Source organism: Atractosteus spatula, chromosome 6 (assembly GCF_055471065.1).
Source record: "Atractosteus spatula isolate fAtrSpa1 chromosome 6, fAtrSpa1.hap1, whole genome shotgun sequence".
NCBI classification, from domain to species: Eukaryota; Metazoa; Chordata; class Actinopteri; order Semionotiformes; family Lepisosteidae; genus Atractosteus; species Atractosteus spatula.
The window spans coordinates 29949942-30238299 of record NC_142711.1 but is presented as its reverse complement, the minus strand read 5'-3'; the positions used below and the strand labels follow the sequence as shown (position 1 = coordinate 30238299).

General features: G+C 35.2%; 1 protein-coding gene and 1 pseudogene across 1 annotated transcript; both read right to left on the bottom strand.

Moving 5' to 3' along the window:
• Positions 1-73812: 73812 nt before the first annotated feature.
• On the bottom strand, positions 73813-77045 carry LOC148832740 (uncharacterized; annotated as a pseudogene).
• Positions 77046-131287: 54242 nt separating this feature from the next.
• On the bottom strand, positions 131288-277495 carry pth1r (parathyroid hormone 1 receptor). The gene is made up of 13 exons (XM_088918191.1): positions 277367-277495; positions 174777-174879; positions 159720-159830; positions 159030-159154; positions 156446-156540; positions 148908-149094; positions 148326-148479; positions 135843-135903; positions 134561-134627; positions 133047-133141; positions 132037-132178; positions 131882-131923; positions 131288-131650 (listed from the first exon to the last, which is right to left on the bottom strand). Exons 1-13 carry the CDS (start codon positions 277493-277495, stop codon positions 131288-131290), a joined length of 1674 nt encoding a protein of 557 aa, XP_088774317.1.
• Positions 277496-288358: the final 10863 nt, after the last annotated feature.

The window sequence follows — 288358 nt, the reverse complement described above, 5'->3', positions numbered from 1 at the left end:
ATTATATTCCCTTTTAATCAAATTCTAAAAGTATGCTTGTTGACTCCGGTATCACGTTAGTTAAAGACTTTGATGCTTAAAATGTTAAGGGAGAAATGGAATACTGGTGTGTATTTTTTCTTTAAAGTACCAAGACCAGCCATATACTGTATGTTTATGTTCCAAAATTAATATCGTTTATGGCCTTCACACGCGTTACAGTATGCTCCTATTCTTTTTATGCTCAGCTACTAAGATTTCCCTTCAGTGGTAAAATTCCATATAAATCTTCAATACTAAAACGGGCACAGTAAAGACATTTAAATCTTTCTACGACCGACCAACGCACCACGAGTGCCCCTGTCGGTCAACCAATCACGTACTGCGGTATTTTGCGTCATCGCACGTCATGATGCGCGAGGCCGTAGCCAATTACCTCTGGTATGTGTCTGTGCCGCGCACTTTGAATGGCTGCATCTGTATAAGTGAAAAGGTAATGCAGTATATTAGCCATAATCTTTTCATCATCCAAATACTTCCAGCTATTTCCTATTAAAAAGCTATTTTTCCTTTTTAAAGAAACAGTGAAAGATGGTTTCCTTTTTTTGTATATTCTAACTATTGTTTATAACATATGTGATTTTGTACTTTATATCTTTACAGTATTGAAGTCCTAAGTCCTAAAGACTTAGTTATTAATAACTATTTGGTCTCTATTTATTTGAACACATAATCCTGATTTTGCCAGGCATTATGCTGCCATTGACAATGTTTATGAAAGAGCAGGAACGAATAAATGACTGACTAAGGCTGATGTCTTTTATGCTTGTAAAGTCACACCGTCCAGCTCTCTGCCGGTGTTGTATTTACCCTTCATTGCTCTTTTTATCAGGACCTTGTACTACAGGCCTCCCGTCACAGACCATTCTTCAAAAATCTTATTTCTTTCTACTACTCCTGTTTCTTTGTTTGATTCTCTTTTCCATTTTCCAATTCTCTTTCCACTAACATCCACTGGGCCCCAAATTCTACTTTTTCTCCAATTTATAATAACAAAATGATCAATTTCCAACTGTGAGTTTACCAAATGTTAATATGAGTAACCACAAATTTATTTCTATATACCCACGTCTACCATTGTATTTAATTGTATGATATCTGACATGCAACTGACCTGCATTACTTCTCACAAATGTATGTTGTCTTTAAGTGCCGCACATGTTGTACAGTGTACAGTATTATCACATTGTACACAGTGTACACTATAATCACATTAATAGTGATTGTCTTATGCAGTGATAGTGATTAAAATACCGTTATCTGGTCCTGCTCAGTATGCAAGGTCAGTGATGTCACTACAGGATAAAAGAAAAGTTATCAATTAGTTGTGGGAAGATCAAACCAAAAGTGCTGTTGGTAGATCTGGTGTTAATGAATCCCCGATTCTCACAAGAAAAAAAATGAGGCTGCTGTCAGAGCGAGTGTTGCCAGTGCTACGCCATCTTTGCTTGAAGTTCCTTATGTGCCAGGTGATTTGAACATTGAAAAAGTATTTATATAATATGTAATAAATCTAGAGAATTTACAAGCATCTTGTGGAAAGTTCAGGAGAGGGAGCCTGATAAGTGTTTCTGGATTATGTAAGGATTCCATTTCGCAATTCTTTACATGATCCGAATATCTGTTGTAAATGACCTCCTCTTAGTTATTGTGTGAATGTACAGTATGTAGAGAATTACTATTCATGATATTGCAGTGATCCTCCCTTATTTTCTAGCTGTGTTTTTGAATGAGATAGGAGGGACAGGAGAGCAGAATTGAAGGCCAGAGTTTATTGTCTTTTAATAGTTAAAAGGCCTGTGCTAATAATGGGCAAAGAGCAAGAGAAAGTAGCAGCAATTGGCATGCCATAAGAGAACACTTCCATCATACAGATGTGGGGAAGGAAATAAAATAACAATGAATGAAACATATTTTAAAACCCTATAATTAGAATAATGCAACACCAAATATAGAACATATTTAAAAACATACAGTACAGTCAATTAGAGAGAAGGAATTAAAAAAATATTGTACATTTCATTACCCTACCCTGTACCCGGTAATTCTGTTCAGTAATTAAACACAAAATAAAATACACACTAAACAATAATAGAGTAATACAATATTATAATATTAAATATTATTATTTAAAATAAAATAATAAAATCACTTGTTACATGTGCATGAAAGCAAAGCAAGACTGAAGTATAAAACAGAGCCTGGGTGGAGATGCATCACATTTAATTCTTCTTCGTAGAAGGAACCTGATGAAACGTATTCTATCCCATAAATGACCTCTCATTAAACAGACCACAGCTATGGGTAATTCCAGCAAACGCCAGCACACTGATCAATTATCCAATCACAACACCACATTAATAACCAAACCCTCCACTTCCCGGGATATTTAAACCCTCATTACCCTCAGGTCTGTGCTCAGTATTAGCCTCTATCCTTGGAGCTCCTACCTCACTATTTTCTATTGAGACATTTTCTTTCTGATTGAAACTCTGGTCTTGGAATATTCTACCTTCGCCCCTCGTCTCCAACTTCAGCCCAACGACTTGGATATTTAGCCTTCGATCCACTCTGACTGAAACTCTGGTCTTCGATATTCTACCTTAGTCCCTCGACTCCGACTTCAGCCCAGCGATTTGGATAAGTAGCCATCGATCTCCTCTTCCTTTCACCCTTTTTCCCGATCTCCTGAAACTCTCAGAACAACACACAGGGTCCTTCCTCTACCTCGTGGACACAGCATTCGTTACAGAATACCAAGCCCCAATCATGGACCCCGCGGTTCTGAATTCCATCTCCTATCAACTTAATCAGCACTCTCAGGCCCTCACCCAACTACACGACTCTATCCAATATCTGACTAGCCACATCGCCTTGCTTTCTCCCATCCCTGGCACCCACCCCAGCGCCAGCACCTGCACCTTCACGCACCCCGGAGCCAGCTCCAGCCTCTGCTGCAGTACACCCCCTAGCTTCCATTCGGGCTTCACCATTTGCCCCTGGCTTACCGTTTATTGTCCCAAACAAGTTTGACGGTAACCCAGATAAATGTTGGGGTTTCATCGCTCAGTGCTGTATGTCAATTCAGACACACCCGGAACACTTTCCCATGCACCGAGAGTGTATTGCTTTTGTTTTTGCGCTCCTTTCTGACAGAACTCTGGATTGAGCTTCTACTTTACTGGCCTGGAATGGCCCTGAAGTCTCTGACTTTCAGCTCTTTACCGAGAAACTCCAAGCAACTTTTGAGCATTCCAGCTCTGAACTAATTAACCTGCGTCTCTCATCCTCACAGTAGGGGGAACAAGCCATGCAGGAATTCCAAATTCCAAACTCTGGCGGCGGCCTCTGGCTAGAACACCGAAGCCCTGCTCTCCCAGTTCCATAAGGGTCTCTCTACTGAGTTGAAAGACCACTTGGTTCTGATTCCCCTTAGCTCCCATTCATTGGAGACAGCTATTTCTCAAGTCATGGAACTCAATGCCTGTAACTAGGCTAGGAAAACAGAATGAAAACATGAGGGGTGGTTCTCTCCCTCCACAACCGCCTAGCCACTCATGACTGTTCACCCCCAACTCACCTTAGGGGAAAAGGAATAACGATGAAGGGAAGGTCACTATCTCTATTGCGGATCATCAGACCACCTCCTTCCTCTACCTCGTGGACACAGCATTCATTACAGAACAACTTATTCTGTATGCATGCAATGTAAATTCTCCCTAATTTGACAATTTTATTATGGGACCCACAAGAGGTTTTTACATAAAGTTGAATTTGCATAAGTTGAACTTGCATAACCTTGCATAATTTACAGCACTGATTGTGCTCTAAATGCAGATGTGATGCAGGCAGTGCTGTGAATGATGTACAACAAATTTTTAAAAATGCAATTATCTATGTATTTGCTAATATTTGTGACCTGTCACTATAGGTACAGAATAGTCAGAAACTATTATCTCATCTGCATTCAAAGGCAGACACAATATTACAAGTGGTCCAAATTCTGCACCCAAAATAAGCAATATTCTTACAGAGAATCAATTTTATTTGTCAAAATATTCTCCAAAATCCACAAAGCTGACAAGGCAAGTAAAACAATCACACATTAATGTGACTAAAATCACAGTAGCAGGAAAGCCTTCAGTTACTGTACATATCCTCTAAAGTGAGGAACAACATCACAAAACATGTAAGAGAAGCTCTCAAGGCTCAAAAGAAAAAGTAGTTATCTTCTGAAAACATAGACTTACTTTTTTAGTCCACGTTTTCACAAGATTATTATTTCAATACTACTGGTCACTGGTGTTAAAAAATGCAATTCACCTTAAACCAGGATCTTTCATCCAGTTATTGCACATTCTTCCGTTCTTTTATTGCTCCACTGCCTGAATCCTGGTGCTGTGATGTGATACTAAGAAGCATGTCCTGATGGCCTGTGACATCCCAAAACCAGATCCAAAATGGCAGCTTACTCACTCGGATAACCATGACAAAAAGAACCTGGAGGGCAGGACATCACCTCTAGTCTTTGCAGAAAATGCTCACAATACATTATAATTATAATTATATATATAAAAATACATTTGGCATGGGACCTCTAAAAGTTTATTTTTTTGCACTGGAAGTTATTGTTATCCCTTTCTCAATGCCCAATGTAGCTGTTATTATACTGTTATTATTGTTTTAACATTTAACATATTGTTATAACATATGTGTTATTAGTGTTATTATATAGAAATCTGTAAATCATTTGTTTTTTTGTGTTGGGCAAAGTATTGTTAGAGAGAGAGTGGGTGAGAGTATTGCAAAAGGTAATATACCAATTAAATTGACTGGCTTATTGATTGATAAATAGTAGGAATATGTAAATGATCCTCTAAATTGGAGCGCAGGTGTGCTAGAATTTTTTTTCTCCATTAAAGAACACTTTCTCAGGGCTTTTTGTAATATTTAAAACAGGACTCAGCTGTGACTCTATTCTGTACTTGCCCATGCAAGCATCGGATTGCATAATTCTAAAAAATCAGGCAATTTCATGAGTCCTCTAATTATGTTACTTGATTAAATGTGCTTTCATTATTATTTTTCAGGTATCTGGAATCAAAACATAAGATAAGTAGCTGTCCTGAAAGCATTTGTAAAAAGTTTCAGTTTAGAGGCACTAATGATTCTTCATTATTGCAAGGCATGACGCTTAATAAAGCAAAATTGTAACATTTTTAGTGAAGTACCTATTTTGTATTTTTATTATAAATTTTCAACTTGAAAATGAAAAAAGTTATAAAGCATTTTACATTTTATTTCCAAAATACTATATATTTTAAGAGAATTTTGTACAGTGTATTTTTAAACATGCGCAGCCCAATTGACAGGTTTGTGCTTTTGTTAAAAACAAAACAAATGTTATTTAGAGACAATATAGAATATAAGACATATATGGAAATAGTTACTGTGTTTATTAAAAACCAAGATTCTTAAGCGTTTGGTATTTCTGTAGTAGCTTTAAAGCCTTTTTTAATATGCGTAAATAAAACACATTATTAAATTCATTAATCAAATTATACACTTATTAAGCACCATGCCTACACAGTAAAGACAAAAGCCTTTGAATATCTCAACAGTGAGACTTTGTTCAATTGAATGTGAGCTAAGAGACATTTTTATTATCTAGTATGTCAATACACGTAATTGCAATGCCTTGACATTGGTATGTTCATTTAGAAATTGTATAACTGTTATTTCAGTTAAAATATCAAGATATTCTCTTCTTACTAGAAAGCTGCAAAATCTATTTACTTTTAACAGCAATAACATAATCAAAGGTAATATAATCATATGGGAAGACTGCTGAACATAATCCCCAACACATACTTGTTTGACTAGCACACATTGATCATGTTGACATACAAAATTAGGAGCTGCTTTGTTTTCACCGTGTTCAATTTGTCTCATCTGTCAGCATTTAGGGCTTATATATTGCTCCATTAAATGGAAATTATCTCATTAATAATAAACATTGTTAGTGGAAGGTATTTCTGCTTCATTATAGTTAGTAATTTGAATCATTCAACCCAGAAAAACCTACAAGAACATTGAAAGCTAACCAGGGCTGATGTATTCTTAAGGCTTATTTATTAATTGCACTGTAAAATCTGAAATAGATAATTTAATTATAAATAATATGCACTGCATGAGGCCTAAGGTTTATTGTTTGCATGATCAAATGAACAGGAAAGTAATTTTTTTAAAAAGTTATTATTATAAAATGGGGTTTTACTGCAAATATGTATTTTGCATACGGAAACATAAATGATGTATGTCTTTGCAGATCTGACAAGATTGTTTTGGGTTTACAGCTTATTTTCTGCTTCAGAGACTTGATTCTTCCTTCAAATCATAGGCAGATACTAAGCAATTGTTCTAAAAACATCTTTTGACTTCTCACGACCTGCTTTAGTGCACAAAATCAATTTTCTCTGCTCTCCTTGATATGTTGCATAAAATAAACAGTAGGTTTTGTCTTGGCTTTTGTTCACTTTCAGCTGAGCCATTTTTATTGTATCTCAAAGTTAAAGTCAAGAAGATGCAGGGATGAGGTGTGTGAGGGTTAATGTTGGGCGGTGTTCATTTTTCCTCTTCCACATGATTGAATTAATAATGTGATTACTGATGTTTTGATCAAGTTTATTTCAGTGCCAAATACTGGAGCAATTTCCAGGTGAGCCTCACCCCAAGGCAATTGTTCCAGTGTAGATTTGCCACTTCAGCGCATTTTCTTTCTAGTGATTTAACAGTTTTAAGAAGGAATTGCAGCAGAACCAATGTGAAATTAGTGTGCGTGTCATACAGATTATATGCCTGAGTTAAGAAAAACAAATTTACACTAAATATGGCAAGTAATAAATGATTTTTTTTTTGCACAAAGCCCTTCTAAGGTGTTAAGTGCTTCCAGTTTCACACATTCTGGCCAGACCCAGATAGGTCACTTACCATTATACTGTACATGAATTGTTTTACAAATTGCTTTTTGAAATTATGTTTTTTTCAGTAATTAAATTTATGAATGTATGGGGAACTTTAAAATAAAACTACAATACGTCACTAATGAATTATACAATATACACGTGATATTCAATCGGGTGTGTGATTGGTTGTGCACACTGCAGGAAACAGCGATATGCCTTTTAGTTTGAACTGCATCAGAGACATCAATTAGACTCTTAAAAGATACCAGAATTATCACGAGACAACAAATTAAATTCCCATATCACTATTTTTGGTGTCATTGTTCGTACCAGGGTTTATGTGTGGTATCATAATTCATACACTGGTTGTGTTTCTATACAGCAATGCATTATATACAGCAATAATATTATATATTAATGGGAAAAAAACTGTAGACTGATACTGTGAAAATATGTTTTCAGTCATTTGTTTATATACTGCAGTTCCACCTACTCTAAAATCATATACTGTACATCTTGAACAATAATAACCATACTGCCAAAAGTATGACATGCCTGTAGAAATCACTGCACATCACTACATCCAATCTTAATTTTAAAACTGCCACCTTTTCCTCATAACTTCCAAATTCTGTTTACTATTATTGTTGGATTTCTCAGCACTGGTGATGTACAATATACCTAACAGAATTTATTTTTTTTTCCCCAAATGACAGGTAGGCATATTAAAAGCCACTTTGGGTTTTTAAATTCCCATTCCTCAATATTTACATTCACTTTTACAGGAATATTTACAATATATACAGATGAAGCCATTCAAAATGGGTGGGGTATTTCGCGGTATACCCCGGTGGGCGTGTCGCATCAAAACGGAGTATCACGTGGTATATCGCGTCATTTGACGTCATCCCGGAAAGTATCCAGAATCACCTTGTAAAACCGCCAGGAGGAGCCAATAAAGCTTAACCTCTCATGTACAGCATTTGAGCTTTTAAATTTAAACTGTGTATTACAGCATGTTAATCATCAGTCATTAAAAAGTTGGTATATTTTATGAAAGCAAGATTGCTCAGTTGGACAAAAGTACACAACCTACCTTTGTCAGAAATATTTATGGATCAAAGCCTTTAGATAGATAGATAATACTTTATTAATCACGTAGGGAAATTGATGTGTTACAGCAGTCCAGCCCAAGACAAGCAAAACAGACATCAGAATAGTTATAAAACAAAAGACAAACAAAATAAATAAAAATAAATGAATACATAGGTGTGTGCAAAATGTGCTGATCATAGTCGCTGTAAAAACAATAAATATGTGCAAAATGTGCATAGGTTTATACAGACTGATAGTCCAAAAAGTACAATGGAGTAAACATGCTGTCCATAGAGGAGCAAATGAAGGGCTAACAGTCCTAGCCTAGGGCAGCGTTATACACCCTGACAGCCGCCGGGAGGAAAGACCTGCGGAAACGTTCCCTTGAACACTGTAGCTGGAGCAGTCTATTGCTAAATGTGCTCCGCTGCCCAGTAACAGTCCCATGAAGCGGATGAGAGGTGTTGTTCATGATGGCTGTGAGCTTTACCAAAGATATTACTAATAGTATTAATAATGAATGACTTTGGACAAGATGTAAACTCAAAGTATTACGCTGGTCCACATTCTTTCTAACCATCATTTTAAACGAAAATACTTTTATTTTTTTCTTTGACAAACACCACAGCATTTCGTTGATCTAACTAACGAGGACAGGACATTAGCTAGCCAATACGATAAAGGAATGACTTTTTTTGCTAATTTCTTTAGCACATTTGTACAAGCACTTGGAATCTGTCCAAGCCCTTCTTTGTAAGGCATTTTCTTTTACTGCAACGGACATAAAAACTCCCTTGCTTTTAACAGAGCATTTCATCATTTCTAACTACAAAAATTATTTAAAGTGAGACATTTATCATTCAACCAGAGCTCAAAATATCACAAGGATCCTCAAGAGCACATCAAAGACTGTATTAAAAGATACTTGTATCAGCTACATGAGAATCCAGGCTTTTTTTTTTATCAACACTCTCTTTTCCGTATACCAGATATTATGGAACCACTTCAGAAGGGTGTCAGCCAGTCAGATTCCAGGAATCGGTACTTTAAAGAAAAAATACACACTGGTATTTCATTTCTCCCTAAACATTTTAAGCATCGAAGTCTTTAACTAACATGTGAAATAGCGTGTAAAAAAGTGGTAATTTTAAGCTTTTCTGCTAATATAATATGGAATCGCGTATCTAAAGAAATTAATAACGATATGATTATATTCGTGTACTGCGACAGGGCTGTGAAGGGCTGTTTCGCCTCTCTCTTCATGTGACTTCCCTAGTAGCCCACTGGTCTATGTGCCTAATTACTAAACCTACAGGTTGTGTGTTCAAATCCAGCTGGGGCTGTGACTTTTCTTTTAATAAACATTTCTTTGAAAAAATAGAATAGCAATATTATGGACAATTAATTGACTTTTATATTTCTAAATATCACAACATGATCGAAAATAAGTCATTTTTGATAACAATGAATAGTCACCTATGCGTTACAATATAAACATTTATATTGATTTAAATCACGTTTTTTAATTTAAATCGCAAACGCGTGTTTAAATATATGTGTTTTTTGATTCACAATCAGACAAATGCAACATAAATTGATATCTTTGTCTTCTAAGTATCTTAATAAACTTTCAGCATAGCTTTCTCCCCGTTTAGATTTATTTTTCTTGGGATCTTGGGATCAAATGTGGAAAGATTAGATTGGAATCGTTTTTATTTTTTAAATACATTTTAGAAAAGTATAAGCTATACTAAAAAGCTGTACACCACCTGCTATAAAGATACATATTGTAATACTTTCGGGTTCGGATAGGACAGACACAAGAACTCAGACTTGCGGAGTTAAAGCAAGTTAAAGCCTTGATTTCATATATCACCTTTAAAAGTGGCATCTCAAAGCAATACAGTAGGTGTAAAAACAGTTAAAAGGACCACAGATTACAAAGTAAATACCCAACACTGATTGTACCCATCTGTCATGCTAATAAAGCACCTTGAATTGAATTGAATTGAATTGATAGGGGGGGAGGGCGAGCGAGAGAGCACAGCCAGGACAGGCAAATAACATACACTCCACAGACATTCACAACAGCAACATATCATAAAACGTTTGCACATATTGTTAAATTATTAATTGTTTTTCAGGAAGTTAAAAAAACACTTGAATTACTTATCCAGTCTCTCGAAATAAAATTATTTTTCAAGCAATGCAACTAACGTCGGCAACGTGTTTTTTTTAATCCAACATTGACAACCACATCTTAAATCTTGTCAGTCAGCTCTTTTTTCTCTATTTGAATTGTGGCGATTCAAACAACTTGGGATAACAAGTGGTCTCAAAGTCACCGAGCTCACAGAGCTTCAACAACAGATGACAATTTCCTTAGTCCTTCCTTAGTCTTCCTGAAATTGTCAGATTATGAGTGAATAAAAGCATTTTATTAAAAACACGTTTGCGTTTGTTTGGGAGCTATATTATGTATTTTTCATTTGTAAGATATAATGATGTGTTCCTGCTTACACATCGCACAACTTTAAAAGCTAGAAAAACAGGTTTCGATTCACATTATCTGGCGAGCCTTGTTTTGTCAAAGGACAGCACACTCTTTCTCGCTTGCCCTAAACGGACAATACACAGGGGGGAGTTCAAGGTAGAAGGGGGCGAGATTTCCAGCGAAAGACACCTCTCCCCCCCTCCAAAACCCAGTAAGTACAGTACTTACTAGTTAAGAAAGCTAGGTGTTAGCATAAATTATTAGTAATCAATAATATTAAATTTAGCACTGTAATAAATTGTGCTAATAATAAATTCTATGCTACTCTGAGAATGTAGGGGGAGGAAGAATGCCCGTGGTCTTTTCACTTACTGCAATATTATGGACACTCAATTGACTTAAAAAAAAACAAAATTTTTTTGACAGCTGGTACAGCACCCCACCGCACCCATGCGCCAGCATTATATTCTCATGTACAGGTAGAATATGTTCATTGTCTTCCAATGAAAGAAGGGTTCCTTTCACCGTGGTCGGGAGACATTAGAAGCTTGCCACGCCCGGACTGTTACACCAACGCATTAGCATGTTAAAGCGATTTCATTGAGGAGCCTAGCTTTCTTAACTAGTAAGTACTGTACTTACTGGGTTTTGGAGGGGGGGGGGGTGTCTTTCGCTGGAAATCTTGCCCCCTTCTACTTTCAAAATACCTGTGAAACTGGTTTAATTCGTCACAGCCAGCACTCCCGCAGAGAGGGGGGTTGTACTTGCAGTGCATCGGTATAGATGGGAAAGCCAGAGCCGAGTCAAGTCTAGCCATGTGTGAGTCTAGTCTCACAGAGCTTCAACAGCAGATGACAACTTGTGAGTTCGATTAAGAATGAATAAAAGCATTTCATTAATAACGCATTTGCGTTTGTCTGGGTGCTGACAAAGTAAAAAACAATTACTTTTTGACAATGAAGAACTGTGTGTGTGTCTCTCTCTCTGCTGGCGTTTGTAATCATTTTTATTTTTAAATACATTTTAGCAAAGTAATGTACCATAAAAGTATTGTGAGACATATTTGGGTTAACATGTTCAGTGTTCAGCGTGTGGTAATTTGTTTGGTGCGAGTGAAGTTTTATTTAATCTCTGACCCAGGGAAAAGTGTGGTGTGGAGAGAATGCAGGCTCGCGCTGTGTCCATTAGTCTTTTTGTCTTTTTTTCTTTTTGTCTTTTTGAGCCAGTGAAAGCTCTGTTGTCCTTCACATGAATGCCTGAATCATTCTACCGAACCCAGGATTTTACAATATTTTTTCTTTAAAATACCGATAAAAGCAACATACAGTTTACATAATATGTTGATGTTCCAAAATTAATATCGTTTATGACCTTTATTACCTTCGTTATGCTCTTCGTTAATGTCTAAGCCGGAACACATCATTATATCTCATTTTGTATTTCTTTTAAAAAAAATAATAAAAATCGTTTGCCCAGCCTAACAGTATTGTTATTGTTTTTATCCTGTAAAGCGCTTTGAGGAGCCACCTTTAAAGGCGCCATATACAATAAAGTTCATTATTATTACTATTGTTAATTTGCTGGACAGAGAGGTGAACATTATTACACAGAAGACAAAGATAGCGATTTACGTTGCATTGTGCATTGTGCTGCTGTAATACAGTTTTAAATAATTAAAAGTCTAAACAGTATCAGCTTTATTTATGGGTTTTAAATAAAGGCGATTTAAACGCAATTTAAATCAATATAAATGTTTATATTGTAACGCATAGGTGACTATTCATTGTTATTAAAATGACTTAAATTCGATCATGTTGTGATATTTAGAAATATAAATTTGCTTGGTGCGAGTGAAGTTTTATTTAATCTCTGACCCAGGGAAACGTTTTATTTTTTCAAAGAAATGTTTGTTAAAAAAAAAGTCATGGCTTCAGCTGGATTCGAACACGCAACGTGTGATGGGGGAGTCAGGAACCTAACCCACAGCGCCACCGGCAAGGTCACATGAGGACTGTTGAAAAAGCACTACAGAAACATTATCAACAGACATCGTACGGCGTGTACTATTCTTGTGTTGCGGTACATGAATATAATTATCTCGTTATTAATTTCTTTAGATACGCGATTCCATATTATATTCCCTTTTAATCAAATTCTAAAAGTATGCTTGTTGACTCCGGTATCACGTTAAAGACTTCGATGCTTAAAATGTTTAGGGAGAAATGGAATACTGGTGTGTATTTTTTCTTTAAAGTACCGAGACCAGCCATATACTGTATGTTTATGTTCCAAAATTAATATCGTTTATGGTCTTCACACACGTTACAGTATGCTCCTATTCTTTTTATGCTCAGCTACTAAAATTTCCCTTCAGTGGTAAAATTCCATATAAATATTCAATACTAAAACGGGCACAGTAAAGACATTTAAATCTTTCTACGACCGACCAATGGACCACGAGTGCCCCTGTCGGTCAACCAATCACGTACCGCGGTATTTTGCGTCAACGCGCGTCACGATGCGCGAAACCGTAGCCAATTACCTCCGGTACGTGTCTGTACCCCGCACTTTGAATGGCTGCATCTGTACACTCTCTCTCAATTAAATCACTGGTCAAACACATTCACCAACTCACAACATGAAAGTTAGAGCTAGCACACACCACCATCATTAATAAATGGTAGAACAAAAAACAAACATTGAAGATTATGGAATTAAGCATCAGATGTACTGTATATTCTTGCAACAGATTTGCTTAGTTTAATTGAACAATGTGTTTTAAAGGATTAATAATCAGCAATCCTTTAAAAACTATATTAATCTCACTCCATGACCGACCACTAATACATACTATATAATTTAGTAACCACAAGAGTAAAAAAATAGAAAACTTTTTTATACGTAGAAAAAATATATAATATCAAATGGATTTCATTTGAAAAATATATTTTCTCAAAGCTGATGACAAGGCATGACAATTTTGCAGATTTGTTTTTGCATCCACAAGTGGAATACAGAAGTATGGGGTGATATCAAATTGAATATGCCCACACCCACCTAATTAGGAACAAGTAAAGGTTTATTCCATGCTGAAAAGAGAAGAAAAGAAACACTACATTTTGGCTGTGGAACCTTCTTCAGGTGTCCAGAAAGGATTTTGTTTTATCTTAGTCATTGTTCATGCCAGGTTTTATGTTTTACATTTCTTTTCTTCTCTTTTCAGCATGGAATAAACCTTTACTTTTTCATCTGTAGCCTGCACATTTTTTCTGAAAATGTAATTTATCATTATATATACAGTAAAATATAAGTTAGATACTTTAAATGATTAATGTACAGTATATCATTAGTATCTTTAATAGTGCTGAAATACACAAAATAAAGATGTTTTTTTTCCTTATGAAATGAATGACAACTTTAATTTCAACTTCTAAAATAAGGGCTTTGTGCTATTTTTATTAATAAAACATGATATTTACACACAGTAGAACCAGTAATATACTGTATAACTTGCAATGTGAAACAAATAGAACAGTCAGCCTATAACTAGTTATTATGTAGCCTCCATACTGGCAACTCATACACATTCTTTAATGTTGTTCACATAAAGGCAGTAATTTGCTCCATTAAAATTCTTGAGGTACAGTGTCTTCTGTGAAAAATAAAAAGTGATTGTAGGAATATTAATTTCTTACTCATCTTAATAGGGTAAACATCATTTTTATAAATAGTATTGTATATAGGATATTCTACTACTGCTTAAACAGTAAAATACCTCTTTATAAATTCTCTCACATAAACGAATCACATTCAGGTGCTTAAAGTTTCTTCTGTCATTAGCTTGTGTTTGATTAAAGTACAGTTTAAAAAAACCCATCATAAATCTGAAAGTTGACACAAATGCTACAACAAAACATTTTGATGAATCATCCTGTTATTTGTATTAGTTCTACAAAGTAACTAAACCTACAGGTTGTGTGTTCAAATCCAGCTGGGGCTGTGACTTTTCTTTTAATAAACATTTCTTTGAAAAAATAGAATAGCAATATTATGGACAATTAATTGACTTTTATATTTCTAAATATCACAACATGATCGAAAATAAGTCATTTTTGATAACAATGAATAGTCACCTATGCGTTACAATATAAACATTTATATTGATTTAAATCACGTTTTTTAATTTAAATCGCAAACGCGTGTTTAAATATATGTGTTTTTTGATTCACAATCAGACAAATGCAACATAAATTGATATCTTTGTCTTCTAAGTATCTTAATAAACTTTCAGCATAGCTTTCTCCCCGTTTAGATTTATTTTTCTTGGGATCTTGGGATCAAATGTGGAAAGATTAGATTGGAATCGTTTTTATTTTTTAAATACATTTTAGAAAAGTATAAGCTATACTAAAAAGCTGTACACCACCTGCTATAAAGATACATATTGTAATACTTTCGGGTTCGGATAGGACAGACACAAGAACTCAGACTTGCGGAGTTAAAGCAAGTTAAAGCCTTGATTTCATATATCACCTTTAAAAGTGGCATCTCAAAGCAATACAGTAGGTGTAAAAACAGTTAAAAGGACCACAGATTACAAAGTAAATACCCAACACTGATTGTACCCATCTGTCATGCTAATAAAGCACCTTGAATTGAATTGAATTGATAGGGGGGGAGGGCGAGCGAGAGAGCACAGCCAGGACAGGCAAATAACATACACTCCACAGACATTCACAACAGCAACATATCATAAAACGTTTGCACATATTGTTAAATTATTAATTGTTTTTCAGGAAGTTAAAAAAACACTTGAATTACTTATCCAGTCTCTCGAAATAAAATTATTTTTCAAGCAATGCAACTAACGTCGGCAACGTGTTTTTTTTAATCCAACATTGACAACCACATCTTAAATCTTGTCAGTCAGCTCTTTTTTCTCTATTTGAATTGTGGCGATTCAAACAACTTGGGATAACAAGTGGTCTCAAAGTCACCGAGCTCACAGAGCTTCAACAACAGATGACAATTTCCTTAGTCCTTCCTTAGTCTTCCTGAAATTGTCAGATTATGAGTGAATAAAAGCATTTTATTAAAAACACGTTTGCGTTTGTTTGGGAGCTATATTATGTATTTTTCATTTGTAAGATATAATGATGTGTTCCTGCTTACACATCGCACAACTTTAAAAGCTAGAAAAACAGGTTTCGATTCACATTATCTGGCGAGCCTTGTTTTGTCAAAGGACAGCACACTCTTTCTCGCTTGCCCTAAACGGACAATACACAGGGGGGAGTTCAAGGTAGAAGGGGGCGAGATTTCCAGCGAAAGACACCTCTCCCCCCCTCCAAAACCCAGTAAGTACAGTACTTACTAGTTAAGAAAGCTAGGTGTTAGCATAAATTATTAGTAATCAATAATATTAAATTTAGCACTGTAATAAATTGTGCTAATAATAAATTCTATGCTACTCTGAGAATGTAGGGGGAGGAAGAATGCCCGTGGTCTTTTCACTTACTGCAATATTATGGACACTCAATTGACTTAAAAAAAAACAAAATTTTTTTGACAGCTGGTACAGCACCCCACCGCACCCATGCGCCAGCATTATATTCTCATGTACAGGTAGAATATGTTCATTGTCTTCCAATGAAAGAAGGGTTCCTTTCACCGTGGTCGGGAGACATTAGAAGCTTGCCACGCCCGGACTGTTACACCAACGCATTAGCATGTTAAAGCGATTTCATTGAGGAGCCTAGCTTTCTTAACTAGTAAGTACTGTACTTACTGGGTTTTGGAGGGGGGGGGGGTGTCTTTCGCTGGAAATCTTGCCCCCTTCTACTTTCAAAATACCTGTGAAACTGGTTTAATTCGTCACAGCCAGCACTCCCGCAGAGAGGGGGGTTGTACTTGCAGTGCATCGGTATAGATGGGAAAGCCAGAGCCGAGTCAAGTCTAGCCATGTGTGAGTCTAGTCTCACAGAGCTTCAACAGCAGATGACAACTTGTGAGTTCGATTAAGAATGAATAAAAGCATTTCATTAATAACGCATTTGCGTTTGTCTGGGTGCTGACAAAGTAAAAAACAATTACTTTTTGACAATGAAGAACTGTGTGTGTGTCTCTCTCTCTGCTGGCGTTTGTAATCATTTTTATTTTTAAATACATTTTAGCAAAGTAATGTACCATAAAAGTATTGTGAGACATATTTGGGTTAACATGTTCAGTGTTCAGCGTGTGGTAATTTGTTTGGTGCGAGTGAAGTTTTATTTAATCTCTGACCCAGGGAAAAGTGTGGTGTGGAGAGAATGCAGGCTCGCGCTGTGTCCATTATTCTTTTTGTCTTTTTTTCTTTTTGTCTTTTTGAGCCAGTGAAAGCTCTGTTGTCCTTCACATGAATGCCTGAATCATTCTACCGAACCCAGGATTTTACAATATTTTTTCTTTAAAATACCGATAAAAGCAACATACAGTTTACATAATATGTTGATGTTCCAAAATTAATATCGTTTATGACCTTTATTACCTTCGTTATGCTCTTCGTTAATGTCTAAGCCGGAACACATCATTATATCTCATTTTGTATTTCTTTTAAAAAAAATAATAAAAATCGTTTGCCCAGCCTAACAGTATTGTTATTGTTTTTATCCTGTAAAGCGCTTTGAGGAGCCACCTTTAAAGGCGCCATATACAATAAAGTTCATTATTATTACTATTGTTAATTTGCTGGACAGAGAGGTGAACATTATTACGCAGAAGACAAAGATAGCGATTTACGTTGCATTGTGCATTGTGCTGCTGTAATACAGTTTTAAATAATTAAAAGTCTAAACAGTATCAGCTTTATTTATGGGTTTTAAATAAAGGCGATTTAAACGCAATTTAAATCAATATAAATGTTTATATTGTAACGCATAGGTGACTATTCATTGTTATTAAAATGACTTAAATTCGATCATGTTGTGATATTTAGAAATATAAATTTGTTTGGTGCGAGTGAGGTTTTATTTAATCTCTGACCCAGGGAAAAGTTTTATTTTTTCAAAGAAATGTTTGTTAAAAAAAAAGTCATGGCTTCAGCTGGATTCGAACACGCAACGTGTGATGGGGGAGTCAGGAACCTAACCCACAGCGCCACCGGCAAGGTCACATGAGGACTGTTGAAAAAGCACTACAGAAACATTATCAACAGACATCGTACGGCGTGTACTATTCTTGTGTTGCGGTACATGAATATAATTATCTCGTTATTAATTTCTTTAGATACGCGATTCCATATTATATTCCCTTTTAATCAAATTCTAAAAGTATGCTTGTTGACTCCGGTATCACGTTAAAGACTTCGATGCTTAAAATGTTTAGGGAGAAATGGAATACTGGTGTGTATTTTTTCTTTAAAGTACCGAGACCAGCCATATACTGTATGTTTATGTTCCAAAATTAATATCGTTTATGGTCTTCACACACGTTACAGTATGCTCCTATTCTTTTTATGCTCAGCTACTAAAATTTCCCTTCAGTGGTAAAATTCCATATAAATATTCAATACTAAAACGGGCACAGTAAAGACATTTAAATCTTTCTACGACCGACCAATGGACCACAAGTGCCCCTGTCGGTCAACCAATCACGTACCGCGGTATTTTGCGTCAACGCGCATCACGATGCGCGAAACCGTAGCCAATTACCTCCGGTACGTGTCTGTACCCCGCACTTTGAATGGCTGCATCTGTACACTCTCTCTCAATTAAATCACTGGTCAAACACATTCACCAACTCACAACATGAAAGTTAGAGCTAGCACACACCACCATCATTAATAAATGGTAGAACAAAAAACAAACATTGAAGATTATGGAATTAAGCATCAGATGTACTGTATATTCTTGCAACAGATTTGCTTAGTTTAATTGAACAATGTGTTTTAAAGGATTAATAATCAGCAATCCTTTAAAAACTATATTAATCTCACTCCATGACCGACCACTAATACATACTATATAATTTAGTAACCACAAGAGTAAAAAAATAGAAAACTTTTTTATACGTAGAAAAAATATATAATATCAAATGGATTTCATTTGAAAAATATATTTTCTCAAAGCTGATGACAAGGCATGACAATTTTGCAGATTTGTTTTTGCATCCACAAGTGGAATACAGAAGTATGGGGTGATATCAAATTGAATATGCCCACACCCACCTAATTAGGAACAAGTAAAGGTTTATTCCATGCTGAAAAGAGAAGAAAAGAAACACTACATTTTGGCTGTGGAACCTTCTTCAGGTGTCCAGAAAGGATTTTGTTTTATCTTAGTCATTGTTCATGCCAGGTTTTATGTTTTACATTTCTTTTCTTCTCTTTTCAGCATGGAATAAACCTTTACTTTTTCATCTGTAGCCTGCACATTTTTTCTGAAAATGTAATTTATCATTATATATACAGTAAAATATAAGTTAGATACTTTAAATGATTAATGTACAGTATATCATTAGTATCTTTAATAGTGCTGAAATACACAAAATAAAGATGTTTTTTTTCCTTATGAAATGAATGACAACTTTAATTTCAACTTCTAAAATAAGGGCTTTGTGCTATTTTTATTAATAAAACATGATATTTACACACAGTAGAACCAGTAATATACTGTATAACTTGCAATGTGAAACAAATAGAACAGTCAGCCTATAACTAGTTATTATGTAGCCTCCATACTGGCAACTCATACACATTCTTTAATGTTGTTCACATAAAGGCAGTAATTTGCTCCATTAAAATTCTTGAGGTACAGTGTCTTCTGTGAAAAATAAAAAGTGATTGTAGGAATATTAATTTCTTACTCATCTTAATAGGGTAAACATCATTTTTATAAATAGTATTGTATATAGGATATTCTACTACTGCTTAAACAGTAAAATACCTCTTTATAAATTCTCTCACATAAACGAATCACATTCAGGTGCTTAAAGTTTCTTCTGTCATTAGCTTGTGTTTGATTAAAGTACAGTTTAAAAAAACCCATCATAAATCTGAAAGTTGACACAAATGCTACAACAAAACATTTTGATGAATCATCCTGTTATTTGTATTAGTTCTACAAAGTAACTAAACCTACAGGTTGTGTGTTCAAATCCAGCTGGGGCTGTGACTTTTCTTTTAATAAACATTTCTTTGAAAAAATAGAATAGCAATATTATGGACAATTAATTGACTTTTATATTTCTAAATATCACAACATGATCGAAAATAAGTCATTTTTGATAACAATGAATAGTCACCTATGCGTTACAATATAAACATTTATATTGATTTAAATCACGTTTTTTAATTTAAATCGCAAACGCGTGTTTAAATATATGTGTTTTTTGATTCACAATCAGACAAATGCAACATAAATTGATATCTTTGTCTTCTAAGTATCTTAATAAACTTTCAGCATAGCTTTCTCCCCGTTTAGATTTATTTTTCTTGGGATCTTGGGATCAAATGTGGAAAGATTAGATTGGAATCGTTTTTATTTTTTAAATACATTTTAGAAAAGTATAAGCTATACTAAAAAGCTGTACACCACCTGCTATAAAGATACATATTGTAATACTTTCGGGTTCGGATAGGACAGACACAAGAACTCAGACTTGCGGAGTTAAAGCAAGTTAAAGCCTTGATTTCATATATCACCTTTAAAAGTGGCATCTCAAAGCAATACAGTAGGTGTAAAAACAGTTAAAAGGACCACAGATTACAAAGTAAATACCCAACACTGATTGTACCCATCTGTCATGCTAATAAAGCACCTTGAATTGAATTGAATTGAATTGATAGGGGGGGAGGGCGAGCGAGAGAGCACAGCCAGGACAGGCAAATAACATACACTCCACAGACATTCACAACAGCAACATATCATAAAACGTTTGCACATATTGTTAAATTATTAATTGTTTTTCAGGAAGTTAAAAAAACACTTGAATTACTTATCCAGTCTCTCGAAATAAAATTATTTTTCAAGCAATGCAACTAACGTCGGCAACGTGTTTTTTTTAATCCAACATTGACAACCACATCTTAAATCTTGTCAGTCAGCTCTTTTTTCTCTATTTGAATTGTGGCGATTCAAACAACTTGGGATAACAAGTGGTCTCAAAGTCACCGAGCTCACAGAGCTTCAACAACAGATGACAATTTCCTTAGTCCTTCCTTAGTCTTCCTGAAATTGTCAGATTATGAGTGAATAAAAGCATTTTATTAAAAACACGTTTGCGTTTGTTTGGGAGCTATATTATGTATTTTTCATTTGTAAGATATAATGATGTGTTCCTGCTTACACATCGCACAACTTTAAAAGCTAGAAAAACAGGTTTCGATTCACATTATCTGGCGAGCCTTGTTTTGTCAAAGGACAGCACACTCTTTCTCGCTTGCCCTAAACGGACAATACACAGGGGGGAGTTCAAGGTAGAAGGGGGCGAGATTTCCAGCGAAAGACACCTCTCCCCCCCTCCAAAACCCAGTAAGTACAGTACTTACTAGTTAAGAAAGCTAGGTGTTAGCATAAATTATTAGTAATCAATAATATTAAATTTAGCACTGTAATAAATTGTGCTAATAATAAATTCTATGCTACTCTGAGAATGTAGGGGGAGGAAGAATGCCCGTGGTCTTTTCACTTACTGCAATATTATGGACACTCAATTGACTTAAAAAAAAACAAAATTTTTTTGACAGCTGGTACAGCACCCCACCGCACCCATGCGCCAGCATTATATTCTCATGTACAGGTAGAATATGTTCATTGTCTTCCAATGAAAGAAGGGTTCCTTTCACCGTGGTCGGGAGACATTAGAAGCTTGCCACGCCCGGACTGTTACACCAACGCATTAGCATGTTAAAGCGATTTCATTGAGGAGCCTAGCTTTCTTAACTAGTAAGTACTGTACTTACTGGGTTTTGGAGGGGGGGGGGGTGTCTTTCGCTGGAAATCTTGCCCCCTTCTACTTTCAAAATACCTGTGAAACTGGTTTAATTCGTCACAGCCAGCACTCCCGCAGAGAGGGGGGTTGTACTTGCAGTGCATCGGTATAGATGGGAAAGCCAGAGCCGAGTCAAGTCTAGCCATGTGTGAGTCTAGTCTCACAGAGCTTCAACAGCAGATGACAACTTGTGAGTTCGATTAAGAATGAATAAAAGCATTTCATTAATAACGCATTTGCGTTTGTCTGGGTGCTGACAAAGTAAAAAACAATTACTTTTTGACAATGAAGAACTGTGTGTGTGTCTCTCTCTCTGCTGGCGTTTGTAATCATTTTTATTTTTAAATACATTTTAGCAAAGTAATGTACCATAAAAGTATTGTGAGACATATTTGGGTTAACATGTTCAGTGTTCAGCGTGTGGTAATTTGTTTGGTGCGAGTGAAGTTTTATTTAATCTCTGACCCAGGGAAAAGTGTGGTGTGGAGAGAATGCAGGCTCGCGCTGTGTCCATTATTCTTTTTGTCTTTTTTTCTTTTTGTCTTTTTGAGCCAGTGAAAGCTCTGTTGTCCTTCACATGAATGCCTGAATCATTCTACCGAACCCAGGATTTTACAATATTTTTTCTTTAAAATACCGATAAAAGCAACATACAGTTTACATAATATGTTGATGTTCCAAAATTAATATCGTTTATGACCTTTATTACCTTCGTTATGCTCTTCGTTAATGTCTAAGCCGGAACACATCATTATATCTCATTTTGTATTTCTTTTAAAAAAAATAATAAAAATCGTTTGCCCAGCCTAACAGTATTGTTATTGTTTTTATCCTGTAAAGCGCTTTGAGGAGCCACCTTTAAAGGCGCCATATACAATAAAGTTCATTATTATTACTATTGTTAATTTGCTGGACAGAGAGGTGAACATTATTACGCAGAAGACAAAGATAGCGATTTACGTTGCATTGTGCATTGTGCTGCTGTAATACAGTTTTAAATAATTAAAAGTCTAAACAGTATCAGCTTTATTTATGGGTTTTAAATAAAGGCGATTTAAACGCAATTTAAATCAATATAAATGTTTATATTGTAACGCATAGGTGACTATTCATTGTTATTAAAATGACTTAAATTCGATCATGTTGTGATATTTAGAAATATAAATTTGTTTGGTGCGAGTGAGGTTTTATTTAATCTCTGACCCAGGGAAAAGTTTTATTTTTTCAAAGAAATGTTTGTTAAAAAAAAAGTCATGGCTTCAGCTGGATTCGAACACGCAACGTGTGATGGGGGAGTCAGGAACCTAACCCACAGCGCCACCGGCAAGGTCACATGAGGACTGTTGAAAAAGCACTACAGAAACATTATCAACAGACATCGTACGGCGTGTACTATTCTTGTGTTGCGGTACATGAATATAATTATCTCGTTATTAATTTCTTTAGATACGCGATTCCATATTATATTCCCTTTTAATCAAATTCTAAAAGTATGCTTGTTGACTCCGGTATCACGTTAAAGACTTCGATGCTTAAAATGTTTAGGGAGAAATGGAATACTGGTGTGTATTTTTTCTTTAAAGTACCGAGACCAGCCATATACTGTATGTTTATGTTCCAAAATTAATATCGTTTATGGTCTTCACACACGTTACAGTATGCTCCTATTCTTTTTATGCTCAGCTACTAAAATTTCCCTTCAGTGGTAAAATTCCATATAAATATTCAATACTAAAACGGGCACAGTAAAGACATTTAAATCTTTCTACGACCGACCAATGGACCACAAGTGCCCCTGTCGGTCAACCAATCACGTACCGCGGTATTTTGCGTCAACGCGCATCACGATGCGCGAAACCGTAGCCAATTACCTCCGGTACGTGTCTGTACCCCGCACTTTGAATGGCTGCATCTGTACACTCTCTCTCAATTAAATCACTGGTCAAACACATTCACCAACTCACAACATGAAAGTTAGAGCTAGCACACACCACCATCATTAATAAATGGTAGAACAAAAAACAAACATTGAAGATTATGGAATTAAGCATCAGATGTACTGTATATTCTTGCAACAGATTTGCTTAGTTTAATTGAACAATGTGTTTTAAAGGATTAATAATCAGCAATCCTTTAAAAATTATATTAATCTCACTCCATGACCGACCACTAATACATACTATATAATTTAGTAACCACAAGAGTAAAAAAATAGAAAACTTTTTTATACGTAGAAAAAATATATAATATCAAATGGATTTCATTTGAAAAATATATTTTCTCAAAGCTGATGACAAGGCATGACAATTTTGCAGATTTGTTTTTGCATCCACAAGTGGAATACAGAAGTATGGGGTGATATCAAATTGAATATGCCCACACCCACCTAATTAGGAACAAGTAAAGGTTTATTCCATGCTGAAAAGAGAAGAAAAGAAACACTACATTTTGGCTGTGGAACCTTCTTCAGGTGTCCAGAAAGGATTTTGTTTTATCTTAGTCATTGTTCATGCCAGGTTTTATGTTTTACATTTCTTTTCTTCTCTTTTCAGCATGGAATAAACCTTTACTTTTTCATCTGTAGCCTGCACATTTTTTCTGAAAATGTAATTTATCATTATATATACAGTAAAATATAAGTTAGATACTTTAAATGATTAATGTACAGTATATCATTAGTATCTTTAATAGTGCTGAAATACACAAAATAAAGATGTTTTTTTTCCTTATGAAATGAATGACAACTTTAATTTCAACTTCTAAAATAAGGGCTTTGTGCTATTTTTATTAATAAAACATGATATTTACACACAGTAGAACCAGTAATATACTGTATAACTTGCAATGTGAAACAAATAGAACAGTCAGCCTATAACTAGTTATTATGTAGCCTCCATACTGGCAACTCATACACATTCTTTAATGTTGTTCACATAAAGGCAGTAATTTGCTCCATTAAAATTCTTGAGGTACAGTGTCTTCTGTGAAAAATAAAAAGTGATTGTAGGAATATTAATTTCTTACTCATCTTAATAGGGTAAACATCATTTTTATAAATAGTATTGTATATAGGATATTCTACTACTGCTTAAACAGTAAAATACCTCTTTATAAATTCTCTCACATAAACGAATCACATTCAGGTGCTTAAAGTTTCTTCTGTCATTAGCTTGTGTTTGATTAAAGTACAGTTTAAAAAAACCCATCATAAATCTGAAAGTTGACACAAATGCTACAACAAAACATTTTGATGAATCATCCTGTTATTTGTATTAGTTCTACAAAGTAACTAAACCTACAGGTTGTGTGTTCAAATCCAGCTGGGGCTGTGACTTTTCTTTTAATAAACATTTCTTTGAAAAAATAGAATAGCAATATTATGGACAATTAATTGACTTTTATATTTCTAAATATCACAACATGATCGAAAATAAGTCATTTTTGATAACAATGAATAGTCACCTATGCGTTACAATATAAACATTTATATTGATTTAAATCACGTTTTTTAATTTAAATCGCAAACGCGTGTTTAAATATATGTGTTTTTTGATTCACAATCAGACAAATGCAACATAAATTGATATCTTTGTCTTCTAAGTATCTTAATAAACTTTCAGCATAGCTTTCTCCCCGTTTAGATTTATTTTTCTTGGGATCTTGGGATCAAATGTGGAAAGATTAGATTGGAATCGTTTTTATTTTTTAAATACATTTTAGAAAAGTATAAGCTATACTAAAAAGCTGTACACCACCTGCTATAAAGATACATATTGTAATACTTTCGGGTTCGGATAGGACAGACACAAGAACTCAGACTTGCGGAGTTAAAGCAAGTTAAAGCCTTGATTTCATATATCACCTTTAAAAGTGGCATCTCAAAGCAATACAGTAGGTGTAAAAACAGTTAAAAGGACCACAGATTACAAAGTAAATACCCAACACTGATTGTACCCATCTGTCATGCTAATAAAGCACCTTGAATTGAATTGAATTGAATTGATAGGGGGGGAGGGCGAGCGAGAGAGCACAGCCAGGACAGGCAAATAACATACACTCCACAGACATTCACAACAGCAACATATCATAAAACGTTTGCACATATTGTTAAATTATTAATTGTTTTTCAGGAAGTTAAAAAAACACTTGAATTACTTATCCAGTCTCTCGAAATAAAATTATTTTTCAAGCAATGCAACTAACGTCGGCAACGTGTTTTTTTTAATCCAACATTGACAACCACATCTTAAATCTTGTCAGTCAGCTCTTTTTTCTCTATTTGAATTGTGGCGATTCAAACAACTTGGGATAACAAGTGGTCTCAAAGTCACCGAGCTCACAGAGCTTCAACAACAGATGACAATTTCCTTAGTCCTTCCTTAGTCTTCCTGAAATTGTCAGATTATGAGTGAATAAAAGCATTTTATTAAAAACACGTTTGCGTTTGTTTGGGAGCTATATTATGTATTTTTCATTTGTAAGATATAATGATGTGTTCCTGCTTACACATCGCACAACTTTAAAAGCTAGAAAAACAGGTTTCGATTCACATTATCTGGCGAGCCTTGTTTTGTCAAAGGACAGCACACTCTTTCTCGCTTGCCCTAAACGGACAATACACAGGGGGGAGTTCAAGGTAGAAGGGGGCGAGATTTCCAGCGAAAGACACCTCTCCCCCCCTCCAAAACCCAGTAAGTACAGTACTTACTAGTTAAGAAAGCTAGGTGTTAGCATAAATTATTAGTAATCAATAATATTAAATTTAGCACTGTAATAAATTGTGCTAATAATAAATTCTATGCTACTCTGAGAATGTAGGGGGAGGAAGAATGCCCGTGGTCTTTTCACTTACTGCAATATTATGGACACTCAATTGACTTAAAAAAAAACAAAATTTTTTTGACAGCTGGTACAGCACCCCACCGCACCCATGCGCCAGCATTATATTCTCATGTACAGGTAGAATATGTTCATTGTCTTCCAATGAAAGAAGGGTTCCTTTCACCGTGGTCGGGAGACATTAGAAGCTTGCCACGCCCGGACTGTTACACCAACGCATTAGCATGTTAAAGCGATTTCATTGAGGAGCCTAGCTTTCTTAACTAGTAAGTACTGTACTTACTGGGTTTTGGAGGGGGGGGGGGTGTCTTTCGCTGGAAATCTTGCCCCCTTCTACTTTCAAAATACCTGTGAAACTGGTTTAATTCGTCACAGCCAGCACTCCCGCAGAGAGGGGGGTTGTACTTGCAGTGCATCGGTATAGATGGGAAAGCCAGAGCCGAGTCAAGTCTAGCCATGTGTGAGTCTAGTCTCACAGAGCTTCAACAGCAGATGACAACTTGTGAGTTCAATTAAGAATGAATAAAAGCATTTCATTAATAACGCATTTGCGTTTGTCTGGGTGCTGACAAAGTAAAAAACAATTACTTTTTGACAATGAAGAACTGTGTGTGTGTCTCTCTCTCTGCTGGCGTTTGTAATCATTTTTATTTTTAAATACATTTTAGCAAAGTAATGTACCATAAAAGTATTGTGAGACATATTTGGGTTAACATGTTCAGTGTTCAGCGTGTGGTAATTTGTTTGGTGCGAGTGAAGTTTTATTTAATCTCTGACCCAGGGAAAAGTGTGGTGTGGAGAGAATGCAGGCTCGCACTGTGTCCATTATTCTTTTTGTCTTTTTTTCTTTTTGTCTTTTTGAGCCAGTGAAAGCTCTGTTGTCCTTCACATGAATGCCTGAATCATTCTACCGAACCCAGGATTTTACAATATTTTTTCTTTAAAATACCGATAAAAGCAACATACAGTTTACATAATATGTTGATGTTCCAAAATTAATATCGTTTATGACCTTTATTACCTTCGTTATGCTCTTCGTTAATGTCTAAGCCGGAACACATCATTATATCTCATTTTGTATTTCTTTTAAAAAAAATAATAAAAATCGTTTGCCCAGCCTAACAGTATTGTTATTGTTTTTATCCTGTAAAGCGCTTTGAGGAGCCACCTTTAAAGGCGCCATATACAATAAAGTTCATTATTATTACTATTGTTAATTTGCTGGACAGAGAGGTGAACATTATTACGCAGAAGACAAAGATAGCGATTTACGTTGCATTGTGCATTGTGCTGCTGTAATACAGTTTTAAATAATTAAAAGTCTAAACAGTATCAGCTTTATTTATGGGTTTTAAATAAAGGCGATTTAAACGCAATTTAAATCAATATAAATGTTTATATTGTAACGCATAGGTGACTATTCATTGTTATTAAAATGACTTAAATTCGATCATGTTGTGATATTTAGAAATATAAATTTGCTTGGTGCGAGTGAAGTTTTATTTAATCTCTGACCCAGGGAAACGTTTTATTTTTTCAAAGAAATGTTTGTTAAAAAAAAAGTCATGGCTTCAGCTGGATTCGAACACGCAACGTGTGATGGGGGAGTCAGGAACCTAACCCACAGCGCCACCGGCAAGGTCACATGAGGACTGTTGAAAAAGCACTACAGAAACATTATCAACAGACATCGTACGGCGTGTACTATTCTTGTGTTGCGGTACATGAATATAATTATCTCGTTATTAATTTCTTTAGATACGCGATTCCATATTATATTCCCTTTTAATCAAATTCTAAAAGTATGCTTGTTGACTCCGGTATCACGTTAAAGACTTCGATGCTTAAAATGTTTAGGGAGAAATGGAATACTGGTGTGTATTTTTTCTTTAAAGTACCGAGACCAGCCATATACTGTATGTTTATGTTCCAAAATTAATATCGTTTATGGTCTTCACACACGTTACAGTATGCTCCTATTCTTTTTATGCTCAGCTACTAAAATTTCCCTTCAGTGGTAAAATTCCATATAAATATTCAATACTAAAACGGGCACAGTAAAGACATTTAAATCTTTCTACGACCGACCAATGGACCACGAGTGCCCCTGTCGGTCAACCAATCACGTACCGCGGTATTTTGCGTCAACGCGCGTCACGATCCGCGAAACCGTAGCCAATTACCTCCGGTACGTGTCTGTACCCCGCACTTTGAATGGCTGCATCTGTACACTCTCTCTCAATTAAATCACTGGTCAAACACATTCACCAACTCACAACATGAAAGTTAGAGCTAGCACACACCACCATCATTAATAAATGGTAGAACAAAAAACAAACATTGAAGATTATGGAATTAAGCATCAGATGTACTGTATATTCTTGCAACAGATTTGCTTAGTTTAATTGAACAATGTGTTTTAAAGGATTAATAATCAGCAATCCTTTAAAAACTATATTAATCTCACTCCATGACCGACCACTAATACATACTATATAATTTAGTAACCACAAGAGTAAAAAAATAGAAAACTTTTTTATACGTAGAAAAAATATATAATATCAAATGGATTTCATTTGAAAAATATATTTTCTCAAAGCTGATGACAAGGCATGACAATTTTGCAGATTTGTTTTTGCATCCACAAGTGGAATACAGAAGTATGGGGTGATATCAAATTGAATATGCCCACACCCACCTAATTAGGAACAAGTAAAGGTTTATTCCATGCTGAAAAGAGAAGAAAAGAAACACTACATTTTGGCTGTGGAACCTTCTTCAGGTGTCCAGAAAGGATTTTGTTTTATCTTAGTCATTGTTCATGCCAGGTTTTATGTTTTACATTTCTTTTCTTCTCTTTTCAGCATGGAATAAACCTTTACTTTTTCATCTGTAGCCTGCACATTTTTTCTGAAAATGTAATTTATCATTATATATACAGTAAAATATAAGTTAGATACTTTAAATGATTAATGTACAGTATATCATTAGTATCTTTAATAGTGCTGAAATACACAAAATAAAGATGTTTTTTTTCCTTATGAAATGAATGACAACTTTAATTTCAACTTCTAAAATAAGGGCTTTGTGCTATTTTTATTAATAAAACATGATATTTACACACAGTAGAACCAGTAATATACTGTATAACTTGCAATGTGAAACAAATAGAACAGTCAGCCTATAACTAGTTATTATGTAGCCTCCATACTGGCAACTCATACACATTCTTTAATGTTGTTCACATAAAGGCAGTAATTTGCTCCATTAAAATTCTTGAGGTACAGTGTCTTCTGTGAAAAATAAAAAGTGATTGTAGGAATATTAATTTCTTACTCATCTTAATAGGGTAAACATCATTTTTATAAATAGTATTGTATATAGGATATTCTACTACTGCTTAAACAGTAAAATACCTCTTTATAAATTCTCTCACATAAACGAATCACATTCAGGTGCTTAAAGTTTCTTCTGTCATTAGCTTGTGTTTGATTAAAGTACAGTTTAAAAAAACCCATCATAAATCTGAAAGTTGACACAAATGCTACAACAAAACATTTTGATGAATCATCCTGTTATTTGTATTAGTTCTACAAAGTAACTAAACCTACAGGTTGTGTGTTCAAATCCAGCTGGGGCTGTGACTTTTCTTTTAATAAACATTTCTTTGAAAAAATAGAATAGCAATATTATGGACAATTAATTGACTTTTATATTTCTAAATATCACAACATGATCGAAAATAAGTCATTTTTGATAACAATGAATAGTCACCTATGCGTTACAATATAAACATTTATATTGATTTAAATCACGTTTTTTAATTTAAATCGCAAACGCGTGTTTAAATATATGTGTTTTTTGATTCACAATCAGACAAATGCAACATAAATTGATATCTTTGTCTTCTAAGTATCTTAATAAACTTTCAGCATAGCTTTCTCCCCGTTTAGATTTATTTTTCTTGGGATCTTGGGATCAAATGTGGAAAGATTAGATTGGAATCGTTTTTATTTTTTAAATACATTTTAGAAAAGTATAAGCTATACTAAAAAGCTGTACACCACCTGCTATAAAGATACATATTGTAATACTTTCGGGTTCGGATAGGACAGACACAAGAACTCAGACTTGCGGAGTTAAAGCAAGTTAAAGCCTTGATTTCATATATCACCTTTAAAAGTGGCATCTCAAAGCAATACAGTAGGTGTAAAAACAGTTAAAAGGACCACAGATTACAAAGTAAATACCCAACACTGATTGTACCCATCTGTCATGCTAATAAAGCACCTTGAATTGAATTGAATTGAATTGATAGGGGGGGAGGGCGAGCGAGAGAGCACAGCCAGGACAGGCAAATAACATACACTCCACAGACATTCACAACAGCAACATATCATAAAACGTTTGCACATATTGTTAAATTATTAATTGTTTTTCAGGAAGTTAAAAAAACACTTGAATTACTTATCCAGTCTCTCGAAATAAAATTATTTTTCAAGCAATGCAACTAACGTCGGCAACGTGTTTTTTTTAATCCAACATTGACAGCCACATCTTAAATCTTGTCAGTCAGCTCTTTTTTCTCTATTTGAATTGTGGCGATTCAAACAACTTGGGATAACAAGTGGTCTCAAAGTCACCGAGCTCACAGAGCTTCAACAACAGATGACAATTTCCTTAGTCCTTCCTTAGTCTTCCTGAAATTGTCAGATTATGAGTGAATAAAAGCATTTTATTAAAAACACGTTTGCGTTTGTTTGGGAGCTATATTATGTATTTTTCATTTGTAAGATATAATGATGTGTTCCTGCTTACACATCGCACAACTTTAAAAGCTAGAAAAACAGGTTTCGATTCACATTATCTGGCGAGCCTTGTTTTGTCAAAGGACAGCACACTCTTTCTCGCTTGCCCTAAACGGACAATACACAGGGGGGAGTTCAAGGTAGAAGGGGGCGAGATTTCCAGCGAAAGACACCTCTCCCCCCCTCCAAAACCCAGTAAGTACAGTACTTACTAGTTAAGAAAGCTAGGTGTTAGCATAAATTATTAGTAATCAATAATATTAAATTTAGCACTGTAATAAATTGTGCTAATAATAAATTCTATGCTACTCTGAGAATGTAGGGGGAGGAAGAATGCCCGTGGTCTTTTCACTTACTGCAATATTATGGACACTCAATTGACTTAAAAAAAAACAAAATTTTTTTGACAGCTGGTACAGCACCCCACCGCACCCATGCGCCAGCATTATATTCTCATGTACAGGTAGAATATGTTCATTGTCTTCCAATGAAAGAAGGGTTCCTTTCGCCGTGGTCGGGAGACATTAGAAGCTTGCCACGCCCGGACTGTTACACCAACGCATTAGCATGTTAAAGCGATTTCATTGAGGAGCCTAGCTTTCTTAACTAGTAAGTACTGTACTTACTGGGTTTTGGAGGGGGGGGGGGGGTGTCTTTCGCTGGAAATCTTGCCCCCTTCTACTTTCAAAATACCTGTGAAACTGGTTTAATTCGTCACAGCCAGCACTCCCGCAGAGAGGGGGGTTGTACTTGCAGTGCATCGGTATAGATGGGAAAGCCAGAGCCGAGTCAAGTCTAGCCATGTGTGAGTCTAGTCTCACAGAGCTTCAACAGCAGATGACAACTTGTGAGTTCGATTAAGAATGAATAAAAGCATTTCATTAATAACGCATTTGCGTTTGTCTGGGTGCTGACAAAGTAAAAAACAATTACTTTTTGACAATGAAGAACTGTGTGTGTGTCTCTCTCTCTGCTGGCGTTTGTAATCATTTTTATTTTTAAATACATTTTAGCAAAGTAATGTACCATAAAAGTATTGTGAGACATATTTGGGTTAACATGTTCAGTGTTCAGCGTGTGGTAATTTGTTTGGTGCGAGTGAAGTTTTATTTAATCTCTGACCCAGGGAAAAGTGTGGTGTGGAGAGAATGCAGGCTCACGCTGTGTCCATTATTCTTTTTGTCTTTTTTTCTTTTTGTCTTTTTGAGCCAGTGAAAGCTCTGTTGTCCTTCACATGAATGCCTGAATCATTCTACCGAATCCAGGATTTTACAATATTTTTTCTTTAAAATACCGATAAAAGCAACATACAGTTTACATAATATGTTGATGTTCCAAAATTAATATCGTTTATGACCTTTATTACCTTCGTTATGCTCTTCGTTAATGTCTAAGCCGGAACACATCATTATATCTCATTTTGTATTTCTTTTAAAAAAAATAATAAAAATCGTTTGCCCAGCCTAACAGTATTGTTATTGTTTTTATCCTGTAAAGCGCTTTGAGGAGCCACCTTTAAAGGCGCCATATACAATAAAGTTCATTATTATTACTATTGTTAATTTGCTGGACAGAGAGGTGAACATTATTACGCAGAAGACAAAGATAGCGATTTACGTTGCATTGTGCATTGTGCTGCTGTAATACAGTTTTAAATAATTAAAAGTCTAAACAGTATCAGCTTTATTTATGGGTTTTAAATAAAGGCGATTTAAACGCAATTTAAATCAATATAAATGTTTATATTGTAACGCATAGGTGACTATTCATTGTTATTAAAATGACTTAAATTCGATCATGTTGTGATATTTAGAAATATAAATTTGCTTGGTGCGAGTGAAGTTTTATTTAATCTCTGACCCAGGGAAACGTTTTATTTTTTCAAAGAAATGTTTGTTAAAAAAAAAGTCATGGCTTCAGCTGGATTCGAACACGCAACGTGTGATGGGGGAGTCAGGAACCTAACCCACAGCGCCACCGGCAAGGTCACATGAGGACTGTTGAAAAAGCACTACAGAAACATTATCAACAGACATCGTACGGCGTGTACTATTCTTGTGTTGCGGTACATGAATATAATTATCTCGTTATTAATTTCTTTAGATACGCGATTCCATATTATATTCCCTTTTAATCAAATTCTAAAAGTATGCTTGTTGACTCCGGTATCACGTTAAAGACTTCGATGCTTAAAATGTTTAGGGAGAAATGGAATACTGGTGTGTATTTTTTCTTTAAAGTACCGAGACCAGCCATATACTGTATGTTTATGTTCCAAAATTAATATCGTTTATGGTCTTCACACACGTTACAGTATGCTCCTATTCTTTTTATGCTCAGCTACTAAAATTTCCCTTCAGTGGTAAAATTCCATATAAATATTCAATACTAAAACGGGCACAGTAAAGACATTTAAATCTTTCTACGACCGACCAATGGACCACGAGTGCCCCTGTCGGTCAACCAATCACGTACCGCGGTATTTTGCGTCAACGCGCGTCACGATCCGCGAAACCGTAGCCAATTACCTCCGGTACGTGTCTGTACCCCGCACTTTGAATGGCTGCATCTGTACACTCTCTCTCAATTAAATCACTGGTCAAACACATTCACCAACTCACAACATGAAAGTTAGAGCTAGCACACACCACCATCATTAATAAATGGTAGAACAAAAAACAAACATTGAAGATTATGGAATTAAGCATCAGATGTACTGTATATTCTTGCAACAGATTTGCTTAGTTTAATTGAACAATGTGTTTTAAAGGATTAATAATCAGCAATCCTTTAAAAACTATATTAATCTCACTCCATGACCGACCACTAATACATACTATATAATTTAGTAACCACAAGAGTAAAAAAATAGAAAACTTTTTTATACGTAGAAAAAATATATAATATCAAATGGATTTCATTTGAAAAATATATTTTCTCAAAGCTGATGACAAGGCATGACAATTTTGCAGATTTGTTTTTGCATCCACAAGTGGAATACAGAAGTATGGGGTGATATCAAATTGAATATGCCCACACCCACCTAATTAGGAACAAGTAAAGGTTTATTCCATGCTGAAAAGAGAAGAAAAGAAACACTACATTTTGGCTGTGGAACCTTCTTCAGGTGTCCAGAAAGGATTTTGTTTTATCTTAGTCATTGTTCATGCCAGGTTTTATGTTTTACATTTCTTTTCTTCTCTTTTCAGCATGGAATAAACCTTTACTTTTTCATCTGTAGCCTGCACATTTTTTCTGAAAATGTAATTTATCATTATATATACAGTAAAATATAAGTTAGATACTTTAAATGATTAATGTACAGTATATCATTAGTATCTTTAATAGTGCTGAAATACACAAAATAAAGATGTTTTTTTTCCTTATGAAATGAATGACAACTTTAATTTCAACTTCTAAAATAAGGGCTTTGTGCTATTTTTATTAATAAAACATGATATTTACACACAGTAGAACCAGTAATATACTGTATAACTTGCAATGTGAAACAAATAGAACAGTCAGCCTATAACTAGTTATTATGTAGCCTCCATACTGGCAACTCATACACATTCTTTAATGTTGTTCACATAAAGGCAGTAATTTGCTCCATTAAAATTCTTGAGGTACAGTGTCTTCTGTGAAAAATAAAAAGTGATTGTAGGAATATTAATTTCTTACTCATCTTAATAGGGTAAACATCATTTTTATAAATAGTATTGTATATAGGATATTCTACTACTGCTTAAACAGTAAAATACCTCTTTATAAATTCTCTCACATAAACGAATCACATTCAGGTGCTTAAAGTTTCTTCTGTCATTAGCTTGTGTTTGATTAAAGTACAGTTTAAAAAAACCCATCATAAATCTGAAAGTTGACACAAATGCTACAACAAAACATTTTGATGAATCATCCTGTTATTTGTATTAGTTCTACAAAGTAACTAAACCTACAGGTTGTGTGTTCAAATCCAGCTGGGGCTGTGACTTTTCTTTTAATAAACATTTCTTTGAAAAAATAGAATAGCAATATTATGGACAATTAATTGACTTTTATATTTCTAAATATCACAACATGATCGAAAATAAGTCATTTTTGATAACAATGAATAGTCACCTATGCGTTACAATATAAACATTTATATTGATTTAAATCACGTTTTTTAATTTAAATCGCAAACGCGTGTTTAAATATATGTGTTTTTTGATTCACAATCAGACAAATGCAACATAAATTGATATCTTTGTCTTCTAAGTATCTTAATAAACTTTCAGCATAGCTTTCTCCCCGTTTAGATTTATTTTTCTTGGGATCTTGGGATCAAATGTGGAAAGATTAGATTGGAATCGTTTTTATTTTTTAAATACATTTTAGAAAAGTATAAGCTATACTAAAAAGCTGTACACCACCTGCTATAAAGATACATATTGTAATACTTTCGGGTTCGGATAGGACAGACACAAGAACTCAGACTTGCGGAGTTAAAGCAAGTTAAAGCCTTGATTTCATATATCACCTTTAAAAGTGGCATCTCAAAGCAATACAGTAGGTGTAAAAACAGTTAAAAGGACCACAGATTACAAAGTAAATACCCAACACTGATTGTACCCATCTGTCATGCTAATAAAGCACCTTGAATTGAATTGAATTGATAGGGGGGGAGGGCGAGCGAGAGAGCACAGCCAGGACAGGCAAATAACATACACTCCACAGACATTCACAACAGCAACATATCATAAAACGTTTGCACATATTGTTAAATTATTAATTGTTTTTCAGGAAGTTAAAAAAACACTTGAATTACTTATCCAGTCTCTCGAAATAAAATTATTTTTCAAGCAATGCAACTAACGTCGGCAACGTGTTTTTTTTAATCCAACATTGACAGCCACATCTTAAATCTTGTCAGTCAGCTCTTTTTTCTCTATTTGAATTGTGGCGATTCAAACAACTTGGGATAACAAGTGGTCTCAAAGTCACCGAGCTCACAGAGCTTCAACAACAGATGACAATTTCCTTAGTCCTTCCTTAGTCTTCCTGAAATTGTCAGATTATGAGTGAATAAAAGCATTTTATTAAAAACACGTTTGCGTTTGTTTGGGAGCTATATTATGTATTTTTCATTTGTAAGATATAATGATGTGTTCCTGCTTACACATCGCACAACTTTAAAAGCTAGAAAAACAGGTTTCGATTCACATTATCTGGCGAGCCTTGTTTTGTCAAAGGACAGCACACTCTTTCTCGCTTGCCCTAAACGGACAATACACAGGGGGGAGTTCAAGGTAGAAGGGGGCGAGATTTCCAGCGAAAGACACCTCTCCCCCCCTCCAAAACCCAGTAAGTACAGTACTTACTAGTTAAGAAAGCTAGGTGTTAGCATAAATTATTAGTAATCAATAATATTAAATTTAGCACTGTAATAAATTGTGCTAATAATAAATTCTATGCTACTCTGAGAATGTAGGGGGAGGAAGAATGCCCGTGGTCTTTTCACTTACTGCAATATTATGGACACTCAATTGACTTAAAAAAAAACAAAATTTTTTTGACAGCTGGTACAGCACCCCACCGCACCCATGCGCCAGCATTATATTCTCATGTACAGGTAGAATATGTTCATTGTCTTCCAATGAAAGAAGGGTTCCTTTCGCCGTGGTCGGGAGACATTAGAAGCTTGCCACGCCCGGACTGTTACACCAACGCATTAGCATGTTAAAGTGATTTCATTGAGGAGCCTAGCTTTCTTAACTAGTAAGTACTGTACTTACTGGGTTTTGGAGGGGGGGGGGGTGTCTTTCGCTGGAAATCTTGCCCCCTTCTACTTTCAAAATACCTGTGAAACTGGTTTAATTCGTCACAGCCAGCACTCCCGCAGAGAGGGGGGTTGTACTTGCAGTGCATCGGTATAGATGGGAAAGCCAGAGCCGAGTCAAGTCTAGCCATGTGTGAGTCTAGTCTCACAGAGCTTCAACAGCAGATGACAACTTGTGAGTTCGATTAAGAATGAATAAAAGCATTTCATTAATAACGCATTTGCGTTTGTCTGGGTGCTGACAAAGTAAAAAACAATTACTTTTTGACAATGAAGAACTGTGTGTGTGTCTCTCTCTCTGCTGGCGTTTGTAATCATTTTTATTTTTAAATACATTTTAGCAAAGTAATGTACCATAAAAGTATTGTGAGACATATTTGGGTTAACATGTTCAGTGTTCAGCGTGTGGTAATTTGTTTGGTGCGAGTGAAGTTTTATTTAATCTCTGACCCAGGGAAAAGTGTGGTGTGGAGAGAATGCAGGCTCACGCTGTGTCCATTATTCTTTTTGTCTTTTTTTCTTTTTGTCTTTTTGAGCCAGTGAAAGCTCTGTTGTCCTTCACATGAATGCCTGAATCATTCTACCGAATCCAGGATTTTACAATATTTTTTCTTTAAAATACCGATAAAAGCAACATACAGTTTACATAATATGTTGATGTTCCAAAATTAATATCGTTTATGACCTTTATTACCTTCGTTATGCTCTTCGTTAATGTCTAAGCCGGAACACATCATTATATCTCATTTTGTATTTCTTTTAAAAAAAATAATAAAAATCGTTTGCCCAGCCTAACAGTATTGTTATTGTTTTTATCCTGTAAAGCGCTTTGAGGAGCCACCTTTAAAGGCGCCATATACAATAAAGTTCATTATTATTACTATTGTTAATTTGCTGGACAGAGAGGTGAACATTATTACGCAGAAGACAAAGATAGCGATTTACGTTGCATTGTGCATTGTGCTGCTGTAATACAGTTTTAAATAATTAAAAGTCTAAACAGTATCAGCTTTATTTATGGGTTTTAAATAAAGGCGATTTAAACGCAATTTAAATCAATATAAATGTTTATATTGTAACGCATAGGTGACTATTCATTGTTATTAAAATGACTTAAATTCGATCATGTTGTGATATTTAGAAATATAAATTTGCTTGGTGCGAGTGAAGTTTTATTTAATCTCTGACCCAGGGAAACGTTTTATTTTTTCAAAGAAATGTTTGTTAAAAAAAAAGTCATGGCTTCAGCTGGATTCGAACACGCAACGTGTGATGGGGGAGTCAGGAACCTAACCCACAGCGCCACCGGCAAGGTCACATGAGGACTGTTGAAAAAGCACTACAGAAACATTATCAACAGACATCGTACGGCGTGTACTATTCTTGTGTTGCGGTACATGAATATAATTATCTCGTTATTAATTTCTTTAGATACGCGATTCCATATTATATTCCCTTTTAATCAAATTCTAAAAGTATGCTTGTTGACTCCGGTATCACGTTAAAGACTTCGATGCTTAAAATGTTTAGGGAGAAATGGAATACTGGTGTGTATTTTTTCTTTAAAGTACCGAGACCAGCCATATACTGTATGTTTATGTTCCAAAATTAATATCGTTTATGGTCTTCACACACGTTACAGTATGCTCCTATTCTTTTTATGCTCAGCTACTAAAATTTCCCTTCAGTGGTAAAATTCCATATAAATATTCAATACTAAAACGGGCACAGTAAAGACATTTAAATCTTTCTACGACCGACCAATGAACAACGAGTGCCCCTGTCGGTCAACCAATCACGTACCGCGGTATTTTGCGTCAACGCGCGTCACGATGCGCGAAACCGTAGCCAATTACCTCCGGTACGTGTCTGTACCCCGCACTTTGAATGGCTGCATCTGTACACTTTCTCTCAATTAAATCACTGGTCAAACACATTCACCAACTCACAACATGAAAGTTAGAGCTAGCACACACCACCATCATTAATAAATGGTAGAACAAAAAACAAACATTGAAGATTATGGAATTAAGCATCAGATGTACTGTATATTCTTGCAACAGATTTGCTTAGTTTAATTGAACAATGTGTTTTAAAGGATTAATAATCAGCAATCCTTTAAAAACTATATTAATCTCACTCCATGACCGACCACTAATACATACTATATAATTTAGTAACCACAAGAGTAAAAAAATAGAAAACTTTTTTATACGTAGAAAAAATATATAATATCAAATGGATTTCATTTGAAAAATATATTTTCTCAAAGCTGATGACAAGGCATGACAATTTTGCAGATTTGTTTTTGCATCCACAAGTGGAATACAGAAGTATGGGGTGATATCAAATTGAATATGCCCACACCCACCTAATTAGGAACAAGTAAAGGTTTATTCCATGCTGAAAAGAGAAGAAAAGAAACAGTACATTTTGGCTGTGGAACCTTCTTCAGGTGTCCAGAAAGGATTTTGTTTTATCTTAGTCATTGTTCATGCCAGGTTTTATGTTTTACATTTCTTTTCTTCTCTTTTCAGCATGGAATAAACCTTTACTTTTTCATCTGTAGCCTGCACATTTTTTCTGAAAATGTAATTTATCATTATATATACAGTAAAATATAAGTTAGATACTTTAAATGATTAATGTACAGTATATCATTAGTATCTTTAATAGTGCTGAAATACACAAAATAAAGATGTTTTTTTTCCTTATGAAATGAATGACAACTTTAATTTCAGCTTCTAAAATAAGGGCTTTGTGCTATTTTTATTAATAAAACATGATATTTACACACAGTAGAACCAGTAATATACTGTATAACTTGCAATGTGAAACAAATAGAACAGTCAGCCTATAACTAGTTATTATGTAGCCTCCATACTGGCAACTCATACACATTCTTTAATGTTGTTCACATAAAGGCAGTAATTTGCTCCATTAAAATTCTTGAGGTACAGTGTCTTCTGTGAAAAATAAAAAGTGATTGTAGGAATATTAATTTCTTACTCATCTTAATAGGGTAAACATCATTTTTATAAATAGTATTGTATATAGGATATTCTACTACTGCTTAAACAGTAAAATACCTCTTTATAAATTCTCTCACATAAACGAATCACATTCAGGTGCTTAAAGTTTCTTCTGTCATTAGCTTGTGTTTGATTAAAGTACAGTTTAAAAAAAACCATCATAAATCTGAAAGTTGACACAAATGCTACAACAAAACATTTTGATGAATCATCCTGTTATTTGTATTAGTTCTACAAAGTAACTAAACCTACAGGTTGTGTGTTCAAATCCAGCTGGGGCTGTGACTTTTCTTTTAATAAACATTTCTTTGAAAAAATAGAATAGCAATATTATGGACAATTAATTGACTTTTATATTTCTAAATATCACAACATGATCGAAAATAAGTCATTTTTGATAACAATGAATAGTCACCTATGCGTTACAATATAAACATTTATATTGATTTAAATCACGTTTTTTAATTTAAATCGCAAACGCGTGTTTAAATATATGTGTTTTTTGATTCACAATCAGACAAATGCAACATAAATTGATATCTTTGTCTTCTAAGTATCTTAATAAACTTTCAGCATAGCTTTCTCCCCGTTTAGATTTATTTTTCTTGGGATCTTGGGATCAAATGTGGAAAGATTAGATTGGAATCGTTTTTATTTTTTAAATACATTTTAGAAAAGTATAAGCTATACTAAAAAGCTGTACACCACCTGCTATAAAGATACATATTGTAATACTTTCGGGTTCGGATAGGACAGACACAAGAACTCAGACTTGCGGAGTTAAAGCAAGTTAAAGCCTTGATTTCATATATCACCTTTAAAAGTGGCATCTCAAAGCAATACAGTAGGTGTAAAAACAGTTAAAAGGACCACAGATTACAAAGTAAATACCCAACACTGATTGTACCCATCTGTCATGCTAATAAAGCACCTTGAATTGAATTGAATTGAATTGATAGGGGGGGAGGGCGAGCGAGAGAGCACAGCCAGGACAGGCAAATAACATACACTCCACAGACATTCACAACAGCAACATATCATAAAACGTTTGCACATATTGTTAAATTATTAATTGTTTTTCAGGAAGTTAAAAAAACACTTGAATTACTTATCCAGTCTCTCGAAATAAAATTATTTTTCAAGCAATGCAACTAACGTCGGCAACGTGTTTTTTTTAATCCAACATTGACAGCCACATCTTAAATCTTGTCAGTCAGCTCTTTTTTCTCTATTTGAATTGTGGCGATTCAAACAACTTGGGATAACAAGTGGTCTCAAAGTCACCGAGCTCACAGAGCTTCAACAACAGATGACAATTTCCTTAGTCCTTCCTTAGTCTTCCTGAAATTGTCAGATTATGAGTGAATAAAAGCATTTTATTAAAAACACGTTTGCGTTTGTTTGGGAGCTATATTATGTATTTTTCATTTGTAAGATATAATGATGTGTTCCTGCTTACACATCGCACAACTTTAAAAGCTAGAAAAACAGGTTTCGATTCACATTATCTGGCGAGCCTTGTTTTGTCAAAGGACAGCACACTCTTTCTCGCTTGCCCTAAACGGACAATACACAGGGGGGAGTTCAAGGTAGAAGGGGGCGAGATTTCCAGCGAAAGACACCTCTCCCCCCCTCCAAAACCCAGTAAGTACAGTACTTACTAGTTAAGAAAGCTAGGTGTTAGCATAAATTATTAGTAATCAATAATATTAAATTTAGCACTGTAATAAATTGTGCTAATAATAAATTCTATGCTACTCTGAGAATGTAGGGGGAGGAAGAATGCCCGTGGTCTTTTCACTTACTGCAATATTATGGACACTCAATTGACTTAAAAAAAAACAAAATTTTTTTGACAGCTGGTACAGCACCCCACCGCACCCATGCGCCAGCATTATATTCTCATGTACAGGTAGAATATGTTCATTGTCTTCCAATGAAAGAAGGGTTCCTTTCGCCGTGGTCGGGAGACATTAGAAGCTTGCCACGCCCGGACTGTTACACCAACGCATTAGCATGTTAAAGCGATTTCATTGAGGAGCCTAGCTTTCTTAACTAGTAAGTACTGTACTTACTGGGTTTTGGAGGGGGGGGGGGTGTCTTTCGCTGGAAATCTTGCCCCCTTCTACTTTCAAAATACCTGTGAAACTGGTTTAATTCGTCACAGCCAGCACTCCCGCAGAGAGGGGGGTTGTACTTGCAGTGCATCGGTATAGATGGGAAAGCCAGAGCCGAGTCAAGTCTAGCCATGTGTGAGTCTAGTCTCACAGAGCTTCAACAGCAGATGACAACTTGTGAGTTCGATTAAGAATGAATAAAAGCATTTCATTAATAACGCATTTGCGTTTGTCTGGGTGCTGACAAAGTAAAAAACAATTACTTTTTGACAATGAAGAACTGTGTGTGTGTCTCTCTCTCTGCTGGCGTTTGTAATCATTTTTATTTTTAAATACATTTTAGCAAAGTAATGTACCATAAAAGTATTGTGAGACATATTTGGGTTAACATGTTCAGTGTTCAGCGTGTGGTAATTTGTTTGGTGCGAGTGAAGTTTTATTTAATCTCTGACCCAGGGAAAAGTGTGGTGTGGAGAGAATGCAGGCTCGCGCTGTGTCCATTATTCTTTTTGTCTTTTTTTCTTTTTGTCTTTTTGAGCCAGTGAAAGCTCTGTTGTCCTTCACATGAATGCCTGAATCATTCTACCGAACCCAGGATTTTACAATATTTTTTCTTTAAAATACCGATAAAAGCAACATACAGTTTACATAATATGTTGATGTTCCAAAATTAATATCGTTTATGACCTTTATTACCTTCGTTATGCTCTTCGTTAATGTCTAAGCCGGAACACATCATTATATCTCATTTTGTATTTCTTTTAAAAAAAATAATAAAAATCGTTTGCCCAGCCTAACAGTATTGTTATTGTTTTTATCCTGTAAAGCGCTTTGAGGAGCCACCTTTAAAGGCGCCATATACAATAAAGTTCATTATTATTACTATTGTTAATTTGCTGGACAGAGAGGTGAACATTATTACGCAGAAGACAAAGATAGCGATTTACGTTGCATTGTGAATTGTGCTGCTGTAATACAGTTTTAAATAATTAAAAGTCTAAACAGTATCAGCTTTATTTATGGGTTTTAAATAAAGGCGATTTAAACGCAATTTAAATCAATATAAATGTTTATATTGTAACGCATAGGTGACTATTCATTGTTATTAAAATGACTTAAATTCGATCATGTTGTGATATTTAGAAATATAAATTTGTTTGGTGCGAGTGAAGTTTTATTTAATCTCTGACCCAGGGAAACGTTTTATTTTTTCAAAGAAATGTTTGTTAAAAAAAAAGTCATGGCTTCAGCTGGATTCGAACACGCAACGTGTGATGGGGGAGTCAGGAACCTAACCCACAGCGCCACCGGCAAGGTCACATGAGGACTGTTGAAAAAGCACTACAGAAACATTATCAACAGACATCGTACGGCGTGTACTATTCTTGTGTTGCGGTACATGAATATAATTATCTCGTTATTAATTTCTTTAGATACGCGATTCCATATTATATTCCCTTTTAATCAAATTCTAAAAGTATGCTTGTTGACTCCGGTATCACGTTAAAGACTTCGATGCTTAAAATGTTTAGGGAGAAATGGAATACTGGTGTGTATTTTTTCTTTAAAGTACCGAGACCAGCCATATACTGTATGTTTATGTTCCAAAATTAATATCGTTTATGGTCTTCACACACGTTACAGTATGCTCCTATTCTTTTTATGCTCAGCTACTAAAATTTCCCTTCAGTGGTAAAATTCCATATAAATATTCAATACTAAAACGGGCACAGTAAAGACATTTAAATCTTTCTACGACCGACCAATGGACCACGAGTGCCCCTGTCGGTCAACCAATCACGTACCGCGGTATTTTGCGTCAACGCGCGTCACGATGCGCGAAACCGTAGCCAATTACCTCCGGTACGTGTCTGTACCCCGCACTTTGAATGGCTGCATCTGTACACTCTCTCTCAATTAAATCACTGGTCAAACACATTCACCAACTCACAACATGAAAGTTAGAGCTAGCACACACCACCATCATTAATAAATGGTAGAACAAAAAACAAACATTGAAGATTATGGAATTAAGCATCAGATGTACTGTATATTCTTGCAACAGATTTGCTTAGTTTAATTGAACAATGTGTTTTAAAGGATTAATAATCAGCAATCCTTTAAAAACTATATTAATCTCACTCCATGACCGACCACTAATACATACTATATAATTTAGTAACCACAAGAGTAAAAAAATAGAAAACTTTTTTATACGTAGAAAAAATATATAATATCAAATGGATTTCATTTGAAAAATATATTTTCTCAAAGCTGATGACAAGGCATGACAATTTTGCAGATTTGTTTTTGCATCCACAAGTGGAATACAGAAGTATGGGGTGATATCAAATTGAATATGCCCACACCCACCTAATTAGGAACAAGTAAAGGTTTATTCCATGCTGAAAAGAGAAGAAAAGAAACACTACATTTTGGCTGTGGAACCTTCTTCAGGTGTCCAGAAAGGATTTTGTTTTATCTTAGTCATTGTTCATGCCAGGTTTTATGTTTTACATTTCTTTTCTTCTCTTTTCAGCATGGAATAAACCTTTACTTTTTCATCTGTAGCCTGCACATTTTTTCTGAAAATGTAATTTATCATTATATATACAGTAAAATATAAGTTAGATACTTTAAATGATTAATGTACAGTATATCATTAGTATCTTTAATAGTGCTGAAATACACAAAATAAAGATGTTTTTTTTCCTTATGAAATGAATGACAACTTTAATTTCAACTTCTAAAATAAGGGCTTTGTGCTATTTTTATTAATAAAACATGATATTTACACACAGTAGAACCAGTAATATACTGTATAACTTGCAATGTGAAACAAATAGAACAGTCAGCCTATAACTAGTTATTATGTAGCCTCCATACTGGCAACTCATACACATTCTTTAATGTTGTTCACATAAAGGCAGTAATTTGCTCCATTAAAATTCTTGAGGTACAGTGTCTTCTGTGAAAAATAAAAAGTGATTGTAGGAATATTAATTTCTTACTCATCTTAATAGGGTAAACATCATTTTTATAAATAGTATTGTATATAGGATATTCTACTACTGCTTAAACAGTAAAATACCTCTTTATAAATTCTCTCACATAAACGAATCACATTCAGGTGCTTAAAGTTTCTTCTGTCATTAGCTTGTGTTTGATTAAAGTACAGTTTAAAAAAACCCATCATAAATCTGAAAGTTGACACAAATGCTACAACAAAACATTTTGATGAATCATCCTGTTATTTGTATTAGTTCTACAAAGTAATGTATCATCATGATGCTTCAAAAGGTAACTTTCAAATTTATGCAATATTTATATTTTTCCATATTCACTGACTGATTACAACGTAATTACCCTGGCAGGATGAAAATGTTTTTTTTTCTCTTTTTAATTAGTTTTCTCAAGTGACATGACTTCCATTATGTTATCTCTCTGGAAGCTTTAAACCTTTATCTTGTGCAGCACATTGTTTTTTTATGTTGTCTGTGAGTACCTGATTTGCATAACACTCATCTTTCAGCAATCAGCAATCTTCTTTCTTTCCCTCCACTAAACCTACCAGTGAGTACATCAGTGTGCAAAACCACTTTGTTCTCAGATAAGTTCATTTTACAGATATGTTCTATGATTCTGTATAATTGTGTAGTTCTAAAAAGAAGTCTTTACACTACTTTACTATACTGCTAAATGTATTACATTGCATTACTAATAATACATTATAAGTATTTTTTCTTCCAAGACTAACACAAACTGCATTCCAAAACATCTACAAAAACAAAATATAAATAATATACCGTATAACTATAAGAAAAATAATGAAATGTTTGTATCAAGCATTAAAAAATCTCAAAAACCTACTTACAGTTTAAGGAACTGTTAGGAAACTCTTCAGGAAAGCAGACTATGAAGAAATTAGATACATCTTAAGAGAAGTAGAATGGATAGAATGGTTAATGAATCCATAGAGAATGGAGAGAAACAGTTGAAAGACATTCTTTTTGAGGTACAGAACAGATTTATCCCAAAAGTAAATTAAATTCTAAAAAGCAGGGGTCCAAGACTCGCTTTTGCTTTCATACAGGTTATAATAAATGTCACAGACTGAACAAAAAAGGGTGTGGGACATCTGGTAATAGGAGCCATATTAATTTTAAGTTGCATTGAATAGCCAGTGTCTCCCTAAGTGCGTCCTTCCCTGATCTCTGAGCTTCCTCTCATTGATCAAAGGCTTTTCTGGCACAGACGACTGGCAATTACAAAACAGTTCAGAGGATTTGCATGACAGTTCTGTTTCACTGTATGTGTAAGTGAGCTAACAGGTCGGAACAGAGGTCCACTGAGGCCACAAGGCTCTGGAGTAGAGGATGGTAGAGAATGAGGTAAGACAGCAGGCAGGTGCAACAGGAGGATGGTCAGCTGGTGCAGTGCTGCCTGAGATGGCAGAAGTGAGGAAGCTGAATGGCGTCTGTCAGGGTTGCTGGCAGTGGAGCCACTGAAAAGGGCATTGGGCAGTGGTGCAGCTGAGTGCGAGCTGCCGAGTATAGCAGGCAGCAGGGAAACTGCAGGGAAGCTGCCACATGTGAGACTGATGCTTCTAATGAGTAAATACTTTAGTGGTTGGAATACAAGGCAGAGATGGTGGCCTGACAACTAAAGGGAGCTCAATGCAGGAGCAGAAGTCTAGTGGGGAATTATCCCTTATTTGAGCAGATTGATCAGGGTATTGATTGTTAGATTGGCTGCCTTACTGAAATATTGAAGCTGAGACAGGCTGAGTGCACTGTTATGGGGCTGGTTAGACTGTCAATCGCTCGAGGGAATGTCTCAGGTGCCCATGGCAACATCGGGCGGCAAGCTGCTGCTAACACATTTACCTGTAAGATATACAGTAAATGGGTCTCAGACTGAGAGAAGTTCTGTAAAACAGGCTACAGACATACAGCGCATCACTGCACCTGATCAATGAGCCCTGAACAGTTAGCACTGCTTGCACCAAAGACATCAAATAACCTGAAAACGAGCAATGAGTCCTGGTTACGTGGGCTTCAAAATCCTCAGTTGTCGGAGAACACAAAAGGAGAAGACTGCTGTGTTATACCCAGAAGAGGACTCTGACACCTAGGACCCTACAGAGAGCAGCAGAGGAAGGCTCCAGTATCGTCTTTCTTCCCTCCTCTACCCAATAACTGGACTCAAAGACAAACAGGTTAGGGGAAGGAAACACGCCAGGTCACTGACTGGAGCTGGTTCTGCAAAATAATTCTGCTGGACTTTTCCATTGGGATGCTGGTTTTGGTAACTGGTATCCTTGAGGTCCATGTGCTTTTCTGGAATGTGTGTCCCTTGAAGATACATCTTCAAGAATGTGAAGATGTCATGTGTGAAATGTTCTGTTTGGGTAATGTGTTCTCTTTGGGTAGGCCATAAGAAATACTGTAATATCTCCAGTAGGTAAAAAAGGTGATTGCCTTGTATGGTATGTGTAACAGGACCCAGTCCAGGCTCCCATGAAGCATAGTTCAGGACCCTATGCAGACTGTATAATCCGGACACAAGTGGAGAAGGGCATCTGGGGAAGTTAAAGCAGGATAAGATGGGTAGACAGACAGGGGGGCATGACAACGATGATCCGGTGCTCGGGGGGCGTGGCAAGGGCAAACAGGTCCAGACAGTCCAAAAGGTGGAATTTGGGGTGCAGTCCAAAGTCCAAAACCGGGGGATCCATCCAAGACTAAACAAACAGAGTTAAAATCCGGAATGGGATCCGGAACAGAGACAGGGAATAAAACCAGGATAACAAAGCCAGGTGCTCCGAGCCCTAGACTCATATGGTCAGGATGCTGTGATGAAGCCTATGCCGTCGGGTCTCTCCTGGACCCACTGGTAGGCGGGCTTCCAGGCGTCCTTCTCCCAAAGCTGAGCCAGAAATAGTGAGAGCGCCAGGCTTAAATAATGGGACCCAAAACAGGTGGCAGGTGCACATAATTAACTAAAATACAAAAGGGTTGGAGCGCCCTTAAGAGGAGGGATCCTGATCATGACAGTACATGGATGCACTGGTGGATCTGGAAGATAAAAAGAACCTGTTGGGGTAATAAAAAAAATAAAATAAAAATTGTATGATGTACTATGCTTCAAAGCAAAAGCAGTTCCTACATTTAGGGATCACCATCCTTGTCATAATTAAGTGCTAGGATCAGAATATAAGCCGGATATTTGATCTACAGTACTTGATCACTGATCTGTTTAGTACAATGCAAGATGCTAAAAAGTAAAAGCAAAATGATAACTACTGTAGATCCAAGAACCAGTTAGTGCGATCCACCATTCTGCTGCACATTTGACAAAAGTCTACCTCTATCAAGCACTTGGAACAAGTAGAGTTCATCATATCCATCAATCTAGTTAGAAGTCTAGTTAACTGACATATACACTGTGTAGCGGCAAGGGTTATTAAAAATACAGGAATTAAGTTTGCTGCTCCCTTGTCTCTCTCTCCCTCATATCAGTGGTGCTGGATACAGAGAGGCCATTCCATTTGATTCACATTTAAGGTGTTTTTCTAGCTGATAGAGTTTCCTGATAAGGAACAACTCCCAAGGTTGAGATTCTCCAGCCACCCTAATAAATGGTCATTTCTGGTGCCTTACTGTCTGGGAGATTCCTTGGGAGAGTCATATCCCAGGTTGTTTACAACCCTAATGTCAGGGAGCATGGTTACTCATCCTCCACCTCAATCAGCCAATAAGGAACTGGTAGGGCAGGGTAACCCCATGTGGGTCTTGAATGCGCACGGAACATTCAACCAATGAACGACCGTAGTTCCTCCAGATAAAACAGACAGCACAAGGCCCAGAAGGGTCTCCTTCAGGACAGGGGCTCCTCCAGGACATTCTCACCGGGCCAGAGGATGCCGATTGGACATAGCAACAGCCTGCCACTGTTCCCTTGTGCCCTCGGGAGATCTGAATCCACACAGATTGGATGAGTATTCAACATTCTGCATTGCAGCTCGAGAATTCAATTGTTACCTCAACCTGAGTTGATATCAATTTAATTCCTATGAGTGATGTACTTGCTTGCGAGTATCTAGTGTAGAAGTTGTAATCAAAGCTCATTAAGGAAACTATATAAATGAATGGTATACTGAATTTATGTCCCTCTTGGTTTGTAACTCTTCATGATTGAATATATACCTTTTGTATTCTGCTAACCCTCACTCTTAAGATCTGTTATGCTTTTATGCACATTTTATGTATTAATAAATGTATTGTTGTGTATTAGTATCCATGTGTGTGCGTTGCCGAGTTATCCCGCAAGGTTGGTTTTCTAATAGCCATCAAAGAATCATTTTGTGACTTACTGCTACAATTAATAATTGTCCCAGTAAATGCACAAAACCCCTACAACTGTCTAGTTAACAATTTATATCTAAAGTTTCTTTACAACTTCAATGCAGACAAATCCTAATTTGAAAGCATACAGTATGTTCTAGTCTAAACCACAGGCAGTTTGACACACAATGTAATGATTACTTAATGTTTAATTATCTAAATTGAACCACCTAATTCATATACAGTACCACACATTAATTTCAAACCTTCAATTCAGAAACATATTTACAAATGAAAAAGTGATGAATCATTCATGATTCATAGAACTAAAGGAACATTACTCCTTCTAATATTTATAAAGAATAAATTGACTACATTAGTTCAGTGTACTAAAACCTGTCTTTTCTCAGGGTCACGAGTTTTAAAGTGAAGCCCACATTTATGCTGCCAAAAAAATGAAACTGTACAATTGATATTCTTCTCAATACAGTGACTGAGAGGCTCATTATTGTCTAGGGCTCCAAATTTGTTTGTAGAAGGTCAGGGACCCAGTGTAAACAGCTGGTTTTGCACCTGTGCTCAGAACAGATTCCTAACAACCCCTTAAATGTGATTGATGCAGGGCCTTTTAAAGTAACAGTGTGGCAGTAGTGTTTTATTTTTATTTTTATTTCTGGAACTCTATAAAGAAAGTCTGATTAAACTTGGTTTTCCATATCCCTTGTTGGAAAATTCTTGCATTGAATATTTTTCAGTACATTTTCAATTCAGATCTTATCAGGTTGCTGCAAGTGCCTCTTACAGCAAACCATTTAAGAAATATTAAATAAAGTACATTTCACTAATGTAAATACTACCCCTTCAAATACATTGTGGATACAACCACAATATCTCATCACAATATTGGTAAGCACATGTTGTCATCTGTCATACAATATTCTGTATAAATATGCTGTAAATGGCATTGAACGTTATTATAAATAAATACTTCAACTTCATCACTTCATTCACTTCATCAATCACTGGAGTACAACACCAACGTGGGTGATGCGAGAAACTATCATGTGCCAGTAGTGTCACTTTACAATAGATCAGGTCAAGAAGTGAAAGACCTTCAACATCTGACCCTACTCTTGCAAACAGGGGTGTGGGATTATTAATTACCAACAAATCAGGACAGGACCTGAGTTTAACATCTTAAAGGGGAATTGCATTGTCTTGAAATAAGTATGATATTTCCCTTAACAATGTGATACCTTCTTCCTGACACTCCCAATCCTTTGCTTAAAGAAGTGCTTTAGTTTCAAATACACTTCATATTAATGAAAAATAGTTTTTGGTTTCTATTTAGAGAAATAACACTCCCAAGTTAAAAGGACATTTAAAACAATTTCACTAATTAAAATATACCAAAAGTGGCATATTTTCTGCTTGTGAGCATTGATCTTCTTTAACTCCATTGAACATAAGACACAATTCATTCCCAGAACTTTGAGCATTTAAAAATAAGTGTCTGGTAGCATGTGGAGTAAGACATCAATAGAATGAACTCAAATTCCTTGATGTCAGTAATCAAGGTTTTTAATAGAAAACTATTATGTTAAAAGGGTAGGATTTATTTCAGTATATTAGGAAGAGTCATTCTGTATCATCTTTAAAACTTTAATTTAATAGAAAGTTTTCAAGAAATCCTGATCAGAAACAATAGTACTAAGCTGTGTTTACTGTTATATAAATTAAAACAAACAAACAAACCCATCAAGTATTTTGATAATGTATTTTAGATTTTCCAAAGGCAATTACATTTCATATGAATCTGAAAGTGAAAAAAGTGATGAGCAGTAAAAGACAGTCTGAACATCCTGAGAGATGATTCAGCACAGAGGTGGTTATAATCATTAGAATTTAAATCATCTTCAGCTTTCAAAATTTCAATTTAGCCATGTAGAGTCACGTGCTTATTTTTTGCAATCAAAAATGCTGAGTTTTTAAGGTCATTATTAGAAAGAAACTTCAAAGGCATAGTGTTTAAGGAAGCAAAAAAGGCTATATGAGTTATGAAGAATGTGTGCACAATAAAGGGGAACTGCAGTCCCAATTTTTCTGTCCAGTTATTAAATCGTGGTAACAAAATTAAATAATTGACAGCATTTCATAATTCTAAAGAATTAGAATTAAGCACAAAATCGTTAAAGTACTGGATAGTTACCATGTTATAAAAAACTCGCACAGGTGAGAGTGAAAGTTTACATGAATTGTGAAGCGGCCCTTACTGCTCACTGTAACAACAAATATAACGCAATGCCATGAGCAAATAAGTACAGGTTGTGCAGCAGGACATTTAACCACAGAAATGAACCAAAATGAATTTAATGCAATGTTAACAAGTAAATTGCATTTGTCATCAAAACTGTCTCAAAGTCAAGAGCAATATCTCTTTTGCATAAAAAGAACCATACAGTATTCACCATCCTGGTTGTTTACAATGTAATAAGGCCATTTCACATTACTGGAAGTTTTGTTGCCACATTCTGAATCGCATGAATGTGGCACAGCGTATACCTGGAAATTTAATCTATTTTGTGATGTACAGTAAATTGGAGGTTTTACAGATTACTGTGCACATCTTACTTTCACTGTGGTGATGCACTCATCAATGCTGATTTTTTCTAATGTAAAATATTATAAAAATAGAGTTTACATTGTTAGGATTTTTTCTTGCTATGACTTTTTAAAAGGTTTTTTTTTCTCTTAAACAGTCAAGATACAGTTATACCACTGTATACCCACCATGAGGCATCCTATTAAAGGAAAATAGTAGGTTCCAAAAACATTAGAAAATATGGGGTTTGCTTGCCTTGCTTATATTCTGACTTGAAGCAGAATTAGAGGTTTTAGAGAAAGAGAGAAATTTCATTTGAATACTTCCTAGAAATCATGGCAACATTCCACATGAGGATAGAGGGAGGAGCTGTGTCTGTGTCAATAGACAATATCAACATGGAATTAATGTGTTCCTAGAATGTTGTACAGTGTCATGCAAATGTTTCAGCCCCTATCAATAAATGTTACATTTAAATGAATTACAAGTATATTTGCAAGTTTTGCTGTAAGAATTTTGGATGGATTTCATCACATTAGAATTATGTACTTTTTGCATCCTGTACTGAATGTACTGAAGCATGTTGCTTTCAGATTTGGAATCACATCATTTGTGAACTGCAAATTAGAATAAAGCTTTTTCTTGGACAGTAAAATATATTCACTCACTTTTTATGAAACTGCTACAGTGCTGTTTAGGCACCATGATTTAGATAACTGATTTTTCTCTTTGTCTTCCTTTTAGATTCTCTTGTACATTTCACGATCTATTTTCCCTCAATCCTGAAGTTTGCCACACTCTGTTCATGAGAAACACCTCCATAACATGTTGCTGCCATCATTGTGCTCGACAGATGAGATAGTGCTAACTGGGTGATGTACAATGTCAGGCAGCTTTATTAATGACTTGTTTCAAAGCCTCTTTGATCTTCATGTTTGGCTTGTCAAATCTCTTGAAGTTGTAACTTGAAAATCAATATCTAACAGAGGGAACAGAGACAGATGTATTTACACTGATCAGGTTGAACCTCTTTGATTACACACAGACAAATACTGCATATTATTTATGTGACTTCTTAGATCAAATTATTTGCAACTGAACTGATTTAGGGGCATCAAAACAAAGGTTTAAACTATTAAGAATGTATTAGATTTTATACATGTTACAGTATTAGCATTTTTAACTTTGTCTATTTAGCATAGATTGTGTATATTCTATGTATAATGAAATATTTGGTTTAAACAGATATGAACATTTTTAAAGCACTGCAAATTTTGAAGGCACATAAGAATGCAAGAATGTTTAGAAAAGAGAGGAGGTTATTTGGTCCTAATTGATAGCAATTGATGAGATACAACTGTCTTATAAGCTATTTCTTGAAAGGTAGGACAGAAGCTTAGTCAATATTGTTTTGAGAAGCCGGTTCCAGACTGTCACAATATATTGTGTAAAAAAAATTCCTTCAAACCTAGCTTATAAATGCTCTTCCCATAGTTTTCACTTGTATTTTCTTTTTCATTTTGCACTGTTGATTTCTGAAAGAGTCCCTAGGTTTGAGCTTCTCAATCGCTTTAATAGATTTTGAATCGATGAACCAGGTCCTCTAGTAAGCTTAAAAGACTAACTAAAATGATTAATTTCCTTAAGTCTGAAAACTCAAACTTTTGGGAAATTTACAAAAATACCTTGATACAGTATATATAATATATATAATATTATATAGAATTATCATATATAATAAACAAATACTGTACATTTTATTTGATGTGATGTGATTATACTCAGACACTATTGCATTAATGTGAAGTTCTTCTTGTTCTTTACCTCTTAAAGAAAATGTGGATGATACAAACCTTTACTTTTAAAGAAAATGCAATGTAATACACAGTTACATTATGTATGCATGAAAAGAAAAGCTTTAGGCTAAGACACAAAATGGCAACCATTAAATAAACACAATTTTAATAAACACAATTACATTTGCTATGTTTTATTGTTTTGTTTTTTTGTCCTACTTCTAATCAAAGATGTATGAACTGCAGGAAGATTGAATGTCACTGATCCAGAACACAAGCTGCTGTAAAAATGGAAGAAAAACAGAAATGACTAAACCCAAAATCATACAAAAATCTTCCATGTTCTTGTGTTCCAATTTGTTTTCCTATTGTCTTCAAACACAACAGTGTTTTATGTTAATAAAATGTGAAAATGAAAGCAGGTTGGCAAGAGAAAAATGTTTACCTTTTGTATACAATGGTTTTCTCAGCATACCCATTCTGAAATGCTTTCCCACACATTTTTCCTTTCTTGAAATCATGTAGGAATCCATATTGCATAGGCTTACAGGGCAGAGGAGGAAACTGATGCTGGAGAGTGACAAAGCATCTTTAAGCCTGTGCTTAGTGTCACTACCAGATGGGACTTCTTGGGAATTCTCCATGGATGGGGAGGGAGGGGGCAACCATTAACGCAGAAATGGCAGGTTAGGCAGGTGGTTTATGACCTAGAGAGGGTTTTGAACAGAAATGCACATGGGAGAAAATACGATTTGTTTTATTGTGTACTATTTTGTATTGTTTCCTCATGAAAATTTGATCAGTGAAAAAATAAGATGTCCACAAAATAAATTTCATGTACTATAGGTCAAAATTACTCTATAGAAAACAATACAAAAGCATTAAAATCAAACTTTGAAAACCTAATGTTAAAGATTTGATCAAATCAAAACACACTGGTAAAACCTATATCCTGCCAGTTAAATTAAAAAAATAAACAAAATGCAATTTGATTAAATCCTACTGAAATGTTTACATTTTGTTAATGGATATAATGGTCAAGAAAATAGCCTGTCATATATTCTTGCATTGCAGACCAACAATAAGAAATTGAGGCCAATAGTGTTTGCCCTTGTTACATTTTTATTTTTGCATTTTAGCAATACATGCAGGTACTGCAAAATGATTTGACAGTCTGAAAAGATACAATCTCAAAAAACTGCATCTAACTCCTTATATTTAACAAAACAGGCATCTAATATGCATTGTTACAAGCTGGTGTAGCTGGTTGAGGAGGTAGAAAGTAAAAAAAATAAAATCAGTTTTTAAAACCACTTTTATTGCAATTAAATTCTAACTTTTCACACCCTTTATTATTAGGAATACTGAGCAGCAACACATACAGGCATATGTTTTCTTTGTTCCTCAGCACAGTGAGTTGACATACAATGAATACAGTCTTCTAATTTGCTTGTCACTCATCTACTTTTTAGCAACTGTAACCATACACTGGAGTTCTGCAAAGACCACAGCAAAGTTACAAAGAAATTATAAGCCAGAGTTATCTACAGTTCCTCATATTAGTATGCAAAGCTTAGCAATATATGAAAACATTGTGATACCAAGGCACCAAGTAAGATAATGTAGAGGGCAAAGGAACAATCTCTTATAGTGTATTATACCTGCTAGTGGTAAAGTCTTACAAGACTATTAATATTTATAAAGTTTCAGAAGCTGAGGAAATTGAATTTGAGAGTGTTAGGCAGAGGCTGGAATTATAGTAAGTTTGAAAGGAACAGTTAAATCTGTCACGATAATAGTTTCAAATGTAAATAAAACTTTCTTGAAAAATTATGTTTTGTAAAGGTTTTAGTTCAGCATCAAAACCAAAGTTGATAAGCTATCTGCACAGCAACAGATGACTTGGAATCCCAGGCTGTTTTATATACAGTAGTCTCATTTTTGCTGAATTGAGCAATTCATCTTATTTAAAGTTTTAAAGCAAATTAATTACACTTGGTGTAATGAGTAAAACATCGTAGGGATTGGTCACAATCCATCCCATCGTACAGATTCTAATGAAAACACTCCAGTTCACTCTGAGCTATGTACAATATGTACTGTACTGTACCTGTTCCCCGAGGAAGAAAAATAGGAGATTTGTACCAGCCTTGACTGTATGGTACAGAATATACAATTATAGGAGCACCTAGTCCTTGCTGAGCTTTCAACTAACATATCATAGTCATCTGCAGGAGCACTCCAGCCCAAAGCTAAATCTGTTGAGACCATAATCAAATCTTGAAGAAAAATGTCAGAAAGCATCAACGAGGATGACAGAGATGAACACTTTGTAGACTGTAAAAAGGGATAACATACATATTTGTCATAGAAGCACCAAGTCTCCTGCTTTCGTGTCCTATAAAGCTACTGTATTCCTATCCAAGTCTACAAAGACAACCTTTTGTGTGGTGAAGATTGAATATTGAACAAAGGGTTTATTCGAGAAAAAAAAACATCATGTAAGGAAAGTAATGCAGACAGATCTTACTATGGACAAAAATGGTAAATACATTAATGTGCTAACATTTTCTGCATTATATTTCATAAATAGCATTAAAATATTTTAATACCAGCAAAAGAAAAATATTATACAGAGATATAATACAAATATATGAAATACAGTATACAATATTTATATTTGTGTTAAATATTCAATTATTAAAAAATGATATACTGTAAGTAGCTTAGCCTAACACAAAATTACACTCAGTTGTTACTGTTTTTTTTTTCATAAAATCAGAAAAGGTGTCACAATATACTTCAGGAACAAACAAAACATAGCATACATTACACAAAAAATATAATGTTTTGTCTGAAAATTATTCTTTTGGATTGGTAAATTCAACTTAAAAGTTGGATACCATCCAATATGTGTGACCCAGTGAATCTGCCAATCAATCAACCTATTGATTTAAGCAATCAATTGATCAAGCAAGCAATCAAAGAATGCCGCTATGAAAGAGACATGTAGCTGTAGATCTCCTCTGCTCAAATTGAATTTCTGCTATAGTATATGCAATTGTTTATGGTTCCCACAAACTGGGAGGATAGTTTTAAGTTAATAGTTTTTGTTTTGGCATGTCTTTCCATATTCACATTAAATACTGTGGTATACCAAAACACAAATACCATATTTGCAGACCAGAAATATAGAGAATACTTATGTCCATCCATCCATTTTCAGCAATTGCTTTAAAATCAGAAGTTTACTGTGAACCAGATCCCAAGGAGTTGGGAAGCCAATCAAACACTTCAAATACATGTGAAGCATTACATGCTGTAACTGTAATGTACAGTGTACTTTAACTTTCTGTGTCTTAAATCAAGAGTAAATCAAATTCATTTATAAGACAGTGTTATTTATAATTATTGTCATATATTGCAAAAAGTTACACTTTAGGACTTTATTTTAGTTTTTTTCATTTTCTTGTGAGCACTCTATAAACCAACAATAACCATATTTATGATATATATATTTTTTAGTGTGGACCTATTGTTTTTACATATGCCAGTCCAGTGGACAGGAAAGACAGACCTTTGTCAGGAGAGGGACCCAAGCTCTAGGCGAACATCACAGTAGAGGCAGGGAGACACAGGCAAACTGGGCAGCAAGGCGTGAGCAGAGTGCTGCACAAGGCTCAGAGGAACACACAGGGTGGCAGCAGTGCTGTGCGCACACTGAGGGCCAGGCTAAGCGGTCTGGACACTGACAGGAGAGGCTGAGGCTGAGGCTGTTAAGGGCACGCAATGCTGCCAAGTGGCGCTCTTCCATCATTGTCATGCGGGCAGGGGCCAAGGCCAGAGAAATTAAACTGAACACTGTCCAGAGCACCAAGGGGGATCCTTGTGAATAATCGGGTTACAGCAAAGTGAGGGTCAAATCCAGAGAATCTTGGTAACACAGCACAAAGGGAAAATCTGAAAAGTGTAGTCATGGGAACAGGAAGTGTCCGAACCTGGGAAACATCGAGGAAGCCACAGACATGGAGGGTACAGTATCTGGGGGCAAGTCTAGATAGGGCAGGTCAAAAAAACAATCAACGCACAGGTCAGGGAATAAAACAAAAGGGGAAAGCAATACAGGAACAAGAGCAGCAAACTAGGGAACACAGAAACTGAGAGAAGAAGGCTCAGAACCCAACTCTTGAAATGAATCCATGCCAGAGTGCCGAATGTAGTCTGACCTCACCTGTAGCCTGCACCTTCTAACATTGGGGTGCTCATAATAGTGCACAGGTGATCAGGCTTTCAGTCTGATTATTCCTCTGTGGTAACCAGCATTAACAGCAGAGTGGAGATGTTAACATGGTAACATCACCCCCCCAGTACACGACAATTGTATTTTTGGATACTCGTCACCTGAGTGTGTCTTCAAATACTGACAGCATTTCGATAGGTCATGGGCTATTTCCTTTCTTCCAATTCACGCTTTGCAGAGTTGTAGAGCGAGTGGTACTGACAAATTTAACTAGGCTATAGGCCATCTGATTTGACAATAAGTGCATTAGAGTTGATTGCTAAATGTGGTGGATTATGAATTTACAGATGATAACTAACAAATACTTTACAATTAGGTTAAAACTCGCAAAAAGTGCTACTGTATATGTGTAGATAAAAGCTAAGGATATAATATTGTAGGTTTCACCAATTCACGTGATCATGCATATGTAATCGTTTACTTCACCTAGCCTTTTCATTTTTATTATTGAATTACTGTATGTCCTTTTTAAGTCCAATAAACATTATTTGCATCTGTGTAGAAATCATTTATGCATCTTTATTCCAAATAATTCTGACTCCAAATTACATGAGACAAGGAATATATTAATTAGAAATTTGTACCCTCCGGAAACATTGCAGAGGGAATAGAATCTGTGATTATATTACTAAATTACTGAATATTGAAAATACCTCTTTTTTATTTTCATAACATTAATTGTATGACAGAAATATTCGATTCTGTATGATTTTTCCCATCTTAAAGTTTCTGACTTCAGTCTAGACTGATTTCATTTTGTATTACACTGATAAGTATAATAAGGAAAAGGTGCCATCTGCTTTCAGTGGCATGGTGGCGGCTGGTTTCCTCCCACAGTCCAAAAAACATACCAGTAGGTTAATTGGCTTCTGGGAAAACTTGCCTGAGGGGTGAGTGTGTCTATGTTTGTGTCTATGTGTCTAGCCTATGATGGACTGGCATCCTGTCCAGGGTTTACTCTGACTTGTCCCCCTTGCTTCCCAGGATAGGCTCCTGCTCCCCTGTGACCCTGAATTGGAAGAAGCAGTTAGAAAATGAATCAGAGGACATCCACTTCATGATTGCTGATTTTGTGGACCTACTCTATGTAATAAATATTTTGAAAAACAATGAAAATACGTGACCATTTCCCTCCATTACAGAAACTTTCATGGGGACTTTAGACAATTATGAAGAACTGGACACCCCCAAGAACATTTCTAGATCAGGGAGTCCCTCAAAACCTGGATGATTGTGCAAGATGGAGACTGATCAAGAGGCTAATGGCAGTTTGACAAGATAAGAACATCCCTGGCAGTCCACAAATATGAACTGGCAAGAAAAGAGGATGGCAAGAAAAGAGTCATTAGTGGGGAAAAAAACAGCACCAAATTATTTAAATAATATTGCAAACATGTGGTAAAATGCTTTGTTAGTCTGACAGAACAAGAATGTAACATTTTGGACATGTAAAACATTCCCAGAGGACACCCTCCCTACTTTCAAGCATGGTGGTGGCAGCATAATGTTATTTTGGAAGGATGTTTAAAGATGAGTGGAAAACATATCTCAAATGTGTGGCATGACGTTTACATTGATGCCTCCCGAGAAACTTGACAGAACTTTATGAATTTTATAAAGTTGGGACAGACTTATCCCGACAGAATCACAGCTGTAATTACTTTCAAATGTGCTTCCACCAAGTATTAATTCAGGGAGGTGGAGACTTATCCAATTATACATTTTCAGTTATGTATTTTAATATGTAATTTTTGCTATAAATATCCCTGTGAAATTATGGACTGTACATGGCGAGAAAAAAATCTTGCATAAAACTCTAAAGCACCAGCACAAAAAATATTTAAAAAATAAATACTAATGAGCACTGCTGCTACAGTAGAAAACAAACCAATGAAAGAAAAGTATGATCACTAAAATGTAAACACAGTTAACTCCCTTGTATCATGAAGAAAGAGGAGGCAATGGATTCCAAATAAGAGGATTTATCGCATAGATGAGAGTAAAGCAGACTGATCCGCAGTGACACCTAGCATAAAGCAAAATGATTATGACAATACCACAGTGATAAAAAATGTAATTATGTCACGTAATATAATAATGGAAACATTGTAAAACAAAAAAGAAAATTTGGTACTTACCATCCCTTGATGAAGCTTAAAATAAAGTAATGCCCTGCAATGGACTGGTATCCCATCCAGGATGTACAGTATGCTGCCTTTTGCTTACTGCTTGCTGGGATACACTATGGATCCCCCAAGACACCAGGGCCAATTTTCCCAGAAGCCAATTAATCCAGTATGTCTTTGAACTTGGGGAGAAAACTGGACCACCTGGAGGAGATCCATGCTAACTCACAAAGAACATACAAACCCCACGCAGATAACAGGTCTGGAATTGAACCTTAGTCCCCAGTGTTTTGAGGTGCCAATTCTAACCACCGTGCCACAATGCTACCCACTTACTATAATCATTTAAACGTAAATATAATATCAAAAATGAATGCTTACTTGATATAGTCAAAGATTTATGTATATTTCTAAATTTTTAATCTGTTTTTTTCAAAATAGATATTATTGTATTTATAATAATAATTGCTTACACTTATATAGCGCTTTTCTAGAAACTTCACTCAAAGCACTTTACAGGTAATGGGGATCCCCTCTACCACCACCAATGTGTAGCATCCACCTGGATGATGCGACGGTAGTCATAGTGCGCCAGAACACTCACCACACATCAGCTATCAGTGGGGAGGAGAGCAGTCTAATGAAGCCAATTCATAGATGGGCATTATTAGGAGGCCATGATTGGTAAGGCCCAATGGGAAATTTGGCCAGGACGCTAGGGTTACACCCCTACTCTTTTCGAGAAACGCCCTGGGATGACCACAGAGAGTCAGGACCTCGGTTTTACGTCTCAGCTGAAGGAATGTTTACAGTATAGTGTCCCCGTCACTATACTGGGGTATTAGGACACACATGGACCACAGGATAAGCGCCTCCTGCTATCCCCACTAAAACCTCTTCCAGCAGCAACCTTAGTTTTTCCCAGGAGGTCTCCCATCCAGGTACTGACCAGGCTCACACCTGCTTAGCTTCAGTGGGTTGCCAGTTGTGAGTTGCAGAGTGATATGGCTGCTGGCTATATTTGTGTTTCTTTTTCCATTAGAGTACTATTTGCATCATACTCACTTTAAATTAATTTGTCCAATGCTGTAGGGCAAGTTCTCATTTTAAGATGAGAAGGATGGCACCTGTTTACAGTATAGTGTCCCCATCACTATACTGGGGCATTAGGACCCACATGGACCGCAGGGTGAGCACTCCCTGCTGGTCCCACTAACACCTCTTCCAGCAGCAACCTTAAGTTTTCCCAGGAGGTCTCCTATCCAGTTACTGACCAGGCTCACACCTGCTTAGCTTTAGTGGGTTGCCAGTTGTGAGTTGCAGAGTGATATGGCTGCTGGCTTATAGAATGTCTTTCCCCGATTAGTGCATGCGTTGTAATATTAACCTGTAAAAAATCCAGGCTTTTGGAGCTATTTTAAAAATACAGGAATTACCTACTATTTGTCTTTTTTTAAGTCCTATATGACACACTAAGAGGACAAGATGACACACATCCTTTAAAACCATCCAAACATTTTAATTGGAGAGTCAGGGTGTCTTAAAAATTGAAAACATTAAGTTAGAGCACAGTCTGATTTCCTAGTCCAGGCATCTCCTGGTTGAACTACAGTATGACATTAGCCCTTGTGGATGGTGCAATGTGTACAGCTCATAAAATGTTTGGATGGACATGCAATATCAATCCCTGGGGGATTCCTGAGCACTTGTGTGATTGTGATATTTTCAGTGAGAATTCTATCACTTCTCCTTTGGTGCTAACTCTCCTGTTAAGGCCTTGTGGGTCTTACAGTGTGGGAAAGAGTAAGTTCATTCTTGAAGGAGAATTTGCAAGGTCTTTCACTTCTTGGTTCACTACAACTTTAATAGTATATCACACTTTCAGTATTTAATTTGTGATGTCCCTTTCAGCTTGTCTTTGGTCAGGTCTGTCTCCTAAATAAAAGCAATACAAATCTGCCAACCATAATTAAAATAAATTTGATTAATCATGTTAAAATGTTCCACACTCAGAGGATAATAAACTGGGTTTGCTACATTGAAATCAAGTGAATTTACAAAGACTTGTAGTTGACCTTTAAAGGGATGCATTCCATTATAAATTACAAAAAAATCACAGATTGCATCACCAACATTTGGACAAAATACATGTCTGATAATGTAGAGATTCATCTAAAAAATGAATAGGGTGATCACCAAACGCAGGGGCACTAAAAGCAAAAGATTAAATCAGATCCTAAAGAATACTTTAGGTTCATAATCCAAGGGTCAACAACAAATGTTAACAAGCACAATAAAGCTGAATGCACTTTGTACTTAGAGACCAGAGAGTCTTTCAAAAGGGCTTATACCACTGGATAATGTGAAAACTAAAGCACAAGAAGATCTAATAAACTCATTCAAAAATAAGGAGAGTCTAAACTGTCATAGAATTACATTAAAATTAAGACTGAACTAAAGTTCACTTTAGCGATTTTGGACAAATCTGTCCTGAAAGATACACTTGCTGACATTCCCAGAATGCCTTTGACTTGTCAGCTTTAACCTTTTTCTTAAAGCTCTGGACATACTCTTCAACATTTAGGGTGCTCTTGACAAATGCACATGACCTTTTTCTTCAACTAGGAGTAAATATTCACACTATATAACAAAAAAGAAACTAATAAAATAACTTTGTTCACCTTTCCCCTAGTTTAGAGTCTTCTTTGCAATTTCCCCAGACACTACAAAGCAAATATGTTCAGAGAAGTCACTGCTGTGAATTATCCATCTAATCTGGTGCTTATGTGTTACTTTAATCTGTTGCTTGTACAAAAATACAGTACATAAACAATATTTTATGGTGCTTTTCAATTTAGGATATGCTATGATATTATGAGTCTTGTGTTTGCAGTCAATCCCAATGGAAAATTTTGGAGTAAGCCTTACAAGGTTTCACAAAAATAGTCAGATGTATTTTATGTGGTTATGGATACATGCTTTTATGAATGTTAAGGTATTTGAAGCATACAAGAAATCTGGATTTTGTCAATTCTCATCCTAAGAACATAAGAAATCAGCAGGGGACCTAGATTATGGAGAACCAACAGTAGTAAATAGAGCTATTGGGAACCTCATGGGAAGCTACTACAAAGATCTCAACAGAGGATTGAGGAGTTGCACATACAATACAAGTGAGAATTCAAACTGCAGAATTGGGAGCAAGGCAAATCAGAAGTACAATAACCCAGCATCTGGTTGGCTAACTAAAGAAATAGGAGTAAGCCATGGAATTTGCAATGATTTGTTGTTTAAATTCCGATAGTAAACAGCAGCAAGAAAGTTATTGAGTGACACAGTAGTGGGTAGAGCATTTGAAAACACATTTCAATAATAGATCAATAGATAAACTGTGAGAGAATTGCTTTAAAGCGGAAGTAAAATATATGATATATAAGACATAATAAAATTTTAAATTCAAGACTATTTTCTTATGAGAACTCCAAAGTTCCCTATCAATGCCAGAGTCCTGAAAAACTACAGTGTTACAGAGCACTGTAATTTTACAAATAAAGACAAGTAAACTTTTTGCTTATTTACTGCATTTTGAAATGTTCACCCAAAATAATAAATTCTTTTTCAGTCTCTTCAAATTTTACATTTAAATGTTTATTACCAGACACTACAACAAGACACTGTTCAGTAGATTGACAAGCCTTCTTCATGCAACATCCAATTAAAACCTCTTATTTTGCTGAATACTGCACATATACAAATGAATACCATACAATGTTATATCACAATTTGCTAATAGCAATAAAAAATACCATTTCAAACTCGTTTCTAATCAAGTTACTTTCCCCATTCTATATATTATAATTTACTATATAGTAAAATGTAATGTATTCTCATTTCTGTTTCTCATTCAGTCCTAATCATTTTTCAGAGGAAAGGTATAGTGAATATTGTCTTCTTTTTTCATTTACATTCTCTCATCCGCTAACAATAAACAAAATGTATTAGATTTTGTGTTTAATGCTATAATTTTAAACATGTTGTTTAAATAATTGAATACTTTTAAATGGAAATATGAATAATTTTAGGTTAAATATGCTTGTTTTTAAGGGGGTCAGTACTTTAATTAAAAAATAATTCCTTCCACTAGTTCCCCTAGTTGTAGCTGTTGTATTGCTTTCTAATATAAATATAACATATCTTTATAAATATATCTTCTATGTTTACCTAACCTTCTACACTGGTGAAACTTTCTCTTCTCAAATACTTCTGTTATTTTATTAAAAAGTTAATATTGTTTTGCTGGTCTGCAACAGTCTCTTACAATACTGTTTTGACTATTTTGTATGGTTTAAATTTTTTAACACTCCACATCAGACTAATCTCTTAGGTATGACTCCATAGATTAATTTGATAAGAAAGGAATTCAATTAGTTGTAAACAGTGAACAGTAGTTACAAAATGGGTGCCATCTTTGAAGCTAATATCTGGATTATCTTTCAATTTCTATTCCTCTTCATGCTTTTCTTTATAGATCACATATTTTTCCATGGATGTTGATAGTGGTCTTTCCCAGAGGACAGGATCAGCAGGTTGTTAAATCTTTGCCAATGTAATTGGCTTATACTTTTATGTGGTAAGAAGGACCTCCTAGTTTATAAAGCATAAAACTAAGAGGAAAATGTCAATGTTGCACTCAGCTTTTAAACAGTTAAAAATAAGACAACTCTGTGAAAGCTAATGATATGACATGAGATTAAAAGTAATTTAGTTGCTTGCATTTCATAGAGAAGGACTGAACAAATCCATAAAGCATACTTTAATTAATCATGCATGAGGTACGTCTGTATAAAAGTAATCTCCTAAAAAATTTACACCTATTTTTTGTGTCTTGCCAATGTTTGGTTCACCAAACCAGGTAATGGCATTTGGATGAAACTGCCTGTAGTCAACAACGAAAAAGTTAATTTTCTGAACTGTTTGAAAGTTCTTTTTTGAGATTAATGATGACACAAAATAATATTTTCATATTAGAAATGTCCTATATATATATATTAATCTTGTTCCATGAAATGCCAGTGGCAATAAATACACTTCTTCATTGACTTTCCTTAATTTAGTCTTAGTTATTTACTTCCAGGGTTTGGTTCAGCGCATCTCAGGAAGAAAATGTGCCATGCTCCTAAATAGAGGTTTACTTGTGAAGACTGCTGACAAATTAGACACCTGAGGTACTCCTTTGCTAAAAGGAGCTGAAGCAAACAGAAAGAAAAACAAAATATTTGTATTATTTTTTTAGCAGATTTAAAATAAAACACACTTCTAAGTGTTACATAAAATTTAGATATGCACAAGCAGAGACACAAAACAACATACAGTAGTGTGATTTTGTAAATTATTATTCAAATACAATATAATTTGGTGGCAAAATTCATTGGCACAAATGTATTACTTGTTTCTTAATTCCTCAAAGTCAGCACAAACAATTATTTAACTGATCTGTAATTTTATATTACAAAATAAAAAAACACATTCAGGAACAGTATTTTCTTATATACAGGGGTACTTATTTCACTTGGCTAGGCCTATCGTTTTTATGAATTTTTGTTCAATTAAAAAAAACTTTAAAAGAAAGAACTGCAAAGAGATCTCTGTTTAATTTTAGTTTAAAAATGTGTATAATAATAATAATAATAATAATAATAATATAGTATACTATAATATTCTTAATAATATAGAGACTCATTTGTTAGGTTTGACCAGTTACATTTATTTTGTAAATTGACCAAGCCCTTTAATTTGTAATTCTATAGTTTTATTGAAGAATTGAAAGTATTACAAAAAATATAGTTCAAACTAGGTGACACAGAGCTCCACAGAACAAGGAATCCATTTCTAGATGTATTTCCAAAACAAACTTCAGTGGATTAGTGTTTAGTACTGTTTCTTTTATAGAAGTGAATTTAACCTGGTTAATTAATTTACCATTTTAAAAGGACAAGTTTCATACTGCTCCATGTCATAAACTTGTCAAATTAAAAATTAAGAATTCTAGCAAAGAACTGTACATTTCAAATATGTACCTACACAGTAGGTTTATGTTTTCAGAAACATCTTGCATCAACCAGCTAAATTGTTATTTAACAGGGGATTTAGAACTGTCATTGTTTTATGTTGTCTTTTTCTGACAGATGTTTCTAACCAAAAGAAACCTGACTTTATGAACTGGGTTTCTATATTACTTTTATTTTAGTTTTTGATTTATTTCTGTTCTTAGAAAATTTGATGACTGAGTGACAACACTAAATTCAAAGAATTACATAAAGGTACATGAATACATAAAGGTAGACATATGGATGTTTTACATAACCTTATCAAATTATATTGCACAGATAAACTGTATATACTGTATAGTCAAGTAAACAACTTGAAAGAAATCTTTTCCAAAATCATATCTCACTGCTGAGAGTAATTATACTTGACAAAAATGATTATACGTTGTCAAGGTTTACATGTTTTTTTTTTCAGTAGAAAGATTAAGCTTCAGATAATGTATTGTAATTTATTCATTTGTCAATGCATCATCACAATTGGTGAATGCAAATGGAATCCTAGTGTATTGTACTTACCTGTACTAACAATTTCCAATCTTGCAGGCCTTTTCATTGGATTGCAGAAAAACTGATTAAAACACACTTAGTACTACAGTAATGTAGCGGCAAAGCTTATTAAAAATACAAAAATTAAGTTTGCTGCTCCCTTGCCAGTCCCTCTCTCCCTCATCTCAGTGTTGCTGGATACAGAGAAGTCATTCCATTTGGTTCACATTTAAGGTGTTTTTCTAGCTGATAGAGTTTCCTGATAAGGAATAAATCCCAAGGCTGAGATTCTCCAGCCACCCTAATAAATGGTCATCTCTGGCGCCTTACTGTCTGGGAGATTCCTTGGGAAAGTCGCAACCCAGGTTGTTTACAACCCTAATGTCAGAGAGCATGGTTACTCATCTTCCACCTCGATCAGCCAATCAGGAACTGGTAGGGCAGGGTAACCCCACGTGGGTCTCGAATGCCAGTGAAACATTCAACCAATGAATGACCGTAGTTCCTCCAGATAAAACAGGCAGCACAAGGCCCAGAAGGGGCTTCTCCAGGACATTCTCAGACTTATCTCAGATAATCATGTAACGACCAGTGGGTCCGAGTGCCAGGACTTTTTGTTGTTCTAAGAGTCGAGAATGGAGGTCGCCCGCATGTAACCAAAGGATCTGCCTGAGGTTAGCCCAGCAGCAAGCCTCGTGAACCGCCGGTACCACACCGCAAATGCTCGCCTGTTCAACGAGTGAACTACGGTCGGAACTGTCGACAGCTGAATATCAGTATTCAGGACTAGTGCTACATCGGGAACGAACCGGTCTTCTTCCCGTCTAAGAGTGTGACTTGCTTGGACCCGCAGTCACTTTCCTTGTGCACAATCTCTGCTAGTTAAACCAGGATTGACTAGCCGGTCTTCAGAGAGCAGGAATCTCTCCTTTCTTCTCCCACACCTCACTCCGAACCAGGACTGCCTGCCACCGGGCCAGATGATGCCGATTGGACGCAGCAACAGCCTGTCGCTATTCCCTTGTGTCCGCAGGAGATCTGAATCCACACAGATTAGATGAGTATTCAACATTCTGCATTGCAGTTCGAGAATTCAATTGTTACCTCAACCTGAGTTGATATCAATTTAATTCCTATGAGTGACGTACTTGCTTTCGAGTATCTAGTGTAGAAATTGTAATCAAAGCTCATTAAGGAAACTATATAAATGAATGGTATACTGAATGTGTTTCCCTCTTAGTTTGTAACTCTTTGTGATTAAATGTATACCTTTTGTATTCTGCTAACCCTCACTCTTAAGATCTGTTATGTTTATAACATTTTATGTATTAATAAATGTACTGTTGTGTATTAGTATCCATGTGTGCGTTGCTGAGTTATCCCGCAAGGTCGGTTTTCTAATAGCCATCAAATAATCATTTTGTGACTTACTGCTACAATTAATAATTGTCCCAGTAAATGCACAAAACCCCCACAGTAATATGTCACAGATGTGATGCGAGGGGAAAGATAAATTCAACATCAAATTCATGCAGAGTGTAAACATCAGTTCATTAGAATGTAGTTTCCTGAAGACAGATTATTTTATTCTTGTTAGGTCTGTGATGTTTTGATAAAGTAATACATATGCGCTGAAACTGTGACTTGTTCATCTGTCCTTTCTTGGTAAAAAGTGAAATGAAATTTAAATTCACTTGCAGATATCAAAAGTGCAGTAACATCATAATGACACGTATTGATTTTCTTAAAACAAATCTTGTTTCTGATTAAGGAAAAAATGTAACACCACACAAATAATTTACACAATAATGGCTATCAAATAGCTTTCTTCTGGATCAGAAGAAAGGTTAACATCTTAACTGAATTTAAAAATGTTTAGAATGTGGTTATAGTAAATATGTTTTTGTGGAGGTCCCTTGGTGCCACACATTTTTTCCCTTTCTTTTCTCTTTAATGTAGAAAAACTAGTAACCATATTTATTAATATATTGCTTTTATTGTGCTTGGAAAATAACTTAATTTGACATCTGAACCCTAACAAAAGGCCTCAGAGGAAGTAAAATGCAATCTAATTAGCTCTTCTAACACTATTCATATTAGAATTAATAACACTCCCTTGTAGTTAGCTTTAAAAGCTAAGTGTTTTTGAGTCTTGATGATCCATAACCTTAATTTCCTCTGGTACAATTACATTCTATTATCCTAAAGTTCTACAATTGTAAAGTATATTGTATCACTCACAGTAACATAAATTATAGAACAAAAACTAATTAGCACACCATTTTAAGAACTAAATAGTATTTATCATAAGAAATTATGATGATAAATGATAATACATTCCCCTGAATTAAATGTAGCATTTTTAACTTGTAAGCTTTAATATTTAATTAAAGAAAAATACATTGAAATATTAATGAATGACAGGAATCATCTTTCACCATATTTATAAGACCTTACCTCACAGAAAGGTACTGTACTTTGTATTGGCTTCAGTTACAGCATGCAAACATTTGTGGTTTTCATTCAAATGCTGGTTTCAGGGTGAATGCCAGAGCTTGTCTTATTCTCTTCAAATGATTTAATAAGATTTAGGAAATTTGCTCCTTTATCTCTTTGGAAATGTGATTGTTGATTTAATTATTTTGAATTATGCCCATGCTGTATTAATTCATTTAAGCTCTATTTGTTGCTTTCCTTACGTCTCTGGGTTTTCAGACATTCCAGAGTTTGTTCTCAATGGCAATACATTAGAGTAACATGATAAATGGTGTTAATTTTCCACATATTTTCTTTTGCCTAAACATGCTTTATCCTGTATAATACTGATTTATCCAAGGCCAGCATTCAAATGATTCAGAATGGAGTGTCTCAAATCAGATGGACTGTATTTTGCTTCTGTTTTTTTTTTATTTGACCATAATCCCCTGAAAGAAATTGGAAACTTGCATTTACTTTTTTAAGTAAGTGAAACTACTTTGGTAGCTTGCTGAACAGCAATACATTTTAGAAATTACTTCTAATGCCTACCCTTTGAGAGATCTCCCATTGCAAATGTATTTGATACTTTTACAATATCTTTCCTCTGCGTTTTATACTATTTTAATATGCTTTATGTTTCATTTTATCATGCTAAACTGAAGTACAGTATGTTAGCATTTGTTTATAAGAGCTATGTCACACTATCTTAATTATATTCCGTAGCAAGGTATTATTTTTAAATCAGCCATTTCGTCTCCACAATATGTAAAGTCATATTACTTAACTTAAGCCCCCAAATCATTTAAAGTGGTGCTAATTCAAAAAAATAAAGAGAAGGGCTTGTAACCAAATGGTAGCCAAGGCGACTCAAACAGTCACATTTTAAAAGACTCAAAACTGATCAAGAATGTTAGCCTGCAGTCTGTTAACACCTGCTCATTTTTGCTAGCATAGAGCATTCACATGGAGACTAACGATGAAACAGAGAAACACAGACATGCAGTAGCAATGATGAAAAATTAATCAGACCAAGGATCTCTATACCATGCAATACCATGGGCAGTGAACTGGTGTCATGTAATGTTTTACTAACCAACAGTGGACAATTTAACAGTCAATTGTATCAAATTATTGTAGAAGACAAATAAATAGGGACTCAGAGGCTGAATATTAGTGAGTAAGCTAGTTTTGTTTTTTTTTATTTTGCTGCTAGTATACAGATGCAGCCATTCAAAACGCGTGGGGTATTTCGCGGTTCGCTGCGGTGGGCATGTCGCATCAAAACGCAGTTTCACGCAGTATCACGCGGTGTAACGTGTCATTTGACATCATACCGGTAAGTATCCGGAATCACCTTGTAAAACCGCCAGGAGGATCCAATAAAGCTTAACCTCTCATGTACAGCATTTGAGCTTTTAAATTTAAACTGTGTATTACAGCATGTTAATCACCAGTCATTAAAAAGTTGGTATATTTTATGAAAGCAAGATTGCTCAGTTGGGCAAAAGTACACAACCTACCTTTATCATAAATATTTTAATTATGCAGAAATATTTTATGCATCAAAGCCTTTACCGAAGATATTACTAATAGTATTAATAATGAATGACTTTGGACAAGCTGTAAACTCAAAGTATTACGCTGGTCCACATTCTTTCTAACCGTCATTTTAAACGAAAAGACTTATTTTTTTCATTGACAAACACCACAGCATTTCGTTGATCTAACTAACAAGGACAGGACATTAGCTAGCCAATATGATAAAGGAATAAATGACTTTTTTTGTTCATTTCTTTAGCACATTTGTACAAGCACTTGGAAACTGTCCAAGCCCTACTTTGTCAGGCATTTTCTTTTACTAAAACGGACATAAAAACTCCCTTGCTTTTAACAGAGCGTTTCATAATTTCTAACAACGAAAATTATTTAAACTGCGACACTTATCATTCAACCAGAGCTCAAAATATCACAAGGATCCTCAAGAGCACAACAAAGACTGTATTAAAAGATACTTGTATCAGTTACATGAGAATCCAAGCTTTTTTATCTACGCTTTGGTTTCTTATAATGTCTTCATTACACAGTGAAGTCAAAATTCCGGGATGTGCCTATATTAGAAAATATAGGACTTCTTCGAATATATGTCAGGCAATCAGACTTCAGGACCGGAATTATCTGTTTTATAATGGGGAATATAGTATAAAATCCTGGGTTCGGTAAAATGTTTCAGGCATTCATGTGAAGGAAAACAGAGCTTTCACTGGCCAATTATCATTATTATCATTATTATTAATAATGATATTAATTTAAGGGTCTAAATATCTAAACATATGTATCTATATAGCAGGTATTATCACTGTATTCCACTTTCTTTGTAAACACGGAAAAACAGATTCACAACGTGACACTGTGTCACTGTGTAAAAAAAAACGGTTTGAACACCCTATATTGTAATAAGCTGCAGAGCTAAGAATAGGAATCTTCCTGCTGTCAGAGGGGGTGGAAAGTGCCCGCGGTCATTTAATTAGTATTACAATTCACACTGATTCCCTTGCAAAGATATGGACATAAGAATATTCGTGCGTGGTCAAAAAATGGCATTAAGCACTTAAAATTAATATGGTTAATAATAGTAAACTGTAACATGCTGTTACAAGATCGGTTAAACTGGGAAGAAAATGCTTTCAGAGAAAATGTTTCAGGTGTGAAGAACATAGATCTTCAATGCAATTTCAACCAAACCTGTTCTCACACACCCTGCCCCCACTGCCATAAGAATATACACAAAGCACTGAAATCTGTCTGACTTCTTTTAATCCTTCTGTGCCCGGATTGCAGCGGGTAAGATGTTTTTCCAAGAAAAAAAGAGAAATAAAAAAAAAGAGAAATTTCACCAGAGCCTCTTCTCTTCTTGTGTCTAATTTTTAGTTTAGAAGGATTTAAGCAGGATTTTAGATGAAAGGCAGCGACCTTAATCAAGCCCAAATCATAATTGAACCCATTCAGAGCCTACATTACATTTTAGCATTTCATTCTGAGCAGAAGACCCTCACACCTGAAGAAGGCTTGCGTTTTCTCTCTTCTCTTTTATGCATGTGTACAATGCTGTAATACAATTTAAAATAATTAAAAGTTTAAACAGTATCAACTAAACTCCATTAATATAAGTATCAAGTGGTATTAAATAAATACAGCTTTTTAGTATAGATTACACTTTTCTAAAATGTATTTAAAAAATAAAAACGATTACAATCTAATCTTTCCACATTTGATCCCAAAATCCCAAGAAAAATAAATCTAAACGGGGAGAAAGCTATGCTGAAAGTTTATTAAGATACTTAGAAGACAAAGACAAAGATGTCTGATTGTGAATCAAAAACTACATTTAATTAAACACGTGTTTGCGATTTAAATCAAAATGGGGGTAATGGGGACTCTCTCTCTTATTATCAACACTAGTTCAATTGTGGCTTTTCTCAGATACTGTAGTTCGGCATTCAGGTAGAATGCCAGGCGAAATAAAAACAGGTTTCAATAGTTAATAACCACTTTTTATGCGTGAAACACAGGTGATTTTTCTTCCTCCTGATCAGTTATAAATTTGTGTATGCTGTAAGGTTTTTACTTACTAATTAAACTTTTAAAATACGCGTTTCGAATAGAAGCAGCATATGCTGTTGTCTTCCTGCTATGTAGAACAGATCAGCAGGTCTTTTTTCCCCAATCAGAGGGGTGTCAGATGGTGTCAGCCAATCACCATGCTGAAGCCGTACCGTAATCTCTGATATAGGAACACCCCAGAATTCTGTCGCATTTTCATTTTAGGAAATTATGAAACGTTCGGTTAAAAGCAAGGGAGATTGTCTGTTATAGTGGACATAAAAACCAAGAGTTTGCCGCGGCGTTATTGGAAACCCAATTTTAACACAAATCGCCCGCATTATATCCTAGGAGACACAGACCGGCGCCAGACCGGGAGAATGCCCGGAGCATAAAAGAAATTCAGAAGAACTAGGGATTGGACAGTTTCCAAGTGCTTGTACAATCGATGGAAATGTTCAAATAAATGTGCAAAAGAAATAAAAAAATCATTTATTCCTTTATCATATTGGCTAGCTAATGTCCTCTCTTTGCTAGTTACCTGTGGCTGTGTTTCTGCGTTGCGTAGCAACGAGTGACTATATTCTCAGGCAGAGGAACGTAAACAGCTTAATTTTCGTGTTAAATATTTTTTTTTAATTAAAATTCTTTCTATACAGCAATCGCATATTTGGGGACCATTTCATAAAACTTTGATGCTTAAAATGTTTAGGGAGAAAAAATAATAATAATATAATAAACTTTATTTTATATAGCGCCTTTAAAGGTGGCTTCTCAAAGCGCTTTACAGGATGACAATAACAATAAATAAGAAGACTACAACAATAAATAAGAAGATTTCACAAGATAGGACACAATTATAATTACAACAATACAACAATAACAATAGAGGAGACCGTGGAAGGTGGTATTAAGAAGAGCAGAGGGGTGAAGAATGGAACCAGTTAAGTAAAGGCTTTTCTGAAGAAGAAGGTTTTGAGTCTGGATTTGAAGGAGTTTAGAGAAGGTGACTCTCTAATATCCTTGGGCAAAGAGTTCCAGAGCTTGGGGGCATAGCAGGAGAAGGCCCTGTCACCCATACAATGTAGACGGGCTTGGGGGACAGTAAGGAGGGCAGAATTTGAAGAGCGGAGGTTGCGAGGTGGGGAGTAGGGCGATAAAAGTTCAGACAGGTATTGAGGTGCATAGCCATGTAAAGCCTTATAGGTGAGCATGAGGATTTTAAAGTCTACGCGGAATTTGACCGGAAGCCAGTGCAAGGACTCCAGGATAGGAGTAATGTGAACACTTGCACTAGACCTGGTCGGGATTTTGGCTGCTGAATTTTGGACATACTGCAGCTTGTTCAGAGTAGATTTAGATACCCCAGGGAGTAGAGCATTGCAGTAGTCAATTCGAGAGAATACAAATATGTTGATCAGCTTTTCAGCCACAGTTAATGATAGCATAGGGCGTAGTCTTGCGATATTTCTAAGGTGAAAAAAAGATGTTTTGACAGTATGCTGTACATGTGGGTCGAATGTTAAGCCAGAATCGAATATAACCCCAAGGTTTTTCAATTTTGATTGAAGCTCAAGTACAGAGCCATCTACAGACAGGGTTACAGGACTGGCTTTACGAAGTTGATGGGGGGTACCAATAAGCATGACTTCAGTCTTGTCACAGTTACGATGAAGGAAGTTTTGAGTCATCCAAATTTTTATGTCAGAGATGCAATTAGATAGAATAGAGACAGCCACATCAGTGTCGGGTTTGGTATTGATGTATATTTGAGTATCGTCAGCGTAAAAATGAAAGCTGAGGCCATGTGATCTTAAAAGCTGACCAAGTGGGAACATGTAAATGCTGAAGAGCAAGGGGCCCAGTATTGAGCCCTAGGGGACACCAGACTTGACAAGACCAATTTCAGACCTGTACCCATTGAGAGAGACAAAGTGACAGCGATCAGTGAGGTAAGACTTAAACCATTTGAGGGCAGTGTCAGAGACTCCAAACACAGTCTCGAGACGAGAAAGTAATATGTTATGGTCAACAGTGTCAAAGGCAGCACTGAGATCAAGAAGGATGAGTATGGAAAGAGAACCAGAATCAGAAGCTATTAGGAGATCGTTGGTGACTTTGACTAGGGCGGTTTCTGTGCTGTGAAGTTGACGGAAGCCAGATTGGAGGGGTTCGAAAAGGTTGTTTGTCATGAGGTGGTTATGTAACTGAAGTGTGACAGCACGTTCTAGAATTTTAGAGAGAAAGGGTAAGTTGGAGATGGGGCGAAAGTTGTTAAGATTGTCGAGAGCCATGTTAGGCTTCTTTGGCACGGGGGTAATAGCAGCAGTTTTGAGGACCATTGGTACAATGCCGGTGCCCAAGGATTCATGTATTATATTGAGGACAATGGGACAGAGAGAAGAGAAACAGGACTGGAATAAAGTGGTGGGAATGGGATCTAAAATAGATGTGGTGGGTTTCATGCGCGTAACTAGTTTGTTTAGGAAGAGAGAAGCTGGAGAGAAGGGAACCAGAGAAGTTGGATGAGGAGGGAGGAGGTATGGAAATTATATCTGTAGTGGAGAGAATGTGATGCCGGATGTTGTCAATCTTAGAACTAAAGAAATCTAAGAATGTGTTGCAAAGTTGTGATGAGGCAGGTAATGTGGTAGGGCAGTTTGGCTTGAGCAGTCTGTTGATGGTGGAGAAAAGATGTCTGGGATTGTTTTGGTGATTTTCAATGATGTGAGAGAAGTAGGTGGATCTAGCAGACTCAATTGTAACCTTATATTCAGATAAGTAATCTCTCCAGGCCTGATAATGTACATTTAGGCCGGAAAGACGCCACCTACGCTCAAGTTTGCGAGAGGCTGCCTTCATGAAACGCAGATGGTCATTGTACCAGGGGGCAGGGCGAGAGAAGGAGATGGTTCGAGTTTTTAAGGAAGCAAAGGTGTCGAGGGTAGATAAAAGAGCATTGTCAAGTAACTGTATTTTGTCCTCTAGAGGGTCAGAGGAAGAGAAACAGGATAAGGAGGACAGAACAGAATTTGCAAACCTTGGGTGATCATTTGATCGCCAGTTGCGGAAATTTACAGAGCGTGGGGGGGAGGTGTTAGAAACAGGTAATTCCAGATTGAAGAGAATGGCTAAGTGGTCAGAGAGGCCTAGATCAAGGGGAGAGCAGTGGGAGACAAAGGAGTCATTTGCAATAATTAGATCTAAGGTGTGTCCTTTGTTATGTGTAGGGGTACAAACAAACTGAGTAAGGTCAAAGCATCCCAAAAGAGAAAGGAAGTCTTTAGCCAGACTGGAAGAGGTTGAATCAATGTGTATATTAAAGTCCCCTAGAATAAGGATCCTTTTAAATTTAAGGGATAAGAATGAGAGAAAATCAGCAAACTCACCTAAGAAGACTCCACTGGGTTTGGATGGTCTGTAAACTGTGGCAATAATAGTAGATTGGGGGATAGAAACATTTAAAACAAGACACTCAAAAGAAGAGGGAGGAGGTATAGCTATAGGACTTAGACTGTAAAAAAGGTTGTAAATAACAATGATGCCCCCGCCTCTGCCTGAAAGACGCGGAAGGTCAAACAAACCATATCCAGGAGGAACTAGTTGGTTGAACAGGAGTCCATCGTTTTGTTTGTGCCATGTTTCGGTTAAACACAGAAGGTCCAGTTGTTTTTCTTTGATAATGTCACATAAAAGAAGAGCCTTGGTGTTAACGGAGCGGGTGTTGAGTAGCGCTGATCTGGCCAGTCTTGGGGATGCAGGAGGAAGTGGAGTGCGGTCCAGGTGCGGTAGTGAGAGGAGATTTTTTAAATCGGCGCCGGTACGTGATGGACTAACAGACGTGCGCCGAAAGGCAGGGATAGAGACTCCGCAGGCAGACGAACGAAAAAAACGGCATCCTGTGCTGCGATGGATGTGGCGAGTCGGTCGTAAAATCCCAGTAAAACGGCAGTAATCGAATGTGTCTTTGACCAGGAAGTAGCTTTGTTTTAGTTGAAGAAGTTGCAGTGCAGTGTACCTCAGAGACATGATCGATGAATCGAGACGGGAAGGAAATCCAGAGAAGGTGGTAGCAAGTGGTGAAGGTCTTCAGTTGAGTAAGTTCACAATGCAGTGGAAGTCGCATTTGTGAATTTGGAACGTGGAGCGGATAGCGTGAAGCGGATGAAAATAGATAAATTAGAAATCAGTGTAATCGAGGAGAAAAAAAAGGAAAAAAAAAACATAAATAAGTAGATAGAAATGAAAAACTGGTGAGAGGAGCGGCAGCCAAATGCGCCAGCGTTCCCTCTCGACCGGAACCGGAATTTAATCTCAAAATTGAGATTAATGGAAATGGAAGACTGGTGTGTATTTTTTCTTTAAACTACCAAGACCAGCCATATACAGTACAGTTTACATACAGTAATATGTTTATATTCCTAAATTAATATCGTTTATGACCTTCAGATGCGTTATGCTCCTCTTCTTTTTATGCTCAGCTACTAAAATTTCCCTTTAGTGGTGAAATTTCATATAAATATTCAATACTAAGCGGATTAAAATGTGCACAGTAAAGAGATTAAATGATTAAATCTTTTCACTACCGACCAATACACCACGAGTGCCCCTGTCGGTCATTTTGGCCAGCCAATCACTTACCGCGGTAGACTGCGGTGGCTTGTGGGTAGTTGTGTGCGGTACGGGTTTGTACCGTGCAATTTGAATGGCTGCATCTGTACAGCATTATGTAGAGGACGAGATTCATAATAATACTTTATTTGCACCCAGGACTGTGTTTGCTACAACACTGATATGTTGTGATAATGCATCTTTACAAACAGAAAAGATGTATAAAAATGTTTAGAGAATAATAGTTGAACTGTATTATGAAAATATTAATATACCATCCTCCAGGAAATGTTTTATCTGTGGTCAGAATGAGATAAACTGTACCACACCAAGTATACAACAACAGCAACAAACAACAAACAATCTTTTGACAAACTGAATTAAATTATATTTCTTTCCATTTTATACATTTTCTCTACGTAATGTGTCATGTGTTTATGGTTTATCACAGGCTTTCTTTTATTAATATGATTAATTGTACTATTAAATTTCAAGAGTTTTGTGTTCTTGCACATTTTTATGATATACTGTAGCTGCAGAAGTATTTTTTTTGTAGAATATGTGCAAAATGGATCAAGTTTATCTAGCAACTGCCACACAATCTCAAATTAAACTCCACTATCTATACTTTTATTTTAATAACATAACACCTACTCATGCCTATGATCTTATGATCTTTTGCCATTCAGATTGCAAAGTTAGACAATACTTTATTGTGGATTAAAAATGATGTCTGAATGCATCACTGCTTGATGCTAATTTCTTACTACTACATATAGTATATAATTGGGCTACATTGTTTTTTTGGATTAAGCCCTATTAAGGGCACCTTATTTTTCTGGAGGGGGTTTGTTGAAACAGCTGTAGATTTCTCAGTTAACACATTTTTAAAATGTTTTCAGTGGTATTGTCAGCATCAAACATCTTATATGAAAAATGTTGAGAAAATTTACGATATTGAGTGTAATGCACTTTACATCAGAAATAACACTCATATATGTTTACTCATAAAAATAATAATTATTAACCCACTTTTTTACTGTATTAAGTTAACCATTCCAGTCAGAACTTGAGGAACCTCAGCAAGTTCTCTCTAAGGAAACATACTCTTCCCCACAACTTGCTTAATTCCCATACTAGATGTCAGCTGACTGGAATAGTCCAAACTACAAGGGCTTCCCTTCCCTTCTGATGAAGACTGCATAGACTTTCTCTTCCCCTAGGATGGTCTTCTCCAACCCACCACTCACACATGTGCCAGTGCAAATCCCACTTTATTGGCACTTTTTCTTTTTTATATAATAGTCTATATAAAGACAGTAGTATATTTCAAGGTAGTTTATTTTCTGCATTTTAATTGGCACTTGTGTGTGTGTGTAAAGAGTGTAAAAACTTCTACCATGTAACATCGGGCTGACCTGGAGGTGACCCAACATGGCAGTCTCCAGGGTGGAAGGCTGCTCCCCTGGTTATTACTTATGATCAAATAAACCCTAAAGTTTTTGCATATGTCCAATCCAGATAAGAGGAAGCGGGTTTCAAGCCTGTAGAACGCTCAGTGAAGACCAACCCTGTGCAGCCAGGAAGAGTCATTAGAAATAAGAAAGAGTTGTAGTCTAAAGTGTAGAGCAATTGTATTGTAGAGTGTGTTTGGGGTGTCTGCAGGGGCAGCTGGAGTTCACACATCCACATGTAGGTTTGCTGAAAGAGAAAAATCCACCTTTAGAACATCTTTTGAATAGCTTCACCTTGCAACACTCTCAATGTTTTTTTCTGATGACCTCTGGCAACTGTGATATGAGCTCCCCTTGGGAAGCCTCTGGAATGCTTCATCTTGCATGGCTCTCTTTTTTGGACCTAATCGGTACTGTGAGTAAATAAACAATTTTTCCTAGTGACCTCAGTGTCACAACACTTACACAACACACCCTGTACTGCTTCTTCTTGCACCCCAGTAGCCCTGTTGCTTTAACGGTGAACACAAATAGCCCCCCAGCTGTTGATGCTTCTCTCACGACCAGCCAGCCTTTGTCCAACTCACCCACAGCTGCCCGTCCAGCCTGTGTTAAACTCATTTCCCATGGTCGTTCCCTGTCCGATTCTCTAACATACTGTACACAAACACTCCAACATGACCGCAGTTGCTGGCGAGCCTCTCACACCTGGCTGGCCTGTGTCAAACACAATCACCCATCCTCATACACTTCAGAGACTGTCTCTGGTATCAGAGGAGCTTTTCTCCCTTGGATCTTCACCTTCCAAAGTGAATTATCCTTGTAGTGGCAATGCTAATTAATGAACCAGAATTAAGTGCTGCTGTGCTTTCCCAGGGAGGTCTCACTGTCTCATCTCTGTGGTGTAGGACTGATAAGGAACAGTTTCCAGGATTGGGAGGCAACCAGGGATGGCCCTACCTATCATAAAGAATTGGCTACTCCTGGCGCAGGGATGTCTGGGAGACCCACTCGGACCTTACAAATACCTGGTTTATGGTACTAGGGTCAAGAGATCAATGTTACTCTTTCCTACAGTTAACCAACCAATCAGGAACCTGCAGAGCGTGGTAACCACATGTGGGTCTCAAATGCCCGCCAAACTTTCGACGAATGAACACCCATGGTTGCTCAAGTTAAAAGTGGCTGCACAGGTTCAGAACCTCACTCCTCTCTCGCTCTCTCAGACTTAATCACATGACTGCCACCATTCTCTGAGTGTGGGACTTGCAAAATTGTTCCAAGCCGAGCCAGGAGGAAGCCCTCGTGTAACAACAGATCTGCCGGAGGTCGAGCCTGCAGCAGAAGACCTCGTGAATTCGCTGGCACCAATGTGAACGTGTATGGTCACCGGAGTGACATACGGTTGGACTCTTTGTCAACAATCTGAATATGTTTTATTCAGCAGTAGCGCTACGCCGGGAATGAACTGGTCTTCTTTCCATTTTAGAGTGACTTGCCCTGGACCGAGTCTCTTTTATGTGCACAGACCTTTTTTTTCCTAGACCAGCCCAGACGCTAGCTAGAGAGAGGTCCTTGGAGAGACACTGCCCAGCGTGCAGCAGCAGAAGTCTCTTCCTCCTTCTTCCACAACATGGAGCTGTACCAGGATTGGTTTGGCACTGAGACAGAACCGGGCCCGAGGATGCCGATTAGACACCGCTGCAACAGAGCCTGCCAGCTGGTCTTTCATGTCTGTTCCCCAGGAAATCCAAATCCGTATCTGGATAAGTAACTCAATATTCTACATTGCATCTTGAGATTTCAACTGATATCTCAACACATGTTGATATCAATTTAATTCATAATGTTTTTACTTTTGAGTATCTGATTTAGAAGTTGTATTCTAAATACAACTGATTGATTAACAAAACGGTATAGCTGAATGGTATACTGAATGCATATTCCTTGTTTTGTATCTACAGTATTTGTGGTTATACTGTATATATACTGTACAGTATACTGTATCTTTTGTATTCTAATAACCCTCACAGTAAGATCTGCCATCTGTATCCAGGCAGTATTTTTGTACGCACATTTTTATGTATTAATAAATGTGTTCCGTGTATTTTAATCCGTGTGTGTGCGTTGCTGATTGTTCTGACGATCTAATAGTCATAAAAGAATCACCTTGTGATCTATTGTTACAATTAATAAATTGTTCCAGTAAATTCACAAAGCCCCTACATCCTTTTGTAACACCAATATAATGCTACGCTTCACCTACTGTTAATTTCACAGAGACAAGACAGGCCATTTAAATAGCAAAGATATCAACTGAATCCAATTAACGAACCTGCAGCTATGCCACCCCCAAATGAGCACTGGCTAATGGCCTGTAAAGTAAGGGTTTGCCCTTACTGACTCAGACAAATATTTCTAGACCTCTTTTATAGAAAATTCCTGACCTCAGCAGGAATTCCCAAGTGCAGGTAAAAAAAAAAAATCATAATCAAACTAACTTTTTATTCACAGAGTCATTCATATAAATTAATTTACACATAATGAACCAATTAAATTAATCTCACAGATACAGTAGTATATTTCATTCTGACTACATTTTTATATTTGATAAAACCAATTTTAAAATCATTAAGGGTAACATAAATGGTAAGAAATATTTTTTAACTCATGCATAATGACAAAGCAATAAATATGTAATTAACATATCTTTGTTTAAAATAATAAAATGTCCCTTGTGTGTAATATGCTTATTAAGATGGCAGATGGTTTAAGAAAAAGCTTTGACTCCTTAGAAACTATAAATTCCTAACACTTTAAAAGTCTGTTGGATGCTTCACACAACCAAAGAATCTCTCTTTTCTTGTAAATGGTACCACAGTCGATATCATGATTGCAATGCTGATGCAGTAGACTGATGAATGCTTGTTTCACAGATTGAAATGAATGGGTGTCAAGGGCTGTGTGATGTTAACTTACAGGTACAGTTTTGTACCTTGTTCTCCGAATTTCCTACTCTCATCAAAGGCCCACAGATAATGCACAATTAACACTCTATAAAGAAATGACATGTGGGGTTTCAAACAGGTTAGACTGTGCCTTGTTTTAGAGAGGGGTCTGTAAGTACACATTATAATTGAACAACGCATTGTACATCTTGCTATCTTAACAGTATACAGCTGTTTCCTTCATACACATCTTGAGCTGTTAGCTCTGCCCAAACCCAAAATATCACAGGACCTCTTCCACATCTCAGGAAACAAAGTCATGAACCCTTGTTGAGAGGACTCCAAAAACTCCAAGTCTAAATCTGCCACTCCAATCAAATCCCATTCAGCAACTTGGAAACTCTTGATCTTGTCATGTTCTGTTCTGTTGTTGTACTTCTAACTTACAAAACATATTTTTCTGTATTAATTAAACAGTAATCAAACACAGTGGTTCCTAGCCTTGGTCCTAAAGGAACAAAGTGTCTGAAGGCACTCTTTCCAGCTGCACTCTTAACCTCCAGTGCTAATTACATCAATCTGCATGCTCCTTTAGATTTTAACTTTTTTTCACTTGAAAATATGGAACTCTACACATGCTCTCCACAATTTGTTTGGCATTATTTGTGACTATATAGCTCTTATTAGTTGATTAATGTATAATGAAAAGCATAGGTAGGAATGACACTACAGTATGTAACAAATATACAGTATCACTATGTAACAGTGTATTTCAGATGAGCATTGAGCATTATTTGGATTTGGATACCATTTGGATACCATTCAGGCAACAAACTTGAATGCAGGCTGTTCAGAAACTGCAGTATTGATACAGACAAGATACCAATTACAAATCCCATTTGATCACTGAAAAAAAGCTGAAAGTAAATTTACAGTTATTCCCAATTAGTTAAAATGAAAGGAATTAACCTGTGATTAAGAACGTAGCTGTAGCAAAAACCAGAAGAAACAACAGTGTTCTTTCAGGATGAGGGTTGGAAACCACTAACCTAAGGACACAAGCCTACTGCTTAAATATGAGAAATATTATTTGAAATTAGAGATTCCATTGTTTTGAGCAGTTTCTCTTGTTTCTGCTTTCCTAAAAAATAAAAAATAGAAAAAAATAAACTTTTCCATCCAGAAATATGTCCAATATATTTAACGTGCTGATGCACTTCAAATGCAGGTAGATTAATAACAGTTAATATGACCGAGAATGCAACGTCTTTATGTAATTTTTAGTTTAACAACTATAATATTATGTGTAATACTTTAATTCTTGTATGTGTACAGTACCTACAATTTGAAATATTGCTATAGTTACATTTTAGTGCTAATATGGTGTAGGGGTTTTGTGCATTTACTGGGACAATTATTAATTGTAGCAGTAAGTCACAAAATGATTATTTGATGGCTATCAGAAAACCGACGGGATAACTCAGCTACGCACACGCATGGATACTAATACACGACAATACATTTATTAATACATAAAATGTGCATATAAACATAACGGATCTGTTATGAGGGTTGGCAGAATACAAAAGGTATAAATTCAGTTACAAATACCAAGAGGGACATACATTCATTCATTTATACTGTTTCGTAAATGAACTTTGATTACACTTCTACACTAGATACTCAAAGGCAAGTACATCACTCATAGGAATTAAATTGATATCAACTGTGGTTGAGGTAACAATTGAATTCTCGAGCTGCAATGCAGAATGTTGAATACTCATCCAATCTGTGTGGATTCAGATCTCCCGAGGGCACAAGGGAACAGCGGCAGGCTGTTGCTATGTTCAATCGGCATCCTCTGGCCCGGTGCCAGGCAGTGCTGGTTTGGCGTGAGATGGGAGAGAAGGAGGGAGAGATTTCTGCTGCAGCGCGCTGGCATTGGGCTCCCTGAAGACCGACTAGTTAGTGTTGGCTGAACTAGCAGAAATTATGCACACGGAAAGTGACTGCGGATCCAAGCAAGTCACACTCTTTAGATGGGAAGAAGACCGATGTAGCACTAGTCCTGAATACTGATATCCAGCTTTCCACAGTTCCGACTGTAGTTCACTCGTTGATCAGGTGAGCGTTCGCGGTGGATTCACAAGGCTTGCTGCTGGGCTAACCTCGGGCAGATCCTTTAGTTACGTGCTGGCGACCTCTGTTCTCGACTCTTAGAACAAAGTAAAGTCCTGGCACTCTGACACACTGGCCGTTACGTGATTGTCTGAGATGAATCTGAGAATGTCCCGGAGGAGCCCCCTTCTGGGCTCTGTGCTGTCTGTTTTACCTGGAGGAACTACGGTCGTTCATTGGTTGAAAGTTTCGTGGGCATCCGAGACCCACGTGGGGTTACCCTGCCCTACCAGTTCCCGATTGGCTGATCGAGGTGGATGATGAGTAACAATGCACTCTGACCTTGTTATAAGGTTGTAAACCTTGAGATGAGACTCTCCCAAGGAATTTCCCAGACAGTAAGGCACCAAAGATGACCATTTATTAAGGTGGCTGGTGAATCTCAGCTTTTTAATATATCTGTACTTTGAAGTGTCCAACTTGCTTAACTTTAAAGTAGACATTTTTAGTTATTTGAGGTACTGTACCTCAATCTTTTATGTGGATGTTACCACATTTTCCTAACAAGGATAGTTTCAGTAAGTACTGAAAATAATTATGCTGGCATATACATTAAATAAGCATAGCGAGTCACAACATTACATTTGCAGAGACACGTTTTCTTTTCTGTTTAAAGGAAAAATAACTCCAATGAAATTTGGAAAGTTATCTTATTGCTGTTATAATTCTAATACAATGAAGACTGTATTTGTGGAACACTCTTTCATTTATACAGACACTATACTCTAAAGTTTTGTGGAATATATTACAGTGCTTGCAGATTTACCTAAGTAATAACATCAAGAGGGTGAATTTGATTACCAAGCAAGTTGCACATTTTTCATTACTGTTATTCAAAGAGTGTAAATATTTGTAACTATACTTATAAATGGATAATGTTTGCAGTAATATGAGCTGAACAGCAGCATAACAGAACATGTAGTCATTTTTATTTACAGTCATGCAAAAGAGATGCAATTCGTTTTAATAGTATTTTCTTTATGATTTACGACAAAAAAACATTTTACACTGCCCTGCAAAATTGATAATCCTAAATTTATTTTTAATCACTGTTATGTGTACAAACATTTGTTCAGGGGTTGAAGCCTTTTAAAAAAACTGTAATATCTCAGTTAAGCCCATGTTATTAATACAAAATTACTCTTGGTAAAAAAATACAAGTTAGCAAGTATTGTAATACTGTAGCCTGAAGGTAGCTATAAATTATGCAGCTTGCATCTAAATCACAAAAGAAAAGAAAAAACCTGTAAGGGTATAGGAAGCCTATTAAGCATTAATAGCATCTTTAAAAGAAAAAACAAACAAACCTTTAAATAAAAACATACACTAGTAATAAAAAAACAATTCCATTATATATTTTAAGATCTTAAAATTGTATTCAATTGTGTTCAGCTTTTAAAATAAATGGTGCTAGATAATGGTTATCTGGTTTAGCTGTAATGGATGAATAAGTAAATTCTGCTGTGCCATATAACATCCCAAATCCTAAAATCTATTAATTTACACATAATGCCTAGAGTAAACAACAGGGAAAAAGCAGAGTGAACTACATCTGTGCACAGATAGATATATTTATGTATATTTCAGCATTTTTATTGGCTTTGAAAATGCAAGGAAAGAATCAGCCTTTCTTTTTCTTATAAAGCACTACATAATTTAAATGTCTTTATATACTGTACATCAGTTACTTAAAATTAGAGTGTATCATTTGTCTTTTTTAGCTACAGTATTTAGATCATAGTATTTCATAGTATTTTATTACTCATATATTTTGCAAGAACACTGTATATTGTAAATTATGTTCTCTTGTTTACTTTTGCTTTCTGTGGAAAATACAGTGAACATAATACAATTACTTACAAAATGATTATTTTAGGTGTACATACACTGTATAAGTATAAGTATTAATAATAATATTAATTAACAATTTAATCATGATAACAATAGCCAGCATTTATTGAAAACTAAATGCAGAGGGAATTGTACCATCTGGATTAGGTTTTCCTACATCAGTTTGTTAATTTGAGTAAGAGGGAGAGCTGTCAAACATTGAGGACACTGACATAAGCCAGTCATACATTTATTGTTATACAAGCTGCTCATGGGAAAGTAACTTAAAGTTAAACATGAAGTTCTTGTTTTCCCCAGAAGGATTCATCAGCATGTCACAGCGGATTTGCAACAAATAATAATACATTTGTATCGCCCTCTACTAATGTGAAAATGAATAAAACATTTGTACAAAACAAAGAAAAAATAGAAACAGAGAGCAATACAAGTGTGGGGAAATACAGTGTGACTGTATCTGACTCTTGTTAATGTTCAACCATTAACTCCTAAGTCTACAGAAGACACTTCACATTGGAACACAATAAGTGGAAAAATAACATTTCAAAACAATAGGAGTGCAGGAGTTAAATGAAGGTACTGTACGTGATTAGAGTGAATCATGGAAACAGTACATCAGTTATTTTTAGGACTTGCAAAAGGAAAAGTGAAAAGGTGCATTCTGTTACATTTACATTGAGAAATGATATATGGACACCATAAGAACTAATTTGGGTATCAGATGTACAATAACTCAATCAGAAACATTGTACAACAATAATGCATATATCACTGATGTCGGATGGGCAAGCCGTGGAATGACAAGGAGAGCTTTAAAAACTTTATGCGTAGCCATAAAAGGGGCAACACGTGGGTTAGCTCAGGTTCAGGGGGTCAGACGATGTCGGTATAGAAACCTATGTCCTCAGGCCACGGACTTGGGCGACCTGGTGCTAGGCGGGTCTCACGACATCCGTGCCTTCAATGCTGAGCAAGGAGCAGAGCAGACACAGGAAGCCTACACAACAAGACACACCAGAAAGTAGAGCGCCCTCTATATTTATATATTGCGTGACAGGATATCAGTGTAGTAACCTTTTTTCCCTGTTTTTAAGTATCCCTTCAAAATAAAATGTTTAAAATTACATAAATTACTTTTTATTCTGTTCTTTTTGTAAAAGTTGGCCTTTTTTTTTTTTTAAAGCTGGCTCTTTTTTGCCCCATTAGCATTGATATGGTATTTTCCACATTTGTAATTTTCTTTCATCTACTGCACCTCAGAGACAGGTGACAGTTCTGCCATACATACAGAGACATTGTATGTACTCAAACATGAGTGAATGTGGGACTGCCTAGAGTAGCAGCTTCATCCTGTAAATTGACAGATAGATGAACAGTCAAGCATTATGTGCTTTTGCTTTACTAAAATGTAAAGCTCTTCTTTCACTGGATTTAAAACATTTTGCATTCTCTGTCCCATAATTTTAGTTCAGTAGGTGAAGTTTAGAAGAGGCTTAATTTGCACAGTGAGTTGTATTTGAGTAATTTGCCTGGCTGAGGAGAATGATAACCCATCTGGATGGAAGGGGCCGTTGGAACAGACCTCAAACAAACAAAGACCTCATAATGCTGAATCAGAATTCATAAGTTAAGAAAACAAAAGGTAGAATATGAATATGATAGTGATACAGGTGCTGTATGGTTAGTAGATTGAATGCATAAGAGGGGGATGAAGGATTCAGAATATTTTAATTCATTAGAAGTTTTAATAGCATTTCAAAACCAGAGAATGCGAAGGTTCTAGACAACCTGCTCCAGAGAATAGTGCTTAAGAAGATGAAGAAGAGGAAAAATTTAGAACCTCCTAACACTAATGAACTGTGGAACATTGTGAGCACATTACAATGGATAGGCTTTGGATTTGATGTCTCAAACATCGAATCTATAGAACTGTAGGATCAACGCTCAAGGTAATAAATATGGCAATATCTGGATGAGCAGTGAAGAATGGTGCACCAATCCAAGGAACAGCTGCAAAGCTTTTAGTGCTGAAGCAGACATAGTTAACAATTCAAAAGGTGCAGGAACCAGTGTCAGGTTAATTTGCTGATTTGTCAAGGAGTACAGTGTTGGAAGGGACAGCTGTCTGGGTTAAACGCAATTGATAATATAATTAGGAATTAAGGCATTAACCCTTTAGCACTATACAATAATAAGTTGTAGAAGGAGTAGTAATGGTAATAATAATAATAATAATAATAATAATAATAATAATAATAAGTAGTAGTAGTTTGCCATTGTAATACTGAGGTATGCAACACATGAAAAAAAAATAGATTAATAGATTATCACTTGCATTTTAATGGAGAATAATTTAATTTTATTTTATTCACACACACACAACTCAAATGCTAAACCTCCAGACCTCCCCTTTCTCCTTTCTCAGAAAGACTGAGGAAAGCATGGTGGGCCGCAGCAGAAGTAGGTTGAAGTAGTTCAGGTGGGTAGCTGTGTCAGCATGCATAGGTTGCAAAGGAACATGTGATAGGATTATTTCATGCTGAAAAAAGAAGAAAGAAAACACAATGTTACGGCTGTGGAGCCTTCTTCAGGTGACCCCGAATAAACCTATCACTTGTTCCTTTGCACCCTTCGCATGCTGAAACAGCTACCCACCTGAACTACTGTATATCCACAAATATTGATACATTAACTATTAACTCCATTCTTGCAGACCACCTTCATATAGGAGCAATCAAGGTCTGTTCCAGCCTCCATTCTTGGTATGTAATACCCTTTTCAGAACAAAAATACTGTATAGCCACATTACATTTTATACTTCCTTCATCTAGATGCAGTTACAACACTTTTTTGCAAGCGATCATTAAAATTATATTATTTTTTTTATATCATGCAGTGTGTAGGTAGGTAGGACCCTTTTCAGGCCATAAAGGCCCATGGGGAATGGGGGGCAAGGTCCACCATTTTTCTTTGACCATCTGACACTGGAGGTGGAGGTGATGTGGTCAGCATCACGCTCTGGCCTGCCTATTATTCCCGAAAGGATTAACCCACAGTACTCACTTGGAGTGGACCTGGGAACCATCTGGAAGCAATTAGAGCAAGCTACATTGCTTACACCTACCTGGGAGTGAACCCAAGACCTTCTGGTCAGGAGCTAGATGACTTTGCCATCTCAGCTACCACAGCTCCACCATGCAGTGTATACAGTACCTCAACAATATAACACCAAATTCCAATATTACCAATTCCAGTTGTTTTGAACAGTTTATAGTCACTCCATGAAATTCCCTTTTTCTTGAATTTCCATGAAGCCAGGCACATTAAAAATTTGAGGTCTAATCCAGGTTCCGTTCATGGCATGTACTGTAAACTCCTTTTCAGAAAACAAAAAATACTGTACAGCCACATTACATTTTAAAACAGAGATAGGCTATGTACTTTGTTTATATAACACATGAAATAGGTTACATTTACAAAGAATATTATTAGATTATGAAAAAATAAATAAATAAAGCTACTGATTCAGTAACATCTATTGCAACACAAGTATTACCTGCGCTAGCTATTCTGGATTACTGCAGACTGATTCCCACTGACGTGAGTATTGATGCACATTCTAGATGGCTGTATCCATACTGTATGTGTACATTTAAAGTGACTTTGTAATGTGTATTACAGATATACAAACTGAGTGGATGATTGCAGAATTCACAGGTTATATTTCACAAAACACTGCAAAGGAACCGGAGAACAGTCAGGATGCACAGTGGCTGTGAATTATTATTTATTTAAACTAAAAAAAAGTTTAACCAGAATATGTTTGGGTAGCAGCACCTAGTGGGCCAGTTCTGAAGTTAACAAAGGGTGGAAAGTGGAAAAAGTGGAAAAAAAGGAGTGGTTTTGAAAGCACGGATCAGTGGCAGGGTGAACTCCTCCACAACAGAAGAGGTGTGAAATTATTCTTGCTGGGCAAAGGCGTGTGCTGAAGTACTGTAGCATCAGTGGTCTACAGAGATAATTGAAAGATATAAGTAGGGGATAGAACGTAATGAACAACAAAGAGATGGCTGAGGCCAAAGGTATAGTGGGATGGACATTTGATGATGAGATGGGTAGAAACAGAGGAAAGGAGAAAAGAGAGGGGACCATTTACCATGTAGAAAATACTGGAGCACAAGTTTCAAGTGGGGGGAAGGAGAGGGATTCAGAGGCTGCCAGCAGCAACTTTGGGAAGATGGGGAACAGAGGACCATTGTCACAACCAAAAACATGGGGCAGTGAGGGATGTAAAAGGGAGGCCAAAATCTATTACAGTCTGAACAGCATCTGGACAAGTGCCTGTGGATTGAATGAAGAGATGGATAAAGAGTAGAATCAGTTTCTTTTCTCTTTTCCTCTCTTTTTAGCTGTTGGAATTAGGTAGAGTTTAAAATTATATTTATGAATTACATTCTAATTTTGAAATAATTCTTAATATAGTTTGTTGATTCCATAGTAGTGCTGTGTAAGACCAGAGTCACTATTCATTATAGGTTTATGCATTCTGATGCTACACTGGGATAGCTTGAAATAAAGTCTGAGTTGACTTTGGTACTGTATTTCCATGCTGTAGCACCAGTGGTTAATTCAAAAATATTAAGTCAACAAAAAGCTATTCAATATCACAATCAAAAATATTTCATCTTAAAATGAGAACTTGCCCTACAGCATTGGACAAATTAATTTAAAGTGAGAATGATGCAAATAGTACTCTAATGGAAAAAGAAACACAAATATAGCCAGCAGCAATATCACTCTGCAACTCACAACTGGCAACCCACTGAAGCTAAGCAGGTGTGAGCCTGGTCAGTACCTGGATGGGAGACCTCCTGGGAAAAACTAAGGTTGCTGCTGGAAGAGGTTTTAGTGGGGCTAGCAGGAGGCGCTTATCCTGTGGTCCATGTGTGTCCTAATACCCCAGTATAGTGACGGGGACACTAGACTGTAAACATTCCTTCAGCTGAGATGTAAAACTGAGGTCCTGACTCTCTGTGGTCTTAGAAATCTCAGGGCGTTTCTTGAAAAGAGTAGGGGTGTAACCCTGGTGTCCTGGCCAAATTCCCTATTGGCCCTTATCAATCTTGGCTTCCTAATAATCCCCATCTATGAATTGGCTTCAACCCTAACCCCCCACTGATAGCTGATGTGTGGTGAGCATTCTGGTGCACTATGGCTGCTGTCGCATCATCCAGGTGGATGCTGCATGTTGGTGGTGGTGGAGGGGAGTCTCCATTACCTGTAAAGTGCTTTGAGTGGAGTGTCCAGAAAAGTGCTATATAAGTGTAAGCGATTATTCATTATTAGTAGAATCATTTAAGATTTTGCAGTTAAATGAACCCTGATTTAAGGTTTAAGTACAATTTATTTTGTTAAACGGATGTTCTGGTAACATATTTTGGCCTGTGAGTAAGGTTTCATATACAGTACACATACAGTACACTTACTGTATGTAGACATAAGTGAATTTTATCATTTCAAACATATGTTATCTAGTTGCAGATCATGGATGGATCCAGTTGGATGGATATTGAGTAAAATAAAATTATAAAATGTTACAAGGTTATTTCACATATTTTAGTAGTGTAATAGTTTGTAGTGTTATGTAATCCCAGAAACTGACTCAGTAGGTGCCTTCTTTACAGTATACAGTTCATAATCATGCAATATTACAAAATTATACAATTTTTTATACAGTATGTAATTAATTTATCTTTTGCTTTGGTATTTGCCCAGGTAGCTAGGGGGCATTGACATTATAAACTGAAGAAATACTTTATAAGCAAAGCTGGTTGTAGTAATTTTGAATATTTTTTAATAAAAGACAAATATATTACAATTCTTGATATTTAATCTTTGAGGATCACATTCCAGTATTTACAGGTTTCTTTAAATTATTACCTACTTTACATGTACGGAGCTGGGCTGTTTGCTTTAAGATAAATATATAATTACTTCAATCATCTGTTGAAAACTTGGGTGAAATGAAAACATGAAGTTTTTCTAGTTCTTTTGGACTGATTTTCCTAAAAAAAATCATTGAGGTAATTTCCGCTTTACAGAGTTATTAAAATCCATGAGCATGAGGTGGTTAACCACAGAATCCTGTACAAACCCTAGTGCAGTTAAATAAAACATTGCTGATTGAATTCCCTGATTCACCTCTCACTGAAATAAAATGTCTTTACTTGTTCTCAGATTCAGCAAGAAATGTAGGTTCTGTATAATGAGCTTGCTTAAGATGGTTGTCATCTACCTCCATCAATGTCACCATGCTCTGTTTGCTGAAATAGTTATACAGTATGTATAATGAAGAGCTTTCCTGTTCTTTATTGATGAAAAGCACTATAGAAATATAAATGCCAACTATTGTCTTTGGTAAGACATGTTGTAGCAAATATTTTTTAACATTTTCTGAACTGTCAAATCAACTGTCTCTTGCCTGTTTACAACATTAATGGCAAGCTGCTTCTAACCACATGGTGATAATTATTAATTAATTTTTAAATGGTATTAATTTGGATTACCTGCATAATGAGGCCACTCCTATGGGATAATAAAGAAGCTTGTAAGAACAATTAAGATGTTCAGTCTGTGGGTAGGCTCCAGACAGGAAAACTAGAGAGTGAGAGATCCAGGGAGAGCTCTTATTTGCAATGGACTGGGCTAGCATACAGGAATTCAGTGTGTTGCTGTAGGGAGGCTTGAGAAAATACATTTTAGAATGTACTGAGGGGTGTCACAGATACTGAATAGATGGGCTGTGTTGTGTTAATTAGAATGACCAATGCACGTCACTTCTGAAAAAAGGGTTGACTTAAAAGATCGGCACTGACTAGCGACATTAGCATCTGAACTAGTGGGGAATCACCTGGCTAGGTAGTGGTGTGTGTTCTCCCCAAGAGAGAAGTCTAGATGGGTTTGCTTAGGATTTGACCTGTTCCAATGTCCCATCATCAACGGACTAACAGGAAGTCTTGAGAAAGAGAGAGTTTTTGTGGTTTTTTTTTACTGAATTTAATGATTTTTGTGATGTGAGTATCTTTGTGAGTGATTATTACTGAGGATCATTTGTGAGTCCTGGGTAAAGAGATGAGGTGAATACTATGAAGACTGAGAATAATTTGACATATTTAGTTGGGTTGAACAATCCATTGTCTGCTGATCTTAGGAAGAACACAAATAAAGTTAGTGAGAAAATCTTGAAAATGTGATGAGCGTGTGTGAGGGGAGTCAATGGAAAGGCGGCTGAATAAAAACGACTTTCCCAGAGGGGTTCTGAAAAAGCAGTAAAGACCACTAAAAATGTGAAAAAAGTTTAGATTGTAATCAACAATAGTGCTAAGTTATTTATAACTGGTGAGAATTTCAATTTCCTCAGTGACTTTTGGTTTTCCAACTGGTGGTTGCTTTCTATAATCAATGGTAATGTCTTTGGTTTTTGACATACCTGTATTAAGATGATGGAAGGAGTTGTTACACAATTTAACAAAATAATCAACTACACACCCAAGATCAGTGTCCACATCCTAGAAAAAATCAGGAAACCTAATGACGTGTCTGTCCTCAAAAGGGTAAATATACGGTACTTTATATGATGGGCATAGCACACAGCCTTGAGGAGATCCAGTGGAAGATCACTCTTGATCTGAACAAAGGCAGCATGCTGGCATGACAGGATGTACAGTACAAGGAGAGTATGTGTCAGCAGTTGTCACACAGTAACTGAAATTAAATCACATTGCATATTGAACAGTTACAGTACATGTACAAGAAATATAATGTAATAATTAATTTCCTTTCCATTAAACATTAAACATTTAACAATATATATTTTATATACATTTTCAGGTTACTAAATGAGGTCTATTGAAAATTTGCTAATTTTATTCTGATCTATGTTCCTATACTTTCATAGCATTGGGGGAATACAGATGGTAAATCAAAGTGCACTGAAAAATCATTGATTTAAAAATCTTTAAAACGTTTGCACCAATTTAATTCTTCAAGACAAAAAGTTATGATTGGGCAGCATTATGGACTAGGATAACAGTAATTTAATCAATCAATTTTGCAGTTTGAGTATTCAAACAATAGCTTAAGGTTTAATTCAGAATATCTTCATTCACCACATTATACTACATTATATCATAAAACAAATGGTAAACATACTGAAAGTTTCTTTAGAAATCATAACTACCAAATGCTTCATTATTATGGTTGCTTTAATTTCTTTGCAGTTTTAATCCCTGAAAATACTGAAAACACAAAGCAAAATAAACAAAAAGTTAAATAAGATTTATACTAAAAAATACTAATTTTTTCAACATAGAGTGCTTTGGAAAAATATTCAAACTCTTTCTGTAGTGTCCCATTTTGTGAAATTATGAATATTGATGCATAAATGTTGTGCCTAACCTGAATGCTCAAATTGATTGCATACAGATGCAGCCATTCAAAATGCACGGACGATACCGCATTATTTTCCGGTATGCTGTACGCAGTCTACCGCAAGTTACCGGTAAATACCGCAAGTTACCGGTAAATACCGCTAGCAAAATAATAGTATCCGGAATTTCCGCAAGGTGGAGCTAATAAAGCTCAACCTCTCATGTTTGAGCTGTAACCATCAAAGTCTTTAACGAAGATATTAATAATAGTATTAATAATAAATGACCTTGGACAAGCTGTAAACTCAAAGTATTGCCCTGGTCCACATTCTTTTTTTCATTGACCGTCTTTGTAAAAGTAACACCACAGCATTTCGCAATCACGCATTTTTTTCCAATCATGCAAAGTACAGTAATTTTTGAGAATCGATTCACCATGCCTTTCACATGCTCATAAAAGAGATTGATTTAGGAACATAAACATATTACCGTATGCAAACTGTACTGTATACAGTATGTATATGTATATTTAATGTCTTAACTGTGCCCGTTTAAGTATTGAATATTCATATCTAATTTTACCACTGAAGGGAAATCTTAGTAGCTGAGCATAAAAAGAATAGGAGCATACTGCAACGCGTGTGAAGGCCATAAACGATATTAATTTTGGAACATAAACATACAGTATATGGCTGGTCTCGGTACTTTAAAGAAAACATACACGAAACATGGTTTCATTATGACCAGAATCTGTCTTGAGATATTTTTAACTTGATTTACAGTATTTGAGAGGTATGTCTTAACACAGATACTACAGTGCTTAAGTACTACTCACGTATATGTTTCTAGGTTTATATTATGCATTTTATACGGTCAAATTACTTTTGAGCAACTAATAAGAAGCGCGAAACGGTATGCGTTTTAGTTTCGTTTCGTGCTGGGACCCGTGGATTGATTAGAGATATCAAGTACATACAAGTCATTTTTTAAATGTTGTAGTTCGTCTTGAAAAAATGTTACGAGTACATCATCTATCAACAATTACACAGGTTCTGTTTCCATATTGCGGATTTTGGTTACGTAATATTATTTTCTAGATTTCACGTTGTGAATATATGATTTGGGCAAACAGAGCCGCAAAGAAGTACATTATGGGTTGTTGTTTTTTTTATGCAGTTTTATCTAGAACAAGCGATGCTTAAACCTTTGTCTGATTCTTGTGAAACTATCCACACGACAGTTACAGTACCTAGGAGTTGACTTCAGTGATGTCACTGATGGGATGTTTCTAAAAATCCATCCTCTGTAAAACGTCTTCTCTAGTTGTCCTGCATATGTATTCGCTCATGAAGCTGTGTGTTCTGAGCCTGGATCTCTACATTTGTGTATGAACCAGCTTAGAGGGCTAAAGACAGCTTGTGTTTAATTGAGTGTAAGGCAATTTATGCTTCTAAAGTCATGGTCAGCATTTTTGTACTGTGCTGTAAACTTGTTCTGTGCCAAGTCACATTATTTTATAGCGTTTTTATAGCGTTATCAAATCCGGTGGCGCGGTGTTAGTTTCCTGACTCCCATGTCACATGGTCTGTGATTAGAACCTGTAATACCGGTTTAATTCGTCACAGCCAGCACTCCGGTTGTAAAGTAGAAGCAGGCGAGATTTCCAGCGAAAAACACCTCCCCCTTCTTCAGGTGTGAGGGTCTTCTGCTCAGAATGAAACGCTAAAATGTAATGTAGGCTCTGAATGGGTTCAATTGTGATTTGGGCTTGATTAAGGTCGCTGCCTTTCATCTAAAACCCTACTTGAATCCTTCTAAACTAAAAATCAGTGTTAGTGAGTTCTAAATAAAGAGGTATCCAGGTAACAGTGAAACGGGCGGACAGTCTGGGGAGATCGCCCGTTTTCCATGTAAATAGTTCCCTGGTTCCGCACCCCTTGGTGTTTCTCTCGCTCTCTCTCGGGTCACCTGATCATTAGCTCGAAAGATTTGAGTGCTTTGTGTATATTCTAATGGTAGTGGGGGCAGGGTGTGTGGGAACAGGTTTGGTTGAAATTGCATTGGAGATCTATGTTCTTCACACCTGAAACATTTTCTCTGAAAGCATTTTCTTCGCTGTTTAACCGATCTTATTACAGCATGTTACAGTTTACTATTATTAACCATATTAATTTTAAGTGCTTAATGTGAAATCTTGTAAAAATATATTTTCATTGTTCAAATATACATTAAGTCTGACTATCATATAATAAGTTAAATACAAAACTAAAGAAAAAATAGGGTTAAATATAATTCAAAATATTTTGCTAACAATGTTAACTGTTTATGAATAATAAAATGTATTAGCTAAGGAGTAGGATGGCACAGTTGTTAGTATGTTTTTTGTTTTGTTTCTTTTTCATAAATACAACAGTAGTACCTGATGTCTCAGTGGCTTTCAAAATTAAATTATGCATGCAAACCTGTGAACTAGAAAGATAACTAAGATATCCATCCATTTATAATGGTGGCAAAGTGGTTAGCATTGCTATCTTGCAGCACTGGGGTCCTAGGTTCAATTCCTGCCATCCTGTGTGTGTGGGGTTTACATGTTCTCTCTGGGTTACATGGTTTTTCTCCATATGTGTGATATGACTCCCTCTCGCACTCCAAAACATACTGGTAAGTTAATTGGTTTATGGGAAAACTGGCCCTGGTGTGTGTGTGTTTGTGTCTGTCTGTCCTGTGATGGACTGGCGCTATGTCCAGGGTGTATTCTGCCTTGTGTCCGTTGCTTACTGGGATAGGCTCCAAATCCTCTGTACTGGATAAAGAGATTAGAGATGGAAGTAAAGGCACTGTGTGGATGGAACTATACACAGTGTTAGAAACCCACTATGAAATGGCAGCATCTCACTGAGAATAAAATATTTTATACTGCTGGCTTAAGGAAACAGCCTTTCCACCTCTCTTGCACATCAGTATCCATACCTAGTTATTTAAACAAATTGCCTCTAATTATAAACATCTTAATATGCTGGCTCTGTGGATCCGCATCAGCTATGTTTGCCCATTCCTTCAATTCATGTGCATCCAACACACAGTTCAATGCCAGCAACTACACATACAGATGCAGCCATTCAAAATGCGCGGGCGATACCGCATTATTTTCCGGTACGCTGTACGCAGTCTACCGCAAGCTACCGGTAAATACCGCGAGTTACCGGTAAATACCGCTAGCAAAATAATAGTATCCGGAATTTCCGCAAGGTGGAGCTAATAAAGCTCAACCTCTCATGTTTGAGCTGTAGCCATCAAAGTCTTTAACGAAGATATTAATAATAGTATTAATAATAAATGACCTTGGACAAGCTGTAAACTCAAAGTATTGCCCTGGTCCACATTCTTTTTTTCATTGACCGTCTTTGTAAAAGTAACGCCACAGCATTTCGCAATCACGCATTTTTTTCCAATCATGCAAAGTACAGTGATTCACCATGCCTTTCACATGCTCATAAAAGAGATTGATTTAGGGACATAAACATATTACCGTATGCAAACTGTACTGTATACAGTATGTATATGTATATTTAATGTCTTAACTGTGCCCGTTTAAGTATTGAATATTCATATCTAATTTTACCACTGAAGGGAAATCTTAGTAGCTGAGCATAAAAACAATAGGAGCATACTGCAACGCGTGTGAAGGCCATAAACGATATTAATTTTGGAACATAAACATACAGTATATGGCTGGTCTCGGTACTTTAAAGAAAACATACACGAAACATGGTTTCATTATGACCAGAATCTTGAGATATTTTTAACTTGATTTACAGTATTTGAGAGGTATGTCTTAACACCGATACTACAGTGCTTAAGTACTACTCACGTATATGTTTCTAGGTTTATATTATGCATTTCATACGGTCAAATTACTTTTGAGCAACTAATAAGAAGCGCGAAACGGTATGCGTTTTACTTTCGTTTCGTGCTGGGACCCGTGGATTGATTAGAGATATCAAGTACATACAAGTCATTTTTTAAATGTTGTAGTTCGTCTTGAAAAAATGTTACGAGTACATCATCTATCAACAATTACACAGGTTCTGTTTCCATATTGCGGATTTTGGTTACGTAATATTATTTTCTAGATTTCACGTTGTGAATATATGATTTGGGCAAACAGAGCCGCAAAGAAGTACATTATGGGTTGTTGTTTTTTTTTGCAGTTTTATCTAGAACAAGCGATGCTTAAACCTTTGTCTGATTCTTGTGAAACTATCCACACGACAGTTACAGTACCTAGGAGTTGACTTCAGTGATGTCACTGATGGGATGTTTCTAAAAATCCATCCTCTGTAAAACGTCTTCTCTAGTTGTCCTGCATATGTATTCGCTAATGAAGCTGTGTGTTCTGAGCCTGGATCTCTACATTTCTGTATGAACCACCTTAGAGGGCTAAAGACAGCTTGTGTTTAAATTGAGTGTAAGGCAATTTATGCTTCTAAAGTCATGGTCAGCATTTTTGTACTGTGCTGTAAACTTGTTCTGTGCCTAGTCACATTATTTTATAGCGTTTTCATAGCGTTATCAAATCTGGTGGCGCTGTGTTAGTTTCCTGACTCCCATGTCACATGGTCTGTGATTGTAACCTGTAATACCGGTTTAATTCGTCACAGCCAGCACTCCGGTTGTAAAGTAGAAGCAGGCGAGATTTCCAGCGAAAAACACCTCCCCCTTCTTCAGGTGTGAGGGTCTTCTGCTCAGAATGAAACGCTAAAATGTAATGTAGGCTCTGAATGGGTTCTGACTTGCTTTAACAAAATATGTTTACAAATCCTTTCACCTGGCATTTTCGTAGTTAGAAATTATGGAACGCTCTGTTAAAAGCAAGGGAGTTTTTATGTCCGTTGCAGTTCTTTTGCAACATGAATATAATTATATCGTTATTAATTTCTTGAGATACGCGATTCCATATTATATTCCCTTTTAATCAAATTCTAAAAGTATGCTTGTTGACTCCGGTATCGCGTTAGTTAAAGACTTCGATGCTTAAAATGTTTAGGAGAAATGGAATACTGGTGTGTATGTTTTCTTTAAAGTACCGAGACCAGCCATATACTGTATGTTTAAGTTCCAAAATTAATATCGTTTATGGACTTCACACGCGTTGCAGTATGCTCCTATTCTTTTTATGCTCAGGCACTAAGTAAAAGGAGATGCTTCATATTGCTTGACTAATTTTAAAAACTAAGTTAGAAATGCAGACGCTCCCTCGGTGCGCTGCTCTGGTGCGCCGGCTCTTACACAGTGCCTGTCTGCCGTAAGCGTTACAATATACATACCCAACACTGCTTGTACCCATCTGTCATGCAAATAAAACACCTTGAATTGAATTGAATTGAGGGGAGAGGGGGGAATACTAAAGGCAATACTGGCTCAATACCCTCGATGGGCTTTGACGTGCTAATGCGTTGGTTTAACAGTCCGGGTGTGGCAGGCTTCCAATGTCAACTCGACTCGATTGGAAGACAATGAACGTATTTTGTGATATTTAGAAATATAAATTTGTTTGGTGCGAGTGAGGTTTTATTTAATCTCTGACCAAGGGAAACGTTTCATTTTTTCAAAGAAATGTTTGTTAAAAAATAAAGTCATAGTTCTATGGGATTCAATCACAGACCATGTGACAAGGGAGTCAGGAAACTACTCTAACACACAGCGCCACCGGATTTAATAACGCAATAAAAACGCTATAAAATAATGTGACTAGGCACAGAAAAAGTTTACAGCACAGTACAATAATAAATGCTGACCATGACTTTAGAAGCATAAATTACCTTACACTCAATTTAAACACAAGCTGTCTTTCTGTATGAACCTCTAAGCTGGTTCATACAGAAAATGTAGAAATGCATTAGCCTGATTATGATTAAAAAACACATAATTAAACACGCGTTTGCGATTTAAATCAGAACACGATTTAAATCAATATAAATGTTTATATTGTAACGCATACTGTCCAGCCTCCATTTCTCTATAAAAATTTACTCTGTTGCACACACACACACAATAGAAGGAGGAACCGCTGTCAGAAGGGAAGATATGTTCAAAATATCGCAAATATCGTTCATGTTGCGATATTTTGAAATATAAAAGTCAATTTATTGTCCATAATATCGCTATTCTATTTTTTCGAAGAAATGTTTGTTAAAAGAAAAGTCCGGCACCAGCTGGATTCGATCACACAACCTCCCAGTTGCTAGTCACGCACCTAGACCAGTCGGCTAGAAGACAGCTCGCATGAACAGGCAGGCGAAAAAGCCCTACACAGCCCTGTCGCAGCACACGAATACCGTTATTAAATTCTTTAGATACGCGATTCCATATTATATTCCCTTTTAATCAAATTCTAAAAGTATGCTTGTTGACTCCGGTATCATGTTAAAGACTTCAAAGCTTAAAATGTTTAGGGAGAAATGGAATACTGGTGTGTATTTTTTTCTTTAAAGTACCAAGACCAGCTACAGTATATACTGTATGTTTATGTTCCAAAATTAATATCGTTTATGGCCTTCACACGCGTTACAGTATGCTCCTATTCTTTTTATGCTCAGCTACTAAGATTTCCCTTCAGTGGTAAAATTCAATATCTACAACGGGCACAGCAAAGACGTTTTTACTGTAAGTCTTTCTACGACAGACCAACGGACCACGAGTGCCCCTGTCGGTCAACCAATCACGTACTGCGGTGCCACGCGTCATCTTGCGTCATACTGAGCGACGTCACCTGCGGTACGTGTCTGTGACGCGCACTTTGAATGGCTGCATCTGTAATCTAAAATACAATCCTTATTTCAGTATCTATGTAAACATATAGTCTGTTAACTTCATCATCTTCATCAAAAGTATGCCTAACCCCATTAGGAAGTGTTCTTGTTATAAGTGTATTCCTCAGCTTTCCCCAAACTATCTTCTTCTTGCCAACATCTCTAGTCTTTTATCCTGCAATAACTCAGCCAACACTTAAATCTCCAAAAGCTGCTTGTGTTAATTTCTTTAAATCACAAATATCATGTGTAAATACTGGCCATGTAATACTCTGCATTGTGGAATAATAGTTTATTTTAAAGGGAACTAGAGAAACTAAGAACTAGAGAAATCAAGAAAGGCTTTTTTTCTAGAATTAATAAATGCACATCCTGTTCACTGGGGAAATTAAATCCACACTGAGCAATCTTCAATATGTTCAGAATATGACAGCAAGAATCCTATCAGGGATGCATTACACCTGTTTTCAAGTCCTTGCACTGGTTACCTATCAGATTTCAAGTCAACTTCAAAATCCTTGAAATCTGATATATACTGTCCTACAACTGGTATTATTGATCTCCGAATTATTGTACTTGACATGACTTCATTCAGCCTTTCCTGAACGTCTATGACAGGCAGAGAGAGTGCTGTTTCTGGTGCGATCTTTTACAGCTGACATTTCACTGTTTTAAACGAACAAGAAATTAGATTGCTCATAAATCACTTATTCTATATAAACACAGCGTAATTGCCCTCCGAAAATCTTCTTTTTCTTGTTCGTTTTAGAGACCTTGATCGAAACTGATTTTAGATGTCAGAAAGGATTTATTTTCTCTGTATTTCCTACATTGCTTTGTCGAGATTTTAACTTTATATCTAGGCTCAGATTTCAACTATAAATCGTACAGTAATTAATAGCAGTAAATACTGATGTTTATACATAAAAAAGTCATGCCTTGGAGTATAGACCCCCAAAGGAATGCCATAGACTCAAACTGCAAAATAAACACATACAGAAAGAAAGTATTTGTATTGTAATTGCAAATCCTGGTACTGTATGAGTGATTGGTATGACTTTCCTCATTACAAATCTCTTATTAGAATTTAAATTTCTCTGTAACTCCAGGTCAGAACAGAGAAAAAGTAACTGCCTTAAGGAGTTTACGATTATGAAAAATAGAAGGATAAGCATGATACGTATGTCTTCTGTCATTTTCTAAGTCATGTTACTGAGCACCAAATCTTATTGAGAATATGAATCCATTTAAGGTTTATACCATTAAAGTAACGGTTTATTCCATGCTGAAAATGTTTGTACCAGACTTTTTTGAGGCCTGTTTAATTGTGTCTGAAGTCTGATGTTGTAAATTTTATTGTTAAAAAAATCCATGAAAATGTCACTACTAAAGTTAGCTGGTACTGTTGGTACTGTAAGTGGCAAGTAGAGCTCATATTTTAGATTTTGTGTAGTTGCTAGCGTTGAACTGTGTGTTGGATGCACATGAATGAAGCGACGGACACAAGGCAGAATACACCCTGGACATAGCGCCAGTCCATCACAGGACAGACACAAACACACACACACCAGGGCCAGTTTAAATCTAACCTCAGAACCTTTCTTTTCAGAAGACTTAGTGTCTGTATCTGCTTCATTTTCTAATTTTGGTAGCACCTCTACCTGCTTGTCTTTCTTATATGCATTTACTTTGTAATCTGTGGTCCTTTTATCTGTTTTTACATCTACTGTATTGCTTTGAGATGCCACCTTTAATGGTGATATATCAAATAAAGTTTTTTATTATTGTTATAGGGAAACATGATCAGATTGTCCCTGGTTCAGAAAAAAAAGATCTAAAGTATACTAGTTTGTCACTCTTCTAATTCCCTTTGCTAAATGACTTTTCATACTAATCTGATCAATCTAACTGCCAGTTTTCTGTGCTTTCTCTATCCTGCTAGATTTGAAATTATTCTGAAAATTTTCATCTTGAAATAACTCATTTCTAAATACCTTTTTCACTGTTAACATCTTGCAGCAACTCTGCGACAAAATATACACTCTGACAGTTCATCCTGCTACCAACATTAAATAAAACAAATCTTAAGATTTCTATATTTATGTCTTTATTTAGTGGTTTCATTAGTGACAAAGGCTAAACTTTCTTGGAAAAATGTCTTTTATGTGTTGCGGAAAAAACTGACTTGCTTTAACAAAATATGTTTACAAATCCTTTCACCTGGCATTTTCGTAGTTAGAAATTATGGAACGCTCTATTAAAAGCAAGGGAGTTTTTATGTCCGTTGCAGTTCTTTTGCAACATGAATATAATTATATCGTTATTAATTTCTTGAGATACGCGATTCCATATTATATTCCCTTTTAATCAAATTCTAAAAGTATGCTTGTTGACTCCGGTATCGCGGTAGTTAAAGACTTCGATGCTTAAAATGTTTAGGGAGAAATGGAATACTGGTGTGTATGTTTTCTTTAAAGTACCGATACCAGCCATATACTGTATGTTTAAGTTCCAAAATTAATATCGTTTATGGACTTCACACGCGTTGCAGTATGCTCCTATTCTTTTTATGCTCAGGCACAAAGTAAAAGGGGATGCTTCATATTGCTTGACTAATTTTAAAAACTAAGTTAGAAATGCAGACGCTCCCTCGGTGCGCTGCTCTGGTGCGCCGGCTCTTACACAGTGCCTGTCTGCCGTAAGCGTTACAATATACATACCCAACACTGCTTGTACCCATCTGTCATGCAAATAAAACACCTTGAATTGAATTGAATTGAGGGGAGAGGGGGGGAATACTAAAGCCAATACTGGCTGAATACCCTCGATGGGCTTTGACGTGCTAATGCGTTGGTTTAAGAGTCCGGGTGTGGCAGGCTTCCAATGTCAACTCGACTCGATTGGAAGACAATGAACGTATTTTGTGATATTTAGAAATATAAATTTGTTTGGTGCGAGTGAGGTTTTATTTAATCTCTGACCAAGGGAAACGTTTCATTTTTTCAAAGAAATGTTTGTTAAAAAATAAAGTCATAGTTCTATGGGATTCAATCACAGACCATGTGACATGGGAGTCACGAAACTACTGTAACACACAGCGCCACCAGATTTAATAACGCAATAAAAACGGTATAAAATAATGTGACTAGGCACAGAAAAAGTTTACAGCACAGTACGATAATAAATGCTGACCATGACTTTAGAAGCATAAATTACCTTACACTCAATTTAAACACAAGCTGTCTTTCTGTATGAACCTCTAAGCTGGTTCATACAGAAAATGTAGAAATGCATTAGCCTGATTATGATTAAAAAACACATAATTAAACACGCGTTTGCGATTTAAATCAGAACACGATTTAAATCAATATAAATGTTTATATTGTAACGCATACTGTCCAGCCTCCATTTCTCTATAAAAATTTACTCTGTTGCACACACACACACAATAGAAGGAGGAACCGCTGTCAGAAGGGAAGATATGTTCAAAATATCGCAAATATCGATCATGTTGCGATATTTTGAAATATAAAAGTCAATTGATTGTCCATAATATCGCTATTCTATTTTTTCGAAGAAATGTTTGTTAAAAGAAAAGTCCGGTACCAGCTGGATTTGAACACACAACCTACCAGTTGCTAGTCACGCACCTAGACCAGTCGGCTACAACACAGCTCGCATGAACAGGCAGGCGAAACAGCCCTACACAGCCCTGTCGCAGCACACGAATACCATTATTAAATTCCTTAGATACGCGATTCCATATTATATTCCCTTTTAATCAAATTCTAAAAGTATGCTTGTTGACTCCGGTATCACGTTAGTTAAAGACTTCAAAGCTTAAAATGTTTAGGGAGAAATGGAATACTGGTGTGTATTTTTTTCTTTAAAGTACCAAGACCAGCTATATACTGTATGTTTATGTTCCAAAATTAATATCGTTTATGGCCTTCACACGCGTTACAGTATGCTCCTATTCTTTTTATGCTCAGCTACTAAGATTTCCCTTCAGTGGTAAAATTCAATATCTACAACGGGCACAGCAAAGACGTTTACTGTAAGTCTTTCTACGACAGACCAACAACCACGAGTGCCCCTGTTGGTCAACCAATCACTTACTGCGGTGCCACGCGTCATCTTGCGTCATACTGAGCGACGTCACCTGCGGTACGTGTCTGTGACGCGCACTTTGAATGGCTGCATCTGTATGTACTGTATGAAGAACCATGAGCTCAATATTTGGTGGAAACACCTTTGGCAACAACTAAAGCTGCAAGCCATTTTTGGCAAATCTCTACCAGTTTTGAACAAAAGCTCTGTGCTCATTCCTTTTGGGATTTGCTCAAGTTCTCTAAAATTGCTTGGGGATCACTTATATATTGCAGTTTTCACGTTTTCCACAGATTCTCAATGGGATTCAAGTCAGAACTTTGACTTAGTCACTCAAAAACACTTTCTTATTAAGCTACTGTAGGAGAGTTTACTGTAAGAACTGACAGTGCTATGCTCCATCTACAGTATATTCCTATTAGTTTTGTAAAGCGTGCCAGTCCCTGCTGGTGAGCAGTAGAACTATAATTCTACTTTATATTCTATAAATCTACCATGCTTAACAGTAGGGATGGTGTTGACTGAGGGATGCACTGTGTTAGGTTTGCGTCAGAAGCAATACTTTGCATTTAGACCAAAATGTTCCTGTTATGACTTGACTAACCACAAAACATTTTGCCTCATATTTGCAGTATAACTTGCAAACCCCATGTTGGATTTCTGATGCTTTTCTTTCAAGTTCGTACAAGCCCCCTTTGTGAAGTGACTGGAATATTGTTGACCCATGGGCATTTTCTCACATCTCAGTCACTGAACTCTTGGCTTCACAGTGGCTTCCCCAAACTGTTTCCTCCTTGCTAGCTGCTCAGTTAGGGGGGCAGCCTGACCTAGGCAGTGTCTGGGTGACCTAATGATTGATATCACCATACAAAGATGTTTTAAAATTTTCTTTGTATTGTTTTTAAACTCTTCTCATGTATGCCTTTATACAGCTTTATCCCTGAATTGTTTTGAAAGCTCCTTGGTCTTTATGTTTGTACAGTAGTTGTTTTTATTCTGAAGTCAAATACACTATTATTATCGCTCATAGAGAGACCCCTCATCTAGTTTTGTGACTTGTCAAATTACTTTTCTTCAGTTTTATGTTATCTATTTAAATTTTTATTTTGTGGTCATTGTGTGGGTAAGGTTATATAAGAATTGATTCTTCATTCTGATGCTGTATCGGGACTGCAATCTTTAAAGCAACAAAATGTGAAAATTGTTTTCACTGTAACAACATAAATTATTTAAGTGTCTGAATATGTTTGCAAGGCATTGTACAGCAATGTACACACATACTGATTGGATGTACTGCAGCCTTACGACTTACCTCATGACTCTTAGTAGTCACAACTTCCTCACAACTTTTAGTAGTGTAAAGAAAAGTAGGTGTATGTTTATTTCTATGAAAATAGTAACCTTGTTATGCATAAATTATTTATTAAATATGTACCTGGATTTGCAATAGTTCAGCATAGCCAATGTTGTGCTTTATTGTTTACATGTTATTGGTACAAAAGGTAGTAAAACACAATTGGTACACCATAGTTTTTAAATGCAATACTTCATTGAAAAGTACTGTATAGTAAGAAAAAGTAGTTATAATACATTATTCCAACCAACTGTCTGAGATAACTACACAGTTTGGCTTAATGCTACTACTTGATGCTACAAGAGATTTGACTCTCTTTTTTTTGTTTTAGTTAAGTCTTTTAATATCATTTTAATACCCACATATAACTGTCTATTTTACAAAATGGATGGGACATCACAAAGTGTAGTTATTGTTCTCCTATTGTTCATTACAGCAGTATTTGGAAACTTGATATTTATTATGTAATGCCTGATTTATATTTTTTAATGGGTCCAAGTAATTTGTTTTGTTGTTGTATTTATACTATAGTTGTTATAGGGTGTTATGTAGCTGTCCTTATCCAACTAAATAGTACTAAAATTCTGGTGGATGTGACCATCAGTTGTGAAATCTAGTTCGGATGTCATAAATGGTAGTGAAACAGCTTAAGAAAATCTGACATATATTACTGGAATAACAGTTAATAGCTAAAGAATGTACGGATGTTTTTTGACAATTTCTTGCCAGAGTAAAAATTTCCTGACCTACTCTGTAACTATCAATACAATCTTTTAGTTTGACAAGTTGTGTCTGAAGGTCACCATACACCCATATTTCAGGAGCAATGTAATTGGTATGCTTCTTGTTGGAAAGGCAGCTTAATAAAACAGTAACGACTGATGTAAACTGCTAAAGCTCTTCCCCAGCTGTCGACCAATAAATAATATCTAGGTTTATTGCTTAAGGGGTAAATATATATCCCAACTAAAATATTATAAGCAGGATATTTTTACCCTTCCGTTTGGAATTTAAAATACTTTTAATAGATGTTTTGCAAAGATACTGTATACTGTACACATCGATACCTTCTGAACACAGTTAAAGTAGCAACATACAATTTAAGTGCATATTGTGCTGATTGTCTAGTTGTGAAATCAAGAGAATTTTTTACTCCATTACATCTCCTTATATATAAAGATGTGGAGTAGGGTTCAGTTTGTTCCTGTCCATTGTTAAATCATTTTCAACCTCCACAGAATTCTAGTTTAATTTTTCTGGAAGTATCTGGAAGTTAATTCACCATAGGATGGTGTGGTTCAAATGTGATGGGCTGTCACCATAAGCTGACGGCAATAAAGAAGTTAATTAATTGCCTCATAAATCATGTTTACGTCCAACACCATATGGAATACATACAATTACATATGTACGCATACATATGGATTTATAATTACATAAATTAAGTTTCATTACAGATGCCTGTTTTTGATGGGAACACCTGCTTAGGTTCCATATATTAAACACAGAATATGTTAAATTGCTAGCTTCAATTTTGAGATACTGAATAACAGACAGTACTCCATATTGTACATCCAATGGGGAGTTCACTCCTCTTTTTTTAAAAAAAAGTCTACACAGTGGGTATATTATAAAATTCTTGATACAGGATACAGGATACGTTTGGAGAGGATGCTGTTAATGTTGTCTAAAACACCTGACTCATCACTTGTGTAAAGCTGCACCAACATTGATTGCTGAGAAAATTAACTGTTTTTTTTCCAATATTGTTAGAAATATAGCATCAACATCACCAGATTGTGTGAAAATCAATGAGCTGGAGAAGGGCACCTCAGGGAATAGGGAGGTTGCTATACTCTCTTGTGGAAGGTAAAACACGAGGAAGAATGTCGAATTCTTGGCATTGGTTTTGCCACCATAAATAAAATGATAAAATTACTGTACTTCACCAGTTCTTTGATGGAATAAATAAATGCCTCATGACTCCTCATCTTTAGTTTAGCAGGGAACTATTTTTTTTTTTACATACAGTACAGTATATGCTCACATATGACCTACATTTAAAATCGGACAACAAAACCATGAAAACTATTGATGCTAAGTTCAGCCAAATTCTTTGTGAAATTCTAAAATAGAGCAAACTCATCCATGACACATAGATACCTTCTGTTTGTGTCAAGAAGATCAATTAACATTATCAGAGAAGGAGCTCATGACTGCTGGACCAAACACAGTCCATCCATCCACTTTCTAAGTGCTCTGATTCAGGGCTGTGGGGAAACTAGAGCCTATCCAGACAAGCAACAAGTGCAATGCAAGATACACCCTTGACAGCATGGTAGTCCATTGTAAAGCAAATAGACACCAACAGAGACACACTCACATCACTGCCAATTTCCTAAAAGACAAATAACCTTTCAGTATATTTTTTGGACTCAACAAAAGCCCATGCAAACTTGGGGAGAAAACAAATTCCACACCGAGGTCCCCAGCACTATAAGGCAGAAATGCTAAATACTGTGCCACCCAAACACAGTCTTGAGTCTAATCAATTTAATTATTTTATTTATTATATCAGACCAGCTTTTAAATATCACCTGCAACAATGTGAACACAAAGCAATGTGCACAGAAAGTCAGTGTTGGAAAACTAAAGAAACCAACCACAAGAGAATATTTTCGAGTGAACGTGGAAAGAAACTCTAAAAAAATTCACTTTTTAACAAATGAGCTTATAGGCCACAAGATGTTCTGTGACAGAGCAACTCAAACTCTAAGCAGGGGAATCTGTCTTGATAACAAATAAAGGTGGAAGTCAAAGAAGAAATCTTAACATGAACAACAGGTGGGCAGGCAAGTCAAATTTGGTTTCTTCACTGCCAGAAGAATTGTTTATGGTCTGTTTACCCAAGAACCAGTCCTTTGAGACTTAATGAAGGGGAAGGCATGATCAAAGAGAGGCAGTCAACCCCCATTGAAATGACAATTTGAAGACCTATTCAATCAAAACTCCAGGCAGTAGGCAATACCTTACACAGCACCCTATTATAAATGAGCTTGGAATTCTGCCAGTACTTAATGAGGTATAGAATGCTTTCATATAATCATGCAAGTGAGGAATAACAAAGGATCAAGAAGTGATGGATTGTCCACTGAAATTCTCTCTTCTTTACAGGAAACAAATGTTGTGAGCAACACCAACCTTTGTTGAAAATTTATAAATCCTGAAATGAAGGCAGAATAAAGATGAACTAAGTTATAACGCAAGAATAAATAAAGAACCAATTAAAAAAGACTCTTCAAAAGATATCTGATAAACATAACCATAATACTGTGATGAAGGCAGATGTTTCCAAAATGCTAAAGTATCCATTTATAGGTGAGGTTAATTTATGTATTTCCTGTTTAAACCATATAAACATGGTTCACTGTTGGATCACTGTATTTTGTAGAGACCATAAAGTAAACTAAGTAATCTAAAGACAAAACAAAGCTGGAAACAGACTTTTTTCCCAAAGAAGTCTCCAGATTCTGTAATGAAAGTCTAAGTGATGTCAAGTGTTTGGTTACTCTGAGATATTATTAGATACTAACTGTTGGTTCTGATTGCATATAAAAAAGTAGGAAATACGACACTGGTTTTCCCAGAATGTGATGTGGACTGCAATATATATTGAATCAGTGTTCCCTTTAAAGAAATCATGATTGACTCTGATTTTTATTAGATTAAGGAAATACAGAGGATTTAATTAACAATGTTGCACTGTAATGGCAGGTAGTGTAATAGCAAAAAGTAAGTGAAATCAGAAGGTGAATTTCTCTCCATCTCTTACATTTTGAATGCCAATCGTGTCATCGATGTGGACACTACAGGATATTAACTTTCATAGGTAAAGAGCTTATTAACATTTCATAAAATGTCAGATCCATATGCCTGAGTATTATATTCACATTCTGAATCTTACTTTATTTGCTTGGCATTCTGTTCAATACATGATTAACAATGGATACATACAGTAACAATGCATAACTATAGCTGTGTTCTATTTTAAGAAGTAAGGACAGGAAATGTTGGATTTTTTTAGCATGAAGGTCTCCTGGCTTGCCTTCTCAATACAACTTGTGCGCTTTTCATTGTTCTGTTCCAAAAAATAATGCAGAAGTGCTCAATAATTATTTTTTTGTTGTTTTAGAAAACTGGAGTTTAGATAATTAGGTAACATAGATTTTAAAAATAATTATAAAGTTTATTGGATGGTTTCATTGGCTTACTATAAAACATAACCCTGGAATACTGTACTTTAAAGACACTTCAATAACTGCATTCTTTTCTTGTGTAAATTTCCCTAACTTCAACTTGAAGTTATGTATACTGTAAATTCAGTTTTAAATGCTTTTAAAAACTTTATCTTTATAAGAAACTTTGTTCTTATGTTTTGACTTCACAGCTTTTCAGAAATACTTGGGTTTTAGCATTGTTCGTAGAGAGTTATAGTTTGTAATAACTGTGGTAAAATGTACAGTACTTGAAAATGTGCATAAATTAAACTATGTGTTTATGCCTTGTTTTGAGTCACCACTAAATTCAGGAATTACTTTTGCATTGTTATGAGTATGCCATCTAGCAATTATAAAATATGCTAGGACCCTTTTTCCCTTACCACAAACAAGTCAGTTAGTAAAGCTAAAGTGTCCTTTTTATTTTCTAGCAATCGCAACACCCTGTCTACTCAAAATCCAGAGTAGACAATCCACAACACAAAACTCTCTCCAAGGTGCACACATTCCAGACCAGTACAGGTACTTCATGGACCATGGACCTCAGTTACCAGAACAAATGTCCCAAATTAATGCAGTCCAGCAGTTCTGTCCTCCGTGTAGCTTCTTTGGTGGTTCTTAGGCATCTTGTTTAGTCCCATGCATCCTGAACACTGTGTCCTTGGTCTCCCCCCTTCTTTCTATGTTTGTCACCAAGTAAAGTTATGGGCAGGGAGGTGTGAAAGATCAAGACTTTGCTTTTTGCTCTTAGTCCCCGGTATCTGAGTTGAGTCCTCTGCTGGTCCATCTGTTATAATCTCTCTTGCAATCCTTTCTTCTCCAAAGTCCTAAATTCTCTGACAGGAGAAGGCCCTTTAACCATGTCCTTTTCAGTCCGTCCTTCTCAATAGGAGTTCGTGATTGTCTCAGTTGGGAGCAGGTGTGTCAAGTTCATTACAGGAGGAAGCTTGGCGAAACGATTTGGATTGTTTGAGAAGTGTCAGTATGCAGATTTGCAGGAATAGTGGTGCCTTATCATTCTTTTTTTCCTTTCCTGACTCCTTTGCTCAAGATCTGGTCCAAACTATTTCAAAAGCACCAGACTCGTCCACATTATGTTGTGGAAATTGAGCGAATTGTGTTTCTTCATCCTTAATTGCCTCCAGCTCCTGTCTCTGACTTTGATCATAGGGAGGAAACAAACAAACACACAGGAAAAGGATAACCACACTGATACTGACACAATCACTAGCCACTACATGCAGACTCAATTAATCACAGTCCATAAGCCTTCCCCTGTTGGAATTCTGTGACATTTATTTACAAAGTGACAATAAACTGCTTTCAAATATTTTATGTTCCTAAAAGTGTAACAATAGATAACAATAGGATGTAATCTCTTGATTTCCCATTTACTCACAAGGGCTGTCTATTCTTGTTTCATGGCAAAAGGCTTTGACCTCAAAATATTAGGTTCAAATTAATTTCTGTGGCTTCATTGTAATTAATATGGTTTATAACAGTGGTCTGTCACCCAAGTTAGTCTGACAGTTTTTTAACACGTTTTTAAATAATTTTTAAACACAAAGTTTTCTTTCCTCATTCCACAAAGATCCTGCTCACCCACTCCCATCAATGGCACTTCCTTCCAAGTGTCTACCTAAGGACCCCTGTAATATGGTAATGGAGCTACAGTGGAACCTCCATGCAATAAGGCTTTAGCTACTTCAGCAGTACTCCAAGCCTCCACCATTCCCCCACTGGACAGAATTGTATACTTTCCACTTCATTAGGGAAGGAATTGCTTAAAGGGCAGCAATTTCAATGTTAAATTAAGTGTGTTTTTTGAAAACAAACACCAAAAAATCGTATGGTGTTAGTGACTAATTTCACAATTCTCTACATTTCTAGAGGTACTTTCTGAACTCAGCACTGAAATGGTGCTGATTAGTTGAATTGTCCAGATTCAATCAGAAGAATTACATAAGTGACAAAAAACATTTATAGAGCAAATAGTTTTAGATGGCATATGTTGCTCATATGATGACAATACAGAATCAGGCAACGTGTTACAAAAATAAAGGAGTCATTTTATGTATTATTCCAAAAGGTGGATCTTAAAAATAAAAATTCAAAATGTTTCACAATCTCAGAGGACTGCAAATGCAAACAACATCCAGAGTTAAAATGTCACTGTAACTTATATGGTTAAAATTTTGTAAGGTAAGAATAACTCAGATCTACAGAAATATGGTTGTTTTGCATATTTATCTGTATGTATAGAAAGATGGAGCAGTTTGTTCAACAGTACAGTACTGAAGTGGCAGGCACAGTGCTATCGTTAGCATGTGTTCAGCATGTTTGTGGTTACTTTCTAATTTATCTCAAATTGCACTGTTTGTATTTCTCATAATGTGTGAAGATGTATTTATTATGATAACAGGTCTTTCATCCTATCAGTGCTTGCCATTCCCCTGTGGACTAAGAAAACAAATCAAAGCACCACACAATTTTGTAAACACATTTTTTTCTGGCCACAATATGACTAATCAATGTATTTTCTGCTTTGAATATTTCTTTTCATGTTGAATATTTTATCTTTTTTATCATTTGCATTTTCATCACTGATAAATAACATATACTGTGCCATGATAAAAAGTTTAATGTGACAATGTGCTTATGTAATCTATTGACTAAATTCTCACAAATTGTTTAAAAGGACTATACCCTCCCATATCTTCTAAAAATCCATACGTTGAAGCTCTGGCAAGAATCACATTCACTTTCGTCTTTCACTTAATTATCCTTTTCAGATCTTATAGAGTTCAGATCCTAGAGTGCTTGTACACTCTACAATTTTGTTTTGCTTGCACAGCTTGCTGAATCTTTTTTCCACTGCAAATGTTCTAATTTTATGCTGCCTATATTACATTTCAAGTAAATTACAGGCTACAGAAGGCCACTCTGGGTTCCAATCCTGCAGTCCACTACTTGCTGCAGCAGGAAGCTCTGATCCAGGCAGCAGGAATGTTTGGTGTTTATTACAGCTTCAGTTCTATTAGAAACGCTTATTCTTAGTCCTAATATATATAGTATATTAGATTAGTTATTCCCTTAAATTGAAACCAGGATCTGGAATGTCATGTCTTAAAAATGTTCATTTTTATTTATTTAAAATATTTTAGTCATTCTTTGCTACACTATTACTTATTTCTTCTGTCACGGTTGTTTTCTAATGGTGACAAGAAATATAATCTCTGCAATATGTTTAATGTGATTATCTGTGTTCAACTAAATTTTCTTACAAATACATTTTTACTAAGCCATGGATACTTGCTTGTGTTTAAGTATTTTTACACCTGCATTAACAATCGTGATTGTCACTGATTCTCCATGATATGCCTGAATAAGATTATGAATTTTGTTAACACTATTTCAGTAGTTCAGTTAGATCAAAATAAATGTCAGGGAGAGACAACGTATGTAGTATATATTTGGCGTAGCTAGCCTGGCTGAGGGAATTGGCAGCTTCACCAGATGGGGGCAGCTCAGACCCTCCAAAAGAATCCCCAAAATCACAAACGTAGAGTTTAAATTGCTGTGTTAAAAGCACAGTCAGTTTGGCTGTGGTTTCCCTGCAGCAAAATATGTCATTTTTGGCTATTTTCAGCCAAAAACATGTGTGTGTGCAACAATGAAAGAATATGTTCTGTATGTGGCAGGCTTGCACTTGCACTTGTATGAGCTAGAGGGTTCGGATTTGGTTTCTGAGAAGCATGTATGCTGTAGGTGCCTGAACCAGAGTCTGTGAACTGGTGGCAGCATTATACTGTAGGTTAGCAACAGTGGCAGGACCAGATAGCTTGGTAAGTGTGGGGAACCAATTGTTTGGAGACACAGTCTCCTGAAAACTGAATTGCAACAGAACGCATTGTGGATGTACCGTATAGAGAGGTACACAATGGAAAACCAAAACTTCCAGTGGGAAAAGCTAAACCTCTGGGGGTCTTTGCCCAATGGTTGCCTGCCCTCTAACCCCTACTGTAGGTATGTTAGGTGTATGGACGCCACGTTTTGACTTCGGTTGGAATGCTGTAATAAGGAAGATGACCCAGAAGGAGCAGCTTGGAGCTACTTGTGTGGAAGAAGATGACACAGACGTGAAATGGGAACCCCTTCTTGATGCATGCAGGTGAGCAGGATGTTAACTGTTCTTCTAATTTCCAGGTATTTACATATGAGCGAGTTACGACGATGTCATCATTGTGTTTGTGACTGTTGCAATAGTGACTTGCCAAACTTGAAGGGAAACCAGAAGAGATTGACTGGATGGCAGGTAGCAGTACTAGCTAGTTTAAAATTGGAACTCTGTGATAGCAGTGTAAAGCTCTGGTGACCAGAATAACTGCTAGCCTCTAAGAATAGCCTGATGAAGAATGTGAAAGAGAGCTGCCACTTGCTGCGTTAAGCTAGATAAAAATGGATTTCAAGTCGCTGGAAAAGGAGGAAAATACTGTACTACAGTATGTATGTGACTAGAAGCATTAGAATGGGAAGAGTTGAAGGCTGGTACCAACCAGTTGGACAATAACCACAAAAGTGTGGGATGGGGTGGAAGTGGTGGAATCCATCACTGTAGCTACCTGTAATGAACCGTTCTTAAGGACCCAGGCAACACAATCCGGGAATGAGTGGGGAAAACACGGGGAAAAAGCATGCAGGATACGGGGATGAAAACAGGGGGCGTGTCCTTGGTGCGCTGGTGTTCGGGGGAGGTGTGGCTGAGGCAAAAAATCCCGGAAGAAGTCCAAGGGAGAATCCAAAAGGAGGCAAAAGTCCAAAGCCGGGCGGTCCATCCTAGACAGACGATTAAAAATGGGAACCGGGTCGGAACCGGCACGGGAACGGGAACAGGAACAAAAACCTTAATGGGACCAGGCACTTCCAGGTCCCGGACTCGCCTGGTACGGAAACCAGAGCAGAGCCCAGAATAGAGTGAGTGCCTGGCTTTTAAGGAGAACTGAAAAGGGGGGTTGGAGCAGGGAGCAGGTGCGGTGGATGAGTAGAAAACAAGGAAGGGCTGGAGTGTCCTTAAGAGGAGGGGTTTACGAACGTGACACTACCTAGGCCTGTGCACTAGCAACACTTCAGAGGTGAATGAGGAAGCTTTGGTCCAGTGCAGCCACCTCTGTGCATATGTTCCTGCATTGTGGACTAGTAGTCAGCAACTAGGGGCTCCTGTGGCGGACAGCAAAAAAAAAGGATTGGGTAGAAGACAGATGCATTGAGGCTGAAAATGCAAGAGTGACTCTGATCCTGAATGACTGTGATGAGGAAATGAATGAATGAAATGAATGTGAGACATAACTGCTCAAGCTATCAAGCCTGCCTGAAAATGAGTTTTATTACCAATCTATTACCAAGATTTAACAGTTACATTTACTTTACAGTATAAGAAATACAAAGCAATGTTTTCACCACTTCCAAGTAAAGTTATAAATGAATCAGTTAGCAATTATTAATGCATGGTTCATTTGCTACTACCAATGTCACAACTACTAAGACTGAATGGACCACATCTACAGTATATTCAGGTGTATTTCAAATTACTGCAGTTATTTATATTATCCTTTGTCTAGTCGGGAACAGCCACAGTCACATGCCTGACATTTTTTAATCTTCAGTTTGTGCAGATCTTGATTACATCTGGCATGTATTATACAGATTTGATTTAGTGAACAAAATCGTTTCCCTGGGAGTTGAACCAGGTGGTTTAACTTTAGGACCCGCATAGATCTGCTCATCGAATTCTTCATTATTTTCCCAAATTTGTTGCCAAGCCATTCATTTTCAGTGTTAAACTCTAATGTAATAAAATCCAAAATTCAAAACAATATGTATTATTATATACCACTCTTTGTGCATAGTCATCCCAGAGCAGGTTTATGGAAATAAAAACAAGGCATATGCAAAATGAATCTTATACTTAATTGCAACATAAATAACTTTTTTTTAGCTATTTGTTTTTAAAACATTCCAATGTCATACAATTTCTGGTGTAAACTTTAAAAGAAGTCTGGTTGCTATCTGTAGTACCGGATTCTCAGATTTAACAAATGATTTGTACATACTGTATGTAGTAAGTAGCTCTTGAGACGGTAGACATGTCTTGAAAGACCAGGAAAGAACTAAGCACTAGGGTGATGTAATCAGAGAGATGGGTGCCAGTCAACACTGGGCAGCAGCATTCTGAACAAGCTGGAGCCTGTTTGTGGTCTGGCACACTAGCAAATAAGGAATTCAAATATTAAAGATGGGAATACATAAAAGCCTGAACCAGTACCCAGTCAACAGTAGTTTGCCAAAACAGCCTGTGGAAGCTAAGCTTTACTCTGGCTTGACCTTGAAGATCATCATGCAGAAGCAGTGCTGGAACAGGCATCAATTCGGCTTAAAAGGAGGAATACATTTGAAAGCATTTTTATCTACAGTACTGGTGGTGATTTCATAATACCAGGGTATCGTTTATACCATTTTTAAGAGGATATAGTGGGTACGGGAGGAGGTTGTCCTGAAGTAGAATACACCTGAGACAGAAAAGCAGTTCAAAATGTCCTCATAAATACTTCCCAAGCAGTACATGTGAGCTTCTGGATTATATTGAACTACATAATATGCGTCTTTGTCTTCCCACATGTCTTTTCTAAGTGTTTTAGCAGTACAGTACATTAGGCTACAATCAAACGTCAGACCAAGATACTTTGTGCGTATTCTGTACTTTCTAGCCTTAGAAAAATACATCAAGCTTAGCCTTGGCTAGTTATTCAAATGAAAAAAAAACTTTCTACAGTTGTTTTTCACCTTAAGTAGTCTTTCTTTACTCGTAATAATTTATTTCACTTGGACATCAGTCATAGGCAAAATTCAGAGATTTTGTTTGTGCCTTTTTTAGCTTACGTTTATGTTCAAGGACCAAGACTTGCAGCAGAGCATCATTAAGTCTCTTTGGGGAGCTGCCCTGATTTCTGAGAGTAACATAACATTTTTGTTAGAAAATGCTGAGGTCAAGATTGTACTGCAGCACTGGAATAACTAGGTGCTTATCATGAGTAGTTCATATCTTCCATTAATATCATTATCTAATGTTTAGTGAATTTCATTATGTAGGCATAAGTCAAGAAGTATTCTCCAGGATAGTGTTTCCACATGTGGGTTCAAGAGTATCTCTGTGTCTTTTTCATTGCAACCAAGAAATTAATAGAGATTATTGAAACACTATTTGGACTGTTTGCCTTTTCACTTTCACTTTTGGCTCCCCAAAGAGACTAAATGATGCTTCAGCTCCCCAGAGAGATTAATGATGCTCTGCTATGAGGCTTGGTCCTTCAACATAAACATAAGCTAACATGCCAGAAACAAAATCTTAGAATTTTTCCTCCGGTTCAGTAAAAAGATAAAAACTAGTTTTAACTTTGTGCTTGAATCTGTATTTTAGAATTAATCTTATTTAGGTTTATTGGTTCAAGACGGAACAATGGCTCTGCACATCACTATGAATGCTTATAATCGAAATGTTTGACACAGATGCATAAACACCTGTGCATATTGTAGTGCATTCGCCCCGGGCAGAGGCCGAAGAGCGCCCGGCTGGGGTACGCGGTGAGGTGCAGGACAGGAGTGGAAGTGGTCAGGGTGGGGTTTAGGAAGGCCGCTGACCAGTGCAGCTGTCCCACAGTGAAGCGGGCTAACAGTCTGGGGAGGTGTCCATTTTCCTTGTAAATAGTTCCCTGCTTCTGCATCCCTGGGTGTTACTCTCTCTCTTTTCTCTCTCTCGCTCTCTCACTCTTTCTCTCGGGCGCGCGGGGGGTGTGGTGGCTCGCGCTGTTGGAGGGCTGCGTGTCTGTCTCTCTCTGGTTGGGGGCACAAGAGAGCCGGCTGGCAGGTGGTGTCAGAGAAAAAAAATAAAGGCAGCTTTTAACTCCGCAAGTCTGAGTTCTTGTGTCCGTCCTATCCAAACCCAAAATCGTTACAATATACATCATTAATTAATAACTAGTTATTTAAAAGACTATGGTTCAGGAGTCACAGGAGTAGCCTGCTATTGAATAAGAAGCACTTGCTGCTCATCTAATATCTAATATATTCAACTAACCAACTGATTTAATCTCTCTTTTAAATTAGCTAAAATCCCAGTAGACGTGTAGATTGCTCTTGTTCTGCCTCTTTTCAAAGAGGGTGATAAGTCACTCTAACGACTATTGACCTACAGAATATCCATTTTTTACCTTTCTAAGGTCTTGTATTATGTGAAAAACTAACAAACAGTTAAGCTTTTGAGTATGTATTGTGTTATAATGAACTTGAAAGATTTGAATGATATTAAACTGTAGCTTTTGACAAAAATGTCACTTCTGCAGCTATCATAGATTTATCTATGACTTTTGAGACATTGGATCTTTCAATACCTCTAAACAGGTTGTGCGATATTAATCTTAATATGAACTCCCTCACATGCTTTCAAAATTATTTACAAAATCCTACACATTATACAAAATATGGTTCATATAGATGATTATGTTTCACACGATTTACCCATTTTTAAGATATTCCCACAATTTGTATTACAAACTCTACTCTTTTCCTTTTTAAATATTAACAATATTGCTTGGGCAACAGGCAACTTTTATATTAATGTCTACAATTTTTACTTTATCATTAGTAATATCTGCATTGCATCAAGTAATACCCAACAGCAGAAAACATACTGTAAATATGAACTCTTTTTCAGTATACTATATACTGAGAAGGCATATAGTAGAGCTTACAATTCACCAAAGTTGCAACACCCCCAGCACAGAGCAGAACCAAATGTACTGTATATGTGAATCAGTCAAATGTGCACAATGCTCCTTTCTTATTTGTTTTTAACATTTCTATGCTCTTATGTTCTCAAAAAGAATATATTTTGGAAATATGACAGAATGTGGATCAATTAATTTTAAAAATAAGATAATCATTTCTACCACAAATTACCGACCCAGACAAAAGCATCGTCTTTCACACAAAAGGCCACATCATGTAATTTGGACCTCACAAAATTCTCATAAAAAATAAATTCTCATTAGTTGTGTGTTCTCAGGTTGTCATTGTGATACTGAATCTGAAAACAATATGACAAAAATAACTATGACATAGAAAAAGTAAATATATAAAATTTCTCAAATATCTGTGCGGCTCTAGACACAGCTGTGCCCTTTTGGTGACTCAATGGTTAAAACCTTGAGAAGGAATTTGTTTATATTTGAACTTATATTTGTTTTGAATTTGTTTTGATTTAAATGGGGATGTGAGAAAAGGAAGCTTATAAAAGATTGAATGGGAAAATTACTCACACATGGGAACAAATTCAGAAGCTTTACTTTGTATAAGTTTTACTTTTGAAATAACCTTTGGTTCATTTAAACAGCAAACAAGTGTAAACACACACATAATTTACACAGAGAATGCCTGTTAAGGTGAAACAGCAGCAACACTGAGATGAACTTTACCTTTTTTCACAAATCATATGGAATTAGGTTGATCAATGAGATGTTACAATTTCTGTGAAATTAAAGGTTTCCAAGATCCACTTAAAGAAAAACTATTAAATTAATACACACTGCATCACATAATTTACCTAACATTGTTCAGTAGTTTGGTTAGATTCTAATGAATGGGACAGGGGAGGTGAACGTATTAAAACTTATTAGTGTAAGTTGCCTAACTGAGAGAACAGCAGTCTGACTGTAAGAATGTGGATGACCAAACTTATGTTATTTATTATAATGTTGGTTATACATAAATTATATTTTTCAAAATTATCAGTTTTGGACAGAAGTCAGATAACTACTGCATTTTAAATTTGGCTCGCAATAATGAATGTGCAACCTCATGGTGTCTGTCTTGAGATTCCCTGCTGTTAGCAGCTATTGAACTTGTGGACTGTTAGTATTAAATGCTGCCGTCTTCAGGAAACATTAACAAAAAGGTAAGCTGTTTTTTTACATAACATTGTTATGTAAAACATATGTTACAATATGTTACAATAACATTGTTCACTTTCATTCAATTTGAAAACTTTCATTTAGTTCATCTGTCAAAATGAATGTGTGAAATGAAAGAAAAAATGTACATGAGACATACATTATGTTGTCAACAATTCTAGCTAGTCTTTTGATAGTTGACATCTACTATATACTGCATTTCATATAAATCTTTATTTTTAATTACACAGAATTAACATTAAGCCTATACCTTTTGAGTGTAGAACTGTATACTAGTTAATTATATACAGTATTAGTTTTGATTTCAGGATTGACATTTAACACATTAAAATAATCATCTTATTAACTGGATATCTTTTGTAAGTTAAAATACTTACGTGCTTATGCTAAAATATTAGATAAACGTTTTGCCTCAACAGTTACCACAAATGTTTTTTGTCCTTTCATGAAGTACCATATGTCCCTTCCAGTATACTCCAGCAATTATCACAAGTGTTGACCTTGAGTGCAGGTAAGAGTGTCACTATGATAGGTTTTTCAAACTATTGAGCACAATTAATCTAGAGTCAACAGGTTTGTGTTTGAGTATGAGAGATCTTTCTCATCCTACCACACAACAGTGACCCGGGAGCGTGCAGTGTGCTTGATGCAAAACCCACTTTCGTTCCCACTGATGGCGTGGCTCTACTGTTAGTGTGTTGTGTTAAATATACTGTAAGCTGATTTGTAGATTTTTTCTGAGATTGCTTTATCTCACCTGTGCTAACAGAACTGTTGTAGCAATAGGCCAGTTCCAAATTAGGGGCATGGAAAGAAGTTGAAAATAAGTGATTCTATTTTTGGGAAAGCCATCCACGAACAAAAGTACAGAAACACTGGATTTTCCCAATATAATAGTTATGACTTGGCGATTGCCTCATCCCAGATCTGAGCTGAAAGTGAAATGCTCCCTGTTCTTTTCCTGCTTTAAATAAAATGCTCAAAATAATGTTTAATGGAAAATACTTTACCTACCTCTGTACTCCATGTTGGTTTTGCATATGGAGCAGTGCTTTAAAAAGATTGTAAGGAATGGATGTTTATCATAGTTCTCCTTATATACAATAGTTGCTTTGGCTTGTGCACCCTGTAATACAGTAACTGACTGTGTTACAGGAATTGTATATCTGACAAGCTCATCAAGCCTTGGTAGCAAAATCTGTTGTGCTCACTCCTATGGCAACTAGTGAAAATCAATACTTAGTATAAGACGAACATGTACTCTCGCATATCTGATGCTTCTATAATAATCCCAGCTAAAAGAACATGGCAACCAAATGTTTTAGAAATTATGATGACTACAAATTCTAAAAAAAATGTTCTTAAAATAACTGTTTAACATCTTTTTTTAATAACTAAAGGACTTTTGACTGACCTCACCAATAATATGCAATTAGATAAGAATGATAACACATCTTATCAGAATCACCAGTCTGTGGAGAATCAATATTTTCCTGGGTATTTCGACGGATCTGCATGTTAATGCTCTCACTGATAATGACTTAGACATGGTCTCAGATAATTCAGCCCCTTCCTTCACCTGTCTAATGTGAATCTGACAGAAATCTGCTCAGTGAAATAGAAAAGGCAGATTGTAGATTCCTAATTTTCAACTACATTTAGGAAAAACTTTCTATTTTAATACCATTTAAAATTCCAACAAATTGCACTTCTTACTGATAGATTGGAATACTAAATATTGTACATAACTCTGTATGCTACATATCTTTACAGTCTGAAACTCAAACCTTTCAAACACTCATAACTTATAAAACTACTTTTTCATCACTTTAAAAGTAAAGAAATGGATATTGTGGCAGTCTCATTGATTTACAGAGCTCACAAACAAGCAGTCTTTATAATAAATTATTATGCTTATCTTCATATAAGGTTTTTAATTGCAGTGTTTCTCCAACAGAATACTGTATATTTGATTTAAAGATCTTGTGAAGAGATAGGAGTAGATGTGTCATGTGCAAATGTTTTAGAATTCTGACTGTGCAAATACCATTACTTTCTTTAGAGGATAATAATATTTTGAATAAAAAAATAAAATTAGTTCAAATGTTTAAATGCAAACTATTAGGCATTCTGACTATGATTCTTTGGATAAGTGTTTGATATTGTAAAATGGAAATTATGGATGCATTTAAAAGATATGACAGCTGTGTTGAATTTATCTATTGAGCTTTTTACTCAAAAGTAATAAATTAAAAAGGGCTGATGAAAATATTTCTAATTTAAAAAGTGATTTGGGATTTTTTTTCAATAATAACCCTCTTATGAACAGTTTAATCCTAGAAACATTTCAACATTTGTGAACAAAATAATCCCAGTACATGTAATAGTTTACAAAAAATTCATCTACTAAATGTTCTGTTTATTTTTCACTGTTATTTCAATTTGCTTAAAACCTTTACATTTTATAATTAAAATTTGTGTGGGTTGTTGCATATATTTTATTTCAGCCTGGATTTATCTATTTAAATAAGATTTTGGTGAAATGTTGTAGTCTTTTTATGCTGCAACATTCATACATTATAACCTAGGTACAATACAGGAACTGTGAGCAGTCTAAAAAAAAATAAAATGAATGCATTTAGAAAATTTGAATGACTTTAAAGGCTTTTGACATGACACATTAGGGACTAAATGAAACTAAACAGAAACATAGAACCACCTTAATTGGCTGACATACATAACATTCCATAGGGAAGCTGCAGGGGCACAAGATCTGACCAAAAGACAGCTGGTAGTCAACAATATTAAAGCACGTTATAGCTGGCCTGCACTGTATATCCATTTATTTGAAAAGAACAAGAAGTGGACCAATTTGGAATTTTGACTACAGATTGTGTTAGTGGGTCAGTAACAGATTAGCCTCCTAATGTATTCATCTCCTTGATGAACTTTAACGATATGTCATCTTAGCAAAGAAATGCAGGAGTACATCCAACATTGAATATTTATGAATTAAAATCCATTAAAATGTCTGAAAAAGAGTAGAGGATATTTGCAACAGCATAAATAAATAATAATTTGTATTGGCATGTAACATTCTGAGGACTTTTATCAAAACCTTCTGAAAAAGTATTCTGACTGCATCACATAATCTTGATCTATTACTGCTGTAGCATGTTATTGGAACTCTAGCAAGTTAGTGAAACCAGACCAACCTTTTCTGAATCTGTGCTATGTTTTAGAATCATATTTCTATATACTGTTGATGATTGTTTCTATTACCATACTTTAACAGAAGTAGGATGTATAGGTCTATAATTATGTGGTTTAGTTTTGTCACCATTTATATGAATAGACACTAAATTAGCTATTTTCCAGTTAATTGCTCTTACCATTGCCTTGATTGAGTGTTGGAAGTGTTTTGTTAATAGCCTATGAATAACATATGAATGCAAGTGATCTACTGTAATACCATGAAGCCCTCAAGGTTTTTTTGTCTTAAGTGCTTCTAGTACCTGTAACACCTATACCACTTTTGGGTTAAAACTGTGTAATATAGAATTTTGCATTTGCTGAAGCATATTGTAGTTTTTGTAAACACTTGAAAGAAGTGTTCATCTGATAAATCAATCATTTTGCTATCATTGTCTAACAGTTTCCCATTTAATCACTGAAACATTTTATGTCACCCTTTACTTTTTATTTGCTGCTTGTTATAATACTGACAAAACAAATAAATAATATACTGTGATAAATTACAAAATAATAAAATGCCTCCATTGCAATGTGATTTTTTAAGTCTTCATATTTGTCCTTCTCATACCCATATTTATTTGTGCTTGCTCTTCATTATAGTTTTCTTTAATTGGATCATCTAATGAGCTCTGAGTTCATCTGAAGTTGCAGGCTTCATCTCCATCATTATTTTTTTCTGCAGATCGAGTAAAACCCATAGCATTTTTAAATAAGTAATTGGAGGTACTGTACTCATGATCTCCAGTTACACATTATTTCTTATTTGTTACAGCTTTCTGTGGTGAAAAACCATCACATAAATGTCCTTGTTGGATACAGTAGTTAAAAAAACTTATTGAGACACATTATCTACAGTATACGAATAGAAAAAAGACTCTTCCACCCTGCTCTAGGTTACATGGGTACAGTGAATCAAGATAATAACTAGCAGTTTTCAATATCTGGAAAACAAGTAGCAGTCTAGTATGTGTTTTTACTTAATATTTTATTTTACCATACAATTTTGGTGATACTGTATAACCACACTCCTGCATCTAGAAGGTGAAAGTACACAGATTTAACTATGAGAAAAGAAAGTGGAAACAGCCCTTAGCATACAGGGCACTAAATTGGCACTGACAGGGTAGAAGGAAGGAAAGAATACTAATGGAGGTTATAACATAAATAAACTTTTGGAAAGGCTTTGATTGAGCTTTGCAGAATTATATTTGAAATTCCAATTTGTGTGGATTTGGAAACAAATATGTGACCCGTGTCCATGGAGTATAACTTATTCATTCTCACAGTTCCTGTTAATAGATTAAATGTGCCCTATGTGAGAGGAAGGGACAGAAGTATATAATAACTAAGACTATGAATGTTCGTCATTAGAAATTACTTTTTTATGGTTACCATTATTTCTTGAGAGGTGACACTAAGCTTAGTAAAGGAGCTGAAACATATTTAGCCTTTCAAACTGAGTTAAACCAGACAAAGGAAAAGAAAAACAAAACTTACTAATGATGTTAGAATATGAATGTTGTCTGTATACCAAAATATGTTCATGGCATAGGCCTATGGAGTAGTGGTTGCATTTCTGTCACTCTACATTAACTATTTAGAAATTATACCTTGTTTAAATTATAATTAAAGTAATCTTCATATGAAAATCTAGTATCAGAAATCTCCAAGTGCAGCTTTTAGACTATCAAAGAAGTGGATGTTTAAGGTTTGCAACATTAAAACTGAAACCACAGTTGGTATACTGTGCAGTAATGATTCCTACCATACTGTAATGCAGTTGAAACATGGACATTTAATGGGACTAGAGCTGTATCACTAGTGCTGTTTGCATAAAATTTATGCATCAGGTGGAAGGACAGACATCTGAACATAAGAGTTCTCTCCCTGGCAGGTACCACAAAACCCTATGATCTACATTACATGCAATGAACATTTACTGTCTATTCCTTTGGCTTGGTCATGCTGTCCAGACGTAAGACTCCAGGCTCCCAAAGGAGGTCCTCTTTTCATTGTGGAGGCATTTGCACCAGAGGACACAGAAGAAACATTTAAAAGAAAAACCAAAAGCGAACTTGAAGAATTAATATCAAATCCTGAGAGATTATGACCATTGAATGAATCAGCCAGAGTAAGAATATATAGATGGGTGTTCAGTACTTTGAGAACTAAAGGTATTAGAATGAGACAGCAAAGTGAGAGCATTGAGAGGTCACCATGACAAAATCAAATAGTACAAAAACAGATATCTCACACAACACCTGCTCAACCTACATAAGTGTGTACAGATCCCATATAAGTCTAATCTGTCACTTTTGGGGTCATGAAAAACAATCATCTTCAATTGTAGAGTATAGCTAGTGAAAACTTCTCTATTTAATAACACAGATAAGTCCAATGTGCATGAAATTAAATATAAAAACAGATTTTTGTGGAGAATTTTCAAAAGACCTACTGTATTGTATACGCAATTGAAAAGCACCTATACGACAGAGATACAATTACATAAATCTACAAGTCCACAGCACATTGTATATACTGAAACGGAGTTACATGCACAGCTATGGAAAAAGGAATATTACAAATATTTACATAGTTTCTTTTTTCCCGATTCCTCCAGATCACCAAACTGCATAAAATCACTGCTGGGATTACCCTGTGACAGACTATTCTCCAACCCAAGTGGAGAGCATTGTCCTTCCAGTCTGCCTAACATCTCACAAACCAAGATAAACTCTGGCTATGAGGGACTATGCCTAAGTTCAGACTTTTTATACAGTTAGTGTACTCAAAACCTAACATTAAATGCTCGGTGTTTATTCACAAGTTACAAAAAGACAGAGTAACAGTGAAGAGTCTAAATGAGAGGTTTTAAAATATTATTCAAAACTTCACCCTTTTGGCTGAGAAAATGATTACATGAAAGAGGTACTGTGCAGGGCTAAAATGCATATTTATAAATCTGACAACAAAACAGGCTTAAGACACTGAAGTTGCTGTGCTCATGAAGTATATGGCACACTCTGACAGTTCCCAGCAATGAGAAGACATGGCCTGTTCTTAAAAAATATATTATACAGTACTCAATATATCATTGAGTATATGTCGTAATGAAAGAGATAATCATATAAAGGTACCTAACTAATTATTTTTTAATTGAAATGTTCATGAGACAACTACTGCAACTTGTTCGAAATTCTCAGTCGAAATCATTACAGAAAGTTTACAATTATAAGTATACTTATAAATTTACACATTGATTTGGTGGGAAGAAATATTAACTCTCTGTTGAATATCAGATATCTTTAAAATATTTTTTTGGAGAATGTATTTGCATCCTGTTCATCAGCTTATTGCATATTCTTAGATATATCTATTTTATGTATTGAGTGCTGGTCATTTCTCTTCACACAATATTCCCTCTTAGTCAGTGATTTATATACCTTTAATGCACAGTTACAGTTCCATTTAAAATCTGTGCTTAATGCTTGAAATATAGTGATGTCGACTCTTGGAATGTGATTACATAAAACATCACAGCCCACAGCACAATTAGGTAGATGGATTTGCTGCTCTCAATAGGAGATTATTTAATTTGACAGTTCCACATAATAACTGTGCAATTGGAAGAAGTCCCACAATCTTGTCCTTACGGTTTAACAGTTTAAATATGTGACATTTTTTAGGTCAATTCCTTTCTGTTTTGAGACAACCAAAGTGCAGTGTTCCTTTCATAAACATTCTCATCAAAACCTCATTAATCACCCAGATACAATTTAATATAGTATGCATTTTAACTTGCATTCATTTTACTTTTGATTTGATTTTAAATATATGATGTGATATTTGTGATAATTGTTCAGTTTGTAATGGTGCAAAATACACATTTCTATTGCCTTATTATTTCCTTGAGATTCAGTATAAAATAAATAAATAAATTACACAACACCAAAATGTATAACCTTCAAAACAACTGAATGCCAGCATGAGATGATTATTTATGTGCTATATAAAAAGGTACAAACAAGATGATGTTCTGTTTTTTCTCATGTAAAAAAACCACGAATGAACAAACGAAAGATAGAGATATTTACATTTCTAAATCACTGGAAAAATCCAAAGAAGTGAACCATTAAGCATTATTAAAAAAAACTATTTATAGATTTGTACAGGATGCCCCAATGTAAGAGAACTGAAATAACGTGTTTCATTAGAAAAGGTGAAGGGTTGAAATAAATGTTACAATAGAGATGTTCCAGAATGCCTTGTTTTCACTTGCTGGGAAAATAAGTTGAAAACTTTCCCTTCCGGAAATGGGCCATAGTCATGCTGATCTCTACCCTAAGGCTGCTACCACAACCCACGGCTGTTTCATATTCATATAGTACAGTATGTCAAAATATTTCTTATAGAGTAATATGTTGTTGAACAAAACAGACATAATTTGTTTTCTGCAAAACAGAAGGAAAAAACATTTTTTTTAAATAATTTAATGTTTAGATGAACCATTTTGATGTCACTTTCAGAATACTCCTCCCTGAAGAGCAAAAAATGGTTCTATCTCAGTACACATTATACTCATACTGCACTTCAAACTTGGGGATCGTGGAAATGACATGGTTCAAGGCTCAATAATTGAAGGATGTGAAAACAAGGCAAAGTACTCCCAGTCACATTTTTTTTCTTATCAAATAAAGTGTATCCAGGGATTTGTTTCTTATGTAATTTTTTGTGCTTTAATTAAAATGCATTTTTTACTTTATGTAGAATCTTCACAAAGACCTGATGGCATAGACTTACAGGAAGTGGTACTGTACTAAGTATTTACTTTAAGTAAAAAGAACAGTCCAAACAGTCCTATTGTTGTTTCAGAATTCTTTAATGGGGCATACTTTGAAAACAGGCCCATAAAACATTTGATCATCTCTTTGCTTAAAATTTGGATGGATTTCATGTAAACATTGTGACTTCAATTCAATAGCAAATGATTGAACATATATACAAGAAAAGCAGCATAAAAGCTTTGTGGCTTTCCCCATTTTCACAGATTATTTTGATTCTATTGCCACAACAAATAATGGGACATTTTTAAAATATAATTGTGTCAATTGTTGTATTCATTAGTTTACATAGTTTAAATTTTATTTTAAATTTTCTCTAGAAGCAACAGCAAAAGCTCCAGTTTTTTTAATAAACCTGAGTTTTATGGGATGCTTGACTGGCTTACAGCTATGCAACATACAGTATGAAACAATTGTAATGGCAAAATTTTATTACAAATAACTACAGCATATAATTAGTTTCACTGTCCTTGATAATGTTTTCTATGGGCCTTCCTATCTTCGTTAGTGTAATTCCAGCATTACAGCAAATTAAAATTATTGAAATCAATTAAGAGTAACAGTAAACCTGCTAATATGAGATTTTACCAATACTCTTATTATCACATACTGTAAACCACTAGGAATATATTGTGTCAACATGAATTTTTAGTTCACATTTTAATTGCCATTGTAGGAACAGGGAGATTATGTGATGCAAAGGTTTAATACTGAGAAATGTCCTACTTTTTTCCTACAGTTTAAACTGAAAAAAGTTGCAATTGATTTCCTTTCAGTTGTGATGCTCATTTAATGTTGCCGTTAAGCATTACTGTACCTGCTATCCAGCCACAAGCAATATATCAGCAGCCAGCTTCATGTGAATGTGTTTAAAATACAGAACAATTCAATTGCATGCTGTTGGAGGCTACAGAAATCAGTTCTCTCTGGAATTTATGAACCATGGAATACAGATTTAAGACAATCTTCTTGTAATGGATACTTACAAAGAGGATTAGATACGCCTTCAGTCACACCTCTTTGTAGAGAGATAACGAAATGTGGATGTATAAGCACAACTAGATATTTCATTCTTTGAGATATGAGATCTAAGGAACCTTCTGGCTGGATTTTAGGTTCAAGGTGAACAAATGAATCGTATTTTAGAATACTTAAAGCACAAATCATAAACAATGGCTGAACCCATTAGGATATAAATACAGTATAAGCAAGTTTCAGAATAGACATTGAAATAAACTTATATTTACAAAATTAAAGTCTCATGAACATTTTATATTTATATTGTATTGGGCCATAATGGTCGTTTAATTTTGTTCTTGTTATTCATGACTTATCATCGACATATTGCACTAGTGTCACAGTTCAACCCAATGCAGATCCAATAAGTCTAACCTTTCAGTTTTCCATAGATCTGATTAGAAGTTATCTTATTCTTTCAATACCCTCAGCAAAAAAGAATCCATTCACAGTTTATCCAACCCAGCTCAACAAGAGAGCAACAATAATTGCAGCTTGAAATATCTGTATAACTTCAATTCAGCACAGAACCACTTTGGTGTCATTATAGATTTTAAGTTCAAAGACACATCAACAATTAAAAGTAATCCACAAATGCATGATAATAGAATAAAAGAAAATTCCTTTATCTACTCTCAGCCACTCCTGGTTGTTCCACAATATGTAATTACTAAATATACATCTGCTGAATGCTATGCGTTGCAAAAACACTGCAAAAGAGCCACTATCACAAAACAAGGCTTTTCAATCTGACAAAGCAAATTATAAAGATAAGTGGCTATGTGATACTGGCTGCTATACAGCCACATTCACTGAAATCTCGCTAAAATTATCTGGCTCAAAATCTTTGTTTTAAATTTACAGGCTCTCTTTCACTGGTTGAAGCAGCCCTGGAGACGAAAGTTCCAAAGCAGAATGAAAAACTTCTGAAGCTTCACTGAAGAAGCCTGAAGATTTTTAAAAGGAGACTGAAGTAGGAATTTAGCTGCAAACTCTTTTTTGCTCTGAATGCCAAGTCTATCACACAGGCAGACAACTCCAGACAGGATTCTAAACAATCCAGTTCTTTCTCCTGCTGGGAAAACCAGCACTACGTTTTGAAGTAATGCTGAGTGTCACATCACTGTTTCTCTCTCCTCCTCCACAACTATTGTGGGCTTTTCTCCTTCATCGAGTCCGGACCCATTTGTCTGCTCCTCTTCTTTGATGGGCACTTCCTGTCCTGAGGATGGAATTGAGTTTTCTGAAACAGAGCCATTTTTTACATAACCTGGCAGGTTGCGATGCCCATTAATTGAAGCCGGTCCCAAACGGGTAGTGAGATGTAGTGCCAAAGAGCCTCTTGCTGTCACATTTGTGATACTGGTGTGTGAAACCATGGGCCCATAGCTGTATGTGTTACTACCACTCCGAGCTTTTCTTTTAAAATCAAGGGCGAGTGTCCTTCTGCTCCAAGCCTTTTTTATCTCAGCCTGAACCTAATAAGAAACATCACAGGAAAACATTTTGAATAAGAATACAGAAAATACTTTCTACAGAAATAAATAAAACAATATCAATGAAACATCATATTTGTAAGAAAGCAGATGTGTTATATATTTTAAATATATGATATGTTTAAAAATCTACTGTTTATAATAACATTTTAGAACAATATTATACTAGTACTACTATATTTACTAGCAGCATACAACAAAATAAATACTTACTTCGCCATTGCAGAAGCAATAGATGATTGCCACAAAGAACCCCTAGAAAAGAATTACTCAAAATTAGATCAAATAACACCTTCGAAGAGTTCATTGGCTTTCTTAACAGAAGATTTGTTTTCCAAAGTATGAGTCTCTAACATTATTTACTATACCTGGAATGAATTAAAAAGCATTTCATAGTGCATCTGTATCTGCCATGGAATTCCTGAAACTTCAGTATATGGCATGGCCATGAAAACAATATAATGAACACCAAACAGAGGCATGAGGACCAGAGTAGACTTCAGCAGCTTTCTGTAAAAGGAAAAGGACATTTCTGTCATTTCTGTTAGGTTGTTGGATAAAATTCAGTGCTGAATTTAAAATCTATATTTATAAAGCTTAGTATTTGGTTTTAAAGTGTATATTGTTTAGCAGATTAAGAAAATCCCATGGTGGATGGTTCTGCAACCCAACTGAACATAACAGGGGTACAGTACTTTCCATTCTAACAACATCTTCTTGAGACCACACCCCAGATGGACAGCACCCCAAGAGAGCAGAGAAGATTCATGTGCTGCAGACATCTCTTTGACTAAAATCATCTCATTGTTCTTGAGATTTTGTTGTAGCTCCTACAGTTGGCTGGGAAGAAAGTAGAGCTCTTTCTTTCTCCCCAAAGGGAAATTTAATTGTAATTACAGCTTTGCTGATTTGCTTCATATCCATAATTTTGAAATTAAATGATTAAAGCTAAGATATTTTATTATTCCATGCTGAGGTAGTCAAAAAGTCAATGAATTGATTATTACAATTGTACATGTATTTATAACATTTGTTATAACTGAACATTAACTGTTATGTTTATTTGTAATGGCCATCTGCTAATACTTAACTAATAACTCACAGAAATTATTTTTGTAACATCTTACATGGGTAACATTTTTTGAAAAGCTTCTGATCTTCCAGCGAGAAATGTCTCACCATGAAATTTGAAAGTATTTGCATAACATAAAAAATGATATAATAAAACTTTCCTATTAAATCCTGTAACACAATAACATCCATGTAGATATTGCCATTTCATAAGTTTATATGTATATCAACCATGGAACTATACATAAGTCTGTAATAAAACTAGGTTAATAAAAACAGCTCCTAATGTATATTAGGTATTTCTTACCTGTATTGTTGTCTAGTATCACATCTTCCAGCATTTGTTTCTCTTAATTTTGTTGCTAAAACTCTGATTATATTTAAAAACAACAAAAAATTTACCTGCAAATAAGAACAAAATAATATTACTTAGCCTTTGTGATACCTTAATAAAAACTAAGAACGTGTAGAAATTCATGTTTAAAGTTTATAAGATAAAAATAGCGAAATGTTCAGAAATCCCCTCAGAGTCATTTTTTTTTCTCATACTACTATTGTTTCTGTCATTCAATTTTCAATTGCACAGGCAACACATCTTGGTTTGTTTTGGGCCAAATTCAGTCTATCACTATGTGTTTGTTACTTAGAGCAGAGACCAAAATGAAAAGCAGAAACACAAGTTAATGCTAAACTCTATTTCCAATCCCAGCAAAAAATGGGCACAAGGTGGAATTCTCCCCATCATAGCGCACATACTATACAAACACAAACACGGACAAGATCACACTCACATCAGGGCCAGTTTCCCCAAAAGCCAATTACCCTACCAGTGTATCACTGGATTGTGGAGGAAAAACCAGAGCAGCTGGGGAAAACCCATTCAAACACAGGGAGAAAATACATACTCCATGTAGATAGCACCTCAGAATTGAACACAAGGCTCCAGCCCTGTGAGGCAGAAATGGTAGCCATTTTGCCACTGTGCCACCACTGCTCTCTTTTTTGTATGAATATTCAGGTGCTACTCATAAGCAAACATCAAACATCAGTTAAGGCATGCAATTTATGCTTCTTTACAATATCTGTTCATTTCTAGAATGGCCCTGTCTTCAGGCTGCTGGCGGAAAATTAGCAATGTAAACATGCTTGAGCTGAAGCAATAACCCAGGGTTTTTTTTTCTTATTCAAACATTTTGCCACCTTTCCTGCCAAGTCTGTTAATTCAATATTTACTTTGCCACAAATGTCTGTACAATTTTTCATGTATGCTGCTGTTGAACATTTTATGCATAAGGTCCATCCATCCTTCCTTTACCAGAATGCCGGTTATCCATGTGAGACTCAAGGCAATCTGGAGCCTATCCCGGAAGCATATGTCAAAAGGCAGGTCTGAAAGAAAATGACCATCTCTACCTGGATAGGACGCCAATCCATTGCAAGACCAGAAAGAAAGGGACAATTTATAAAGGCCAATAGAACTCAGCCAGAATGTCTTCCAAGGTGGGAGAAAACAGGAACACTGAGAGAAAACCCATCTGAACACAGACTACATGCAAATCCCACTCAGTAGGAGCCAGAGACCAGAAACAAACCCTGGGCCTGACAGCTCTAAGGCAGCAGCACTAACTGCTATACAGTATCACCACGCTGCTCTGCATGAAAACCAAAAATGTAAATGGATACCCTGCTGTCATACAATCATAAAAATCACCTGACAGATTATTTTTATATTGTAGTAATTTGTGTTCATAATAAATAGCTCACATGTACAGTGTGCCTTTAATAAAACAGTTGATTTAAATAAAATCAGTTTTTACTTACCACTATTGCTGCCAATATTGGCACTTGTGCTATCCATTTAAGGTTGCCAGCACTAAGATCCCAGCACCTACAGGAAGATGTATAATTTCTTATCTGAACAACACTGTGTTTTCATTCATGCTTTCAGATAAAATAATGAGAAACGACATGTATTTGCAAGTAAAATTTCCATTTTAAGTTCAATTTTGGAGTAAATGTGTATTACACCTTGCAACAATTTGATATACAGTATGTCTTTGTATTGCTTTGATATCCTATATGTACTGTATCATAAATGTACAGTAATAGACTTTTATTTGTCTCACATCAAAAATGGAGACATTTTATTTTAATTTAAATTTAAAATACAACTGAAGATACATACAGTTTAAAGATAATTTGTATTCTCTGTGCATTACATACTGTATGTTCTGTTGACATAGATGTCCGTTTACTAATCACTGAGAGATCCAAATGCAGCCTATAAGCATGTTTGTCACTTAGAGCAGAGACCAAAAATAAAAATAATACTACAAAGCTGTGGAAATCTTTGTACAAATGCCATAATGCTTACTTATTTATGTGATAGCACAGTACGTTTAGCTTCACCAATACAGATATTCTTGAAAAGATCTTTGACAATATCCAGTGTATTGCAGAAAATCATTAATCAACATATAAGACAACTAAGTCAATAAACGTTATTAAGAAATAACAGGCAACCATTCAGCTAATAGTGATGGTAACATTTCCTGCATAGTGGAGTGACATAGATAACATGCTTATGGAATGTTCTCTACCCTAATTAAGTTTCTCTGGAAACAGACATTTTAAAATCAGGTACAGTAGGTAACCCATGAAGACCACAATGACTGGAGTCTTGGAAAGAATTACAGAGAGACTTAGAAAAGGCCATCTTTGGTTTAAATTGATTATTTCTTGTACACGTCAATCAAAAGAAAGATGAAAGAACTAAAACACTAATCTTTCTAATTACCTAACTAATTATCAAGCTACCTAATTAACTATATTGAATAGAAAGAGAAATACATGTCTTGCATGCAAAACCTGAAACATGAAAGCTTTTCATACACATTTTCTTCATTTCAGAGAAAATGCCTTGTAATAGTTATGACCCAACTGGAATATTAATGATAACAATATTATTAATACTTAACTCTGACAAAATGCATTTTATAATTTTATTTTTATCTTTCTTTTTCCTTATTTCCTGCAAATTAACACTTCAGGCTATACTTTGATGAATCTATCAGGTTGTATTTCATATAGTTACAATACTTACTCTGTGTCTGCTAGAGTAGCTCTTCCACTAGCCCACACAGTAACAAACACAGCTGGGACCCCTATAACATAAAACATAACAATCAATTTTAAGAAACCATTCAATTTCATCCATCCTTAGCATAATCATTATCTGTATTTAACCACATAAGTCAGAAATATGATACTGTGATAAGTCTCAGTAATTTGAGAGCAAATTGTAATAATTATTTACAGTACATGACTGACAGTATAAATTATACATACTGATGAAAACAAATAGCATTAAAACATAGAAAAAGTAAAAAGCCAACAAAATAAACATTATAAAGTTAATGAACAGCAAACTAATATTAATAAGAAATCCTTCTAATGTTCTCCTTCCTGGTTTGTGTTTTTAGTGAAAACCTATTGTTCTCATTATTATTTTTATATATACAGTATATTAATAATAGCAATTTGTGTTTAATGTATTTTAATAGAAGTGTTCTCCAGTTGAAAAATATGTTTTTAAATATTAAAGGTAACTAATTTAAATATTAAAGGTAAATAACTTTAATATTTTAGAAATAAACTAAAAAATTAACTATTGTAACAATTATTTAACAGCAGACTAGCTTTTAAACTCAAACTCTGCCATGTTAATGAATAGGTCTATATTGAATATTCCACATCTTCTTAAATCCTATACATTGGCTTCCTTTAAGAAACACTGCATAAAATCCTTGGATCAATTAGCTACTAAACAGCTAACAGGCTAGATAGGCTGAATAGTCTCTCATTTTTAAACATTTTTACATAATTTGAAATTCAGATTATTTTTTGCAAGACAATACAACAAAGTAAAAAGATGTGCATATAATTATATCATTATTAATTTCTTTAGATATACAATTCCATATTATATTCCGTATTAATCAAATTCTAAAAAGTATACACTTTTTTAAAGAGATAACAAGTGTAAGTATTCGTAGAAATTGTTAAAACATTATAACTTTTTATGAGATATTCAGTATAAACTTAATATAGTCAGAAGGAGCACGTAAAAACTTTTCCAAAATAACCACAGTATGTAGCCGAGACTTTGATGCTTAAAATGTTTAGGAAGAATGTGAAATGCCGTAAATGTGTATTTTTTTATCTAAACTACTAATACCAACCATATACAGTTTACATAATATGTTTATGTTCCTAAATTAATATTGTTTATGACCTTCAGACGCGTTATGCTCCTCTTCTTTTTATGCTGAACTACTAAAATTTCCCTTTAGTTGTAAAATTCCATGTAAATATTCAATACTAAGCAGATTAAAACATGCACAGTTAAGAGATTAAATGATTAAATAGTTTCAACCAATACACCACGAGTGCCCCTGTTGGTCATTTTAGCCAGCCAAATCACGTACTGTGGTACAACGCAGTGAACTATGGATAATTTTGCACGGTATAGGGTTGTACCATGCATTTTGAATGGCTGAATCTGTATGCCACATACTATACACTTTAAAACTACAGTATGTGTACTTACTGCATATATTGTATTGTACCTCTCCAAATAATGAATTGTAAAACACAGATACACAGATACAGAAACAGCGATAATACTATTTTTGAGGTAAAATATTGAGGGTAAGCTGGTTGTTTTACAAAATCAAACCTTGAGACAAAGAAAACTGAAATTTATCATCTGGCCTACATCCATTAATTCTAGATTCCATTGCTTTTGAGCCCCTACAGTACAGTATATTCCTTTTAAAAACTCATGGAGAAAAATAATGAAATAGTTTAAAAGAAGCAATCTTATAGAGTTTTTAAAATGTATTTTAAAAATGTAAAACATGATGACATATATGATATATATGATATATGACATATATGATATATAATGCTTTTTGAATTTAACACATTTAAAATAATTTAGTGTACATGTACAGTACAGTGACAAAAAATGTCAATGACAAGTTATCTTTCATGTGAAAATGGTAAGAGAAACCTAAAAAACAAATACTCTTAATTATATCATCAAACATCATTGTATAAATAGCAGACAACACATGCTGTCATAGATCAAATAGATTCAATAATTGCCCTTGGTTTCACTTCAACAATAAGATTCCAGTTCTTTCTCAGTAGGAAGCAACATGAGAAATGACTAATGTTTCTACATCTCACGCTTCTCTGACCTCATTGTAATGTCCTCTATTATAACTTTTAGTTCCATAGAGAGTATTGAATGAAATAATGATGCCTTGTGCATTATTCACTAAACCTAGTCTTCATGACTGAAAGAACTCAAAATGATTTTTTCATACATTGTTCCCATCATGAAACATCACACACTTGTCTTTTGTACTCAGCATGTTTTCTCTGTGATACAGGCAGATGTACACTCATGCCAGAAACACTCTTGTTTATTTTGTTTTGGTGCCAAATATGTAATCAAGGGAATGAATTATATCATGCTCATTGTCCCCACTCTTTCATTCACTGGATAGATGTTAAATTTATTATGCAGCTGCTTTTTATTATAATCAATGGGAAGGAGAGCTTCTTCTTTTTCATCATAATACATTTTTTGAGCCTGGCATTATAACCATTAAGTTGCTTTATATTTTAAAAAATGTTTATTTGTAAACATTACATTGATGAACAATGACACATATCACCAGTTTCTCTCATGTTGCATTAAAAAATTAAAACGTTCCTTAACTCAAACCATGACACAAGGCAAACACAGAAGGAAACCATTATTTTGAAGGTAGAAGAGGAGAAACCTTGGATAAAACACCTCCAGAATTTGAAATAAACATAAAAATTCAGTTTGAATTGTTTCATTAAATACCATCTTTGCTTAAAAGCAAATAATCACTCTTTTTGTGTTATTGTGAATCAACACTGATTTCCTTAGCAAGGCATTGTATTTCTTTGTGCTGCTAGTATCTTGTTTAGAGACTTTTTAGCTTGTTAAAAAAGGTATGGTGCAATAGGTTTCATGTAACTTTCTGACTTTCAAAATACCTTGAGGCAATTATCTTAGATTCATGTATAGTATTATGTACTAAATATGTGAATTTGTACGTATATCTTTATCTTGTAACACTAGGCTCTTTGAAACAAAGAAACAATGGTGATCACTTAAACCCATTCTTTACACTTTCAAGCAACTAAATTGTAAATTATTGTTATTATTTCTGCTAATATTTTATAAAAAGTGTCCTTCTTTTTCTAGTTTGTTGTCTCAGTCTCTATAAGTCAGAATGAAAATAAGAATCATTCAAATCAAAAAACTGCATGCAACTGAGATAATACTCTGTGCAACACGCAAGCTCACATTGCATTTTTTTATTTATTTTGGGTTTTCAAGTTCTCCGCTCTTAGCCGCTTCTTTTTCTGTAGAATGACAGAGATAATAACACAGCTTTGGCACTTTACTTCAAAGTATTTTCAATCATGTTGGGCAAATGTACTGTAATTACACCTTAGTCAAGTGTTTCCAGAGAGGGAAAAAATGCTATGACTAAATCTGCACAGGATGCTCCCTTGGAAAACAATGAACCTTCACTAAGATTCAGATAGAAAACTGCTTTCAATTACATTTGTAGTGAAATTATTAGTATTTTTTTGGCAGACCGTAAAGTGCTAAGATTTTAAGATGCTACCACCTACAGTATAGATTACACAGAAAATGTGTGACCTGAAAAGACAGTGTAACAATTTGAACTTTCAACAAGAAGGTTGATTTTCTTTTCAAATAGCTGTTTTTTTGTTAATGTGTTAACATTTAATTGTTGTGCCTCATTGTTTTATAATTTAATTTAGATGTTTTAATTATAGTAAAAGCTTTCCCTCTTGTTAAATCAGAAAAATCCATAACATTGAAATTCTTATCAGTTCTAAACAACAAGTGTATTTATAATAAAAAAAAGTTTCCAGATAACTAAAAGATAATTCCTTTATAATCCTCTCTAAAATGGAACATCAGCTGTATTTAATTCCCACTCCATTGAAATGTTAATGGTGTAAGCATTTTTATCCATTGGTTCAAATAGATGAAATAAAATAAAACTATAGTACTTGTTGCTTCAGTAGCATGTTTTAAATATGGGCTTCTTCCAGATATTAAACCAGAGATTACATATTAGAACATATTATTTATACTGTACACATAGTGTGGTTATATCTGAGAATTTCTTAAATAATTATTTTATTGCATTCCAATTATTATATTTAGTTAATAAATTGTTTTGCTTGAAAAACACATTTAAAAAAGCAAAAAGTAACTGAATGGGTTTTAAACATATAAATGATTTTATTCTGCACGAAATATACTGTACTGTATATAGTAATTATTCTGTCAAGGATACTCATTGATTTTTTGCAATGGATGGCACTTTTTGTGAGAACATTTTTTGTTCATTTTTAATCATCAAACACATTTGAAAAATGACAGCCTCCATGAAAATCAACAAAAGGATCCTCTATATAAAAGATATAGGATATTAAGACAGATCAGGTTGTAATAGTGCTATAGAAGTGAATGTGGAGAGAACTGACACAATACCAGCATTTTTATTTAGCTGAAGATACCAACATACAGTACCAGATCTTTTAAGTTACCATGAGAGAACAATATTGCAGTCATCACTTAGGTAGAGTACCAGGAAAAATATCCCTTTTTAGATTGCTGAACACAAAGACACCTATTTTCACAATTTAAGTCTGGCAAGCAGTGCATCCACAGCAGAACCCATTTTTATTACACATTATTGCAGCATGAGGACCTGCACTGTCATACTAAAATATTCTCACATAAGAATGAGTCCACAGAAAGAGCAACAAATGAGGTCCCAGGACTTGACTGATATAGGGCTTTGAAGCCAAGCTGCAATCAATCGCTAAAAGTGAAATTCTGTAGCAACTAGACACCCCTTACCCAGTCTAGAGTTATTTTAAGATAATAATATACACTATATTCTTCTAAGAACACATACTGTAAGAATAAACACAGTCATAAGCTTCCTTTGAAACTACCTGGGACCCCAAATACTGTCCCAGGATATAGTTTATATAGGATATAGTGTAACATCACAAGTGCGTATTCCAAATAGTAACTGCTGCTAAGTTTTTAAATCTTTAAGTAAAAGAAAAATCAAAAGAGAAAGCGAAATGTCCTTTGTTTTACACCCTAGATCAAACACACTGGGTGCACAGTCTTGTCACCCAAAGGATATCATAGATATGCATTGTAGAGCTACAGTAATATAGTACTATTGATATTGTAAGTCATGAAACAATCGAAGGCCGTCCTCATTAAAATTTCACCTTACTGGAAATGTGAACCCCTTTGTTACTCTGATGTAAACAAGAGACAGCAGAATAACTATTAGTGTATTTATGATTAGAGAAAATATAAATACTGTAAATTCTGTGATTTAGTGAGTCTTTCTGGTTAACATCACTTCTTAATTGCATAATTATAAAGACTAAACAGACACTACACTATTTTAAGAGATCCCAGTGTAAATTAAATCCTGAAGTCTGTGGAGAAACCAGACTTAATTCATGTGGGCGCCAAGATAAAGGAGTGTCAGGGTAAAACCAAACATCCAAAGAATGTGAAACTAAAATTCATCTTGTTGTTTTCTTGCTATTCTTATTCTTGTTTTTCATAATTTCTTATCTTCTTATTCACTGCCTTTTGTTACATACTATCACCTGTGAAGCTTTCATTTTTTCAACCGAATAATGTTTAGATTTAGAATTGACAGACCTGTTTTTTAGTCCTACATTGTCTTGTGGTTTTCATTTTATTTCAAGTCTGAACCATAGAATTGGAAAAGTATTTCCTTAAGTCTAGCTACAGTAACTAAGGCTAAATACAGCAGCACATATGGTAAGGCAGTCCATGTTGCCTTCCAGGTACAGCTTTGTTTTAGAATTATCTACCAAATGTTTCTCATGATTCCTTCAACCTTTATGACTTTACAATAAGGATAAACTGTTATCTGATATTGTAGGTCCAATATCAGATCATTTCAATTTAACTTTGTTAACATGTACTGGCATGATTGCCAAAGCTCCTATTGCCATCTGCATGTTATAGTGAACATGCTATAGTAGTTGAAAAAGAAAGAAAATATAGAAATTATTATTCATTACCATAAAACAGCTTTACTCATAATCCTCTCACTCTGTGAAAAAGGTGATGCAGTTAGTGGGCAATACAACATCCACATTGTATGCGCTGTGCATATAGAAATGATACACACAGTGTGTACAATGCAGGAGCTGTAAAGCCTAACTTCAAAGGAGATTTCAGTTTCTTCATTTTCATACCACTATTTTTCCGATCAACTCAGAAGTGATTTATTTATTAATTACTCAGCATTCAGTTACATCAGGATAATAAAATATTTTTTGAAGAGAAAATAAATAGAATTACTCTAAATCATGATAAAAATTAGAAGTTACTATATAATAAATAAAACCAGTGACCAATGCAGTATTCACATTTATAGCAATACCTATTAAAAAGACAGAATGTATACAAATAAATACTTTCAAATAGTAAAAGTAACAATAGAAAACATTCCATAATAAACAATATGATTTTAATTATATAACTGATAATTATAACACAGAAGTTCTTAATCATTACATAATAAGAACATATTTAAAAAATGCATGGCATGGTGGCACAGTGGTTAGCAATGTGACCTTGCCATGCTGGGGCTCTGAGTTCAATTCCTGGGTTTCTATCTAAGTGGAGTTTGTATGTTCTCCCCATGCTTGAGTGGATTTATTCTGAGTGCTCTGGTTTCTTCCCATAATTCAAAAACATATTTTTTAGGATAATTGGCCTGGCTGTGTGTGCACTGATGTCTGTGTGTGCCCTGTGATGGACTGGTGTCCTGTCCAGGGAGGATCCTATCTTGTACCAGTTGCTTGCCAGGATAGACTCCGGCTCCACTGTGATCCTGTTTTGGATGCAATGGCTAGAAAATGGATGGATGGATAAGAAAGGCTATAAATGAGAGGAGGCCATTTAGCCATCTAACTCAGTTACTTTGAGTAAAGGCATGCCTCCTGCTCTGAGTTTTAAATCTCTACTTTTGTCCTCTGGTTCTTATTTCACTGTTCATTCTGAAGGAATCCTCTAATTTGACTTTATCAGTGCCTTTGAGGATTCCGAATACTTGTTTTGGATTCCCCTTATAACCTTCATTATTCAAAACAAACAAACAAACAAACAAACATACAAAATATTTTCATAAAATTAACTAAAATTATTATTTTTATTATTTTCTTTTAAAATCTCTAGTTATTAAGAGTCAAAAGGTAAATAGTTAAAGACTGAGTGATCCTGGAGGACCTCATGCTGAATGAAGATGCTCAAAAAGGAAACAAATATCTCAGTTCACAGGGCTGCCTTCAAAGACCATTAGTATAGGGGATAAACTATTCCATGGGACATGTAAGATCATATAATGTGGTTGGTAAAGGAAAATTCACAAAGCTCATTATTAGTGATACAGTAAAATGGCAGTTTGTTTTACTGTTTGCCTCTATTCAAGCAAAATAATCAAAGCAAAAACTCACAAAATGTAGTTTAGCCTCTATTGATACAATTTGTAGTGATAGACTAGTAGATTACGACCCCTTTGATATCACTGTAGAAAAACAAAACTATTTAATGAAACTGAAGAGTATGAAAATTAATGCTAATTTACACATATTCATTCAAAACAAATTTATATATATACATTTCAATCCTAGTAGTTTCTCAACATGCCTGCATGGGTATTATTTCTTGTTTCCCTAGAATGGTACGTTTCAACTGATTATATTGTGCATTTGCATTATGATTTGCTGTCAAAACTTGTGTTTAAAATAAATTGATTTAGTCTGGCCAAGAATTTCAAGATTCAAAAGCATCTCTGACATTTCTTTTGTATGAACTAGAGAGCCCAGAGGTCAAGTCATTGCAAGACACATACTGTAGCAATAAAAATTATCAAGTGGGTAGCCTGGACTGCCAGTAAGCAAAACGAAACCCATCTGTTCAGCACTTAATACAAGCTGAAAAGCAAAGTAATAACAATAACATGTAAATGTAATTATATAAATGCCTGAGCAAATTTATAGTGCCCTTATACAGTATATATCTGGGAACGGATGTAAAGTCATTTTGAAATTACTTCTTCCTGATATTTTACAGTGTCACTGTTTCAACTGCTTGATTATAGAAATATTAAGTATTTTCATATTTCAGAATGTCATGTATCCCTGACAAATTAAACTTTTTTAAGCAGATTATGTCAAATTGTACCCGAAAAGAAAAAGGCATTTGAAAAAAAAACATGAAATTTTGCTCCCTAGGTAATGAATACCTTCATCTCAGGCTTAACTGAACAAGAATTGGAAAGATCACAATGTTGCATTTGACCTCTTTAACTTCAACAGACGTTTCACCTTCTTGGTCTTTTCTTGATTGTTACCATTATAGTGGTAAAAAAGTGGAAAAACATTAAGATTGTAGGCAATTATGTTATTAAATCTGAAAGTACTCTTGAGAGTTCCAATAAATAGTTGCATACAGTTACTGTAGATCAGTAATCACAGAGAAAACTTATGTTTAATTTGGAGTATTTATGTCCAGTATAGTATTTATTGTTTTTAGTCTACCTCAGTGATTCACAACAATTATTTTTTACATCACATTATACATGAAAATGCGATGTATTAAAAATACATTGCAATAACAAAGAAACAATATGCACCCTGTAAACATTTGTAATGCACAAACTTAAATTATCCAAAATTTGTATTTATTACCTATAGAAATGTATCTGTTAAGCATAGCAGTGCATGTGCAAGAATGTATGTACTGTATAATGAGTAGGATACAAGTGTTGTTCCACTGTACAAAAAAGTATATGAAAGCTAAATAATGATTCCCTTGCTGCCTTCCATCAGTACAGTTTGTGAATAAATGCATCTCTTGCATTGTTTTTTTAGTAATATCCTCAGGAGAGATGACTAACACCTCCTGTCACAAAAACTGCAGCCCACAGAAAAGAACCAATAGTGCCTGTCCAAACAAAACTGAAATGTGAGGCACATCAGAAAAAAAATACTGATCTATGGAACTTCATTTTCAACCATGAAAAAATGTTTCTAAGTGGTTAAAGTTCCCCTTTATACTGTAAATAGCTACAGTGCATCCTATTGTGTAAAAAAAAGGTGTGTTACCATGTTGTTTTAAAATTACTTTCCAAAAATAGTTTAGGCCTAGTTGTCTCAGAGTATGCATTTAAATTCCCCTATATACAGTATGGCAATTTGTATAAGACAATAAAAGTAATGAAAACAACAAAACCCTATAACAGTTCAAATTAACTTGCCAGTTTTGTTCATTACAAATGCTGTAAAAAGAAGATCTCAGAGATCAACATAGAGAGTACACCATTTGCTATTACTCATAAATTGACTCAGAATATGGACTTCACTGAATTAGGAAGAAAAATTCTAAATTCCATCATCAAATAAATTAACAGGAAAAACTACTATATAATATACTTAACATATTTTTTAAGTGTGTGACATCAGATGAATTAGTAAAAAACATTTTAAGTCAAATCACTGTCATTATTTTCCTAGGAACAAGAACTGGAAAATACATTTTCACACCTACAGCAACCTATTTACAAAATCTACTTTGTGTATTCCATGTAAAGTATCTCTTCATACGATTTCATTAGATCAACAAAAATGATCTTTAATTAACCACTTACAGTACCTTTCCAACTTTAGTTTATTAGTTACAAAAAAGAGAAAATGTTTTTTTTAGATTTCTAAATGTTTTTCCTTTTTGTTGTGCTGTATAGCTAGAAGATTTTGTTCTGACTGCCAATTGTTAATAACCTTGATTGTCTGTAACAACAGTTATAACAGGAGAGGAGTGATAAGAACTACATATACTTCTATGAAATATACATGATTAGACCACCAGCTTTCTTTTATACAACAAATTCAAAACACATATAACAAGATCTTCTGCACCAACTGGAAAGGTAAGATGTTGGATAGAGGCCTTCGACCATGATCACTGTTAAGGCTGAAAAACACATGCATATGCTTATGCTCAGGCTTTGCTTTTCAAAAAAAGTTGAACTACAGTATGACCATAATTGCCCTTTATTAATAGGGGTATTTGATAATTAGTCAGCAACTGTAGTAGGTTACCTCTATCTCATTGGTTTGGCTTGATACCTGTAGATAGTATGAGGTTTCACACTAAAATTCAGGTAATGTTATTGTAATTTACCTCTTAATTCTGAAACATGAAACAGTATGAGAAATTGGTCTGTTCTATTGTGCTTTGAATTGCCGACTTGGAGACATTTTTAGTAATAGTTTGGATTTCTTTTTTTACTCCAGTCACCTGATATTAAGATAAAACAACCTTTCCTCACAATCTTTATTGTAATTAGGGGATCTGTTTTCACATCTTAATCTGCCTTAATAATAAGTCTATATGAGGGGTTAAACATTTTGTTTTTATTTGCCCAAAGACTCCATACATATTATAAATAATCTAGTCCTGCAGTGTCTGTTTTTAAACACTGACTAAACATTTTCATTTTTGCTTAATTCATTATTACTGATCATTTTCTATAATTCATAATGTTTGTGAACCTTGTGAATTTTAAAACTAACAAAAACTATTATCTGAAGAAAATGCATTACAAATGTCTATATCTATATCAAAACCTAAGCAATAATATGTGTTTTCAATATACTTCAATAAACTGCAGATTTAAGAAAAACAATCTAATTGTTCTTAATGAAAACCACACAAGGAAATACAGTATGAAAGTGTGCATATGGTGAACATTAAAAAAGGACTTAACCTCATTGTACATTCTAGTTAATTCCTTTATTTCAACACAAAACAGTCTCATATTATTTTTGCATGACAAAATTACATTAAGAACTGCACCACCTATGTGTGTATAACTATTTTATGTGTTTACTATTAGGAAAATTTGTCAGGAATTGCACACCAATGGGAAATATTTTGGCAGGTATAGCCATGGTTCCAGCACTATACTAACTGGTGGTTGAACTAAACACTTGGTTTTGTTAATACAGCTTTTACATACCTGTATAACTGTGTTAAAGAAATAAAATATACTGTATTAAATACTTCATCTGATCTGTGAATGACATCTGTTAATTTGATAGCTTGGGAGCTTTAACACTGGATCTTTTATTACTGGTGACTCACATTTATACTGTTACTAACTTACATTATTTCTACTGAAAATAATGCAACTAATTACATTAATTGCTAATAATGTACATTATTTAGCCGTTCTGATGATAAAATGGTGGCTGACAATGGATGGCTAAATGAATGGAAGGATAATTTGTATTTTGAGAGAACCTACATATAAACTATAAAGTTCTAATATGAGTGACAAGCTTCTCAAAAACAGTAAGATTTATTTATATTTCGGATACACATCCAGTAATTGTTTCTTCACCATCTGTTTAACATACAGTAGTTGTACTTCAGTGAATTGAAACCTCAAGTGTTTTTATTTGCTTTTTTCTGTGTATTAGTTCAGTGGAAGCCCATTGTTTTTGCTGTGTAAAAAGACATTTTGGTACCACATTGCAATTGTATGAAGAAAACACATTGCAAAACCCTCTTTAAATAGCTTCAAAGAAACTGAGCAGAATTAGTTACATTTGTTAAAATGGAATTTGTCAAGAGTTCACCAATAATCTTGCAATTTTCTACTTCCTGTATAGTAGTTGCTGTTAAATATCCATATTGTATTAGAAAAAGTGAATTCACGTGTTCTTCCTGTAACACTGAGTTAGAAACTGTGTAGTAGTAGATAGGACACTGGAGGTATAACTGGAAATTTGCAGGCTCGGAAACTAAACAGTGCACTTCTCTTTTACCTTCAGGATACCACAAGATTTGTCTCTCAGCTTCCTCCAATAAAGTGCCTTTTTGGATTAATGGATATTTACCGGGTAATTTTCTTGTTACATTAATTAAAAACAGAGTTCAGATTAATCTTCAACTTCATGAAAGTGGTTCTCATTTAAAACTTTGTTCAACAAACTGTTTTTATAGCAATTAAGAATGCACAATTTACTAGGAGAGTTAGCCTGAGGTTTGTAACAACAACTCATAATTACAATCCTCTTTTTTTTAAAGAAAAATTCAGATTGAATAGGCGCAAAATATTTTAACAATGTTTCAACATAGAGTAAAACATCACTTTTTTTAGGTTTGGAGACTTAATATTTATATACTGTATATAAATTTAATATTATGAAAGTGAACTGTCGCCTGAATTGATATTACTGTAGGTGTGGTGCAGTTCATCAACAGGAAATAATTCAGTTTGCTTTACCATAAAAATATAAATCATGGAAATTCCTGGAACTCATAAAACTAAGTGCAAGATTCTGTTTAACTTACCCCAGCCAATGAGAGTAAATCCCCAAAGATACTTTCTGTCAGAGAAGAAGGTCATAAAGATGAGGCTATGAAGATAAAGTCCTTCCACAAGAATCCAATAATAATTGGTGGCCAAAAAGTACAGAAAGAGTGTTACAACCACCTTACAGCCAATCTAAAAGAGAAAACAACATATTTTATCTTGTTTTCATCAATACACATAACGATAGAGCAGCAGTTTAAATCCATTCAATTAATTAAAATAATAGCTTTATAAAGATGATATGGAAACACCCATTACAAAGATTAAGATTCTTTCCTGGGTTTCTTTCCATCTCAGAAAGGGATGCTTGCCTTCTGTGCCTAGTTTGCCAAATTTATAACGTTCGCTTGCAAATTCTTTTAAAGAATGTCGCCTTTGAGTTGCGTAAGATTTGTTTGAGCAGCACATAATAACATATTCCTAAATACTCATAACAGGTTTTTCGAACTGATATCTTCTCTATTCTGTTTCCTATAGCAGTTTATGGCCCAAAATTTTTATTAACCAGACAAATTGAGGTGCTTAAAATAGTACAGAAGGGAGCTCTATGTGATACTTACAAACTGAGTCTTGTCTGCCAGGGGGGCTTCAGTGATAGATTTTAGGTCCTCTACACTAATTCGCTCCATTTCTTCTAGCGCAGACCCTGAATAGAGCACATCATCCTTCACGAAAATGCTGATGGCCCTCAGCATGAAGGAAACAAACAGGTGCATGTGGATGTAGTTCCTGGTGCAATGCAGGCGTCTGTTTATGGGGAAAATAAGTGTTTTGCTTAATTTTGCAAGGGCAAGTATCAATGATAATATTTAAAAATGATCAATGTTTAATGAAAATGTTTAATGAAAAACAAGAAAACAGATAATTTAGAATTTTGTAGAATATTGTCTGAAGAAACATCCAATAACTTATCTTAGGAACATTTGTTTAGAAATACTGAAGATACATTGCAATATAGTAATTTCCTATAATTCAGGAATATTTCTTTACACCGATGAAAGTTTCCCGAGTTATTTAAATGCTGATTACAGTGAAGAATTCAGTTAGACATTGATCCTTTATGTTAAAGCAGGATATGAGAGCCTGTTACAGAAGATGACACCTAGACGGAAGTCTGAAGCAGGAGACACAATCTTTTGATATACTGTACAGTAGCAGAGTTCATTGCTATCTAGGGAGTGTAAGTATGTATGCTCTGTGATCGTGATCGAGTCCAGGCAAGAGAGTTTTACAGAAGATAAAGTCACTGCCTTGAAACCTAGTCTGTGGCTGAAATCCTGGTCTTCTAGGGAAGTAGAGTTTTCCACTGACTAGGGAATAATGCTATGAACTGTATGCTCTGAGCTCTGAGATAGAACCAAGGCAGGAGCAAAGCTGCACCCAACATATTGTCTCCCTTCCAACTATCCAGCCATTGATTTTTTATGTTGACAGCCTCCAAATTAATTGCTAATAATAGGTGCCAGTGCAGCTTATGGTACAGTACATCATTCGCTGGGGTGGTTGACTGCTGAGCAAATTGTGGTACAGACGTGAGATGATAGACATCAGGCTGAAGCCGCAAGATGTGTGGGCATCCTGTTGGATATTGGGGGCACCATACGAGAGAACTTCCCTACTAGCTTTCAGAGTATGTACACCCAAGGATGTTTTTTTTCTCTGCATCTTTCTAGCAGATTTCCGAAGATAAGATTTCATTTAAAAGTGACGCCAAGATTCTGACAGCAAGAAATGCAACTGCTATCCTACTGTCAAGATGATGGGCAGTGATTAGATGGCAGGTCCACCAATGCTGTAACTGCACACAGTGGAAGGCAACTTTGATAGTGTCTGTCAAGGCCATCACCTAGTCACCTGTATTTCAGCCTCATCTGAATTCACTTTCTTGTTAAGACTGCATTGCTTCAACAGTGTATAAGTGGTAGACAGCAAAGCCATTTCCATAAATTTTGCAGTTACTGCAAGGAAAAAGGCAGGTAGCTGGACGGTCCACCCAGTTGTTATCCTTGTTTGGGTAGGATGATAACATTGCCCTTTTTCATGCCTTGGGGATTTTTGCTGTCTTATAGTAAATGTGAAGAGATGTCATGAGAAAATTGGAATTACATTAGCCACTGAGCCTTTACGGTTCATTGCTGCTGCCAATGGGTGCACAGATACTGGAGCTGTGTAGTTCACAGAAAACGGTGATAGCAATGGATATAGTGGCTATGCTGTGGTTTTACAATACTGACCTTCCTTTGAGATAGGTTGAAAGCACACCACAACCATTCATGCATGGATCAGGAAATAAAAAAATATCAGTCCCTAGGATTTTTTAGATCAGTATATGGTGCCATTAGCTATGGAAAAATATATACATTAAGTGGGACTGTGAAGAATTAAAAGAGGACAATAACACTTCCAGAATTTGGACTTCCATTGAAAACCTCCTGTAATATAATTTGGGCTATTAAGACACACAGCTACAGGCTAATTTATTGGCAGCATCTCTGCAAACATCAGTAACAATTTGTACTATAAATGAGTGGTCCAACACAAACAGATGACAGGGAAAATAAATGAATTTGATACTCCATTTCCATTGCTATACAGTACTCCCTAAATTTACTGCCATGCTGTTTCCAATGCTGATTGAATTACAAAAGATTGTGCACTGGTAACTTAATTTGTAAGCTCTCCTCACACTGCCAAGAAATTAATCTGTTCCTGACCCTTCTACTGTCAAGACAAGATCAGAGAACAATCGTTTTGCACTTTATTCTTATTCTTGACCCAACAAAAATGGATTTTTCAGATGGGCTATTACAACACTATCTTCTCTATAGCTGGTGATTTTCAGAGTTAATTAACTCTACATGTATTTTATGAGTTCATAATCTCCAACCTTTTTGTATTGATTCCATATTTTAGTGCTCATACAAATACAGAGCAAAGTGATGTTTGTGACTAAATTCTACGTGTTCAATGCAATACAACAAAGGTACAGTACTTGTAAAGACATATTTAATGGTATACACTACTTTTATGCATCAAGCATGCTTAACTATGACAAAGTACCTTAGTGTAGGTACTGAGAGCTCAATTAATTTGAAAAGTTGTGAACTCCCAAAATCAGTTGTTTAAGGTAGGACTTCTCCATCTCATTCTATGACAGAAATTGATCACAGCAAGTCTTTAAGTACATTGTGAAATTTAAAATACTAAATCTTACTCTCACCTTTCAAAGTCCTGTAGCTGTGACCTCATTCTATATACAGTAAACCATCACAAGGTAAGGGGTAAAAAGAAAAACTCCTTGTTAACCACTGAAACATTTGTGTCATTTGGAGTTTTACACATAAATATTTAACTGCTTTCTGATATCCATAGAGCCAGATCATCTTAAGGTAAGGTGTACCTCAAGATAAAACCTTTACAGAAAAAGCTAGTATATTTATACATTTTATTTGAGAAGAAAATAATAACAGGATTTAATGCATCTTTAATGAGATACTTCAATATCTGGACCAAACAATACAAAAAATCCACACTCATTGGATTTTATCCTTAATGTACACTGAGAGTACCAACAGATTTAACTACATTTAATTTTTAATTGCATCATGATGTTTACCACATACCATGTAACATCAGATCACAAAACTAAGTATACATGAATTATACTGAAATCCCAAAATAGATTTAAAAAATGAACCTAACTATTTTAACAGAACAATGTATACCATGATTCCCACATGGAAAGAATTTGCTGCAAGGAATAATTTAAACATGCTAAATGTAATAACTTAGACTGTGGTTGAAACCCACTGGATACAATTTTAAAGATGTGGCATGATGAAATGGAGGGTCTTTAACTCAAGAATGAATGGGTTAGTTACAGAAATTTAGTTCAAATAATATTTTTGGAAACCATTGCCACATGTGGGAGAAAAAACAGATCTGGGTTTTAATTTTGGGTGTGGTTATTATATATGGATTATTAAATTTACTTGAATACATTTAGCAGATGCTTTGGACTGTTCAAAGAAATCCATTTCCTAAAATAAATATACCCACAAAGCAAACCTAATAATTGAAGGCTGTTAAGATGTGTTCTGCAAGAAAAGTCTTACTGAAAGGAAAATACAATTTATTGTTAAATTTAATCTAACTTAATTATATATCTTTTTTGTACTCTCATTGACCCTTATCGATAGTATAGAATGCAGATGACCAATATTTAGACAGGCATGAAACAGGATGTATAACAAGTGTTATAGCTAATGTTTAAAAAATTAAAAAATCATTAGCATTCAGTAGCATTGAGAGCCCATGGTAAAAGTTTTAATATGCAAATTGGATCAGGTGAATATATATATATACTGTATATGATATGGCTGTGAAGTAGCATAATTTCACCCACAATAGATTTCACATCATATAAATTCCTATTACCCTAAAAGATATTCTCAATGTTAAATTATGTCTATGTATGCTTGTTGTGGAATACAATGTCCCTCTGACTTGCCTTTTAGTATATACTCAATACAAACAAAAAGCAGAATAAAAATGGAGATCCTGAACAAGTAGATTTTGGGAATGAGAATATTAAGCCTTTTATTGGATGCTGCATACAGTATTTATAATTTTTAAAAAGCTAACTTAAAGACTTTCTTTTATGAATGCATTTCTAAATGTTCAGTGAACAAGATGGTCTTAACTTGCCAGATTTTGTTTTATCAATGACTCTTAATCTTTAGATCTAACTGTGGTGCAAGACAGGTGGAGTAGCTGTTGTGTGGCAAGAAGAACCTTTATACAGCAATAAGACAACTCATTCACACTTCTGCAAACTGTCCTATTTCACAGGATCCATCCAACGACAACCAATAGGAGGATGTATTACATCCAATCATTTTCTAACTGCTTTAATCAATACAGAGTCAAGGGGGAGCTGTAGACTATCCCAGCAAGTGATGGGCGTATGGCAGGGTACACCCTGGACATCATGCCAATCCATCGCAGGGCACACACAGGCACCTTTTGGCACCATACTTAATACCACATAATAGTATCTATAGTTAGGTCAATAGTACTGTATGTATTGAGGTCTGATGATTGAGTTTCAATATTCCTTGGGAAGTCATGTGAATTAAATAAATGGTATTTAATGTTTTAGTTATTTGAGCTCAAACTGTAAAAATGTCTAAAAATGTGCATAAACAGCAATTTAGTTTTCAAAATTTTACTTAATACAAGAACAGTGAAAGGACAGCACAGTGGCATAGTGATTAGCATTGCTGCTTAGGGCACTGGATTCAATTCCTGGGATGCTATGTGCTTATCTGCTTGGAGTTTAAACATTCTCCCTGTCTGTACATGGGTTTCCTCTACCGTCCAAAAACATATTAGGTTAATTAGTCTTCTAGCAGATCTAGCCCAAGGTGTGAGTGTGTGCGTGTCTGTGTCTGTGTGTCCCCTTTGATGGACTGGCATCCCATCCAGGGTGTATCCCGGCTTGTGCCTGTTGCTTGGCAGCTCCCCCGTGACCCTGTATTGGATTAAACATTTAGGAAATGGATGAATGGGTGGAAAACGTGATTAAGCCCTGCTTGAGTAATGAAGATTGCCTGGTTAGTATTTGCATGAATGATGGATGTCTGTCTGTAAAAGAAAAATGAGATGTTCCTCCTCAGAAAACAAAAGACTGGTCCAGAGAAACAGACAAACTGGCTTTGGGAGGGTTAGACCACATCCTGGAAGGCAAAGGGATGCCAGACAAGCCCCCAGATTATTAGACCTATCCAATTCATTCACATAACTGTTCTCTGCCTGCCGCTGCAGGTGACTACCAGTGGTTATTGCATTAGAAATTCAATAAAGAATAGATTACAAGTTAAAAATAGCAATACAGACCTTGCCCATTAGCAGAATTAATGCATGTCCAGAGGACATTCAGTCAACAGCTAGGTTGTGAAATAGCTATTTTCTTTAGGTTTAGGTTTCTTTATATTTAGGTCAGAATATATTCTGTCCTAAAGACAGTGTGCGTGTGGAGATGTGATGAGCATCATGTACCAACCATGGGGGTGGCGGACATGTGATGTGGGGAGGAATCTCTCTTTTTTAAAACAGCCATGACTGAGGTCAAATTTAAAGCCCTGCCACACATTGACAAGTCCTTTAGCCAACATTTTAGTACTTCTCCTTATTTATTTGGCTGACACTTTCAACCAAAGTGACTTATATTTGCACCGATTTATACAGCTGGGTAATTTACTGGAAACATTTAGCTGAATTACCATACTCAATGGAATAAGATCAGTCTCACATGAGATTTGAGCACACAAACTTCCAGTTACAAGTCCGGATCCACACTGCTAAACACTGCTGTCCTTATTTACAAGTGTAACAACACTTTTTTGAAAACTGGAAAATGTAGAAGTCTTCAACAGCAAAAGACCTGTCTTGTGTTGTAGTGGGGTTTGCAGCTTTTTACTGAGTCCTGCTACAGTATGTGTGCTCTGAGCCTGCAAATGGCTGTGACTGAATCTCAGCTGGGTTCAGTGTAGAGCTGTACCTGTCACACAAGCAAATCTGTAAGTATTGACTTTACAGCAGGACAATGCAAGACCACACAGAGCTAGGATTATAATGGCACAACTTCAAGAAAACAGTTATGATATTTTGCAATGGCTAGCATTTTCGCAGACCTTCATACAAAAGTACATCTGTTAGACCACTTCTTGAATGCTGTCAAAATAAGACAACCACAAAAAAATAAACTTCACCAGCTGGCTGGAGCTACACAGGATGAATAAAAGAATATCTTACAGTATACTCAAGAAGATCATATTCAAAACTAAATTTGTAATAATTCCATCAGACTGTGTTATATTTTATACTGAAAACATTTTAATATTCTTTGATAAGTGTTTTGTGTTCGTTATCTTTGCATAAAATATTTAATTATTGAAATTATGAATGTGGTGCTTCGTTTGTACATCTGTGTGTGCACTCTAACATCTACAGTATAACTTTTCCTATTGAGGTATTTTTGTTTTATTGAGATCAGGTCAATAAAATAATTATATTTGAGCAACTCCTTTATATGTTTGGAATAATTAATAACAGTGTTGTCTTTTTTTTAATCTGATGCTTATAGAGCCTTGGTAAGGAACAGGACTCAAATATATATTATGAAATATGAACTATGTTGTTTTGATTTTTTTCAAACTGAAGGCTGTTTCAACTAACCTAAAGGTACAACATATACTGTAGGAGGCCCATATCTTCCCCAGTTCCATAGGCACAATGTCTTTTATCATGTGGAACTTAGAAGCCATTCTTCTTATGTGATTTGTTTTTGCATAATAGTGTGTACAGTGTGTTTACCCTTTGGTTTTTATGTTTTCTGACTGAGAGAAACCATGTAGATTTCCAGTGCACTGTTCATTCAAATGGCAATAAAGGTACTTGAAGATGAACTTGTTTACGCCAATTAGAAGTTAGGAGTATCCCATTCTTCCTCAAGTCATCATGCAATTTACATCATAAGATGTGTCTCTGTGTTACAAGGAATTACTAGATATTTACAGGTCAGTTTGTCACATCAATCACTATTATTCCACCACATTAAACATTAAAATGTCTTTAACATGTTAAATTGGGTACTATTATATTATTTGGTTACATTATGTATACATATTTTTAAAAGCTTAATAATCACATAATTCTGTTCCCCCTATACATCTCCATCTGGGATAATTTTTTTTCCAATATTTTAAACAGTTAACCCACCTGAGAAGTTGTAGGACAGGTTGGGTATACACATATATCACACATATGGAGAACTTACAGCACACATGACATTTAAACATTTTACTCATAAAATAACGGAAATTTCATTGAAATCTCATAGCTAAATCTTACAGAAAAAGCACAAATTAGATTTGTCCAATATTTACTTACTCTTAAGTGTTTAGTACAAATAGAAATTGGGATTTGATGCACTTTCAAAAATGCAGATGTGAAAAAATACATTTATTTTTTGAAGGATAATGCCCTAGTATAACTTAGTATCAAAATAAAAGCATGTGAGAAAACAGTTACTCACCGGAAATATCCCAAAATAACAACAGCAACCATTAATGATCCCAAAGAAACAGAGTAACCCACGGTGTAAATCAATTTGAGGCGATCAAAGACTTCCTATGAGAGAAGAGAACAGTAATAAAAAACAATAATAATAGAAAGAAATCACAACCCTGCCAAATTAAAATGACCACTCCCAAGACATACTGTATCTGGATTTCAATGCATGTACCCACATTCTCCCTGTGTAATACAGGGGTTGTAGTAGACAACCCAACTGTTCCTTACTGATTTTGTAAATAAATAGTACACCCACTGCCCACAAATCTCCTTTAATATTTGTATTAACATATACTGTAACAGTGCAAAGGCATTCAATGCAGTGCACGGGATTTCAGCAAGAAATTTCTAAGCTGAGTGGTCCATTATAATGACTAATACTGCTATAGCTGTTACATGTTCCAAATCATCTGAATTTGCTAAAATGTAATTTCCATTATTATTTGTGTTGTAAATTTGTACTTCCCTCTAGTTTGAAAAACACAAGTGGAGAACGGAGGACAGCTGCCAACAAAGTACAGGTTGAAAGATGTAAGTCAAAACCATACAGCTACAATATTGTATATCTACAGTAAATAACAAATAACCTGATCATTTTTAGTAGATGGTTGTCACACATTTATGATTTCCCATAGAATCACACATGCAACTTGATCTTTGTTTTTTTCCAGTACATCAATTTTGTGAATGTCTGGAGTGGTTTAAGGTTCCTAGCAAAACATTTGGCTGAAGTCTTAAAGCAGACATGAATAGGGTGGAGAAACCATGGGCTTCCATTTAAGATTGCTTAGACTAATAGCAACCCACAGGAGTTCTGTGAGCCATGTTAACCAAGATACTGTAGCGGGACCAACAAAGATTACTGGAGGGTTATGTTGTGCTGATGTAACCAAAAATGTACTGCTGTTATCATTTAGTGTGCAGGCTATGGGCAAACACTCAGGTCTAAACTGTGGTACAATTGCACAGTACAGGATTTTAATTTGAGATATGCCTTTAATATAGCAGTGAGTTCCAGTCTATACTGTAAGAAGTAAAAATAGGCATACAGTAGTACTAATGTAGAAAACCTTTATAAATCCCCTTATACTACATGTCACAATATTTATATATTCTTTAATCTGATGAGAGGTTAGCATGGTGGCGCAGTGGTTAGCATTGCTGCCTTGCAGTGGTGGGGCCCAGGGTTCAGAGCTGGACCTGGGGTGCTATCTGTGTGGAGTTCGTACTGTACAGTATGTTCTCTTCATGTTTGTGTGGATTTGCTACAGTATAAGTGCTTCAGTTTCCTCCCACAATCCAAAGACACACAGGTACTGTAGGTTAATTGGCCTCTGGGAACAACTGGCCCTAGTGTGAGTGTGTGTACAGTATGTTTGTCTCTGGGTGTGCCCTGCGATCGACTGGCATCCCATTCAGAGTGCCTTGTGACTGTTGCTTGCCGGGAAATGCTCTGGCTTCCCCATGACCACGAACAGGATGAAGTGGTTAAAAAGTGGATGGATGGATGAACCTGATAATAAGACATATAGAGGGGTTTGTTTCTTTACAAAAATAATATTGTCTTGCACAAGATGACAATGTACACATAATGAAAGCTACATTTAAATCTTGTTGAAAATCAAACATTTAAAGTTTTAATGTTTTATAAATAATCCGATTAATTGTTATTTCAGAGCCAGTATCTCAGGAGATTATGTTACCTGATATATTTTCATATATTTGTTTTTGTATAATTACTTTATAATTTATGTACAGTATTATAAACTAACTTATTCTGTCTCCATTGGCACTTAGTGATGTTTTGAAATATACCGCTATTTCAAACATCATTTTATTGAAGAGATGTACATCCTGGGTTATGAGTTTGTCTTAAATTGAACCTGAACCATCTCAAAAGGACAGAGTGGAAAAATGTAATGGAAAACTCAATATTTGATTCATCTGAAAAAAAATGCTAATGTCTTTGAAGTTATACTTAGAAAATAACAGTGTCACACAAAGGTATAGTGGTACAAAAGAGAAGCCAGTCATATAATATTAAATCCTAAAAATTACATATTTTACCTACTTTATTATGAACTGATAAGGATATTGAAGAAACAAAAAAAAATGCTTCTTATGTTTTGTTAAAGGAAATAATGTATTCTATGTAATAAGCATCCAATATGTACAATATACTGTAATTGCAATAAATGTTCAGAAACAAACAGCTATAGAGACAATTGTTTGAAATCTGCTTGCAATTAACAAATTTGCCACATTACCCTTTCTCACTGTATCTGGCCCAGATAAAAAAAAAATCTGAATTAAGTAATCTGGAGCTGGAGTCATTATAATTTCAGGTTGAAATGTTCTAAAAGAAGTAATGTTTTGTTCCATCTGGCAACTGTCCCATGGACAGGAGGAAACAATAACTTAGAATAAGTCACTTTAAAAAGCTCTCATAACTAAAATATTTTTGTGTTTATATTGAAAATTAAATAAAGCACTGTGGATTCTGCCAAATACCTCTTCATTCAAAAGTGTACCATCCAGAAATTTACCTTCTCATGGTTCTGGTTGTAGTGTGTAAGGAATTTGGCACATTCACTGTAATTCGCCCAGGTTTTGTTGTTGGTCTGGGCAAGCTCCCAACTACCATTCAAGTCACAGCGTCGATAAGCATGACCTGACAAAGAAAATATTTTGAAAGGGCTTAAATGATCCCAAACAAATCAGAAATACAACAGCGCTTCTGGTATCCACTAGATTTACGCTTCACACTAGAATCATTATTATTTATCATGCCTCTCACCAGCTCAACATGTGGACTGAAAATAGTTGAATGTATTATTATTAATTAAAGCACAGAACAGATGTTCTGCAAATCACAAATGCGAGACTAATTATTAAGCAGTGTTGACAGTAGCCACGAAACAGGTTAATACTTTGTCTGCTTATTCAGCAAGAACATGAGTAAGGTAGGACACAGAACATAAATATAAGAAGTGTGGCATCAGGTTCAACATCTTGGTTGTGTAACATATTCTATATTCACGTGGCACTTTGTGACATACTGTATAGTACTGTTCTTTGTTTTAAAACCACAGGATTGAATATCTAAACATGAACCCTGATTCATATATGTACTCGTAATTGTTGCAAAATCCATAAGTATGTGATAGTTAATAGCATGGTTTTAACGTTTTGACATATTTGTCTATCCATGTGATTAACAATTCAGAAAGCCTTACCATTATGGTTGAAGTCAAAAATATAATCTGGGCAAGCTGCAGACACCACCTTTCCTGGGAGTCCCTCAGGCCAACAAACAATGCCATCCCACTCAGGTAGACAGAAGCCATCTAAATGCAAAAGAGAAACAAATAATGTACTGTTGGTGTAAGGACACTGAACGTGTACATTAATATGTATGCAGAACTTGTTTTATCCATCTTTCAGTTAGAGCTGTCTGGTGTGGTGAATTCTGTGTGTGCATGAGGAGTGTGAGATGGAGGTGGATTGTGTATATGAGTGACCTCATTGGACCATTTTCTTTTTTATTGTTTGTTCAGTCTTTGGTCAGTTAAAAAGGTATCCAAAATGTCTTTTGTTCTTGAGTTGACTTTTAGTAAAAAAAAACAATGAGGCAATGAGGAAAACTAGTTATTCATCACAAATACTATACTTAACCTGTCAGTACTATATTTACAGAGTGCTCTGATGAAATTTTTTGTTTGGTGAATATGTACTGAATATCCCAACTGTCGTGGTTATTGACTTGTCAGGTGATTTGTCAAATTTTTCAGGTGAAATGCTTGATTCCATTAGCTTTTTCCTAGTAAACTAGACCAAATGCATTAGAAAAGGGCATTAACATGAATTATGTTATTCTACTACTAACAGTCCTTGTAACTCCTGCTTGGAAAATTACATAACCTACTGTATGTTCCTCCCTGTCCATTAAACATTTGCTAAAGAAGGTGCTTTCAAGCAATGGTATTAGGCTGTAAATCCGACCTTGTGAAGCAGACACACTGTAGAACAGTGAAACCAGTCCTTACATTAACCGAGAAACAGGGGAGCACTTGTACAGATACTGTAGTATGAAAGTTGGAATAAAGCAAGGAGTGGGAACTTGTGTTGACAACGTTGCAGAGAGTAAGAAGAATGTTTGGCAGACAGAGGAGGTAGATAGCATGATAGCATGATAGCAGTCCAGGAAGCAGCATATAGTTGAGGAGGAGACTGTGGACTGTGTTTCTCTTTTGCATTTTGATTAAATTAGACAGTTTATTAATTTATGTTTCCAAAGAAGTAGAGAAATATTTTATTTTTGCTTTAGAACTTTAGAACATGTTTCAATTGAGTGAAAACCTGAGCAAATTTGATTTTTGGTGCAGATTTCAGTTGAATAGTTGGCCACAATGCAGGAAGTACAGAATGTCCCTTAGAAAGCTTTTAAGAATTCTAAAAAAAAATCCTGGATGACATTATCTGGGAATAATGTTTTCTTGACCAGATTGGATTGTTTCTATATATTTAAACATAATTTGAAATTTTTAAAACAACTGGTAACACTTTATATTTTTTTTTTTCTGATCATGATTAGGTCTCCTCCATCGAACTACTTCCATCAGTAAAGATACACAATACATTGGCCCACTGGCGTTTTAACTCATTTTCTTTTGTTTTACAAAGGAATTTACATTTCTGGGAAAGACAGAGGGCAAATACAGTACACACCTAATGCAGTTTGCAGCACAAATGTTTTTCTCTTCATAACAGCAACCACAGGATGTAGGAAAATGCAGATTTTAAACTTTTTGTCAACTATATGTCAAAAATGTCACAAAACCACATAAATTAATTCATACGATTATCAGAGGCAAAGAAGTACAGCACCAGCAATCTCCAGACTCCTGTTCTAGTTGGGTTCAAATGTACAGGTTGCACAAGTGAGGCTAAACGTCCAGAGTTGTGTAAAGATGGATGCACCTGCAAATTTTGTCTTTGTTTTTGAGTAATAGAAGACATGGAGTAAAGAAATAATGGGTAAAGGAACTGTAGAAATCTGCAGGTTGGCTATGAGAGTTGTTGAAGTAGCAAGTATCCAGTGGTATCTTATGGGTTTCTTGATCATCTGCTATAAAAGCTTGGCAGAAAAGCCAAATCAACCTGGAGAGACCTCTGAGTATAAAGAACTTTTAATGTCCTTCAGGGGCTGAACAATGGCAAAACTCCTGGGATCAGTGAGTTGTTTGTAGAATTTTAGACGACATGTAGGCTTCAAGGTGCCACAAGATGAAGTACAGTAGTTCGAGTAGGTAGCTGTGTTAGCATGCGTGGGCTGCAAAGGATCCTTTGCAGAAACTCCATTATCTAACCACACCATGACTGGACATAACATGACCAGAAATATAATTTGAAATTTTGAAAGGATAATCTACACTTATTTCTCATGATATAGAGTCAAAGACTTTATATCTCTTCTCTTCCACTCAAACATAGTGCCCAGAGGATTTAATTTAAATTTTTTACAATTATTTTTTTTCATAAGACAACACACAATTTGTAGTTTTTACTAAAGCAAATCTTAAACCAATTTGCTAGATGAAAAAAAAAAGTTTAGCAATAACTATGTGACAAAATGTGTACATTTCTAAACCTAACATTCATCTTAGCATGAAATTGAGTTTTCCAGTCATTTGATTAAAGCTTTTCTCTCCTACTCTATATAAGATTCTGAAAAGTCTTCCATTGGACCCCAAGAGCTTAAAATATGCAACCATTGTACACTTTCACAGATATACAAACTGCATAGATAAAAAATAGACTTCTTCAGCACTTCAGCACAGCATTTCAGAGTGAAAAAGACAAAATCAAAAAGTCGTTCCTCAATTCAGAAGTCACAAGAGTGACTTTTTTCAAGTCCTACTGAAAGTATATTGGTGTTTGTGGAAAACATGTACTTCATAATATCACTTGACAACTGCATTTAGTCTATGATCCTGCAAATGCCACTAATTTTATTTTTTTTAGTATCAGCGTTGTTCGTCTCCATATTAAATTTAGAAAAGAAAAAAAAACGATATAATGATATTCTTACAATATATATTATTATGTGAAAAGAAAGAACGCATTTTGTGTTTTTTTCAGTACTATGGCAGTCAGTGTCACAGTTTGACTCTACATGTCTGTATTTCAAAACCAGCTAGTTGGTCTTTCTAATTTTATACCACACAAACATAATTGCACAAAATGAAGCTGTTTTTGAATGATATTAGCTGTGTTTTATCTGTGTTTTCTGTTTTACAGTGTTCTTGATTAATGCAAGCTTCTAAAATGCTTGCTAATGTTTGTGTAATTTTACAGTCAACCACAGTTTTAAATGCCTAGTTATTTTCACTTAACTTCTAGCTCGCATCCTTCTACTATACTACCTCACCAAGTGTAATCTCTTTATCAAAGGGTCCATTGAAGCTACTGTTTGCACAGCACACAAACCTAGAAACATTAACAAACAAGTGGCCTTCCCTATAAACAATGAAAACAAGGAAGAGGTTTGCCTGGCATTAACTGAGAAGGTTATTTCCAAAATAACCCCAGCCTTATGAAATATTTGTTCTATTGATACCACATTGTGTGTACAATGTTAGTTTTCAGCATCATTCATCTAATAATAACTTGGTTAACCACAGAAACAAAGTTACACCTTAAGGTTTTGGGTGGCCCCACCAATAACTGGCAAATGATATTATTGACAAACCAAATTTATTTCAAATCTGCATTTGTTTAAAGATTTTTTGGGCATTCTTTGGTAACAAGAGTAAAGTTTCCCTTCAAGGAACTAATCTTTTAAATTGTACAGAAGCTGACATTGGTCATGTGATGTTCTTAACCTTTCCAAAATAAGCCTGGAATTCACCTTCTACTATTCCAGATTTTATTTTATTAAAATCTTACTAAGAAAAGAACACCAAAGTCTCATTGTGCTAACAAATCTTTTGAGCCCCAAAACAAGATGGCTTTTCCTTGACAAACGATCAGCTGTGGTTTTTTATGAATGGGAATGCTCTGAACTCCGCAGAGACACACATAAAAGAAAGTGAGAGTAAGATTAGCATTATGGAGAGCTGCTTGAGCCTTTTTAATTATTAGCAGATGTGGATTTCCTATTAACCTTGACTCTTGCTTAAAAGGTCTGCAAAATATCTTGGAAACCACAGGAAATCAGATTTTGTTTAACAGTTTTTTTCCAGACCACAGAAATTTCTTGTTGTAAAAGGTCATAATGTTTTTCACTCAGAATATGAAATACTAAGACTTTACGTGCTAATAAAATTCTCATTTTTCACAAATCATACATAAAATGACAATGACTGAAATAAGCAATGAGCCAAACAAACAAATTAATTATTTTAGAGTAATCAATTTTATAATATCGCTGGGTATTTTAATTAATAATGAAAAATCAATATATATTTTATTATGGACATGCCAGTTATTGTTCAACCTCAATGAGTGTAACAACACTGTTAAAAAATGTAGAAGAACTTAAGAGTGTAGATATCTATTCTCCTTAAAGAGTATTTTTTCATAATTTAAAGTGAATAATGTATTTAGCCTCTGATGCATTTTGATCATACGATGTACTGTATACCATAACAAGAAGATGAACTACCTATATAATTATGTGAACCCCCAATATAATTATGGGAATTGCAATTTCATACCATTATTCTCTCATTTAATTGAAACCAGTTTTTTTTCAAGAACTTAAAGGGTTTATATTTATCAGTTCAATGTTGTCTCAGATGTATTGGGATATGAAGTAGAAAAAATAATAATTAATAATCAGTGTTATAAAATAATAATTGAAACCCTAGTTTACTTAGTACAATTAAAGGGGTAATTAGAATGAGGAGGTGGCACTGTGGCACAAAAGTTAGCACTGCTGCCTCTCAGTGCTGAGGCCTTGGGTTCAATTCTGGATCTGGGGTGCTATCTACATGCAGCTTGTACGTGCTCCAGTTTCCCCAAGTCCAAAAACATACTGGTAGGTTAAATTGCTTCTGGAAAAAATTGGCCCTGGTGTCTGTGTGTGTGCCCTGTGATGGACTGTTGTCCTGTCCAGGGTATATCCTGCCTTGAGTCATTACTTGCCATTATAGGCTCCAGCTACCCCAAAGCAGTTAGCAAATGGATGTTGGATCAGAATGAGATGTTTAAGCAATTTATTAACAGCCTTTATGAGTCTTTTCCAGCCTCGTCCTATATAATAGTCAGAATTAATTGTAAAACTACTGCTTTCTGTGCTCAGTATACAGGTTAGTGCCACCAAAACATGCCACAATTTCAGTGATTTCAGATGCGAGTAGTCATTTCTAAACATATGGGGCTCCACTCATCCATAGTCAGTCTGAAAATTGAAAATATTCAAGACCATGTTCTTTTTATCCAGAACCAGTCATTCTGCCAAGATCTACCCAAGAGTAACCCTCATGATCATCCAGGAAGTCACAAACAACCCTAAATTAACAAAATGGCCTCTCCTGCTGTGTTCATGACTCAACCATCAGTAAAAACTAAGTATGAATTCCTGGACAGCCAGGAATAAGCCATTGCACTCTAAAAAAAGCATTGCTGCTTGTCTCATGTTCTGCAATGATGACCTGGAAAAACCACAAGACTACTGGAAGTACAGTATGTTCCCTGGACTGACAACTCAAAAGATGAACTTCTGGGTTTCAATCAGAAACGCTTTGTGTGACAAAAAACAAACACTGCCTTCCACCAGAATAACCTCATTATGACCATAAAACATGATAGCAGGAATGTAATGGGGCTACTTTGCTGCTTCAGGACCCCCATAGCTCACCATCCTTGAAAAGAACCATACATTTGGTAATACATATTATTACAAAATGCCAGAGCACCAATGTCTCAGCTGAAGGCAAGCTGAAAAAATGGGTCATGCAAAAAGACAATAATTCAAAACATACAAGACTATCTATGGCAGAATGGAAGAAAAAAAAAAAGTTGGAGTGCCCAAGTCAAAGTCTGAATGTTAAGGCAGGACTAAAGATGATTTGTTCATGCAAAAAAAAACTCACATGAACTGTAATATATTGAAAAGACACTCTATCTACCAGTAAAGGTTATATAGTGCTTTCCAAAAATATTGAGTCATCAAATATTTTTTTTACTTGTATTGTAGCTAAGCAATTAGTATTTGTGATCAAGAGAGTAATATGAATGAATGCAAAATTATATACAGTATATATATTTACACTATGGAACTGGCTCACTCATCTTTATTTGTGATAGCAGCAATACAATCTGAATTTTAAAGAAACATGTTTGCTAATGTACAAAAGAAATGCTTTCATACTTATTGAGCAGTGCTTCTCCATGCAACATGGCAATGGAACCAAACTTATGACCAAACTATGTTCAAAATGAGGAAAAAGTGAAAAATGTTAGATCTGCCATGTCAATCTACAGATTTAAATCAAATTGAGCATGCATTTAACATATTGAAGAAAAAAGTCATAACACCCCAAGGACGGTTAAGAAGGATCATTATCATTATAAAACATAATCCTTCTCCTCTTTCAAAACTAGTACCATAAGAAGAACACCTTCCTTATTGTCTCACTTCTATTCTATCTTTTCTCCATATGTTTGTTCATGTATTTATGTTATGGTCCATTCCTGTGGAAAAAGTTTAAAATGAGAAGATTATAAAAGAACAGGTGAAGGTTTATTCCATGCTGAAAAGAAAAGAGACACAACATTTTGGCTGTTGAGGGAGAGAGGGAAACCAGCAGCTGATAAAGCATGGAAGAACAAAAGATGGTGTCATGGTAGCCGAATCCGACTCCCGTGGAGTGTGTTGTTAAAGACCCTACGCGTGACAATATACAGTAATCCAGAAGTGTCTGGAGAATGACATCAGGGAAGGCACAGCGAGGTAAGATCAGGATGACAGACAGGGGGCAGTAACTGAGGTGATCTGGTGCCTGGGGGGAGCACAGGCGAACGAGTCCAAAGGGGTAGTAAGGCGCAGTCCAAAATCCAAAAACCGGGAGATCCATCAGAGATGCAGACGGTTACAACAGGAACAGGGAACTGGGACCAGGAACACGAAAGGTTAAAAGCATAACGTGGCAAGGGGCTCAGAGCCCTGGACTCGGTAGGTCAGGACACAGTGAAGCCTGTGCCCTTGGGCCACTCCTGTGCCCGGTGGTAGGCGGGCTTCCGGGCGTCCGTCTTCCAAAGCTGAGCCCAGAACTATGGAGACACTGGACTTAAATAACAAAAAAATAAAAAACAGCTGAGACTAATAAAACTGGAAACAATATGAAAAGTTAGGAGTGCCCTCTAGATGAGGGATGACGACCGTGACAGAAGGGGTATTAGAGAGGTGGCAGGGAGCAGGAGGGAAGATATCGACACGCAGAGAATACTGGAAGAGAGGTATGAAGTCTAAACCTGCAAATTAGAGAATTAGAAGCAGATTAATCTGTTGTTATGATAAAGGAAGTTTCAGGATCATTTTGGTTTCAGATATCTTTCTGCAATAGGAGTACCAAAAACCCTCTGTGAGGATGCAGACAGAGATTTTAGTATAATCATGGCCATTAGAGATGAAATGGGAAACCATGGGTTTTTAGAGATCTTTGATCCTAACAGCCCTGATATGTTCCCTGAAATGATCTCCCAGTCTCCTTCCTGTCTCACCAAAGTAAATAGCTGGAAATTTTCTGCAAGAGATGCAGTAAATAAGGCTGCTGGAAACATACAGTATGATGTCATCTGGGTGATCCGAAATTTTCCAGGGAGGCCTTGAACGTGCGCGGTATTGGATATATACAGTATATTCAGGTGATACAGCAGGTTCTGTGGCAGGGAAAGTGCATGGTGTGGATGATTCCTATGGGTGGTCAAGGGAGTTGTGAACATATTTTCACCAAAAATAACGATACTAGTAGAACTGACCAGATTACACAGATGGAGCCAATAGGTGGAGGCAGTAAGCATTTCTTTTCCATGCTACAACTTTAAATCAGTTGAATATATTATTGAATATTGTACTGTATTTAAAAAAGCCATATTAAATCATTATGCTTACAATGGGCTCATAGTGTAAACCTCCCCCATTTTTTATAAGGGAACACATTCACGTCTCACTGTGACCAGCAGTAAATCTTGATGTCTGACTTTTAACAGAGTGAAAATGAAAACCGTCAATAAGAACATTTCCCTTTGGTGATGAAATCTTTTCAGCTCAATTTTTCAGGAAAAATGCCTGGGAGGGCAATAAAAAAAGCCTTTTTAAAAGTCCCTTCTTACTCTACAAAACATATGGAAACTATTCAAAGAAACTTAAATTCGTAACTAACAATGTTAAACTATTACACATTTGTAAAAGAATACTGTAAAAGCAAATAAATAGAAAGCTCTCATTTCATATTCAGACTTCATTTACAAAACGGAGAAAAATAATGCTTATCTTGTCCCACATTTCATTTCGCTTTGGTTATAAAACATACATAATAATATAAATAAATATCTGTTTCATGCACTTTTCATGAACAATTATTTGAGATACGAACAGTCGTCAGTTTTTTATTCTGAAAAAGTACTCCCAATATTAATTCACAAATTGGATTATTAAAGTATTAAGGAAATGTAAATGCATTAAAACAGTTCTTGACACAATGCATGTTTTTTTCACACTTTAGGTTAGGGTTTACATATTATACTTTACAAGTGGATAAAACTATTTCTATGTTTACAAATTATTATAGATGGAACAACCTTCTGCAAATAACCATAAGCTTATTGCTAGGTGTATGGCTCATTAGATGGGTCTATCTAATAAAGCTAACAAAATGCAAAAGGTAAATCAAATCAAAAGTCTCAAGAAGTCTCAAGGTTTAATGGCACAATCACTCTTCTGGAGGTATCCCAGCAGTCTAAGAAGGTGCACTTCTGTTATCTGTAAAGAACCTTTGACCTTCTGAATTTAAAGCACTTATGCTTTTTCGTTATTGTTTTTCTTGTGTTGATACAAGTGTGCTAGCAGAGTATCATAAATTACATTCCATAGTAGTGTCCAAATGAAAAATGTAACTTCAAGGGTATACATAATAGGGTATTATGGCCTTTCTATAAAAATGTACAGTCTACATATTTTAAAGTTGTCAACTAACGCCAGTAGTAATGGCTAGATCAGTCATACTACTGTAGTAATCATAAGTATAGTTATTACTGTATGTGTGATAAATCATCATTTGATACAGGTTTGTATAACTATAATTATTTCAAATAAATAAATGAATGTATGACTTTTAAACCACTATGTCAAATGATCATTTCTAAATAAAAGTTTTCGATGTGCCATTTCACCCAAGTGGAAAATTTGTCTCCATACCAATAGTATCAATTTGACAAGCAAATCCAAGCTGCAAGTTGAGACTTGGAAAAATTGGAAGTCTATTGCATAATTTTGGTGATCAGGTGAAAATTACAGTTGAGAGAACTACACAAAACTTGTGTAGTCACTGAGAAAGTTTGTGACACAATTCTGTTTTACATGTGGTCTCTCTAAACTGGACAGCTTCTGTGAGCTGTTCTTTTGCTTTAATGGATCAGAGTGGAAAGCAGTTCTTGTATTCATCCTTGTAACAAGGACAGGGATTGGTCATAATATTGTCAGGTGTACAGGCCAGGTGCATTCTTCTCAGTCAGGGGAATTTTGATAGGTAATGTCATCATGGTGCTGGTTTGCAGAACTGAGAAGTGTCTAGTTTTGCATTATATACAGTAACTGATGGTTTAAGGCTTGGCCCAATTATCTGTGCCCTAGTTTGTGTGTTTAAATGCTGGGGCATGTGTTTATCAGAGCTTTGTCACAGAAACAGAAGTTGACCTAAAAGAGTTAAACAGCTCAAGGAAAGAGAAAAAATATATTGAAAAATTAATTTCAGAGCTAGATCTATATCTAGACCTAGATTGCCGTCTAAAGAGTGAAGTACACATAACTTTATGAATTAGACACTGCCATCTTGTAATGTTAGTGCATCCTCTTTTATGTAAATATATCTAAATAATCTGAAATGATCCAAACAGAATCAGAAAGCATCCCTATTTTTATAACTACAAAACCCAATAGATTGGTTGAAGGAAGCATAAAGATTGAATTGCCACTTAATATTATAACAGGTGGAAATCAAACAGATGTGTGCTACTGCTCTTCACATAAAGTACATTGGATGAAAAATAAATAAATTAAAAAAATAAAAGCAATAAATAAGTTCACAACATTTTCTTAATTTCAGATCACTTAGCTGGGACATTTTTTAGAAATACCATATATCAAAAGAGATGTACTCTCACAGCAGATACAGTACATGTTCATTCATAAAAATCTTCAGTGTCAGATTTTAATACTAATAAGAACATTTCAATATTTCAGTTTTAGCTCTATAAAATCACAATGGCAAGATATATGACTATTTAAAAAAGTAAGCATTATACATATACTGTAAGATCTTTTTGTTTCTGTTCTCTTTTTCATATTCTGGTTTCAAACTGATATCTGTAAATATGAACATATCTCAGTCTGCAGTAGATATTGCAGTCACGATATTGGTAATCAGATATTGGGCACAAGTATTATTGTTATTGATATTCGATGCAGTAGTCACTTGTTATTTACAACAAGCTTGAAAATTGAACTATATGCAGTATACTGTATACTGTATGAGGTTTATGCATACTGTATGCTTGCATACCTTAAATAATTTGCAAAAAGCGTAAATGTACAGTATATACAAGATAACATAAAGAACAAAAAAATGTGTGTGGTTACTATACAATATCAATATCACAATATCAATATCAATACAATATAAATATCAGAATCATTGTAAAATACCTGAAAATAACTGTAACATTTCTTGAAAGATGATGCTAGACATACAAAATGAAACAGAAAAATACATAATGTAGTATATTTGAATTACAAATGTAGCAAGAATCATGATCTATTTAATTCAGGCTTAGTGTTTGGTTGTATACAGTATACTGTATATGTCAGTTTGTTTTTATTTAATACAACCATGTTTAAAGCTACGACTTTGAAGGCACCATATTATATTTCTTTTTGTAATAGAATAATGTGCAATGCTTTTCTTTTCTTCTCTTTTTTTGTTTGCATTCTATTTAAATGTACAGAAGTGCTGGGTGACCATAATACATTTCCTTCAGGGAACAATAAAATCTTATCCTATCTTACAGTATATACTGTAATGCCCTGAGGCACCCATGGATGAAGATGAATTATTTTCTGCTGCTTTGAGCAGCTGTTGTTTTTGGTACACCTACATGATTAACTAAATCTATGTAATGATAGCAGTCTTAAGTATACAAGGGTTTATTTTTGTCCTCACGAGGAATCACTTCCTTTTGTTCCGTAATAATGATGTGCCATTCAGAACATACAGTAAATGTTGATATCACCAACTACAGTATACTGTATTTCTACTGTGGCAACATTCATATCCTTCTTAAGGTATAGTGAAAAGTGTATTTATCTGGGCAGTGAAGTTAAATTTGTCATTTTTGCTGTGTACTAATGAAATGTGTATTTCAGATCAAAAGATGAATAAGCGGCAAATGTATTGAATTTTAACTTTTGTTTCTGAGGAGTATTGTGTGTATGTTTATCCGTGTTAGAACATTATCATTTGTATGTTAAATATTTCAAACAGGTTATGTGTTCACTGTGCATGAGCATTTTGAAATGCACTACTCTAAGGAGATTGTTGACAAGGATTGGAAGGAATCCTCCATCCTTTTTGGGCACAAGTAAATCCTGTATTTGGGATACAAGCCCTGTTGCAGTTGCAGCAATTGGAACTCTTGGACAGTATGCTTGGCAAGAAGTGCTACTATCTCAGGAGTGCAAAATATCAACACTAGAACTCTTGTAAAGAGAGGCGATTCAGACAAAATTGCAGTGTATACCAGCTAATGGATGATGTTGATCACTCAGGTGTAGTTTGGCATGATCAGCTGGCAGGGAAGCAAGTGGAAACTCCAGAAAGAGGATAGCCTGGTACACTTAGAAAAGTCTTCCAAATTTCAAGCTTCAGAACACTCAGCTCCAGCAACACAGATTTAAGATGAACTCCATTATGTGGCACTGTTTGTTAGGACATGTAGCATCTTAAGGGAGGCAAGGCTGTAAATGCTGGGTTTATAGGTAGAAAACTATACATTCTGCCACCTACTACATGGACATACTGTAACAGTGCTGTAACTTTTAACAGGGACAACAGTAAGACTGTACTCAAGATGGATGGAGCTCCTTTAAGAACATAGGGAATTTGGCACTTCTGTTGCCCTGAACTACAGGGGAAGCATCTTTAAGCAAGGAGTTCTAGGGTTCCAGGGATAACAGCCATTCCATCCTAGCTTCACCATAACTTGGCCAATGAGAGTCCAGATGTCCTAGAATATAAAGATTCCTTTGTGGTAGAAAGTTCAAAACCCATAACATCCTCTGCTGGACATTCATATCTCTCAGGTCTGCTCAAGAGATCACTGAAATGTCGGCCAGTTCAACATAGTTAACAACTGCAGTTAACTGCCTACCTAGGGAATGAAATACTCCCATGAAGTCTCAAAACACAGAGGCTTTGAGTCAAAGTCTTCCTCTGATATTAAGAGAACAAGAGGGGAATGCCTCAGGATGCTGCTTGATCTGTTGCTGTAACAAAGGAAGCAGAACCTCCAGTTGGCCTTCAAGCAGCTGGGCAAGCTTGAAAGCTTGGTCATCTGAAAAGTCATAGCATTTAGTTACATCTGGGACATATTCCCAATGCAAGTGCCTCCACAGACTGTGACAATATAAATATTCCCAAGTGAAGGTGTGAAGATGTGGTGAGAACCTGCAGCTGTATTTTAAGTTGAGCAGATTAAAAATGAAGGAGACCTGGCACCCACATCATATGAAAAGTCCATTAAACATAGACGAAATGCTAAAAGGTAACACAGAGGATATAGATATAAAAAAGTGTAGTCCTCTATCACCTTAAAAGCAGGGTTTAATACAAGGTTTATGATGTGGGATGCAGCTGATGCTATCCTTCAGGGGAAACTTCACACAGGTGTTATAACTGTACAAAACTGTATACGGTTTCAGGGAGATCAGCAGCAAAAACTCTTAGAATTATAACTATTTCTATTTTTTTAAATTAACTCACAATAATACAAAAACAAGTAGTGAGGGAGCTGACAGCAGTATAAAAAATACTTTAAAACTAAAACACTTTTTCTTTGACAAAAAGCACCTAAGAAAATAAAAAAACCTAAAGCACTTCAGTACTTCAAAAATAATTTTCAGGATGCTATAAGTGAGACAGCAGCTAGGAAGCTGTTCCATTTTTTTGATTTGGCAGTTTTCTGGGTAATAAGCAACTTGGAGTATGTCAGATAGCAGCTAACAGACTGCTCTTTAAGTGGCAGTATTCCAGGCAATAGAGTTACCCAAAGTACATCAGAAAGGAGTCAACATGTTGTCAGTAAAATTGTACAAATACAACCTAGTCCTTTTTATTGTTCTCTACCTTTTTTAAATTCTCCAGGCTATAAAAAGGCAGTCTGGGGTAAGTTTGACAGCAGCCAGAGGATTGTCAATAAAGAGCACAGAGAGCTTAGTGGTACCTGAAAGCACACAATGTGAAGAAGAGTGCAAGATGACAGATAACATGTTGCGGGATGCATAAAGGCCCTCAATACAGGGGTGCATGGAGGCACAGAGTTGTACAAAGTGGATCTGACATAAGGCAGTTGGGAGTTGGGAGGACATGGAGACACTAGGCTGCACAGGGCACATAGGGGGAGCACAGGCAGGTAATAAAGAAATGGAAAGTCTGTGGCAGGAACTCAACATACAGAAGCCTGCTGTTCTCTCTACTTAACCTATAAGTAAAAAACAAAAGTTAGGAATGAAGACAAGGATGGGGCATAAATGACAGTACTGGTGATATTAACAGATGAACAGAAATAATCTCCTAGAATAGAAAATAATAATGTAAAGGTTTCTGTCCTTTATATGTTTTGGAAGAGGGGGTGTAGAAGCAGCCACACCTGTAAATAAGCAAAGAAAGCAATCTTGAATTAGAGAAATGTGGGGTTGGGACACAAACCAACCAACACTAAAACCAAAGGTTATAATAAAACTACAGTACAGAAGTGGGGAAGATGGATGTGACCAGAGTCTAAACAGGTTAGCTGTACAATGGGCTCTTTTTTTTGTTTTGATTTTTTGCTAAAGAATGTAAGTGAATCCAGGGAAGAAGCAAGAGCAGGCTTCCAATGTGATAATATTATAGGGATAATAAGGATAACAGAGATTAAATAGGCTCAAAGACAATTACCTGCTGTGAGTTAAAATATAGGAAAGAGAAGGAACTTATTATACAGTATAACCCCTCAAGGGGGCAGATGCAGGACATTTTAATCCCACCCTCCTGACAGGCTTATCAGTGTCATCGGTATTAAAAAGGTCAGACATCCCATACACTTTTCATCTCAACGGATGTCAAAGGACTTCACATTAACAGGGCATGTGCTTCATCTACAACTGAGGTGCAGGACCTATATTGGAACTATATTGCTGAGTTTTGGCAATTCTGGTTGAGATTCGGAGTATCACGTACTGATATAGCAACTTTATGTATACCAGCAACCTGGTTTGCCATCTCAGTACTGACCAGGCCTTGCTTAGCTACTGATATCTGAGAAGATCAGGTTACACAGTGCAAATAAAGCAAATACAGCAGTGAAGAAACTCTTCTGTAGCAATACATTTCCTTTCTGTATATAAGCAAAAACATGAAAAGTGTAATTACATTGTATGTGTTACAAATTCAATCAAACTACACCTTCAAACTAGTGACAAAACTCACTATGCCAAGAGGCAGGCCTGTATGTATGGAGATTTGTAGGATCTTGAGAATATAAGGACAATTGTCACTGCAGTCTCAAAGAGTTGTGTTATATTGGACAGATTCAATCACTTCTACCGTGTATTTCTTGTCTATGTGTACTATAATAAATAATTTTAAATACGTTTTTATTTATAATCAAATAGTAAAGCATAGTGTTACAAATAGTAACTGAATGCTATTTGGCATAGAAATGGAAGAAAATCACAGACATTTTGAATGTATTTTAATTTATCCCCCAAAAAATTCTACATTTAGATTAATAGCATTTGAAGGAATACTCACCAGGCACCTTATGCTTAGATTTTATGGTTCTTTCACATTTCCGTTTGGCATTGAACAAAAGGTATATCTGTTCTTCTGTAGTAAGGACATCATCAGCATCTACCTATAAAAAAATATGCATCTCAAATGTTACTGCCTACTTGTGGTTAAATAATAAGACTTGTAACTCTAACTGTTCCACATTTGCATGGTTTAATTCTTTAAAATATTTATAATGTGTACTCATATTGTCTGACTGCCTGATAATGGTCTTCTTGATGAAATTAGTGACAATTTAATTGTACTAATAAAGCTTACATTATGCCTAGAAGAACTTAGGAAAATTTACTCACTGTGAATGAGCTTTCCTTGTTAAATTTAACTGTTTTTGCTACAAAAGGTCAATCTACAGTACCTCAAAATGATACCACATGTTACTGCGGTCTGTGTTCCACTCATGGCAAAATGTGAAAGGAATTTGACTTCCCTGCTTAAGAACATATAAAATAATAAAACATATATACAGTAAAACGATTAAAATCTATTATGTTTTTCTAGTTCAAAAGGTATCTCAATTTTATCCATGGCTCATTTTGTATTCCTGCCAGTTAATGAATCTTTTTCCATTTCACCAAAATGTATTATATAAACTATCATCTTTAAATTCTTTACCATTGAAGATATCTACTGTATAAACTTAATATTTTATACATATAACCAAGGCTTGAACATCAAAACAGTTAGGATTTTGATTAGCTGGTGAAATTAAAGGGGCACTGCAATACTATTTTTTATTTTGGGTTAGAAAGAATCAGCATTCATGAGTGAATTTCAAACCACAACAAGAGTAAAATGTACACAGTAGTTAGTAAAACCAACAGTTTACAGTACATCACAAATTAGACAACATTTTCAGGTATGCACCATATTGCCATCATTGTCTGTGATTCAGAATGAGGTAACAAAATATCTGGTGAGGTGAAGCGGCCCTATTACATTGTAGACAAGCAGGCATTTGATTGCTCTCGATTGCAAGATGGTTTTGCCTACAAATACTACTTAATTGTTTACTTTGCACGCAGATCACATTGGAACATTTCTGTAGTGAAATGTCTGCTGCCCAACCTGTACTTATTTGCTCTCATATCACAATACATTAATCACTATAGTGACATGGGAGAAGGAAGAGCCACTTTGTGCAATTTGTGCAAATTCTCGCCCTTGCCCATTTAGAAAACAGAGGTTTGTGACAGCAATGGTGGCCATATAGTACTTTCACAAAGTTCACGATGCTTAATTCAGATTTGTAATTTTTTTCTATAGTCAATGAATTTATTTTGTTACCGAGGTATAATAACCAGTCTGAGAAATTTGGACTGGAATTCCCCCGTAAATGAACAGCTTCCTCACATCCTCTCCCAACCACACCTATTACCAATTATACTAAAACGGTCATCATTCAAACCATTTCCAGTGATTCTGGAGAACTTAAGAAAGACATGTAAATCTCAACTTCATGTGGTTGTACTAGCATGACTGAAGTCCAAAATTATAAGATTGACATACATTTTGAAATGGGTTAGTATCTGATATTTAAATTTCCCAGCTACAAATGAACCTTTTTATTGTGTTTTTAAACTTGTAATTTTCTGCACAGTCAGCAGTATTCACCATTTTACAATAAAATCTCACTTCTATTAGTTCTATTCTATTTGATTTCCCTTGGTATAAAACATTAGCACTTAGATTACTTGTGTAATAGCATAAGTCTTGACAAAATAAACATGTACAAAAATAGTTGAGATACAAAAATACAGTACCCACAGTCTAAATAATGTCCCATCTTTTAGTTGAAGAATGTCTCATCTACCCTTTCACATTAATTTGACTAAGGAGATAATGTAACTCTATGGTGTGAGAGTGAGAGTTGGGTTTGCAAGAATATCTATTAAATGGAAAAACCTGCATATAATTGTTTTACATGTACAAAAAAATCCAGATACATTTGATAATAATGTTATAATTTAAGAAGGCAGAAAAGTAAAAAATAAGGGGTAAAAACTAATCTGTTTACATTGCTGGAGAGTTGTGAGAGACAAGATGAAAAGGTTAATGAATAAATAACACACCGAAAGAAAGTATAGAAAGACACAAATGAGAGACAAGGATCAGAAAAAGGAGATGATGAGAGAAACAAGAAATGAATGGAAGGAAGAAAAAGCAGCAAGAGAATGGACCTCTGTTCTGGCTAAGCATTTTGATCCTTGCTATAGAGAGCTTGCTGTCCAGTTAATTTATTATAGAATCCTCTGGCTAAAAACGTTCTCTCCTAATTTGGTGATGCATTTTTTAGAACAGGGAGATATATTTCCATTAATTTTTGAACAGGCAGGATTAAAGGAATGGAGACTTAGGACTGGGTCATATTTGGTTAATTTTGGATGCAGCAAATTTCTCTTTTTGTCCTGTTTATGCATTATATCAGTTTTCAGGTTCCAAGGTTGGCATTCTGGGTTTCTGACATAGACAGCTGAGACGCTTTGTTTTGTAAAAAATGTAATGTTAATTTTTATGTTGTGTAATGTGTTGTGTCATTTCAAATTTTCTCATAGCTCTACACATTCTTTTAACTTTGCCTCTGTCTGTGGCTAGTGGGGAGCATAGCTTCTAAAAGCTCACATCGATAAAAACATAGAGGGACTTGCTGGACTTACTACAATATCAATGGAACATGAAAACTGGATCTAAAAGAACTAGAGACTGCAAAGCTTAAGCAAGAAAAATAATGTTTTAAGAGTATCTTCATCATATTGTATTTTGTAATTACTTGTTAAAGTTCAATGAAAAGTTTTCATACAGATGCAGCCATTCAAAGTACGCGGCACAGACATGTACCGGAGGTAATTGGCTACGGCCTCGCGCGTCACGATGACACAAAATATTGCGGTACGTGATTGGTTGACCGACAGGGGCACTCGTGGTGCGTTGGTCGGTCATAGAAAGATTTAAATGTCTTTACTGTGCCCGTTTTAGTATTGAATATTTATATGGAATTTTACCACTGAAGGGAAAAAGAATAGGAGCATAACGCATGTGAAGGCCATAAATTATATTAATTTTGGAACATAAACATAGAGTATTACAGTATATGGCTGGTCTCGGTACTTTAAAGAAAAAATACACACCAGTATTCCATTTCTCCCTAAACATTTTAAGCATCGAAGTCTTCAACATGTGAAATAGCGTGTAAAATAGTGGTAGTTTTAAGCTTTTCTGCTAATATAATATGGAATCACGTATCTAAAGAAATTAATAACGATATAATTATATTCGTGTACTGAGACAGGGCTGTGTAGGGCTGTTTCACCTTTACGTGCCTGTTTAGTAACCCACAGGTTGTGTGTTCAAATCCAGCCGGCGCTGCGACTTTTCTTTAAACAAACATTTCTTTGAAAAAATAGAACAGCAATATTATGGACAATTAATTGACTTTTTATATTTCTGAATATCACAACATGATCGAATTTAAGTCATTTTTAATAACAACGAATACTCACCTTCTTTCCTTCTGACTGTCCCTGCTTCTGCTTCCTGCTTCTATTGTGTGTGTGTGTGTGTGGGGGGGATCCCTTTAGATCTCCCTTCAGATTTAAAAGGTTATTAATCATATCTTCGGTCTATCACAAAGCTTTAGAGAACTTAACATTTCTATTATCAACAAATTGTAAATACGACGTTTACATTGGCATTATTAATTTTTCACATGGGTGTATAGAGGATTGTCAGCTGTCACTGACAGTAGACCCCCCCTCTTAGGCTGCGCACACGATCTTTTAAATTTTTATAGAGAAATATAAACATTTATATTGATTTAAATCGCATTTTGATTTAAATCGCAAACGCGTGTTTAATTATATGTGTTTTTTTAATCATAATCAGACAAATGCAACATAAATTGATATCTTTGTCTTCTAAGTATCTTAATAAACTTTCAGCATAGCTTTCTCCCCGTTTAGATTTATTTTTCTTGGGATTTTGGGATAAACCCCGCCCTGACCACTTTCACTCCTGTCCTGCTCTTCCCCGCGCACCCCAGCTGGGCGCTCTTCGGCCTCTGCCCGGGGCGAATGTATATTTAGATATTTAGACCCGGCGCTTCACCAAGAGAGTGTCTGCATTTATAACTTAGGTTTTAAAATTAGTCAAGCAATATGAAGCATCTCTTTTTACTTTTAAGTTTACTTTTAAGTCACACACCAATACTCCATTTCTCCCTAAACATTTTAAGCACCAAAGTCATCACTCTCTGCGGGAGTGCTGGCTGTGACGAATTAAACCGGTTTCACAGGTATTTTCAAGTGGTCGAGTCTTCAGCAGGAGGGGGGGACAAGCTGAAAAGTAACAAAAGTAACACCCACCACAGCACTTCGTTGATCTAACTAACAAGGATGGGACATTAGCTAGCCAATATGATAAAGGAATAACTTTTTTATTTCCTTAGCACATTTATTTGAACATTTCCATCGATTGCACAAGCACTGAAAAACTGTTCAATCCCTAGTTCGCCGGGCATTTTCTTTTACTATAACAGATAGAAAAACTCCCTTGCTTTTAACAGAGCGTTTCATAATTTCTAACAACGAAAATTATTTAAACTGCGACACTTTTATCATTCAACTAGAGCTCAAAATATCACAAGGATCCTCAAGAGATCAACAAAGACAACAGAAAAAGATATGTGTATAAGATATGTTCCGAGGTAAAATTCTTCCAGCACGGGGGTACCTTTAAAGTGGAGACGACGGCACCAAAATTTTTTGGCATGCATAAAAAACAGCAATTCTGTCAGTAAGCCCTAAATGAATTAATAGCAAACATGGTTTACATAAAATACATTTTTCCAAGAAGGTTTAGCCTTTGTCACTAATGAAACCACTAAATAAAGACATAAATACAGAAATCTTAAGATTTTTAAAATACATGACTTTGCTAAAATGTATTTAAAAATAAAAACGATTACAAACGCCGGCAGAGAGAGAGAGTGCTTACTTTGTCAGCACCCAGACAAAAATACAATGCTTTTAATCATTCTTAATCAGATGGTGAGAGTAAAGGGGGAGCGATAAGGTTGAAGATGAGGAAAAAGAAGTGAAAGAGGGGGAAGCTTAATTGACTAGAACAGGGGAGGGATGTTGGTTTTGCATAAGGGGCGGGACTATGGAAATTAGGTCTATTTGGGAATGTGGAGTTACATGTTCTGGCTGTTTGTGAATTATTGTTGTTGAATATGGAGTGTTGAGGTGTTGATTTTGTGTAATGCTTTATATTGAAAATTGAGATGGATTTTGTTTATGATAAAGAGGATAAACTGGGATGGGAGGAGGGTTTGGTTTTGCATAAGGGGCGGGATTCTGATAATTGGAAGAATTTGAGAGAGTTTGCGGGCTGTTTTTGGTTTGTATTTCGAATAATTCATACAAGATATTGATAAATGGGGGACGGTTTTGCTTTAATGGTTTGATATATTTGATTTTGTATTGTGGTTGTTATCTATGTTTTTGGTTGGTATTATGTTTATATGGTTGTTTTTGTTGGTTGGTCGTTATTATGGTTATTGTGTCATTTTTGATAATTGGATGTAATAATCAAAAGAGAGAGAGAGCGAGCACCTTCTTTTTACTTTTGTAGCCAAAGGGCCTTGCAGATCAGATTCCCTTCCCCCTACGGAAAGACAGACACATGTTTTCACAGTTTAGAAGTCGCTATTCAGACGCAGGCGAGCAGCCCCTAGGTAAAACATCAACTTTATTTAAACTCCAACGAAAGTATTAATGGTTTTTAATTACTGTACTCTTATGGAACATGCCACCAGCCATCTGCATTGAACGATTAAAAATAAAAATGATTACGATTGGCACTCCTGTAGCTTTTTCACGAAACCTCCTTTTTCACGAAACTTCCAACAGAGCTGTTCAACCGTTTTTTATCGGGCACCTCTTATGTCAGGCGTAAGCGATAAATATACAGTATTTAGCTGAAAATCTGTACAACGCAAGACATTTCGTTACTTTAGGAGGTTTCGTGAAAAAGCACATTGTGCTGCTGTAATAGTTTAAAAAAAAGTCTAAACAGTATCAGCTTATTTATGGGTTGTAATTTAAAAAAAAGTCCAAAACCGCACTCAAAATGCAATTTAGTGCTTTCTGGCAAGAGGAGACACCCAAATTAATAATGTAACATGCTACTGTTTGTGCATGAACATAGTTACTGTATACTGTTATTTCTTTAGATACGCGGTTCCATGTTTTTTTTTTAATCCCTGGCGGGACCGGGAGTCCATAAGAATCGAGTAATAGGTTTCATTGAGCTTTGACAGATCGTCTTTAAATCAATTGTTGATTTAAAGTTTGACAGTAAATGTTTATATTGTAACGCATACTGTACAGCCTCTATTTCTCTATAAAAATCTAAAAGATCGTTTGCGCAGCCTAAGAGGGGGGGCGAATGCACTACAATAGTGTGGTGTCGCCGGGGGAAAATAGGTGTAAAAGAGATCTAACTCACACCACACTGATCTTCTGTGTTCTTCGTCCGTATGTCTTCCCAAATCCGTTCCGCAATCCATTGCCAGTTTCCTTAAACGATCCAAGTTCCCAAATCCGTATGTCCACACTACTCTGCGCCATATCCAAGCTCACCTGTGTCTCATTGTTTCGCCGCATAGATCTTTTCCAACAGTGGGTCAGCTGGTTATCCTTGGCGGCCATCTTGCCTAGGTCTATATCTAGTATATCCAGCGTTTCGTTACGGAAATACCGGTTATAAATGACCCTTCCCCTGGTCCTCTTACAATAGATTAGCATACTGTAGAGGAAAACAGTATAGGCATCGTTGATATGAGGACTTTTGAAACCAAATTTCCCAATTTTAATATGTGTTTTTCTATATTTATTGTCAATTGATTGTCCATAATATTACTATTCTATTTTTTCAAAGAAATGTTTGTTAAAAGAAAAAGTCATGGTGCTGGCTGGATTTGAACAGCCAACCTGGGGAGTTATTAATCCAGCACCTAATCCACCATGCTACCAGAACACTCACATGAAGTGTGGTGAAACAGCGTGTACTATTCCTGTGTTGCAGTACATGAATATAATTATATCGTTATTCATTTCTTTAGATATGCGATTCCACATTATATTCCCTATTAATCAAATTCTAAAAGTATGCTTGTTGACTCCGGTATCGAGCGTATTCGCAGAAAAGCTTAAAACTACCACTTTTTATACACACGTTATTTCACATGTTAATTAAAGACTTCGATGCTTAAAATGTTTAGGGAGAAATGGAATACTGGTGTGTATTTTTTCTTTAAAGTACCAAGACCAGCCATATACAGTTTACATACTGTAATACTGTATGTTTATGTTCCAAAATTAATATCGTTTATGGCCCTCACGCATGTCATGGTCCTATTCTTTTTATGCTCAGCTACTAAGATTTCCCTTCAGTGGTAAAATTCCATATAAATATTCAATACTTAAACGGGCACAGTAAAGACATTAAATATACATATACATACTGTATACAGTACACTTTACATACAGTAATATGTTTATGTTACTAAATCAATATCTTTTATGAGCATGTGAAAGGCATGGTGAATTGGAGATTCTCAAAAATTACTGTACTTTGCGTGATTGGAAACAAATGCGTGATTGGATCAACGAAATGCTGTGGTGTTACTTTTACAAAGACAGTCAATGAAAAAACAATGTGGACCAGGGCAATACTTTGAGTTTACAGCTTGTCCAAGGTCATTAATTATAAATACCATTAGTAATATCTTCGGTAAAGACTTTGATGGCGACAGCTCAGACATGAGAGGTTGAGCTTTATTAGCTCCACCTTGCGGAAATTCCGGATACTATTATTTTACTTGCGGTACCACGTGGTATTATGCGGAACTATGCAAGAATTTACGGTATTAATACCGTAACTTGCGGTAAACCGCGTCAAGCGCACCGCAAAATAATGCGGTATCGTCCGCTTGTTTTGAATGGCTGCATCTGTATCTTTTTTTATTTTGGATGTGGTAATAATGTGGTAATAATGGCACTAAAAGCAAGATAATGTAGAGAATAGGACATAGACAAAAAAAATATAGAAAGAAAAGGGTTAAATGTTTTACCAACCAGTTTGCTACAGGGGAAGTAAGGGTGACCTGTTCCACAGCAGCACCCAGAAGAAATCAGCACTGATGTGTCTGAGCATCCTTCAGAGCCAGCATAACTGCTTCTGTTTTTAGCCTCAGTGGAAGTTTACCCATTGATGCCTGCCACCTCAATCTTTTTCGTACAAGGTTACTCTGTGGACAGTGACAGGGGGTTTTAAAGTGTCACCCCCCCCCCATATTTAAAACTAAAGTTTGCTCACACCTCCACAGCATACAGGCTTTTACATTTCACCCCAAAAAACTTTAAGCTTCTTACCAAGTAAAACTATTGCCAAGTGTCTATTTCATAGATCATCAGTCCCATTAACTCAGGCAACAATCTCAAACGTTTGTCTTTGAAGCCCCAAGTGAGGTACTGAGAGTTTGCACTCAAGTGAAATTCCATGTTAAGAAACGGAGCTGTTGGGATAGGCTCTGTGTGATATTAGTCACTTCTCTGGGTTAATTAAGAAGCTTATAAGAACAGGGAGGAGAAAAAAGGGGCTCAGACTGCATTTAGGCTCCAGCCTGGAAGTTTCAGTGGGGAACTCATTACATATTGGGCAGTCTTACAGGCCTGTGGGACAAGCAAGTTAAGAATGCTTGGGAAAATACAGCTTAGCCAATACTGAGCAACATCACAAAGGCTGGGCAGACAGGCTGCAAGGTAGTTTTTCTGGGCATAAGGGGGCTGAGTGCCAAGGAACAGGAATGGCCAGCTGAACCTGGGTTGACTGGAGGCATAAGCACCTGGAGGAGTGGGGCATCGATTGGCAAGGTAGCAGGGATAATACCCTTTTCTCCCGCACCTCAGAGTGAGGAGTCTAGATGGTAGAGGTCAAGTCCATGTACTCCACGGGCTTTACCATCAGCAGACAAACAGGCTTTGAGTGTGAGAAGTAAGAGAAAACAACAAACTGGCCACTATGTCAGGGATAAAGATGTTGGTTACAAAGCAGCATCCTTGGCCAAAGGGGATCACCTGTATAAATGATGAGAAGATTATGATCTTAGTCAAGATCTGGCACTTGGTGAAGTGTGTGAAGACTTGAGTTGAATTTTTTTTTTGTGACATTGGGCAGTGTGGAGTGAGTCTAACTGAATGCTCTAGTGCCTAGTTATTTTAAAAATTAATAGTGACAAGTGAAGATTAAAGACTTGTCAATTTAATTTGGTTAAATACTCTAATGTCTGGTGATTAGTGAAGTACATCTGGTGAGTACAATAAAGTGAAAGAATAACCTAGGAGAAATGCCACAGAGGAACTCGGGCTCCAAATGGAGTCTGAAAGACAATGATGTAACACTGCTAGTATTTTAGATTTTTTTTGCATTTTGAGATTCTATGAATGTGGTAGTGGTTGTCACAGTCCTCTGTAATTATATTTTACTGTACTGAACACAGCACAAAACAGTACACAGAATGGTGATCATTAAATGTTTTGTTATCCTTTTTAATTCATCCATAATAAATTAATTCAGTTTATTAAGCAATGTCTCCTTTTGTGGCTGATATTAATATTTAATCATAATAATTGCTTACACTTATATGCTTTTCTGAACACACCACTCAAAGTGCTTTACAGGTAAAGGTGACTCCCTTCCACCACCAATGTGCAGCACCCAGCTGTTTGATGTGACGGCAGCCATACTGAGCCAGTACGCTCACCACACATCAGCTATAAGTGGGGAGGAGAATAGAGTGATGAAGCCTATTCATAGATAGGGATTACTAGGAGGCTATGATTGGTAATGGTCAAGGGGGAAATTTGGCCAGGACACTGGGGTAACACTTTACACCTTTCAAGAAAAGCCCTGGGATTTTTAATGACCACAAAGATTCAGGACCTCGGTTTTACGTCGACTCCAAAGGACAGCACCTTTTTTTTTAAAGTATAGTGTCCCTGTCACTATACTGGGCATTAGCAGCTGCACAGAATGCATGGAGAGCACCCCCTACTGGCCCCACTAACACCTCTTCCAGCAGCTTTTCCAGGAGGTCTCCCATCCAGGTACTGGCCAGACTCACATCTGCTTAGCTTCAGTGGGTTGCTAGATGTGAGGTGCAGGGTGATATAGCTGCTGGCAAAAACTGTTACTTAGCTTTGAAATTATTTTCTTCTTTAAAATACAGTAATACTGTATATATTCTTAGAACAGTACTTTCAGTTGCTCTATAAACTATAATTTAATCGTGCCGCTTTAGGTATTTTTTCATTGTATATCAATATTTTAGCATTAATAGCTCACAATATTATGTAGCATGTACAGTATAAATCATCTTATTGCCGAGCACTATTTCTGCCAGGGCTAAAAGATCTTAAAGAGCAGGGAGCTGATTCATTGATAATTTTAAGCAAGCTTGTTAACTATTGATTTCATAAAGTGGATGTAGTGGTGTGAAATACTGAATAGAATACAGTATGTACTCTCCAATTAGTTTACATTTAGTTCATTATTCTTACCAGTCCACAAAAAATTAGATTCTATTTGCTCAGACAACCTTGCCAGCAAATTGTACAAATAAAGATCGCATATCATATGACGACCGATCTCATTTTATATGTCTTTGTCAGAGATAACACTTGAGTTTTTGTATGATTATACATCCACTATTTTAAAAATGGAATATTTTAATATTTGAAAGACCTGATGACAAACGTTTAACTTCCATCCCTCTATATTGTCTTTAGAAATTTTAAGGGTTTGTGAAGGATATTAGGCTACTAGTGCACTTATTTTGGCAATCCATTTTATTCATGGTCTCAGAAATGTCTTTGAGAAAAAGGAGCAATGTCTTAATTTATTCATTTACTGACAACAGTCATAGTGACATTTTCGGAAACCTCCAAAAGTACGTTTGACCTCATAACATTTAAAGGCAGTTTCACAGAGTGGAGGTATCCACAGCAATTTTAAAGGTTTTAATTCTCAGTGTGTTGTATTGTACACTCACAGAGTAGAATTTTAGTTTTTTAGTCTAAAGGACTCTTGATTTCTCTTTCTATTTGCAGGGTTATTATTCATTTTAGTTTGAGGCTGCACTCAAGCTGAGAAGTCTGGTGGGAAGAGCATTTACAAATAAAGAATCCAGAAAAAAAACTTTGCGAAAATGCATCACATCCCCCTTTTTTACAAAATGACCCCAGCCAACTACAGTGAAGATAATAGAAATGGATGCCAAGTAATAATAAACAATAGTATTAAACTTGGAGTGTTAGCTATTTGGCAGAAGTTTTAAACCAAAGCTAGTATTAAAAACAATACTACAGATAGGTTTTCTTTTTGCAGTAGTATTCTATTCAATTAGATCAATTTCTGTGTGGTCAGTAGAGTGCTTATTACATACAGTGCATCCTTTGTAGCAAATAAGCACCTTATAGAGGTTAGAAAACTCAGGAAGAATGTCAGCAACCAAGGCCTAGTTCACCTACTGTATATAGCCTTGTTTACCTTCCCTTTATGGGTGGAGGTGCAACCTTTTTCTATGTTAACCAAAGTCAAAACCTGTTATGCCTACAGTATCTCCTCATAAGCATTCCTGAATGCTTTTATTTACTGGGTGATGTTAGTTGTCATTAATGGGTTTAAAACATAAATGTCTATTTATATACTGTAGGTCTTTGAGTTGCACATTTGAATAGAGATATTTTAATCATGCTTTTGTAAGGTCAAATATATTGAAAAATAATAAAAAGCAAAGACTGTTTGAATTTTCTCTCTAATTCAGAAGACAGTTGCATTATGCTGACAGCTTTCACTCTTATTTTTCAAACAATCTTTTTAAAGGACTAACACTTATATTTACACACACAATATCAGAATGTCATAACATCAGAACACTTAAGATATTTCACTTACTGTGTGAAACCAATAGAATAAGAATTTAATTAAACTAATAAGGCCTATTGTAATAAAACAATGAATTTCCCTGTGTAATGTACTTGAGCTTTAGTAAAAGTAATTAAAAAGGGAATGATATTCTTGAACAAGCATTCTCAGTTGAAGAATTGACTATTATATTATGTTGTTAAATATTAACCTTGTATTGAAGCTTCAGTTGAGTCAACAAAACAAATGATAGAAACTGACTCTGAACTAAAAGCTGTTTAGTGCAGGTTACATTTGATAGGCAATGTGTTGACAAAAAAGGGAGATACTGTACACAGCACCCTCTCATCAAACCACATCATGCACAGTGGCAATTATAACTTAAATGAGCCCCAGGTTTATACTGTTCCAACAATCAACAACTTTCTGAAATGCTTAACATATATATAAATAGGAACTGCTTATTCAAAAACATTAAAACAAATGAAATCAGAAAAGAACATTCATATCAGTTTATTGTACCATTAGTTATCTTACTGTACATAATACAACATTGCTTTTCTTTCTTCATGTATATGATAACTGTCTAATCAATAGTAAGCCTTTTTTCAAAACATCAGTACAAACATAACTATTGACAAAAGTGATAGCACATTAATTCAAGCTGTAACAGAATAAAAACAAGCACAGAACTACAGTATATTATGGTGACTTCTGTTCTTACTTAATGACAGGTACTGAAAATGTTGTTTCACATTTGACCCAAGACTGTTTGGATCTGTATATTTAAGGTAAAATTGTGTTTTAGGGAAATTTATGGAAAACTTGTAACAAAGAAATTAAGTCCAAAAATCATTAGAACTATTACAGAAAAACAAAGAAGACTACATGATAGCAGGATGCAAGGGATAATATCCATCCATCCATCCATCCATCCATTTTCTAACTACTTCATCCAGTAAAGACATAAAAGAGCCAGAGCCAAATTCAGCAAGCAACGGGCACAAGGTGGGATACACCCTATATGGGATGTCAGTCCATCACAGGTACATACAGACACAAACATACACACTCACACCTGGGCCAATTTTCCCAATAACCTAATAACCTACCAGTACAGTAAGTCGTTGGACTGTGAGAAGAAACCAGAGCACCTGGAGGAAGCCCCCACAAACACAGAAAGAACACACAAACTATGCAGACAAGGGCTCCAATAATTAAGTCTCAACACTGGGAGGCAGCAATACTAACCACTGCACCACCTTGCCACCCTTATGCATGTATGTTTTCATAAAAATAAAGGATAGATGTTGGATATTTATTAAATATGTTTTTCTCAATTTTATTAATTAGCAATTTGTAACTGGCTGTGGGGCAAATGACTTTAAAACAGCTCTAAATTTCCTCATTAGTGAGAATGTTCACTATACACAAGTGATGAGGTGATTTATGAAAATCAAGAAAGAAAAATACAGAGCCAATGTGTCTCACAAGAGAACAACCCTTTTGTGACATTGACATGTAGGCCACCAATTTCTAGTCTGACATTAATGGACTACAATCTGGGATATCAGATCAACAAATCACCAAGACTGACATATCATCATCATGCTCCATCTTCATGATCAAGACCACCTAGATGGATATCACCAAGTGCGATGCAGAGCAGTGCTCTATAATTGTATAAAACAGACAAATCAATGGAAAGGTCCAAGTGTGATTGTCAGGATGGGCAGAAGTGTCTCATCACTAAAACACTCAAGTTATAGTAATTGATAACAACCTGAATGCACAGTGCTGCATGCTTTTAGTTGCCAGTGCACATTCTAGTGAAGCACCTATTGATCAACCCTGATGACAAATGTTAACCTGCAGAATTTATTTATCAGACATGTCTATTCAATATCAGTTCACCAGCTTTTATGATGATTGTATCATTTTCCTGATCATCTATGTGAGTTGTTTGCAGTTGTAATGATGTTTCATTTGATGCTCAGTATATTACTATGTATATTACTGTGATTGTGAATGCGTTTAAATGTGGTTTTAAAACAGGTCAGCAAAACTGTTTGATACATGGCAATATTTAAACAGTAAACATTAGCTTACTCCATAAGAAGAGGATGTGTTTGTAGTCCGGGGTGAATTCTAAAGGCTAGAGAATGCAAGATTAAATACAGTATGTCCTAATTACAAATCAAGGCAGGGAGCGCACAGTGTTGAATGCTTCTATTGTTGGATTGGGATTCTAAAAAAATAGATTGCTTCAAAATCAATAAAAGACAGTTGGCAATATGCATAAAACAATATAAATTGATTGAGAAGTGATTGTTGATGGACCTGACACTCTCAGCAGGGCACATATTTTAAGACTGTCTGTAGGTTGAAAGTTCTGGTGTGCTCATTTCTATAGAAAATAAAAGATTGTATTCAGTGTTGAAGTTCATTTTCATTATCTAGACTGTACTGTAGATCCATTTTCTTGCTGCCTCATTCAATTAAGGGTCACAGGGGAGCTCATCTGAACAAGCAATGGGTGCAAGTCAGTGTACACCCCAGAAAGGACACCAGTCCATCACAGGGCACACACAGACACAAACTCTGTATAACTGGTCTGAGCATTAGTTATTAATATATATGTACAGCATTTAGTATAGTACAATATGAATCCATACTGCCCTAGACAAAATATACAGGGAGTTAAAAAACTTAGTGATTAATAAAATACCAAACACATATTCAACAAAAATCAACTGCAAGACTTTATATATATATACACATTGCTTGTTGAATATGTATTTGGTTTTGCCAGAACAACTCAAAATAAACTATAAATGAGCATCCAATATGGTGTACTGTTAGTAGGTAAACAACTACATCTATTTGTGAGGTTTAATTGACAGAAACAAGGTGTTCCTTATATTCAAAATCATTTATTCCCACATGAAGATGATTATTCCAAACGTAATATCCCTTGCTGCCTGGAGCTTGTACAATATGCTCTCCCTTTGTTAATGAGGGTTTTCTCCAGGTGCTGCGTTTTCCTCCCACAGTCCAAAGACATACACCTGTACTGGTACTGTAGGTTAATTGGCTTTGGGGAAAATTGCCCCAGGTGTATATTTAGTCTTTCGCCTGTTGCTTACTGAGGATCTGGCTCTACTTATCCTTTAACCCTGTACTGGATGAAACAGTTAGGTAAATGGATGGATGGATAGTAGTCCTTGTATCCAGCTATTATGTGGTGTTCCTCAATAATGACACAAATATCTGTCTGTATTTCTTTAGGGAAGGATGAACTGATGTATCACTTATTGGTCTTTATTATTATTAATATAAAATAATTATATAACAATAATAATAATGTTTTTGTCCCAGAATAATTATTCTCAAAATAGCAGTTCTCTGAATGGCTGTTTTGAAGTTTGTCTATTATGTACTGTATTTTGACAAACTTAAAGCTTGATAACTACTTAATTAAGGTTAAGTAGACTTGACCATACATTAACACAAATTTCTCTACACTGAAATTACACTGTTTGGCACCAGAAGAGCATATATATTGTAAAGTTAATTATCAGACATAATAATGTATGTTTTAGGATTTATAAACTTTTTATTTTCATTTAAAATCTAAAACTCAGTGAAAAAATGTCTAAAATATATATACAGAAACAAGTAAACAGCATTTCGCCGAATGGCTGTTTTGAAATCCGTGTACTTTGAATTTTGACAGAGAAACCTTGCTTTTAATTAAGGTTACATAAACAAAGACATCTGAAAATAGATGAATGGAAGAAATAAAAATAAATTAAAATAGTTCTGAATAGAGTGTTAAAAGTTCCTTTCAACAGCTTAGGTCCAATCTATAGCCAGAATATAAACACTGGACAATTAATGATGGATTCGCTACAGTATACAGTATCTTAATTTCCTGCACCCTTACGCATTGTAGGCTGTGACACGCTGTGGTTTACAAAAGTATTCACCTATAAGGAAAAAAAAAGCATCGAGTCCTTTAATTTTTAATGGCATTTTTAAAGTTCAGGAAATAACACAAACACATTATATTACCTGATGTACGTATAAATGTAGACATTGCAGTATTCACACATCCTTATTTTTCCTATAATGGATGGGTGGGGACAGGATTTGTCTCATTTCCCATGGAAGTCAGTGCCAGATATCAAAAAACATCAAATTAAGTCCAACATTGTAGGGCTTTTGTAAATTGAGTGTATGAATCTGTGTTTACTGTATACACATTAGTTGCTTTCTGTTATCCTCGGTAAATAAAAGCCCTACAGAACTGACATTTAGGAATTATAGTTGTAATCTGAGAAACTTATCTGTACACATAAACTGATAAAGTAAACACATAAAGATAAAATGGTGCAAATTGTGGTCTACTGCATATCAAATATGTGCAAACAATTATGTTTCTGTTTGTCAGGAAATTATTTTTCTCAACTGCTTTGTAGTGATTTCAGAATATTGTTATATTTCATAACAGACATACATTGCTGCCATCTACAAATTTTATCAAGTATCACAGAATGCAGCAGTGTTATTAAATATCTGGTGTAACACCCAAGAATAAAAATGAAATCTGAAATAAGACCTGCTTTATTAGATACATTAAGACAATTAATACCTAACCAATTAAATCAGATCACTTTAAATTATCCACCTTCTCCGTTCCCCACAAAATATATGACACTATTATATTTTATTTAGGTTTTTTTAGTATTTTTTCATAAATGTATTGGTGTTTACTGCAAATAGTTCATAAATCCATCACAGTCATATTTAACTTGATGTGATGTTAGAAAAATTCAATATAAAGCATGATTAATATTTCAATGCAGCTTAGAATGTATATGTATTATTTTTAGGAAAATAAATTAATCCTTATGCATCCTTGCAAAGCAGAAATATTTAAACAATGTAGTCAAATATGATATATCAGTAAGAAAAGTTTAATTTACACAATCCAAAAATGTGTATGTTTCTGCCATATACCCAACTTCAGTAGATAAATCGTTTTTCTATATACTGTATTTTTATTTCACACACAACTAGCAGCTTGCTTTCAGAAAAAAAAATATACAGCTTTTTATGTCTAGGCACAAATTTGCCCATGTTTGAACAAATAGGAATGTTTGATCATTCATCTGTTAACTTGTGAAATCATAGCCTAGGGCCTGGAAATCAGTAAAAACGTGTTATTCAGAATAGTTCAAGGGCAATCATAAGACAGTAAAGTATCCTTAGTAAACATCAATCGATGTTTAATGATGGCTAATGACCGTATTTTTTTATATTTTAAGATGGGGAGGGGGGCTCCTCCAATAACAGACATAATAAGATTGGAACAAATTCTGGCTAAAAAACACCAGCAAAGAAGTCCCGTAAAACCAAACATCTTTTGGTATGTATATTTTTCATTTGGGAATACTAGGTGTATCAGTTACTGTGTAGTCATTAACTACCATTGGTTGACACTTTTACAAAGTGTTATAAAGGAATTCAGCTCTGAGCCAAGGCTTACTTGTTGTGCCAAGGGACTCTTAATATACGTCAGCCTACATCCTAATCAGACCGCAACCTGCTGGTGTGGGTGTACACCTGCAGAACTTCTACACAGCGCAGAGAGAAGGCCCATCAGTCCTAGTGTCTAGAATTTCAGGATATAAATACACCTGAGTGTTTTTATCAGCTGTAAGAGAGAGGTTTGGTGAGGACCATTGTTGAAACAGGCAAAGTGCCATAATTTGGGTAATAACATAAATTAGGTATTCCAAATTTGACTATTTTAAAGAATTTTTATTTTTTAAGAATAATAACAAAGTTAAATATCTTTGCAAAAGCATTCAGCTAATTGAACATAGTTTATCAATATCTGGAATGAGCAAAGTTATATGTTAGAATTTTATTTTTTAATTTTCCTCTGACTTTGAATAATTCAACCACATAAACTGGTGAATAAACTCTCAAATTTATAGTTATGAATTTTGTAAAAACTACTTATTTGATTAGATGGGTTTAAGATTTTGTTAACAAACAGATTTCTTCTTCTATTGGATTATCACAGCTTGGTATCTTGTCCCCTTAATTGAATAATAATGATTGTAAGATTGAACACAGAGATAGACATCCTACTTAATTTGCAAATGACACATCCCTGGTTAGCTTACTGAAGAATCTGGAATATCATCATGAGCACATTCTAAATGATTTTACTGAATAGTGTGGAGCTCTCTTTGAACTTAAATATTTTGAAAAAACAAACTCCTCAATGAGTTAACATTAAAGATAAAGCCCCCCTTATCCCACTGTAATAAATGTTCAGACAGCAGAGGTTGTCAATGATTATTAATATCTGGGACTTGCCATAGATAAAAATATAAAATAGTACAAATGTTGTGAGATAATTTATAATAAAAGCCAATAGAGAATGTTTTCTAAGGATGCTTGGCTCCTTTAAGGTGGACAGATTATTTTAGTATTTTTGTAGAAGTTATATATTGAAAGGATCGTAATCTACTGTCTTATATCTTGGTTTGGAAACCAAATTTGGAGCAGCAAAATCATTGGCTTAAATCAAATCTATCTTAATGTTCTTTCTTTACATGGGATTTGAAAGAATGGCAATATGGAGTGTATGGCAAATCCCCTCTACTGTGAATCTGCAAACTGGGAAATGCTTCTGTGTCCTGAGGTATAACAGAAATAAACTTCAATTTCACTCTTGAATAATGTAAAATAATTCATTTATTTCCTGAAATGTTGTTTGTTCTGAACCCTTTGTTGGTGATGGTTGCCTTTGATGTATTATTGTACTGGACTCTGTCGCAAAACAAATTTCCCCTAGGGGATAATAAAGCTTGAATTGAATTGAATCTGCAATATGCATCTTACATTTTTATTTAGTCTCTTTATTTGATTTGTATTTTGCTTTTGAGATAAAATTATTTGAAAAAAAGATTTTTTTAGCATAGAAAACATTATTGTTTTTTTCTGGAGATTGACACATTGTGCAAGATCATGTTCATTTAATTCTATTTGTCCAATCTGATACTTGTCAAGATTACTTTGTATTTTCCTAGTTCTAACCAGGGTGTTGGCTATGTTAGAAACACAAAATTTTGAATTATACAGTTATTGGTGTATACTGTGTATAGAGTGACTAAAGGACTTTTTCACATTTTATTGTGTTACAATATAATATATGTAACATAATTAACATAATTAATTTAAGAGGATCTGTAGAATTGTTTATAGGGTGTTTTGTATGGCAAAACATACCTATTAAACACATTATGATTCAAGACCAAGGGGCATGAATACTTTTGATAGCCACTGTATTACACAATGTATTCAGACCCTTGCACTGTTTTCCCATTTTGTCAATTTAAAGTTTGCTATCATGACACTGTGAAGTAACAAATAATTTATTTAAAACAAAAGAAGAAAAATTTAAAAAAACATGTTTGCATAAGTATTTTAACCTTTTGCCATGGTAAACATTAAATTAGGACACAAAAACATCCAAAAGAACCACAAAATAAGTTGGGTGTCATCTGAGTGTATGCAATAATGGTTTATATGATCTTGATGAGCATGGTCCTTCAGTTAGGTCATGAATTTCAAGTTAGTATTCAACCATGAAGACCAAGGAGATTTCAAAACAATTTATAGATAAAATTTAATAATTTTACGAAATCACAAATCAGGAGAAAGCTATAAAATAATTTAAAAAACCTTAATACCTCTTTGAACATGGTTAAGTTGATCATTAAGTATTGGGTGGCACCTAGACACTGCCTTAGTGGCCCTCCAAAGTGTACATGGGTCAACAATTCCACTTCACAAGGGGGGGCTTGTATGGAACTGAAAAAAAACATCTCAAATCTTGTCTAACAAAGGTCTAGAAAAACACCTACAGATGCAGCCATTCAAAATGTGTGGCAAAACCCCGTACTGCACAAAATTATCTGCAGAACAGTGCAGAATACCGCAATATGCCATTGGCTGGCCAAAATTACTGACAGATGGCACTCGTGATGCATTGGTTGTTAGTGAAATGAGTGATTCATTTAATCTCATTACTGTGCATGTTTAAATTTGCTTATTATTGAATAGTAATATTGAATTTTACAACTAAAGGGAAATTTGGAGGCTGAGCATAAAAATAAAAGGAGCATAATGTCACTGAACGTCATAAACGATATTAATTTCATATATGTAAATATATTATACAAACTATTGCTGGTAGTGGTCGTTTAAATAAAAAATACACAACAGTATTCCACTTTCTTCATAAACATTTTATGCATCAAAATCTTTCACTCCGTCACTTACTGTGGTTATTTTGGAAAAGTTTTTACATGCTCATTCTGACTATATTAAGTTTATATTCTTTAATAAAAGCTGTATCTTTTAATCTTTTCCATAAATATTTGCGCTCGTTATCGCAGTAAAAAACCTCATATTTTTTAGAATCCGCTAAATAGGGACTATAATATGGAATCTCTTATCTAAAGAAATTAATAACGATATTAATTTAAGGGTCTAAATATATGTTTTTATTTAGCTGGTAGTACTACTGTAATCCACTTTCATTGTAAACGTGTTTCATTTTTAATTTGACTCATTCACGCATTCTAAACATTTTTAAGCTGTCTGTCTCAGCTGTGTTTCTGAGCAGCCCGTTGGTACAGCGGGTTTGTCAATAGGGCTTCTGTCTAGGTGACCCGAGTACAATACCTCCTTAGGGCCCAAGTTTTTCTTCTAACAAAGACTTTAAAAAAAATAAAATAGTAAATATTATGTACACTGTATTATTATTTTTTGCTTTTTATATATATATATATTATAACATATTAAATGGTAAGTGATATTAATGATAAAATAAAGACATGAATTCGCAAATGTGAATATTGTCAACAGTTGGAGTAAAAACCAATTCAACCAGTTTAATTCAATTCAATTCAAAACACTTTATTCAGTGTGGCAATTTAACAGACACCTTTACAACAAGCTTTTAAACTAAATTGTATATATTGTAATTACTGTAGAATTGATAATAACAAAGCGGTATTAAAAATACCACTGAAACTATAATAATGTGTCCAGTCATTATTAACAGTATTAATAATTTCAAGCTTCTTGTTTCTTTTTCAGAGTCATTTTTTTCTTCTGTGTTCATAACCTTTGCTTATTAAAACACCTATTTATGAGACACAATGTTTCAGATATCAGTATTTCAGCATTAAAGATCGCAATTTGTCTTTTTATTTAAATAATATCTAGTACTTGGTTGCATTTTTAGAAACCTCAGTTTGAATAAAGTGGATCCCAGTCGAAGCCTTCTGAAGTCTCTCAAAAACAAAAATGTAACATAATATTGTGTGGCATGATAGGCAACTGATTCTTTTAATTTTAAAGAAAAACAAAAATAAGAAACAATAACGTGTCTGCCTAAAACAGACATTGCATGATTTTAAAACCCATAAAAAATGGCTTTAGTTAAAAACATGAAATTCCCAAAAATGGTGGGCTTTCTTCCTTGTGATCAGCTTAGAATCTTTGTGTAAGTTGTACATTTTTAAAAACTTTTTGATTAAACATTTAAAACACTTTAATTAAAAAAAATCAACACACATTTCATACAGATACAGTACAATTATTCTCCTGTCTTCCTGTGGTGTGAAGTACAGTAAATCAGCAGGTGGTTGAGAAAATAGTGTACCGCCCACTGAGCTCAGTCAGAGAAAAGACGGCGCCGTAAGGAGACCATTCTGCAGTTTGCAGTGTTTATGGCACAGACTGTGTCTATCTTTAAAATGTATTAATTGAATGTAAATCATTTCTTTTAACTTGAAATCTTTTAATTATCATTAAACATAGCTTTCTCATCAGTTAGTTTTATATTTGAAACCATCGTTAAACAAAGCAGGGGCTTATTGTACTTTCTAATGACATTACTCATGGAAAGATTATACATTTTAATTGTTTTTAATTTTTTTAAAATAAATTCTAGAAAAGTATAATCTACATAAATATCACAGACTATTTTCTAACTCTTCATTTTACATCTTCTCCTTGGTCATTCATTATTAAAATTGTAACGAACAGCCAGCATACAGATATTATAAGCACGGTGACTGTACAGCCCTCTACTCCCCCACGCATAACAGGGATGTTGGCCGCCTGGGCTGGAGAACATCATTTGTAGCTCAGCCGGCAAAGCCTATTGCATTTAAATTGGAATGTTTTTACAATTATAAGAAGAGGCGATACACAATGTGTGAAAATAACCCGTTTCCCTCCTTTAATTTAAAGAATTCCATTAAGAAATCCTAAATTACAAAACCATCACTAATAATAATTCATCCAGATACACACACTCACGACATGGCCAACAACAAGCTATGATAGTGGACTATTTTTATATATTCGGCTATGTAAGTAAATCTCTGGCCAGGCTTTGAACTTCCTGGGTGCAGCGCACTACATGACAGTTCACTGCTTATAACCACTCTAAGGACAATAATATTAAAAAAAAACCCTTATAAAATGTTAGCTGCTTAGTTACTTGACTGCATATTAATATTACTATCAAGAAGTATTAAATCTTAAAAAAATAAAAACTTATAAATAACAGTAAGTGGTGTTCTTACCACATATTCTTAGAAAAGGATAAAACATTATAACTTTTTATGAAGTACAGTATGTAGCGGCAATGCTTGTTAATAAGACAGAATTAAGTGTTGCTGTGCTTTCCCAAATAAGGCCCCATCTCTCTCTTCATCTCTGTGGTGCAGCCACAGAGAAGCTTTTCATGCAGGCTGATTTAAGGTTTTCTTTTGATAAGGGACAGCTCCCAAATGGGGATTCACTTAGCTAAGCCTGGCTATCATGATCAATGGTCATCCATTGGCGCCTATCTGTCTAGTGAGAGCAAGATGGACATCTGGACTGCATTCCTAAATGTCAGGGGAGAGTGACTCATATCTCACCTTGATCAACCAATCAGGAACTGGTAGGGCCAAGTAATACCATGTGGGTCTCTGATGCCCATGAAACTTTCAGCCAATGAATGACCTGAAGTTCCTCCAGGTAAAAACAGGCAACACAGAGAGCCTGCAGAACAATTCCAGGGCAGGACGGCCCGCAGGCCAGAACAGCTCGGAAGCGGAGAACAGTTCCCAAGGGAACACAGTTCCTAAGGGCAGGACATTCTCGCAGCGCGCTTCCTGAACATCCTCCTGACATCCTCAGCCTGGACCACCACGTAACGACCAGTGTGTCCGAGTGCCAGAACTTTCCTTTGTTCTAAGAGTCTAGAGCGGAGGTTGCCAGCGCGTAAGCAGAGGATCCACCCGAGGCTTGCTAGCATCAGCAGCAAGCCTCGTGAACAGGTCGGAACTGTGGATAGCTGAATCACTATTCAGAACTAACGCTTCATCAGGAAAGAACCGGTCTTCTTCCTGACCTGCTGGGACCCACAGTCATTATTCTCCTGTGCACAAACTCTTGCTAGTTTCAGCCAACACTAACTAGCTGGTTTTCAGAGAGTATCAGCAGTGAATTGACACAGGAATCTTCCACCACGTCGCAAGCAGCACCACTGCTTGGCACCAAGTCAGAGAGCGCCGATTGGACAACAACAAGCCTGCCTTTGCTTCTGCGGGAGATCTGAATCCCCAGAGATGGGATGAGTATTCAACATTCTGCATTACCGCTCGAGAATTCAATTGTTATCTCAACCAGTTGATATCAATTTAATTCCTAAGAGTTATGTACTTGTTTTGAGTATCTAGTGTAGAAGTTGTAACCAAGTTCATATACAAAACGGTCTAAATGAATGATATACTGAATGTATGTCCTCTTGGTATGTGTAACTCTTGGTGATTGAATATATACCTTCTGTATTCTGCTAACCCTCACTATAAGATCTGTTATGTTTATATGCACATTCTATGTATTAATAAATGTATTCTTGTGTATTAGTACCCGTGTATGTGCGCTGGTTGATTTATCCCGCAAAGTTGGATTCTAATGCCATCAAAAAGAATCATTTTGTGACTTACTGCCACAATTAATAATTGTCCCAGTAAATGCCCAAACCCCTACAGAACTGGTGCCTTATGAGAGGATACTACAAGTATATAAGCTTTATAATGTTAGAACAAGCATGTTAAAACCACATGTGTAAGTTACCAAGTTAAAGATTTTGATGCATAAAATATTTATGCATAATTAAAATATTTACAGTATGAAGAAGGTGGAAGGGTGTGTACTTTTGTCCAATTAAGCAATCTTGCTTTTATAAAATATACCTACTTTTTAATCAATTTAATGTTTAACATGCTGTAATACACAGTTTGAAATTATTAAAAGTCTCAAGTATACAATTTAAATTCTGTAATTGGCAAACGATTGTCCCTCAGCATTGACTGAGGGATTCAAAACCGGGCGTTTTCTGCCAACAACCCAAATGCTGCACATGAAATGTTCAGCTCATTTCGGCTTAACCCAGCTCCACCTGGTGGTATTACAAGTAATTAAAAAAGTAACATGCTGTACTCTGCAGCTTGTTGCGGAATGTCCACCGTGTTTTAGCGCAGCATACCTCTCGCATTTTGAATGGCTGGAACCATAAGTGATACTGCAAATGTGGCAAAGGGATTTGTGTTCTGAGAAAATGGAAAGGTTTTGATCTAGATGCAAAACATTATATCTGATGCAAATACAACATACAGTACTGCATCACTTACCATTAACCATTAACTTAGATAAGTTCAAATCATGATTATTTTCATAAAGGCCATTAAATTTCTGCCTTGATTCATATTCACATTCAAATTTACATAATCATAGGCAATGCAGTTGAAATATATTCATTGTTTAGTTATATTCACTAATTGAGAACATACTGTATCTTATATAAACAAAGAATTATTTACTTCAGAGTATTCATATGTAATACCATTATTTCTGCGGATTCTGCACAATTTAAGTAACTTTAAAATGTAATGTCAGAAAGCTGAAATATGCATGGCGACAATAAGAAAATCTATTAGCTAAAGCAACCTTATTTTATTTATTGTTATAAATGCAAATACAATTAACCCTTTGATGGAACATAAAGTATGATGTCTGATATTATTAAAAAAAACATGTTTCTGGGTGTGATCTCACAGTACGTTTGACCTTATGTCAAACATAAGTTGAATTTGAACGAAAGTGATGTGTAGAATATGTCCAAAAATGATGTGATAGGAGTCTGCACTGCACTCTCAAAGACCTCTTGTCAGTAAGTTTAGAAAATTAAGACCAAACCTGAGTGATGAAATCCTGGTTTTCTGATTTCCATTTCTAAGAAGTTTGAATTATTAAAATGAAGTGCAAACTTTTACATCCTCTATATGGAGTAAATAGAACAGGGGAGAAGCATCTTGGTCACTCATATTTTCTTTTATTAGGCAGGCCTGTAAGGTCTGATGGCTTTATGTTTTTAAAGATGGCAGGAAAAGAGGCTTCTTGTTTGCACCATTTATAAATAATTGGTCGGAAAATCTCTTACTTTGCAAATTCAAGCATATAACCGTGAGGAACTGTTATAGGAGAGGGAAAAAGTCAATTTCTTGAAGCAAAACCAACAGTGCACAGAGGAGAACTGTATTAGTAGGCACATTGATTTGAAGCTTCTGGTGGTTAGCATTGGTTTTCCTTTTTTGTTTCTCTGGGTTTGCTTGAAGTCTTCCTTGAGGAAAATCACGTATTTGAGTTCCATTAAAATTCATTTTATATTTCTGTGACTTCACCTGTCATGTCTAATCTCATACTTGTCAGGCAAAGGCCGTAAAAACACTGTGTATATTTTATTTTTAATGGCTGAACTCTTATATACTGCTAAAGGCATTATTTTTTGTGAAAGCAAAATCTTGCATGCATATGGAAAAAATAATATTAATTGGTTGACAAAAACAATAAAGGTAGATATATTTAGTAGTTAATCCCATAACTAGCATAGTCACGTATTTGTTCAACTAACATAGGGTCAGAGGTCACATTTTATACATAAGATATAGATATAAGATATAGATATTGTATTCAACATACTGTATATATAATGCTGTGCAAATAGATATAATGCTGGTGTTTATTCTATAATAATACTAAGTGTTGTAGTAGTTAAAGTGTATTCATTTACCAGTCAAATATACTGTAATTGATAGTAATTGCAATTCAGCCAGGTGTTCCAAGTCCTTAACATCATTTTCTGCTCTTTTCATATTCGAAGAGCTAAAAGCATAAGCAATAGATACACATCCATCAGGCAAGATTAACTGTTATGTTAAAAAAAATCTAATTTTCTAGTGGATTGCCTCTGAGTTTTGTAGAGCACTGTGCATATATACAAACATTCATTTCTGTATTATCAAGATCAGCATTGCAAGTGTTTACACCCAGCCCTGGTGTTTGATGATTTATTACAAATATGTAAGATCTCTGTCAAGAGTATTTATTCACTTTTCATTCTCTCATTTAAAATAAAATGATAGTACACAGTATGCATCAACATACTTAGAACTAGGTAAACATATTATTCATAAGGCAAATTAAAATGACACAACTATACTGTACATAATTAATATTGCAGGTCAAATTGGTGTAGGTGCACATATTTTACGATACAAAATTTTATTTTAGTTTATATATTGTTATGATTATTGGAAGCGGCTATTGAGGTGTCTTAAGAATCTAGATACAACACCTGGCTATTGTCAACATTGGTCATTTTCAGGAGATTCAAAGCAAGAAAGGAACTTAGGTGCTTAATTACAGTATGTGTGCTGGGTGTGAGACACATTGATCAAGAAATCGTCTGGTTTACCTTGGTTAATTAAGTTTTGTATAAATGATTAAGGCTCATCAACAGTCAAGGAGAAGATGCCAAAACAGGGATGGAAGGAGAGAGAGAACACAGTTAAAGAAGAAGGACATGAGAGGACAGACATGAAATCACAAGGGAAAAGGTAGAGTGCCAACTAGGGGAGGGGCCTGCTCCAATCATCCTTTAACACCAGATTTAAGGTATTTGAACCTTGTTAAGAGAGCTCACTATTCTGTTGTTTTAAGGAAACTCTGATTTCCTGTATAGAGAATCCCTAGGTTAAAACGATCTCTCCTGGATAGTGGATACATTTTTAGAATAGGGAGATAGGTCCCCATTCATTTTGTAGAATCCTGGTTTATAAAGAGAAGTTTAACTAAAGGTTGCATTCTGTTTGGTGTAGAAGGCAGGTTTATCTCTATTTGTGGGCCTGATAGGCATTATATAAGATTCAAATATTTGGTAGCATTCTGTGGTCTTTCTGGTTGGTCAGGTTGTAGGCCTTTGAGATGTCTTGTTTCTAAAAAGTATAATTGTATGTTGTATGTTTATGTTGTTTATTTTGTGTCGTAACAATATCAATCAATTGTTTTACTCAGTGTGCCTAATTTATTATTCTTTTCACTAAAGCTGTGCTGGAGACCAAAGAACTCAGGTACCTGTAATTGTACCAACCTCTCGGGTATATTCTAGGCAAAATCTTTACATTTTGGAGGTTATAATTATTTAATTTACGTATTGATTAATCCATTCAGTCATTTATTGTATTTTCTATTTTTGTAACCCCTTATTTGTATCAATATATTTAATATTCATGTGAATTTAATTGAGTATTGTTTTTCCATTATATAGTAGACATTTTAACCTTGCTAGAACTAAAGTTCTTTATGAAGGATTCACCTTGTACTAGACTGAACTAGTATGAATACTCTTTGGTGCCACTGTGTCAGTACAATTTTTATGTTTCACAAAATTTTAAAAAATAACCTGCTTTAAATATGCTCACTAAAATGCATGTTTTCAATAGTCCCATTTTTATTGCAGTGCTGAAAGGTTGAGTACTTTTTTGCTGGAGCATGCAGTTCTTGAATGTTTAAATATGTTAAAGAGGAACAACCTTAAACTGTGTAAGGTCTCTATAATCTGTTATTACCAACATTTCCAAAACAAAGAACTACCCTGATGAATCCTTGTTACACAGCTCAGTATTAGTATTAACAAATGCTAAAAATGTAATCATGGAAGAATTAAATTTTGATAATTGTGCAAGTGCAAGACTGGATTTCTCTTAGAAGACTGCAGAAAAATAATCTATTTTTTATTATGTGGAATATAATAAAAATAAGTAATAACTTTTACTGTATGAATGTAGGATAAAGTATTTATACTACCAAATTTGTTTCAATCTTCAATATACAGTATTTGTTGACAAATATAGCGACTCTACATCAGGACAAGAAATGTAAATTATGTCAATTGTTTCAAGAATCATACAGTTTTAATAAAGAAACAAATTTTGTTTAATTTAAATCAAACACTTATGCTACAGTACATATCAGTACAGTACATAGAAATGTATCCAGGAACCACTTAGTTTGAAATAAATTAATAAAACCAAAATATGTGGATTAGCATACATTTAGATACACATGACATTTTTTGTCTGAAACATAGCTAGCCTTATGTCTTTGAACAGATTTTTCTTCCTTTGTAAAAACAAAGGCTTGTTGATTTGCATTTAGATGTATCTTGCTTAGCTTCTTAAACTTGATACATAAATGTTTCAGCACATTGTTGTGTTTTTTTAAAACTAATTAAATTGATTCCTAATTAATTAACATCATTTTTTTTAATGTGGAGGTTTGTGAATTAGTTCTTGAGCATTAAAGGTGTCTGGATCTAGAGCTAGATTTGAATTTGAGATCTTCTCTTTTTAAAAAGCAAAATACAGTACCCTGCATGGAAAATGGTCCCTTAGACTCGAAGTGTTTGAAACCATATGGTTTTATTCACCAGTATTTTTCTACCTTCAAGCTTAAAATAAGGAAGTCAATTCTGAGCTCTGAATGGAGTTACAGAAGGAAGACATTTATGGTTCTGTACAGTAAACAACCACAGATGGAACAGAATTCCCACAAGTGAACCAGGATAGATATAACCTGTTTACTATACTGGTTGTGCCAATGTAGAATATTCCACAGTCTATTCCAAAAGGGGATGGATAAATAACAACAGCAACATCTTTGACAAATGCAACTTTATCCAAATGAAAACAATGTAACTCCAGTGCCTAGTACTTGTGGCTATGTTTAAGTTACTGTATTTGAATTTGGGAACACTTCCAGATTTAATGTATATTTTGGTTCTCATCTACAATTTGTGCTGGACTAAAAACTTTCAGGAAAAAAACGGTGGAAATTTGCATATTTGTTTATGTTTTGGTTCATATCCAAACAGTCTGTATCGACAATATTACGAATTTCAGTACATACAAGACAAAGGTGTTCACTCCAATTGTTTGATAGATGCAAAATAATCAATATCAAGTCCTTTGTCCCTACAATTTCAAGAAACAAGTTTTAATTTTTGCAAAGTGAACTATTCCCCCCATTATGTTATAATTCTTTAGCAATGTCTTCAAGAACAGGACAACTGAAGGACTGGGCATGAGCTACAGTATGGTCTAGTAAAAGGAAAGCAAAGCTTTTGCTCTCAGACACCAAGCAGACCAATGGAAGAATAAAAATGACAGATTTTTCCAAACTGTGAGAAAAGATGGACAGTAACCATCAGCAGGAAAAAAGCAGTCTTTCAAACTGATGGAATATGAGTATATTATTGATAAAAAAATAATACAGTAGGTTTGCTTGTTTAATTATCATATTAAACTGTAATCCTGTCTTCAATAAACCAAACTTTAGTTCTAGAATTGGATTTTTGTGAATTTTTACTTTGATCTTGTTAAATTTTAGATAAGTACTATTTCAGTACTCTTGAACTGAGAAAGATAATAGTTTTCTCTATTCTGAAGCTTTTGCCATCTCTAGACTCAGAGATTGGAACTGATAAGGCTCCGTATTTTTCACTTTCATTCTGTATTTATTTGGTTTAAAAGGTAAAATCAAGACAACAGAAGAGAATCACATAACTATACTCTGTTGTTTGTTAGCACAAAATCCAATCACTTCATTGAAATTTTAAGTTTATTAAAACATGCTAGGAGTTGGAAACTTACAATCAATCCCATTCCAGGTACTGTAACTATATTTCACAATGAATTATATAAGAGGAAACCTTAGGAAAATAAGCAACCTTTTGCAAAATGATTGAAAGGGAGAAAGTATATTGAAAACAATAAATAAAATGAATTCTTCACTATAAATGTCACTTGGATGCTGTATCTGCTAATGATAAAATTTATTTAGGTTAAGTAAATTTATGAAGCCTTTGATGGATGAACAGCAATAATGGAGATTGGATAATTCTATCCACCAAAGCTAATTGCGGTCTTCAGAACATTAGGCTAACATTTACCACAAGGTAGTTCATCTATGGATCTTTGGCTTTTATCTGTAATTTCGAGGGTAGAAGAAGTGATAGATGGAGAAGATACAGTATTTACAGTTAAAAGTTGTACTGTAGGAGTATGGGAGAAGTTACTTAGCCATATTGTTGAAGCAGACACTGTACCATGTCTTCTTTAAATAAACAGATGAAATACTCTGATAAAGTAATTACTTTATCGGCAAATATGCCGATTGTTAAGAACCTGTTCTTATTTTCTTCCATTTGAACGCACAAGCTCAATTAGTTCAGTGTACTCTTCAAGCTCAAGATATACAGTAAGTAGCAAAGCAAAATATGTAAGAAACGGTCATGCTATGGACATACAATACTATTTTTGATACCTTTAGCCTGGCATGTAAATATTGCCATGCCTCATGAACATTCACAAGCCAAAACCTTAAGTTGGAGGAAAAAGTGTAATATCTCACAACAACCCACATAAAGGAGTCCAGCATTGTGAATACACGAATCTGTTTATTGATTCTAAAGAGGTATGTCTTAAGTAAATATCGATGGGATAAAATTCTCTCCAAAAATAGTTATTGGAATAAAAAATAACATAACATCTCTTTGTTTAAATTCTATGCTTTTAAACATATATCCTAGCATTTACTTGCCTTTTTGGTTATTCACATTGTCTTGATGATGTGTCAACATAAACACCTCAGTATTTTCCATAAGGAGCTTTTGCTCAGCATTTCCCATTTTGGATGAATACTTTCCCACCTGCATTCAAAATCCTGCACTTGTCTACATTTATTGTCTACTGCCAGATGCTTGCCTATTGAATTATATATAAATCGTATTGGATTGGGCATTGATATAAATTATGAAGAGCAGTGGTGGTAGTGCAAATCCCTAGCCTATGGTACTTCACTAATTACTGTACATCAATCCAGTTTGAATTCTCACCCCTTTTTCTATTTAACAACCAATGCATAGTCAAAATGTTCATGTTTCCTAAATCACCTGCAAACAGAAAATTGATCATTTTTGAAGAACAAAAGCCATCAAAGTAATCAGTCTGAATAATTCAAATATACCCTATTTGTATCACTTACAGCTGATACTTGTTCAAAGAAACATATGTTGACATAACATATGTTGTAAATACATGTTGAATATTTACTAGTATGTTATTTGTATATACAGTAGCTGAACCCTTAGTATAGTTTTTATAATCATGTCTACAACCTTACATGTAATAGAAGTCCAACATATGGGTTTATAATTACTGTACTTGATTCAGTCTTCACACCCTTTCTATATATGTGTACTACATTAATAATTCTCTCTGGGTACTATCCCTGTTTCATCACTCAAGTGCTAAGTGATACAGTAAACCTGGGGGAATATGTATTGTGGTCAGACAAGACAAAACTGGAACTTTTTGGTGTAATGCAAAGTGTTACACCTCATGCAAATTATCATTGTGCAGACTACAAAGCTGGTCAAGACCAATGGTAACACAGATGCAAACTTTCAGAAACTACAGAAAACAAATTCACCTTTAAGCAGGAGAAGGATCCAAAACACAAGGCCAAAGCTACACTGGAGTAGCTTAAAAATAAGAAAATGAATTTCCTTGAAGTTCCCTGACATAAATACTATTGAAGAACTGTGGAAAAATTTAAAAACTGCTGTCCATAAATGATCCCCCAACAAGTTAACAGAGCATACACAAGTTAGCAAGAATGGGATCAAACTGTACAAAGTACAAAGTTAGAGGAGCCCTCTTTAAATATTGATGGCTGTAATTGCTGCCAAAGGTGCTTATACAAAATATAGTATTCAGTAATCATCACATTTCATTTGCTGACATTTTGACATTGACTTTAATTTATCTTACCCTTAGAAGTCTTCAGTACTGTATAAGCATTCAAGTATATAATAAAATATTAAGTTTATAAGAGTGTGTATTTACAATTCAGTAATTTCACAAAATGGGACACCATAGGAAGGATCTGAATACTTCTGAAAGGGACTATATGCTACATATACACTGCATTAAATATTGTACATTTGATAAAGACAAAAGTAGAAATAATAATTTAATTGGCATAATCTGTATTTTGAATACTGGAGAAATATCCTGTCCAATTTTAGATGAAATCAGAGCTTATTATAAAGAACTTCTAGGCAGTATTTCTTGCATACACACAATTTTCATTGAGAATTCAAAAGCTTAATTCCTGGAACATTCCTCCCTGAAAGGAATGTGTGAAGGTTACAAAACCACACATTAATATGATTTTAAATCCTTTCTGCTTAATTGCCAGAGAACATTATGATACTGGCAAAAAGACACTGGTATAAGGACTGTTTATTGTTCTAGATCTGGAATATGACTCACAAAAATGATAGTGACTCTTTTCATCTGAACTTGAGGTAAAATTTTGGATTACGCTTTCCCCAGAGTAGAATCATGCGTAATTAGCTGGTGCCTCACGATTATTTTTGAAAACTATTCCTCCATTGGCTGAACTCCCAGCCACCAGAGTAAACACAAATTTCACTAGGTGAAGCATGTATATTCTTATTTACAGCATTTCATTCAAAGTACAGTATTCTTTTTGTTAAAAGTCCTTGGATGTGTTCCAAAACAGAAATTAAAAATATATCTGCTATGTAAATGTTTCAGCCTTTAATTCTTCGCATTTTTTTCCAAAAACAATTTTCATTAAGTTAGCATTAATTTAAATCCTGTTTGCTTTGAGAAACATTAACTTACAGATTGAAACATAATCCTTCTTCTCAAGGAAGTCATTTTATTAATGTTGAATGACGTGTCTCTAGGTCTAGGTCACAGACAGAACAGTGCCCATAGGCCAAACTGAACCTACAGTATATGGGTATGGTTGTATATCCACAGTACACAGTCAAAATAGTTTTTCTACCTAAGCCAAACAAACCTGCTTCATACTAGACATTCCTGAAGTGTAATAGTTCATATTAATGTTTATTACGACTACAACAGTGATCTACAGTATCTGTACACTATCTGCCTAAATGTGGATTGATGGAAGCCTAAGTCTTTAGAAATGCTCAGGGCACAGATCCTACTGTAAGTAATAAGTAGTAAGTAAGTGATGTGTTATATATTATAAATGTGTCCATTGTAAATAATTTCTTAATTTTATTGCAGTCATTAATTTTTATTATTGGTTATCATTAGCTTTAATGTGAAAAAAATGAAATTGACTATTTTAAGCTATACCATGGTTTCACTGAGATTCCAAATAATTTTAAAGAAGATTTTGAATCAGATGAATAATTTTGAATTTGAATAATATTTTGCAATATTATTTGGTCTATACAAACAGCTATATTAAAAAAAGGCATAATTGAACAATGAAATATGATGCACATTGACACAGGACATCAAACCTGTAAGAAAGTAGAAATAATGAATGAATTCAAATAGAAAATAATGCAAACCTTGAAATTATATAAGAGATGAATGACCTTACTGTATGCAGCTCGATGTGAAAAAGTGCTGTTTTGCATAATTTCTGATTGCATTCACAGTGCTTTAAATGAAAACCATAAAAAACGTATTTACAGGACTAGCATAATGTTTTACTATTTTAGCAGAGAACTCACATTGTGCTTAAGCCTTGAGGAGAGCCTGAATGACAGGCTAATGAGTATTAAAAGAAAACATTCTCTTCTAAGAGTAAAGCAAATGATGTGGGGAAATTTGTTCTCAAATTATAGTGACTATGTCTCAAGTAAATCCAACTACAAAGCATGACAGAAGACTAATGGCCTGCTTTTAATAGAAAGGTCATGATTAAATCACCAATTCACTTGCACAGCTGATTTTCAGCTGTTTGCCTGAAATTGAGAAATGGACATATGTGCCTCTGAATACAAACTTAAATGCACTTAATGAGTAAAATGCTTTTAAAATTAATCTTGATGAAAGGTTTTGATACTTTTACATAGTAACATTTTAATTAATTGGTGGAGAGGAAAAAAGAGATACTTATAGTGTCATCTCTTTTATAATTAAAAGCTCTTCAACCTAAAATAATAATTTAAATAAATGAATGTCTTAGTTGAAATACTGGACATCCACAAAATTATATTTAATATGAACAGAGATCCTATTTTCAAAAATAATATTGAGATTGGCTCAGTCAAAAATATCAAAATAAAGTAGAAGACTCTAATTTCAGGATAAAAGTAAGCCAAAGAATTTACCTTAATTACTTCTAGAAATCCGTCAACCTGTATACTACCATGGAATATGATTTATGAGCACAAGAAAGAATAAACAATAATGTGAAACTTAAAGTGTAGACTATAAACATAGAAAAAATACTTTGCAATTACAATATAGTTGCAGGATTCACAGTTCTACTGTATGATCTGCAGTACTGCTTTTCTTGGCATTAAAATACATTATATTAAACAGCAGAAAAAGTTTTGAATTCACATTATGCTACTCATTATGTTGTTTTTTGTCTTGTACTAGTCTACAGAATTCAAAAGAAGTCACTTTCTTCACTCTGTATGTCTTATTTTACCATTAGAAATTGTACATCACTTCTTCATAGCATTTCTGTCATTGGCAACATACTGTAACCATCATATGAAGGTATCTTATAGTTAAAGCTAAATAAAACTTTTCAATCTAAGAAGATAACTGCATCCGTTTCTATTAGCAATCACTTGATACTAAATTTTACATACTGCAGATTACTAGCTTGATATTTTTTCCTCTCCCACTTTCAAAGCAATGTGTTTTTGACAGGAAACACTGTATTACAGTTTTAATCAACTGAAGTGATTGTAAAAAAATGATAGGGAATGCATGGATGGTTTGATTAGTATTATTCTTTATTATGCACAGAATGAATCCAACTGAAACAACTAGATAAACTAATAGGCTGATAATAACTCCATTTCTAGACATAATCTGACAGACCAAAAGGAACTTAAACTAGAAACTACTGAATACACATTTCTACAGTACATCTGAAATAGGCATGATTTCTCAATAGAAATTCTAAATGAAGCAAGCTATTGTAATATGTAGATTACAGAAGTTTAGTCATTTTTCTCAAATTATTTATCAATTTTGAAGACCAGAGAAGTCACAATTGTTATGTTAAGGTTTTAAGTCAATTTGTTCATGTCGAATGTTGCTGTAATGTATATTTCCCATTATAATAAGCCATTATTATACAGAAACAATAATAATAGCAGAAAGTGGACATGCATTGTCCTGCTATAATTTTGTCACATCAGGATGAGCCTACAGGAAGCACAGCAAGTAAAGTCCCAGGGATTGATCAGTGTAGCACTTGATTACTGGCAACCTGACTGCACAGGTCTGCAGCAACTGGACTTTCTTACACAGACAATCACACTTGGACCTTTCCATTGTTAGACCACTTGTACATCACAACTGTACTGTATTGTTCTACAAATCTGACATTCAGTGTCATCTATTGGGGTGATCTACTCAAAAACCTTGACTCATTGCTAGGGCAGACTTGATTCCAGTGCTGGTGAGTCTATTATATCATGCCACCCTCTCCCAGTACATCCCTGTTAACCTTTTCCATCTCCAGTGGCAGTAATTAGGTAGGTGCCAGTATTTGGGGGCAGGTTTAACAAGGCTTTGATGACATCTAATCCCACAGCAGCTCAGCCTGAAATAGTTCCCTCTCCAATTGTTCCCTATAGAACAATGTAATGGAAATGAATGGCTTCAAGAAAAGAAATGAAATGCAGAATCTGGAAGCACTATGCCACCATCCTCTTGACATAAATAATGTCATCCAACCAAAGCCACCTTTGCTGCACAGAGAAACAATGGAGAATAAATACTATTTTCCCCACAAACAGAGGGAAAAAAAGACCTTCTCCCAAAATACAAATTTCAAATTACTACAAACAGTAAATATCTTCATTAATCAGAGGTATGTCCTTATGTAAATCCATGAATATCCAGTGGTTTATATAGTTATTTTGATAGGTGGGTATCTAGCCATCTAGCCCCAGTTAGTTAGTAGTTAATTAATAAAAGGATGTCATCAAGCCGTTTCTTGAGAGAAGCCAAGGTATCAGCTTCAAAAACATATTTGGGTTTCTTGTTCCATATTCCCAAACAATTTGTGTAAAGAAGTGCCTCTTGTCTTTTTAAATGCACTTCACATACAGTGGGAAGAAAAGTTTTGTGAACCCTTTGGAATTATCTGGATTTGTGCAGTAAAATGTGATCTCTGTCAAAATAATGGATAAATCTAATCCGATTAAGCAAATAATACATAAACAATTGCACTTTTTCATGTCTACATTGAACACATTGTTTAACAATTCACTGTCTATGCTGAATAAAGTATGTGAACCTTTAGATTTAGCAACTGGTGGAACCTCTTCTAGCAGCAATGACCTCAACCAAATGTTTCCAGTAGCCGCTGATCAATTCTGCATATCAGAATTATGACCCATTCCTCTTTACAGAACTGTTTTAATTTTTTTGATATTTTTGGGATGTATTGCAAGCATTCAATTATAGATTTACTCCTGTGTTTAGGATCATTATCGTGCTGTGTGCCCCAACTTCTATTAAGCTTCAGTTCATGGACAGATACCCTGACATTACCTTGTAGAATTTGCTGATACAATTTGGAATTCATTGTTCCCAGATTGCAAGCCATCCAGGTCCTGAGGCAGCAAAGCAGCCCCAAACAATTATGTTCTGTTCACCATGCGTTGTGGTTGTGATAACATCCTAATAGTGCATTTAACCAAAGAAGGCTCCACAGCCGAAATGTGTTACTTTTCTTCTCTTTCAGCACGGAATAAAATAAAAGAAATAGAAGCCACTCTAATGCAACTGGAATCACAGCTTGTGATAAATATTGCATTGATCAATATAAACTATTCAATATTTTTTGAGACAAGAGAGGTGGAAAAGGTGGATTATGTGTACTATACAATAAAAAGAGCACAGAAACATAACCTAGAGGAACCCATATGAATAAAAAATAATAAAATAATGTTAATAATAAATGTTTTTTTTAAATTGTATACAAAACATTCAACTGGCATAGCTCAAAAACTCTGTAGATCATAAAAATGATAAATAAACCCCAAAGCAGTCTTACTGTACATTATGAAATTGGTAAGAATTCTGCAAATACAGAGGCTGATGTTTGATAATTAAAATAAATAATTATGACTCCCAAACTGTAAAGATGTGCCAAGAATATACTCCAGTGATCGGTATAAGTAGAGTCTTTAACACAGTATTGTTTTCATTCTCTGGCAAGGCTCTGGCGAAAGAAATCAGGCAAATTGGGATAAACAAATATTTATTAAGACTAGCACACATTTATTTATTATATTATTAAATTATAATTAGCACACATTTATTTATTAAACACACAACAAAACATACAATATACACATTATCCTATTCACAAATAAGATGTCTTTGAGACCTATGTCCTGACCAGCCAGAGAAAAGCAAAACTGGTACTCAGTATTCAAAAGTCCTAGAGGCCAACAAGAGAGATATGCCTGCTTCCTAAATAAAACAATATACTGTACAATCCAGAGCTAAACCTCTCTTCCAAAATACAGATGATCCAAAGTAAATGGAACCCTATCTCCCTATTCTATACCAATCATCCACTAACGAGGAGAAAATATTTTTAATCTGGAGATTCTTTATAAAGGAAATCAAAAAAGGAAATTTTAGTTTCCTAAAATGAGAAACAGCAAGCTGTCTTAAACAAGTTTCAAATACTAAGATACAATCTGGTTTTGAGCAAGGTCCTCTCTCCTGGCACACTTTCTTTCTCTCTCTGTCTCACTACTTTGTGTTTTCCTCTGTCTCTCTCTCCTGTTTGTTCCTACCTTTCTTTTATCCTTATGTGACTGTGCAAAAATGAATATTATACATTTTATAACAGTAATTTATCATCTGCATTAGATTAGTAGTCTTCTGTTGAAGATCAGGTGTTAGACTATTAGTACAGGTTTGTATTAAATGTATTTATCACTGAATATCTTAACACCATAAGAGGAAGTACCATTTTCTGTATGTTTTCAAATCAGAAGTTTATCAGAAAATGTAAACAAAAACAATAATTTCTCTGCCTAATCTATTTATAAAACATGAGCTGTTTCAGGACATCTAATTTCCTTCAGTACAATTGGGATTTGTTTCTCCTAAATATTTCTAGTACCTGTAACACATTGCATCTTCTACGCTCATATTATTTAATATAGAATTTTGTCAGCCTGAAGAATGATGTTAATTTCCCTTTTTATAAACATCTGACTAATATATTATTTTAATACATCAGCCGTTTCTCTTTTATTATCTAAAAGTTTCCCATTATTGTCTTCATTTTACTTCATCCTTTATCTTTTTTTTTTGCTTTTGTTATAGAATTGAAAAAAATATTTGTTTTAGCCTCATTTGTGTTTGCTATTCATTATACTTAATATTCATCTTAATATGAATTAATATTGAGAAAACAACCATTAACCATGTGTACCATGTGCATTTCTGCTGCTTATCTATTTAAGGTATGTGAAGTCTCCCATGAAAACCATTTCTTCCCTTACACATACAGTACATTACTGATTTCATTATACCTTGCTGAATCATATCTCACTGTTCTGATTTGTTAAGAATTTGGGTATCATTTTTGACTTGATTTGCAGATTATGTTTGTACCTAGAATTACATTGCATCTGTCACAGAATGCCAAAAGGAAAAAGTCAAAAGGATTATGGGCATTAATTGATTTTGCTTGTAATGGCCAGTGATCTGTATGATGGTTTCCTCCTCCCTAATCATAAGTCTTCAAATGTAGACAGAGGGGCAGGAGATAATTAGAAAGGACCAAAGAACTGGTTACTCAGACTTAACACATTTACTGCACCTTAGGTTTTGGTATCTGGAGGTATGTGGGGTTGCTGAGCTAGTTTGTGCCAGACCTTGGGAAGAAGGAGTCAGGAATGGAAAGAAAGAAGTGATATGGACCCAAGACACTTGGAAATCTGCATGCTGACAGTTGTCAAACAACCCATATTGTGTACACCAATCAACTGGACAGACCTGCCCCCGACTGACACAATACCAGGGACTGAGAGCAGAGGAGGAAAGAACCATTTCTACCGCATCGTATTTCTACCACCTCTCCCCAAATGTGGACTTGGAGACAAACAGGGTAGAGGAGGGAACACCAGGGACACATTGTTCTGGATGCCCAGGACTGGGTAGGATGGCTAGAATTTCACTTGTGGTATTGAGGCAGTATCGAGCCAGTATCGAGGTAACGAGGCATGCTAAGATACTGAACAGAGGTTGTTCTGAAGAATAATGCTGCCTAACGTTTCCTCTGTGATGTTGGTTTCTAGTAACTGGAGACCTTGGACTACTCTATGAGTAAGTCCTTTCATGTGTTCACTGCATTATGTGGGCAGTCAGAGAACCTGCTGTGTTACAGGGGTCCTTTAAAATTTCTTACATTTTGTATAGCACTTTTCTGGACACTTCACTACGTTTTACAGATAATGGATCTCCCTTCCACCACCACCAATGTACCGTACCCTCCTGGGTAATGCAACAGCAGCCAGAGTGTGCACAATACACTCACCACACATTAGCTGTCAGTTGACAGGAGAACCGGGTGATGAAGCCAGTTCATAGATTGGGATTATTAGGAGGCAGTGATTGGTAAAGACCAATGGGAAATTTGGCCAGGATGATAGGGTGAACCCCTACTCTTTTCAAGAAACACCTTGGGTTGTTTAATGACCACAGAGACCTCCAGTCCTCAGTTTTACATCTCATCCTAGGACAGAGCCTTTTTACAGTATACTGTAGTATCCCCGTCACTATTAGGCATTAGGATCCACACAGACCACAGGGGGAGTGCCCACCACTGGCCCCACTAACACCACTTCCAACTGCAACCTTAGCTTTCCAGGTACTGGCCAGGCTCACATCTGATTAGCTTCAGTGGGTTGTAAATTGTGAGTTGCAGGGTGATATGGCTGCTTGCCTTTTAATGTGAATGGAAGACCAGTTACTGTAAATAAATAGGATATGACAATGGTTCTCAAACTGTGGTATGTATAGGTGGCATGCCAGATGACCCTGGAAATCTGTTGTTTGCACAGAAAAACTGGGAATTAAAAATTGAATAAAAATGATGTACAGTTTATCTGTAATTTACTTAATAGGTTTCAGAAAGCTTGAGACGGGTTTTCATATTTTCTATTTTAATAAAATTAGTTTGTGTCACGAATACGCAGACTACATACTTAGGTATGTTGCTAATACTCGAGCGTTCAGAGACACAGCTTAGCACCACATTCGCCAACAGAACAAGTGATCGAAAATGAATACCTCACAAAAATCAAGTATTATGTTATGGCTGAAAGGAATAGATGCCAAGAGTACTGATGCCAGCTTCAAATGATTACGCACACCCATTGAGAACGAGGAGGATCATACATCGGCCACTAGGGTTACCATATTTGAACAAACTCCTATTGCCTTGTCTGGGAAGGGGGTCGGGATGGAGAGGTTGTCAAAATATTCGACGTTTTATGTTCATTGGTAAAGTAACTGTGATGATGTTTAACTGTGTGAAATGCATAAGTCCCCTCTGCTGCAATAACAGTACGCTGTGTTATGCTGCCAGATTTTACAAAAGAATTTAATAATTTGGTTAACAAACTCTCTCCTCGAATTGCCTTTCTGTGTTTGTCTGAGTCAACATGAACTTGCAAGTCAAGTACACCTTTATTTGCCATGGAGACAAAAGTACCAGGCTTATACACCATTATTCAGCTTCCCAGTCTTCTCTGCCACTTCAAAACCCCAGAAATTTATTTTTTAATTCTGCTGTGAATTTACACTTTCGCTTTTGCATTGTGCTTGAGGGTAGGAAAACGAGAAACAAAATAGGGAATGCATCTGCACTGCACAGACTGAGCAAAGACACTGATATTGACGCCCGATTTATCTCTCTCATGACATAATCATACACATACAGTACAGGATGAAAACGGAACAACGACGTAGGTTGTGAAGCGAACTAGAGAAGTTAAGAAATTCTCTCTTTCTATCTTTATAACATTTGTTAATTATTTTTCCATGGTGAAAATAATGGGGTCGAAATCCCGGACATTTCTGGTTATTTGGAAATTCCCCCCGGACAGAGATATAAGGATAAAAAAAAGAGGGAACCCTATTGGCCACCGACACTAGCTCCTCTGCTGAACCTGACACAGACAGCACTGCTAGTGTTAGCAAGCGTCGGAAAACAGCTACAAGGCAGTACAATCCAAATTAACTAAGTGCTATTTTTATTATATGTGTGTGTGCCTGCATGTGCCCGTGTGTGTGCTCATGTTGGTCATTGAGATTTTCTGTGGTTTCTATGAGAAGATGACTAGTAGGTTTTACATGGATGCTTTGGTTTGATCAAGGGTGGTACTTGGTCCAAAAGGTTTAAGAACCACTGGAATATGATATATACTAACTGTCTTGTCTGGTCTGTGGATGCTCTGGTGATTCCTGTGGTAGTAGAAAAAGGGCTCTAGCACCCTTTATAATTGCTAGGTGGTATACTGGTGCACAAAGTAGTTCCTATATTTTCAGGTCACCCCATTCCGTGAGTCTGGCTTTTTTGTCATTTTTCTGATAGTGATAAATTGCCTTATTATTGACTAATTTCAATAAAAAAGGATGTAAAGTGGTACAGGGACAAAGAGTACTTGTGTATACCAACCTTAGGCTGATTAGTATTTTTTAATTTTTTGTACAGTTAAAATAAATGAGAGAGGCTATTCATAGGCTAGTTAAAGATAATCTTTCAACATGCACTAAAAGCATATGTTTTTTTTATTTTAATGACTAGAACACTGCAAATCAAATACTGTAAAGATCCCCAAATTGTGGAGACAAAACCTACATGGGTAATAAAGACAAAGAAGCAGAATTGCTTTATTATACAGTATATGGATATATGGAAATACTAACAGTGATTAAAGTACAGCAAGAACCTGAGGTCACAAGTGGAAGTTAGTAAAGCATGTATAATACTTGAAAATAGGAGGCACTTGAGCTGTGGATATCTGAAATAAACTACACAGCCAGTTCATTAGAATTAGTTCTGTGGGCTCTTGGAATTGTCGGAACACAGAAGGGTACAATTCTGTGATCACTGTACTACGAGCAGCCAAAATAAGGCAGATGGGCCAAATGCCTCTTTTGGTTTGTAATTATTCTTATCTTTGTAGTATATGCAAATATATGTAAAATTATAGAAAAATATGTATAAAATGTTATGGTATTCAGGAGAACAGTTGGCATTAATTTAAAAAAACCATCCATCAATCCATTAACAGTACGCCACTTATTCCCTGGTTGTGGTACAGGGCTCAAGGAGGGTTTATGAAGACATATGTCATTTAATTAACTTCAGGTTTTTTTAAAGACACCACAGCAATGGGTACCATTAGAGAATATGTTCTGATATTTTTCCAGTTCCAGATGAAAAAGTTCCACATCAAAGATTAATTCTCAAATTGAAAGTGGTAGGAATTGGGGCTTATACTGTACTGTATATGCACATGGACTGGGGATTAATTATTGTGCAGAAAACAGCAAGTGATATAGAAACAAACTTCAATGCTGCAGGAAAATTATGGAAATTAGTCAAAACTAATCTTTAATAGGCCTAGTGCTCTTTATAATTTATATCAGCAATTGTGATATGTCGAGTTATCAGTCTTGCCGATGAAAAGAAATGTTTTGCCAACACTGTAGGAATGCAAAAGACATGGTTAAAGTCTGGAATAGACTTTAATTTAATACACAGGTACATTATGCTCATAACAGGATTGTGCATTAAGCCAATTGTGCATTAAAATACTAAACGGGTGACTGTAAAAATTGTAAAGAATTTAGTTAAATAGTTAAAAGGAACCTTATCAGCTGGTTTTCATTTCAACTGGGCCCTTAATCACACGTGCTAATTGGTGTAATTGGCAACTTTAACATATCTGCAATATTTATCTCAGTTTTGGTTCTCGTTGTAAAAAATATAGTTGCATTAGAAAGAGTTCAATAAAAAGTTTTAATTTGTGATCTCAGAGGAATAGAATAGACGTGACCTTAACCTTTATAGTTCTGAAAAGAGGTTATTGTAAAGGGTGTTGATTGAAATACTGAAAATTCTAAAATGAATTGAAAAAGGTCCATCATCTACTTTAGGCTCAGGAATAACACGGGGATCTGATTATCACAAGAGGTGCATTTAGGACTTTGGTGACACTTCTCATTACGCAAAGCATTTTTGTGTCCATTGTATCCTTAGCCATATTACTGTTGAAGCTCTTTCTTTAGGACTGTTCAAGAAAGGGCTGGATGTGAATCTGGAATCAATCAAATCGTGGTAACCAAATGAGCAAAGTGACATACACTCCACTATGAACATACCAGTAAGACTTAAATATCATTTACTAAGTAAAGTATTTGAAGTATTTATTCTAGTACTTTTTATATACTGTAATTTCAAACTATTAGATCATCATTGTCTTGACTGGAAAAGCTTATGTGTAAATGTCTGTATAGCGTTTGGCTCTCTCTCACAAGTGCTGTTAAACTTCACAAATCAAAAGCATTTTAAAGATAATGCTAAAGGGATATTAACATAATATTTGGATTATTTAAATACTAATTAAATACTAACTTTATTTACCACATACTGTATTAATATTGCATTATATTTATTTATCTGTATAAAGGGCTAATAGAATTCAGAAAAAAATATTAAAGATGCTATGTAAAGACTGCCCTGTATACTGTATGTGTGAGTGTATTGTATACAGTGAAACATCACAATCCATATATACAGTACATACAGTAATTATTAATCAGATTGTAGATGTCTAAATATATTTTAATTATATTTTGCAATAACAAATTTCTTTACTCGTGATTATTTGACTTTCTCAACACTGTTAGAAGATTTCCTTCCTCATTACTGGCTTATTTCCAGTGCATGATCCCATGGGTCTTAAAAAGAGGGGATCTGGTAAATTACAACTCTACAGAGTCCTGTTTTTAATGGCTAATCCACAATCTGGAAAAAAACAGAAATCTGTTACTTTTGACATATTGCACCATATAAATGCTTTTTAACGGATGGAGTTCCTGGATATTATAAACTATATGACTCAGTGCCACTCGTTTTCAACTGTGCAATTTGCATTTGATGACAAAAACCACAAACCACAAGAGTAGTTGTCCTTTGGAAATGCCTGAAAACCACATTTTGAGTAAAGTCAGCGTTCAGTCCCTAATTATACCTTCTCCAAGCCAAATATGTCTAAGGAACAGCACTTTGTTTTGGATGGAAATTATGTGCATCTGTATGCATGTAGAAAATGAAGGGGGTAGGGGTGGGCACTATATGGGGAGTTGTATTCCAGAAGTGCACTGCTCTTTCACACTGCACATTTGGTATCTACTTACACGTATTTTCAAAACCCTAAAAATATCTGTTTTTATTTTTTATAACAACTTTTTTTTGCTGATATTAGTTCTAATATGCATAGATTTTTCAGTGAAGCAATTCTCCAAAATGCATGTTTTTAATTTTCATCAAAGGCTTAAAAAAAGATTGTGATTATATAACATCTGACAAGATGATAAGATTAAGATGGTGGCTCCAAACATGTCAATAAATCCTAGAATAAAAAAAACATGCAGTATCTGACAGTTTTCCTATCTTTCTATCTTGTACAGAGATAATCGGGGATTACAGGCATTTTGAAAAAGCATTGCTAAATTATGCTTTTTGCTTTCCATTCTTAACTGCAGTGCTCCCTGTAGTGAGAAGCTGGGGAAAATCGGTAGAATTATCGTATGATAATATCTATGAATGAGTAAAACGTGTTTTGGCTACTGTGAATGTACCTGCATAAGATTCAACAGCCAGCACCTCTTCTTAGTTCTTATAAGGGAAACTGCTCAGAAAATCTGCTTTAGCTTGGAGCGTCTACTTTAAAAAATCTAAGTAATCAGCTCTGCGAGGGACAGACCATACTTGGTAAAGGTTCATACTAGCCCAACATTGTCACATCCATCAGACATCCATCACGTCCATCTGCATAATTAATTTCAAATCTGTGGCTATAGCACAAGAACTTCCATAACATAATAACCTGCACATCAGCAAAATGACTGTAAAGCAACATAAGCATGAAAGTGTGGACTTCCAAGTGTGACTTGTTAAGTGCTGGGAGAAAAACAAGCATTTTCTATGGGCCAGTAAACATCTTATATCTGACATTTTAATTTTTGACAGACCTGAAGACAATGTGTGTGGAAACACTATGGTGAGTGTTATAATGTATTGCTATACAGAACAGCCAGTGGGGTGGTAATATGATGATATGGAGAAGAATCTCCCTTTACACAAAAGCACCTTTGACATGAATTAAAATAAAATTACCAATTAGAAATACACTGAATGAGCCATACATGAGCCATACATTTTCTACTGCTGTGTGCTAATCTGAAAGTGTTTTTCTTCTAGCAAGACAAGGCCTGACCAAATAGTGATAGGCTTACAGAGATGTGAATTAATTAAAATAATACCAAGGTGTTGCTATACCAATCTTTTTCTCCTGACCCATCTCAAATAATCCATTTGTTACCTAACTTGCCAAGACAATCAGCAAGAGACTATTACTGTCCGACCTTCACCATTTAGCTGCAGATACACAGGAAGGAAAGATTGAGAAAAATCCCATGGCAGTCTCTCCAGTCATCTGTTTAATCAGGACTGTATTAGATCTTAAAATGCTGATACTTATTTTGTAAAGAAAAGAATGGAATAATGCACTGAATAAACAGCATACTTTACTTATTCCTTTGCAGCCTACACATGCTGACGCAGCTACCTACTTGAACTCATTTTGTAATGTTTTTATTTTGACATTTTTCATACTGAATTATTATTTTTTATTCATAATTTTGGTCAGATTTTCACTGGCTTTTACATTTAAGTTTATAGTGTTTGATTAAATTACACACATTATACAGTAAGTGACAGACACTTGTACTCATTTGTACAGCAGCAAAGTTTACTGAAGCAATCTTAGTGAAGTACTTTGCTCAAGGGTACAATAGCTGTGCCCTCCCAGGGATTTAATCCTACAATCTTCCTACCGTATTATGGGTCCACTACTTAAACCACTACTTCACACTAATGTCTATGATGCAAGGTATAATTTTAATGCATCTATTTAATTTAATGTGCAACAGAAATGGAAACTTCCTATTACAAAAAGGGTTTGCTTTGGTATTTTTTATAAATCTTTCTGAAAGAGAAAAACATATTTATATTCCTGTTAGATCCTAAGAGGATGGGTATTTATAGGCTTATCAGTTCATGCATAAAACACACAGTCCATTAACCTCTATCTGGAGCATTTTTTAACCTGATAAGATTAATTTATATCATTCTAATGATCAAATATTAAACAAGCAGGGCATTTCAGTTCACTTCAACCACTGCTAATGTACTGAAGATAGTATCACAGAAAACTCCTGGAAAACATATCACAGAGTGATATAGTTTTACAAACTCAGTCACACATTCAAATTACTTTTTTCCCTAAATATTCTTAAATATAATACACAAAAAGTAAAAACAGAAGCAACAGAAACAGAAGACTCTTTATTCAAGAATCTAGCACATAGTTTAGATTAGCATTATTTTTCTGAGGGATAGCTCAGATTTAGCTTTCCTGAACGTAACTATTTTTCTTTCTCTCATCTATGTGTGATGTATTTGTCTGCGGTTAAGGACAAGACTTTTCACTTAAGACTTTCTGGTGAGAGTTAATAAAAACAGTTATTTCATCCACTATTAAATCCAGCTCTAATGTCTTGCCTTTTCCTTTCTGCCATTAAAATACCCATAGCAGGTACCTTGGCACACACTTGTCAGCCTGCAGTCTTCTTAGTAATTTCAGGGGCTCGTGGCTGGCAGGAAAAAGTACAGAAATACATAATTTGACTCCCTCAATTGATAAACCCGTAATAAACCAGCTTCACCCACTATCAATTTTGAGACATTTAACAAAACTAGGTGTTCCATGCTGAAGTCCTGAAATTCTGTGAAAACGTCGGATAAAATGTGCTTTGTCCATTCATCTTCTTTGTGTTTTGGATACCTTTAGATTCATCCAATTGAACAGTTTGCCAGCTGTTAATAAAGGTTTAACTGAGTTCCACCTAGAAAGTCCTGGTGAGGTTGGATTGGCCTGAGGAAAAACACATTTGCCAGAACATCATATTAACCATAACATATATGCTCTAAACAAACACCTTTTTAATGAGGAAAAATAATTTAGATCTTTGTTTTGAAGATTCAAAGTAAAACCATAAATGTATTTAACCAATGCAATGTATTTCTTTTAGTAGGATGTACATTAGAAATTAATCCAATGCAATACATATAAATACCATTTTATTTGTGAATCATAATAAAATGAGCTACTAGTTCTATGAAAATGCCTCTCAGAAAATTACACTGTGAACTAGATGATTGATTGTTGTGAAGTACAGAATTGCTTTTCTGATATAATATAAACACAAAAATTTAATTAATGTAATTAAAGAACTGCTAAAAAAGTCAGCATGAGGCAGTACCTTCAACTTACAATTTCAAACATTATATTTGATCTCACAGTCATTTTATTCCAGAACAAATACTTCAGATGTAAAGCCTTTTAAATTATTTCTTGGTAGACCTAATAGTTTAAAGCACAGCCAAAAATATCTGTAAACCAGCCTCCAAATTGCAGCAATACATCTGGGATCATTTGGAGAAGTGGATGAACTAGATTTGAAATTTAAAAGCCAGCGCTCATCTTGAAAATTTTCAAAATTTAATAAGTTGAGATTTATGTTGTTTGAACCTAAATGTGTAATTATTGGCAGTTTGCTATTTTGCCACATGCCTGAGTTTGGAGTCACTAGTGGGAATGCTGTTTTTTTCTTTAAACCACCAATTAATGAAAGTTTAGTCTAAAAAACATCAAAGGGATGGTTGCAAATACTTGGAGGGCATAATGCCTATCTAAATTGTTTTGATGATAGCAATAATTAGATCTAAAAATCTCATCCAGCTGTGTGTTTTATTTTGAACAATTCCATTGGATTTTTTATAACAATATTGAGACACTAAGTATTTAGTCTTCTCCATTCAAGACTGAAGAAAATCCTTACACTTACTGTATATAGTGATTTTCTGGACACTCCACTCAAAGTGCTTTACAAGTAATGGGGACTCCCCTCCAAAACAACAAATGTGTAGAACCACCTGGATGATGTGATGGCAGCCAAAGTGTACCAGCATTCTTATTACACATCAGCTATCAGTGTGCAAGAGAACAGAGTAATGAAACCAGTTCATACCGTACTAGGCCGTGATTGGTAATGGCCAGGAGGAGATGTGGTGAGGACACTACGGTTACAACTTTACTCTTTTCAAAAAAAAATATTTTAACTACATATCCTGAAAATGTTTACCTTTCTTATTCAATTTCCATATTGTCTACAAGAGAACATACAGTAGTGCCCACATCAATGCCAAAGTATTTTCATGGGTAGGCTCTTTACGCTTGTCTCCATGTTACCCATCTTATATCTGCAGTGTTTTTTAGCATCTGATTTGCTAAATTAAAAAAAAAAACACTCCATACTTGTCATCGTTGAATGTTATCTGCCTGGTGTTTGGCCAGTCCTGAATTTTCTCTTGCTGCTTCTCAAGTTCAACTTTACTAACCCTACCAAAATCTACAGTAGATTATTTCTATAAATTGGAATTGCTAACAGAAATCCCCATGAAACTCCACTACTTTCATTTCCTTATTTGAGCATTCATCCCTTTCTGTACTCTTTTCCATCCATTAACCAACTCTCAATCTGAATATATGCAACAACTTGAATGCCTACCACCTTAAAATTAAGAATTAATATTTTATGTAGAAAGACATTTGAAATCTAAATATATAATATCATATATGTTGTTTTTATCCATTGCTGCTGTTGCCTGTTCAAAGATGACTAAAACTTTAGAACCTAGACCTGACTATGAATAAATGCTGAGTATCCACTACAATAATTTTACCATATAATTAATCCTCTGATTTAATTAAAATATCATCTTCATATCCTTACATCCAGCAGATGCATGCTTTATCAGCCCATAGTAATGTGGCTGGGATTTATCTCCCTGCTTCTTGGTGGTGCTACTCCTGCAATCTTTCATTGCAAATTTTAATGGATGTTAATCTCGTCTTGAATGACTGTTCAATGAGTTCTATCAGCAGCCTATAAATCACATTCCTAATTTTAACTTTCTTTAGTACAATTGGCAGAATACCATTACTGAAAAATGTGCTAAATATCTTTTAAAGCACTGTGGAGTATGTGTTGTTTTAAATGACAAATGTCTCTGTCATTTAGGCTTGTTGGAGGAGTGTGTGCACAAGTCTTCACTCTCCCATGAGTTAAGCACTTCTTTAGAGATGAACTGGTAGAGCACAAATGTATAACAATCAATAACACACATCTTAAAAATGCCTTTCAACAACTCCAGCTCTAGACACATTAACATGTTAGCATATGTGTAATAAAGAATCAGGAGCCTATTTCCCAATGTGTGTTTTCAGAAATGATTTCAAAATTGCTACCCATTTTTGAGAGTGTACTAAACTATGGTAGTTTTTTGTAGAAATTACAAAACTAAGTGAAATCATAATAAAAAAGCTTTTCTAATTAAGCACTCTTCTCATAAACAATAAAGTATTCAACGGCAGTCACTAAAAGTACTTTTACTGTAGAATTGCAAATATGCATACTGTAGAATAAAATTAAAACACATACTGTTACATTTAAGTAAAATAGATTAAGTTGAGGTTCGTGAAACTAAAAACGATACAGTAAAAGGAAATAAAGAGAAAAGGCATATACATTGTGGAATAGACTAAATGTGTAAAACATTTATCATCACATCTACTGTAGTACTTATTGATTCTTTCCAGCTCACAGAACTGATTCATCTATTGTGTGAAGCGAATTAGGAAAGACACCAAAAATGTCTAACTTAAGTGCCAATTGAACCAGTCTTATTTTGGCAAATCTTTATAGTGTCCTGTAGGCAATTTAGTGCCAATTTCAGAAGTGGTATGTGCATCTTTAACATCACCATAAGCCTGCAGGTGCCTTTAGCGAGTGCCATTTTCTACGCAGTGGTGTGCTGGGGCTCTGGGATTAGAGCAGTAGATTCCAAAAGGCTGAACAAGCTCATCAGGAGAGCAAGCTCTGTCATTGAGTCTGACCTGGACTCCTTGGAGGTAGTGGCTGAGAGGAGAATGATGTCCAAACTAGAGGCCATCATGGACAACTTCTCCCATCCCCTCTATGACAGGCTTGCAGGAATGAAGAGCACGTTCAGCAATAGACTGATTCATCCACGGTGCGACAGGGAGCGCTACAGGAGGTCATTCTTGCCGTCTGCCATAAGACTGTACAACGCATCCACCTTGCGTCTTGGCAGAGGCAACATCGACAGTGACCTGTTTCTGGACTAAACGAATCTACACATCTACTGCTACATCTGTTCTCTTTCTTTTTCTTTTTCCCGTTTACAACCACTTTTTGTGCAATATATGCCAGGGACCTGTGCAATACATTTATATTTATATCTATAGTTACATCTATATTTATATTCATATGTGTGATATGAGTGTGATACGATTTTCTGTGTACTGTTCTGTTCTAGTTTGTTCTTGTGCGTCCGGACTGTGAGTAACTCTTGTATTGTATTGTATGTATTGTACTATTATTATATAATTCGTTACACTGTGGCTGTGTTGTGTGTGTTAAGCTGCTGTTCCACTGCAATTTCCCTCACGGGATCAATAAAGTATCTATCTATCTAGAGAATAACAGAAGTTGCTGTTCCAGCTGTTTCTGTTCCACAGATGCTTCAAGAAACTCCTATAGCTAGATATTGTACCATATTATAATATTATATTTAGTCTAACATAAAAAAGATTGCTGTTGTTGCTGTATATGTGGCACTGACGTTAACAGTTTTGAAGTTGTCCTCTTACGGTCTCCATTGAATTCAAAAACCATAACCAATAGTTATAACAAATAGTTATATTTGTTTTCATTGAACAAACTGAAATATTCTTGTATTGGAACAAGTAATAGGTTTATTCCATGCTGAAAAGAGAAGAAAACACAACGTTTCAGCCATGTTCCTTTGCAGCCTACGCGTGCTGATGCAGCTACCCACCTGAATATGTTCTTGAAATGTTTCTTTTACTAAATGTTATCATTTGGTAGCTAATAGCTTCTGTAAGGCTTTTGTTCTGTCATTTCTGATTCTGTCATTTCATGTTCTGTCAGAATTAACGGGTAAACATATAGATGCCTCTATAATAGGTCAGGTAATTAAGAGAGTGTTCATTTAACTGATGTTTTTATCCAAAACAACATATAATTTTACAATTTTTACTGTGGGGTATTTTATTAAAGCAATAAAAGTGAAAAATGCAGCTCAAGGGTGTAAAAGTGGTATGTCACCTGTCATTTGAACCCACAGCCTTCCAGTTCACTGTCTGAAGCCCTTACCACACCTCCCACAGTGCTGAGCATTACACTGTGGTCCACATGGTGTTTAGAAATCAAATTCTTTGATGAATGATCAAACTTTTATTGGAGATCAAATAAAAGGATAATGAGTTTTTAATATCAGAAAAAAATAACAGCATGCAATCTCCTTTCCTTTAAAAAACTAAAAAAAAAATAATGAGAAGAATGTCACAAGAAACTAGAGCATTACACCTTGAAGAAATCCTTGAATACATGTTCTGACTCATTGCCACAATATACAAATAAATATGGTTAGCTTTATTTATTTCACCAAAGAAATAAAGCTAACCATGAATTAGAGGGAGTTAACCTTGGCCCTGTCAGTCATTACATGAAAGCCATTTGATGCCTGGAGATATACAGTACTGATGTTTTAGCCTTGTCAGTGTTTTTCTGACTGAAGCCAGCATGAAGAATTTTGCTTTTGCATATCCCTAAATAACAGGTATTTCTGTATTTGCATCCACTTATTTTATAGAACTAAGATGCTTCTGCTTATATAAATTATGTTTTTTTCAAATTCAGGCCACTTCTGTGTGACGTTAGCGTGTTCCCCCCATGTTAGTGTGTGTTTTCTCAAAGGCTTCCAGCCTCCTCCCACATTCCAAAGATACACTGGCTGGGTTATTTGGGGTCTATAAATGGGTGTTGTGTGCTTATAAATGCACCCTACAATAGATTATTGTTCTATCCAGTGTGTAGTTCTTCCTTGCACTCTGTCATACAGTAGGCTGTCATGACCCTTACCAGCTATAAGCAGATTTCAGATAATAAATGGAGGGATATTTATTAATCCCTCTTAATGCCTTGGCTTGAGAAGGGGATGCAGTTACATCCAACCTGCCACTAGAGTCAAATATACAGTACAGCCTCTAATTAGTTGTAAATAGGTGCACTAAGGGAAAACTTTACTAGGAAACTTATTAACACGTCATTGAAAATCAAATGTAATACAGTAAATATGCAATAGAATCTTCAAAAGATGGGCACTAAACACTATGGGACTGTTCATAGAAAAAAAATCCTTTCTTAAAAACATCCTTTCCATTTTCATCAGGCAAGCTTCTTTTTAGAACATTACTTTGAAAAAACAAAAGCTGGATTACAATTATTTAAAAAAAGAAATCCAAAATGATAATGTCCAATTCAAACAGTTTGCATTCACACAGCAGCATGAACATTTTATATTGCATCTTGGCTCCATCTTTTCTAGAGAGACTAGACTCGCTTCTCTTTTCTTGTTTTGCTGCATAGCAGTTTTTTATAACATGTCCTCAGTATTAAGAGATGAGACATTAAAACCAAAGTCCATTTAAAGTAAGAGTCAATTTATTCAGATGAATATTTATACTGAGAATCCCATTTATCAGAGCCTGTTATCCATAGCCTAGCTGCAGCAATGGAAAAAACATCATAATCCATCTTCATGGCTACTTTCATAGTGCCAGTTCCACTGTACCCAAAATACCAGCTCTCAACAATTTATTGATGGCAACTTGATTCTACGGGGCTACATTGATCAAGTCTTCAACCTCATTTACTGCTTTTGTGGCAGGCTCATCCTGATGTTGCAACACTCGTCCTCATGTTACTCAAGTAACAACAGCTTTCTAGCAGTAGAGAATGTGTTATGTGTTATGCATTATGTGTTATGGATGCCTTACTAGACATACCTGACAGCAGTTAACAGGCATGTACTTGTCCAGGTTCTAAACAAAGGCGACAGAATCTCATGTGACACCGGCAACCTGGCACTAAGATATGTCACAGATGTACAACTTGTATTTCTTCAGTAGTCAGTCATGCTAATAGCCTTCAACATTCACAGCAGACCCCCTATGACCTTTGTTAATGACAAAATATTATTAAACATGATGAAGTTACCTACTGTAAACTATTCAGAAGTCACAAGATTACCATCAGGAAAATGGCAATTATTTTAATTCTAACTTAACATTTAATGCTTACTACCGTTTGTATATTTTCTTGTAATGTTTAGTTTTTGGACTAAAAAAATATTTTTTCAATATATTATCTGGAAAATGGATATTACTCCACTTTTCACTTTGACACCCTGAGTTTAAAATGCTCTAGAAACAGATCATATGATTCTAAAAGTAGCAAATTTAATAAAAATGGCAAACACCCAAAATCATTTCCCAGGTTAGCATACCCCCAGACTGGATCTAATATAAATTGGATTTCATAGCCGTCTTGCTCCAGTTGCTATAATAAACCAATCTTGTTGCTAAATAACAGAAATTAGCACTCCTATTGGACTGAAAGTTACATTATAAATAGGGAAATTTCAAGGTATATATACTAATAATCTGTTTATTAAACAAATCATCATGCAGCACCTGTGCAAAGCAAATATCTCATCACAAAATATGAGAAAGCAAATCTCACCACCCAATGCTAAGACAAATATATAAAATCAAGGGTAAAAATCCAATCACCTACAGTAGGATTATGAAGTGTGATATGGGTAAATATGGGTAAGCCGTGATGCTAATGACAGTCCCAAATCTGATTTGAAATCAAATAGCTGTTTGAAGTTACTATTTCTCATGAACGCAAGAATTTTAAAACTCAACGATTAATAAAGAGCACCAAATTCAAAAGGCTAATTAACACTTCCAAAAACGAAACACTGTTTTTTTTAACATAGACCTATGTCAAGATAATAGGAAATTGAATGACATTTTGACATGCTGTCTACCAGAGATTACAACAAATAGGCAATCGCATTCATGTTTTAAAGTTATCTGTTATTTATGATGCTCGAAAGAACCAAAATAAAACATAGACCATCTGTGTGTGTTTCTCTTCTAGCAATGACAGCCATTGAAGTAATCACACTGTTTATGTTAAAAGGAAATATGAGAATCCTATATTTGTATCACAAGAAAATTCAAATATAAATGTTGAAGAATATTAACCACTGTTCAGCCCTGAGATTTTTTTATATAGTAAAAAAAATATTAACTTAATTATTTCAAGAATTTTAGACCCTATAGCAAAGCAGAACATCAACAAGTTAAAAAGTTTAGCTTTTAGCATACAATTTGTCCAGCCTTGTTGTTCTTGAATGACCATCTGACCTAGTTCTCAGTTGAAACACATCTAGACATTAATCAAGACACTCTAGTAAAACCAATGGAGGAACACTTGAGCAATCAGAACATATTTTGCAGAGCAATTACAAAATGCACCCTACTAATAAGAAAAGAAAAAAAATCGATAACAATATTAAAATTTATACAATACGGTCAACATTTCAGTGTTATGTTGTCTCATAAAAACAAATAAAGAAATGCATGCTAATCTGAACTAAAGGCCATTCCTGAATACTTAGCACTACAAATATATGCTGCAATCATAAACTGTATACAGTATATATTTAATCATGAAAGGTGTACCTTCTAAAATGTACTGCTATTATACATAAATAAAGCTATATATATTTAGAAAAGAAGTATGGTAATAGGAATTTTATTTAGCATTGGTCAATCTGAGTAATCTAAACAGCTTGTAAAAAGAACGATAATAAATAATTCCATACTATAAGACTTAACATAAACTATATAAAAGGAATCTGAATTTGATTGCTCCAAATACTGTTATACAAATACTGTCTTACTTGAAAATCCCCCATTCATCACCTTGAAAGTAGGAAGTCTTTTGTTTATTTTATATTTCCATTGCTTATTCCAAAACTTTGCAATAATCAAATTGAATTCAAAGTGTCAAAAATTTGTGCCCATTATTTTAGAAGATAAAACTCTATGGATTTTCCAATCATTCTTGTTTAATTTATGCTCTCTCACAATACCTGACAATAATGATCTAATAAAAATCTGATTTTTAATATAAAAAACATAATTATAACCATATTTTAAACAAATGTGCTGGATGGATGAAAAGATAGCTGTCACTATGAACAAAAATATAAGTGTTCATTTTTGATTGGTTTAAGAAACATCCTCAATTGAAATTATCAGCAGAGGAAAGATTCAGTGAATTGTGCTGTATATTTCCAATGTTCTTCATTCAAGATTGCTGATTTGATCTGCATTAGCAGAGAAGCTTGATCTGTACAGAACATAATCAGAAGATAGTTAATTGTAAAGGAAGTGGGGGCTCTTTAATCAAAAGGCCCATCAATTTTGATTAGATTGTTAAAAGGTAATTTGTAGGGGAGCCTTGATGTGAAGGTCACACTCATTTGTAAGTTAGAATGTTCTGAGAGACTATTTCTCTCAAATTAATTTTGTTAAATCAATAATGGATTGTTAAAACAAGCTTTTAAATAGTCTCCCTCCATCTCAATGCAGAATAGTGTACAGAATTAGACAAGTTAATACAGGGAGCAGTTAAGTAAGACTGAGAAGAAAAGACACTGTTTTGACTTTGAATTATGCTGAAGATAGACACTTGAACACATTTATCAACATTGAATCATGCTGAAGAGAAACATTTAAAACATTTATTTAACAGGCCTGTATGCAATCTTTGTTAGCTTCCCTTCAGAAGTGTGTTCTTCAAACATACAGACATCTTATGTACCAGATAAACATGAAAAAATATAACCCAATATACTTACAGATATTTAAATTGACTAAGATATTTAGCAACAGTCCTTAATGGTTTCAGTAATTACAGTAGCTTAAAAACGTACTATAATGTGTAGCATGGTAGTGCAGTGGTTAGCATTGCCACCTTGCAATGCTCAGGTCCATACAGGTGCTATCTGTATGGAGTTTGTATTCTCTCCCTGTGTTTGTGTGGGTTTCCACCTTGTGCTCCAGTTTCTACCGAAAACACATACTGGTAAGTTAATTGACTTCTGGAAAAACTGGCCATGATGCAAAGTGTTTCTGTGTGAGTGCATATGCTCTGCACTAGACTAGCGTCTTATCCGTGTTGGAACTTGACTTGTACTCTTTCTTGCTAAGATGGGCTCTGGAGATGGATGGATGTAATAGGGCATAGTTTCCTGTGTAAAATTACATCTATCATGAAGTGAAGTACAACATACTGTACACATCTTTGTAGTAGAGGAATGGTGCTTATATGAACATTTAACTTATTAAAGGTCAAATGGGTAACCAATGGAAAAAGTTAAATATTAATATTTTTAATGTTAGTTTGCTTTTGTGTTTTATGATATGTATTGCCTATGCAGAAAAGAGTGTTCTAGGCATATGATTCATGAATTAACACATTTCTAAAAGTCTTAACAACTTACTTCTGCAAAATTTCAACTTATGAAAAATACCATCTCATTGGTTTTTTTTTCAGCAACTGAGTTTAAGATATTTAATAAGAAAACATCATAATTGTTTGGAGACAACATAAGGCACACTGCACTACATGCAAAACCTCATTATGAAGAGGAAACGTACTACTATATTTCCTCTCTCTTAAAATCCCATTCCCTTCCTACACAATCTGCATTTCTGCTCTTCTATCAACCTTGACAAGTGAAATGACTTTATATCCTACCTCTCACAGCAGGACTATTTCTGTATTCCACTGACTTTTTTTCTGGCCTGATAGAAATACACTTTTTCTTCTGTACTAAACCTATGCTTTATAGTTCTACATTGGAATCCTCAGTGTAAAAAGACTATATGTTTTAAATCTGAGGTTATCAGGCCAGTTGAATATTATATGAATATATTTTTGTTATATATAGTACTATGAAAGTAACGTTAAAAAAACATTCACAGACTATTAAGTGAACACAAGGAGGAGCCACAGTTTCAAAACCAGAATCAAGCTAAGGTTTTAAAAAAGTGAAAAACCCATGGACAGACACAGAAATGAATTATATTTTAAAATGCCAACATTTTGATAGATTACAGAAGTACGTCATAACAGTCAAATCATTGTACTGTTGCTGTTGAACCATGTTCAGTTTGAATGCCTTGTTATGGGTTTCTAGTCCTACCTGTTTTGCATTTTTTTACTTCTGTGAGAGTAGGTAGCATTGTATAAACAATTCCTTCCTGCTTGGTAAATATTTACAGTCCTATCTACAGTTTAGACTAGGCAGACTGGAGCCCTCTGGAAACCTTCAAGTTTTGGTATCTTGATAAAACATACTAAGTGAAAGTGCAAAAACTGTGATATAACATTGTCCAAACAGATATTCTTTTGATTCAGCATGATCTGTCCTCAGTTAGTGACAGCTAAAGTCAATAATGTCAGATACATGAAAACTTCAGACAAAGAAGATATTAACTTCTGATACAAACAATTGTGTTTCTAAAGCAAACATAATATACCATTTATACAAGCTGAAAAAACAAAAACATCAATAAATGCCAGGAATTAATTCTCAAATTGGATGCCTGTTCTGGGTGTAGTAGATGCACAGTGTTATTCAAAAGAATTGGAACAGTGATTTCTAAACTGGGATTTCTTACTATGTCAAAAAATATTATTTTCTATGACAAATAATAACTATTAAGCTCAATTCCTAAGTGTTTCCTTTAAAAAGATGTCAATTCAGACCTATCCTGAGCTTAGGAACATTTGGCTGATGAGCGTCTCTTGTTGGACAGTGTTTGTTGTTGGTAACTGGGCACCCATAAAAACTGTGAAATCATATCAATCTGTCTCGCTTTGACAGTGTTTTGAGTCAAAGGTGAAAATCAAAAACAGAGGACTTTTTTGTTGACGAAAAGCAGACAATTATAAAGCTGAAAGGAAAAGAAAACCTCCATCAGACCCACAGTGCAGAGATTTGTCATACCAAAATCAACAACTTGTAATATATAAAAGAAACCACAAGTATAATTACCAATCAACTTAAAGTGAGTCAGCAAAGAAAATCAACAGCATTTGATGACAGACTCATTAACAGAACTGTCAATGAAAACTGTAAACAACTGTCAGTGAAAATGTCAGCACCCTCCAGAGTTCAGGGGTGAAAGTATCAAAATCCACAGTTTGCAGAATACTGAAATGTTTAATTATAAAGGCTACACCACAAAATGTAAACCTGTCATCAGCACTTAAAACAGAATGGTCAGATTAGAATTTTCTCGCCAGTACAAGGATGAGCCAGAATAGTTTTGAAACAAAAGTGTGGATAAAGAGTGGAGAAAGAAAGGAATTGCAGATATTCTAAACAACACCGTCTTATCCTTGAAACATGCCAGAGGTAAATGTTATGCATGGTATCCTCTGGAACTGACACACTTGTCATTATTGATGGCCTAATTAATCATGCCAGTAGCATAATTATTTTTGTTGTCTTGTAAGAATAGTAAGGTATGTATTTATGTTCTCAGCAAAACAATTCATTTTCAGTTCAAAATAAATCATACATACATTGACTGTATTTCTGCCTACCGAGCTTTTTTCTGTTATATATAATGCAGCAACATTAACCACTGGGTTTCTCTATTCTCTTTTTTATTGCTTTTTCTTACTTATACTTAGTCTTGCTGCTGCAGAGTCAGCAGTAGGTGACTGAATGAAAGTGCACTGAAAAAAACGCTTCGGGACATGACAGAGTAAATTACCTGGCATTGATAGCAACCCTCCTAAATTTAATCTGGATCTTTAGCGGTAGTTAAGTCCTCTTTTGTTTATAATCTATGAAAAAGTCATTTTTCAAAGAGATGTTAATATTACTGTTGTATCCTTATTATTGAAAAAAAGACAAGGATCCCATACCAGAAGAGAACTAGTGTCCTGTCTCACTGTTTAAATCTGACGCCAAAATCTATAGTAAAGTATTTTCACACCAGCTAGAAGTTTAGAAGACCAAATTAGTTTAACATGATTAAATAGGTTTTATTAATGGGTATCTGGATTCTAATAAAATTTATCATTTTCTCCACATATATATATATATGGAGTGTGTGACTACAGTCATTGTCTGCTCCCATGCGATTCTGTAACTAGATAAAGAGGACGTTTCAGAATCGGATTATGTATGGTTCGTCCTGGATTATATGGTCTTGGGATCAGGTTTCATTACTTTATCTTTTTATTTACTGATGATTAAATTCTTCAATATGCAGCTTAAATGTTCTGTCCAGAGAGCTACATTTGTTGGAATTTTGGTTTTACGCTGTTCTTTTCCATTCATTGTAAACTTTCACACTCCTGTATATTGATGGACACTTCAAGAAAGTCTAGTCTGACCATACAGTCTTCAAGATTTGCATTATACTAAGGGTACGTCATAGACATTGTAGATTACATTTCTGCCCCATAAATATGCAATATAGCTAAGCATTTAGTAGAACAATATGGCATACTCAGTTCTTGTTTCTACTTTGAAGTGAAGACTGGATTCACATTATAGCAAATATTATTTTTAATGGGGATTGTCTTGGCTCATTCCAGAACGTACAGACACAATACAAGCTTTCAGGTTCCTCTTCCTTTTTGTACTTATGTCTCAATTCTGTAACACATGTCTATGTCATCCCCTTGGCAGTGGGAATAATATGTTTGCGTACTATGTTTGATCTCAGTAGCAAAACAAAGGAATTGGTTTCCTCTATTTATATATTTTGCTCCAGCCTTCATATAAACTCATAGCAATGGTTTCCATCTGGAAGAGGATTTTCAATGTTGCAGATGAAGCTTCATTGGACACTATTTGGCACAGTACCAGTTGAGTATTTGTTGTGTTTTTCTAATAAGTATTAGAAACACAATAAGTGAGATACAAGCTACCACATTAGCAAGCTATCAGGATGTAATTAGAAACGCAGAAACACGGCTAAGTGAAAACAATGAAGATAATCGAATTTTAATGGGTCCACATTGTTCAGAAGAGATAGGAAAGAAAGTGTAGCAGTATATATCACATACGTATTCAGGCTCAGGAGTTAATATAAGAATTAATATGGCTCAGACCATTCAAAAACATCCTTAAAGCATAGTGCTAGGAGTATGATATGGATCACTGTATGAAGAAATGTATTTTAATTAATTTATTTTAATTCAAAACCACATAACAGTGAAAGAACCATAAATGATAAAGTAAAATGTATCTGGATAATAATATGGAAGCTTCTAGATAATGAAAGGAAGTGGCTGATGTAATAAATGAGTATTTAAACAGCTGTTTACCAAGTCAACAAAGGCATTGACTAAGTCACCCCAGTGGACTTAATTGGAATTAAAGGTAAAACACAACACAGCTGGATAAGATGATTGGATCAATTGGATTTCAATCAAATGTGCTAGATGGGCTGAAAGGCCTCTCACTTGTAACCCTCTTATGTTCTTAAATCCATCCTCCACAAAATTCTCATCATTGAATAATTTGACCACATGACCATATGAGGTTACTTCCTAATCCCTTCTTCATTATTCAGTCCAGGAGTAACTGTGCACAATTTTTATATGTTTTGGGAGTGTTCATTTCTGGAAATAGCCGCCTTCTTTGTCTATTATTCTATATAGTGATATTCCTTGTACTCCACTGGTACTTGATATTTGATGATGACTTTAATTTAGATGGTTTTGTCAGTGTCAGAAACAGATGTGATTGGCTGATCTGATTGCAGCTAAAAAGATGCTGGTGCCACATTTGAAGCCTTTGTATTACCTCCCCTAGAGTCATAATCTAGCATTCAGCTATAGAATGCCAGAACACTCTTAAACAAAGTTCATTGGAATATAGATATTATCGAGGGAGTGTGGGCCAAATCAATTGAGTAGGCATATACAGTATCTTACTGCATTGTTAGGTTTATGCTAGTGCTGCAATTGTTTACTACAATGTTCTTTGTGCTTGATTTATTAGTGGTTACAATATAGTGCTAAATGGACAGATTCCAGAAAGATAATAGAATAATATGATGTGTATTTGTCCATTTTTGTTTCATCTCTGTATTCTTTTTATTATTGATGACTTATTTCAATATTTAGTGTAATAAATATAATAAACAGTACATACAGCATTAATGTAATAACTTCAACATAATACATTATAAGAACTGCTCTAAAACTGCATTTCATATATAAATATATATATTTACAAAGCAGAGCATCTTTAATGTTAGTTGTTAGTTTGAAAAGAAAATCCAGATTCCTTAGCTAAGATTTACATAATTTAAAATAAACGCACAAATGTGACTGGAAGTTTTACATTTCCAGTGTTACATTTCCAGAAAAAAGCCAATGATGTCACTGAATCAGTACATGACTGTATGAGTCCAATCACAGTCTAGATAGACTGAAATTGTGAATGGTGAATTGTGAATGGGATTTACAGATTGAAAGCAATATGCATAAAATAAATAATGAAAGTGCTGAAACAAAATAAATATTTAAGGCATGGAAAGATTTTATAAGCCATACTGTGCCAAAAAAGCAACAGAACATGATGATACTATGGACTTGTGATTGTATCACTTTAAGCATTACTTATTTCCTTATTATTCTTATCTGGTTTGAAAACACAAACCCATGTAGACACCTGAACTACTGTATGAACTGATCTGTTGCCAGCCTTATTTCTTGTTTAAACTGTGTAGTTCAGTCTCTCAGAGTTGTGCGTGATATTGGTGTCTGAATTTGAGGTCAAAATGCATAGGTTACAATTATGCCATCACAGCACACTGTCAACTGTCAACACACTGTCAGTATATGATTCTCAAGAGCATTCAAATCCCTTCCAAAATGAGATCAGCAATTTCCAGTATTCATATGGGCTGTGCAGTTTGTGCTCCTAAATATATGCCTGTAATGGAGTTTTAAAGTTGTGACCTACAGGATAATCTCCAGTACTTTTTCCTATAAACTCTGGTGGACTATATTAACTGTTATACTGTAAGTTACATTTATGGGGGTATTGGGTTCAAAACCTCAGTGAAACACTTCTTTTGTACCCATAAGCAAGGTACTGTACATCACTTGCATCACTTTAATGAATGACCAGATGTATAACTGGGTACACCAGGTTGTCATTGTAGACCATAATTTGTTCTAAAATGATTGATCAGATTAAATACAGAATTATATTTTTTAAAGATGTAGATTCATCTCAATTGCGAAAGTGACAAGCAATCAGTGTTTAGCACACTGACAGTGTCAGCACTGTCCCTAGAAGTTACTCCATGAATACCTAATATATTCTCCAATGACTGACATACCGTACTGTACAGTGTAATATATTTTGCTACTTTAGTTGATGGCACTGTATTTCTTGATTTATCTATCTTACACAGGAGTTTTTATGTAATAAACAATTTAAAATACAGCATTTTTAACGTGTTCACGCATTTCTGCAGATAAAAGAGAAGTTAATTATTAGAAAGGAACTTCGATATCATTCATTGTTAGAAAGCCTCTTATTTTTGCTAAATGTTACAGTAACCTGGAACCTATCCTGGAACTCATTCCCAAGTAACAATTCAGAGACCAATTAAACTAAGCAGCATGCTTTTGGAATGTGAGAGGAAAGTACAGCACCTGGCAAAAATCCACATGAACACAAAAAAGGACATGTAAACTCCACAAAGGGCATGAATTTAATCCAGGACTCAGGAATAATAAATTAGTGTTGCAGACCTCATATTAGTTTTATTAAATTCACTAATTTGCTTACAGTTCAGTTATACATTATAAATGCACTTATATTTTAAAAAATATTTTGAAAGTTTAATACAAAATAAAAAAAATATTTTTAATACCTATACCTTTCTATATTTATGTTCGATAATGATTATTGTGCTGGAGGAGAGGTATTTAAATCTTTAAGGTTTGTAATAATACATACTGTACAGTATAGTACATGCCATTTCAATGTTTGTTCCAAACATACCTATGCAGGTACAGTATGTATTTGAAACAAACACAAATACATACAGTATTTACAAAGTACATGCACGTAAATGTGTAGAAAGAGTGAAAAGTAGCACTATCTACTGTACCTACAGTATACTTGTAAAACTTAAATGCAAAAGGCACTAGAATTTGGGGAAACACATCATTAAAAAAATAACTGTGGTAGAAAAATCAATCTTACACGCAAACCAAATCCTGCATTATACACATGAGCCCCTGTTCTGCAAGGGTTCAAGGTCAGCAACTGATCAATGCCCTATCCCCTATCCATTACATGACATTATTTTGCCTGAAGTTAATTTCAAACCTTTCAGAACAGGTTCTCTAGAAACTTTTTTATGGCAAGTCTCCATACTACAAGACATTTTAACTAGGATAAAATAGGGATTTTACAAGAAAAGAGCCCTCAGGAGATGAAGATTTGACTGAAAATAAAACTAAGTCCTAAGAATGTAACGAAGCGCTATATACAGATGCAGCCATTCAAAATGCGCGGTACAAACCCGCGGTACGGTAACCTACCCACAAGCCACCGGTAAGTGATTGGCTGGCCAAAATGACCAACAGGGGCACTCGTGGTGCATTGGATGGTAGTGAAAAGATTTAATCATTTAATGTCTTTACTGTGCACATTTTAATCCGCTTAGTTTTGAATATTTATATGGAATTGTACCACTAAAGGGAAATTTTATTAGCTGAGCATAAAAAGAAGAGGAGCATAACGCATCTGAAGGTCATAAACGATATTAATTTAGGAACATAAACATTACTGTATGTACGTAAACTGTACTGTGTATGGCTGGTCTTGGTAGTTTAAAGAAAAAATACACACCAGTCTTCCATTTCTCCCTAAACATTTTAAGCATGAAAGTTTTATGAAACGGTACCCAAATATGCGATTGCTGTATAGAATGAATTTTAATTAAAAAAAATTATTTAACACGTGTTAAATTAAGCTGTTTACATCTTCCGCCTGAGAACAGTCACCCGTTGCTACCCAACGCAGAAACACAGCCACTAACTAGCAAAGAGAGGACATTAGCTAGCCAATATGATAAAGAAATAAATGATTATTTTATTTATTTCTTTTGCACATTTATTTGAACATTTCCATCGATTGTACAAGCACTTGGAAACTGTCCAATCCCTAGTTCATCGGGAATTTTCTTTTACGCTGCAGGCATTCTCCCGGTCTGGCGCCGGTCTGTGTCTTCTAGGATATAATGCCAGCGAACTCTTGTTTTTATGTCCACTATAACAGACAATCTCCTTTGCTTTTAACCGAGCATTTAATAATTTCCTAAAATGAAAATGATTTACTTTATTTCCCTCACGGGATCAATACAAGTATCTATCACCTGTCTAAACTATGGGACAGAATTCTGGGGTCTCCCCATACCAGAGATTATGGTAGGGCTTCAGAATGGTGATTGGCTGACACCATCTGACACCCCTCTGCTTGGAGAAAAAAGACGTGCTGGTTTGCTTTACATACAGTACTGTACCAGGAAGAGGATTTCTTTCTATTCGAAACGTGTATTTTAAAAGTTTAAGAAGTAAAAACCTTACAGCGTACACAGATTTCTAAACTGATCAGGATCGTTATCTTTGTCTTATGCATAATAATGTTCACCGCTCTGTCCAGCAAATTAATAATAAACTTTATTTTATATAGCGTTTTAAACGAATAAGTAATTAGATTGCTCATAAACCTAATCACTTATTCTACATAAACACAGCGTAATTGCTCTCTGAAAAGGTTTTTTCTTTTTATTTAGGCTCAGATTTCAACTATAGATCGTATTATTATAAACTTTCTTGGAAAAATGTCTTTTATGTAAACCATGTTTGCTATTAATTCATTTAGGACTAGAATATGTTCATTGTCTTCCAATCGAGTCGAGTTGACATTAGAAGCTTGCCACGCCCGGACTGTTACACCAACGCATTAGCATGTTAAAGCGATTTCATTGAGGAGGTAGCTTTCTTAACTAATAAGTACTGTACTTCCTTGGTTTTGGAGGGGGGAGGTGTCTTTTGCTGGAAATCTCGCCCCCTTCTACTTTGAAAATACCTGTGAAACTGGTTTAATTCGTCACAGCCAGCACTCCCGCAGAGAGGGGGGTTGTACTCGTTAATGTCTTAGCCGGAACACATCAATATATCTCATTTTGTATTTCTATAAAAAAAATCGTTTGCCCAGCCACTATTGTTGTTATTGTTTTTATCCTGTAAAGCGCTTTGAGGAGCACAGCTTTCTCACCACTTAGATGACTTTTTGATACCATCCTTACACAAAGCAGAAACTTCTTGTATTTTCCGATGACATACAAGTGGAAAGATTACAGATTTTAATCGTCTTTTTTCTGAACCAGGGAAAATCTGATCATGTTTCTCTATAACAATAATAAAAAACTTTATTTTACATATCACCTTTAAAAGTGGCATCTCAAAACAATACAGTAGATGTAAACCACAGATTACAAAGTAAATACCCAGACAAACGCAAACGCGTTTTTAATGAAATGCTTTTATTCATTCAGCAGAGAGAGAGCGTAAAACCTGGGCGTAACAGCTGTTCCTTTTTCTGATCACTCGCTCTCTGGATAAACGTCTCACCTGTCCTGTTCTTTGTTTTCGTAATTTGCTGATTATGCCTTCTACGATCCACTCCTGCCCTCACACCTAAAGAAGACTATTTTACATTTCTTTGCGCGGTCCATTGTGCAATTAACCCTTGTATGTGCTGTCCTTAAGGTGATATCACATAAAGGTGATATGTAAAATAATGTTTTTTATTATTGTTATAGAGAAACATGATCAGATTTTCCCCGGTTCAGAAAAAAAGATCTAAAGTATACCAGTTAAGAAAAATAAATCTAAACGGGGAGAAAGCTATGCTGAAAGTTTATTAAGATACTTAGAAGACAAATATATCAATTTATGTTGCATTTGTCTGATTGTGAATCAAAAAACATATATTTAAACCTGCGTTTGCGATTTAAATCAAAATGCGATTTAAATCAATATAAATGTTTATATTGTAACGCCTAGGTGACTATTCATTGTTATTAAAATGACTTAAATTCGATCATGTTGTGATATTTAGAAATATACATTTGTTTGGTGCGAGTGAAGTTTTATTTAATCTCTGAGCCATACTGATTCTTATGGAAGCCAGTTTCCGCCACGGAGTAAAAAAAAAAACACACTATGGTATTCTCTCCGATGCAGTGCAGTTAAAAACATATCTCTGATGCTGTTCCTAAATGAATATCGTTTATGACCATCAGACGCTTTATGCTCCTTTTCTTTTTTCCAGTGGATTGAACAGGGAGAGGCATTTCATGATGTACTTTTCACTGATGAAACAACAGTGGCTCTGGAACAGTTTTCAACCATGTCGTTTTATAAAGAGGGGAGATATGTACGCGTTACTGAAGCTAAAAGTTTAGCCTTTGTCACTAATGTAACCACTAAATAAAGACATATAGAAATCCCTATGTTACAGACTGTATATGGCTGGTATTGGTAGTTCAAAGAAAAAATACACACCAGTATTCCACTTTCTCCCTAAACATTTTAAGCATCAGAGTCTTACATGTGGTTATTTTGGAAACGTTTGTATGTGCTCCTTCTGACCATGTTACTGTTTACTGTTACTGACCATATTAAGTTTAAGTGCCTGTGGGCACTTTTCCTGTCCGTGGGGGGTGGACCGTCTTTCATTAGAAGGTTAGTCTGTTCTACTCTGAGAATGTAGAGGGGGTGGAAAGTAATTCCGTGTCGCATTAACTAACCTCTTCAGTTTATTCCGCCAGACAGTACATGAATATAATTATATCGTTATTAATTTGTTTAGATACGCAATTCCATATTATATTCCCTGTTAATCAAATTCTAAAAGTATGCATTTGTTAGATAACAAGCAAATTCACAGAAAAGGTTAAAAGACTATCAAAATGCAATTTAGAGCTTTCTGGCAAGAGGAGACACCCAAATTAATAATGTAACATGCCACTGTTTGTGCATGAACAAGGTTATACTTGTTCCCCGGCGGAACACATTCCATAAGAATCAGCGCTTGTATATATCGCCTTTAAAGGTGGCTTCTCAAAACGCTTTACAGGATAAAAACAACAATAACAGCAACAACAACAATATTGTATTTCATTGCACTTTGACAGATCGTCCTTAAATCAATTGTTGACTTTTCTCTCTTTACTACTGTACTTGTCTGGATTGACTGAGCTCCGCTCTGTACCACACAATGATCCCCCCAGAGTTTCTGCCCCGGGTGATTTGGGTTTTTTTGACAGAGGGTAAAAAACTCTCTCTCTCGCTTGCCGTCCCCCCCCTGTGTATTGTCTGTTTTTTTTGTGCTGTCCTTTGACAAAACAAGGCTCGCCAGATAATGTGAATCGAAACCTGTTTTTCTAGCTTTTAAAGTCGTGCGATGTGTAAGCGGGAACACATCATTATATCTTACATATGAAAAATACATAATATAGCACCCAAACAAACGCAAACGCGTTTTTAATAAGATGCTTTTATTCACTCATAATCCGACAATTTCAGGAAGACTAAGGAAGGACTAAGGGAATTGTCATCTGTTGTTGAAGCTCTGTGAGCTCGGTGACTTTGAGACCACTTGTTATCCCAGGTTGTTTGAATCGCCACAATTCAAATAGAGAAAAAAGATGCTGACTGACAAGATTTAAGATGTGGCTGTCAATGTTGGATTAAAAAAAAACACATTGCCCGACGTTTGTTGCATTGCTTGAAAAATAACTTTATTTAAAGAGACTGGATAAGTAATTCAAGTGTTTTTTTAACTTCCTGAAAAACAACTAATAATTTAAATAATAGGGAATATAATATAAAAATATAGTACTAAAAATAAGATACACTCTACAGACATTCACAACAGCGACTGTCAGAAGATAGGACACAGCGGCTCAGACACCCGCTGAATGGAAAGGGGCAGTTTAATGTTCTGTATGGCTAATACTAAAGCCAATACTTTAATATTCTTTTCTGTATATTTAACAATAGTGGGTACTGGCCTAATTCGGCCCTGCTCCCGTTGTTAGGTGTTAATGTGTTGTTGTTAAGTGTGAATTTGTACCTGTTTCCCTGAGGTCTGGCTTTTTTTCTGGAAAACCATAACTCTGGTCTTGTCCAGACTGACTGTCAGCGCCCAGGTCTGACAGTGCTGCTCCAGCAGTGCCAGGTTCTGCCGCAGCCTCTGTTCTGTGGGCGACAGCAGGACCAGGTCGTCTGCAAAGAGCAGGAACTCGATTTCTGTAATTAATGCAGATCAGTAAATCAAGGGACAAAACAATTATTGTGCCCGGCTCCTCAATGGGGTTTGACGTGCTAATGCGTTGGTTTAACAGTCCGGGTGTGGCAAGCCTCTATAACTCCCGACTTCGGCAAAAGGAACCTGCCTTTCATTGGACAGGAAAGCAAGAGCCGACCGCTACGCCGCCCCCGTGTTTCGAAATCTTGTGACTTTTGAAATTTACTGGGGGTGGACCATGTCTGTAAATTTCGATGGGTCCAGAAGCAAAAGTGCCTTGCCTTGCAATCTCCGGGAAACCATTAGTAGCATGGTGAATCGGAGATTCTCAACCCTTACTTCGTGCGACTGGAAAAGAATTCGTGATCGGATCAACGAAATGCTTCGTAGAAGGAGGCGCTCTTTTCCTCTAGTCTAACAGTCTGTCCACAAACAAAACACAAGAGGAATGTAAAAAAACAATTACTTTTTGTCAATGAAAACCGGTGTGTGTGTGTCTCTCTCTGCTGGATGTTCCTCTCACTCTCTGCTGAATGAATAAAAGCATTTTATTAAAAACGCGTTTGCGTTTGTCTGGTATTTACTTTGGTCCTTTTAACTGTTTTTCCATCTACTGTATTGCTTTGAGATGCCACTTTTAAAGGTGATATGTAAAATAATGTTTTTTATCATTGTTATAGAGAAACATGATCAGATTTTCCCCGGTTCAGAAAAAAAGATCTAAAGTATACTAGTTTGTCACTCTTCTCATCCCCTCTTTGCTAAATGGCTTTTGAATAGAGTCACATGAAGAGAGAGGTGAAACAGCCCTACACAGCCCTGTCGCAGTACACGAATATAATTATATCTTATTAATTTCTTTAGATACGCAATTCTTTTAATACAGTCTTTGCTGTGCTCTAGAGGATCCTTGTGATATTTCGAGCTCTGGTTGAATGATAAGTGTCGCAGTTTAAATAATTTTCGTAGTTAGAAATTATGAAACGCTCTGTTAAAAGCAAGGGAGTTTTTATGTCCGTTGCAGTAAAAGAAAATGCCTGACAAAGTAGGGCTTGGACAGATTCCAAGTGCTTGTACAAATGTGCTAAAGAAATTATACTTTGAGTTTACAGCTTGTCCAAAGTCATTCATTATTAATACTATTAGTAATATCTTCGGTAAAGGCTTTGATGCATAAATATTTCTGATAAAGGTAGGTTGTGTACTTTTGTCCAACTGAGCAATCTTGCTTTCATAAAATATACCAACTTTTTATTGACTGATGATTAACATGCTGTAATACACAGTTTAAATTTAAAAGCTCAAATGCTGTACATGAGAGGTTAAGCTTTATTGGCTCCTCCTGGCGGTTTTACAATGTGATGCCGGATACTTTCCGGCATGACGTCAAATGACGCGATTTACCCCGTGATACTGCGTGATACTGCGACACGCCCACCGGGGTATACCGCGAAATACCCCACCCATTTTGAATGGCTGCATTTGTATAGTGTTTATATATATATAAAAGCATGTTTTCTGACAAATGAAGCCCAACATTTATATATAATAACAAATGATTATTCTAATTACAGTCACTATTTCATTCTTAAAATATGTTTTACAAACATTAAAACATTTTGGCTGGTTGTAATTCTGTTTTCAACTATCTTCTTCCAGCCTGATTTTACAAATGAATTAATCCATCTTGTCGTCTTACAGGACATCATATTCTTGATTGTTTTTTGTCTCTTGGAATCAAGTTTTTAATAAAGTCTACCCCTTCTAAGCATATACTGTATATTGTAGCGCATTCACCCCGGGCAGCGCCCGAAGAGCACCCGGCTGGGGTGTGCTGGAAGTGGTCAGGACGGGTTTAGGAAGGCCGCTGACCAGTGCAGCTGTCCCACAGTGAAACGGGCGTGCAATCTGGGGAGACCGCCTGTTTTTCATGCAAATAGCTCCCTGGTTCCGCACCCCTGGGTGTTACACTTGCTCTCGCTCTCTCGCTCTCTCGCTCTCTCGCTCTCTCGCTCTCTCGCTGTCTGGTTGTCTGGTTGTCTGGTTGTCTGGTTGTCTGGGCGCGGGAGAGTGGCTGGCAGGTGGTGAAGGAGAAGGAATAAAGCGCAGTTTTTAAACTCCACAAGTCTGAGTCTCTTTGTTCATCCTCACCGAACCCGAAATCGTTACAATATAATTTAAAAGGTGCAGTGAGTATTTTATGTTTCTTACCCAAAACAATATTGCTGCTCTAAAATCTGTCCAGAGAAGAGTGACCAGACACATTCCAAGGTTGAAAGGAATTTCCTACGGTAACAGATTGAAAGAACTCAACCTTTTTAGTCTTGAACTGAGAAGACTATGAGTGAACCTTATTCAAGTATTTAAAATCTTCAAAGGCATTGAAGCACAAACCAGAGAACACAAGTGAAAACTACATGAATGTGCACTTGAAACCAAAAACAAGAGGAATTTGTTTAGGCAAAAGATCGAGAGAACAAGCTAACCACCTATGCTGTTGAAGTTAGTACCCTGAATTTCTATAATGATGTTAATAATAATGATGTTAATACTGTATGTGTGATCAAGGGTTGTATATCTTACAGTGATGCCACATACTGTACTTTTGTCTTTTCTGTAATCCATTAATTTTCATATTTTTTTGTCCGAAAGTTCTCAAAAAGTACAAGCCAATTTGTTTTGTAAACAGATTTATGTTGATATATAAAAAATCAAATACAAGAAAAAAAAAACATTTCCTCACCCCACAAACCCATTTTTTTCCCATTCCCATCCTTATAAGAAAATCACTACCTAAGGATCAATAAAATACAGTCAAACAACTACAAAACTTCGTGGAATAAAGATTTACTACTTCAGCAGAAGGGATCTACTAGCCTGCACTGTCCCCACCACTGGCACCAGGGGATCTAGCAGGCAACATTTGTATAAATGATTTCAAGATAAATAAGACTGATTTTCCCAATCTTTTCACAAGACACTATAACAAAAATGTACATGTCTTCAGCTAACTGACAAAACAGGGATTAGAAGCAACCTGTCAAAAGTTTAACTCAAACACACAACATGTACAGTATGGCCTGCCATTATATACAGTCTTCATTCATTACGAGAAAAAAAATCTGACACTATAATGTTTGTTTTAGAAGCTTTGAGAAACCAAAGGATTGAGAAAGTCCTTCACTGACATGATCAGATACGTTTATAACTCTGTACTGGCCATCAGTCAGCCCAAGAACAATGAGGAAAAAAAGGAAGAACTGAACTGTCAATTTGGAGAAGGTTTTAAGGCACTCATTTTAGGAGAGAAGGACCTCAATTAATGGATACTACTAATATAATCAATAAAATTATAACAGTTTCAGTATCATTTTAAAGAGCCCAAGGAATTACAGTTTCATGTTCACGAACCACACAAAATTAGCATCAAAGTGAGTCTGAAACTACAAAAAACTGTCTGTCCCAAGATGATAAAGTGTCTTTCCCCATGTTGATTGACAAAAATTGCATTTAACTAATTTAGGTCACCAATTAAGAATATAATGATTAGATGATATTACAAGTGAAAATCAGCTGCCTGATATAAAGAAAAGGTAATGACTTGAAATGCTTTGAGGATATTTCACTGATGAGGTCTTTGTGTTAAAACAAGTCTATTGCTTATACTGTATGTACTACCTGTACAAATATATGTACATAAAACATCACATCTGAATGGTCCTTAATTAATCTTGTCACATAAAAACATATTTGTAATCTAAGCTTTGTAGCTGTGGTCAATATTAATAAATTGTAATACTACTGGACTAGGATTTCTTCTCACATCTCAGACAGCAGAGTATTGCACAAGATGCAGAGTATTTTGTGGACTAAGAAGGTGTTCTGTGCTCATTTTACATATCTTAAACTCATAGTGAGATATATTTGAAAAATGAAATGTATGAAAATGCTTTTAAAGTATAAATACAAAATAAATGTGTTGTGCTTTACTTAGGGAAGCACAGAGATTTTTTTTGACAACAAAACACCCGTCACTTCTCATTTACGAAGAAAATGAGAAATCCATCAATTTTGCACTTAATATTACGAAACTGGTTTAAAAACCTGCCTTAAGCTTCACTGCTATTGGAGTCAAATGTGATTACACTCTGAAAAACACACTGGCCTGGATATTCTGTCACCGCTGGAAAATCTGGAGTTGTGAACTGCATACTTACAAACCAGAAAGCCCTAGAGGTTTCCAATGAAACTAATAAAGGTTCTTTTAAGAAATTCTGTCCTGTGTACATTTTGTTTACTTATAAGTTTTACTCCACCATATTCAAAACTATAGCTATATAGCTATAGATCATGTCACAAGTTCTAAAATATCATTAAAAAAAATTAAAGATTGTGCCAATTGAGACACACACAGATAAAGTTAAAAACTGGTCTTTTATTGCTGCTTTAAAATGCATTAAACTGTGTTTACTGCCTCCACAACAGCCCAGCTGCTGTAACACATCTCAGTTACAGAAGGGGCCTGTTATTTCTGGGTGAGAGAAAGGGAAAGATTTAACAAGCCCCATGTCTTACTGAAAAGTAGTGACTTGCTTGATTAATTGAATCTAATGAAATTTTATTTATTTGGGAGGAAGGAAATTGCTTGACATTCCCATCTTATGTAAAAGTGAATCGCATGGTTCGTCGATTAGCATATGACAATATACTTAGAAGAATTGTTTTACTTTTTAGATTCTTGCACTTTATGTACACTGCAACCTGAATATAAAACAGCTGTCGTTTCCTACGGTTACAAACATTTGTTTTTGCCATTTATGTCTTAACAGTCTACCAGCTTTTAAAGTTAAAATCAGCCATTATTAACTATTTATATTCCCTAGGTAATGGTTTATTAGGAACAACAGAAATATATTTTGCATCATGACCTACATGATCTGCTTTGATTTATATTTTGTCTGGTTAGACATGTAAAATCTGCTTTAGATTAAACAAAGTAATGAATGGCTTTGTTTAAAACATACCTAATTACTATATTATAGTAACTTTCTAATACAATTTCTTTTTATAAAATGATTACTAAGAACATTTCCTTCTACAACTAACAGGTTTCTCATATGTTTTCTTTAAAAAACACATTGGAAGAATATCTGTGAAAATGCAGGTTTGTAAAACAGTGATCTCTGAAATACAGTATCCAACCTGCTCTCTGAACATGGGTTACAACATGTGCTTTTCACTGCTTAGCTCCCCAGGACTCTTATAATAGACTAACAAACAAAACTGCTCATAAATTAAACTACCTGCTATTAATCACTAAATGTATAAAATAACTTGTATTTTGATCTCTCTGATATGTTCTAATATGTCCATTATTTTTTTTTAAATAACTTGGTTCTATTCAAGCTTTATTATACCCCAGGAGATATTTGTTTGACCCCAGATTCCAATATAACAATGCAAAATAAGCAAGGATTACTGACTAAATTCAGGACAACATTTTTTCAGAAGATTAATGTTGATTAATGTTGCATTATTTAAGAATGAGATTTCCTAAATTTATTTGTGTTAGACTTTGAGCATAGAGGTGTCTCCTAGATGGGAGCAGTATACATTATCAGAGGAGGGGCTGAGCCAAGAATTCTATAATGCTGTTAGCCTTCTGTAGGTCATTATGTTTGTAGCGTATGTTTAGGTTGATCTGATTTATTCCAATGATTCTGTTGCAATTTTACAACTAGTGGATGATAAATGCACAATAATGACCACTAATATTAATCTAATGAGGTATTTCACGCTCATGTAGAGAAAAAATAATGTCGCCAATGGAATCAAATGAAGTCCATGTTCCTCTGAAACCACATCACCACATCAGAAGAATCCGGCTGATCCAAGCTTCAGTCAATCATGGAAAGCACTTGGTTATAATGCTCCCAAGACAGTAAGCAGGCAATGGAACATAAGGACCACAGTCCAGTTGTATTGTTGAAGGGCAGGAAAAAAGGTTTTTTCTTGCATCCTTGTGAATAAGAATGTGAACAGAGACCAAAAAGACAAGATCATGATTACCTTACCTACAGTAGGCATGGAAGTTAACATCAGAAGAGGGTGTATGTTTTGAACTTTGAAAGCAGTGAAATGTGGTTGTGGGGGTCAATAATCAAATAGGCCTGATGTCATTCTGGATCAAACTGAAGGATAGTTAGGAGTTTTTTGGGACTAAGATCACCAGATGGCTAGTTTTGAAAATGAACTCTTATTGGCAAACCCAGTATAAAAAAGTTAAATAGGGATGTGCCTAAAGTGACAGCGTCTGATCTGCTTAAATCAAGTCCACAGACATGGTCTACCCCAGACGACATTACAGACACATTAGCAGCACTATGGCACCATGTCACAAAGCTGACCAAGAATTATTATGGCCTTGCCAGGACCCCAGTGCAGGGATGAACTTAGAATGGGTCCGTAAAACCTCTCAGTGTGGAGGCTATTAAGTAATCAAGTTAAGTGTTCACCTTACTGAAGAGAAATGTTGTACGTTGAAAATTAAAAACTAATGTTAGTAGACAAAGTTGCTTTAAGATGAAAAGATGCATGGCAGTTTTAGGTTACTTGTGAATTTAAACCATAGAAGGGAGCTGATGTTGCAAAAATTAATATTTTGCATTAATCCTGCATCTTCACGTAAGGAAGGAAATGTGACACACTGTATAATGTTCAGTTGTAAATACTGTATTCTGTATTTAGTGATCCAAGGAGGTTCCTGAGCAAACTTTAATTCCTGGTGAATCCACAGAAAATGGTACATGAAGTGCTACATGAACTGAGGGTCCCAAATAAAGCATAGTTCCATACTCCTTGCTGAGAAACCTCCAAATCCAATCAATGGTCTTCCTCGCTACCAACTGGAAGTCAAGAAGTGGACAAAGACCAGGTGGGGATTACTGTTATAAATGAGCAAAGGAGTTTGCCGAGGACATGAATACATCCTGTAACTTTCAGCGATATGGCAGAGAAGTTCCAGGAAAAAAAAAAACAGCTGACAGCTGACCAAGATAGAACTCAAACCCAGTAATTATATTACATTGAAAAGTTTGCATAGTTGAAAAGTTGAAAAGTAAAGAGTAAAAAAAGCAACAGGATACCAACACTCCATGGGGAAAAACTGTGTCACAATTATACACCACTTTATTCTTTTTAGTCATACGTTTCTTGCCACTGGCTGCGACTGCCACTGACCATCCAATGTCAGCAGAAATTCTTTTTGCATGTTCCTAAGTTCTGTTGGTTTAATACGAGACTCGCAGCACAGTTAATTGCAGTGCTTTGCAGAAGTATTCAGACCTGTCCTACAGAGTCCCATTTGGGGAAATCACAAAATGACGCATGCACATAAACAATTTTTTTTTCAAAACCTGAATTCTCAAACAGAAGAATTCTAAGAGTAAGATACAATACAGTAAATATTGGCATATACAAAAAAGAAAAACTTGATATATGTGGATTGCATAAGTATTCAGACCCATGAGCTCAATATTTGTTGGAAGCAACTTGGGCAACAATTACAGATGCTGGTCATTTAAGTCTGTTCTAGCTTTGCACAGTAGCATGACACAATTTTGCCCATTCTCCTTGGCAGGATTTACTTAAGCTCTCTCAAGTTGCTTTGGAATCACTTATGGAGAGTCTTCAAGTCTTTCAAGTCTTTCCATTGATTCTACAAAGGGTGTAATTCAGGACTTTGACTGGGTGACTCAAGGACCACTCAAGAATGTTCACTTTCTTATTCTTAAATAACTCCAGTGTAGCTTTGACTTTGTGCTGTGGATAGCATTGAACTACAGAATGGTAACATTCTGTCTAAATAGCCAGCTTTGCATATAACCAAGTCCACCCTTATATTGATGAATAATGTACTACAGTATATAGTATGTACTGTATTGTTAAAATATGTAAGTTACTCCCTTATATGATAATTAAAAGTACTAATACATCGTACTTTTAGTTAAATAAAATTACACTTATCAACTAAAACAAACACTAGTAATTACAAACGTATACTAATCAGCTAGAATAAACAACATGAATCACTCCTCTGCCTCCGGCGGATGTCTGCACTTTCTCTCTCAGCCTCCATGATTAGCATGCCCCACTATAATGAAAAGAGCAATAAAACTGCCAGTGAGCCTATAAAATCGTCTCCAGCCTATCATTCCCCTCACTTCCGACACAACTAGGAATGGCTGTTACAAAAATAAGACAACAAGACCAAGTTAAGATGCAGATGATAAGCTATGGGATTGTGGGCTAGGGTCAGGGAGAGGGCTCATTCACTATCTAGATTTGTCTCGCGATTCTAGTCTGTTGCACAGCTAATTTGAAAGGTGCGCTTAACAACCTTCAGCTCGATTTCATTCCGCTTTGCTCTTCTTCCATGCAAGACCATGTTGGGCAGACCGAATAGTGAATAAGTGAATTTGTGAATGTTATATTAGCAGATGTTGAGACCTTACTGTATTTACTTTTTTTGTTTTTGTTTCTATTGCCTTGAATATACAGTATAGAGAAGATTGTACTGAATATAACACATTTTAATACAATGTCATTTCACAGTGTCATGACATCAAGCTCTAAAGCAAAAAAATGTGCAAACTATACAAGGGTCTGAATAATATTGCAAGGCACTATATTACCACAAAAACATGTTTTAACCTGACTTCTGAATTTTTCTCATGTGATTTTAAATGTCTTATACTATTGTAGCGGCGAGGCTTATTAATAAGACAGAATTAAGTGTTGCTGTGCTTTCCCAAATGAGGCCCCATCTCTCTCTTCATCTCTGTGGTGCAGCCACAGAGAAGCTATTCATGCAGGCTGATTTAAAGATGTTTTCTTTTGATAAGGGACAGCTCCCAAATGGGGATGCACTTAGCTAAGCCTGGCTATCATGATCAATGGTCATCCATTGGCGCCTATCTGTCTAGGGAGTGCCAGATGGACATCTGGACTGCATTCCTAAGTGTCAGGAGTAAGTGACTCATATCTCACCTTGATCAACCAATCAGGGACTGGTAGGGCCGAGTAACCCACGTGGGTCTCTGATGCCCATGAAACTTTCAGCCAATGAACGAGCTGAAGTTCCTCCAGGTAAAAACAGGCAACACAGAGGGCCTGAGTAGGACAATTCCAAAAAAAGAACAATTCCAGGGCAGGACGGCCCGCAGGCCAGAACAGTTGGGAAGAGCAGGACATTCTCGCAGCGTGCCTCCTGAACATCCTCAGACTCAGCCTGGACCAACACGTAACGGCCAGTGTGTCCGAGTGCCAGAACTTTCCTTTGTTCTAAGAGTCGAGAGCGGAGGTTGCCACGAGTAACCAAAGGATCCACCCAAGGTTAGCACCAGCAGCAAGCCTCATGAACAGGTCAGAAATGTGGACAGCTGAATCAGTATTCAGAACTAGCGCTTCATCAGGAACGAACCGGTCCTCTTCCTGACCCGCTGGGACCCACAGTCACTTTTCTCCTGAGCACAAACTCTTGCTAGTTTCAGCCAACACTAACTAGCTGGTCTTCAGAGAGCATCAGCAGCGCACCGTCGCAAGCCGCACAGCACAGCCTGGCACCGAGCCAGAAAGCGCGGATTGGACAGCAACAAGCCTGCAACTGTTTCTTTGCTTGTGTCTGCAGGAGATCTGAATCCCCAGAGATTGGATGAGTATTCAACTTACTGCATTACAGCTCGAGAATTCAATTGTTATCCCAACCAGTTGATATCAATTTAATTCCTAAGAGTTATGTACTTGTTTTGAGTATCTAATGTAGAAGTTGTAACCAAGTTCACTTACGAAACGGTCTAAATGAATGATATACCGAACTTATGTCCTCTTGATATGTGTAACTCTTCGTAACTGAATGAATATATATCTTTTGTATTCTGATAACCCTCACGATAAGATCTGTTAGGTTTACATGCATATTCTATGTATTAATGAATGTATCCTCATGTATTAGTACCTGTGTGTGTGCGTTGTTTGAGTTATATCGCATGGTTGGATTCTAAAGCCATTAAAAGAATCATTTTGTGATTTACGGCTACAATTAATAATTGTCCCCGTAAATGCCCAAACCCCTACAGAACTGGTGCCTCGTGAGAGCACACTACACTATATATATTAGAGAGCTCTTCTGGTTACTCATGAATGCATTTACAGATGTGGAGTATATAAATAAAAAAAACACATCACACTCTTATACTGAACTTCCTATTTACTTATGACTACCAAATAATCAATCCATCCAAAAGAAGGAAGCATGGGTAATGGCAGGGAAGACTACATCCTGCCTTAGAACTAATCATCTCTTAAATTAAATTTGTTCGAAAGATATTTACTGCAGTTTTCCTTTATTTCTAAAAACAAATTTTACTTGCATTTGATGAATTGAAATTAATTATGAACATAATATTGAATTATGTTGAGAACCTCCACATTTCCCTTACCAGTTCAGCTACAATAATAGGCCTATTACCACTGAGAACCTTTTTTTTTTAAAAAAATAAAGAATCAAAGCTTAGTAAATCTGACCTCTAATCACTGGTTCGTATTACTGAAAGAAAATGAAGTCATGTCTGTTTTATACCACAACAACATTTATACTGAACACATTAACTTTTTTTCCTGTAGAGCTATTTACCAACCTATATCTTTGAATACATAATATTGGGAACATTCTGAACCATTCTAATACTTAGTTGTACTAGAAGTACTTAGAACCTGAGCTATTTCAAAGAAAAGACCCATTTAATCTGCATGGTTTCACAATTTCAATGATGGAAATTTTCAGTAAAGAGACTCAATATAATTCTACAGGTCACAAAAAAATCGAATTTAAAGATATACATAATTTAGATTTTTCCCCTCATAACACAAGTACATTGGATAATAATAAAGTAACAGTTTGTTATTCTTTGAATCAACTATACCATTTGCCTTTTTATAACATACACATCGTGAAGATGTCTAGCTGAAACATTTCAGTTCACTTAAGTTAGTTAAGATATAAACTTGCAAATGATACAGGGTAGTGTGCAAAACTAGTACCTTCTTGTCTAAACTTAAATCACGACCTAAATGAGAGTTATACATTTATTCCACAAATACATTTTAACCATTCCTTTGTTCAGTTATGCTTTAGAATAAAAGACTAATGTAAATTATCTTTCTAAACACCCACTTTCGGAACTGATGTATGCTCTAATAACAATTAATGATAACTAGAGGGTGTGTTTAATTGTGCAGAGTCTATTCTGCAGTAATGAGCTCAATGTGGAGGTCTGTGATAACTGTTATGAATTGTTATTTTATATTTTGCAGATGTTAACTTTTGCTTTCAAACTTTATTTGTTGCAGCTGTGAAGAATTTCATTCTTGTTGAAAGCAGCATATTTTTCCCCCTTAAAGCTTGTTTGTTAAGACCCAGTGCTAATCTGGAGGTAACACAAAATAACAGCCTTGCCAATCACTTGATTAAAACCAGCATTTTGCCTGTGTTTCTGGCTTTTCAACTTTACTCTCACAAGGGCTAAAGAATGTTCACTTCTCTTGAAAAATATTGATAATTTTAATCCAACTTTGTTTTGTTTTTTTCTACCTGAAATCCATGGTGCACTACATGAATTAGATAGCCTTGTGATCCTCAGGTAAATGGATTAAGAGAGAGATAAGATAAAATAAGACTATTGTCCTATACAACCAAACACACAATGTATTGTGTAAACAATGTATTGTTTTGGAGTTTTCAGTTTGAGACCCTTGTTAATGTTTTTTATCAATATTTCTTCAGACATTTATAATCAACATAAAAGTGAAGGAGGTTGGCTATATAGTATTCTCCAAACTCAGAGCTTAGACAGGCATGCTTTTCATCCAGTGGACCTACAGAGGACATTCTGTTGAGCCATTTAGTACTGAGCTGAACGAAAGTAGCTGTTGCCACACCTCGCCAGGCACACTCCAGAGTTTGTTGTAGTAAAATCCTAGCTGATTCTTCCTCTATACGACCTAATTAGGGAATTCAATCAATCTTTCTTTGATAGCAACCTTGATTTCTTTACCACATAGTCATTTACTATTGTTTCATTACAAAAAACATTTACACTGTATGGAATTAATTAAAACACATTACAAAGTAAAATGAGATGAAAATACATAATTGACTAAAATAGTTACCCCATGGAACATGAGAATTAAATGCAAATTATCATATGTATGGTAGCATGCACAGTTCCACAAAAAAAATAACCCCTTGGTGTTTTCACTCAAATAAATGTATGTATATTAAAGTTGATTCTAAAGTTATTAGAAATGGAAGGACATAGAAAAAAAGAATGAATGTAAAAGATTGCCATTTTGCCTAAACAATTCAAGTGTTCTCAAATATGCTTTTTGTTTGTTTTAAATTTATTTTAAATTCACTTTTAACAACTGATCTTTTTTTCTAATTATATTGGGATGATTGGGAATGTCATTTAGATGACGAAATGCCAGTAATGCTTTACCAAATAAAATCAAGAGTTCTCACTAGTATCTCCAGTGTGACCTGCTTTCATTGTGTCAGAACTCTTTACTTACAGACACCCACACACTAGAGAAACAGAAGTGTCTAAATCCATAAGCTATCTTAAATGTGAAATTAATAATGCCTTGATGGATTGCTTTGGAAAGAAATGGAAATAAGCTTTCTAAACGTACTGTAATTAAGTAGCAGAAAATGTAATTAAGTGAACTCTTAGCGCTTAAGTGGCTATAATGAAGCTTGAAAACTGCACTAGACTTTCAAGGTGTGATTGTCACTTTCCCCATTTTATGCTTAATTCATATGTGGACAGCACAGTGGCATTGAGGTTACTGCTGCTAACTCACAAACTCACTTAAATCTTGAGTTGAGTGCCAAGTTGGGGATCCTTCTGTGTTGACTACGTTTGCTCTCACAGTGTTCACACAGGTTTTTTGTTGGTGCTCTTATTTCTTCCCACCTCACAGAAGCATGCTGGCTAGGTTAATTGGTGTCTCTAAATTGTCTTTGTTTATCTGACAAGTGAATGAATAATTCATCATCCAGGGTGTGAACAACATATCCCACTGAACAACACATTCCCCTAGGGTAGACTTTACAGGAGGGATAAGAATGCTTTCAGATGGATTGATCATGCAAAAATATTACATTTTAGGTGTCTAAATCTTATAAGATCTAATAAGATAAAGTAATGTAATGTAAAAAAGATGGTGTTTTTTTAACTGGAGCAGTGGACAGGGGTGGAGATTGTAAATTAAATATTACAGGATAAGTGTTTTCAGTGTGTGACCACAGTCTATTAAGTATAAAAAGATCTCTTATCACAATAATAATTGTGTTCTGTAATAATTTACTTCAGTGGAGGATCACACCATTTAAAGTTCCAATGAAGGGATTCTGGTGAGAAAACATTACCATAGTCTCAGATATTAAGATTTTCAGCCACTAATTTATTCATGTCATTATCAGTAGTGCAGAATAACCCCATTTAAAAGTTTAAATTGCAAACATCCTCCACATCTAATAGCACTGCTTAGAATTTCAGTCCCTTAAAAATATTCTCAATGTATTGGTCTTTATTTTGGCCTTTTGGCAATTTACAAATGCCATATTGTGTGTATGTAAAAACCCATGAGTAAAGTTACATTTCAAGAAGAAGGACACATACTGTATCAAACTATTGCTTCCTTTTACCCGGATACATGCACTGCTTTCTAGTTTATACAGTAGATGACATTGTCAAAAGTGGGGATCTTCAAAATAAGATCTACAAAAGTTTGGAATCATCATTTAAATCTCATTTTAATTATGTTTAGGATTGAACACAAGAATCTATGCTGTATTTGATATTATTTTAATGTACTTTTGCCCCTTCCAACTCAGTATTTTAGTATTTTTACTAGCTTAATTTTAAGACATGAACCAGGTCTCTGCTGTGTTCTGCTGCAGAGATATAACAAAAAGTTGAAGGGGAGAAAATTCTAGACGGAAATGGACTCTGGGGCCAATATCACCAAAGGGTTAGGTTTTTACTGTCAAATACAGATTTTGTTCCACTCCTCTCCTTTCTTGATTCTCTTTATTATGTTAAGAGGAGGCAAAATCTTTCACTTGTCCTCATTAGGATGAGCAGAAGTAACGTGATTCACAAAGTTTTTCAGACATTTAATTCACTTTACACTAAAAATGAATATAAAAAATCATATATATACTGTATACAGTATAGTCATTGTATTTCAAAATCAATGCAACTCTTTAATAGTCAAATATGGTGCAAAAATACTTGCATAAATTGTTGGTGTGTGCACTTCACTTTTTTTTCCCAACCACTCAAAAGAGTGAAATAAGTAATTTTGAAGTAGTTTCTTCCAAGTTGTTTAACCTGCTAAAACTACTTTACAGAAACAAAAAGTACCATCTCTTCCATAACCTATGGAGGAAAATGGCTTCTAAAACATACAGTAGCTATCCAGGTAGTGGACAGAGAGAACAAAATGGAGAGCTAACCATGCATCCCCCCATGTCAAATTACTGAGCAACTACATCTGTAACCCATCTAACTTCTACTCATACTGTATACATGATTTACCAGTCTTAACCAAGAGCCTGCTCCTGTCATGATGTCCAAAATATTCTGGTAACCTAGAATAACCTATTTAAGGAGCAACCTGTAACCTATTTGAAGAGACCTAATTTGTAAAAACCTGCACTCAGCATGCAAATGTCTGCACTAATTTCTCTTCCATGGCCTATGGACCTCCAGTTATAGAATGAACTTGACAGAAAAGTAAAACAAGAAAATATCTTGCGCAAGATGATTCTGAAAGAATAGGTAAAATTAGACAGTGTTAAACTGATGAAGCTGTGTGACAGAATAATTAGAGTATTTGTTGCAAAGAATATTAAAGAAAATCAACATACTTGTTGATCACAAGTTACATTTGTTTTATTTTTGGAAGGTCAATCTCATTTAAAACAACAATGTATGTTCTTTCTTCCTGTACCAGTTACTGCATATTACAGAAAAAAAAACTGTCAGGGTAATTAAATAATGTAATGTTGACTGTCAGGATGTGTTTACTTTATTGTGATACTCATGAATCAGTAGTTTCTTATAGCAAATATATACTGTAATAATGTGAATATTAGATGTTTTATTAATATTATTCATACATTGTAATAGTTCATTGTGTAATACTGTGATACTATAAGTATGTAGGGTATAGACAGCAGGTACACTTGCTTAGTTTTTGAAGCACAAATTTTCAAAATACTTTGATAGTAATACGTACCCTGGAATTTTTTAGTTGACCTAGTATTTTTGTAGCTCTTGCCCAAATACTGTAACTTTAAGCAGCACTGTTCATTCCAGGTGGCAGGGTTTCACTTACTCTACTCATTGTTTCATTTGAATTTTTTTTTCAGATACACATGCATTAATTCTAAAGAATAAGAGACTATACTTTTAACACCACACTTTCTGAAGGAATTCCCTTACAAACTGTTCTAGAAATTTACAGATAATTTAGACTGCAACATATTTTAATATTTACAATACCACTTAAGTAATGGACAAAAATATGAGAGATACATTACTTTTTTATGAAAATAAACTCATTTTTCAATATATAGTAAAATATACTGTATGCTGTACAATATATATTTACTTCAATTTTTAGTTCATTTTTTAACTATTACTTTTAAACCTACAATTTGATCAAAGGAATATAGAAATAAAAAAGGACAAATGTATAATCATATGGTTTACAATGCAGTGATTTGTGTTATAACTACAAACACATGAAACACATTTTTCTCAGGTTTCTATGTTCACTATACTTGAACCTGAGCCAACATAAACTTGAAGCGCCTGCAGATTTTAAGCCAGCTTCCCCAAAATTAGCTTGGTTTGGACCCAATCTGTTTTTAAAACCACTGCTAAGTTTAGAATGAAACACTAAGGATGGGCTTTGGGATAGACTACAGGCTTTTATATGAACATTTTTTTTTGCACAGCAATGCTAAATGTCACAGGTTCTTTTCACTATGTGATCTCAAAGACATCAGAAGGAGCAGAGGAAAATGTAAACACTACTTGTCTTGTTCTAAAGGAAGAAAACATGTTTCTCTAGAAAATGTCATCAGTAAAAGATCTCAGTATTGACATTGCCTCTATCCTTTCACCTTTAAAGTCTGAAACAAGCCTGAACAGCTACACAGCAAGAAATTTTGAATTTTACAGAAATGTAATTTTGAATAAGCAGTATCTCTTACACATACTGCAAAAAGAAAGTGAACAAATTGCTGGAATATACTCTCTTTAGTGGAAAAAAAATAACATAAAAACATAGAATGCACAAAAGCTTCATAATTACTTCAATCAAAAACACTCAACAGTGAATGTAATGTCACATACAATATAAATGTTCAGAAATGAAATACAATTAAATAAAAATATTTGTTGAAAGCTTCTTATTTTTTGCATGCCCTAGTTTTTTTTAAAGTGTGTTGGCACTCAATAGAAACATTCTTGTAAAAAATGGTGTGTAATCCTTAATTGTAATGAATACCTTTACATACATAATCGACTTGATTCTATACAGAATATTTATAATGGTTATTGTGAAATGACTTCATATTTCCGATGGTGTCAAACAAAACCTGAACCTTTTAATACAAAAATTGTTTAAATTATTGTTCCCTTATTTCTTATCATGTGACTGGCAAAAGTCATTTTCATTCTATACTTACCATTATACAGTATATGGTTTAAAATGGCCAAAGGGAACACCTTAAAATAGAACAAAAGAATTTACAAATGAAGATTATTTCATCCACCTTGTTGTTAGCTATTGTTCAGCTGCTATATGACAAGACATACTGTATATCAAGATTGGAGAATCCCATATTGTTGAGACTGTCAAGTAAAAAAATGGGATGGGGGAATTCCTTTCAGCTATGAGAAAATATAAATCAAGTCTGTTCTTTAATAAAACAACTTTATCTCCAGCACTAATTTTCATTGTTAACAAAGTTATTAACTTAAGCAGTACATGTTTAGAAATTCAATTCTCTTTATGTAATGTAATGTTAAAAATCAATACTTGTTTGAAAGAACCAGAATACTCATTGAGGCATTAAAAATATCCATCCCCATAGAACAGTTATGGAATACTGCCAACTACTCAGAAACTGAAAAGCTAGGAACCCATTCATAGACAGACAGCAAAAATATTTATCATCAGTCTGGCTGTGTTAATACTGTTACCAATTTACCTCAGTGTAAAAGAAGTATTAAATTTCTTCTGCTACCACATACTTGCATGGCAAAAAATGAAAAACAGAAAAGGTCAAGAAAAGTCAAGAAAACATTTTAGTTGAATACAGACATGGTAAAACCTTAGAATGAAACTAAAGACTACACTATTGACATACAGTGTAAGTCATAAGACTTCAAGTTGTGAACTTTCTCAAAAGCCCACTATGAGTCAGCAGTCTTAAAATAAATACGTTTTTAATAGTCTTGAAAGAATTTCTGACTGTAGCTCACAGAAATTATGATAGGTTGTGGAGAGTCTAAAAGTTTCACAACAGTATTTTTAAATATCAGTCATAAATGTGTGTACAACTTTGCTAAGAAGTGAAAATCTTTGTTTGTTGCAATTATTTAGATTTATCATAGCTGGTGCTATATAAACAGTAGTCAATTTAGGACCTAACTGATACATTACAGGAAAGACAACATATGCGTATTGGACAAGTACTGCAGACTATCTTAACTACTTAAAAAAACTAAATACTATAATACATGTTTAACTCCTTAGCACTACAGTATTGCCCCAGCTAGCAGGGGAAATGAGGCCTTCATCTTCTCTGTTTGTTCAGTAACCTTCTCAAGGTTGACCTGTTCAGATGTATGATCCACTGCTGTTCTCAGCAGCTCTCAAAAGTCTGCAGTAATTTTTAAATGTTGTAAATATAATATAGTGGAGCCCTTTATAAAATATCATACCTTACTCCCGCATCTTGGATTTTATACATTTAATCACAGCTACAGTAGTAGAAATCATGACATTAAAGGTATTAAATTGCAAAGGTAGGATACAGTATATACAGTATTTAACACCAAAGCCAAACCACATGTCCATAGTTCATGTTTCCAGCAATATTTTACTTTCTAGTTCATTATATCTATAATAACAACAACATAATATTATCACACTGGGGCCCAGATTAAATCAAAACTTTGTCCAATCTGCCAACTGCAAATTCCAAAATCAGTCATGAATGGCAGGATTCCATTGAGTATAAGCAAAAAGCTTCTGGCAAACAAAAACCAGCAATCAAGTGCTGCATTTTGTAATTTGCAATTAGCAGGTACAGTAGGTGTAAGTATAGATTTAATGCGAATCAAGATCTGCTATTCTGAATGCAATGTATCTGGAACACGTTTAGCATTCATACAATATGTAATGAAGATATAATTTTCATATTCAACATTTGAAATTAATAGAATCTGTTATACTAAAAAGTCTCTCTATGTAACATTAAAATGTTTTAATCTAAATTAGTGCTAAAGAACTTTTTTTTCCTGTTGAAAGTCAGTAGCTATAATGAGGTAATGAATTCATACCCATTCAAACAAAAAAAATTAGAAAAGCCTAAATATATCACCCTAAGTAGTATCCTTGCTCTATTTTTTAATGCAAACAAGATCTACACTGTTTTATTTTCTTTCAGGAAAATCAGAGACATATGTGGCCAAAGCCTTTCCCAGCGTCTCTAAAATTCTGCCAAACATCATTACTTTATAGGGAGTCTATATTTTAGGGACTTATGTCATTGTCTTGTTATTGGGTCATTAAATTGCTCTAGACTGTTTTTTCTTTCTGGATGCTGGAAAATAACATGAATATAAGCTTTTGATAAGCATTTGGAATTGTCCATTTTTTGTCTGCATGATATTATATATATTTAAATAATTTATATATTTAAAGCAGTTTATAAAGTAAGCAGTTAAAAATTATTTTGCCATTTTTATTTCACCAACTCAACTCACACATTTATCCTCCAGCTTTATTATATTGTGAACATATTTGATTACAAAGGAAAGTCAATCTTCTTGCTTGGTGACAAATATTTTTAGCCTTCTATCAAAACCTAAATAAAAGACTAAGAATATCAAGAGACACTGATAGCAGTAAGCTAAAAATAATACCAAATAGTATATAAGAAATATTATGAGTAGAAACAATAATATTGTAATGAATATTAAAACTAATACAAAACAGATTTTTCTCTTATTCTAAAACATTCTTAGTCAGAAATAATCTGTCAGGACTAAGTAGGCATAAAACAAAACAAAACCACTTGTAGTTAAAACAATAAAGGACGTTACAAAAAGAACAAGGCAGTATTTCTAATACAAGAAATAAACGCTTCAGATATTTTAGGTACTTAAGAACAAGAACGTCTCTAGTGTAATTGAAAAATATTATGGGAATTATTATTATTAGACTGGGGGCAGTGATTATGAAGAAAATTGATAATTTATGGTAGACATACTGTAATACCTTAGGGCCTCAACATTAGTGAGGGTTCAGTGCAGAGAACCGCTGCAAAAAGCCAAATTCACATATAACCAAGTCCACCTCTATACTATTGCATAATGTCCTACAGTATGTACAGTAGCATCTATAGTTTAAAGACTTAAGTAACCTTTTCTTATGTGATAAAATAATGCGTTGGATTTAAGTAAATTAAACCATCATTGATCAAAAAACACAGATCCCTCCTCTACATCTAGAGGATACCCTTCTCTTTCTGGTGCTATGATTAGCGCACCCCATTGTAATGAAAAAAGCAATAAAACTGTCAGTCAGCCTCTAATGTCGTCTCCAACCTCAAATTCCCCATGCTGCCGACACAGACCTGGGAGCATTTGTTACAATACAAAGATAAGACCACATTCAGATGCTAGGGGGTGGGTTCAGACATGCTGGTACATAGGTAGGTGTAGGTGAACTTGCACCCTTCTATAAAAAGGGTGCGAGTGTGTACATGTTTCTGTCTGTGTGCTCCTTGTGACAGACTGGCTTCCCATCTGGGGTGTATCTTGCCTTGTGTCCGTTGCTTGCTGGGTTAGGCTCCGGCTACCTCCTGCAATCCTGTACTGGATGAGGAGATGAGAAAATGGACAAATAGACAGGTAGCTGGAATACTGTATAGCATTCACATCACTGTCTTGACAAAAAAAAAATATTCTGCCCTATACGAATTTCGAAAAAGAAGAATAAAGGAACCTGCTGTCCAGTTTTGAACAAGATAACCTATCTAAAGAGACCTAAAAGAAGTAATCAATACTCTAATGACAACCCAAAGTCAACTCAAATGATTAATTTAGGTTAATGCATTAAGGACTGTAAGAAAAAGCAGAAATTAACAGGAATAGCATTTAGTTCTGAAAATAAGAGAAAGCTTTTTAAATAAAGAATTACAGGTCTCGAATCAGCCACTTTGTTGAAGCACACTACCTGGGATGTTTCCATAAATTCCTGGATTAGATTCTTGGATCGATAATATATTAAAAGCAAATGACCAAAATGGGCCATACAGCTGCTTTGCATTTACTGTATAACCTTTGTTAATTTCATACAGTACATGGCAACCCATAACCTTGCACACTGACATTCTCTTCTTTAAGGTTTTTTTGTGATTAGTAGTTTTTTAGTGATCAAATGAATGTCATTGTCTTTCCCACAGTGTTTTATTGTATTTTACTTTGCATTTTATTTGGGTGAAGAGTTTTTTTTTAAATGACTTTTGTCTTCTCACTATGGAAGGCAAGGGTCTCCAAACCTGTCTTGAAGGCTTGGCGTGTCTGCAGATTTTCTAGGTCTTTTCTAGCACTAGGACCATAAGAACTGAGAAAGGTGTTAAATTGCTCAGAGTAAAACAAAGACAATCATAGTTAGATCATTAAGAGATTAATTGAAATAAAAGCCTTAAGACACATCAGTTCTCCAAGAGCAGGAGCACAGCAGACTTGTGATCGAAGGTACAGTATGTTTGCATGTTGCTGACATACAGCAAGGGATTTCATGACAGGTTACAAAGAAAGAGATAAATATTGTCACTAATTTTTAAGAAGTCTTTGTATTTCTTAATGTAAATGTAAAGATAATGTTACATTTAAGATGTAAATATACATCTTTTTATGTATATTTTTGTGTATAATCTGGTTAAATATACATGTTTTCAGATCAAGGCATTGGTCCCACAGGTACAGTACAGTACAGTACATACTGTACTGTATAATCGTTCAGCTCAAAACGTTTCATGAATCTACCTCCAAGATATACAGTATATGGTGGTCAGTCAGTCCTGGTGTGGGCTGTAATTTGGATCACTTAACTAACACTAATGCTCTAAGAATGAACTGCAACTTCTGTGTTATATACAATATCAGAATTCTTAAAGGACATCCTGCAGCTTCTCATTTCAGTGGTTACTGCAATTTTGTATTGAGACCGGGGCACCTTCTAAAGTGACCTCTGCAACACAAAGATGGGAAAAGATTCATGGTACTACCTTTGCCAAATTAAAATAAAATCATTGTCAACCAGCTCCAGTGAGGTTGTATAAGATCCCCAACCAATCCCAGCAAATCCATTCCAGTATATGGCCAACACTAATCCTGCATTCTCTTTCTTATCTACAAAATGTGTAAGTTTGTCCTACCCGGGGTATGACAAAGAATGACAACAAAACTATTAAATCAATTCAAAACATTCTGTCAATGCATAATAAAACAGCACACAGACTTAAACTCTGTTGTCTATTCACTCATCATTTACATCCCCAGTAAGAAGTTGCCTAGCCTATAACAGCAAATATTTATATAGTTTTTCAGTCATTATGTCACAAATTACAGCTTTTGTTTACATTGTTTTGAATTTTCTTAATGTAAATTTCACCACACTGCTGCTTTTTATGAATGATGATGTAATATTCCAGTTAAACACCTTTAAAAATAGTTAAATTTGGAAAGGAAGGTTGGTGTGATATAAATTAGAATCATAATTACTTGATTTTTCGTGGTTTCTTCTGCAGTACTGGCAACTTATCACTGTGAAATCATCTGGCATATTTCAATAGAAAACCATGAGATAGTCAATAGCAGTATGTCCAGGGTACACCTGTATGTACGATACTGCTAGGATAGTGTTTCTAAATTAATGCATCAGGGTGACATAAGAGTACACTAGACAGCATATCTTGAAATTCAGCATGCTGAATGACACTGGCACCAACTCTGTCAAAGCAATGTGTCATGAAGCTGAAACAGTGGAAAAAAGAAGAGTTTACACAGTCTCAAGAATGTATGTAATTTCAGACATTGTGATTAGTTCAAATTAGTCTAAAATGAGTCTAAAACCTGACACTGGCTGCACACATAGCAGATTATTGACCACATTCAAAAGTATTGTGCCTTTTGTAAATCTTCATTGATTTCCGAGATTCTTCACTGAGTGTATGAGGAGCTAAATGTCAAAGACAAGGAAGTTCCTGGTGTTTAAAAATACCACAAACCTCTTGCAGCTTTCCTATAATAAGAATAGCAATAGCTAACCAGAAATAATACCCATAACTCCCTAAAATGGGAAGAGATGGTACATTAAGTAAATTTCAAAACTCCTATATAAAAACACTCTACCAAATCAATAACTTTATGTAAACAAATACCTAACCCTAAATAGATTGATCGCTCTGTATTTTGTATTGGGTCTTATAAATAAGCAACAGATAAACATTGTCTGACTAGATTTTTTTGGAAGGAAAAACACCACAAAGGCCCATATGTCAAAAAAAGTCTTATGATAATCAAAAGATGATGCTATTCCTTCATGTAAATCAGCACTGATAACATGCTAATAAAGATTGTTTTATGCATCATATTTTATAAGGTGTTTTATTTCCAAAGTTTTATTTTATATGTTTCTTCTCAGTTGCTCTAATTTCAGTGTGAAACTAAATGTTATAATGAATATAAAAACAGCACCATGTTCTATTATAATCTATAATATATTTCATTCTGCATAATCTAAAACATTAGTGTTTTAAATCAATTTTGCTTCCTTCATATATTTCATAAGCAATATTTTATCTTACCCTTTTGTGTTCTATTCATGCAATAGTAATCACTTTTTATTCTTTAAGTAATGTCTAGCAATTGTATTTCCATTTAAGATCAATCTAATAACTCTACTCATTTTGTATTTGTTTTTAAAGGGTTATAAGGAACAATCGCTGAATACCACATGGAGGCTTAAAATGTACAATTCTCTAAAGCTACAGTTAACCATAAGAGCTGATACTGTGCTGTGTATTAAATATACAGTACATGTAAACATCTTGTGTAACAGTAAATGACTCTATATAGTGAAAAAGACTGAAGTGATCAGAATAATAATTGTGGCAAAATAAACAAAGATAGATATTGTCAGTGTTGTCTCATTCTTAGAGCTCTGTACATTTTGCGATAGCTTTTGGACAGCAAAGTGAAATTAAATATTTTGCAGAAGGATTAAAAAAATCTCAGGTCATGTACATTATTTTGTGAAAGCAGAATGAAGGCAGTTCTTTCGCCCATAAAATATGTCAATAAAGGTTTAATGTTTATTTTTGTGTGTAAACATAATGCATCTTTAAATGAATACACACAATTTTTACTGTAAGACTAATTTATCCATTTATACAGCAGTCTAGTAAAACTCCATTAATTCCTCCATTTTCTGGAGCCAATTCAGGGTTATGAGACAGACAGAGTGTGTCCCTTCAAGCAATGGGCGCAAGTTGAAATACAACCTGGATGGATACAACCTCCTCCATCGCAGGATACATACAGACACACACACACACTGACACTAAGGACAATTTTCCCAGAAGCCAATTAACATACCAGTATGTCTTTGGACTTTGGGAGGAAACCAGAGCACCCAGCAAACACAGGCGGAACATACAAACTCTACGCAGATGGCACCTGAAATCCAGAATTGAAGACGGTGATCCAGTGCTGAAGACAGCAATGCTAATAAGCCAAGTGAGTTAACACCAAAGACTAAAGTATTAGATACACTATCCTTTTATATTTGATGCCTTATGTCATTGTACTGTAATTAGAATTGGACCAAACTACCGAAAAAGGTGTTAGATACTAGTTGCATAGTACAAAGATACAGTATGATGTTAAAGATAAGGATATTTGCACTAGATATTTTCTTTGACAAAGATATTTTTATATGTTCAAAGTATTTTTTATTCATATCCTGACAAATACCTTTCTCTCGTTAGAATTAGAATGCACCTGGAAGTATAACCTGCAGTATATGAATACATTTGTGATTTACATCAAACTATTTTACAGCTGGAGGAGTCCAGGGCCTAGCTTTATACATTTAAATATAAAACAGACCCACATGAGACCCACAGGAGTTCTGATAGGGAGGAGCATTCCTCTGCTTAAAACATAAATCACACTGCTTTGAAGTATATAACAAAAGTCTATTTTATAAATAATTCTATTACAAATGTTGCTTAAAGACATTAGATTTTCCAATGATACAAGTCAAGCAGAAAAGATGAACATTCTTGACTATGCAGGCAATAAATACTCATCTCTCTGCATGTGTATCATAATGAATAGATTATGCAAAGTAACAAAGTCCAGCAAACCATGACAACTTTGACTTGACAAGCAAACAAGAACAAAATGAGAAAATACCATATGTTACTTAAACAGGAAATGCAGGACAAGCTGCAAATTAAATTTCTGTCAATCCTATCATAAAATGGGAATTCCCTTGCTATGCTTTCTTTAAATACTTGTAAGAATGACACAGAGGTGAAAATAAACTACTTTTTGAGATGACTTACTTTTACAAAGAGCATTGCAAACTAAAATTTGTCTCGGTGAAGACGAAAGAGAAATGCAAGTGGTAAATATAATCACCAGGCTCTATTTACTCCACTTACTTTCCAATATGCATCCACTGGAAGATACATTGAAAACAAGAGCTTCACAAATTTGAGGGCAATTTTACATAAATTAAAATAACATGATCTATACTTGTCCTGGAATTTGTACCCATTTGTTCTGAAATCCAACAAAATTAATTTATCTTATAGTCAGATCACTCTTTTTTTAGGAAACCAGAATCAAGTTCATATATTCTAAATGTACAGTAATTGTTCAACTTCTAGTGAACTGCAGAACAATACAATTATAATTATAATGCTAATAGCTGTACCATTGTAATTAGTATAATTGATTACAGATCCAGTAATAAACAGCCCTATTTATTTTTTACATAATTTCATAACTAAACAAGATATTTTGCTAAACAAGAAAAACAACTACCTGCTTGCAAAAGTACACTACTGATATGCTGCATAAATATAGCCATAGTTCTAAGTGAAGTTCCAGGGATATTGAAAAAGCCTCAGTCATGTCTGACTATAGAAAATGTATAAAGAACTCTTCTTCATTCCACTCATTATTCAGAACCAATCAATTCACATCACCTCTGCGCCAGCTCCCTAGTACAATTTGCTTAGTGAGGGAACAGCCTCATCATTATAGCCAGGCTGGTCATTACCTCAGTCAAGCAGGTTAATATTTACCTCGGTCAAGCAGGTCACATTGATTACTCACACACTACACCACTCTATACTAGAGATATACTGTAAATTACTAGACAAAGTTAATTATATGTTTTTTTAGAAATTACTACAATTCCAAAAGATAATAAAAAATAATCCAAACTTACAAAATAGATGGTGATAATGATCGGTTTATTTCTAGAATATAGTAGCGTGCATCTGAACACAAGGAGAATAGGTCATTCTGGTTTTATTAAAAGTAAAAGTAAATTCACAGTAATACTACAATGGATGAGTCAGCAGCCTTTACCGTGCCTCCAAATTGTCCCCATGTATGATTGGCTTGCACTTGCCCTGTGATGGAATGGTGCCCTGTCCAGGGTGTACCCTGCATTGTGCTTGTTGCTTTCTGGGTATGCTCTGTCTTCCCGCGACACCATATGTTATAAAGCAGTTTGGCAAAAGACATGACATGATATGACTACAATTGACATTTTCAGGAAATAAAATGAAATATAATTGTAGACCATAGCAAAACATGAAGGGTGTTTAACCAATCTGACCCATTCTATAAGATTACTGACACGTTCATGAAACGTTTTTAAACATTGCATACTAAAGGGCAATAGCAAAGTGATTATGAATTAGACCACAAAAAATCTACTTAAACGGAACAATGGAATTCATTAGAAAGTAATACAGTAAACTGAAATAAAATCCCAAAACAGAAGATTTAAACTAACGATTTAACTAATTACTCTAAAATTATATCTAACAATTTAGTCAGCAAATTCTTTTTACCTTAGAACTCAAATGTAAAATATACAGTAGATTTGTCTAAAGCTGATGCCTCATGTTCAAGAGAACAGACTATGGGGTTTAATCATCACGTACTAATTCATGAATGTGGTTATCAAATACTCATATTTTTATGTAGCTGAAAAAAAGTTTTTTTAGAAAAAACACGTCTTGTGTGAAAAAAGTAATATTGTTAATAAAAGCTGGAATGAAAATGACACTAAAATAAAAATGTACTGAGAAACCAACAACATTGTATAACAAGAGCAATTTTTTTTGTAAAAATAAAATAAATTCATTAAACAATGACTACATCAAGCCCCAATGATAAGATGTTGACTTAGTGTAAATCACAAAAACTGATGGAATTCGACAATGCAAGATAGGACAGAAGAAATTATTCTGTCACACAGTATGTTAGAACACAGGATATACACTCCAATGTATTATTTTTCAATATTAACACACAATACTTTAATTTTTCTACACTTTCAGGATGCATATGCAATTTTATGTATTTCTTTTTAAAATTAAATTTCTGTATGAGCACTTCATGTCTAAATGAGTACTGCACTGAAGGGTCATTGATCTAATCAGAGTTCAAATCTAACCTTAGGGAATGGCTTTCTATGCTCTGATAAGTTCCTATTCAAGCTGTGCCAGGGTTTAGGTTTAGCTTTGAAGAGCACCAAACTGGAGATCAATGATGTTCCAGAAATCTTGATGAGATTTAGATACTGATTCCTTAGAGAAAAGTATATTAGACCATTGAACACAATCCCAAAGGTTTTGTTGTTAAGTCTATTAAAGTCCCTCTTCAATACCTCTGGGCATAACATGATCACTAAATACAGTAGGTCAACAAACATGGATCCCTCTTTTATATAGATACCTTCTGTACTATTGCTGTTGTTATTTACATGTCCTTATGAAGAAAAGAAAGGATTATACGCTGAGTACTTTGGAAAACATTGTGCAAATGTGTAATTATAATGGAACAGTCTTGGGAAGATGTCTTAACATTTGGTTATCCACTATTTTTAGTGATGCATGGTACAAATATCTACCTGAGAACATAGATGCTTTTGTGTCTTCCAATATCTGAAATTGAGCAGTTAGCCTATATATGTCATCAAATGTTCTGACAATTGTGGTATAGAAATGATAAATTTAAGGATTAGACATTAGACTTAATTTTCCACACATGAATATCTCCAATGAAAGTTGAACTTTCAAGAATCACCTTACCTTGCCTCATCTAACTATAGATCTGAAGAGAGCATAATGTTCATGTGCTAAATGAAACTCTGTCTAGCACTTCATGGCATCTGATGAAGCTCTGTACCAGTTATTAAAACAGATATTTATTTATCAATATTTAATATGCATTTGCACAACAGTGTGTAACAAGGTTTATTTTCCCTAGAGAACAGATGAAGATTCCAAGAGATTGCATTGAATACCATGACAACAGTGATTATAATTACAAAATAAATGTCAATAAATCATAATTATGCAGAACAGGTTATTCTGTAAATTCTAAGATTTGTACTGATATTCTGGGGAGGCCACAAGCAATATTACATGATAGAATGGCAGGTTATAGATTCATCTAATTTTGATTTTTGGTGTTTGTGAAGATGAAGTCACAACCTACTGTACAAATCAAATTAATAACAAAAATATTTAATCAGTGACAAATAACTATCACCCCAATAAAAACCCTAAAACATACATCTATCCTTCAGATTCAAACTTGTTCCTTCTCTTTTAAATGGTTATGCAAAGTAAATCTACAAAGGAGTCTTTTCTCTGAAATTATGCAATGTACAGTATGTGAAGCTGTTGATCTAAGTACTTGGAAAAAATGTCCCAGTCCAATCCCAGTCTTTGGGATTCTTATGCAGATCCAACATGGTTTGGCCAAATGAGTGAGTTGTCAACTTTAATGATATGCAGTGCCTTGCAAAAGTATTCAGACCCTTTCAGTTTTCAAATGTTTTTGGATTACAATTTTTAAAGACAAAATGACTTATTTGTCAGTAGATATCTTAAAGAAAGTCAAAAGCTGAAATATTCTGGTCACATAAGTATTCAGAACTCTGTGATGTGGTAGCTCTAAATCACGGTGAATTCTTTTTTTAGTCCAAGCACATTATTTGGTGTAGGCTTGTAATATTTTTGCCATCAAATCCAGATATGGTGTGATTTCAATTGGACCAAAATGTCTGAGATCAAAAGAAAAAATAATTTATATTATTTATACGTCAGAACTAAAATGCTAAAATGTTAAGACTTATGGTGTCGAGAAAGAAAATGTAAACCCCTCCAGGTTGGTCCATATTGTTGCATATGAATGTTTTCATAAAACAAAAATATAACTTGAGTAAAAAATAACAAAAAACTTAGATATATTTGAAATATTTAATTAAAATGATCCTTATATTCAGTAACTGCTGGCAATTCCATGAGAAGCAATGACTTAGAATAGCTGCTTTTATGATTTTTATGCCCATTCTTCCTTGAATGACTGCTTCCTATCAGTGGCAATTGAGGGTTTCCTTGCATGTCTAGCTCACTTCAGGTCTTGCCATAATATTTTAATGGGGTTTAGGGCCAGACTTTTACTTAGCCAATCCATAATGTAAATCTCCTTCTTCAATTGTTCAGTTCCTGTTGTACTGCAGATATGTTTGTACAGTATGTTTAGGATCATTTTGGAACTCATCTACATTTCATGTGTGGATGATTTCTTCCAGAGTTTGCTTCAAGACCAAATTCATGTTCTTGTGAATGATGCAAGCTGGGCCCTGAGACAGGATGAGGTTCTTCTGTTGGAAGGCAGTGTTTGAGGTAAAAAACTTCTATTTTTGACTTGGCTGTCCAAAGATCATTCTGGAAGATCATTCCAAGGAATCTTCTGAATTGCCCAATTGTTCATTGGCAAACTTGATACTAGTGGTGATTTCATTCAAGCAAATCTGACATGTAAACCTTCCCTTTGAGTCTTTTCCCAGTGACTGAAGCATGAACGCTGATATGTTCCGCCACAAGAGAGTCCTGAAGAATTGAAAACGATTTCCGTTTCTGTGTAACCTGGATTATTCTCTAGACTGCTTTTAGCAAGATGGTGCTTTAAGCAAGATGACCAGTCCTCAACGGAGTCAATGCGGTCTTGGAAATGTTCAATTTTTATACTGTCTGGCAGTGGAAGGATATGGCTCCAAATGTTTAGAAATGTTTTTGTCCCACCAACTATTCTTTTTGTCAAAAAAAAATCATATTTGGATCATGGCTTTATGTTTTTCAGTAACATGTACTGTATACTGAAAACCAAACTCACAATGTTACTGTACTTTATGTACAACAGGGTTACCCAAACGCCTTGGTAACTTTTTGTCCAATTATTTAAAATCCTGATTACTCCCTTAAATATGCTTAGTAATGGCTCACATAAACTGAATCATAATTAATCTTCTTTTTTTCTACTTCATATACCACTGCATCTCATAAAACATTGATTGAGGTTAAATATCAACCCTTTACGTTATTTAAGAAAAGATTGTGTTTGATTCAACAATGGAAGGAAATTATGACTCTCATTATATTTGGGATTCATGAACCTTTTTCTGGTGCTGTAAATCTTACAGTAGCATGGACACCCTCTCAAAATTGAGAAAGGTTACATGAAGAAGAGATATTTTAACCCATCTCTTGAGTAATAAGATGCTATTGTGAATTAAATGTGTTTTTGTTGTAAGGAATTTATTTTTTTCATAGATCACTGAGCAACTGTGTTAGCATGAAATAGGAATTGAATCATCTTATTTACACACTTTGCACTAACTAGCTTAAAGGATTAAACACATAAGGTCTGAGTTTCAACATAGCAAAACAACACCTCTGTCTGAATATAAAGAATTGTACCACAAAATATTATATGGAGCTCTCTCCCATTCATGAATAGAGTAAACACATAGTAGGAGAAGCAGAAAAATACTATTACTGATAAATAGTGATACTTTTATTTTCTCTAAATAATTGTTAGAGTAAAATATCATCCTATGAGCTGAACAGAAAAGACTATTAGAGGACCTGACACAAGTATTCAAAATTCTTAAAGACACTGACAAAGACAGCTCACGTCAGAAATAACAGTGAAACATGGGGGTGCAAGTGGAAAATGTGGCAGTGCATTTAAAACCAAGAACAAGTTGCAATTCTTTAACCGAAGGGCTGTGGGAGTATGGAACAAGCTACCCAGCCATGTTGTTGAAGACAACTTGGCTTCTTTCAACATTTTCAGTATACTGTACATTTAATCATCTACTTACAGTATATGCTTACTACTAAATGGTCACCTTTTGTTTGTAACCTCCCACATTTTTAAAAACATAATCAAATGTGTTTCTTCTCCCTTTCTTCCCTATGATACAAATGTCTTCTTCTGCACAATTTTAATGGACAAATACAGTATATGTGCTTACACAAAATTGAATTGCATAGACACACCTGAAGATGGACAGGCATTATCTTAGTGCATCGCTGAAAACTGACAAGTACCATAAAACCAAAATTTGACTTTTTTTAAAGAAAACCTCACTTGAGTCATGCATTTCATTTTTCCTCAGATACACCTTAAAAACAACAAATCCGTTCTAAAGTTGAAAAAAACATATAATTTTCTAAAACAAATGGAATAGCTTCCAACATTCTCTGTGGCTTCTCTTGACATACATTCTGAAAATATTTTTTGTTTGTTTTGCTTCAGTTATTTCTTTTCTTATGTTAAGAGTGACTGATTGACTGATGTACAGTATTTATTTCTTAGTTTATTTTTATTATTGAAATTTAGTTCTGCCTGGTCCCATTATTAACTGCTACAGGTTCATGAAAGAAACTGTCTAGTACTGTAGTAAAGTATGAATAATTAACAATGTTATATATATAATTTTTGGTGTTTGTTGTACACAGAAAATGTTCAGAGCAAAGTCGCTACAACACAAATTTATTAAATGAACTGTAAGATAGAAACTTAGTAAATTTAAAAATTTGGTAATGCACTATTAAGTTTATATTATATAGTTTGAATACATGAAAAACACAAGAAATGTGTAAAAAAACATCTAGAACGTGTGTCTTTACTGACATACACGTGAATTTGTAATAATGAAAGTGAAGGAAATACTCAGGACAAAAATCACATGCATTATCATCTACAGTATGCTTATGTTTGCTTTACATAGATTAACAATCACATACACATCATTTAATCATATTTCATCAGTTGGAGGCTAACATTTGTAAGTTGTATGGAAGGATTTTGAACAATATAATAAGAAGTGGTGACATTCTTGTACTACTTTATTTAGTATTATTTTAGTTTTCTACAAAAAGCAGAAATGAGTAATTCACTTAAACCCATTACATCTTTATATCTTATAATACTTAGATACATACTTAGTGTATTGACCTTAGTAAGAAGTTACGACGACAAATCAGTAAATTAATGCATTTGAATATGCCAAAGTACTGCCTTTCTTGATATTAATCTCTTGGTCATTTACTACATAAGTAGCCATAAAACTGGCTCAGATGTTTTCAACCAGTGGTCCAGGGACCCCTTGAGGTCCCCAGAAACTTAATAAAACTATTTTAGTGATGTGTGAATTTAACAGACTCTGGATTTTTTTCAACATTTATGGTTGTGATGCTCATCTACTGTACATTTTCATTTTTAATATTAACAATAGCTAAGCTTATAACAAGAAAAGATTGCAATGTGATTTCTTAAGACACTTGTTCTTATTGAGGAGACATTATTGGAAATGGGTCCCCAGGAACAAAAGCACCAAGTTAAACAGCTTCTTTCCAATCCACTTTCTAATTAACAGTGCTCAGCACACAGCTGGTCCCATTACCAACTTAAAAGCGTTAGAGAGAAATAAGTTGTCGTTCTTATAATAAATCATTCCAAGTAAATAAGCTTTGTCTATTCACTACCATTAATATACACTTTTATCTGGATAATCAATCAGAATTTCATCAACATACCACTATTGCTGTTGGTACTGCGTCTGTACAGTAAGTGTCCTACTGTTGATTCATTCCATAAAGAGATGAATAATATTAATTTTCAAACACGAAAACAAACTCAATCAATTTCAAAGGTATACTTTTTATAGAAGTCCACAATAGTTAAATAAAATGCACATAGCTTAGACCATTACCCACGCAGTATTATTCACAGCTCCAATTTAAATGGAAAACTAAAATCACTTCCACAAATACCTTTCCTATACCATTTTCCGGTGACATTTTTTTTCTTTCTGGATTCTGCACTGCTCTAGAATTAACCTTAAAAAAAAAACATGGTTTAAAACCACTTTCATCAAAATTGCCAGGCATATAGTGTCACAGCAAGGCGAGCTATCTGTGGTACACTGTGCATAACAATACGACTGTACTACTGTATATCGTTAAATATATTTTCATAGAAAACAATATTAGTGCTAACAGGCTTTAAAAACATAATGACTTTTTGCTAAATTTCACTCTTTGGAAACCTCACCATGGAGTGCAGCAACGGTCTGAAGCAGATTCCGAGCAGGCAGGTAAATAACTACACACCCCTTCACCCTTGTAGAGATGCATGCCACATGCCAGAATGGGTATTGCAGAAAGAACTTACCAGACCATAGGCGCAGCTCAGGGCTGAACAGCATAGAATAATGCTCAAACTGTGTAGCAGTAGAGTAGATCCCATAACTAAACCAACTAAATCGAACATCCAACAACCGCTGGAATAAAGTAACTTCATATGGTTTGATGGCCACTTAAAAATGTTTTCACTGACGTTTTCATCCACTTAAATCGGAGCCAGAGAACCGGTCATCTTTTTACATCCATTCTGTTTCCCCATAACGTAGACGATCGTGGCTTGTACAATTATTAAAATAATCTCTAGGCTGCTTTTTTTCAAATCTGCAACACATTTAGTCTGCGCTGAGACTCTTTATTTCTCTGCATCTGTCTGTTTTGCAAAAATCACATCCATATGTCAAAACTGTTATTTATTTCCTTCTCGTTCTGCGGTGGGAAGTTCAAATGATTCTTTGTGGAGAAGAAACCAGTACTTTATTTTTAGATCTTTTAATTTTCCTTCTGCCGTACTTTCATTTCAAAGAATGTTACTTTTAAACTTGTTTTCTCTTAAAACAAGAGAGATCAAAATGCGGATCTGCTATTTAGTAAATTGAATACACGTTACAAAAATTATAGGGTTCAAAACTGCATGCTAATTACATGCTGTAGGGATCAGCGTCAAATTTGAAGAAAAAGAAATAAGACCATTTTTGCACATACAAGGTCAATATAAAAACAAAATACATATTACAGCTGGCATCTGTAAAACATTTTAGATCTCGAAAAAAGATTACAGCCTTGCTTTGCATTCTGATCAGCTGTTGAACGAATCACGTTAGCTCATTATCAAAACAATCAATAATTAGTGTCCACTTGAAGATCCGGAACATAGTTCATGTATTCTTTGTACGATAAAAAGACTTTCTTCTTATATTCTGACAGAAAGTCTTCATAACACAAGTTAAAGGTTCTTCACATTAGCCACACTACTTCAAGAAACATAAACCTCTTTCATTCACAATAAATGTTAGGTTCGGGGGCTCTCCAGTTGCAGATGATTTAAAAACAGGAAAAAAAATCTTTTGCAGCAGTATTACATATCCTCAAAAAAAGTAGAAATTGACAAAGATGAAGTTTGCCACTTTCAAACCGAAGTTTAAAACTTAAATCCTTAACCATCAGTAGGAGGCGCTTCCATTTACTGAAGGTACGTGTGCAGTAGTTTTTTTTTTCGGTTTAAACCGTTTTGCAGAGCAGGCAAGGGGATATGCAGCTACATCTTGTTTAATCATACTAGTGTGCATGTGTTGTATTCGTGAGGAAACTCGTTTATCATAATTATCTGCTTGTACTGCAATTAGTTGAACATCTTTTTCATTACTCTATGAAAAAAAAGACAAAGCCCTTTTCCAAAGGAAACACGAAAGTTGAATTTCCAGAGCTTTAAGTCAGAATCCTGCTGCAAATGGTTATAACCCTCCCCCCCAGCTCCGTGTGGTTCTCTGTGCCTTTCTCGAGTAGTAGGGACAGAAAGAGGCAGATATTAAAGGGAAGCATGACAGGACTCGATTGGTTCATAGTGTCTTCCATGTGATTAAGCACTGACTTCAAATGACATCTTTTCCCACCCCTTTGCCACTGACACATCCATACATTGTTACAGAGTTCTGAAAATCTTCATACAGGCTGGTTTTATCGGCTTTTTGCAGATTTTAAGGTTCGAAGGACACATTATTTCAGTGTTACAAAGTGAAAAAATATGCAGAAACCATTTTTCTGTGTTCAACCGAGCGAACGGGTTTATTTTAGGTTGGGTTAATGAAAGAGAAATTTAACGTTAGCCATTCAAGGCTACAATGAAATATAAGGAAATATTAAAATAAGGATAATTGAATAAACATATAATAAAATAATAAGCATATTTTCTACACAGTTAAGTGGATTTAATGTCAGATATTCTCAGCCATTTATATTTTTAAGCCTGTATTTTTTTTCCAGGAGGATAATATACTGTATTGACCCTTAAAAATAACCTTTTTTTTTCACGGAAAAGTCTATAGGTCATCTGTAGGTTATTTTATAAAGGAAATAAACTGTTGGACCACCAATGATACTGATACTGCTTGAATAAGTATTCATATATCAACACAGACACATATTCAGTGTCTTGCATGCAGACCCTTGCAGAGTTTTCACATTTTGATGCTAAAGTTTGCAATCATGTCTGTTTGAAGGAGCAATTCATATTTATTGCAGTAAACTGTATACATAAACTCTTCCACACATTCAAAGCAAAAAAAGAAAAGCAAATAGATAATTTATATGAAAGAAAAAATGAAAACATCATGATTACACAAATCAAAGTAGTTTGCACTTTCAAACCTCAATTAATGAAGCTGAACCTCAGTTAATTAAGGTGCAAATAATTGCTTTAATGAGTGGCAGAATTAGTTAAGTGGCCTTTGTATGCAACAAAAGTCGTTCACATGATTCCAGAATAATTAAACCTATCTATGTAAGGTCCCTCCATCAGGTAGTGAATCTGAATATTGTAATGCAAACATTGAACTATGGAGACCAGGGATCTTTCAAAACAACTCAGAGAAAAAATGGTATATAAAGATACTGATTAAGAGAAGGGTTAAAAAAAGATTAAAAGACCTTAGCAACCAAGGTCGAGTTGTTAGCCATTGTGAGGAATCTAAAATCCTGCTTGGCGTTTACAATAAAGTACCTAAGTAAAGGATACTGCAAACATGATGCAAAACGTTTGTGGTCAGACAGGACAAAAGGGAACTTTTTTATCTAAATGCATTGTGTTACATCTGATACAAACCCAACATAGAACACCAGTCAACACCATCCCTACTGTTAAGTATGGTGGTGGCATGTTTGTGATAAAGTTCTGCTTCTCATCAGCAGGGACTGGGAACATAGATGGAGAAAAATCTTGCAAATCTTAGAGGAAAACCTGGTCCAGACCTAAAAGTGGGGCATAAAAAATTGCATTTCAGCAAAACAATGATCCAAAGCAGAGGGCTAAAACTACTGTACACTGGAATGGATTAAAAATAGTGAATGTTCTTAAGTACCCCAAAAGTCCTGACTTGAATCATGTCCTGAATATGGAATGACTTGAAAACGGCTGTCCATAAGAGATTCCCAAGCAACTTGGGAGACCTTGAGAAAATCTACTAAAGAGGCTGGGTAAAATTGTACTGAACCAATGTGCAAAGCTAGCAGAGACTTACAAAGAGGATCTTCTGGATTTATTTGCTGTGTAGCGGCAAGGCTTATTAAAGTACAGGAATTAAGTTTGCTGCTCCCTTGCCAGTCCCTCTCTCCTTCATCTCAGTGGTGCTTGATACAGAGAGGCCATTCCATTTGGTTCACATTTAAGGTGTTTTTCTAGTCCATAGAGTGTCCTGATAAGGAACAACTCCCAATGCTGAGATTCTCCAGCAAACCTAATCAATGGTCATCTCTGGCGCCTCACGGTTTGGGAGATTGCAAAGGAGAGTCATTTGTTTACATCCCTAAGGTCAGAGTGCATTGTTACTCATCCTGAGCCAATCAGGAACTGGTAGGGCAGGGTAACCCCACGTGGGTCTCGAATGCCCATGAAACTTTCAACCAATGAACGACTGTAGTTCCTCCAGGTAAAACAGGCAGCACAGGGCACCTCAGGGCGCCTCCTGAACATTCTCAGACTCGGCGCCTCCTGGACATTTCTCAGTCTCAAGGCTCCTCCTGGAAATTCTCCGACTCAGCTCGGACCACCACGTAACGGCCAGTGTGTCCGAGTGCCAGGACTTTCCTTTGTTCTAAGAGTCGAGAACAGAGGTCGCCAGCGCATAACCAAAGGATCCACCTGAGGTTAGCCCAGCAGCAAGCCTCGTGAACCCACCGCGAAAGCTCACCTGATCAACAAGTGAACTACAGGCGGAACTGTGGACCGCTGAATCTAAGTATTCAGAACTAGTGCTACATCAGGAACGAACTGGTCTTGTGCAGAAACTCTGCTAGTAAGCCAAAACTAACTAGCCGGTCTTCAGAGAGCCCACTGCTAGAGCATTGCAGCAGGAATCTCTCCCACTTCTCTCCAGCCGCAACACCACTGCTTGGCACAGAGCCAGAGAGTGCCGACTGGACACAGCAACAAGCCTGCCGCTGTTTCTTTGTCTGCAGAGATCTGAATCCACACAGATTGGATGAGTATTCAACATTCTGCAATACAGCTCGAGAATTCAATTGTTACCTCAACCACAGTTTAATTCCTATGAGTGATGTACTTGCTTTTGAGTATCTAGTGTAGAAGTTGTAATCCAAGTTCATTTACGAAACAGTCTAAATGAATTATATACTGAATGTATGTCCCTCTTGGTATTTGTAACTCTTCGTGATTGAATATATACCTTTTGTATTCTGCTAACCCCCACTATAAGATCTGTTATGTTTATATGCACATTTTATGCATTAATAAATGTATTCTTGTGTATTAGTATCCGTGTGTGTGCGTTGTTTGAGTTATCCCGCAAGGTTGATTCTAATAGCCATCAAATAATCATTTTGTGACTTACTGATACAATTAATAATTGTCCCAGTAAAAGCACAAAACCCCTACATTTACTGGTGCCTTGTGAGAGGATGCCTACAGCTGAATAAAGTTGCTTCCAAAAAATCATGATTCTTATCAAATCAACACATTTATTTTTTTCTGTTTAATTTTTGTGAAACAGTTTTTAGATTTTTTCTGTAAATTATATTACACTTAGAAATCTTCAATGATACATGTAGGTTTTGAACTCAATATTATATTTAAAAAATGTGAATCTAATATTTTGTAATTTCGCAAAATTAGATATAGGAAGAGTCTGAAGTCTTTCACAAGGCACTGTATTGATATACTGTAGGTATTTAAATCTTAAAAGAAAACTCTTACATACAAAACTCTTTGTACAGAAGTGATCAAAAATAATGTTCCTGTTTCAGTACTTGAACACTGCAGGCCGTCATACTCTAAAATTATATACCTGTACATGCATACATTCTCATTTTGTTTGTATCTATACATACGGGTGAAAGGGTCTTAATTATCAACCACCTTTAGTGATTATAAGGTATACAAAACCTCAACAGCCAAGAACTGTTACTACTCTTCTCAATACATTTAAATGCAAAATAGGTAATGATATCAGAAAGCACAGACACACATTTGTGCTAAAACAAGCACTTTCACTGAAGTGTTTGCCTTACTTTGAATGGGATTGGGGGATTACTGGAATGGACAGACGTCCCATCCAGGGTGTATCCCACCTTGCGCCAGTTGCTTGCTGGGATAGAAAATAAATGGATGGAATGTAGCTTTAGGAGTTGATAATGTTTCTTAGCTGTTTTGAGTTTGGGAGTGATGCTGGAGAATGGAGTATGGATCGTCTTGACCCGCAGGGTTCATACTGCAGGCTCGGTATTCTGTGAAAAACTATGTAATTTACGAACCAGGCAACAAGGTAGCGTGGTCGGTTATTCCAGGCAGGGTCACGTCCAGCTAGTACACAAAAAGAGAGGCAAACAAATCCGATAAGGGCGATGCAAGAGCAAGAAATCCAAAAACCAAAACCAAAGAGTCGATGTTCAGGGAGTCCAGATGAGGAAGAACAGGTACTACGGAGGAAAGGGAGAGGTGAGCTGAGGAGACGGAAAAGATCCCAATACCAAGCAATGTTATTGGGAGAACTGAGGGTTTAAATAGTGAAGGAAGGGGTGTGTAAGGGAAATTGGATAATCAGGGGTTAATTAAGACCAGCTGCAGCCATAATAACCCGTACGGGCAGCTCCTGAAGTCTGAGATGGATGGTCTGGAAAGGCCCGATGAAAGCCCTGGAGAAGGGAATGGTTAAGGATGTGCCTGTCCGGAACCCAGGATCTCTCTTCAAGACCATAGCCCTCCCAGTCTACAAGATATTGCAAGGTGCCACGAAAACCTCAGAGAATCCAAGATTTTGTTCACTGTGTAAGCGAGGTGACCATCGATAAGTCGGAGGGAGGGGGTCTTTCTAGCTGGAGATAGGGGGGGCGAAAGAAAGGTTTAAGTGCTGAAACATGAAAAGTTGGGTGGAACTTGAGTAGGGGGGCGAAACGACATGGGTGTGATCTGAGAGAGGATTCTAAAAGGTCCGATGTAGTGGGGTCCAAGTATCCATGAGGCTTGTCGCAAGGGCAGGTTTTTGGTTGGTGGAGAACCAGACAAACTTTGGTATTTAGGAGTGGATTGGCGATGGCGGTTGGCTGCAGAGATCTGGCGTTGTGAGGACTTGAGAAAGGATTTCCTGGCAGTTCGCCAAATCTTCCATATGTAGGTAACATGTTCATGCACCAAGGGGACAGCTGCTGGAGGGCAGTCATCTGGGAGGAGGGTGGGTTGATATCCAAGGGAGACGAGAAATGGCGACATACCAGTGGGTGAAGACAAAAGGGAGTTGATGCCATATTCCACCCAGGGAAGGAGAGAAGCCTAGTTGTTTTGTGAGGCTGATGTGTAGGCCCTCAAGAAGGTGAGAAGGTTTTGATTGGTCTGTTCGGCCTGCCCATTAGCCTCAGGGTGATATCCAGAAGTCAAAGAGACCGACGTTCCCAGCGACCTGCAAAAAGCCCTCCAAAAATTATAGAAGAACTAGGGCCACCGGTCAGAAACAATATCCCTGGGATATTGAGGAACTATGTAATTTACTAACCCTGTGCGGGTCTCCAAGTGAGGTCAGGTAGCTGAGGTATCCAAGGCAGGCGACGAGGTAGAGTGGTCAGTTATTCCAGGCAGGGTCAAGTCCAGATAGTACACAAGAAGAGAGGCAAACAAATCCAATAAGGGTGAGACAAGAGCAAGTAATCCAAAAACCAAAACCAAAAAGTCAATGTTCAGGGAGTCCAGACGAGGAAGAACAGGTACTAAGGAGGAAAGGGCGAGGTGAGCCCAGGAGGCGGAAAAGATACCAGTACCAAGCAATATTACCGGGAGAACTGAGGGTTTAAATAGTGAAGGAAGGGGTGTGTAAGGGAAATTGGATAATGAGGGGTTATTTAAGACCAGCTGCAGCCGTAACATTACCATTAAAGAGTAAAATTAAAAATCGCTTTGAACAAATATCTTATGACATAAATAATTTATTTGGACCTACAGCATTTCTTTGAGGTGAAAATAATAAAGATAACTCAAAGAATTGTATGATTCCAGAATTTGTATTTATTCATAAGTGAACTGATTTTTTAAAGATTTGGACAATAATCATCCAGAACATGTGTAATATTACACATTGCTAATGTTATTGGGAATTTCTTATATATTTCCAGACTGATTGTCAATTTTTCTTTGTGGTATGTCCACATAACATTTTTAACAATGTTTTGCCCAATACTGTATATACACAGAAGACAAAATACTGAAAGCAAGGCTGAGGGGTACAATGTAGGACACAATTGTGCTCACACTACTTGTTTACTTCATACTGATAGTTTTTGGAAAGATCCCGTATGTTGTAAGAAGTACAGTACACATGAAGGCACTGTAGTCATTTATGTAACAAAATTGCATCTGTGAGCCTTTTAGGACATCAGCCAGCCTTGAGGCTTTTAGAAACACATACTGTATATTATCCTTAACTTTATGCTTTTATTGTCCAGTTAAAAAATGTCCTGCAAAAAGAAAAGCAAGGAAACTGTTGCAATTTCTATTCTTAAATGAAACTATCTTTTAAAGAAGCAAATCACCAGAGGTATTGTTTACTGTCACTGATTCAAATCGCACATTTAATTATCGAACATTTGAAGGTAACAGTCTCTGAAAGTGATTATCTCCTGTATAGTGTACCTGTTATTGGTTTTGTTTATAGATCTAATCCCTTTTGTAGACATAAAATAGAAATGCTGTACACATTTCAGTTGTTTGAGAGGGAACTTGATAAAACAAGTCAGGGTTATATGAAGATTGCATCTGACAGTCAAGGTTTGATTTCCCCTCACTACTTTAAATTCAAAGTTAACAATGCTGATGGAAATTTCTACTCATAAACGTTAGAATAGGTTCTAGTACAGATGAAGAACAGGAAACTACACTGATGATATCTACATACAGTATGTGTTTCTTTGTCTCATGTCCAGGATGTGTTTTACAAAGCAAGATTACAGAAGCCCTAACTGAAATGAAGCCAGAAGAATACACAACTAGCCCCAATTCTTTTAGTAATAAAGTGTTTTCACCTGAAATGGTGAAGCACAGAAGGAGAGCCACAATCCTGATTGGATCTAAATGTGTTAAGTAGTAAATAATACAGTACCATTATGGAATAAAAATATTTTCAAGATTTATTTTTTGTATCCTAATTAGTTGACCAATCAATAATAAAGAACCCTCAAAAGGATCACTAACCAAAACCCTCAATGTTTTGTGCTCTATTCGCACATGGACAATTAAAGTATTGCATCTTTCTTCAAGTAGGTCACAAAATCAATACAGGCACTGTGAAATTACATATGTATTCTCTTAGGTCAAAGGTTAATTAAGTGTAAATGTGTATCTGCTTAATTAAAAAAAAACTACAAAGTATCCAAAATTTGCAGAATGTTACGATATTTTGTGATGATGTGGCAGTGTGTTAGTAAATTACTTAATACCTCCAATGTATAATAGTTAGATCTGAAGATGAATACTGTGGATGAATACTTAAAATATGCCTAAACATATTTTTTTACTTGTATAAACATAATTATAAATAGAGAACATTGGTAGTTATTTCTAGGTAACTGTCAATACAGGCTTTGGGGGAAAGCAGATGGGGGATTTGCCAGCTGTTGACACACACATTAACCTGACACCAGTGTATCATGTTAGTTTTTCACATTTTAAAAGGTCTGTCTTTGTTTTTCTGAAAACTTCATGTAATCTTTCTCGTTGTTCCCATCTGGGAGAAGACTACATGGTATTCTCCCTTATCCTAGTTTCCTTTATCTCTGTTACTCTAAAGTCATGGCTAATTACACTCATTTGATCTTCTCACTAACTTTTCATTCTCTACTTTCATTGATCACCAGGCATTAGAGCATTTGTTATCCACTCTGTGCCACCCAGCTTCACCTACTCTTCCACTTCTATCTTAATTTTGTTTGTTATTTTTCTCACTCATTTCACACACTCTGTATATCTTCAAATGGTAAAGGCACAGGGGTAGTCAGAACTGAAACTTGTGCCATCTAGCCTCCTCTTACCCTCAGCAGTCAGGAAAAGGTTACACTGTTACCTTGTTAAGTGATTCCCCATTCCTCCAGGTGCTGATGTCTCCTGTCAGGCCTTGTTCAAGAAGTCAATGCTGATCCTCAACAGCACACCTCATCCCTATTAAGCATGGCAAACAAACTACCATACAACCCACTTTCTCAGCACCTGTGATGCTTCCCTATATGGCCTAAGCTGCATTTTTATTAAGCATGTCTAGCTCACTGAGTCCCACAGGCCTATTAGACAGCGCAATATGTTACTTATGAGAAATCCATACTGGAACTTTCCATTCTTCCATGCTGGAGCCTAGATGTAGTCTGAAACCCTTTTCCTCCCAGCTGTTCTTATACAGTGTGCCTTTTAATTAGACCAGAGAAGTAACGAATACCACTTTGAGCCAATCCCAACAGCTCATTTCCTTCATGTGGAATTTTACTCCTTTTGAGTGCCAATTCTCACTACCTCACAGGAAGATTTAAATCAATCAATTTTTATTATTGTATAGCACTTTTCAATCCAGAGCATTGTTGATGCACTTCACATACGTTATACATCTAAAAAAATATAATAAACAGGAAAAAGAAGAGAACAATAATACAAAAATTATGCATATATCAGAAATTAAAAGAAGGAAATAGGTTTGAATTGAAGGGAATCAAAAAGGAGTTCTGATGTTTTAAAACATCAATAGAAGTGACATTTTTAATATGGCCAGGAAGAGAATTCCAAAGCTCAGTGACTATCATTTGAGACTGTGGCCAGAGTTAATGGGACTGAAGAGATCTTACACTTACACTTGATAAGTCAAAAGTTACACTTGATAAGAAGTTCTTTTTTTGAAAATTTAAAAGCTTGAGTCTTGTGGAAATGTTACCTGTGGAGGTGTGACAAATTTGTAATGTAGAATATGCTAAATAAGGCAGGGGCTGTCCAGAGACCTTGTAACCCCCTGTCACTGCCCATAGAGTAACCTTTGAAGAGTTTGAACAAGACTGAGGTGGGAGGAAGGCATCAATGAGGAAACTTCCACTGAGACTATGAAACAGAAACAGTTGGCTCTAGAGCATGTTCAGATACTTTAGTGTTGATTTCTTCTGGGTGACACTGTGGAACAGGTCCAAACTGGTCCAAGGTCCAAAAATGGACTCGTATTATGTTAGTCTAATAAGACCTTTCACACTTAACAGTAAAAAACTTAGACAGAGCTGTGTCAAACATCCTTTTGCAACTATAAATGTTGTCAAATAACTATCTTTTATAACAAATGAACCTTGGGAATTATGATACTAAAACATTGCAGTTTGTACCCTGGCTGCTCTACACAGCAGAATGACAATACTTTATAATGTGTATGTGCATGTTTGTGGATAGAGCACAGGTGTAGATAATGGTATTGGATTTTCAAAACATTTTTGTACCAAAACCTGTAGAGGCAGGCCAAACTTGTCTCCGGCAGCACATTATTGACTTCAGGAACAGCTGCTTTCCTGTGAATTTATGGGAGATTAAAAGTTAAAAGTAGATCTAGTAGAACTGCCTGACCATATCTGTTGTTCATGTGACCAAAAAAAGGCAGTTCTATCAGGACTGTTAGAATCATAAAAGCTCTTAGAGCCTCTCCTAAATTAACAAATTAGTATATGACTGCAACTGGTGCAGCTATTTAGACCTCTATGACTGCTATTTGCAAGTAAAACTAACATTTGAAGACCAAAATGTCTTTTTCACATGATTGTGGTACTTCAAAGTTCACTTCTTAAGGCTGCACTT

Excerpts from the sequence above, each read along its gene's own strand:
- pth1r (XM_088918191.1), bottom strand. The coding sequence starts at position 277,495 with ATGAAGTTACTTTATTCCAGCGGTTGTTGGATGTTCGATTTAGTTGGT. Across the intron at positions 159,155-159,719 it reads TTTTGACTTCAACCATAATG|GTCATGCTTATCGACGCTGT; the intron begins GTAAGGCTTTCT and ends TTTCTTTGTCAG. Across the intron at positions 132,179-133,046 it reads GATACTAGACAACAATACAG|AAAGCTGCTGAAGTCTACTC; the intron begins GTAAGAAATACC and ends TTCCTTTTACAG.